Consider the following 282,068-nt stretch of genomic DNA (forward strand, 5'->3'; position numbering starts at 1 on the left):
CCACAGTTTGAGTTACGTACACTGTCAGCAATGTCATCTTTGGGGTAAGATGTCCTCCCAGAGTCTCAGAATAAGAGAGGACCATGACAATGCAGTGCATAATAATTCAGAGAAGTGCAGGTGTGCCTTACTTCCTGCAAATTCTGTGCTATTGTATTTATATTGAATTTTTGTCGTGATAGCCTCTGAACGGACTGGGGAGGTGGCTGGAGAGAGTAATCCTATGGTGAATCCTTTTTATTAGCAAAGCATCTTTCTGCAAAGCAAATCATTCCTCCGATGTTCCTAAATCAGTGTTACTTAATGAAGTGTGTCTCTGTACTGAACGCTAATCCCCATGTTACTGCAGGCACAGCTCGGATTCCGTAAGGGAACTTACTCTGGGAGCAGCGTGGGAAGAAAGCGTTTGGGTTGGAGCAGATCCCGGAGATAAATCGAATAAATTTGCTTCTTTCCTAACTTCTCCCATCTCCTTCACCAGAGTGAAGTCCCGACCTTCATGCCCCCTGACCGAAAAAAAAAAGGGGGTTTTGAGGAATTTTATGAAAGAAAAATAGTAAGAGGGTAGACAAGGAAGCCTGTCTTATGGTGAAGAATAAATGATCAAATAGCAAATATTCACTGATTCTCAGCAGCATTATTCCAATGGGAAGACATGGGAAGGTGGGTCCTAAGTAGATAAAGAAAAATAAAGAAAAAGTCAGAGGGAGCTGGGTGTAGCTCAGTGGTAGAGTGCATACCTAGCATGCACAAGGGTCTGGGTTCAATCCCCAGCACCTCCATCAAAAAACAGGTTGGTAAACAAACCTAACTCCCCCAACAAAAAGTAAAGTCCTTTTTTAAGAAAGTCAGAAATTGATTAAGAGAGTAAACCCATCCCAGGAGTCTAATATTTTTAGATCTATTATTTTTTTAATGGAAAGTATAAAGAAAGGACCAGGAATTCTTTCAAGGGTAAACTTAGGTGAGCTCCATTCAGAGGAGAGAGATGGCCAGTTTCTTTTCCTCCCCTGGCCAAAAAGTGCAGTGAGGAATAAGGGCGAGTTCAAGGAAGGCTAACATTCCGACAGGGTTTTCCTTGCGTTCTCTGATTATTAAAGCAATTCATGGATCGCGGTGGGAAGTGCGGAAGTTAACCTGGGAGCACGTTGCCGACGCTCTGTAAAGGCAGAGGTCAGCTTTGCTTTCTGAAACAGTGCACAGGAGGGCAGCTCAAGGGCAGGACTTTTTTTTTTGTCTTTAATTCCTATTTTTTATTGAACTGTAGTCGATTTACAATGTTAGTTTCAGGTGCATAGCAAAGCAATTCAGTTATACATATAAGATACTTTTTTTTTCAGATTCTTTTCCATTACAGCTCATTAATAGAAATTGAATATAGTTCCCTGTGCTATACAGTAGGTCATTGTTGTTTATCTATTTTATATACAGTCATGTGTATCTTTTAATCCCAAACTCCTAATCTATCCCTCCCCTCTCCTTTCCAGCCTGGTAACCACAGTTTGTTTTCTATGCCCCTGAGTCTATTTCTGGTTTGTAAATAAAATTTCTCTTTTTTTTTTAGATTCCATATAAAAGCAACATGGTATGATATTTGTCTTTCCCTCTCTGACTTCTCTTGATGTGATCATCTCTACGTCTATCCATGTTACTGCAAATGACATGATTTCATTCTTTTAAGGGCAGGACATTTTAATTCCACATCAAGGAACCCATGGTGCTGAGCTCTGGTTCCTGCCACACAGGACATCACTGTATGCAGCAAGAGGACACAAGCTTAGGGACCTGGACAGTAACAGCTCCTCATTCCCGGGGTCCCTCCCCTCAACCCAGAGCAAGTGAGCCCCAGCCTGGTGAGTGGCTGCCTGGACCAATCCCCACCTGGCCTGTCTGTGCCGCGAGACACCCGTCCAGGTAAGGGTGGAGCGCTCCACGTCCTGACAAATGGGAAAGCATCACCCTGGGGCACTCACTACTCCTAAATCGAGTTCTCAGTTCAGGGAGAAAAAATAAACCAAGAGAGGAATTTTCCACTGCCCCATTAATCATGAGAGCAGCAGCCTGGGAGCAGGAAACACCGCGGCAGGCGGTCCAAGTCTTAGGGCCCTGCCAGCCCCACCACCACTCTCCCAGGCGGGCTTGACGTCCATTGTGTCTTCCTGAATGGGCATTCACTGGTTGGGGATCATTTGTAAATGCTTTCACCAAATACGTGCAGTGGGCGGCAGCCCGAGGGGCCCCATCTCTTTACACACTTCCAGCAGGAGATGCCGTTTGAAGACAATCAGAAGGAAACTCCCCACCAGGTAGCTTCCCATCTTGGGTCCACGGTGGCTGATAGCACCCCCAAGATTCAACTGTTCGGTGGAAGCATCTCCCTGCCTGTGTTTCTCTCCTGAGACAGCCCAGAATGGTGGCTAAGAGGTTACTCGACCACCAAGTAGTGTGAGTCATTGAGCCTCCCTCAGCCTCTGCATCCTCCTCTGTAACATAATAATAGTATTTCCCTCATAAAGTTGTTGTGACAGTTCAAAAAGATGATGCATGCCTTAACCCTGGTACATAAACGCTTCGTGAGTGCTGGCTGTTGCTGTCCAGCAACCCATTCATTCAACAGGTATTTACTGGTAATGTGTCCTCTGAGGACACGTGGGTTCTGCCTTCAAGGAACTAATCATCCAGTTGGGGTGGGGGGGGGGAATGTTAAAAACAAACAGCCACAACATCACGTGATAACTTCCGTGAGGTGTGTGTTGTAATCGTCCTTTGGCAGACCATCTCACGTACCTTCCCAGGGGTGCTGCAAGGTCGATACTACTGTGCCCATTTCACACATGATGAGGCTGAGGTCCTTACATCGCCGGGTTACTTAGTGGATTCTTGCAGATTTGCACTCAAATCTTCTGAGTCCAACCTTATGCTCTTTTTTAAATTGAAGTCTAGTTGATGTACAATGTGTTAGCTTCTGGTGTACAGCATAGTGATTCAGCTATAAGAATATATATATATATTCTTTTCATATTCTTTTTCTAAATGATGATTATAAGCTGTTGAATATAGTTGCCCGTGCTATACAGTAGGGCCGTGTTGTTTATTTATTTTATATACAGTAGTGTGTATCTGCTAATCCCAAACTCCTAATTTATCCCTCCCTCTCCTTCCCCCTCTGGTAACCATAAGTTTGTTTTCTGTGTGTCTGTTCCTGTTTTGTAAGTTCATTTGTGTCTTTTTTTTTTACATTCCACATACAAGTGATATCATATATTTGTCTTTGACTTACTTCACTCAGTATAATCATCTCTAGGTCCATCCATGTTGCTGCAAATGGCTTGATTTCTTTCTTTTTTATGGCTGAGTAGTATTCCATTGTGTGTGTGTGTGTGTGTGTGTGTGTGCGTGTGTGTGTGTGTGTGTGCGCACGCATGCGCGCGCACCACATCTTTATCCATTTATCTGTGAATGGACATCTAGGTTGTTTCAATGTTCTGGCTATTGTAAATAGTGCTGCTGTGAACACTGGGGTGCATGTGTCTTTTCGAATTAGAGTTTCCTCCTACCCAGGCATGGGATTGCTGGATCATAAGGTAGTTCTATTTTTAGTTTTTAAGGACTTTCCATCCTGCTCTCCACAGTGACTGCCCCAGATCACATTCCCACCAGCAGTGCTCTCCGTCCACACTCAGTCCCTTTTTCTTTCTCTTACAGGGTCCCTCAAAGCTTCCACTGCACTTCCCGAAGATAACTCAGAGGATCACCTGACACTGAGCACAGCTTTAACTCTGAATTCGAGTCCTTTTTCCCCTTACGTGACCCCCTCTGCCAGGTCGCTGCAGGATTACGGGCAGATCTCCATCCACCTTGGTTCGGGTGATTGTTGCCACTTCTCTTTGTCCTGATAGAATTGCGGTCCTGAACATCACTCTGGGACATGTGGCCCAGGGACTATAGACTGCCACCCGCCCTTGCTGCTGAGGGCTGCCCTTCAGTGCCTGCCGGTGATGATTAAACCTTGCCTATTACAGGAGCCATAAAGCAGGCAGGCATCCTGCCCAGATGAGGAGTGCGGAGCGCAAACAATGGGCCAGGTTTTCCTGTCTCTCAGGGGAGTCACTCTCTCATCTTCCAGAGGTGGAAAAATATCCCTTCATGAGAATCTGGCAGCCGAGCCTAAAGGAGGAAGGCAGGGGGCGGGCAGAGGTCAGCAGAGGCAGAGTCTGGACACTGAGGCCCCTCCCCATACAGGAGCCACCCACGTTCCTACCACCAGCTAAGAAGCAGAAGGCCTTTTACTTCTCGTGTGTGTTTACCATCTGTCCCTCTGGTTTGCATTATATGCTGCCCTTGAAGGTGGGAATCAGTTGTCTCAAGACCGTGGAGAGCACGACCTCAGTCTGACTTCCCCACTCTGGTCCCCAGACTCCCGACATCATGACTATAGAAGGCCCCTCCCTTCACCCAGCCTGCCCTCCAGCCTGGCCAACCCTGAGGTACCCCATGCCACATGGAAGTCCCAAGGAATTCCCAAAAGGAGCCTTTGGCCTCCACAATCTGCCTGGCCCTCACGGCCTCTCTGGCCTCCCACCTTCTTGAGAACATAGTCTTTGTCTAGACCTCTCTCCAGTCCCCTCCACTGGCCTCTTCATACCCCTCTTCTGGGTAAAATCCTACTGTCCCTCAAGCTCAGTTCCAAAGACACCCTCGCAGACATTTTTGTGTTGAAAGACATGTACATAGCAGCAGAAGTGCCATTCTTTTCTGTCTTCTCTATCCTCGCTGATTTTTTTTTCTTATGGTGGTAAGAACACTTAGCATTAAATCTAAACTCTGGACACTTTTTTTAAGTGTACATGCACTATTGTTGACTTTGGGTACCATGTTGCACAGCAGATCTCTGGAGCGGGTCCATCTCAATTCACTGAAACTTTATCCCCATTGATTAGTAACTCCCCATCTCCCCTTCCCAGCCCCTGGTAACCACCATTCTACTTTTTGATTCTATGAGCTGGACTATCATCAATTCCTTATAGAAGGAGACTCATGTAGCATGTCTCCCTCTGTGATGGTTTACTTCCCTTAGTAAACCAGGTTCACCCATGTGCTCACAATATTGCAGAATTTTCTCTTTTTTAGGGCTGAATACTATTCCCTTGCAAGTATAGCCCTCATTGTCTTTATCCCTTCGTCTGTGGATAGACATTTAGGTTGTTTCCACATCTCAGCTAGTGTGACTAGTGCTGTGATGAACATAGGAGAGCCAAAATCTCTGAAAGATCTTGATTTTAGTGCTTTTGGGTAAATACTCAGAATTGGATCTGATGGTAGCTCTATTTTTACTATTTTACAAAATTTAAAAATTTGTACCAAGTTTCTAATTTCTCCACATCCTCCCCAACATTTGTTATCTTTAGCATCATTTTCAAGGGTATCAAACATATGGAAGGTTGAGCCCTTCTACTAATATTAAGAATAGTCATCTTCTGTTGAATAGTGTATGCCGTGCACAGGGCTAAATGTTCTACCTGTGTTGTCTCATCTGCATAGAAACCCCCATTTTGCAGATAAGAAAAGACTTTTTCTACAATCTAAAAATGTATGAGTTAGCAAGGCTGCCCCTGTGACCTCTGCTTAAGCTCTAGGAACCTGGGGGAGTAAACTGGGACTTAGCCTCAGTGCCCATTTTTAAGAGTATCTGCATTGGTGTAGCCAGTTCTCTTTATGAAGAGCTGCTCGGATGGAATTTGCCCCTGCTATTAATCAGCTCCAGCCAGGAGTCAATCCGATACCAGAGGCAGGAGAAGCAGTCAAACCTGTTTGTCCTAATGGGTCTGAATCTTTTTTTTTCCCAGTTTTGAAGTTTTATGCATCTTTCAGACCATCAGATCACCACTAAAGGCATAACCCAATGTCCAGGACATGGTGGGTACTTAATACCTTTATTGAAATGTCTTTTTTTCCTTTAGGCTATCGTTGAATTACCACGCATGCCCAGCCATCACCTGTTATCAGACAAGTTTGCCTTGTTCATATGGAAAAGCATTTTCCAGTCGAGCAAAGGAGAAAGAATGGGACTCCCCGTCTCCTTGAGGCACTAAGACTCTTCCAGATTTGGGAGAGTCAGAGACTGAGTCTACCTGACAGCTGACTACCATCCTTGCCTGGAGGAAACTGGTTTAGATAATAGTTTAGATCATTCACTAATTTTTAAAGGACTCCAGAGGAGTCCCCTGGGAAACATCACAGGAGCACGAGGCCAGCATCTACACCCAGAGCAGAGCTCACGAGGAGGAACCAGGACTTAGAGTTCATGCCACATCGGTCCCCTGCCCAAAGATCAAAGAATCAAAGGGGACATCACTGACCTTTCCCTCCAAGAAATTTAACTCCATATAAAGAGATGGCAATCCTGAAAAGCATTCTCTTTCCCAAATACCCAAATATTAGGCTTCTGGTATCTCCTTTGATGGAAGAGGGAAAACACACGGCCAGGTCAAGGTCATAAATAAACCTAAACTACTTTACATTTGGATTGGGAATGTCAAGATGAACCCACAAACATGCACATCCGTGGACACACATGTAGACACACACACTCTTTTGGGACTGTCCTCAATGTGACTTGAATCTGATCCTATTATTGGAGGCCAATGTCTTGATCATGTTGAGTTTTAATAGCTTTTTATTTTTCTGAGGATCCCCCTGAATACAAGTGGGGCTGACTTCCAGGCTGATGTCCGCATGGCCAACATTTGACTCCAATGCCTAGAGTATTTGACACATTGGGCTACGTAGCACGTTGTGTTATAAAATTTTTCAACGTTGTCCAAGTACTTGACCTCACCGTTGGCTAAACTAACCACCCTTGGGGAAAACAAAATAGGCTATGATGGGGGTGACAACACTTTCTTATCAATACACCCTCTGCCAAAGGACCCATAAGCTGTAATTACCGTGATATTCCATGGTCCTGAAATGAGGAAATCATAGGACAAGGAAAGTAAGCCCCTTGTCTGGCATCACATAACAAGTGGCAGTCAGGACAAAGGCTGAGAATCTGTAACATTCTGGACGTTTCTCATCACTTTTTGCCATAAACCAAGTGGTTCCAAGAGGCAGAACAGAGAAGCTGACAGATCCAATCCAGCCCCTTGGTGGGTATCCATTTCTCTTCGTAGAGATGTTTTTAGTTCTTGCCTTCCTACATCACTGACAGAGAAAAATACAAACGAAAAATCTGAATTGTACTTACCATTGCTACACCAATCCTCACAATTCTAGGGATTTTTTTTTTATAAGGAATTTCAGACAGACTTTCAGAAATTTGACTTTGTTGGCCAGTTCCTGGCAAGGAGTAGCCTCCGTTTTCCTGCTTATTGCCCTGGTACAGCGCAGTCTTTCATTATCCAATAACTGCCTTTTTAAAAAAGCCAGTAGCCGCCTCTTGGAAGGCAAGACATTTTGACTTTTACTTAGTTTGGTTTGTCATGAAAGCTTCCACGTATCCTGCCGGCCCCTGAAGAGGAGTCTGGAATCCTTGTCTTAGATTACCACGTACCTTCAACAGACAACTTTTGAAGGCACGCAGATCCTCAGGCAAAGGCTCCAATGCTGTGTCTGCATTTTCACGTGGACCAAGCCGAGAGGCACCATTTACAGAAGCAAGCGCACGAGCAAAAAGCCCCGTTTCCTCTTCTAGACGCACATGGAGTTCTGACCAGGCAAGTCATCACTGCCAGGCTCTCTCAGAACGAGGATGAAAGGCAGGAGACCATGTTCCATGAACCACTCTTCATAGCATTATTATTATAATTATATTTTATGGCAGTTTCCGGAACCTCCGCTGCTCAATGCCGGTTAATTTCTCATCATAAAAAAAGTGGGTTCTTTTATTGGACCGATTTGTTTTGTGATTAGTTTGGTTGGTTTTACCAGCCAAGACATAATTATTAAGGGCGGCAGGTCTCCAAGTGGAGCCTGAGTCCCCGCTATCCAGTGTGCGGGCAAGCCAGCAACCTGGAAGGCAGTGACCATGCTTTGCAGGTTGTCCAATGGGGAACTGCAACCTTTTTCAGTCTTGGAAGGATTTTTTTTTAATTTAAGTATAGCTGATTTACCATATTTATGTTAATTTCAGGTGTACAGCAAAGTGATTCAGCTACACATATATATATATTCTCAGCTATACATATATATATATTCTCTTTCAGATTCTTTTCCATTATAGTATTACAAGCTATTGAATATAGTTCCCTGTGCTGTACAGTAAATCTTTGTTGTTTATCTATTTTATATGCAGTGATATCTGTTAATCCCAAACTCCTAATTTACACCCCCTTCCCCTTTGATAACCATAGTTTGTTTTCTATGTCTGTGAGTCTGTTTCTGTTTTGTAAATAAGTTCATGTGTGTCATTTTTTTTAGATTTTACATATAAATGACATCATATGATATTTGTTTTTCTTTGTCTGACTTATTCACTTAGTATGATAATCTCTAGGTCCATCTACACTGCTGCAAATGGCATTATTTCATTCTTTTTTATGGCTGAGTAGTATTCCCCTACATATATGTGCCACATCTTCTTTATCCAGTCATCTGTTGATGGACGCTTAGGTTGCTTCCCTGTCTTGGCAACTTAAATAGTGCGGCTGTGAACTTTGGGGTGCATGTGTCTCTTTGAATTAGAGTTTTCATCTTTGAAAGGGGATTTTAAAACCAGAGCTTCCACACTGGGATTAAGCTGGGCTCCTAAAGACCACCAATATCAGCGAGCAGTCAAATTTAAACATAACCTGCCTCTGCCAAGAACATTCCCCTCAGGACACCGGCCCTGAGGGCTCTGCCTGTGAGTTTTCACCCCAGTTTTACCTCTGCCTGTTGTGAGACGTTGGGCAAGTCATGTAACCTCTTGGGAAAGAAGGTTAAATGGTTAGGCTGCCTTTCAAGGGAGAAACTGCAAGATGAATCGCTCAGCCTACACAACCAATGCAAAACACTTCTCCCCTTCCCCCCGCCAAAAGTCCAAAAGCCTGAGGACATGGAGCACAGCATCCTTTCCTCAGCTCCTGGTTTTGGTTAGGAGGAGGGGGAGAAGAGAGAGAGCGCATTACTGTGCGTTCATTGCTGATTTCGCTTCTCTGTGCTTTGTCCGCCTGTGTAAACCAGGGACGATCAACAGTGACACCTCCGTCCTAGGGCCACTGGGGCAATTAACTGAAAAGCACATGTGAAGTGTGTAGTAAGTGCTCAAAATTCAAGATGGCCCCCAAGCTGAGAAACATAGGGCAAAACAACTCTGGTTTATCAACAGCCATCTTCTTACAAGGTAAAATAATTGGTACGTCTCCAGACTTGGTGACCATTTGATGCATTAGCTGATATGATAATTCAACAGACAGCACTGTGCTCGGTGTTGAAAGACACCAAAAGTTCCTTTGCCCAAAGACATTCTACAGTCCCTGGTGCCTAGAATCCCCGCGGGACTCTGGTGCTTGGTTTAAGTTTTAAGGCGGTGAATGCTTCTACTACATGGAAAGCCCAACGAAGAAGGATGACTTTAAGCTATTAAAGGCTCATCAACACCTCTAGCTCAAAAGAGTGGAGTCAGGAGGGACTGCCTCTGGGTTCCGGGGCTGAATGAAGGACAGTACCAGGCGCTCAGCATCATGGTGACAGACCCCCAAAAAGGGCAAAGGGAGGTCAGCAAGAAGGGATGGAGGCAATCCCACAGCAAACTTCACCTCCTTGAACTAGTCACCTACTCATCGATCGGCTCTCTGCATAACCCCTGGTTCTCCAAGTCAACACCCTGCAAAATAAATGCCTACTCTACTCCACCAAACTCCAGGAAAATAAACATTTTGGGGGGTTTTTTTAGTGGGGAAAAAAAATCACGGAAGCCTTGGTGGGACATCTGGACAGTGGCAAAGGAGTTCTATGATCACCGGGAGCTGATCTCGGAGGTAGGGACAGAGAGCCCTGCCCCTCCTTCATGGAGCCTAAAAGCAGCTGTGGATGGTGGAGTTTGTCATTTTGTTGTATTACCTAAGCCTTCCTTAAACATCCTCTCGGGGTACCAGCCCATGAGGGCAGCCCACGTGAGAGCCGTAGGCAGGGTGGTACCCAACAGGAAACCGGAGCCATGTTAATTACAGGGCCAAAAGGTTGGGCTGAAGGCGGGCATGAGGCTTCTGTATTAGACATTCCATATTTCATGTGGACGAGTTTGATCCTTTAAGCTCCGAAAACACCCAGAGGGCAAACTGTCAGCACCATGCACAAGAATTTTGCCCTGAACAAAATGACCTTTGAGTTCTTAACTGGTTTCATATTCTCCGGGTCCCTGTGTACCTATTCCTCGTCGGTCACTCTTGAACATCTTAAATGAATTTGTTTGCTGGTCGGGGTTGGCCCTCTTTGGCTAAGAGCCACTGATTAACATCTAGTCTGCAAACCATGTAGAAATGTAATCCTTAACAACACGGGGAAGTTCCGAGCAAGCCACACGTTGTACTGATTTGCAAACTTCAGCCCAAAGCGAGCATCTTTTCTCACTAGAGGACGGCTGTCTGTCTTCTGTGAGAGTCCACTGAGGCCCTAAGAAGGAAGCTGGGGCTCTTTCTTGTCCCTTCGTCACAGACATCAAATTCAGCAGCTGAGGGGTGCAACGCACGGTTCTAAGACATCCATTGACAGAAATGGGACTTTTCCCTTGGGGGGGGCAGTCTTTCGCTAGATAACAAACATCATTTTCTCAGCAGGAAACCAAAGCAGCATATCCCTTACGTGTTAAGACGTACACTGTAGGCATTTCTGTCTTTTACTGTCGACGCTGAGAACAGCTACACCAGCAGCCCCATGGTCCAGGACAGGCTTCTCTGTGTCTTTGCATAACTCAGATCTGTCTGTCCATCTTCAGTTTCCCAGGATGTGACAGTGAGGAAACACAGGCCAGCCGTGCACCTCAGAGGACCGCGGAGATGGAAAAAGTGGATTGATACAGGCCGCTTTCTCTCCTCCTCTCCTTTCACCTCTGCCCGGCCAGCTGGCTGCGAGGGTGCGTTCCCCGCCAGCTCTTCTATCTGCAGTAATGGAAAGCAGACACCCAATCCCCAGGCTTCATCTCAGACACTGCTGCCACTGAAAACCTGTATCTTCAGCAGAGCGGCCGGTGATTGGTCGAACGGGCCAGCAGACATGTTTGGCTCTTCCTTCTCCATCTTCGAATGGATGTGTGAAGGAGCAGAGGAGGGGGCTGGCTCTGGAATCTCTATGGAAACGTGGCGGAAAGGACTGTGTAATCCCCAAACTGGACGGTCAGCCTCGGATGGAATCGGGGGTGTGGGGCACCAGCCAGAGTGGCAGAAGTGCAGTGAATCAAGTCCCAAGTTCCATCCCTTCGTGCCCTACCAGTCACAGGTAGGGAGCCCAGGTGGCAGCTCCAGGACCCCTGATCCAACTAGGAAGGCAAGGCCATTCTTCTGTCCTCCGTGTTACAAGCAGAGGACGGAACCTCAGAACCTGCTCAACCAGTGAACTAGATCTGCATTCCCAGCGTAATTGTTCTCAAGCACCTTGTCTCCCCTCAGAGAGGCTGCAAACCTTCTTAAGGGAAGGGTTGACTTCACTCATAAATTCATGGATTAGATGCTTACTTACTAGGTATAGTTTGGGGGAAGCTGAGAGAAGGCTATTTCTCACCCAGATACATCCTCCTATTCACCCAACAAAGTCTCTGAAATTCCATTCTAGAACCCTGTCATGGGGGGTGAACCACTGTTCTGGAAATGCCCCCATTTATACCCAATTAAGAAGGGCAGACTCGGCAGGGGAAGGGATAGCTCCGTGGTAGAGCACGTGCTTAGCCTGCAAGAGGTCCTGGATTCAATCCCCAGTACCTCTGTTAAAAAAAAAAAAATTAAATTAATATATAAATAAACTTGATTTAACAAAATGTAATAAACAAAAAAAAAAGGGCAGAGTCACAGGGTCTCCATCATTGAGTTCTACTCCACCATCCCAGGAAGTTCGCAAGGAGCAAGAAGACAGAGAAAAATGGTTTCGCCCCAGCCCTCCTCGTCCACCCATCTCAATACATATTCATCATAAAATGAAACACTCACACTCCCAGCTCACCTTGGAGTCCAAGAAACGCAAGTTACCCTATGAGATGATCAGAGGTCGTGTATAAAACCGTCCTTGGGTAAAGCAATTTCTTCCTTTCCTTATTTCTTCCCCCAGTATTGTGGTGTCAGGGTAGGCAGCAGCCAGGGAGGCCAAACTCAGCTGATTAATGCCTGATGCAGAAACAGCCAGGGTCAGCGGCCCCAGCCTCACACCGCACACCCTACCCCAGAGGGAGCCAATGGGGCCCTTTCCCCAACTGTAACTTCTAAACTGTATCTTTCTCGAGGGGGACAGATAGCTACTATTTATTGACAGAAGAGGAACAGGAGACGTGATGATGGAAGTAAGGGGTCAGAGTGATACAAGGAAGGGGCCGTGAGCCAAGGGACGCAGGAGGCCTCCCCAAGCTAGAAAAGGCAAGAGAATGGATTCGCCCCCAGAGCCTCCAACAAGGAACCCACCCTGGGACCCCTTGACTTCAGCTGGGTGAAACAGAGTTCACATCTCCACCCTCCAGGAGTGCTGCCAAGACTGCGGTGCTTTGTTACAGCAGCAGGAGGAAACTGATACAGGCTTTGGCTGCTTAGAGGCCCTGGGCCTGACGTTCCCTCAAGACTTTGCCTGGTGTACAAAGATGTCGGTGTGCCTGTGGCTCTGTTACCAGACCTCAGGGGAACTTCAAACACACCCTGTCTGCCTCACACACCCCCATCTACTGCTCCCCAACTGGAACGCAGTCAGATTGAAAGCCACTGTGTCCAATAAGTGATTTCGATTTCTCCTCTGAGAAAGGGACCGATCTGCATTCAAAGCAGCAGAGCACAGACGTTCGCATATCCAACAACGTACGTTGACATGTGTCTTAACGGCCGGGCGCCATACTGGTCACAGGGCTGGTCCGCTCTGGGCCTGCAGGGGTGGGCCCAGAGGAGAATTTCGGACTCGGCATCACAGGTTGTCCATGAGGGGGATCCAGGCAGCTTCAGCCCAGGGTCAGCAGTGACCGTGCACGTGGCTGTGGCTGGTGTGCTCAGAAACTCCGGTTTTACAAGAAGGGCACCAGCTGTCCCTGTCCAGCCAGGAGAGGCCATCCCCATAAAGAGGCATGAAGCCTCCCCAACCCCAAGATGGAGGGGTGGCTGCCTTTTATGAATTTTCCTTAACAACCCTCCCAATTCATGAGATGGAGTTTTAATGACCCCCAAAAAGTGAACGCTCAAGTGAACTTATTTACAGACTGAAACAGACTCACAGACGTTGAACACAAACTATTATTACCACAGGGGAAAGGTGAGGGGTACGGATAAACTGGGAGTTTAGGATTAGCAGATACACACTATTATATATAAACAGATAGACAACAAGGACTTACCGCAGAGCACAGGGAACTATATTCACTATCTTGTAAAAGCTCATAATGAAAAAGGATCTGAAAATACATATAGTCTGTGTATGCATAAGTGAATCACTTTGCTGTGCACCCAAAACTAACACAACACTGTGAATCCCTCTTCAGCCCAGGCGCCCGCGACCACCAGACTCAAAAAGAGACTCCAGATCAACTATTCAAAGGACCAGACTGCACGGGCCCATTCAACAGCACCTCCGAAAGTCCTGTTTCTTCTGCTTCTTTTTAAAAAAATGTAGGGAAAAAATAAATTTAAAAAAATTTCCCAACCTTGGTCAATAAGTAGTAACTAATTCTATAATCAGAAAAAAAAAAAAAGAAAACAAAGAAAAGAAAACAAAAACCTTTCATTTTCAGGAAGTTCCTTGTGCCCACTGCCCCTTTCCCCCCCCCCCACCCATAAGAGTCAGGTGGCAGGGGCTGATTTCTTGGTTGATAACCTGGAAGTTTAGGCATCGCATCACCCGACACCATCCAAATTTTTCTGCAAAGGGGTCCCCTTCAGAACAAGGGACCAAAATTGGGAGCCAGTGCCAGGAGCCCAGCGGCCTCGTGTGTCTCCACAGTGCGTCCCTGCAGTGCACGAGGCTGGGCCCAGAGCCGCTGGCCCGCCTCTGGCGGCACAGCCGAGTGCTTTGTAATGCGTGTCTTTTGTTTCCCGGAGACCCGAGGGGGTGGGGGAGGGCAGGGGGGCGGCTGGGGGGAGTGGGCCGGCCCTCCAAATCCCCACGCCGAGCTGTGCACACAGACATGACAGGGGATTGTAAAAACGCACCACAAACAATGTGGCTAATGGACCAGGATCCCCTGCAAAGAAGGTCAAGGGTGAGCGAGGAAGAGCTCAGAGAAACCAGAATCTCAACAGAGCACCCCAAAAGGACCCGCTTTGGGGGATCATCAGTCTCCTTCCTCTGCTGCTCCCCTTCTCAGAAGAGAAAGAGAGACAGAGAGGACACAAGGAAAGAGAAAGGCTGGACGCTGGCTATCTCCCTGGGATAGGCTGTAAGCAATTCAGGCAGAATTTCTTTACACAATGGATGAGTGAAATACGAACCGGGCTGCCAGCATCAGCAGGTCCAGCAAGTCCTGCGTATTCCACCCAAGAGGGCCCTGGACACATTTCAGAAAGAGCAGGGGCTCTGCAGGCTGGGACACTAACTCCCGTCCCGGGGTGACAGTCACACAATACAAGTTAATTTGGGTTTCACGAGGTGGGCGTGGACCTACCCCAGCCCATCTGGAATCTTCTGAACCACTAGCACTCCAGGCTCTTAAAACCACCCCCGGTCAAAATTCTAACCAGGGCTGTGAGGACGTCTTTCTTAATAAAGGATGCTCTTAAAAAAAAAATGGAATTATGGTGTTCTTCTTTTCCAATGGGTCTTAGACATCATCTCTTCTAATTATGCAGATAAAAGCCCAGCCCCGGAAGAAATCCAGCAAATGGTCTCAGGTCACTCTGCCCAGGGGTGACAGAATCGGAAATGAAACCCAGACTCCTCTAAGACAGTGGTGGTCAGATGTTTCAAATGATCAATGAGTTTCTCTGAATTCTGGGGTTTTCCCTCTATTGGGCTTTTGCAAAGAAGTGCAGACATGTCCCAAATGGAGGGTATATTCGCACCGCTTGAGCAAGATGGGATAAACAAAGAGGAAAATGGTTTTCAGAAGTTCTTTTCATTTGAAAGTGCAGGAAGGGGTTGGTGTGTTACTCGGCTGTTTTGGATCCTGGATTAAAATGTTTTGTTCTGTGGATAAAACTCTAACCTAAAATGCTGTCATTCAAATGTTTTCTTTGGACGTTTTTGTGATTTTTAAATTTTTAATTAAAAAAATTTCTTTCATCTCTGCTTAGCTTGGAAATTGAAGGCAATTTTTCTACAGGAGTCAATAGTACCTGCTGCCCAGGAAGCATCACAAAAATGGTTTGAGGATCTGGGGGGGATTTGGGATGGATCTGTGGTGGAGGATAGGGGATGGGACACAAGGGAACTGGAGTCATAATGCTTTTAAAGCTTTGTGGTATAAACAGGACAGCTTCCCATGGTGAGGAACATAGCAGAGGCAGGAGCAGATGGAGTTTGAGTTTCTGAGTTTGAATTTTGTGAACAGGTGTTTTACTAAATTCAGGTCCGAGATGCATTACCTGGGAAGAATTTGCTCCCTTCACACAGCTTCCCGACTGAGGAGATACTAAGATGAACTCCTGCGATGGGGAATCAGCTTTACAAATAATTCTCACCTCTTAGAAAGGTTTAGAAAATTGACCTTGCTCTCCGCAGGCAGGCTCTGGGTGTCCCCACTTGTGTCAGGGCTTCTGTCTGTCTGGTGACCGAGCCAGGGGCCCCGTTAGGGACCTCACCACAGTTCACAGTGTTCTTTATAAAGGGGAATAACCTGTAAATGTCACAAAGACTAAGACACAGGAGCCTAGGTTTCTCTGTTGCCTAATCTGCTTCTTTTTTTTTTCCAAAAAAAAAAAAAGTGATTTTTAAATGGACTTCAACCTAGATACTCAATAGATGTTTGTTGAATCAACGAAGGAAACGCTTACATTCAAAATTTTTACATCAGGAACGTCTGCCATTAGATACATAAGAGGAGTTTGTAAATAGCAAAACTGTTCAATCACGGTCGTTTGGTTTTTTTTCTACTATGGTGGCTTTTAAAATGTGTTAAAGAAATAATCCACACTTGCACATATATTCCCCAGGATGAGCTAAATGCAACTATTTCAAAAGTGAGGCAGGACAGACTGAAAATGAAGGAGGGATACAATTTACTCAAAGGCATTTGCGAGCATTTTAGATCTACGATCGTGTTCTGCCTTTCAAGATGAAGCTCTCTTTCGTGTCGCTGTTCTAGTGGGTCATAACTTTTTAAGTGAAGAAAAAAGAACAAAACTATTGAAGCCATGAAAACATATGATAACATTCTAAAGAAGAAACTGGGTAATTGTTACATATATATGTATTTTTTTAATCTTTTGCATCATCTTCTAGAAATACCTTAGAATGTTAAAACCATGTACAGGATGATAAGATGACATTTGTCTACAGAAGGAACAGGATCAAATATGCTAAAGCACCTAAAACAAAATGTAGCTAAAGTCTTGAGTTTGGGATTTTTCTATGTGTGGCCCCCTCCCCGCCCTTCTCCCACCCCAAGAATGTCAAGAATTTGAACTCCCTGTTCTGAAGGTGAAAGGGCATTAACTCAAATCTGTTCGTGAAGGAGAGAAGTGGCAAATGTCGAACCATTGGAACGATCTGATAAAACCTCCCCAGTTTAAGACGGCCATGGACCAGAACTGCCTTGGGTGCATCACACGTGACCGGAAACCACGTCCGAATTAGGAACCAGTCAGATCTTCATTTGCAACTCAGTAATTCTCTACTTCTTTATTTCAACATTTAGCTTTAGGTTGGAAATATTTGCTAAGAAAGCAAAGAGGCGATTAACAGAGATTTTCAAATGTGTGCCGGGGTTACACATTCTGTCAACAGAGCAAAAGGAAACTATACAGCATAAGTTACAAAACGGTTATTTCACTTTTCGCAAACATTCCAATAAACCCTTCACTGTGCTGCTATTCGACAGCAGAAAAGCAAAACAGAAATGAACTCAAGAGCCAGCCCAGCTCCTGGACATCTCGCAGAAAACCAAGAGGAAGCCGCCAGCAGCAGTCCACCCGTGAATCTCAAAGAGGAAATCTCCCCACTTCTCCTGCGAGAAGACTGTCTCCTCGAGGTGACACAGGCAGAGGGCACTGCAGCGCACGAGGGGACCAGGGAAGTTACTCCGGCCCCAGGATCCATGCCTCTGGGCTGCATTGCAAACTCCAAAGATGCCTGGTTTCCCAAAGGAACCGATGTTGACTCTCTGGGGTTTGCCTTTACCTCTGAATGAACACCTTAACCTGTTTGGACTTTGTGGCTTTTGTTTTGATTGGTTTAAACACCTTTTTTTTTCCCCCTTAAATTAACTACAGCTCCTCGATTCTCTAAGAGCTTGGCCACCACTCCTGATACAATGTTATCTCGTTGCTTTTAAATAGTTTCACTTTATTATTTATTTGTATATTATTATTCCAACAGACTGCATGAAAGGCAGTGATCACTAACACAGAACACAGCAGGCGCTAACATTCAGCCAGGCTGTTCTCAGGACCCGCTCTGGCGGGTCTGAGCCGCTGACATGCACGCTGGTAGCTTGCAACACCGCTACCTTCACAGCGCAGGCTGCGGGCGGAGTGGGCGACAGGACAGGTGCCGCTGTACCCTTAGAAGCTATGTAATAAATACCATAAAAAAAAAAAAAAGCAAAAGTCAGCCCTCCAGAGCACAACCACCTTAGGTCGACTGAATGTCACCTAGTTTCTTCAATCGAAAACAGAGCGAGAAGGAAAATGTTCAAACAAAAACAAAAGAGGGGAAAAAAAGCAGTTCTTAACACTAGCAGTAAATAAACTTGTACAACAGTTCAATCTGTATAACATGATGAAATAAATCTACATCTTTTCTTATTTTGGTGCTTTGAATTATACATACAAACAACAATTACAGGGACTTGTTCACCAAGCGTGCGGGCCTGGAAGTCTCTCCGAGTCCCCCCTCCGGCAGCAGGTGAGCGCTGCCCCGCCGCCCAGAGCGGAGGGATTTCCTGGGCAGAGACCCACCGCTTTGAACAAATGATTTGCCTACAACTTTTTTCTTTTTTTTTTTCCTTTTTTTTTTTTTTTTCTCTTAATGCATCAAACAACTGTGACCAGTGAAAGGCAAAAAATCCCTGGCAGTTTGTCCATTTGGATATCAGACCTAGTTTCTCTTAATTTCCACCCTTTATTTTCCCCCGTATTCCTTAAAATTCCTGGCGTCCTTCACGCCTTCCTGACAGTGACTCGGATGCAGTCAAGTCCTCTTCTTCCAAGTACAGGATTTCTTACAATATAAGTTATATGCAGTGTTCAGCAATTCTTTTTTTTTCTTTTTTCTTTTTTTTTCACAGCACTAGAGAGACCCTGTTAAGTAGGGAAACGCGAGTCTGAATGGCTTTATTCACAAATGGGATCCAGGTTCGGGGCACACAGACGCCGCAGCGGGCTCCTCTGTCAAAGTGGCGAATGTCATTTTGCTTTCTGACTTCGAAAACAGGTATCCGTCCGATTTCAGCTTCCTGGTATCGCTCCTGGAAAACTCACGTCGGAGGGGCCGGAGGGGTTCTCGCCCGGAGACCTCTAAGCGTCGAGCAGAGGCTCTAACCCATGGCGGTGACCATACTGGAAGGGTGATGAGGTCCGAAGGAGAGACTGGACGGTGGGTGCATCGGCGTGGGCGTGGTCAGCATGTGGCTGGAGTGGCTGAACGGTGAGATGTGGCTGAGCGAAGACATGTGTCTGGAGAGGGCGGCGGGGTTGAACGAGCTGCTCTTGGGGAAGTCCTCCAGCGTGTCGTGCACCTTTTTGCACTTTTTGGATTTGCTAGACATTTTTCGGTTTCGGGTCTGGATGCCTTCCTTCTTCATAGTCAGGGGTCTGTTAATCTGAACAAAGATCAATTTTTTTTTTTACTTTTTTTTTGGCTGGCTCTGAAATGGTGCAGGCTTTCACACTGCCGACACCGGTTCCCCTGCCTGCCCCAGACCAGGGGTCTACTCTCAGGGGCCCCTTCTTCACAGAGCCCTGCAAGCGAGGTCTGCAGTGGGCTTCTGACCGTCAGCCTCCATCGGTTTCAGAAACCAGGAGACCAAGGGCAAGGTGTTCCAAGCAGAGGTTATTAATCATGTTCATCCAATCACTTGTGGGAAAGTTTGCCTCGGGGGACTTTGTGTCCCTGAGGACCACATTCTAGAGACCCACCCAAGATGGTTGTACTTCTCTGGTACCTAAAATATAATAGCTTGTCTTCTTCCACTAGAATCACCTTAGAACAATTCATGAGAATGGAAGCAAGGGAGGAATTTTCAAGAGGGAAATAGTATCTTATCTACTGGTCCTGTGTTGTGACTTTGGAAGCTGCAAGGTAACCGATCTTAAGTGTTTCAGTCCAACTGCCTTGAGAAGCGAGGACTGCTTCCCTCTTCAAAGTAACTTCTGGTTGCCTCTCTCCTACCAGTCTTTTTGCAACAAGAGATGCTGTGAAATCTTGCCCTGAAATTTTACGTTCTGGGGTCATCCTTTACTAAAACGTGTCTTTCCAAAAGGTGGTGTCCTGCCCACGTGTACCAGCTGTGATGACCGAAAGTGGCGATCTCTCCTGGTCCTGGTAATCTGCTTCTAACCAGACACACAGCTAAACCAACCAATCGACAAGAACGTAACGTCCGCTGAGGGGACGGAGAGTACCCTGCGAGCCCTCTCGTCCTAACAATCAAAGACCACAAATGAAGCAGAGTGACAAGGCAGAGGCCAGCATCCGCTGTAAAGATCGCTCATCTCCCGTCTCTCTTCCCAACAAGCCTCATTGGGTTTATTTTGAATATACACTCGCTTTTTGTGGGGTGGAGGGCAGAACCAAGAGAAGGGACTCGACCAAGCAAACTGAGATCACGCCCCACCATGATTCAGAATCAGATTGACCTCAAGTGGGGCCACCTGCCCTGTAAAGCAGACCGCACATCTGGACCTGCTTCCAGGGAAATGTGGCAAAGGAGGGGACGTCAGGGTCTCAGTCCTTCCTGACTCCTGGGGGAAATAAACAACTTCTTCCTCCAGGGTCCTCAAGGCTGGAGAAAGAAGCAAGGTTCTCCTGGCTCTGGGATCTGCCTGTCTGCTCCAAGTGCTAGAAAGCACTAGTCGAGGAAGAGAGAATCCACTAACCAACAGGGCTGGGCGGCTGACAGCACTTCTGGGAGCAGCAAACCCACAGCTTCCTGGGGCTGAGCTGGGAGAGGTCACCTGGAGAGGGTCCAGAGCCACTCGGTGGGGCTGACACCTGCTTCCACCCCTCGCCCGGGAAGGCAACGTGAGTGACGGCAGAGGAGGAAAAGGTCGTTGCCAAAGAACCTTTCAGGGTTCCTTCCTCAAAGTTATAATCAAGATAAAGATGCAGCCTACAGAGGTGGTAGAAATCTACCGTCACATCAAATCTCCCCAAGATAGCGTCTAGACACACAGCTCTTTGCACTGATACCTAGATATACTGAGCGGCTATCTAAGTATAATATCTAGTTACACAGATAGCCACACAAACCCAGATAACTAGTCTCAACACTGATACGGAGATAGGTAGTTATCTACACACCTAGATAAGCAGACAGGAACTAACTCAGGGCATCCAGTACAGGTCTCGAGATGGGCAGGACTAAACACAACAAGATGAGGATGCTAATAGGTTATTATCTCTCATTAAGCCCAAGGTGAATCGCCTCCTTTGGGGACTTCTTACTAAACCAGAGAAGGCAGAAAAAAACCACTGGAGTTGGCGAGTAACTTTCCATCTCCCAGCCACCAGGGCCCAACCACGACATCGGTAGCTAATTAAGAAGAGGGTGGGAGGGAGTCGTGATGAGGGTTCCCTGACTTTTCTCTGATTTAATGAGAAATTCGTATACTTCAGAAATATCTGCTTTTGAGATTGGACACAATTGAGACCATAGTTCACTGAGGCCAAGGAGTCCAAGAAATTTAGAGCTGGTTCGTTTCTCATAATTCCTATACGTCTATGGAAATAGGAAAGAAATACACACACATGCATTCATTCCTTTGACTAGAACTCTGGTATATTCTAAAATGAGGAGGTGCTTACTCTCCCCTGGTTCCCACTGGTCCTGGAGCTGCTGGCCTCCCCGGAAGGCCTTTCATATTTGGAAATCGGTACTGGCCCTTCCACCTCATCAGCGATGTGACTTGCTTCTCTGAGTCATAATTTCTTCAAGTAAAACGAAAATAAAGGCCATTTCCGCCCTGCTACCTCATGGGACTGTTGGAGGCTTAAATGTAATCAAGCAACATGAAAGTTCTTTGTAAACCATAAATGACAGCCCCAAAATCATTTTATGGGCTGTGCCGATGACTGGCTAACTCATAAACTCTAAGGCCCCGAAGCTTCCAGATTTTCATCGCAAACCGTCTTCTCTCCCCGGCACTTCCCCAAAGTGAAACCCGGCCTGGCGTTTCATTGATGATAAAATGTATATAAACCGCAGTCCGAGGGTCTGGGGGGAGACACGATCAATCCTAGTAAGACCCTGGTTCCACCAGCGCCCACCCTGCACGAGGGCCGTGCCAAGGGCGGGGACGCGCAGGCAGGGAGAGGAGGGTCACAGGCTTCCGGGAATCAGCTCACTCCCAGGACGCACAATAGGACTGGGTTGCGGGGGTCACCCTGGGAAGTTCTCCTGTGACTCAAAAAATCTAACCAGGAAAGCTTCCGCCCCAATTCCTAGGCGTTCCTAGGCAAGACAAGTTGGCCACCAGAATGGCCACGAGCGAAAACCTCTGCCTTTGCACTCCCGGACTTTACCAATGCCAGACTGGCAAAGAGACATTAAGTGAATCAGACAGAGCCAGAGATTAGGTCTGAGAGAGACTGAGAAAGAGAGAGACAGATGGAGAGAAAATTCTTTCTCTAGGATTAACATAAACCTCCAGGGTTATGACCTGTCAGCCAGAGTTGCTGCAGACAAAAAAAACTGAATTTTTTTTTTGACGTAAAGATGTTGCGAAATGGGAGGACCCCAAGTTGAAAGTTTAAAACCGACACAGCCCAGCCCATGCGGCCAGGTGACACTGATGGTGCTGCTAATACGCTACGGAAGGAGAAGGGCGCTCGTCCCCCTGGCGAGGATGACCGCCGTCCGCTCGCGGCAGTTCTCCCGCTTCGGACAAAGTCGTCAGGTGGCAGCTCTCCGACATTCCATCTCACGTGTTTTACACAGAGAATCCATCTAAAATTCACAGCACGGGTCAAGCCAAGGCCCTCTCTCTACCCCTCGGTCACTAAATCAGCCCTAAAGCCCTATGCAGTGCAGTACAATCTTATTTGCTTTTCTCTTTCGCTCTCTGGTTCACTTTTTTTTTTTTTCTGCAGAAAGTTGAAAAACGCAAGGAAACATCAAAACATGATGGGTGACTCTTTCGGTTTTCCGAAGGGAAGACTGTTTTTCCCCTTAAAAACCCAGACCAGGCACATCTTGCTTCCAGCACGTGCTGAGGGGCAGGGTCGTCCTGTTTGAAACCCTTCAGTCTCAGCAAGGCTGCTGAGTACTTTCCTACACTGGGGGTCCGTCCCCCTGCAGTGACTCTTCTGAGCCCCGTTAGCGGGCGATGCCATTGAGAAGGGGACCAGGGAAGAGGGACGCTGCGCACTGGGTATCAGCAGAGGGCGGCCGTTCGGGCGGGTCCCCGGGGAAACTTACATTGTGCAGTTTGTAGTACAGCCCGCAGGCGTTGCAGACGGGGTCTCCGTTGGCATTTCTTCTCCAGAGAGTCGTGGTTGTGGTTTGACAGTTTGCACAAGACGTACCTGCCCTTCTTGCTGCCGACTGGGGAGTGGGGAGAGAGGAGAGGGTAAAATCAAAACAAACGTTAAAGGGGTTTGCAGAGCTATCGAGACCAACTTTAAAAAAAAAAATTATCATTGAAATCAAAACTAGCAAGTGGCCCACATGAAAGTACTAAAGATCCCCAAAAGCTGCCTCAAGAAGAAAAATACAGTTGATCCACCAGCAGAGGAGCGGATCGGACTGTGGTCCGGTGGTCCGAGGGTGGCCTGCTGTCCCCCGGGAAGAATTCGGGAGGAGCAGAAAGCTGCCGCCACCTCTCCGACACAAAGAGCCCCTCCCTCCCTCCCTCTCCAAGTTTGCCAGATGTTTAATTCTTGTAAGTCGCAATTTTGAAAGAACCAGACTGGTTTTGGTACCAGGCCCTCGGTGGCTTTCTTGGCCAGGCCCCCAGGAAGTCTCTTTCCAAGAGTCTCAGTCCTCAAGGAGGCCCCTTGCCATCACAACAGACTCAGAGCCAAGGAAGAGCAAACTCAAGCATCAGAAGCACTTTCTGGATCCCAAACAGAGAAAGAGAGGATGAGAAGGAGGACAGAGCAATAACAGAAGAAAACGTCTGTGTGGGTGTGTGGCCGGCACACGTAGGAGGCACCAAAGTGAACAAACATCCTACGTGAACCAGACCCCAGCCAGTCTGCCGCGGTCCTCACTGTGCACCGCCCACGACTTCAGATTCGGTGGCTCGTGGTGACCGCCATCTTCCTTCTCCTGGGGTGGCTTTTGGTGAACGAGACATACTGAGAAGAACAAGGAATCCTGCAAGTCAACAGGAACCCTGGCCCCGCTCCTACCTTCATCTCATTTCACCTTCTTGAAAGTAGGTATTTGCTATCTGATGTTCACCGAGCAGGATGGTTGCAGGTCAGATGTCAGCCCCAGCCTGAGTTTTAATTATTTGATGGTGTCACTGCTTTCATTTCCTTCAAGAGGGGGATGTTTCTTTTGCTTTTCAATGGACTTAAATGTATATGGGGATGGTTCCCTCTGTCCGTAAGTTTAAAAAAAAAAAAACTTAAGCTCAAAAATTTTGGAAAGAAAACAGATTTGGGTCACTTCTAACACACATCTCTCTCACCTCCTCACTCTCTGCCCCACAACATAAAAAGGAAAATTTCAACTGCAAAATTACTTCTGTCCCTGGACTCAAAAACATTATCAAAGGCAAAAGAAGGAGAAAGAATTCAGCTGGTCTTTATCTGTGATCAAGAAAATTCTGGCAAGTTTACAAAAGCACGGACCAGAAACTACAGGGACCATGCTCACTTTTCCATCAATATTTTATCCAGCAAGATTTCAGTGAAACACCCGAAACGGCCAGATATGAAAACCCAGTGGCAATTCTGAATTAACCAGGCTGGTTCCTTTCCCTTCAAAGCTGCTAAATTGTCCCACAGAGATGCTCCCCTTTCCTACAGGCTTAAATTGTACAGCTATGGCTTAAAAAAAAAAAAAAACTAATTATTTTCTGTGCCCTGAGAAACTAAAATTGAACAACAGCCCTTATCCATCATCGTTGAGAAGGTCCTACTTTTGGGCTGTCGGTTTTGAAAATAATTCACTGCAGTCCAAGAGGGCTGCCCCTCACCCCACCTGCCTCTGGCCACCTGCCTTTATGAAATGTGACCATTTAAGACTTAACTGTTGCTCCTGGATCCTCCTGGGGAGAAGATGACATAGAAAATCGGTGCTGCAGGATTGTGACAATTAGATTATCATGGGATGATTATTATCAGCCTGGACTGTTTTTCCCTCTTTAAAAGAAATGCTCGGATAGAGCAGACTAATAGCCACTCAAGCACCAGGTTTCCCAGCCCAGCAGCTGCAAAGGGGTGGAACAAACCCATCATGCCAACCAGTAAAATAAAAGTTCTGAAGAACAAGGTTCCTGGTACGGCCCTTGGCAGCGTATTGACAGTAACGCAAATACTGCCAGGTTCAGGCTTCGTGTGAATTTATATAGAAGTTCTACAAGCTGCACTGTTCGGTTCACCCACAGGAGACAACGTTCATTAATAAAGCAAGCTAGTCATGAGACATAGGAAAACCCTGCAACAGGAGGGAAAGAACTCGATAGGTCTTCCCACTCCTCTTTCCTGCGTGAGTTGACTCACAGTTAGATATGCATCTTATGGAAGAGAGGAAGAGATATGAGGGGCGGAGTGGTCTGCTGCACATCTGCAAATGTGCAAAAGCAGAAATAGCAAACTGGAGAGACAGAGCTGGGAAGAAGGGACAGGAAATATAGAAAAGAAGAAAAAGAAAGTTCTAGGTATTCAAAAGTCAAATATATCTAAGGGCTAAAAAAAAATACATATATATATATATATATATATATATATATATATATTTTTATCCTGAATGAGTCCCAAGTGTGAATTCTATGGAACTAAAAATATAAAACCACCCAAAACAGATGAGTAAGAAAGAGCTTAACGTGTGACAGCCAATGAACTCTAGAATTAAAAGCAACTCTACTCAGACTTGTAGAGATTTCTTATGAAAGGTGAATGAAGACAAAATTATATAAAATGCAAGTGGAGCCCTCCTGTGCAATCTACCCAGGCAGAAGACACCCCAAGAAAACACCACATCACTCCCGCCCATCACCCAGACAACTACAGGATCTTAGACTTCTCTGTTCTCTCTTTCCTGCTTCACGTTTACCTTAAAAAAAAAAAAAAAAAAAAAAAAAAAAAAACCAAACAGCCCAATTATAATGGTATCATGACTTATTTTAACAAGAAGGTTTCTGTTGTTACTTTTCTTCCCTTTTTTTCTTTTCTTTTCTTTTTCTCTTTTTCCCCCCCTAAGGCCAGGTTTTGAGTGATTCAGAACATTCTTTTGTGGTGTGATCATATTCATTCTGTGCTAACACCTCCAGCCATTTTTTTTTCAAACAGTCTTGTTCTGATCCGTTCAAACATCTTGATGTTTAGGTTGGGGAAGCTGAGTTGTTGTGTATGAGTTATCTCCAGAGCTCAGATATCCGGCAGCTTTTTCCTAGGAAGTTAGCTTTGCACATGAGAGAAAGGGTGGGGGGGAGCCAAAGAGTACGGGGACGAGTCGGGGGAGGTTCTCGAAAGCTGGAGAAGTGGGCAGAGATCAGGAAGAGTAAAGCCTTGAGACCTAGGAGTGCCAAAAATTAAAGTCACATGGGCACAGCCATCCCTAGAAAGTTTTTCCTTCTTCCCAAGAGGGTGTGAAAGGTGTTGATTTGCATTAAAATCTGCTGGGGAAGACGAATATTCTTTAAAAAAGAATACAGAGAGTTTGGCAAAGCATAAATACAAAACAGAAACAGACTGATAGACATAGAATACAAACTTGTGGTTGCCAAGGGGGCGGGGGTGGGAAGGGACAGACTGGGATTTCAAAATGTAGAATAGATAAACAAGATTATACTGTATAGCACAGGGAAATATATACAAGATCTTGTGGTAGCTCACAGTGAAAAAAATGTGACAATGAAAATATATATGTTCATGTATAACTGAAAAATTGTGCTCTACACTGGAATTTGACACAACATTGTAAAATGATTATAAATCAATAAAAAAAATGTTTAAAAAAAAAGAATACAGAGGGTTTGGGGTTTTCCCCCACTCCCATCTTACAATTTGATGGATGGTACTTTATCCATTGTTAATCTGCATGGGGAAACTCCGCCCCTCCCTCAGCTTGGTGAATGTCATCACCACAAAAAGCATTTTGATCTTTTGACTGTGGTTACCGTCCTCATTTGCCAAACCTGCTTTTATTTGTCTGTTATGTAGGCTTGCTGTTCGGCCTGGCCTGAGGTTCCAAAGACAAGTTTGCAAAGGAGCCTCTCCTGCTAGTTTTCCTTATAAACGCTTGCTAGTGCCCGGTTTTCTCAAGTATTCCTTGGCGGGGGGGGGGATGTCAAGAGGGTTAAGAAGGGAAAAGAAGGGGGGCCACAGGAGGAAAGCATCACCTCACTGGCAGGATTTCGAAGGGAAAGTAAGACCAGACACTAGGGGAGACCAAGAGGCAGGAAGGAGCCACGCGATCTTCCCCACGGGAATCAACCTGTGGGGATTCCTCAACTCTTTAGACCAAGAAAGAAGAAAACCTCCATTAAATCCAACGTCTGCTGCTTGTGAAATGCAGTGAAGCGGCCCCATCCATCTTAAAGCGCTGGCCTGTGAGATGTCATCCCTGGTTCTAAGGCAGCCCTGAGACTGTCATCGCCTCCTAGGAGCCTGCTTGTACTATTTCAGGAACAAGTTCTGGATGGCACCTGGGACATTCCATCCCCGCACTAAATTCCTCCGCGAAACTGGGATTTATCAATCCACCTTAAATCAGCCAGCCGGGTCCTCTTAAAGCAATCACACTCTGTTAGCCAATACACTTACATAACCCAGAAGTCAGCACCCTTAAAAACTTGATAAGTGACTTAAGAACCATGGAGGGGAAGAGAGAAGAAAAAGAGAGAGAGAGAGAGCGTAATTTTCTGCATATCTAATTTGGGAAAAAGAAAACAAAGGTGGGAGGAAAAGACTGTCCCAAGCAAGCTGACACGATTTTGAGCTGCCCTGCCTATTTCCTGCAGAAAGCGCTCCTTCCTGAAGAGAGGAAATTAAAGACACTGAATGGACGGTGTTGGATCAGTGCTTCCCGAGGACAACTCACCAGCCTTCGCTTGGGCTTGATCAGGGGTCGGTTCTGCCCGTTCATCTTGTGGTAGAGCCCGCAGGCATTGCACAGATAGTGGCCGGTGCCATCTCGTCGCCACAGTGGGGTGGACGTCGCCCCGCAGTTCACACACTCCCTGCCTTCTAGAAACAAGATTGGACATCAGTCACTTACGGAGGGCAAGCACCCCGAGGAGCTGCAGCTGAGATCGGGAAGGAATGTTTTTGCTTTCTCTGTTTTTCCTCTCTTGGGGGAATTTTCCCACCCCAACTTCCCTTGAAGGTGCCTCCCGAGTTGAAAAGAGTTACTGTGTGGCCGGTTCAGGGCCTAACTCTTCCCCCAGCACGCCCAAGCAGAGCCCAAGGAGGAAGGCAAATTTCAACTTGACATCGTTCCCTGAGAAAATTCTGAGCCCTGGACGATGGCAAAATGAAACATTCCATTCATTTCCCGCAGAGAAAAACAGAGGTGATCCATGATCATCCCCACGTCTGCCTACACGGACTGATGAAATGATGAAGATCAGGATGGAGCAAAAGGAAAGCTTCATCAGTGGCTGGAGAGAGAAACAGATAGTAAATAGATGCCCAGATCGACCCATCGGCCAATTGATGTTTACAGCGAGGGCTTTAGGTTTCACTTCCAGGAAAACTGTTAAGTGTCCCAGGCTGGCAAGCAACAGAGGGAGGCCCAGCAGGACTCACTCATGCCCCATCACTTTTCTTCTCCCTAGAAGAGGCCCAGGTTTTCTGCAGTTTTCCAGCCACTGAGACCCCAGTCTGAAGGGTCTGAGGGGAACGCAGTGCAGTCTTTAAGGCTCGGAAGCTGGAGACGAGGAGGGAGGGAAAGGAAGGGAGGTGTTGGGAGGGGCCGAGTGAGGAGCAGACGGGGGGAGAGAGCAGTTTCGGAGGGGGAGGGAGGCCCTCGGGGTCGGCTCATTAACCGAGGCCTGCCTGCAGTTGCTCTTTTTCCAAAAAAACAAACAAACAAAATAAACAAAAAACCGGCCAGGCCGGGTTAGAGCAGCATTCACTCCAGGGGCTGAAGAGTGACCTAGACCCCACCTCCAGAGGGACCACTCCAGGAGGGAATCCCTCAAAAAAAAAAAAAAAAAAAGACCATGTTAGGACGCAGGGAGTCTGCTCAGAGTTCTTTACAACTCCTGCCGGAGGAGGAGGAGGAGGAGGATGGATGGAGCCCAGGAGAGCCTGCCCCACTCTTGGGGGACCTGATTCTCCTGGCGAGGGTGCACCAACCTCGCTGCCAACTGAGAGACACCCAGGAGGAGCCCCCACCCCTTGCAGGAGCCAGTGACCTCACTGGAGCAGGTCCCCCAAGAGGAGGAGTCTGGAAAAGGTTCCTGCTCTTTGAGGTGCCGGGAGGTGGGGGCTGGGGATGGCAGGGGAGAAAGAGAGTCCCTAATGGTGGTTTTGTTTTAAGAGATTAGTCAGCTAACCCCACACTACCAGGAGGATGGGGTGGGGGAAGAGAACGGGGCAGGATGCTCGGGAATCTTGACTCCCTACGAGGAAGACAAGGCCGGCTGGGGTTCTGGGACCTGCTCAGGGTCCAAGTACAAGGGGCGGAAGGGAATTTCCACCCCCAGCCTGTGCTTTGCTACGAGGATGGGCTCTGGGGAAGGAAACGGCTTTTGGAAATGAAGGTGGGTGTGGCCTCCTTTGACACTGAAGTCCTGCTGAGTAGTTTTTGTCCACTTGGCCTTTTCAAAAAAAGTTAAGGACTTAAGAGGTTTTCTTTTTTATTCCAAATTCCCCAAAGCTTCCTAAATTGGGGTCTACAGAAAGCCTTCCTAGAAGCCTTGCAATCATCTACCCAAAGCGTGGCCCCCGAGGGCCAGGAGCGCTGGCTAGACACCCAACAGTTTCTAGCAGGCTCTGGGCTGAATCACACCCAGACACCCTTCCTCGGGGGTCCAGCAGCCTTCGGGACGCGGCTGCGGGATGGGGGGGGGCATGGAGGAAGGAGGCAGAGTGGGTAAGGAGGGGTGGCCGCGTGCGTAGCCGGGAGGCAAGCAGGCCCTCCAGCTCGGTGTCCCCAGTGGGCACTGAGTCAGCCTCATCTGGGGACAGGGACACTGGCCTCCCCATCCTGCCAGGACAGGGGCCTCAAGCTCCGAGCCATTTTGTCCCAGACCTTTGGGGAGGTTTCCTGGCCGGCCCCAGCAGTCTGGCTGGAGCCGCCCCGCTCCTGGGCACCTGGGCTGGGGGATCTCCCCGCCTGACGTGATCAGTCTGATTTCCTTTCCTTTGTCAGGCCGTGGGGAGGATGACAGCTTCCTTTTCAGAGGGACCTTGAAAGCCAGCAACGGTCGCCTCTTCTGCAAGGCTCTGCACACTAGAGCAATTTTCTGTCTTGATTCACTCGGCAAGTTCGTGATTGCCTCGCCTGGCTTTTTCTTATTTTTTTTTTTCTCTTCTCCTTGTTGCCTCCGGTCTGTGACTTCAGCAAACAACCAATTTTCCTAACTGTCTCCTGCTTTCTTTCTCCTCGCTCACTGCCTGGTGTGAGCTGCTCAGACAGACACCTCGCTCTAGGTGACAACCACAGAGCTGGGAGGCCTCTTAACATTCAACAGTCATTTTCAAGCAACCCCTTCGCCTCTGACTGAAATCCTGAAACCGGCCTGGACAGAAGGGGCAGGAGGCTGCCAAGAAAAAGGTGGAGACAGATACCCCCGGTGGAGAGGAGGTGGGGGAGCTAAGAAATCGCCCTCTACAGGGGAAAAAAAAAAAAAAAGAGGCTTTGTCTTTTGTTTGCAAAGATCTATCCCAGCGCTGACAGCCTGGGCGTTAAAAATGCAGTAGGTGCTCTAAACCACAGTTTCAACCGTTTTCCAAAATGCGACAACCCTCTTCTCTGCGCAACTCCTTCAGGCGATTGCCAAGAAGAGGTTAAAAAACAAAAAAAAAGTAACCACGAAAACCAAGAGAATCCCCTTCTCAGGAATTCCCACCAAGTCTACCCTCTCTCTACCACCTCAAAACTTCCCCTCTGAGCCCCACGCTCCTGGAAGTCCCAGGTCCCTGGCTGCCCAGGTGTGCTCTGCTTGGGTTCTCTGACTGTGAGAAAGGAATAAGGAGTGAAAAACCAAATTTAAATCCACTCCTCTCCTTTCCACCCCCCCCACACACACCCAAAAAAACAAAATAAAAAAGTAGGTCTGGAGGTGCTCCTGGTTCTGGTTTCGGGAAACCGCAGCTCTTGCCCCCACCCCTCCCCAAATGTGCTGAGTCTCAAGGGAAGAGACAGAAAAGACCGGCTAACCCGAAGGCAGAAGGTGTGCAGGACGGAGGGGGGAGAAATCAAACGCGGAAATGAGGGCAGAGAACCAGAGGCGCTTGGAAAAGTCACTCTGTCCCCTCCCCCCACGTAAACCACCACCCCAGCCTCAGATACCACGCTCTTCCCCCCCAAACTTTTAGCCCTACCAGAAAAGAGAACTTTTTTTTTTTCAAATCCCATCCCAACCTCAAAATGCTCAGGTTGGCTTTCATGGCAATCAGCCCTCAAGCCTTGATCAACCCTGCCTTTTCTGATCCGAGCTGTACCCCACTTCTCCGGGACCCTCCACTCCCCAGGCGGGCGTGGCCCCTCTCCTGAGCCTGATCTCCCTTCCTCTTGCTTTCTCTTCGGCTCCACCAGTCAGCCTACCTCCCTCTCCCTCTGCCGACTTTCATGTACTGAACATGCAGGTCTGAGTTTTTCTGTCAGCCTAACCGCATCCGGACTCTATTATAAAGTTCCTGGCTCGGGATAAACAATGCAACTGTCGCGTGCAGCAGTCTGAAAATAATTGGATTAGCTAAAACATATCAACTAAATAGAGACAGTCCGGCCCAGGCAGTCGGAGTGAATGTCACCCTGGAAAAAAAACCCTGGAAACTGATCTCATGGTCACTGGGTGCCCAGAGCCCGCCCTCGGAAATTTTCTAAACCCCGGTTTTGCAAGCTGTTTCAAGACTGCCTGTCTCATCCCTAAAAGACAAGTGATTTCCCCTCCACTTCTGTGTATATAGAATCTCTATAGAGAGAGGGCTGGGGAAAGACAGGGGGATAGACCAGGACAGGGAACCCACCCTAAAGGAAACACGCCGATCTTCACAGAACTGTCTCGAAAACTACAGTGAAATCTCATTTCAGAGACTCCCCAACTCTCTGATCCAGCCACTTTGGTTAGAAACAAAATTGGGGGGTGAATTATTTTATTTTTAAACCAAAAAAAAATTTTTGTGTGTGGGTTTTGTCTTACTTATCACACCAAACTCTATGCCAAGAGAAAAAAACATATGCAGCTCTCTTTGAGATAGAGTGAGCTTTTCTGAGAGAGGACAGGCAAAGGAAGCAGACACACACCTGGGGAAACTTTCTCGGTCCCTCCTACCCACTGTGCCTTCAGAGCAGTCAGGAAATAGGACCTAAGATGCCTTCCTGCCCTGCCTGGGCTCCCAGCACTGGAAGATTCTGCAGGAATCCGGCCCTCTCCATTTCGGATTTTCATTGCACTGTTTGCCCAGGGCAGAGCCCACCTCTGTCTCCCAGAAGTCAGGATGGCAGCCCCCTTTTCTACGCAAAGAATAGGGGTGCTGCTTCTGCCAGGGTCCCGCCCCCGACGAAAAATATACACACACTTTATTTATACATGTCTGTGTCAAGGGCCATTCCCTCTTGACTGGGTGACCCACTCTGAGCTAAGCAGAGAGGCGCAGTCAGGACGCAGAGGCCGGGGGGTCGCAGGAGGGACCTGTGTTTGTTTGGGTTTCAGGAGGTTTCGTTTTAGCATTAAACACTAAAGATTTATCCCCTCGCCTTCCATGTGGTCTTGGAAACTGACTAAAGGTTACCGCCAACACCCAGAAGTCCCCTGGCCGGGACAGGCCGGGGGTTTGTTTTTGTTTGTCTTTTTCCTTTCCCAGCTCTTGGGAAGGTGGAGGGGGGTGTGTGCTTGAAAATCAGCTCCCATTTGCCCTCTGCTCTGAAGACTGGAAGAAGGTGAGACACACCTCACTCTTTCCGCACCAGAAAAATGGGCAGAAATCAAATCTCCGAGGGGTCTGGAACACCACCAGCCCCGGGGAGGGGCGGGACTGCGCGTTTAGGTCCCTGCCCGGGATTTCGGAGCAAGGGGTGGGGGAGGGGAAAGGTCTCCGGGGGAGAGAAGGCGCCTACCTGTGCTGGATCTCGCTTTGGGCCTCGACTTGCATCCGAAGCCGGTGGGGGAGCCCCCCAGCAGGCTGCTGGGCGGGAAGAGTCCGGAGCTGTACTCGGGGACGTAGGGCGGGTAGGTGGTGATGGGGTGGTGGGCCGACGCCGCCGCCCCGCCCAGGGCGGTCATGCCGCCGCGGGAGTGCGCCGACTCCAGCTTCATGCTGTCGGGCAGCGGCACCTGGTACTTGATGCACTCCTTCTCGTCCTGGCGGGCCGAGCCGGCCGAGCCCGGGGTGGACAGCGACGGGTCCGGGGAGACGTCCTTCGGCGGGGTGGGCGGGAAGGTGAAGAGGTGCGGGCTGGAGTGGCCCGCAGACAGGGAGGAGGACGAGGCCGGCGGGTAGACCGACAGGGGCCCCGGGGAGCCATGGTGGATGGACGTCTTGGAGAAGGGGCCGAGGTTCCAGGGCGAGGCGGTGTGGTGGCTGCCCAGGGCCTTGCCGCCGTCCAGCCAGGGCAGGGATCCGTGCAGCAGAGGCGGACGGCACACCTGGCTCCCTGCGAGGAAAGGGGGAGGGGGCAGGAGAGAGACAGGCGGGTGAGAGCAGCTCCAACGCCCCTCTGACATCTGGGGAGCCTCACCCCCACCCCAGCCTCCCGGCAGGACAGTCCCAACATCCACCGGACCAGGGCACAGGCCCACTGTCCCTCCTCTGGGCGCCCTCGGCCAGCAAAAGCACCCTTCACCCCTGCCTCCCACACAAATGTCCCACCAAATCCAGGGAATTAAGGGCCTGTGTCTGACATCCAAGAGGTGCTGCCATGGCGTGGAGATGGCCCCTGACTTCTTTGGCCTCTCCAGATACACTTTCTAAATCACAGCCCCGAGGTCCCTCTCTAGAACCTGACTTGATTGATTGGTTCCCTCCAATGGCTCAGAGGCCCCCATCCCAGACCTAATCCCAGGCAGCCTGATAAGAGAGTGGGCCTTGAATGATGGGGCCTGAAGGGGTGAGCCTGGCCGCACAACCGCTTAAAACCAGGAAAATACGCAGAGCCTGGAGAGAGGCCCAGCAGAGGTACCCACTCCCCAGGCCCCGTGCAGACAGGAGAGGGCTTGGAGAGGGAAGAGGAGGGCATTTTACATGGAAGTAGCCCTCTTTCAGCACTGGTTCCTAATTGGCAAGGCCTGAAATGGGATTTGCAGGGAAATTCATTGCTCAGGCTGTCGGAGAAAGTTTCCAAGGCTAGACCCTGGGGTGACAGTTTTGTCTGCCTTTCTCACCCTCCCAAATCCTACTGGAAACAAAACAAAACAAAACAAAACAGGCCCATTTGCACCCCCCAGCTGTGATTCCACTAGCGCAGTATGTGAATTTTCACCTGAGCCCCGAGACACAAAATTCCAGTGTCTGCATCTACTTCACTCTCACACACGGAGTAAATTTCACCTTCATTGTAAATACAGAGTTTTCACGTAGTCGTGGACGAGTCCAGACGCCCTGAGAAGGGTGCAGTTTAAACTGCAAGTGCACATGCCCACACTTAATGATCTTTTAATCCGGTCCCTGCCTCAGCATTTGACATTCTATTTAATCATTAAGAACAATACTGAAACTAAAATCTTAAGAGAGAGGAAGGGGAGGGGAGTTGAGGTGAAAGGAGAGTTCTCTGAACGCCAAGGGTCAAGATTCACATTATGCAGGAAGTAGTATAGTAAATAATACCAAGGCTGCAACACCGCATTTCCACTTAACTGCTGATCTACACAGAACAAGGGCAAAGAGCGCCCCATCCGCAGAAACAATGGTTTTTAACCTGGTGACAGCAGGGCGGAGGACGCCTGCTGCCGGAGGGGCTCTGCCATCGGGCCCAAGCCCGGGATCTAAGGAGGGGAACTGGGTAGATAGACCACAACTTCACATTTCCTCTGCCTGCCGTGTCGCTCCCGTTTCTTCTTTGGGGACACACAGCTGGAAAGCGTTAGAGCTTTTTCCCCCTCAGCTATACGGGGCAGCCAGGTTTCTCTCTAACATTTCAGAACTCTCCTAAACTTCTTAAGGTGAAAGAGAAAGTTAGAAGACAAGACAAGCACCCAGGCATCGCTCCCCCCATAAAAAGAAACCCTGGTGGATCCTAAACCATTTCTCGGAGCTTCCTGGGGCTGCTGTAGGCCGGAGGAGAGCGCGAAGCTAGACTTATGGGGAGCAGGCAAGGAGGTAACCACAAAGCATAGACGCAAGAAAATTCTGTGCAGCCGGGAATCTAGGAAACCCCAAATGTCTCAAACTTAAGACGGTTGTCTTTCTACCAAAACCCCATCAAGCAACAGACTTCCCTTCCTCAGAGCCAAGAGGCAGGAGATTCGCCTAGGAACCAAATGCATCAGCTTAGGGGAAAGATCAAAAAACAAGGATGGGAATAAATACGTTTCTCGGGCCTTTCTGGAAATGTGCCGGATTTGAAATGTACCGAAGCACGCTGGCTGAAGCCCCCGAGAGAGAGCTACGGGATAACTGGGGAAGTGAAGCTCCTAGAAAGAACCAAGCCCGAGCCAGGTTTGGACGGCGGCCGGATGCCTGACCCGGGGAGCGCTGGCCGGAGGAGGCAGAGGCTCGGCTCCCCGCGCCCGGGACCTCCGAGGTCCCCGAACCTGCAGCCGCGCGGGGAGCGACGCCTGCAGCGCCGCTCCCGCCAGGTGAGCTCCAGGCCCCAGAGACAGCAGCCGCGGAGAAATGCCTGCTGCGACTGTTTTTAAAAACACACTCTCGCGACGATCGAGACGCCTTCCTCGCCCATTTCCGGGCCCCAACTTTTTTTTTTTTTTTAATGTATAAGTAACGGCACTTGGGGGCTTTGGCTGGGTCTCCCCATCCCCCTGGTCCCTCCCTGCCTCCCCGACCCGGGAAAGCGGGAAAGGCTGGGCGGGGGTCCCCGCACCCGGGGCGGACTCACCGTGGTGGGTCGGAGGGTACCTCTGCACGGTGGCCCTCACCGAGTTTCCGTAGTAGGACGGGACGTGGTTGGCTTGACCGTCGATGTTAAAAAGTACATCCACCTCCTCGGGCAAGGGGTACTGCGCCGGGTCCATGTAGGAGTGGCCGAGGCCCGGGTGGTGCGTGTCCGGGTGCTGCCCATTGAGGACCGCGGGGTGGTGGTGGCTCACCCAGCGCGGCTGGTCCGCCGTCACCTCCATGGCCCCGGCTGCGCTCGCGCCCTCTCGCCGGGCCCGGAACCCGCGCGCGGAGAGGGAGGGCGGTCGGGCTGGGAGGTAGGGGGAACTCCGAGGCTCTGCAGGTGCTCCTGCCGTCAGAGAGGCGGTGGTCGTTTAAAGATTTTTCAGTGGGGGAATGGGAACGCTGGGAAGGAAAGGTGAGCTAATGAGATTTTTCTTAAAAAAAAAAAAATAGGGGTAGTTGAGCAAAGAGAAGAAGAGGAAGAAAAATGAAATTCCAAAAATTAGGGACGGAGGATAAAAGAGGACCAAATTGTAAAAGGGGGGCGAGGACTGGCTGGAATTCTGCAAGTAAGGCTCCTCTGCACTTGGGGCTCCTCGGCAGCTCCAAGACTGAGATTCTCCTGGGTCACCTGCAAAAGAGAGAAGGGGAGACAGGATGAGGTCCTAAGTACTTAGCACCTGAGCCTATGAAGTGGCACCACCTCCCCTCCAGCCGCCCGGCCCCGCGCCCGCGCCCCCGGGACACGCACACACGCGCGTACATGCGCACATCTCCTCCTGAGCTAGGAAAATCCGGACGCAGCCGGGGAGGGAGGATTCCCGAGTACATCCCGAGCAGCCTGGCTCTCCCGGGCGCTCGGGACTGACTGAGCGGTTCCAACTTGGACGACAACTCCCTCCCTCCGGGGACACAGGTCCCAGGACCTACTTTCCAGCCTCTGGAAACTCTCCAAAAGAGGAGGGTTGAGCTTTCAATGTTTTAAAGTCTTCCCAAATGAAAAGAGAAAACAAATCAAACTTTAAAAAAAAAAAAGAGTGGCCAGTACCAACCTGGGTAGCGAGGAGCAAAGAGGAGGAGGAGGCGTGTGACCTGGGAGAGCAGAAACTGCTCGGTCAGATTGCGTGGCTCGCTCTGTCTCGCGCTCACTCCGTCTCTCTCTCTCTCTTTTCCTCTCTCTCTCTCTCTCTCTCTCTCTCTGTCTCCCTCTCTCAGTATTTTTTTTTTTACAGGGAATGCATTCTTTCTGAAAGTATCAAGACGGCGCCAGGCAGCTCAGTGTTCGCAGACAGCTGTGGCGCGACGGAACTTAAGGAGGTTCTAGTGTCATCCGCGCCGACGGGGGAGGAGCCTGGCGCTGGCGAGGAGGGGACAGGATCACCAGCACAAGGAAACTGCAACCCAAACCGGCTCAGGACTTCACCGCAACCCCCCACCCCGCACCCCCGCCTCTCCTCCCGCCCCTCCACTGACCGGAAAGGGGCGCCGCGGAGGGCGGCCCGGGCGGAGGGGCCGCAGGGTGGGTGGGTAAGGCGCGCCAGGGTTTGGGGCGGAGGGGGCGGGCTGGAGGGAATTCGCGCTCTGGCCCTTTAAATGTGGCTCCCGCTCCTGCCAATTCATTCCGGCTCGCTGGATTATTCCGTGCCGGGGAAACCGGCCTGCCCCATTCATAAAGTTTATTTCTACAGGCGGCCTTTCTTTTTCAGACTTTTTAAACGAGCATTTTTTTGTGTTCAGTCCAGGGTAGTTTACTGATGTGGGATCTCTGTGCAAGCAAAAGTGATCAGAAGGGGAAAAACTGTAATGTCAAAGTACTTGGAGATGTGCCTCTCCCGAGAATTGCCTAAGAGATTGAGGAATTGGGGGGAAAAAAAGTGCCTTTGATTGACATGTCCGCGTTACTTTGGTGGTCGTGGATAAGATTCGCCCAGCCTCCTGCGTTAACAAGCTTCTCGAATGAATGTTTCAGCTGTTGCAGCTGTCCATTCCAGACCTAGTATTTGTAATCAATGTGTGCTTTTGACTTGAGTGACAACAGTGATGGATAAAAAGGAGAGGAGCGAGAGAGTCTCAACACCCCAAGCACGATAAGAGTGTTTGGAGAGAAAGCACTCGGGTCTTCACTCGGGTCTTCACTCCAGTTACCCAACTTTTTCCCTTCTCCCCTCCCGGGGCCCCACTTACTCAGCTCTCGGCGTTTTTCCCCAGTTCCCTCTTCCGACCCCCACCCCGGCCGCCGGGCAGGACAGCGGCGACCTCCTCCGGGCCCCGCAGCTCGCAGGACTCGCTGGGTCCAGCCCTGCAGCCCCAGGGGGAGGGAGCGAGGATCCAAGTTGCCAAGGCGAGGGGGCGGGGCGCACGGGGTGGGGCCGGGAAAAGGCCAATCAGCGAGCGAAGCTGCGGCCGCGCCGCGATTGGCCGGCCCCAAGGGCTCCAACCTCCCCGGCCTCTCTCGGTGCTTTGAGCCACTGCATCCCCTAGCGGCGCTCAGGCTCCTGCAGCCGCCCAGCCCCAAAACGCAGCCCGAGTGAGCAAGGGTCAGGCGGGAAGAGAAGGCTCAGGTTCCACCCGCGGCTCACCCTAGGGCAGTATGTGCGAGGAGAGCCCGTGAGTTCTCCCGCAGGCTTTCCCGCGGACGGTACTAAGAGCTCGATTTGGGGTTTGAGTTGAATTGAAGACGTTATCCCTCTTCGCTTCTCTATCCCATTAAATTCCCTACAAATACAAAAAAAAAAAAAAAAAAAAAAAAAAAAAGACAGATACCTTCCCTAGAAGTAAGTTCTGGAGGATTCCTTTCATGCAGTGAAGGAAAAGCTCAATATTCAGGCTTAATTTGGTGTGTGCTGATGGCCTATTTTAATATGCAGTCCTTGTAGAAAGACTAATACACTGTATTTGGGGGAAGTAGTGGGAAAGCGTGGGTCCTCCCGACTTGGAATTGGAGCTTCTCTTGACTCTCCGTCTTCTTAAATCTGACGACTGTTAGAAATCAGGGTTGAGTGTCTAGGTAGGGAACGGGAAGAAAATCCCTGAATTACCGCCCCCCCAAGTTTCTCCTGAGCCCACTTAGTCCCCGTTTATTAGGGCGGCCCAGTAAAAGAGCATCGATTTTCCTTCATTCTGACCATGTCTCTCTAGGGCCAGTCAAGCTGCCAGCCTCTCCTCCTGCTCACGGCGCTCTCCAAACCTTTTTTAATTATTTAGTTTCTAACATTCACCGGAAACCGACTCCATAAACAAGAACAGGCGAACGAATACACATTTTTGCTAAAAGTCCCGAGATTAAGATTAAGGATGGCAGCAGAGGCGGAAAAAAAAAAAGTGAAAAGCGCTTCTTCGCCCGTCAGTCCAGGACCAGGAGGCGTGAGCCGTTCAAAGCTACGCGGAAAATCCCAAACGTAGCTCTTTGGTTTTCTACGCCGAGACTTGGAAGCCTAGGAAATAAAAGGGAGCCATCCTCGGAGAGAGAAGCTGCTGACGCCAGGAGTTGAGAATGTTAACGTGTGAGAGACTAAGACCGATTTTAAAAGACAAAGAAAATTTCTATGAGGAGGCCTTCCGGTGTAGCGGCTTCTCTCCGATAACGCACAGAACTTGGAGGGGAGGCGTTATTCATTTTAATTAAATCACTAGCACCAAGGCGGGCCACACTGTGCAGGAGAGCCATCCCCCACCCTTGGAAAAATAAAAGATTTGGAAGGCCCCTCTTGGTCTGGGTGGTTTGAGACTGGCAGAGAGGGGTGAGGGGCTGCAGCTGGATGCCCGGTGTAATGGAGCCAGCCTGTAGGGGGTATTTAACATTTAATTCCCAGCCGGTCCGCCCCTGTTCCCGGACTGACAGTGGGTAATTGGGAAAGAGGACGTTGCTCTTTTGATGGCCCGCGCCGGCCAGTCTCGCCGACGCCACACTGGGTTTGACGTCACGGGCCCAGCCCCAGAGCCAGAAGCACAGAGCAGGGGGGGAGGGAAAAAGAGGGGAGGGGGATACCAGGGAGGGAGGGCCGAGGTCGGCCCCAGGACCCAAGGGGAAGGAAGGGGGAAGGGAGCCAGGCCAGGGAGAGGCTGCGGCGCGTGGCCTGAGGCGGAGAGCCGGGCTGCGGGGGTCTGGGCCAGGCCAGGCGCCGGCCTGACCCGCCTTGCCGGCAAATGCAGGCCGGGCTTTCTCCTCCGAGGGCGGGCGGGGGAGGGGTGGGGGCTCGAGGCCCGGTGAAGGGGGGACAAAGGTGGTCCTGATTCCCCCTCTGCCTTAGCCCGCAAAGCTAATTCTGGCCTCCTGCGGAGACACCTCTGCGGCCTCCTGCAGACCTGAAGGCCCCCTGCCTAGGACCCCGGCCCGGTCCAGGTCTAGTGAGTCCCCACTCCTCCCCAGGAGCGGCCGGCGGAGCTCCGCTGGAGGAAGCGAGACGGAGACCTAGGAGGATGCTGCCGCTGCCGCCGCAGCCGCCGCCGCCGCCGCCGCCGCTGCAGGGCCCCGGGCTCCCGCAGGGCGCGAGGCCTCCCTCACCAGGGTAAGGGGCTGGCCAATGTCTGGATGCCTGGGACCCTGGGGGCAAACATCCCGGAGCCGAGCAGGCGACAGCGCAGCCACCGCCCTTCCCCACCCCCACTCCACCCCCCACCGGAGCCGGGTCCTGAGGCCGAGTGTGGGGCGGCGGGAGCCGGTTGGCCTATCTGAAACGCCAGGCCTCGAGGCGGCTGCTTCAGGCGTCAAGTTGAGCGGGCTGTGTGTGCCCTCTTGGGGAAAGGGTAAGAAATGGAGCCTTACTTTCTCTCCCGGTTTGGGGTAAGCTGCGACCCACACACACACCCCCAAACACATGCCCCCCTGTTAAGGTCCCTCCCACCCGCCCTCCCGGGAGCTCAGAGACTCTCCTCAGATGAACGTGGGGAACCCAGTCCCGCAAAGGAACCGGAGCCCGCTGCGCAGAGGGGAGGAGCGTGCCCCTAGAGATCGAAGATCCACGAGGCCAGCGTCACCCACCCGAGCCTGGGGACGGGCGCGTCCAGGCGAGCTCCGCGGGGCCGAGGTGCCGGGAGAAGCGGCCCCGGGCGCCCGCGCGCTGCCCTCCGAGGGTAACCAGAAAAGCCGAGCCTCGGGTCGAAGTCATAAAGTTACTAATCCCGCGCAGGGGGAGTGAGCGTGCCTCGGGCCGCCTGGGGCGGTCATTTGAGCGTGTTTACTTAAGGACTTTGCAAGCGGAGCGCGCGCGAAATAGTCGGATTTCCAGCGAGGCAGCAAATATTTGCAGGCGGGAGAAAGAAGCGGAGCCGGGCCGCGCCGCCGCGTCCCTCCCCCCGGAGCCGCGGCGCCGGCCTGGGCGGACCCGGCCGCGCCGTTAAAGACAGAAATGAAGCCGGGAACCTGCGGGGCTGGGGGCGGGGAGGGCGCAGAGCCACAGCAAAGGCCAGAAACTGGAGCGCGGCCCCGAGGCCCTGGCGAGCTGGGGCTGGGGGAGGAGAAGTCCCTTCCCATTCCAGCTCGATCAATCTTCCTTGGCTGCGATCGGTCAATAAAAATGGTGTGAATCGGCCGCGGTCGCCGTGCGTCTGGGGGAGGAAGTGGAGGCCAGAGGTGCCGAGGCCGGCGCCGGCGCCCCGCACAAGCCCGGTTCGCGCCCGTGGCGGTCTGCAAGCCTCAGGCCGGCGGCCAGTTCGTCGCCGGGAGCCGAACGCGGCCCGGCGGGGCCTTTAATTGGGTGTCTCCATTTTTATAGTGGCCATTGTTGGAGCAATTAGCGAGAGACAATAAGCGCCAAGAGGCGTTTAATTCGATTCTGTGCGCCGGCTGCGGCCAGGACCAGGGCTCTCTGGAAAAAGTGGCTGGCCCAGGAGGGACGCTCTGGTTCAGTGCCGGCGCCCTTGCCGGTTTTGTCTTGGGTTTGGGAGTTCTCAAGGGGCAAGTTGAAAGCCGAGTGAGAGCAACCAGGTCCTGGTCCTGGTCCTGGACTGGGGAAACCCGTCTTGGGCCTCGTTAGCCCTGCGGGGCGTCCCCGGAACCTCCGCGCCTGCGGGCGGCACGCGTCCGAGCTGTTGCCACCGCGAGGTCCCTGTTAAAGGGAGAAAAGCAGAGAGGACAGGGACGTGGAAACCGGCTTCCTTCCTCCTTCGCCCTGGGTCCCCCACCTCGATCGCCCGAACTGCGTTCCAATTTCCTTCCCCATTGGGGGAGGAGGGGCAAACGAGATAACCCCCTTCTGGCGCGTACCACACCTCCCTCTCCACTCAGCCAGCCTCCCTACCCCCTCCTCTGCCTGGGCCCTCGGATTAGGTTACCGTGGCCGGGCGAGGATTTTTACTGGATACGAGAATAGCACAGGTAAAGCTGTATAAACAGCTCGCCGGCTGCCGGGCGGGAGGGTTACGCCGGGGACACGGCCCAAGGCGCCACCGCCAGGCCCCGGCAGCGCGAGCGAAACGGCGGGGGAGCCCTCTCGGGCGCGGCACCCCGGGACAGCGCAGGTTAAACACATATTATATTGTATTATATCTCCGTAGTTCCCACCCAAGAGTCCTTCTTTCCCGTATGAGCTGAAATGCAGGAGGTGGAGAGCGAACTCAAAAAAGGTGATGGGAAAGAAGGAGGCAGTGAGCAGTGCTGACTGTTCACTTCAAACGAAATATAAGCGAGCAGGGAACTGGTCGGGGGAGGAGGGCGGACGCAGAATAAAGAGGACTTCAAAATTCACTGGCAAAGGAAAGATGCTAGAGGTGGGAACGGCAAGGGGGAAACCCGAAGGAACTCAGGCGAAAAGCGCTCCCCGCACGCGCACCGCTCTTCCCGGTTCCCACCCACCCAGGCCTAGGGTCAACCTGCCCTGGAAAATAAACTGAGGCAGCGCTTTGGGGGTGGTATGTGGTTTGATTTACTTTTTTTTTCTTTTTTTGCTTATTCATCTATCACCGTTTAAAACTCGGAAGGAAACCCGCCCGGGCCAGGAGGAGCGGCGAGAGATGTCGGAGGGGAGACGCGCTCCGAAATCACCCCCTCCCAACCCGCCCCCACCGACAGGCTGGGCCCTCCAGCTTCGAGGGATCCTGGCCCTCCCTCGGCTGCTCCCCTCTTCTTCCCGTAGAGAAAAACCCTGATCGTAGCGAGATAAAAATTGGGTAGGTAGGGGTGTAGCGGAAAGTGGGAGGGGAGAGGGAGAGGACAGGGGATTTCTGTTTTCGAGTTTAACAATGCACTTGTCAGAGGGGTTGGCCATGGGGGAGCCCCGGGGTTGGGGAGGAGAGAAAGATTTCCCCTTGGGGGTGAGTCGAATGGAATGCGAGTCACCCAGGAGGAAGGGGGCACCTCCGAGCTCTCCCTCCTTCCTGGGTTTGGGGGTTTGGGGGACAGGTGGGAGCCACAAGAGAGAGGAGGGGACGGAGGTGCTCCAGCGGTCGGCGCGGCGTCTCCGCGGCCACAGGCCGCCTGTCCAGCCCCAGCGGCACCACTGACTTAGGAAGCGACCGCCGGCCCCTAGACCCAGGCTCAGGTCCCAGGGGTCCTCAGGCCTTACTGCTGAAGCCTCCGGGACTCCCAGGGAGGAGAGCGGCCACCGCAGGCAGGAGAGGGGTCAGTCGTGCGGGATTCACCCACGTGAAATCGAGGCCCTCGCATTTTTCGGGCGAGGAGGGCTGCATGCGGGGCACCCGCTCCAGTGTCTCCCAGCCCCCTGGCGACCGAGGTTTATCGCCCGCAGGCTCGCGGCTACCCATCTCCAGAGCCCCTGCCTGGCCCCAGCCCCGAGCCCCAGCGCTCACCGGCGCACTCTCCTCCCGCCACTTCATTTCGGCATTTCAGGGGCAGGAGGGCGGGCTTTCTCTTAAGGCTTTTGTATTTTTACTTCTCTAGATTAGCCTGGGTGTGATTGTTGCTGGAAAGCCGACTGAGCTTCGAGGGCAGGGGACTTCACAACAGGGAGAGGGAAATGGGAGAAGGTAATTCCGTCCAGATCAGGAGACAAGTAGAAGCGAGCTTCTGAAAGTATGAATTAATTGTTCGTGTCTTCCCTTGGATAGGGTGGAGATCGCACAGTAAAATCTGGATCTGCTCATCCTTCACCCTTCCCGCCATCTGGGATTGCACCCCGCCGTCTCTCCCCGCCAGGCCCTGGCTCGCGCTCAGCCCTCCGCTGCCTGCCACCTCGCGGACCCCAAGCAATTTGTTACATAAAACAGAACAGCCGCCACCCACGTGTGCCTGCAGACCCGCAGCGACGGACACCCAGGAGACCTCCGCTCACGCGCCTTGGGCAACGTGTTTTTCTGGTCCAACCACCGCACACACACTCCCACCACCACCACCTCTAGTCCCCGCTGCCCAGCGGCCAGAAGTGAAAAGTGGGGTACGGACTCTAGATCTGGGGCTTTCTTGGCCCACCCGCTGCGGTTGGTAAACCGCTCTCCAATTACTCTCGCCATTAAGAAAAAGAGACGATCAGAAATATTTGGTCCGTGCACAATGACGTACCACGAAAGGAATGCACTTTTATGTGTGAAAGGGCTTGGACGCGGAGACCACACCTGAGCACAGTCCAGAAATGGTTAGAATAACCAGCTGCCAGAGAACACTGGGCCTTTGGACTCTGTCTCCACAGTCTTGTCAGGATCCCTAATTCTCTGACACCTCCCGCGGTTTTCGGCACAAATTGCCTTAACTTCCAGAAGAGTGGTTTTCATCCACCCGGCTCCCACGTACCGCCCCCCTCCCCAGGCCGTTCTGGGTGGCCCTGTGCTCCTCGGCATCCCGCAGAGATGCTCCACCAATGTGGGCCCAGGGCCCCCACTCTCCTCCTTTCACTGCACCCCCAACTCACCCCCGTCTCCTATATCGTTTGCAAAAATGCAGGATGGAAATATCAAATAAAGCAAAATGCAGCTTCCCCAGTCTCCTGGCTTTTGGCGGGAAAAACCACCTCCAGCCCTGATTCCCTGGGACTGATGGAGGTATCTTGTGTAGAATGGAGGGTGGGCCTGTAGGGTGTGGGGCTTCTGTAGGGAGGCCACTCACCCTGATCCTCAGACGCCGGCTGGCTTCTCCAGCCAGGAACCTTAGGAAGCTGGGAGCTGGGCCTCCCGGAATCAATATGGGAGCCCCTAAGACCCTGCACCCACCTGGGTCCTAGTGTGCATGACCTGGACCCCATACCCCAACCCAGATTCCAATGGGCAAAAAACAACTCCTTTCCTCAGAATCACACATTTGAAAGGTTTAATGGTAAGCCGCTTCCCACGGCCCGGCCATTGGGCCCTGCAAGCATCTCACACCCAGACTACCTGCCTGGCTGGGACCCCCGGCCCCCTGCCACAAGATCAACAGCCCCCACACACCTTTCCTGCCCCAACCACTAAGGGATGGAAGGGCTGCAAATGCTACTTTATTGTCATTTGTCCCTTTAAAGTTCTTCATCTCCACCCACAACCCCAGTGCCTTGGTGAATGTGGGTGACGGGGAAGAGAAAAGGACAGGGAAACTGGGAACCAAGCAGAGGGGAGACCCTGTGGGTTAGACTCCTTTCCATCCCCTGCCCTGGACGGAATCACCCGTGTCCTCTTCCTCAAGCACCCTGGGGTATCTGAGAGGAAGGAAAGGTGGGTAAAAGCCACTCTACTGCTCAGATTCACTCAACTTCCCTTGCATTTTAACATTATCTGTCTTTGTTAGGAACTGCCTCTGATTGAGTGACTTCTTGGAGATCTGTTGGTTCAATGTCCCAGGGAGAAAGTAGGATTCTTGGCCCCTCTGCCCTTCCCACTCCCCAGGACCCTGGGCACCCTCTTTCTGAGGCTGTGGTTTTCTCACCCACCTTAGGGTGCTCCTGGAAGCAAAGTGCCTGCCAGCCACCAGCTCCCCAGGGGATGCCAGAAGCCCCCACACCTGGGCTCCGACTTGCAGCACACAGCACACAGCTGTTTCTTTAATTAGATGCAGAGACAATGAGCCTAAACACACACTTGGAGGCGGTGGGAAATACACATGAAATTGACACTGGACCCGGCAGCCACCTTGGAGGGAAGGCTGAGCTGCTCCTTCAGAATAGGTTCTTTTCCCCAACCCTCTGCCCTCTCTGAAGTGGAAAACGTGTCTTTGGCCCTTCCCGAGCATTCCCACCATCTCTTACGTTTCTGTTTAGTTTTTCCTTCACATGCCTAGTTCTACTGGCTCTTTCCTCCAAACAAGGACATACACACATGCACACACCATGCTCGTCCAAGGTCATTGCAGAAAGCCGAAGATTTCCAGTGACCAGAAAGAACAACAAGGACTGGGGTCTAGTTCACTTTCTTCCAGGGGCAGCTGTTCCTTTGGAGTGGAGACCTCTTCTTAATTCTCTCCACGTGGAACAGGAAAAGCCAGTGCAGAGTGAGAGAGAGAAGATTGCCATATTCACTGACCTGGGTAGCCTGCTCCCGCCGGCCAGCTGTTTTATATTTTTTCCTGACTTGCCGGAGATCAGAAGGCAGAAATGACAGGCAGACTTAGCCACTGCGGTCGCCGCTGCGGTCCTCACCGCCTCAGCTGCTTACGGCATCTCACGCCGGCTTCCAGCGAGAAGTAAAACCTGGGTGATGTGCATCCTTCCTAGGAACCCCCTCCCCCCCCCCCCCCCCCCCCCCCCCCCCCGCCTTCTGCTCACTGTAGAAAGCAGAGCTCTTCCGGGTTGCGAAGAGGGAAAGGGAGGGAGGGAGGAAGACTGAGGGAGGAATGAATTTCACCCCCTTTTGCAAACAGGCAAACCACACGTCAGGAGTGTGTGACACTGGCAGATTTGGGGGAATGGGGGAAGACTGCCTGAAATGAGACCAGCCCCTGGCGCCCACAAAGCCCACTGTCTCAGGCAGGGCTGGAATTAACATTGTAAATGTCACGGGTCATGTTGACTGGGTCATTAGCTACTGTAGATAGAAAAGCTTTTCCAGAGTTTTCCTTCCATTTTTGAAGGAAGTAGGGACCTGGTGGGAGCATCCAGAGTACAATTCGTGGCCCCAGGGCTCCCTTTCTCCTTTCTGACTGTTCTCGTTTCTGTATATGCAGATACTTCAAAAATGACTGCACTCTACCCTCAGGCACCTTCAGCCACAGCTGGCCCCCGAAAGTTAGGAGAAGCAGGATGACCAGTGGCTGGGCTCTGGGCTTGCTTACTACTCTTTGGTCCTCCTCCTGACTGCAGTAAACACATTTGGAGGTAAGGACATATGTGCACACACTAAGTAAAGGTTTGGAGAGGGGCTTTCTAGGGGTCCAAATTCCTTTCAAGAAGACTTCTAGGGGAAATTAACCTTCTAGGGGAGTGAGATAAGGGAGCAAGAATCAGAGGTCACTCTGAAGATAAAATGTCAGGAGGAAAATGATCCTGTTGTTCTACCCGCCAGGCCCAGCTAACTCCAGTCCTTCCTTTGAAGCCCCCCTCTCCGGTACCGTCCCTACTTCTACTGGTGGGAGATCAAAATAACCCACGGAGGGAATCTGTCATGAATAAATTTCTGCAAGAGTAAAATGAAACTCCATCAACATTGGGGTAGAAAGGTCAGCGTCCATTTGTTTTGACAGGTAGGGCTTTCCCTCCACAATATTTATACAGTAAGAATATGGAGACTGACTTTCAAAATAAATCTTTGGGGAGAAATAAAACAAAATGTGTCCATTGCTGGGCCAGGAAGTCAAGAAGTGTCTTGGGCTTGGAAGCAGTTGGATCGGAAGGGGTGGTCCCATTTGACAGTGCCAAGTGTTCAGTGGTGGCTCTTCTATGGGGGGGGGGACCAGGCCATTGGTCAGCAGGGTCAGAATGAGTGGAACAGAGGAGGGGCAGTGAGGTGAGGAGGGCAGCTGGGGAGGGTAATGGAGTGCGGAGCCTGGGGTCTGGAGAGCAGGTACCCAGCGACGCCCAGGCAGCCAGTGTCCCATTCGGGGGTGGGCTGTTGCTCCCTTCTTGGAACTCGGCCTGCAGCCACTTAAAGCCCCTAGACTCAGACACTACACCGACGGGTTTGGGTCCCTCTCCAGCCCCTCTGAGATCTAGGTTTAAGATGTTCCAGCCGAGAATGTGCGGAGAGGAGCTTGTCTTTTGCCAACTGGCCAGGAGAAGAAAAGGGGGTCTCCCTGCCACTGAGAAGGCCCCACAGTCCACCTGGCGTCACAACTCAGCCCCTCCTCCGCCCTGCTGCCCTCTCCCTCCTGCCTTCCACCACCAAGTGGCAGAGCCAAGTTCTTTGGCGCCAGGGCGCAGAGCCGGCAGGCGTTTCGAGGACGCAGGGGATAGGGTCATGCTTTTGACAGGTTTCCCCCAACCTGTTGTCCTGGCGCATGTCAGGGGGCTGTGGGTTGGACCGAGGGATTCCGGAGGCCTTTAGGGTCCCCAGGCCACCTCGTTCCTCCTTGAGCGCTGCCTCGTGGAGAATAGGACCTCCGGGCCCAGGAAGGGTCATCCGTCGCCTAGAAGGCGACAGTGGTCTCCTAAATTTGGATATTAGCTGTACCCACACCCCGCCATCCACCTGGCCCGTAGGACTGTTTGCCTCTGTCTCCAAGCTCTCCTCCCACTTCTGGGCCCTTTCGGGTTCCCACTCCCCTACCCGCTCCCCTCCCCACCCTCCCGCAACACAGAGGCGTCTCCAACCTTTACCCCTCGAAAGCCCTTTACCCCTCGAATCAGGATCTCGCCCTGCACCCCCGACCCCAGGCCGGCTTCCGCTCTGCACTTTTGTAGTCCCTCTCTGCCACCCCTCCCACCCACACCCTCGCCACCCTGTCCCTGGCGCTCGCCCGCCACCCTCCACCCGGTTCCTGCTGGTCTGGCGGCCCCTCTGCCCGTTCCTTTTCTGCTGACGCGGGCACTTGCCTGTTTCCAGGTCTAAAGTGACTCTTCGGTTAAGGGACTGAGAAATCTGATCCGGTGCACGCCACTGCCCCACCTTCCCGGTTCTACCTTTAGCATAGGAAGTCTTAGTTTAAGAAAACTCAGCGGCCAAAACACGCGGGCTTTAAAAAAAAAATCCAAAGGACTTAATTAAAGTATAACTCATTTTGAATTTAATGGCCATACAAGAGCAAGATTCGGAGAAGAAGTGCCAGCTGGGCATTTCTTGTTATCTTGATGGACTTAGCTGTGGAAAGTGCTGGTAATTGGGGATCTAGGAGTGAATTATTCCAGGAGGGCTGGGGGAGATTTGATGGTTGATGGGGGTGGGGGGATGAGGTGAAGAAAGGTAAGAATTTATCCTGAGAAGTAAACAAAGTGAGGGGAATACGCTGGTCGCTTAGTCACATGGGCAGAAGATTTATTCGCGATTTTCGGACACCTGGCCCCTGCACACGGTAAAGATGTTGCTTTGATGAAGTTACAAGTTGCTTTCTGAATTTTAAAAGCTACCACCCTGGCTCGCTGATTCGTGGTTCAGGTCTCTGTGCGTGTGTGTACTTGTGTGTGAGAGAGAGACCAAAAAAGACCTTCCCTTATGCAGGGGCAACCGTCTGGGTTAAACGCCGGGGGAGGGCAACGATTCAGGGCTGCGCAGAGCCTGCCCCATCCTGACAAGCCTGAGGGGAGAGGGTGGCTTCACCCTCGAGGTTTCAGGGCTCTGGAGTGAGCCTTTCCATGGAGGAACCCTTGCTTGGCGAGCGCCTGGAGCACCAGTGCCAGAAGGCAGGGGCCCAGCTTCCCGCCAGACACAGAGGGCAAAATTCAGTGCTGCTCACCCATGCCGGCACCCCAGACTCCTTTCCCCAGCACTCTCACCCCCAGGAGCACCTTCCACCGGCCTTTAAACCCCTAGACCCTGGGCAGGCAATCGTCCTTCCTCGGCTGGATTCAGAGGCTGAACGAGGTAGAGAAATGTTCTGAGGCTCCGGGGCCTGGGGACCCAGCTGGGTTTGGGATTCTTCCTGGAGGCAACTGGACCCTCCTAATTAGCACCAGCATCCACTGCTTTAAATCCCACAGTGCGAAGGGCCCCCATCCCACAAGCGAAAGCACTTGATTGCATTTTGAATGTAAAGGGAAGTCTCCGGGCAGGTGGAGGTAGAAGATGGATCAGTAAATGACTAATGGCTAATAGAAATGGTGTGTCCCAGGTCTGTGCGATGGCGGTGCAGATAGGGAGTTCGCCTGTTGGATAAAGAAAAAGGAGACCCTGTAGGAAGAAATAATCGCTGGCAGGATCTCCAATCTTTCTAAGAATGTGCAGCCACTTAGAGTTGTTCTGTGCAGGGCTGGGGGGACCATATACTTATTCTTCTGGGTTTCCAACATCCCATTTCTTTTCCCTAAAACACAGGTAATACTTTTCCCCCTGCCTATCGGTCTCCAGAATCATCTCCCTTGTCAATTTTCCGACCTTCCTATATATGCCCTCAGGTTGGCTTGTTCTTTCAAGTTCGCTCTCTGCCAGATGAAAACACACACTCAGTATTAGCCTTGGTTTCAAAGTTCCATCTTTCAACCCTACGCACGGAGATTTATTTTATTATACATGTATAGGGTGGGTGGGGTGCTGGGGAGGGATGAACATCTAGGGTAGGGAGAGAGAGTTGCTGTCTCTTTTCTTTTAATAGAATATTTATATTCAACTCAACTTTCTGGTCTGGTACTTTGCCTCTTTCCCTGACCAAAACTGCAGCCTGGTTGGGGGTGGGAGGGTAGGGGGAACCTGAGTGGTGTGGAACCATGGATGTCTCAAATGAAAGTTTCACAAAGCAATGACTGGAAATTTAAAAAAAAAAATTAGACCTAGTCCACCCAGGCGCCCTAAATAAACAGCCCCGTTTGCAAATTCCTATCAATTATTACGTGATGGGAAAAAATCCTATCTGAAAATAAAGCACGTGGATGTGGAGAATTTTAATTAAATCTTACTGTGGATATAATAACATGGAAGTGATTTTTCATTCGGCGCTTGCCTGCTCACCAGTGTTTTATGGCGTTTTCTTGCCTCTGACTTTATTTTAAAATATTAGACGAGGTGGAGAATTATAAACGACTCTTTCCTTATCTGTACTGCTCACATATCCAGGATCAGAGGAGCTGATTAAGAAAGAAGTCAGAGGCAACGTTGGATTCATAATGATTTGGAATAATGAATCCTTATCTCTGCTTTCCAGATTATCTGCCTTTCAGCTCCCAATGTTTTGTTACATGGGATAATTTATTGCAACTAATACATCACAATGAATCTGATGGTAGAAAGCGATGGCCAACGTTGTGAAAGGGGGCCCTTATTTTTTATCCCGGGGCAATGAAACTGCTTTTTGCAGTTTTTAATTGGGAAAATATAAGGTAGATCTGATAAAAAAAAAAAAAAGAGCTGGGCATAATCTTGCCTGCGCGTGCTTTACCAGGCTGCTCTTTAATTAGCGTGTCAGTTTCGGGCTGAAATTAACAAGATCGACCTGAAACAAGCGCTGAGTTTCTCCCCAGCACAGAGATCCCTGATTTTTAACATGATTTATTTTTATGAAAAAGGAGATAATTAATCATAAACACTGACGAAAGCACAGAGCCAAGTTAAGATAAAACGCTATTTGCATCTTTATATAGAAAGATACCAATAATGCTATTTTTTTTCCCTGAGATTTCCTCTCTCCTCACCATCTCCTGCCCCTACACAGCTTCCACCCTGACCGCTACCCACTCCAGCCCCATTCCAAGTAAACCAGGAAAAATAATCAATGCCAGTTTCCTCTCTGATAGTCAGTGCTCTCAGTTTCAGATTGTATATATTTTCACATATATTCAGCTTCTGGCTCTGTCTATTAACCCATGCAGAATTGTATCGGTTTCCTTCCCCCAGAGCAGAGTGGTGGGTGGAAGACCCCTCCACAGATCCTCATCATCTCCCCTCCATCTTAGAGTTAGTGAGAAGACACACATCTCATTTAATGGATAATTAGTTACAATAATTGGCATTTTCGTTTCTTTTGTCTTTTGCCCTAACGCAGCGGAAGGAACAAAAGCCATCTAAACGCAACAGGCTTTCCTCTCTGCCTCTTTCAGGACAGATTTCAGAATCCAAGTCTACAGCTGGAGTCCCCTCCCTGCCCCTGAAGGCACCAGCCATCTCCTGGCTTCAGGAAGTAGAAGGGGCAGGAGTCATTGGTAATTTGCTCTTTAAGCTTTTTTGTGCCTGTTGATTACTTTCTGGTTGCTTGGATTAAACAATCGTTGCAAATATGCAAACCAGTGAAAGGAGATTCATACATATTCGCTCTCCAATTCTTCCTCCTGACGTCAGATCATAATTTCTTGGTAATTGGACGGCTTGCACCTGAATAACACTCCTGTGAAAGTCTCCACGTTTGCTCCAGGTTGTGGAAGACTTTGTACGGGGAGGGGGGAGGAGAACTTGATTTTTTTTTTTTTTAAGAATTCTGTTCACTGTAGTTCCTATGGGCTCCCTTCCTCCCCTACACTTAAGAACATTTACTTATGAAGCGTGAGGAAATGGAGCTTGTTTCCCAGGAATGTAATTTTCTGGGCAGTTCTTGAGTAGGCTGAAGAATGTTGAACACTGGCCGGTAAAGATGGAGGAGATGGGGGTACGGTTGGGGCAGAAGCAGAAGTGAGGGTCTATCTATAGAGCCAGACCTACTTTCTCCCTCTGCTTGGATCTGCAGAGTCACATCTACCCATCTGTCAGCCTCTCCTGAGATCACGCGAGGTACCCAGCTGTCAGAAGTTCAAGTCTCCATTCCTGCCCCTGTCCCCATACTCTCAAGCAAAGTAGGGAGCCAAATCATTATAGAGTTTAAAAGGTTGGATCTTGATTATAAAGATGTTTCGGGTTCTAGAGGGGTGGTCAAGAGAGATACCTGATGTTCAGGGCTATTTTCCCTTTCTCATTCAGTTCACTTTGGCCTTAGTTCCATGGACTTCAGACGTCAAGTTCCGATTCTATACCCAGTATTAAAGGACTTGCCTCTCCTCTTTTTCTCTCCCTCCCTGCCTCCTCTTCACCCTTTCCCCCTCTCCCCTTTCCTCCTTTCCTCTCTTTTCCCTTTCTTTAGGACACATGACTCCAAGAATTTCAAGTATCAATTATAAGTAATATTAATTTCTCAGCCCCCACCAGTGAAGAGCAGATGATCTGATAGGAGCATAAAAAATGGGGCTTCCTGAGATGAAGCAGACCAGTGGAGCCTGCTGGGCCGATTCCCATGCCCAGATGAACATTCAATTTTCCGGCATTATCTCCACACTTAAACTCGCTTTCTCCATTTCTGTGCCAAGATAAATTTGCATAATATTTGCAGCTGTAATTAGCTGATGAGCATCTCCTAGCCTCCCCCTTTTGTTTCTCCCTGCATTTGGTCTTCTATTGATGCCACGTTTGATCTTTAATATTACAGGATTCCCGATAGAGGATTGCATATCTTATCTTCTCGGCTCCAACATCTTTTAAGGAGGAGGGAGAAGAGGAGAGGGGGGGTTTGGGGAAAAGGGTGAGTGAGGAGAATGAAGCCTCAATAAGCAGAGTTTGAAAAGGTTACGTTGGAAGAAGGTATAGGTAGAGAAAGAACAAATAAGATAAATAGAGAATTATGGTGGGGTGGGGGGTGGGATTGCCTCTCAGGGTGGGGGAGTCTGGAATAAATGGGTTTATTTAGAGAATTCAGTAGTGGGGTTGGGGGGGATTGGGCTGAGGTCTGGAACCTGGAAGGGGTGGGGGAGGGTGGTTCTGGGGAAACAGCCATTGCCGGGTCCAAGTGAGACGCTCCGCCGGGTCGCTCCCCTCCAGCAGAAACTGGAACTTTGGAAACCAAGCGACTTCCTTATCTGCTCATCTGTCGTCTCTGTTAATAGAGGGCACAGCACTCCTGAATTTCTCATACACTATCAACACTTTTCATTCTCTCCAGCGCTGCTTAAAAGAATTGAAAGGCGAAAAAAAAATTTTTAAGAAAAAAAAAGACACAAGAGACTAAGGAAAAGGAGACATGGAGTCCGTTGCACTGAATAGTGTCGCCTCCAAAAGTGAAGCAAAAACAGAAGAGTGTCCGCCTGGCCTCGGCCTGGGGTGTTCTTAATACGCTGGTTTTCCCTGGGGAGTTTTCTGACTTGGGTGGCGACAGGGTTGGGAGGGAAGGCAGATTAGAGGAGCCACAGGTTCAATTAGTATTTGTGGGAATCCGGAGGGGAGAGAGAGAGGGGGGAAAGAGCGAGAAGGAGGGGGAAAAAAGAAGACGAGAAAGAGTCAATTTCCATGCCAATCATCGGAACAAATAGCTAACATTTAACGTTTACACCCGCACTGGCGGCGCCCTGGCGCTCCGAGGACCCGGAGCCGGGCTGAAATCTCCCGAAAGCCTTTGGAGAAAGCGAGTTTCCAGCTATCAGGTTCTCGCCGTCCCCCCTTCCGTGAGGCTTCGGTTTCAGGCTGGACGTGTCCAATGTCTGCGTCGCCGCTCCGAGCCCCTAAATGAGTGTCAAGGAGGCAAATATCAAATAGCGCCGGGGTCAAGGCGATTTAGTTAACCGCGTGGGGCGCTCGGGACTTGAAACTTGTGTGGGACTTGCGGGGGAGGAAGGCGGGCAGAGGGGGGCCAATGAATGAGTGAATGAATGAATGACTGGGACGGGGAGGGGGAGGACACCCAGACACAGGTGGGCTGAGAGCGCCTCCATGCACCTCCTCGCCCCTGCAAGGTAAAACAAGGCTCTCCGTTGGAGAAAAGTTCCATAAAACTTTTATTTTTACTAATGAGGCCAATTTCCTAAAGCGACGTTAAGACATTGGGCTTCTGTCTGGTCCTTCTCTGTGTACCCCTAGTAACTGCACTGTCTCAAGGCCTCAGTTTCCCCAGCTGCTAATTGAAGGGGTTATGGACAAAAGGATGGCCGAGGTCCCGCCTTCCTGCTGGGAAAATGCACGCTGCGGGCCCAGGGCGGTTAGTGATGGGCGGGGGCCTGCCCGAGGTGCCCAGGTCCGCAGCCGCAGGGGCACGGGCCGAACGGACTTCCAGCCGCGAGAGCGGAAACGCCAGCCTGCAGGGACCCGCCGTCCGCGGCTTGGCAGCCTGGAGCGACAGCGATTGTTCTGGAGGTCGCCGTCTAAGGAAGCCCTTTTGCCCTGCCCCACCAGCCCACCCAGATTCCTTAGGCGCTCTCTCCCGCAGTCTTGAGCGCTTCTTAAGCGTTTCCAAAAGAGAGCATCCTCTTTTGGGGAGGGGAGGGGAAATGCGGTCTGCGCTTTCTTTCAAAATTCTCAGCTCCAGAGCCGGAGCGGACGCAGCCTTCGGGCGCAGAGCCGTAGTTCAGCTGCACCGCGCGCCGGGCTAGAAATTGATTAGCCGGAGCCCGCTCCTTAGGACTTCACGGTGCCTTTTTCTTTTTTTCCTCTTCTTTATTTATTTTTGAGACCCAGGTTTCTGTGCGCACGGTGAGGGGGAGGTTGGTACGTTTGCACGTGCGCCGACCTACGTGCGTGGGCGTCTCAGCTGTGATTTTCTGGGGATGGGGGACGGGGGCGGGGCGGGGCGGGGCGGGGTGGGGTGGGGTGGGGATGCTGCAGACTCGACTATTTATTTCCCCGAACACTGAGTCCAGGCAGTAGGCAGCCCGCAAGAGGTTGCTTCCAAGGCTGCTTGCTGCTCAGGCTCCAGCGCAGGGACCCCTGTGCGCTCTGTCCTTCCCCGCCAGCCCCCCACCCCCACCCTTCGGGCGCAGCTCGGGGTCGGTCCAAGGCCAAGCACCAGGTCCGGGGCTTCCTGGGTCTCCCAGGCCTGGGCGTTCAAGCCTGCGGACTCGGGGTCTGTGCTGGTGGCAGGAGGGGCTCGGGGTGGGGGCGAGCGGGACACTAGAGCGAGGTGCCACGGCCTGTGGGGTGCTCTGGGGTGGGGTGGGGCTGTCTTCTTAAATAACCCTCCTTATGGTGCGTCTTTCCCTCCCCTCAGTGTAATTCTCAGCGATAGTCATGAAGACTGATCACGATGCTACTTTCCCTCTTCTTTCTCAAATTAAAAAGAGAGAGAGGAGAGGGAGAAATACGCACCCGACTCCACTACCGTTCGGGTTCCGGAGAAATTCTCAAATAGAGCAGTGTAATTTCTCAGTTGATTTTGATTGACATACTGTCCCTGGGATCATGTGTTAATCCCTTCTTCACTCAAGCCTTTTCATAACTCATTTCTCTCTTGCTAGATGGGGACTCTGATGGTTACCGAGGCAACGATGATAGCGCTAAGCTATTTCCCTCTCTGCAAGGAGACCATTATTCCGCATGCATAGGCCATTTGCAACAGAGGTCGTCACAAAGTCATTCACAACACAGCACACGTTTATTAAACTTTTATTCTCTTTTTTCCCCCAACACAGAAACTAGTTTGCACTTGTACGGGGTGGGGAGATCCTTGTCCTGCTCCGTGTTGCCAGTAACTGCTCTCGAGTGCGGACCCCCCACCCCCAGCGGACGCTCATCACCCGCCACCGCCCCGCGGGGGCCAGAGGCCCCCCCACTTCCCCATTTGCCCTTTGAGGTTTTCCTGACGCCAATTCTGGGACCTCGCTGGTAAGAAGAGGCGGGGGCAGCATCTAAGTGCAGATGGGGGACTCGGTTAACGGAGGCCGCTTCTCTGCGTACCTTCCTATATGACAGTCACCCGCTGTCCCCTTTCTCCCAGTCCTCCCTGGGCAACGTCCCTTTTCTCTTCCCTCCGGGGGATTTGCACCGGCTGCACTGGCTCCAGAGAAGCCATCTGCCAGCAGCGCATGGGTGTTAGGTTTCTGTTCCCAGTTTGGCCAGGAAAAGGGCCCCCGTGGGGTGCAGGCTCTGCCCCGCCTCCGGCATGTCGGGGGCGCTGGAAAACGGATGGGTATGGTCCCCCGACTTGTGGCTGCAGCGGCCTGGGGCTCTCGGGCAAGGAGTGGAAGAGCTGGACTGTCTGAGGCAGCCAATCAAGGACATCACCCCGAGACTCGTCTCCATTAAAGGGACCGTCCAGAACATCTCTATTCCAAGCCTGCAGGGCCGCCAAAGCCAAAGGGCAGCTGGGAGGGTCAAGGACGGCAGGGCCACTTTTTCCACCATCTTGTCCCAGTTCCTCCCTCCTTCCCTCCCTTCCTTCCTCCCTTTCTTCTTCTTCCCTCTCGCCCCTCCCAGTCTTTGTTTTTTATGGGAATGGACCCACTGGGGCCCGAGGGTGTGAGTCTCCGGCTCCGGCGCTCGTGGCCTCGGTGAACTTGACCTGCAAGGCCCGGCCTCCACCAGCCCTGGGCCCGGTGACTGCCTTCCCCGCCCCTGCACCCCGAGCGCCCAGTTCCTTCACGGTCCTCCCCGCTAACCCCCAGAAACGCCTGCTTCACCACAGCCAGGGATCCCCCACTGTGGCCCCCACCCACAGCCCCTGGCAGGATCAGGTGGCAGGTGCTGGGAAGACAGGGCAGGGACATGGAGCCTGGCAGGGACAGGCAGCGGGGCAAAGGCGGTGGGGGAGCTGGGTGGGGGCCAGGGCAGGCTCCTGGATCAGCAGGTGGCAGGAGCTCCAAGGGGCTGTGAGGGTCACCTTCCCTCCCCAAGCCCGGAATTGCCCAAAGGCCTATTGCTACCTCACAGGCGAACCTAATGGCCGGAGGGGATGCCATTTGCACGGATGACCCCGACTCCCTCCTGTCCCCAGAGCAACGGATGCTTTGCTGAACCTGGGAGGTGACATCGCCTGCCCCTGTCAGGAGCACACCTGGCTGGGGGAGTGGGAGGGGGACGCCAGAAGAGCCTGTGGTGGGTCCCCATGGCCCCCCAAGGGTGCCCCTACCCGAAGGGCAGAAGGCCTCCTAGAGCAGGGGAGGCCTGGGGAGGGAGGGACCCTTCCCCCGGAAGTCAGCGGGCTTTTCCTGGCACCTCCTTTACCCACATCCACAAGCCTCCCCCAGGAAAACCATCTAGAGAAGCGGACCTCAGGCCAGCTGCCTTCTTGCAAGGCCTTCCCAGCAGGGCGTGGGGGTCCTGGCATATAGAGCCCTGGTGAGGGCAGGGCTGGGGAGCTGAGCTGAGCTGGGCAGCCAACTGGGGACACTGCAGTGGCCCAGCAGGGACCACGGGCAGTGGGCTGTGTATAGGCGCTGACCCTGTATTTTAAAAGGAGACTCTAACCACTGGGAGTACAGTTTGGTGGCTGGAAGTGGGGCCAGGAGGAAGCAGAAAGTTCCTGTCTGGGCTGCTCCAGAGAGGGTCCCAGCAAGTTCATGTGCTAACCTTCTGAACTGTGCCTGGGTGTTGGAGGGAGGGTGGCCGCAGCCTGTATCTGGGTGAGAGTTGTTTCCAGGCATCTAAGGAATGACAAGAGAAAGGCCACAGATCTAGGGGCCTAGGGGGCCTGCTCCCATGTGTTGTCAGGCTGGAGGCCAGCTTAGAGGGACACGGAGGTGACAACAGTACTGGCACACCCAGGGGGCCCTGGGAGGCTTCACTAAGGGTCAGCTTTAGGTCTGACAACCTGCCATCAGTGTGTTTCATGTCGCATACCTCATCACCCCACTGAGTTATCTTGGAGGAAACCAAACTGATGAAACGCTGTTCTAAGGAAAAGGGCCCACCCGGGAACAGGTGGCTTCAGCACGCGCACTGAAGGCGAGAACAATATGATTCTATTATAATGGTGACTGCATCCATCATCAAATCCATAGCTCACAAGGGCGCGCTCATTCAAACTCAGAACACCCTGTAGGATAGGTTGATCCCCTTTAAAAAATTTTTTTTAAATTTTAATGAAGGTACTGGGATTGAACACAGGACCTCATGCATGCTAAACACGTGCTTTACCACTGAGCCGTACCCCCCACCCAAGGTTGGTCCCTTTTTCACAGATGACGTGGCCTGTCTGACTGTGACCCTGGCTCCCATCACTGCTCCTGGGACACCTTTCCTTCCATGAAATCTCAGCCTACACTGACGTCTAGCCACAGGGTCACCAGCATTTATATTTATTCATTTCTCCTTCCTTCCTTTGACACTGTGTCCCCTGCTGGGCACCCTGCTAAACTCTGTGACCACAAAGGAGGAAACCTTCTCTGTCTGCAGGTAGACAGGGGAGGACCAGCCAACAGGTCATCAGAGATGCAGTAAATACTCTGTTAAGAGCCTGCCGTGTGAGCCCCGAGGACAGAATGGTGGGGTGTCTCCGAACGTTTACAAATTGTGACACTTGGTCAGGCCCCGGGATGCTAGGAGGTCACAGGGCAGAGCAGGGGCAAGAGGTGTTCCAGAAGTGAACCGCAAGTTTAGTGGCACAGGGGCGGGGAGAGGGCCTGGGGGAGGGGGTGGGGAAACCAGGAGAAACGCAGAGCCCTGAGTGGGGAGGGAGTGGGGGAGGTAAGGACCCACGGCAGGGAGGCGCCTTGGAGTCAAGCCTTATCCTGTGGGCACCCGGGGTGATGGTCTTTAGACGGAGGAGCAGCCGGATCAGAATGAGTCAAGTGATTCTGGATGCCACCTGGGTGACAAATTCCCCCTGTCCCCCCAGCCACACAGCCAGGACTAACGTGTTTGCCTCAATATTCCAAATTGTGTGAAGTGCGTGAGTAATAAATTCCCCCCCCCCCCCCCAGAATCCTTAGGCAAAAGTAACACTTCCACCAAGGCTCCTGTTTCTCTCTTTTTTTTCAATGTTGCCACGTAGGACCTTTGTCCCACGGGCTTGGGTGAGTGTGTTGAGAATGGCAGCCCTGGTCATCGGCGTGGCTCTGCCTGGACCAAAGGCACTCTGACAGTTTTAACGGCCGCGACAGACATCACCCAAAGCCGGGATGGTGAGCAGTGACGCCACCCAGAGAACCACGCCGCGCCGCGTCTGCAATGGCGAGAGAGACGGGAGACGGGAGAGCCGCACACTCAGGCCGATATGGCAGGAATCTACAAGCCCTCCCACTAATTGATGGGCTCCCCATATATCATCCTAGATAAAGGGCCCCTGGGCAGTAAATGCTGATGCTTAGAACATCCTGATAGGGCTTTGTTAACAAGAAGATAACAGGAGAGCAAGATATGTTTGTTTAGCTGCCTATAGATAAACCCAATAGGTCTTCGTTAACTTTTCATGACTGATGGCAACCACTAACCATGATAAATAATCCTGCAGCAGGGAACTTTATTTAAAGCACCAGAAATGGGGCCTCCGTTTTTAGCTCTTTTGAATAAGGAGTATTTTCCCTGTGTGAGTACACGTTATGTCATAGTTAAATAATTTTAAACCATTGACTGAACATCTGAACCAAGTGGACCTTTGGAACTTTTTCCAGGTGTGCTGTGTTCCAATCACACAAAAACTAAGCAAGTCTGAGGAACTGGATTTCACAGAGTAGCCTTCAAGGGAATGCGACACAAACTTTTTTTTTTTTTTTCCTAGCAGCTACAAAGAGGTAAAAATGTGCTTTTCAGTACTTGTGAGGAATATGGTGGCCGGAGTTTGGGTACCAAGCTTTCACCATGTGGGAAGTTGCAAAGTGTTACCCTCAATTGATGGCTGAGTAAAGATTTATCTTTCAAAGCTGAGGAGGTAAGTTTTTCGCTGTCTTAAATGATGTTTTGCTTGCTGAACACCATCCCTTTGCCCACATGGGCCCCCAAGTCATGCTGTGTCCAGAACTCACCCACAAAGGAGAGCCTCAAAGCACGTCGAAGGCAGCTCTCATAAATCCGGTTCCAAAGAGACCGAACTTGGGAGCTGTTGGAAACAAAATTATCATTTCACTGTTATCTTTAATGCGATCTTTTAAAAGAAGGCAGTCATTTTTTACTAAAAAATATCATTTGAATTTTATCTTTGCTAAAACACTAGGGAGGAGGGAAGGAGTCTGACCTGCCATTATCTTCCCTAACCTGCCGACTAATCGATTTTGATGGAAGAAGTGACACTGAGTTAACCAGATTTGCCACCAGGAAATGGACATCTCGGGTGAAATGATGTTTCAGTTAAAAAAAAGAATATTAAAAGGAATTTGTTCTTTTTTGGGGGGTTAATTAAGTTTATTTATTTAACAGAGGTCCTGGGGATTGAACCCAGGACCTTGTGCATGCTAAGCATGTGCTCTACCACTGAGCCATCCCCTCCCTACAAGAGGAATTTGTTCCTAATGTAGAAAAATTAGTATTTGCAAAAGCCACAGGTTAACTATGTCTTAATGTACTAGGGAAAGCTCCCCACCTCCATGTGTCACAAATAAGAAAGAGCTATTGTAATTCAGTTCCCTTTCTGGCTCTAAGAGAAAGCTCCAGTTGGATTCACTCTATGGGGCAGCTCAGTTCTGAAAGCATCAGATTTGATCCCCTAGACTCCCTGGAACCACAAGTTCACATCCCCAAGCGGTTGGGCTCACCCCTTCCTCCTTCCTGAGCAATAAATAGCATGGAAACCAGGTTATCTAAGTGGCCAACTTTCAGGAAAGACCTTGAAAACAGAGACAGGGTGGACCTGGGCGGTCACGTGGTTTCCATTACCGTGGGGTTTGCTGCAGGGTGGCTGCAGCCACAGGGGCCAGGCGGCAACTGAACGCCACCGCGATCCCAGGAGATACTCTGCCCGGATTTCTAATAGAAGTCTGTTTAAAAGCCTGCGCTAGCCTCAGAGACAGCCAGCTCCCTTTACCCTGGTGTAAAGCCATTGGGTGGCTCCATCAGATTAGGTGTGAGAGCGGGGCAGGGAGTCTGGAATGTCTACTTTCATCTCCAGTTTTTGGTGGCATGTCTAGAGCGCCTTAATATCTTAGCACCGTATTTTGTATTTGTGATTAGTGCGTTGGCTTAGGTACAACGTGATTCATGTTTCTTTCTTTTTTTCCTTTTTTGGCTCCAAGCGCTCATGCCCTCAGCTGAGTCTAAACCATCAACTTACTGAAATCCTCGCACACTTTTTAAGCCCCTGCCACTTCTTTACATAAAGGCCACTGTCTCCACTTGAGCTTTGCACAAACCGTTTGTCCAGCTTCTGACATGACTCCACTTAATTTGAAAGACCAGCGTTTCTTGTGGAAAAAAAAAAAAATTAGACAATGCCGGCCAAGACCATCGAACGGCTGGGCGGAGGCTTGCCCGCCTTAGTGCCATGGGCTGTTGTCACACCTGAGAAGGCACGGGGCAGAGACAGCTCACCTGGGTGCCTTTCTTACTATTTCTCCCAACCTTTTTGTTTTTCTTCTGATCTTTGAGCACCAATGAAACATGATTAACAAATTAGTGAAAAATACAAGCTTACAAATGCTTATCAACCAGAGTTATTGCCAAGTGTTCTATATACATATTAAAAGTGATACCATGTGATGTGACTTTTGCGTCTGTAAACAGCATAGTGGCAAACATTATACATGAATGTATACGTATGGAGTGTTGTGAGCTGTATGTCCTAATTACACCATGTATTTTTATATAAGATCCTTCAGACGAATCTATGTCTAAAGACATCTCAGAAACACAGCGGGCCACTGTCAAGCAGCGGCCTTAGCCAGTTGCTTGGGAAAGGAGGTGGATAACTTCTGACGGCAGAAACAGCATCGTTTGAATTCGTCAGGATCTCTGCTGTGTTAAATTGCTGTACGGTCTGTGACTACACACTGAGACGTGGGCTAGCTGGGCTTCGGCAGTCTGGTAATTTGAAGCCCTCCCGTAGGGCTTGGTTTTTTGGTCACCGATCAGCAGACCTTCTCTGTTGTTTTTCATGGTTTCAAACAAAGCTCGGTGACAATGATTTGTCCATAAAAACATCTGAATAAGTAACTAACTTCAATCCAAGAAATGAAGTAGATGTTGAAAGGGTCTGTATTACCTCTGGGATGGTAGAAACCCCACGGAAGCGGTTTGGACGCCCTAGATTCAGTGTATGTACGTGAACAGGTGCATCGTGTGTTCACACTCATGGCTGAATCAGTGCAACAGGAAAATTTCACTACCATCTTATGCAAACCACTGGCAACTGATATTTTGTACCTGGGACAGACCGCTGGATACGTAAAATGTGGACTTCCTAAAAATTTGTTAGTAAGTTGAAAACATCAGACTCTGTCTGGCCCCTTGCCTCCTTCTGTCTGTTGACAATAAAGCAATATAAATGCTTCCTTGCTGTTCTCTCCAGCCATCTGTAATTCAGGGTACACTCTGGTGCAGGAAACGCTAGGAAGCGTACCCACCCCGTCACCAGCCCTCTGCTGCCCCACCTCTGCGACAGCCAGTGCGTCCACCGGAAAAATTTCCTTCTGCTGTTCTTTTAAAAATTTTGCTCTTATGAGACCATCTGAAAAGGATAGCTCCTGTACCAACTTTTTGTATCCTAGTTTTATTTTTTTTAAATGTAAGCCTATTCTTTACGCTGTTTTTAATGAAACCCACACTTTCAAAATGTTGAGGGTAAGTTGTTTCTGATTGGGTTCCTTGCACACAGCACACACGTCCCTTCAACCTACAGTTTGACACCATAACGGGCATCAGATCTGACCTGTTGCTACCTCTGAAACAGAACGAATTTGTAACATTTCAAGTCTCAAACACAGAATTCGAGAGCTACGAGGCACATATAGCTCTCATGTGACCTCTTTGTTTCAAAAGGAAAGGGCTGAGTCCGTGGGGAGAGTCAGGACACACAGACAGGAAGTGTGGCTGCGCTGTTAGTGCTTCGGCAAGTCATCCTTCCGTCCTTCCTGGAAGATCAGAATTACAACGGCGTAGCCGAGAATATCCACAGTCCTGCGATGTGCAGTGTGCTAGCTACCAGCCACCTGTGTTTATTTACATTCCAATTAGTTAAGATTAAACAAAAGTTGAAATTCAGCTTCTGAGTTGCAGGAGCCACAGTTCAAGTGCTCAACAGCCCGTGTAGCCGGGGCTACTGTACTGGACAGAGCAGAAGCTACAGAGCATTTCCCTCATCTCAGCCCAGAGATGGGCTGCAACGACTCAAGAACACAATGTTTCTGTTTTGTTGTGTGGAGGGGATTCCTGAACACACAGAGACCGGGTGCAGCGCAGCTCGTCCACTAGGGGGCGCGCCATTGATCAGTGCATCCCTGCATCCCGACTACACTCCCAGGGCTCTGAGAAATTTCTCATTTTAAGTGTAAACTGGGTTTCCTTACTTTATCTGGTCCATTTACTGCACTAAGGCCTGAGGTTGTTCAAGAATGGACGGGCAGTCACGGTCCTGCTGAATGCGGGCAAAACCTCCCGAGGGTGCGTCCTCCACGAGTTACTATTTCATTTACTTCTCTGAGATTGTTCAGCTCGAGAATCAGAAAACGCTGGCGCCAAACCCACTGCACGTTGGCTCGCTGCGCATTAACACTGGGTTACGGGCCTGCCGGAGGCACCTGGGCCCGAGGCGGTGGCACATGCCTCCCTCTGTTCCCCACCCCTGGGCCCTGCAGAGACACCTACAAAATCCAGGGGGCTGGCCCACCGTGGAGAGAATGGGCGCTGGGAGGAGGCCTCTCTCTCCTGGGGATCGCCTGTGTCCAATAATCAAACCATTCGACAGTACAATTGTCAAATGAATGGTCTCGCTAACGTCTCATCCAACTTTCAAGCCCTTATTGCAATATCAAGATCACTTTTTTTTTTAGAAAACTTAAGTATAGTTGATTTACAATATTGTGTTAGTTTCAGGCATACAGCAAAATGATTCAGTTATCCATAGGTATATGTGTCTATATTCTTTTAAAAATTCTTTTCTGTTATATTTTATTACAACCTACTGAATATAGTCCCCTGTGCTAAACAATAAATCCTTGTTGTCTATTTTATATATGGTAGTTAGTATCTATTAATCCCAAAGTCCTAATCCATCCCTCCTCCCCTTCCCCTTCGGTAACCCTGTTTGTTTTCTATGTGTGTGAGTCTGTTTCTCTTTTGTAAATAAGTTCATTTGTGCCATTTTTTTAGATTCCACATATAAGTGCTATTGTATGGTATTTATCCTTCTCTGACTTACTTCACTTAGTATGACAATCTCTAGGTCCATCCATGTGGCTGCAAATGGCATGATTTCATTTTTTGTGGCTGAGTAGTATTCCAGTGTGTGTGTGTGTGTGTCACAGCTTCTTTATCCAGTCATCTGTTGATGGACATTTAGGCCGTTTCCATGTCTTGGCTATTGTATATAGTGCTTCTATGAACATTGGGGTGCATGTATCTTTTTAAATTAGAGCTTTTGTCTTTTCTGGGTATGTGCCCAGGAGTGGGATTGTGAGTCAAGATTGCTCTTCTGATGGGGTGTCAAAATCCAGAATCTGAGTCTCATAGAAAATCCAGAATTTACAGAGCACTGAAAAATTATTGGAAGAGCAAGATAATACCAATTAATAGATTAAACAAACAAAAATCCCACAATATATACTAAAGTTACCATTTGCTGAGCTCTTACCGTGTGTTAAAAGCTTCACATACAATCCCACTCAGTTTTTACAACCATCCAAAGGTGTTCTTATTCTCCTTTTACCAAGGAGGAAGCTGAGATGTAGAGAAATTAAATGCTTTATTCAAATTCATTCAGCAAACACCCTGTAAGCACTTTAGTGGGGACACAGGTCTGGCCAATCCAACTTAATTCCTAAACATTGGCAAAAATATGGTAAGCCCAAAATATGTCTTTATCATACGTCAAACAGTATCTGACTTGAAGCATACTTGCTGGGAACACTTACTTGATTCTTAGGGGCAGTGCCCCTAGGAGTCAGGCAGGTCACCCGCCCATGTCACCTAAATTTTTGCAAAATCACATTTTTACAGCTCTGGGCTACATGCTCCCCCAAAACAAAAAAACCCACCAACCTCACCCACAGGCCTATTTCCACGTGGGGTCTTTGTGGAGAATGACGTTTGAGGGGGTGTCAGCTGAGCTTCTAGAAACTTCCATTCTTCCTGGCCTCACTGAACCTCCAAAGTTAAAAAAACAAACTTTTCTTCCTCATACTTTTTTTTTTTTAATAAAAACATACGGGTGTTTTCTTTTTCCTTTTTTCTCCTCTTACCTTACTTCCTTGGTGAGATTTCACCATATTGTTCCTTTAAGCAACGTTCTCCTCTGGCATTTTGCGTGAACCCAAAAATTTGCTTTATACACATTGCATCAGGAACACATTTATTTATTTATTTTTGTAAGTATAGGAAGTTAATGTAAGATAAATTTAGATTTAACATAACCAGTCAATGAGGAAGAAGAAGTTTATTTAGTAAAATGTTTGAGATAATCAGTTATCTATTTCTTTTTTTCTTCTTTAAAATTTTTTTTTTATTAATAGACGTGATTTTTTAGAGCAGTTTCAGATTCACAGCAGAATTGAGTAGAAAATAAAGAGAGTTTGCACACCGCCCCCCCCCCACACACACACATAGAGACTCCCCTACCCTCAACACCCCTCATCAGTGAGGCATATTTGGTACAATCGATGAACCAGCATGGGCACATTATTACCAACCAAAGTCCACAGTTTACATGAGGGCTCACTCTGGATGTTGCACATTCTAAGGAATACATTTATGTCAGTAGATCAACTTGGTCTCTCTAGAGAGGCCCAAATTTTTTATTTATTCAGTTTCAGAGCCAATCATTCTTCCTGGGAAAGTGATAATTTTGTCAACGTATTTCTTTTTTTTTCCAGTTAAGATTCTTTTTTTTTAATTGTACGGAATAACCAGCACAGAAATACCTCCACCTTCTATATACGGCTTTAACACGTGGCTATGGAGTGGCATCCGTACAACCACCTCCCAGGTCAGGGAATCGGACATCCCCTGTAGCCTGGCAGCGGCCGGAGCTTGTTTCTGCTCTGTCTCCAGCGTCCAAATCCCCTCCCCCGACTGAGGAGGCTGCCCTCCTTACTTCTACCAGGATCTCCCCTTGTTCGCGACCTTTGTACACATCCTGAAACATGCAGTGTCGTTTTGCCTCTTTTGGGGGCTTTAAATACTCATAGGACTCATTGTATGCTCTTACTGGGCTGGTTTTCAACATTTTGCGGTAAGATGTCCCTTGGTCTCATTGATATAAAATTGAAAAGTGGTCCGACAGTTGTTAGAACTGCTCATCTGCCTTATGCTTTTGGCTTGGGTCCGTTTTTGAAATATGAGCCACGGTCCTAACGTGATGACCTGGGGCCTCTCTCTGAGACACTGGGATGTGTCTCAGTTCTCCTTGGCATCCTCGTAGCCTGGGGAGATGCCTAACGGCTTTTTGAGAAGTGTGTGGATGTGGCTAAGTGCAAAACGTTCTGGGCCTCTGCTTCGTCTTTGTGAATGTTGTAAATAGCAACGTCAAAATTAACAGAAGGAAGGGAAGATGAGGAATTGCTCATTTGGAAACCTCCTTCTAGACAATTTACTTTCTAAAAGCTAGCCCAAAAGGCTTAGTCTACATTCCAAACGGTACAAGAGAAGAAGTCATCAGAACATAATCTGATGCTTTTTTTGGCCGACATGAACTCCCTCTGGTGGCTCCTTTTACCACAGGTCTAAAGGAGGTAGAGAGCCGCACGCACATTTTCCTTCAGACTGTTCAGCTTGGCAGAGGTTAACTCGTTAAGGACAGTAAGAATGACAGTCTTCAGGTTTGCCTTGGTTTGCTTAAAATAGCCCTGTCCTAAACATTTCACTAATAAAAACCAAAGCCAAGCCAAAAGAGCCCCCTGGAAGTCTCCCAAAGGTTAACAAAATACTGACTAGGTCCCCAAGATGTGGTAGGAAGTCATTGCTGAGGGCGAAGTGCCTAAAATATGTTCTGTTCTGAAGGCTCAACCCAGTTACATCTTGTGGTGTCCGTAAGTAAAGGTATCTGCATTTCTCACATATTGTCCACCCTGCAAGTTCCCGGGAGAGTTCATGTAATCCTTGGCTAAGCTTTAAAATATTTTGTTGTAAATATAAGCATTTCGAAGGGCAAAGCTCTATCAGCATTACAAGCCACTGCAGTCTGATGAGGTCCTACTGGGGAGCACAGGGGGCTATAGTCAATATCGTGCAATGACCTATCATGAAGAAGAATCTGAAAAAGAACATATATACGTAGAACTGAATCACTGTGCCGTACACCAGAAACTAACTCAACATTGTGGATCAACTATACTTCAATTAAAAAAACAAACCAACTCACTGAGAACTCAAAAGGCAAACAAGAAAAAAACCCCGCTGCAGTCTAAGGTGGATAGACAGATTATGTAGAGAAAAACGGAGAAAGAACAAATCTAGGAGGTACTTAGGAGCTGATGAAATGCACATTAATGCACAGAATGCCGTGAGGACGAGTGCGTACCCGTGGTGGCCAGACGGCAGGAAAATGGAACTCGGGTCCAACACGCTTTTGCCGTTTCCGTGAAGGGTGTGCCGCCCATGTCCAGTGAACGAACGACAGTGTTTATAAAATTCTTCTATAAACCAAACTGAGAGCTAACTGTCCATGAAAAAGGTAAGCGGCAGTTGCTTTAGTAAGTCGCATGTAAACTAAATGTTAGGTTTCCGTGATAGCAAGGAGGAAAGGGCCAGCCGCCCCCCGAAATATCTGATTCCCGGTGTCATCCGTGTACTGGCCTGGACACAGGGATTGGCAGTTACTTTATACCGTTTAGGCCACAACTAATGCAAGATGGTCAAAGAAGTGGTTTCCTAAGAGAACGACTGATACGACTGTGGGTAGAGACGTTATTCAGAACGTCGCCTGTTTTGTTATCTAGTCGGGGTGACTGTCGACTTCTAGACTTGAACTTCTAAAGAAAGCTGCTATGATCTGAAGAGACTGGCCCGCGAACTCTTTGTATGGAACACTTGGCCCGTGTGCCTCCAGTGAACGTCACTCATTAGCATTCTTCTTGGCTAGGTTTCCCTATCTCGGTGTTCATTTTATACTTTAATTTGGTTACTCGGCCTTTGTTGAATCGTCCCATTGAAGGGAGAACAAAGGCGGTTTAGGGGATACGGGAGAGGAAGGCACCATATTTTATCTTTGAAAAAAGCCCGACAGAGCCAGAACGCTCTGATGCCCTCTGATTTCCTGCAGGACATTTGGAGCCACAAATCAGCTGGACGACAAAGATCCTCCCTGTGCTTAACTGCAGACACCTTCAGAAGAGAAACAGCGTGTCAGTCATAGAAAAAGCGCTTTGCCAGCTACTCGGGGTCTGGCGGATTCTCTCACCAGAGGAGTGTCTGCGCCCTGGGAAAGAGGGGTGTTGCCTTTTCTGTCTCTTAAATACCACCTCCTCCAGGTCAATCACTAGCTGGGACAGATTTTTTTTTTTTTTTCCTGACTACTTTTTTCATAGAGCATCGACACTCAGGTCAGTGATAGCGCTGGCATCCGTGAAAATGGTCCAGGAGTTTGCTGGCACCTGGGAGCCTTCTCATGCTCCCAAGGGAGATTATGCTCCGTGTTTGGCCGTGAATTTTCTCAGTCCCTGTAGTTCCTCAAATACCTGCTGCTCTGTGACTTCCTACTCCGTCAAAAGTCAAAACCCACCCTCTTCTTGTGGCGTGGGTCCCCTCAGGTTTATCCCAATTAAACCATCATCTCTTCCAATGCACCCCTCCCGCCTCCCGCCCAGTACAGGTTTTTCCTTTCCCTGTTTTGTTCGATTTCATCAAGGAAAGTGCATTAATCTCTGTGCCCTGTGGACGTCTGCGACATCTGCAGTTACTCCTTTTCCTTTGGTGTAACTTTATGGAGAATGCCTCTGCCCAGCTTTCTAACTTGGCTTTGGAAGACAGGTGTTTTATTTTCTAATCCACATTTCTTTTTGCCGTTTCTTGAACCTCCTTTGGTTGGTGGACGGACAGCTGTCCAGGAGCAACCGGGACCACCAGTCCATGTCACACAGGCCACTGAACAGGCAGGAGATGGGAGCGACTCTGGGTCTCTGGTGACCTGGACTGGATTCAACTCACTGACCTCGAGGTGAAAGGCTCTGTATTCCATTACTAATCCCTTGAGCTATCCAGCCCCCTGAAAATGATTCTTTGGTTTTATTATTGCAGAGGCCATTTATAAAATCATGAACTGGATTTAGGAAAGCAACCATGAAATAGCAAGGGACACCAAACTGATTGAAATTCCTTCAATGTTGTGGGAGGCGAGCCTCTCCACAGCAGGACTGGGGGAAAGTTACACACAGGCTCCTCCGCTCTCGTTTCAGGAGCGTGACCGGATCACTTGGATGTGGCCACGCCAGACCCACTGACCATGCCTCAAGGGACTAAATCCTCAATAAAGAAAATGGAAAAGCAAACTATGAAATAGCCAATAATCTTTATTTTGCACTTCCTCACCCCCCCCGTCCCTCTCCAAAAAGCACTAATGGGTAGATTTGTGCATGTGAAAATATTGTATAAAGTATTTAGGATGATCTCAAATGAATAAAACAAAAAACACGGATCTCAACATAGATGCTTTGTTTCTTTTTTGTAGGGATAGAAAAATTTTGGCTTCTAGAACAAGGAGGGCAATGAAATACTGCACTCTTAAAAGGTTGACTCCATTTCCACTGATTTGCAATTTAACATTCATGGCAGAAAACCTCATTTCTCTAACCACATAATATGTTTTAAAATATGATTAACTCATACACTAATATCAATTTACTTGGCATTAAAAAAATCACAATTTCTATTAATATATTTGTATTAGGTTCAAAGCCCATATCCTAGCATTCAAGATATCCATTACACTGGCCCAAATTGGGATTACTTCAAAATCAAGTAGAAGTCCATATTTATTCCAAAGTTGCTAAAATATGCTAATAAAATTAAATTTGATGTTTTACATTAAAAATAAAATATTTGGTTTATCTCTCAGACATCTATAACATATAATAAATAGTGGGCAGTATAGTAATATAATAAAGTTTTGTGATACCCTGAAATTTGATGAGTTTTCTTCTAAAAAATTTCATAATATACTTCATTTCAGCCTTAAACCACAATATCAATGAACAGATTTGCAGAAATAAAACAATATAAACACAAAATGCTACAGTATATTTCTTTTTTTTCTTTTTTTTTACTTTCGGGGAATCCACATGTCCTTTGAAACAAAAGAAAAGTCACAGAAATTTACAGAAGCAAAAGAGCTAACAAAACAATTTCAAATCATAAACCACAGATTTAAATTGCCTTGTTTTCCTTCCAACTGCTAGGGTCCTTGTCCCCGGGCTTTGGGCCCCGTGCGGGCTCAGCTCTAGGCAGGCAACTTGGAACTACGTGGGGCTCTTTTCTTTCCAGCCTCCTCTGCTTATGTACAGCGGTAATTATAGACATGGCTGAAATCACAGACATGGATTTCAGAGAAAGCCAGAATTAAACACGATAAAAAATTTTTAAAAAATAACTACTTCATAAATATTTATTATTTACATTAGGGGAGATCTTCTGGTCTGAAGAGTGTTTATATAGGTGATGAAATGTATCAGCAGTGGGAAGAACTCCAGCAGTTTCGAGAAGGGCAAAGTTAGGAGGCAGCAGAGAGAGAAAATAAACGAGAGTCAACAAAAGTAATCCACACACAAGAAGACAGGACATGATAGAAACCTTTTTCTTAAAAAATATAAGGTATTTCACAAAAAAGCCTGAACATTTTACATGTTAGTACTAAAAACAGGGAGGGAGGGGAAGCTTCATATATTTTTCATCACAAAAATATTCACGGAGACTCCGCCGGGAGCTTTCTCTTGTGGGAGGATGAGAATCTTATTCTAGAGGGAGGCGGGGGAGCTGTATGCGGACTAGCGAGGTCCCCCTTGGTCACAGTCGAGGCAGTCCACGCGGCATCTCGTCACCCAATCTCACGGGAGGGCCCTGGAGAGAACAACGCGGATCCGGAGGGAAGACTGCGGTCTTTTTATTAGTAATACTTGCACTGGTACTGGGAGGCGGAGGGGCCGCCCCAACGCCACCCCGACGCGCGTCTCCACGGGGACCACGCGTGCCTCCGCCGGGACCACGCGCGCCTCCACCGGGACCACGCGCGCCCGGGACTCGGGAGGAAAGTCCGCGAGGATGGTGCCTGTCCTCGGTCTCCCGACCCATCGCACCTTCACACCGGCAGGGACCTGGCGGGAGGCGGCCGGAGGCGGGCCCGCCGCCTCCCCTCCCCCGGGGGGCGTCAGTGCGCCCGGTGCTTCCGCTTTTTGTGCTTTTTGTCCTTCTTCTTGTTGGCGCACTTGGGGCAGAACCACTGCATCTCTTCGGGGGGCGCGGCCATGATCCCGACGCAGGGCCTGCGTGGCGACCAAGGGAAAGAGTTCAGACAAATATGCTTGGTTTTTACACATATCCTTTTTCTGTTTTTAAACTTTTATGTCACTAAATATTTTCTCAAGTCTATGGCGTATTTGCCGGAAATCCACGTCCACCAGCTCTGACGGATGCCGACCTCTCGCTGGGCAGGCAGGTGCGTGACCACCTCCCACGGGCCTGGGCCCCGGGCCCCACAGGACAAACTACCTGGCTCATTCGTCCCTTCAGCCGGAAAGAGCGAAATTCTTCTGAGTCACGGCTTGGTTTTTATCTCAGAGATACCATATACGGGTGGCTAAACGGATTTCTATCTTTTTATATCTGATATTTTAAAGATAAAACGGGAAGATTCTTTGCCTGTATCGTGATGGTGTGTCTTAGGTTTGGGGAGGTGCGAAAACCAGGCAAGCTGTGCCTTCACTTCTGCAGCCTGTGACATGTCCACAGGGCCACTGTCAGCCACTGCAGCTGTGACGGAAAATCACTGGCGAGACAGGAAAGGGGGCCCCTGTGCCTCCTTTATCTTTTTTAAACAAGAAGGATACAGAAGCTAAGCACAATGTTTGGAATTTAGGCTGAATAACAGTAGTCCAAAGATGCTCAATCTTTGCATTACCATTACGCGCACGTCCCTGGCGCAGGGATTCTGCTTGGCACTGTTCTTAGGGCGGCGCCCGGGCTGGGAGGAAACCCGGGGTGGGGGTCCGGAGCCCGCCCCTCCAGGGCCCGAGCGGGACTCACCAGTGGTACCAGTCGTCACAGTCGTCACAGCCGATCATGGGGCTCCCGTCATCTGGCTTGTTGCACCCGGGGCAGATCCAGATCTGGTTCCCCCACTCATCTCGAATCTGGGTTGGAAGCGGGGAGGGAGCAAACACAGAGACGGGATGAGGAGGAAGAACCCCACAGAGGGCAGGACAAGAGTGATCATGTTACGCTGTGAAGCCAATAATCCCATGGATTAAATTTAGAGAAAAAACCCAACAAACAAGAGTCAACAATTTATGAAAGTTGGAATCTTGGTTATCACTCTCCTGGGATCACATGAAAAAGAAAATGCCTGCTAAGTGTCCAGTGATAAGACAATTCTAATGAATATTTTAAACTCTCTCCTGTAAATCAGAGAACAAAGCATCTTATAATCACTTCTGGGAGCAGTCTGATCTATCACCACCTTTATCTAAAAAATACTGTAAACATGTAAGTTCTGAATGACCAGTCTTTGTTTCTTTGAATGAATATTACCTAATTTTACTGCTTTAGAAACTTTCTAAATGGGGGTGGGGGGTAGGTAATTGGTTTATTTATCTATATGGAGGCCCTGAGGACTGGGCCCAGGACCTCGTGCATGCTGGCACACCCTCTACCACTGAGCTCTCCCCTCCCCCAACCAGCGTCCTTGCGGCAGGGATGATGGTATTTCTGAAAGCCACGGAGCTCACTAACGTCGCATTCACAGGCCTGGAATTAATAAATATGGCCAATGCGCAGGTATCACCTTATTACTTATTAGCCAAGCCCTTCTCCTGAACTAGCTGATAAGATCAAGGATATAAAAGAGTTGTTACTTAGTAACTTTCCATTCCCTTTATAACATTTTCAGTAAAGTACAATCAACGAAAGGGCAAGCAAAAAAGGGAGGCGGGAGGCCGAGGGGCAGCACGTTTTCCCGTTGTTTTGCCACAGATGCGGGGCGCTCTGGGGTCAGCTCCCCTGAACTCAGCAGTTCCAAATAAGGAGGCTCCCTAATTGAACTGCTTCTTCAAACTGCATGTCAACGAGATCGATTTGAAAGAAACAACTCTATGACGGGTGTTGCAACCCAGCAATGACGAAAAGTTGATTTTCTGAGGTTTGCGCAGTAACTCAGCACCTCGTCTCATCTGGTGGTTCCTCCGGTACTTTTCTGCTGCCTTGCAGGGCCGTGTCGGGCCAGGCGGGGGAGAACTGACTCTCCCTGGGTCTGGGGGGCTCGGGGGCACAGGTGTTACATCCCCCTGATGTGTTGTTTTAAGGCTGACGTTCTTGACACAGACTCTGCAGAGGCAGAGGATGCTGGTGTGAAAGCTTCCTCAGCAAACCCCTGGGCAGCTGCATCCCTGACTCAGTCCTCCCCAGTCTCGAGGGGAGAGACCACCAGTGAGCCTGGGCCACCGGTCTGGGGTGCGGGCCGGTCCGGCACTCGGGCCCCTGAGGCCGCCGGGCACGGCCAGCCCCGCGGCCGGCTGCCCTTTCTCAAAATTAGGAGGCCGTGACCCTGCCACGTGAGAAATCTGCCACAGCCCCTGTAATAACCAACACCCGGACCTTCACGGTTTACTCGGTTCTTTCAAATATCTGCGTTGGCTTCATCACCCTAAAACAAGGCTTGGCGAGGGTACAGATGGTGCAGCTGGAGCTAAGGGAACGTCAGTGACAGTTCCAATGTCACTCAATTAAGTAGTGACAAAACTGGCCTTTTTACTCTCTAGCCTGTGCGCTTCCCCCAAATCACACATTTTGTCTTCTGTCTGCAAAGTGTCCATGTAGTCTGCAAATCTGATGCATCTCCAGGGAGTGAACTCAACACTCCACTGCAGAGTCAGAAAATTTAGGGCTAGAACACACCACAGCGACCATCTGAAAACATGGAGGTTGGGGGGCTTGTGTCAAATCTTCCCTGACCAACCCACCTTGGGGTGAAGTGGCCTTAATAAATGCCTGGAGCAACTGGGCCCTTGAATGGGCCGATTTGATGATCAAGATTTTTGTACCACATCTTCTGTTTTGTCTTGAATTGCCAATTTAGTATTTTCCTGTTGTTTTTTCATGTCTTTATATCCTCTGAATACTTTTGAGATTTTCTTATCCTTTGCTATCATTTTAGTGCCTCAAATATTTAACGATCTGTTGAAACTTCCGCCCAGGGCGCTTTTATAGAGCTGTTGTCTTTGCACGGCTTCTAAGAGCGACAGCAGGAGTCCGAGCCCGCCGCCCCCCGGGCACATCTGCTGGGAGGGCTCCCAGCCGCCACTGGGCTGACGGGTCTCGGCCCGCGTATTCCGCGGCCTCGGCAGTGTCAGTCCACCAAGGACCTTCACGTGCCTGGAATCTTTTTGTTGTGACTTTGCGTGTCACTCCACGGAGCCTGAAGAGCGTATTTGCGTAGCTGCTTCGTTACTCGACTGGATTCAGCATCTGAATAAGACCTGATGCTGTTAAGTGTGGAGAAAACACGTGAGAACGGCCCCATGGTGACGGCATGAGCTCATTCCGCAAGGCGAGCGTTCCCACCTGCGGGCAGGTTTGGGCTCGGGAAGGTCTGCAGTCTGCAAGTTCATTTGCGTTTACTGTGCGGGCCTTGGTTTACTCAGGACCTCAGCCGAAGAGACGCTGTAATTAGTGCTGTTACTACGAAAAAAGCAGCTGGTGCCTCAGACGTGCGCACATCACATAAATTATACTCTTAAGTGAATACTTTAATTGCTTGATCAAGAAATTCAACGTGGGATTTAAATATCACTATTCATCTCTTATTTATACACTGATAGTGTTGTATTTATGTATATAGTCAGAGTGCAAAACAATGCAAAATAAAGAAAATGCTTTGACATTATTTATGGAGACTAAATATGCAAACACTGTAACACAATGGTTTTCCGCCGAAAGCTTGAAAATGCAATGAAAATACCTTTCCAGCCATAAAGAATAGCCTCTGAAATTCAATAACGATACATGCGACACTGCTTTTTAATTGAAAACATTTTCATGATAAAAGAGTGAGCTCTTAAGTGACTTTTTCTTAAGTACCCCCAAAATAAAAAGCAGCGCACCACGTAAGTGCTGACGGTCTCCGTTACCACGCTCCGGACAGGCGCTTTGGAACTTGCAGCTCCGGAGATGGCAGGAGATGGAGCCGGCATCAGAGCAGGGGGCGCGGTGGCCTGTGCCAGGAGTGGCAGAGGCACCGGGGCAGGGGTGACGTGCATGGGAATGGGGGCTGGGGCTGGTGCAGGCGGTGGCGTCTTGGGTCTGTTCAGAGAGGGCGCGGGCTTAGCCTCGGGGGCTGGAACAACTTTGCTGATGACACTGTCAACAAAAGAGAGAAAAGGAAAAGTCAGCTGAGTCAGGCCAAATATCTCAAAATATTACCACAAAAATCACTCTGTTCTTCTAGCAGCAGAATCCTTTATTGGAAAGTCCAGGGATGGGACAGATCTCAGGGGTCAAGGCCCTTCACCAACCTGCTTCTCAACTTACTCAGTCGCGGCCGGGAGATACATTAGGCAGCAGGAGTGAGGCGCCCCGGGAGGGAGGCAGCAGCTCCAGCTCCTTTCCCGGTGACACCACCAGCTCCTAATTAGAGCCGTGTGCTGGGCTGTCTCTTCTGTCTTAATCTCAGAGCTCAGGCTCTGAGCGGGTGGAGAAAGCACCAGGCTCAGAGTCAGGGTGCCCGAGTCCCAGCCCTGAGTCTTCCCCAGGCTGGCTATGTGACCCTGGGTAAGTCAGTGACAGGTACTAGTTAACTGAGCGCCTCCAGAAGGCAGATAGCATGCTGGGAGCCTTACTCACATCACCTCGTCCAGTCCTCACAACTCCAGAGGAGCTACCGTGACCCCGTTCTATAGACACCAAAACAGGATTAGAGAGAGAGGGGAATTTAGGTAACTGGGTGGCAGGCTTTGAACCGAGGTCTATTTGATTCTAAAATTCTACTTTTTCTTCTTCTTCTTTTTTTTTACAAAGTTCCTTTATTTGGGGGGAAAAAGTACCATTCCAAGTAGAGAAAAAAACAGCACAACAGCTTACGTAGCAAAGATTCGCAGGCATCAGCTCTTGGCCATGTCTGTTTCTGGTCTGCCTCCCTCCTCCATGAGGTTTACAGAACTGATGAAAGATACTAACTCACAGACTTCAGAAGCCCAGCAAATCCCAGGCAAGATAAATAAAAAGAAACCCACACCTGCACACATCAGAGTCAAACTATGAAACAGCACAAAGAGAGAGAAGTCTAAAAGGAGCCCAAGGGGGAACGAGAACAAGTAATTTCAAAGAAGAAACAGGTGACAGTGGATTTCTCAACAGCAATGATAAAATCTAGAAGACAGTGGAATAACATCTTCAATATGCTAAAGACAAGTTTTGTCTTTGAAAACATCTTTCGAGAATAAGGATAACAGGATGACACCTGCACCCCAATGTTCATAGCAGCACTATTTGCAACAGCCAAGACATGGAAACAGCCTAAATGTCCATCAACGGATGACTGGATAAAGAAGAGGTGGTGTATTTATACAATGGAATACTACTCAGCCATAAAAACCGACAACATAACGCCATTTGCAGCAACACGGATGCTCCTGGAGAATGTCATTCTAAGTGAAGTGAGCCAGAAAGAGAAAGAAAAATACCACATGAGATCACTCATGTGTGGAATTTAAAAAACAGAAACAAAACCAAAAACAAAGCATAAATACAAAACAGAAACAGACTCATAGACATAGAATACAAACTTGTGGTTGCCAAGGGGGCGGGGGTGGGAAGGGATAGACAGGATTTCAAAATGTAGAATAGATAAACAAGATTATACCGTATAGCACAGGGAAATATATACAAGATCTTGTGGTAGCTCACAGAGAAAAAAATGTGACAATGAATATATGTATGTTCACGTATAACTGAAAAATTGTGCTCTACACTGGAATTTGACACAACATTGTATAATATGATTATAAATAAATAAAAAAAATAATAAAGTCAAGGGAGAAAAAAAGGATAAGGATAACATTTTTAGGCAAACAAAATCTGACGATGTGCCACCCGTGGACCCTCACTAAGAGAAGTTCTAAGGTAGCAAATCTCCAAATCTTTTGGTCTTAGAATCCCTTCACAATCTTACATTTAAACCTTATAATTACTGAGAAACCGAAAGAACTTTAATGTGCATCTGTCAATATTTACCATATTAAAACCTGAAAGAGAAATTTTAAAATAATTATTGAATTCAATTCAAAGTAGCAATTACAAACCCATTATGTGTTAACAGATAACTTTTCTTTAAATGAAAAGTAAATATATTTTCCAAAACAAAACAGTTTTGTGAGAAGATTGGCAGTTTTGTATTTCTGCAAAGCTCCTTGATGTATGCATATGTAACTGGAGAAGGGAGGGGTGTTTTAATGGCTTTTTCAGATAATTGTGTAAATTCTTCTTTACTACTACACCAAAATGCAACAAGTGGTAGTTTTGTACCAGTTAGCTGCAATATGCAATCTGAAGCCGTATCAGTAAGCTTTTCGTATTCTGTTTCATTAAAATCCATTGATCTGTGTGAACAGACATTTTACCTATGCATGAGTTTATAACATCATGCATTGGCCACTGAGAATACTGGTTCACTGAATTATGCAGCTGTTTTAAATATTTACACATTATACAATATTTCAGAAAATCACACTTGGCGTTACCATCCATTTCATCAAAAATGTCTTAAATTATTGAGGAGCTGTCAACTTGTAATGGTATGTTTTCCAAAGTTCTAATTTTTACTTAAAAGGTTGAATTTTGATCATTTATAAAAAATGCTCTCAGGTATTTTCTTTGAAATTAATAGCCTTGGGTCTTTTCAAAACAATGCAACACCCATGGCTGCTCTGTACCCTAACTGTGTGCACACCCGTCTGTATCACCCACATTAGGGGGAACCCTCCTTAGGAGTAAGGTGGGCAGTGCCTTACTTGTCTTTGAATTATTTGCAGTATTAAACACAGTGCCTTAATATGTGTTTATCAACTTTAGTAAGCTTCATGCCTAATTCACAGTAAGAATGCTCTTCTAATTATTTTAGTTTTGAATACGTTTTTGCTGCTTAAAATATTTTAAAATAGGCCAATTCCTCTAGTCTTTCCTTCCTGCCGACCTTCCTTCCACACTATCTACTGAGTTCCAGGACCACTGAGATTTCTGCCCGTCACCATGGATTCTAATTCCTCATCTGTCTACCCATTCTTGGGCCAAGCATGATCATGGCAGCAATGCGAGGTACAAGCACACCGTGAAGGTTCCGTTCTGTTATCTGGAGATGCTTTTAAATTGCTTTAAGCTACTGAAGTTTGAATATGTGTTAAGCATCATGAATGCTGTTTGCCTTGCCTGACTCTTTCCCAATCCCCTTTCATTTTCTTTCTATTTTTCTTAGATTTCTGCCTTACCGACAAGGCCTGCGAACGGTACCATGAGAATGGTTTAGCATTAGCAGTGCAGCCAACGGATGTACACACGTGGTTGATCAATTCACGGGGCAGTGCCTGAAACCTGAGAAATACCTACTTGTATATACCTTCTTATTTTTCAATTTAGAGAAACGGCATTTTGATGAAAATAAGTCATAAGAAAGATAATCCGTCCAAAATGCCCAATGTTCCCCTCCAGTCCCAGTAAATTATCCTTTTAGATTTGGTATGCAGTGATTTTATGTGTGTGTGTGTGTGTGTGTGTGTGTGTGTGTGTGTGTGTGTGTGTGTGTGTGTGTGTATATGTGTGTGTTTTTTCCTCAAATTTTCTGAGAATCAAAAGGAAAAAACACTGAAGTGGGTACTCAGTGTTGAGGAGACAAAACATGTCCTAACTTTCTGCTTCTAAGAGGAGAGACTGGTATCATATAGGCTCTAAAGTGACTCGTTTTTCCCAACAATTGTGAGTTTCACGAGAATATTCACTAGAGTTTGAAAGTTACTCTTGATTCTAAGCTGCTCAGTTACTTTTGTGGTAACTGGAGGCACAGTCTTAAGAACAATTCTTTTATTAGCTCCTCAATTTTGAATATTATGGAGAAAAGATATAAACAGTATAAAGTGATACAATTTCTCATCACTTGTGAGATTAAACCATCGTCACTTAATCTGACTGGATCATCGTAAAAACAGCTTTGGATCCCTGTTGGCCTTCATCACCGATCGTTACTGCCTCCTACTTCTAGACAGCACTTTGCTTCTGTTTCCCTCCCTGAAATACCGCTCGTCCCCTCCTCTTTAATTGCAGAGTCAGTTCTCTTCCAGCGCTCCGCTGAATAAGCAGTGTCTCCCACAGTAACCAACACCGCCCACAGCTGGGTCCCACAATGGCTCCCCGCTGCTAACATTACATCTTTTGGAGGATTTGATCAGGGGGCTCTACCTGCTACAAACACTGGCATTATTCATAAAAACGTGTAGAAGGAGGGATTTTCGGCAGGAATTCTTTACCTGTTTCCCCACCACAAAATGGTGAAATAAATAGAGTGGGTCATGAGCTGCCTGGCCTGAAATGCAAACTCACAGCTTGACAAGTCAACAAAGGGCCAGTCCCCACCCCGCCAGCCCCACGGAGCCTCGGAGGTTACAGGCAAATATGACTTGGATGCGTCTGCAAAGGGAGTTTAATGAGCCTCATTATTCAGCTCTTGTGTGCAAACACGATGAAGCCGGCATCTAAATTATCAAAGTCTGAATAACTGGCCACTAAACTGCACACAGTTCCCAAGTTCCCTCACAATGGCTCCCTCGTTCACCTTTAAAAGCCAACAGCCAGTTTTAAACGGTGACAACACGATGTCACAGGTAAAAACTACTGCCATCACCTCCTTGAATTTTACATAAACTTCTGAGCAGAAAAGTTCTTCAGTGTTTGGGAGAAAAACTACCTTGATTAAAAAAAAAAAGTTCCTTAAGCCACAACTCACTTTTCTTCTTCAGATTTTAAAACTTCAATGAATCTCAGAAACACCATGCACCATTTGAGATGCTATGAGAAACAGATTCCCATGTACTTTAAACTAACCCCTCCTTACAGCCACTAAAAATAGACCGCTGCGATTTCACGATACTATTACCATAAACCCGCAGAGTTGTGTCAGTGGTTATACAAAGCATCAGGTTTGCTTTCTTGCTCCTATTTTAAAAGTCCCGGACACACTAAGCCAAGTGCAGCGGCCAGCTCCCAGCGGCCCCTCCTCCCCGTGCGGCCTGCCCGCCAACTGAGCGGGCTCTGCCTCGTTCGGCTAACAGGATGCTGTGAAAACACTTGTGTCCCAACTAGGCCATAAGGGACACAGCAGCTTCCACCTTGATCTCTTTTGGGTCAGCTGCTCTGGGGAAGCCAGATGCTAAGCCATGAGGATGCTGAAGGTGCCTTACGAGGAGGCCAGCAATTGGGGCCTCCTCCCCAAAGCCACGTGTGAGCTCGCGGGCGTCCTCCAGCCCTGGGGAGCCTTCCAGTGACCGGAGCCCTGGCAGCAGCTGGACAGGGACTGGAGTCAGAACCACACAAATTCCCGCCCCGACAGGAAACTAGGACGTAATATGTGTTTATCGCTTTAGCTGCTATGCTTTGGGATCATTTGCTATGTGGAAAGAGAAAATTAATACATCAAATGTTTACTCGATCTCATTTAGGTACATAAATGAATATTCCGAATTTAGGAGAAATTCTGTTTTAGAGCATCTGTACTTAAAATGCCGAACTGGAACACAGTCGTTCCCTTATTTCACATGTGATCAAAGGAACAAATGCCCAGAGACAATTAGGAGAACCAGTTTCATGTGGGCTCTTCAGATCAGTCACTGTCCTTACTCTTCGTGATCTCTCAGCTCACGTTTAGCGTTCCCGTAATTAGAACGCAGCTGTAAACGGATTTAACGTCTCAAGCTCCTGGTGTGCCTCTCGAATATTTACGTCATCTCATAAAACGCGTACTTTACCTTGTCACAGCCCAAGTACGTATCAAGCAGCAAACATTTTACCTTTTAATTCAGGCAAGACCTATCTGAAAAATGAAACAGACTGCATGAAGTAATTAGAGGAAAACATAGCCACTGTAGAACGTGCGTTTCCAAAGGATATACCCAAATGATTAGACGTCTCCTGTCAAATGTTCAACATCTATAAAGTATCCTAAAGGGGCATGAGTACTTAGACAAATAATAAATAATGCATATTTCCCCATATTTGCAAAAAAAAATGCTAGAAGGATAATAATTTTAAAAAAAGAAACAAAAATGGCAGCCTATGAAGAAACAAAAATGGAGGAAAAAGGTGGCGGGAAAGGGAAGAAAAACAAGACTTCTCTGAATGTATCTTATTACATTGCTTCCACTTTGGCGGCAAGTAAAAGTTTTACGTATTCAAAAATTTATAAAATTGTCTATAAGTCAAAAATAAATGGAAATGAATAAACCTCAATGTGTATCTTGCTGGTGACACAACCACACACATACACAGGTATTTCGGGTGACTTTAGGAGGAGAGCATTTTGGACTCTCTTCAAATTCTACTCCATCCAAATCTTTTTTGATCCTTCTGAGCTGGAAGTAATCACCTTGGACTTTGGTATCGTTTTAGATGTATCTCTGACAGACTTTCTTCCTTCTGTTATGATTGCTTCTATCCATGTTCCTAAGAGAAGAACCAACATCTGATTCAAATTTACCACTGGGCACAAGTGTGTCCTCTATAACACTCTATCACTATGTGTGTAATAAAATTAGTACTTTAAGAATGCAAAATGGTTCTTTAAAAAATGTAAAACCATGACAGTATTGTCTAGGGCACCGTCGGGGTTCCTTCCAAAGACCAAATTCCCTGGAGTCAGAACTTCTAAGAGATCTTGTGATTTCAGAAAAGCTTCTACTTTTCTCCGGCAAAGAAAGGGTGCCTGAAGTGAGAAAAAGAGAAACCAAACTGAACATTCGACATAGATGAGCCTTTACTTTTAATACTCTCTGAGCTTGGAGCCTACAGAGAAGGAGGAGATGCTTTCACAGGAAAGTGTGCTCAAGTGGCAAGTTAACCATAAAAGATAAACCTCCATTCATTCATTCATTCATTCATTTACAGGATTAAGTAACATCCCAGTTATTTGAAAACATTAAGAGCAGAAAGAGGGTATTCAGTGAACTTGAAACATGAACAGGATTGTGATTAAGATTTGCATCTCACTGGAGTGCTATGCTGTTTGGTTATTAACTGAAGTCATGCTTGGAAAACTGAACACCACTACTTTAAAATATACTAAAATTTGGTAACAGTTGCTGTGTCTTCACCAAAAATCGCCAAGCTTCAAATGAATTTTTATCTTCTTCTGTAAATAGCACAGGAAAAAAATGTATCTATTTATAGCATGTGCTCTGTAGATACACATACACACATGTATCTTCATCCTTCCGGGCCACAGAGGCAGAAGTAATGATGGGCTTCCTAAGTACACTCGGCAGAGAGTCAAAGACGGACCATCAGTGAGTGTCTTCCGGGGGAAAAGCTCCTGTGATCACGTCACTTCCAAGTTGAGGGGAGTCGTTTTTCATCTGTTCAGAGTATATGCGTGTGCACCTATTACAGATAACGCATGTCTTTAAAAAAAAAAACCCATTTCCCTTTTTCATATACTACAGAATGACCGACTTCATAATATTTAACAAAACATATTTGGAACCTTAGTCATTCCACCTCTAGGGCCTTCCAATTCTTTTAAGCAGCTTATTTTCAGCATCTTCTTATTATTCAAGTGACCTCTAAAACGAAGCAGAACACCAGGGTCTTGGGAAGAGTCTTCGGTCTTAGGGAGGACAAGCGATCTTGACGGAAGGGGTCCCACCGCGAGGAGCCCTCCCCTCCCCCCGCAGGGCTGGGAGGCAGCTTCCTCGTCCTCCTTCGCACTCCCACTTCAGGGCTCTTTACTGCATCAAAACAGACTTGCTCCTACTGTTACAGCCATTCTGGAAAAGTAACTCAAGTAAACTTTATTTTGATACTACTTCCAATCCATGAAAGTTTGTTCAAACAGAGAGGGAGAGCCTGTTCTATGGTTCAACGGCTAAGAGACCGTCTCAGCTCAAGAATCCATCTCAACAAACATTCATCGCGCATCAACTGTGTCTCCTGGTCTTTGAGTTAAAGGTGAGTCGATTTAAAGGTGAATGGGACACACAATTTCCAAGAAGCAGTTTGGGGAGAAGGCAGTCCCATAAAGGTAGATACAGAAAGCATACGAAATGGCTCCATCTGGATGAAAACAGTGTACTGTGCGCACCGGGAAGATGGCCGGGTGGGGGGGGGTGGAGTGGGCCAGGGGTACTGTGGTCACTTCCCCTGATGACAAGTGGAAGTTTTAACGGAGGACTCTGAGTTACTCTGATGAAACGGCAGGGAGGTGGAGGCCGAGGCGGGTGGGACACCCTGAGCAAAGGAAGATGGAAAACACCCCGCCCTGGACGGGGAAGCTACGAGCAGTCTGGAAGCGCCACAGCACCTAAGGGCACCACAGAGGGTTTAAGGGCTCCAGACACACTGCTCTGGAGGAGGCAGGTGTGGAGGGCAGCTGGAGCAGCGTCAGGAGCGGAGAAGAGGGCACGGAATTGAGAAACACTGCAGGCAAAGCCGGTGGGGCCTGGCGGTGGGCTGGCTGCCGGGTCGGGGGGCTGGGAGTTAGGGAGGGACGGACCCTCCTCCCCCGGTTTCGGGCTTCCGTGGCTGCGGCTGGCAATGCTGGCGCCTGTCAGAAGGCAGAGCTTAGAGCCGAGACCGGTGCAGGGTGACCTGCGCTGGAGACTTGACGGGCAAGGTGGGAAAAGGAAACATCTGCTGTTCTCTCCAGGAGGCAAAACAATTTTGGTGTCTGAAGGCTTTTTTGTTTGAGTTAAAGGCATCTTCACCTGGGGGCAGTTCCGGAGGCCTGTGGAGAGGATACAGGCACCCTTCCCTCCTCTGGGACCGATGCTCACTGGCGTCTGGACGAGGAGGAGAGACCCAAACTCGAAGACGCAGACTGGGAGGCATGAGACGCGGAGAGCTCAAGCGATGGCCAAAAGTGGCCTCCCAGGAAGGGGTCTTTCTGTTTCCTTAAGTTTTGTTCAGAACAACACTTGTGGAGCCGGGAGACATTCCCGTCTTAGTTTTCAGACATCCAGCTGGTGTTATGACATAAATAAAATCCCCCAGTGCTCCTAGTCAGGGTGTGTTTGTCTTCTTTCAAGTTACTCTAGAAACTAAGATGGCTTGAAAATGGAGGCTCTGGTCTTTTCATCAACAAATAAAACACGTAAGCAGCACAAGGCTGGGAAGTAAGGGTGTTTTCACTCTGGAAACACTACATTTGAGGAGCCTCTGGTCCATCCAGGGGGACTTTCGGGCAGGTAACCGGGCAGCCCAGTCTGCGTTTTGAGGGAGAGATCTGAACTGGAAATAAAGATCCAGAGTTGCAGTGGGCCAAGGGCAAGAAGAGAAAGAAAAAGTGATAGAAGAAAAACAGAAAGAATGATGGAGAAAGAAAGAAACATATGAGAGTAATATCAAGAAAAACAAGGAACAGAGAGTTTCAAAAAGGGCTTGGGGGGAGCAAGGGTCTCCAAACAGCAAGCAGCTGGGCGTTACCGACTACGGCAGGGCCCTGAGGAGCATTTAACCATCTTAGTGAGAAGCTTCAGGAAAGCTTCCAGGGCAGAATGCAGTGAGTTTTGGAATAAAATCGGAAAAATAAATTGGAAGAAAGTCTTAGAAAGAAAGAAAGAAAACAAGGAGTAGGTTTTGAGAAGTTAGAATGAGAAGAGGAAGTTACATGGCCTTTCCCTCACTGAGAGGCGAGGCTGGGGAAGGTGAGCGGGTTTTGGGTGGTAGACCTGGAGGCCAAAGGGAAGATATGAGAACAGGGCTAATGTGGTTAGTCGGTCCCCAAGGGGACATGTCCCTCAACCTCATGTGCCGAGACCCTGACGTCCACATTTGAAGAAGGCTGCAGCACATGGGTCCCCATCTCACAAGCACAAAGGCAGCAGCGGGAAGAAAGAGGAAACATCACACTGTGCCTCTGAAGCCTTTACGTAAGTATTTTAATATCACAGCCCCATAAAAATGACAGGAAACAATAGAATGCAAAGAATTTACCTTCTATGTTGTTGTCAGTAATAATAAGAGTGTTTTCGTTAGTAGGCACATATCCCTTTTAAACACTAGAAGTGTGAGTAGTTTGATCTTTAGGGGAAATTATAGTCAGATGGTATCCAAAAGGTTACCATGATACAGCTAAATTATCTCTGCCTGTCACTGGTTAAAGGACATTTAAATTCTGGAAGTTCGCATCAGCCTTTTCCAGATAACAAATCTTAAGTACCTTCCTATATTCACTCAATTAGTGATCCTGGGCCGCGATAACAGTGCAGAGAGAAACTTTCCAACTATCATTCAAATCATATCTAAAAAGGTGGTCATAAATATTTTAAACCCTAAGTGAACTAGTAAGACCTAGACCCATTAAGGATAAGATCTTTCACAACAAATTAAATAAAACAATTTATTGAAGTCTGAACTCAAGATAAGCTAGATTTACTAGCTGACCTTTTATTCATTTAAAGAACAAAATTAGCTCTAATTGCATTAGAATGGAATCCAGTAAATTTTCCCCAGTCTTCTAATGTGGCATCCGTGTAAGTGCTGTAATTGTTTACAAGTAAGATGGAAAAGCTTTGATTATAATCTTTCCACTTGTTTTACTGTGTAGTAAAAGCACTTCCCAAAACCTGAAGCCAGTTTTTCTGACAGCAGACCCTTTTTTTTTTCTCTTGAACATCCTGCATCTTTAGTGTTAATCAACAAGCTACCATGTGCCAGGGGGAGAAACTCAACGAGCAGATTTCATCATAACTTTAGGTCAGTAAGGATGAGAGCGTGATAACGGTGGTCAGGGTCTCCGGGTCCGGAGAAATCAGAAAAGGGCTGAAGACCCGAATAAGAAAAATTTTAACTACCTGCTTCCTCTTGGAAATAGAACTGAGATATATGGGTTTGGGCTGGGGCTCCTCAATTTCTAAGCAGCACAAGGCAGCAAGAAGGAACATACACAACCCACAATTCTCGTTCTCACTGTTCAGCTGCTGGGAAATTTCATTCGTAATGTTACGTCTTTCCCTAGCATTAAAAATAAGTCATCTGCCATAAATTTTAAATATAGTCATTCTTAAGTTTTTAAATTTTTATTCATTTATTTATTTTTGGTCACTATTCTTGTTATTTCGTTTCTAATATAAGCAAAATACCTATGAAATGTTTTAGGACCAAGGGCAAGTTAACCAGGGCAAAACAAAGAAAACTATCAACACTTTTCAATTAAAAAAAAAATCAAAGCAGACATTTTTATTGGGAGGGAAACAAATTAAGAATAGGAGAACAAAAGGCCTTCCAAGTCTGACAGGATGATGGTCTGAAATGTTCTTGAACTTTACTTCTAAAAGACTATTTTGTTTTAAACCAACAAGCTTACTTGCTCTGCATGCTTTTATAAAACTATGAATTTGACTGCTTTTCTAAATAAAATAACATAACATAAAACATAACATAACATAACATAACATAACATAACATAACATAACATAAAAAAAAAACATATCAACTGTTTTCGCCTGCCCTGCATCCCTGATCCTGGTAAGAGAGCTCCCCCTTTCCTTCTGGAACCTACCACTTCCCTCCCTGAGAGAGCCATCTCCTGTACCACTGGGGCGGGTGAACCTGGCGAGGTTCCTGGATGGGGACTGGCATGGATGCCATGAAAGCGGGCTTCAGTATCAGTCAAGAGCAACTTGGACCATCTTTGCCACCACACAGAGGCAAGATGGAGAAAAAGAAAGTGAGCCGAGTCTTAATGATGCTTTTTGAACCCTGGATACAGCCTCACCTGAAATCAAATAAACGCCTTTTGCTTCTCTGAGCTAGTTTGATTGGGGTTTCTGCTACTTGCAACCAAGAGTCTTGACAAACATAAAACGAAAGTAAGAGCGTTTCAACCAGAGAAGAGAAGACTCTTTTACAGCATCATCTTCAATGAGTGTGTTTCTATGCTGCACCCTTGGATTAGGGGTTGGTGTAAGAAACAGTCAAATAAAAAACACCTTTTATCTGCTGTAAAAGCTGCTATGGAAGACATTGTTCATCTGGTTCCTTATGGAAATAAAATTTCAAATTTAGTGTCTTGAAAAACTTTGTCTCTCTTGAGAAACTAAGAGGTACCTTCCTTTTTAAAAACGCATTTCACTTTTTGCCCCTGTTACTAGGAGGTCGTGATCATATTTGACGTGCAATCATTTGCTTTTTTCCCTTGTCCTTGGTCTTGGTTTACCATCTCTATTTTCTAGAAATTTATGTTCTCTCTTTAAGTCACCCTAAATTTGTTCGGACTGGAGAAAAGTTACAAGTGAATAAAAAACATTTTAGGTATAGAAAGATGCTTTTTGAACCCTGGGGGAGGATACAGCTCAAGTGGTAGAGCGCATGCTTAGCATACACAGGTCCTGGGTTCAATCCCCAGTGTCTCCTCTAAAAATCAACAAACATGTAAACTTAAGTATAGAAAGAAAAATGCAGAAAGTGAGATAAAATCGTTTGCTATTATTTTTCTAAAGAACTTGTCACTAAAACACCACTATACATGTTTACCTATTAAATCTCTTTCAGTTAAATCTGGCTACATAAAAATATAAAATTTTCACTTTCTTTAAAAATACTTTAAATGGTTATTTTTGTGATTGCCCACGGTTATTCTCTACTTCTGGTTGTACTGTCAAAAATGTGTTAATCAGAAAAGTTTAGAACACAAAAAAGACAACAAATATCTATGCATGTGTATGTCTGTGTGTGTATGCATACATACAATTTCTAAACTACTTGTATATACTGTATATATATGTGTATATATATAAATACACACACACATATACATTATATATAAGTAATTTAGAAATTACAACTATTACGAAGCCTCCTCCCAGGCATAAGCTAGATTCTGTAAATTGCAACAAAAAATCGAATTACTTACACAAAAAGAAAAGCATCAAATTTTGAGCACCTCTGCTAAGAGACGTCTGATTATTGAAAGAATTTCCTGAATTGTAAGGAATCTGACAATATTCATGGCTGTGGTGACAAGACGCTAGCAGAAAGAAAACTAATTTCCAGGAGTAACGTGGTCACCGAAAAATATCCCAGCATAATTTGCATATTTGGGGCAGAGGGTTACATTTGTAAAAAGAGAGCATCTATCATGGCGTCTCAGCCAAAAGAAAATTTACGATTATTAATGACGATACTGTTTTCATGAAAGGCGTCACAAATGAATCTGTCACGTGATCAAACACGGCATTAGACGTTGACTGGAAACGGACTGCGCGTTACCGGACGTGCGGAGGGAGCTCACCGAGGAGGGCAGCTCACGACTGCTCGCGTACAGCGACCCCCCGGCCACGGCAGCAGAGCCACCGCGCCCGCGAGCGCGCCACGGAACAGGCAGGGAAGCAGCGGCGCCTCGTCCCGGGGCCCAGGCGGCGCGCGGCGTCAGCGCGACACCTGGGAGCCGCGAGGGGCAAGGGCGCTCCGCCCCGACAGCCACCATTATTCGCCCCAGAGTCTTTGCCTACACTTACCTTTTCTCTTAATGCCTCACCAATACTTAAAATTATCTTTTTTAATGAGAAGCTCCTTTAATGGAATTTCGAGCTTTAGAGAGAGAAGCGCACACTGACACGGAGACGAGAGGCAGCCCCGCTCTGCCGCGTCCCCGCCGCCGGCGCCACCGCAGCAGCCCCGCCCCAGGAGAGCCCCTCGCGCCACTCTGCTCTGTCTTCTTGGTAGAAACGAAAGCGTGGACGAACGCCCGGAGTCGGCCCAGTTCTCCTGCGCTTGCTCAAAGCCAACTGGGCTAACAATCGCCCGGCGGCTGGCCCGGGGCAGACCCTGACTGCGGGGCCAGGCCCAGCCGCTCCGCAGGCAAACCAGCCCACACACTCTGAGCGTTGACGCTGTAACTGCACGGTCAGTCTTTTAGTTTTACCCTCAACACAGACGAAGGGAAACTCTGGACACTCATTACTGGGAGTTCAGTAAAAGGAATCTGAGGTCCTTGTGAAGTGACCCTGAATTTTAACACTATCGGAAGGCGGTACTGGCCTCACCACAGGCCCTTGAGAACAGTTTCCAGGCACGACAAATGGGGGGGGGGGGGAAGCCCCTCTGTCTGGCTTCACGCAACAATCATAGTGAATAGAGGAAATAATCTAACCTCAAAGTACTTTCCAGGATCAAGGGCCAAAGACATAATTTCTTTATATAAGATCAGAAACTAAATATTGTCCTAGAGATCTTCCAGCGAGAGGGTATAATTTGAACCCTGTAAAGTCTTTTCTTTTTCCTGTAATTTCAAGACTCCATTCCCTGCCTGTTCTTTAGCCATAAACCACCCCCTCCCCCAGACTATTCAAACTTCCCTTTTTGAATCCTGGTCTCCTCATTAATTCCGCTTCAAAGAGTGTCCCTGCACCCCCAGGTGCACGCAGACTAAGCCAAGGCGCGTTTGTGTGAATCCACGGTCTCTTTTCCAGCATTATTGCCAAGCAACAAGCCACGTATCCTTACGCCACAACAATAAAACCTTACTTACTCTTATTTACTTTCACATAATTTTCATGTGTCACACAGTATTACTATTCTTAATTTTTTCCAACCATTCCTGGCTCATGAGTCATAAAAAAACAGACAGTGGGAGGGACTGGCCCATGGCCTTAATTTATTGACCTCTCATTTAGATTTAAAACAAGAACACCCCTTGACTGATTAAGTCATATTTTACATAAAATCCTATTGCTATGTGACCTGGGCCTCTTTTTCTCTCTCTTTTTAAATTTCAAATGTAATGTTTTTTCTTAATTTATTACACTTAATTCATTACAATTATTTCCTTGTGTCTGACTTCGGTCAAATGATTAATTATTCGCCTGATAAGGGAGCTATTTACCTAAATATTGAAGAGTTTACATGTTGTATAATGTTCTACTCTCAAGGACAACTTGTCTAGAATGTCTGGGTGTTATAATTTTCTTAATACTGGACATTTTATTCCAGAATCATAGGATCTATTTCTCACAGCTTCCAATATCTTAGGTATATGAGTGATTTATTGAGACCAAAAAAAAAAAATAGTTGGCAGAATAACTGAAACATGCTTAGGGGCAGATGAGATGAATATTACTGTCAATGCCTTTGTGCAAACTGTATTTCTCTAAAGGAATAAGCAAGCCAAACTTGTGTGTGAAAGTAAAGATTGAGTAATGGTGAGTTATGAGAAAACTGGAATAAATATGAATAGGTAGGAGAAGAGTATTTGTGGAATGATAAATAAGGACATCTTCCCCTTAGAGAAATGAGCCCAGACAGAGGATTTCCAAGGAGCTGGTATATGTAGTTACTTTGGTTGGGGCTCTTTGCTGAGCAGCCCTCTGTCCTCTATTGGTTGACGGGTACGGATATCATTCAAATTTTTGTAGGTAAAACAGAGGGCACCAGGCACCAGTATTTGGTTTACAAGGAGCTGAATCTACAGTATTTTTGTTCTATTTTCTAAGCTTGTCAGCAATACCACGACCTACTGTCTGGGTTTCCACTGGCACAACCAGAAAGAGTCATGTGGAAATTATGCAGATATTTAGGTAAGAAAAGTATGAACTATCTGGATTTTCTTCTTTCAATTTTCATTTTTTAAAAAGAGAGTGAGTGTGTGTGTGTGTGTGTGTATTTTTTAATGGAGGTACTGGGGATTGAACCCAGGACCTCGTGCATGCTAAGCACACGCTCTACCACTAAGCTATACCCTCTCTCCTTCCCTCTTCTTTCAATCTTCAGAAGAATATGCCTTCTCTTAGGAGACCACGTTTGCCCCTGTGCTGCCATTCATCAGAACAACACTGGAGTTTTTCGTTGTATTACATCTGGAACTAACAGACGCAGCAGCTGCACAGAACACACACCACACACACACGTTAAGATGGAATGAACCGTGAGAACACAAAGCAGACTTCCTGTTGTCTCCTCTACCTACTAAATAAATACGTTCATGGCTCCCACTTCCATTTTTATGGCTGAAAACTGAATGGAAGTTAAATGCCTTGTAAGCCTATTTTCTACACACTATTTGATTGTTTGCAATGTAAACTAATCCATTTTCAGGCTTATTGGTAAAAAATAAGGTTGTAAACTTGTACTTTGAGCTTGTACAATTCATTTCAATGATGTATAGTATGATTTTAGAAGAATGATTTTCAACGTGCTTCACACAAGCACAGTCAATGTTTCACCCCCTTACTAGGATCACGTAAGAACACACAGGCCTTAATTCACAACCAAAAAGTGACTAAAAGAGACACAGCCATTTCTGAAGAAGGGGAGGCTGATACGGTGATTCCATGAAAATTATGAAAGTAAACAGCAAACATGGGATTTGCATTTCCAGTTCTCCCTTAAAAAAAAAAAAAAAGCACTACTTACAATAGCCAAGACGTGGAAGTAACTCAAACGTCCACAGACAGATGAATGAAAAAAGATGTGGTGTACTGTGACCTGACTACACCTCGATTAAAAAAAAGATTTGAGATATACATATATCACACACACACACACACACACACGATGAAATACTACTCAACCATGAAAAAGAATGAAATAATGTCATCTGCAGCAACATGGGTGGATCTAGAGATTATCATACTATGCAAAGTAGGTCAGAGAAAGACAAATATCATATCACTTATATGTGGGATCTAGAAACAAAAATGATAAAAAACGAACTTACTTACAAACCAGAAACAGACACACCAACATAGAAAACAAACCGTGGTTACCAAAGGGGAAAGGGGTGATAGGGGGAGGGATAAATAAGGAGTTTGGGACTAACATATACACACTAATATATATAAAACAGATAAAAAACAAGGACCTACTGTAGAGCACAGGGAACTATAGTCAATATTTTGCAATAACCTATAATGGAAAGGAATCTGAAAAAGCATATAAATTGTATAGCTGAATCACTGTATTGTACACCTGTGAGTGAAACTAACACAACATTGTAACTCAACTATATTTCAATAAAATTAAAAAACAAAAATCTGTTAAGGCCAAAAAAAAAAAAAGCAGATAATTAAGACTTCAGTTGTTACTACTACATACTGTTCACCAAGCCTTTGGCAGTACCCGTGTTTTTAAGTACAGAATAAAGCCGTGTGTCACATGAGCAAGGGGAGAGTCTTCATTCTTTGTCCTGGTGACAGAGAACACACTTGAGAAGGTTTTACATTACATCCGCCTGGTGTAATGTGGCAGTTGGTCCATTCAATTCATAGTTTCTTGTTTTAAAGATAACTAGGGCCTTACAAACTATGCAGAAACAATGTCTCATGCTAGTCTTTAAAAAAGAGAAAAAGAGTAAGAAAAAAAACTCAAAAAACAAGGATCCTATACGTTAAATGAAGCAATGAGCACTTGCTCTGAGGAAGGAAGTAACAAAAATTTGAAAATGAAGACACCTCAGAATAAAACTTGGGCCCCACGTGCTCACCCAGGGAAAGGTCTGTGGACTTCCACATCCATCAGGAAAGAGCAGAGGAGGTTAAGTGCCACCAACTTCACTCTAGAAGGAAACGTTTGTACTTACATCTTGTCTTGGCCAGCTCCAACTCTGAGTGTCAATCTGGGGATAACTGGGCTCGGGGCTGGGACCACTGGCTCCACTTTTATCTGTTGAAGTTATTACATTACAGTCAGATACACTTTTCTCAATAAAAGTACCCCCTCCCTTTCCTCCTCCTTTCTCTACAAACTCAACAAGCTTTTAAGTTTCAAATGTGGTTACCAGGCTGTATGCAGGGATAAGCTGGGCTATTTTGTTCTTGTTTCTCAACAACCGAAGGCCTCCTGCATCGTGAGAAATTCCCCAAACTTTAACCACTTTAATAAATATGGGAGTTTTTCTGTGTTTTCTTAGTTCTGATTAATTCCTTGGATTTTATTGTTGGAATTTTTAAACAAAAATTACTACCTAGGTCATTCGGTGGGAACATTTAAGTAATTGCCAGACTTAACGTAAACAGAAAACAATGCAGTGATATCTTCACTATGAGATAAAATATATCTGTTTATGGGTCTTAACAACATTAAGCTCCTCTTCAGTTTACATTGTCATATAAGGAAGCTGACACACGAAGTGTAATTCCAGCATTAAACTGTTCCATTTTTTTGGCTAGTAGAAAAAATGATCTGAAATACTGTAAACGAAAAAACATTTTTTTAAAGAAAGGACTGATGGTGGAGGCCATGAACACTGAATAAGGTGACAATCTCACAAATCTCTGAGCTAATGACCAGAAAGGGAATATACCACGTAAGCATGATGTTAAAAGGGTTCTTCACAATTTTCTGGCTTGAAGATCCTCAACAGTACAATCAATATTTTGAATGAACAAAAGCTCTGTCATTCAATTATTCTCTACATCAGGTTTTCCACAGGGGTTTTATTGGCATTTTTGGAGGGACAGTTCTTTGTTGAATGTGACTGTCCCAGGCACTGCCAGATGGTTGACATCCCTGGTCTCGGGGTATTACTCTATGCCAGCAGGATTCCTCTAGTCACTGTGACAGCTAGTGCAAACTACTAATTTATATATTTCAAGCTCAAGAATTAAATCATAATGGAATAGAGCAGTGGTTCTCAGGGGGAATAAATTTATAACATAATGCTCAGTATTATTATATCGTGTAATTAATACATTGCACATTGATCAAATCTATTATTTTTTCATGTGTTTTCACCTGTCCCCTTCTTGAATTTTTTTTAACCCACTGTCACACCAATATCCATGACCTCGATCACTCTCTTGAACAGGAGGTACTCAGCCAACATCTGCTGAATAAACCGCTCACTTATCTTGTAAGCCTCTCGGTCATTTCACCCTTTGTCCAGGACCAATCTAAAACCAGCCTCCGGAGCGCTGAGCCATTCCAAAGAAAAATTTTAAAACCACGCAAACCTCTGCCATCAAAAGTCCAACGTCATCTCTGCCGTCAAGACTCTGTTTGGATTACCACCAGCCAGACTAAAGAGAGCAGAGACTGTTCCGTCTCTTGCTGTTTCCCAGTGCTTATCACAGGGTCTGACACACTAAGTGCTTAAGATACATTTTAGAAATTCATCGCAAGCAATGATTTCAAACGTCTGCATCTTGGAAGACCCAGCCCATGATTTCCTTTCCTCTTTTGCTCTTCAAACTCCACAGGAAAAAAGCATTGAGGCTACTAGCCAGCCAATACCTTCCACCCTTACGACCTCTCTGCACCACAGTTAGACTTGAGTCCCTCTCCAGCCTTCTAGAGAAACTTCCTCCTTACTTGTAGCAGCTTCAACTTCTCGGTTCCATTCATTACTGTCATCTAGCTTTCAACTGTGCTCAGCTCCATCTTTAAAAAAAAAATCACCTCCCCTTCACCTCCCCTTCAACCTCTGGAGGACCACCTCTCACATTCGCTCGTCTGCACCTCTGTCTCATTTATCGTTCATTCCTCAACCAACTCCAATCTGTCCTCTGGCCCAATCAGGCCACTAAACCTACTCTTTCTGGACACTAATTACTTCCTGATGTCCCAGTCTGTCCCACTGAGGTCTGAATCATGCTCCTTCTTGGTCCTGAACAGGGTCCGCTTCTTCGCCTGGCCTTACGTGGCCCTCCAGTCTCGTCATTGCCCGCTTTCTTCAGCGATCTCATCCACGCCCACGGTTTCCGTCGTGACTTTTAAACACATCGTGTCTTCAGAGTCTCCCCCTCTAGGCTAGCGCTGACTGGAACTCAGACCAAAACATCAGGCTGCCTACTGAACATTTTCAATGAAACATCCTCTAAGTATTTAATCTCATCTAAACCGTAACTTACCAACTTCCCCACAAAAACCCGCTCCTCTAAATGGTCTCCCTTTGGGCAGATGTCTCCTTCGTTGGCCCAATTCTTAGTCCAGTGGTTTTCCTTAAGGCCTTGAGGGTCAAGGGTCCCTCGGGTGGGGACACAGCAAGACTCATGGGAACCTTTTGTGTTCACTTTCTCTCTCTTTCTTTTTAAACACAGGGTTCCATATCTAAACAAATCTGAAAACCCAGTGGTCCAGTCTATTTTGTAAACTATTAAGGCTTCTATATATTTTTCTCACCTTTCTGTGTTATCTATGGGAAAATAAACAAAAGTATCCCAAACAAACAAACATTTATAAAACACTTAATGTTTGCCAGGCACCGAGTTTGGTTATTTTTCAGATCCTCTCACTGAGGTTTTTTCTAACAAACGGGTAGGGCAGGCAAGGTGGTTTCCACCCTACAGGGAAACTGACCATACATGAAGCAACCATTTTTCTTTTCTTTTCTGTTTCCTTTTCGTTTTCTGCTTTAAGGTCACAAAAATAGCGAAACTAGGATTCAGTACAGTTTTGCTTCCATTCAGAGAATGAAAAATTACATAAAGTTCCTACATTTCTTCAATTCTAAAAAAATTCAGGGTCACACACTCCTAAGTGATGAGGTACTGGGAGTAACAGTCCATATTCCTTCAACCCACAATACTACTACTGAATTATACTTAAAGAGCCCTTTCTTAAGCTTTATTTAAAAATAAAGCTGTTTGCCCTACCTTTAAAAAAAATACCTCTTTACTATTATTATGCTTCACATTGTATTTTGCTCCATTTTTATTACCATGCTACACAATGATTATAACTCACTTGCATAGCACCTCACAGACGTGACCCAACGGCGTGATCCAATCTGACCTTTACAACTCTAGAACGCAGGTGTGGAAGGTATTATCAGCCACATGTACTGAGGGCTCAGGAAGGTTAAGTGGTTTGGCCAGAGTTACAAAGGTCGTAAGTAAATGCTCAAACTCCCGGTCTCCTGACACCACATGTACCCTCTGTCCTACCACACTACTCCCGGACTGCCACACACCCTGAGTCCTCTTTCTTCTGGTAACACTGATGTCTCACATGGAGCTATTCAGTTTCGTTGTCAATGTCTTTTATGATGAATGACATGGATTTGTGAGATGGCTAGGGCTGACTGTAAGATATATATATCTCTTATATATATCATATATAAGAGATATACACACACACACACACACATTTATTTTTTTCCCCCTCTATGGAAAACTATTTTATATGGAAATTGAAATTAACATTGGCCTCCCCTCCATTCAACTAAACTGGCTGAGTTTTTGATGCTGACTTAAACAGCTTGGCAGGGCAAACGAATCAAGACATGGGCTGTTTATGACCTACTATTAAAAAAAAAGTTAAATGATACAAAGTGTGAAAATTTAAGCAAACAAAAATGGAGAGATACAAGTCACATTAAAAATTTACTGTTGTAAATATCTGTTGATATTTAGTAAAAATTATTGAATGAATGAATGATTCAGAACCTGTTATCTCAGCTCTGATCTCAGAGTCTGACCTAAGATTAGGGTCTTTGAGAGTGAAGATGGGAGCTATCATTTACACCAGGTAACAGGTGTTAACTGGATTGTCCCAGGCAAACCACGACATATGGTAACTCTCCCTAAACATTCTTAAATACTTTCATTTCATTCTTAAAGAAGTTAAATCTGATTTAACACATAGACAGAATGCAAGCAAGTGTCAAAACATGAATAAGGATGCTAATAATGTAGACACAGAAAGTAGAATTTCTAAATAAGAATTTCTTACCAGACTTTTAAGTTAACTTTATCAGAATGCCTACCAAAATAAAAACACAGGGACGTTCCCTACAATCATGAAATAATTTCTCACATGTCCGTCCCAGAAACCAATAAACTAGATGACAAATATGACAACTACTTAGACAGTATGACTAACGCCATGAAGCCAAAATCTGGGGACGTGAGCTCGTAAGGGTTAAAATAAAAGAACGGCCCTTAGAGTGATGCTGAGAATTGGGGCTTGCAGAAGAGCATTTACAGTGGATTACTAAGCTTCCCAATTCACCAAAGAGGCAAAGTCCAGTAATGCAAGCCTCCTTTGTAGCGAACTAAAAATACATTGTCGGTGGATTTGTCCAGTTTTATGTATAAGCAATACTTTTTTCACCTGAACTAATACTAGTAGTCATATAAGCCCCTTATTGCCACGTGCTGCATTTTTTCTGCTAATCTTCAAGGATTTAGCTTCTTTGCCACATACCTCAGGGCACCAACTGATAAAGCACTAACTCTCCATTTTTCCAGGACACCAGCAGTGCGGCCTTGCAAAAAATGAAAATCGCTCAAGAGATTTAAAGGGGAAATTTATTTTTAAAATCCTGACTTGAAGCAAAGAGGTGGATTTTTAAAAAGCTTATCTATAAAGAATCAGTTTAAATTTAAATTCTATCTTGGAACTCTTTCATGCATTCCAGCTTTAAAGTTTATCTTCTGACAAGGGCTTCCTGCAAAGGTAATGGGCGGCTTTGTCAATATAATCTGGCCAAGTTTTATTTCCTCTTTTTTTTTTTTTAATGCTAAACTTCTTTCATTAAAAAAAAAAAAATCTCTATGTGTGTGCTAGGCAGGGTAGCAGCAACTCAGCCGGTGCTACTGCAGATCCCCATCGATGCTAGCATCAGAAAAATGTCCAGAAAGAGCATTGGTGAAAAGCTGAATTTAATAACCAAACATTTTAGATGCTGACATATGACAACTGGGAACCAACCTGTCATCTTTCTTAACATTTAAGGTCTACATGATTTCCATTCAGAAACACAATGTAACCAACATGATAAACTGTTTAAAATATTAAACAGAGAGATTTACAGTTGTGGTCAGCATAATGAGTGGGACCCCCATGAGGACAATGACCCAGGGCTCGGGCTGTCAGCACATGTCCAGTTCATTCATCAGAAGCCCTGGGGATGGCCTTCGGGAAACTTCCATAAATTCAAACGTACTCATTTAAACACTAAGCTACTGGTTTCCTCTTGGAACAGACAGTTATGAGAATCAAAAAGGGAAGATCTCCCCCTTCTTCCTGGGTTATTTTATTTACTAAAAACTCTCCATTTCACTAGTTAATCATGAGAGCTGGTGAGAAATGGCTGGAAACCAGACAACACTACTGTAAACAGAAAGACGGCAGAAATCTTTTGTCAAAGCGCCAGCCGGGAAGACCACTTCTCATTCTCTAAAAAACAAACTGTTTAAGTTCAATAAAAGACTATTTGGGGGCAAATGCCAAGGGGTTTAGGACTGGAGAAACATGAGACATTTCAATTGTCCTGCTGCCTGAAATCCTTCAAGCTTCAAGGACCACCACGGCCTATCCCTTACAATCCAGCAGCTGAACAGGCGCTGTCTGGTCTCTTCAGGGACTGAAGTTTCCTAAAATCACGATGTCCCCTCACCCTAGACTGTGAAACCTTCTCATGCCCTCGTCAGCTCCCATCGTGGGCCTGAGAGGGTCGTGAATAAAGAAAGGGCAATAAAGGACACGGGCTTCAATCAGACAGGCCAGGGTTGTGTCACAGCTCGTCTGTGAATTACTCACCCCCTCTGTGCGCTTTTCTCAACTGTGACAAAGGAGCAGCAGTCCCCGGACCCGTGGTGCCCTCGGCCAGGCCGGCAAGGACCGCGTGTGCGTGCTCAGTCACCCTGACACCCTTCCCTCTCCGGCTGGTTCATGCAGTAGCCAGTGTTACCGCAAATAAAACCACCCACCAGTCCACAGGAGAAGACCTGGGGGGCCCCACTGCAGGAGGAATGAGCTTTTATCTGTGAACAGAGCTCAATTATCCATGGGTTGATTATCAGTGTTCTTGGTTATTGTAAGGAAACGCTGACTGTCACAGCCATCTATTAAATGACACTCAGTGTTTCCTGAGAAGGCAGAAGAGAAGAACTTTTAAATTCAAACATTCTTAGAACAGCTATGAAACTACCGTTTTTAAACAGAGATGAACCATACTTTCTAAGGATGCAGTCTCCTCCTGGTAGTGAACGGGAGGAAGAGACAGTGAACGAGGCCGCAGGTGAGGCCTGGGAAGGCTGGTGGACAACGAAGGACCGGCAGAGCTGGGGCTCAAACCAGGTGGTCTGGCTGCCGAAGCCCAGGCTCCGTGTGGTCCTGTCCCGGGCCTTTCTATCTGGTTGGTGGCGTCATCATTTGGGGGTGACACTCTGCTGTGCCTTCTCGTACTCAAATAAGAGCACAAAGACAAAGTATTTCCAAGTCTGACAGATGGATTTGGGCTTTTCTTCTATATAAGGTCATATGAACCTTCAATTCCACTAACATTTGAGACGTTTTCTTATTTATTTTTTAACTGAAAATACCAAGAGTAAATTTTAATTAAAGCAGTCCTGTAACATTCATTCCAGTCTCAAAACTTTAAACAGGTGGAAGATCAGACGCCTAACCCTGACTAATGCGCATTACTGCCCATAAAGGGGAACTAAAAGGCCGCGTAAATCACCCTAATTTGGATTATTACCACCGCTAGAAAAATGATTTTTCCTTCTGATGTTGCATCACTGAGCCAGGTGCCCTGCATAAATCATTTCACTTAATCTATTTTTAATTTAAATGTTGGAAAGGGTAGTGGTTAAGAACGTCAGTTACAGGAGCTGATGGCCTGAGCTGAAACTGCAGCTCCTAGGAGTCAATCACTTATTAGGGGTGTGACCTTGGACAAATTTGTTAATCTCACTAAGCCTCAGTTTTTTATCTTAAAGTGGCAATAAATTACAGTATCTACCCAACAGCACTGTGAGAAGGAGCTAAACTTATACATAGTGGTTAGCATCTAGTCAATACTCAATAAATGACTACTGTTTGTGGTTTTTTAAAAAGTCTTATCATCTCCTACTTTAAAGATGAAGGATCTAAGGATCAAAGAAACTAAAACACCCTCCTCAGATCTGCCTGCTTCCAGAGCCCAAGCCTCTGTCCACCCACCAGGCAGATTCCCATTTAATTAGTGGTATCTTTGTTGGTTCTTGTATTGGTAAATATGGGTATGCCTGGTAAAAACTTAACAGGTAGGGAAAAGAAGTGTGGAAAGTTGGGTTTTTTCCCCATTAAAAACCAACGCCCTTGCCTGCTGATTGGGGTCAGTGAGCCAAGGGAGTTGCTCCTGTGGGTCAGTCAGGAGGAGCCAGAGGGAGGAAGCCGTGGCCCCTGCTCTTCCAACTGCAGGCGTTTCCTTGGGGCCACTTAGGCAGGCCTTGTTTTGATTTGCACTCACCGTCTTACTTCTGTGGAAATGTAAGACAGTCTCAGAGCCCGTGCAACCCAACTGCAGGAGCACTTCATTCACACATCTGGCTCTATGCTTAGGGAGACTAACTGGGGCTGGAAGAAGAGGAGTCGCTGTTTGAGTTAATATCTCAATTTCTACTCCACGTCAGTGGCGTGCCAGAGGTTACACTACATTCATCCTTTAAGAGCTGCATAAAGGCCTCAAATTGAAAAGGATGCCAAGGAAGCAGAAATAATCTTTAAACACTGTTGCCACAGCTGACTCAGCCTGTCACACACAGGTAAGTCACCAGGGTCCAATGAGGTAGCAAACGCTACGTAGGTTTCTACGGTTTATGGGTTGATTCAAACCGGAATCATAACCTGTCATCCTTCTTTACTGAGCACTTACTTATACGCCAGCAACAGTCCTACGCAGGTCTCAGATGTGATCTCATTTAATTCTCACATAAGCCACCTGCCCACGTTCGCAGGGCTGAAAAAGTCAGGACTGGTTCAACACAGGCTTAACTCTAGAGACAACACTGTTATTAGTAAAGTCCTGATGGCTGACTTGTATACGTTTTTATCCTTTTGTCATTAATCTGATCCATAACCATCGAAACGGATACAAGGCCGGGTTCTTCTGTTAGGTGAAATCTGTGCAACTTACATCCAAGCCTCTGCCTCTGACTGAGACAGTCGGAGGGGCTTGTCTTTCCCAAAGTCAGGGAGACCCTGAGGAAAGGCACGGACAGCTGTTACCATCTAACCTGACGGGCTTTACTCAACATTCGTCATGGCCACTGAACAGCTCCACTGACTCTCCAAGGGTGAGATGGTGATGAAGGTAACAGAGCTCTGTCTGACTGGCTGAGGGCTCAGCTGCCGAGTTACCAGGTACCTGATGGATAAGAGGCTGATAGCTGCCAGGCAAGATCGCTAGCAAGAAACACTTCAAAACAGGAAGTCAGTCTGTGTGTAAATGACCTGGCTCCTGCGGGTTGTGGGACCCTGATCTTGGACAAGTCACTCAGGCTGTTTCTCCTCTGTAATGCTGATAACAATACTGTTGGACCTACATCACGGGTGTGTCAGGAGGAGAAACTAGGGGATGTGGAAGTTGTTTAAAATCTTCCAGGTACTATGGAAAAATAACATAATGATAAAATGATTTCAAAAGGGAAAAAAGTTTAATTTCTGTGTCTTGTTAACTTGCTGACGTTCAGTTATTCGTAGGAGGGTTTCCATTCTACCTCTTTATATTTTAGAAGAATATCCAAGGGGGACAGAGAAAGAGTAAGGTTAGGCAGAAAAATGTGAGACTGGCTAGCCATCTCTGCTTGTCAGCTAGACTAATTTTTCCAGTTAAGTCTGAATTAAAAACACTGCAGAAGTACCGATATGAGAACTGCGGCAGGTCAAACATGGCACATTTTACTATGTGGAACGTGCATTGGGTATTAGCCTGGAGCCAGCCTCTGAGACGGGGCTTCCCGAGGGCAGGAGAGGATCTGCAGGTCTGTATGCAAGGCACCATGAACACTTAGATGCTTTTTAAGAAAGTTTAAAAGGAAGTTTCAAATCAACCAGCCAACCACTGTATCCAAAGAACTGGGGATGGAGGGCAAAGCTATAAAAGCCGAGGTCACACCCAAAGGACTGAGGTCCTGGTTTCTACAAAACTGCAGGCTGTACATTCGCTTCTCCGGCTAGGTTTGATGGAAGCCTGATTTACTTATGTGGTAAAATACCTGGAATTATTTTCTGCCCAACCACCAGGCTGCCAGATCTGCCGGACACTCAGAAACATGTCCTAATCTTATTAAAGCAGAAAACAGAAGGATGAGAGATGCTACAGAAAGTGGCAGACAGGCATAACCATAAATACGTGCAAAAATGGCTCCCTGAAAAGAAAGATGAGTCGGCGAGGAGCCCGGGGGCCCGGCGGTCCTCTTAGAACAGCGCCTTGGTTCTGCACGCCCTCAGAAAAAAGGATGCGTCTTTGCTGGGTATCTAACATCTGGGTACAAAACAGTATGCAGGAGACTTGATAATTACAAAAGTATTATTCACAGTGGAAGACTACAGATCTCTTTAAACTGCCAGGGATTAGTGTGGCTAATGGAGAGGTGACAATCTGACTCCATCAGGCTACGAATTTTTAACGTTTCCCAGTGTACGGGGGGCGGATGACAAGTTTACGAGTTAGAGTTAACCTTAAATTGGGCCAGCACCTTACAAACCTGCTTGCGGTTACGCTGCGGGCGACTGACGTGGGAAACAGCCAGCCGGCCACGGGCTACGACCCCGCGTTTCAACAGGACTCGGGGCCGCCCGGCCCCCGAGGGCAAAGCGCTTACTTTTTCGTGCTTGTGTTTCTCCTTCTCTTTCTCCCTCTTCTCCCGCTCTCTCTTCTCCTTCTCCCGCTCCTTCTCTTTCTTCTCCTTCTCCTTCTCCCTCTCCTTCTTCTTCTTCTTCTCCTTTTTGTCCTTTTTCCGCTCCTTCTCCTTGGGCCGCTCCTTCTCTTCGAACAGCTTCTCGGGCAGCACGGGCGCCAGCGCGGGCAGCGCGGCGGGGCCGCGCGCGGCGGCCGCGGGGCTGAGCAGCGGCAGCGCCGCGTCCTTGGCGGGCAGGGCCAGCGCGCCGGGCGCGGCCCTGGCCTTCTCCTCCCGGCCCTTCTCCTTGGCGCGCTCTCGGTCCCGCCGCTCCTTGTCCTTCTTGCCCCTCTCTCGCTCCTTCTTCTTGTCCTTGTGCTTCTCCCTCTCCTTCCTCGCAAGGCCGTCTTTCAACCTCACTTTGGGGTCAGGGTCCTCAAAGTCTCTGATCTTAAACTTATAGGGGTCGGACTCCTCGTCTTTGAGAAGCTCCTTCCAGGGGTACCTGGCTTCCTTGCCGGCCTCCCTCTCTCGCTCCCTCTCCTTCCCTCGCTCCTTCTCCCGGCCTTTCTCCTTGCTTCTGTCCCTGTCCCGCTCCTTGTCACGCTGCTTCTCCTTCTTTTTCAGCTTCGTCCTCAGCTCCTTCTTCAGCTTCTTTCTGACGTCGGCGGAGGACGGCGGCCGGGGCTTCTCCTCGTAGGCCCTGTGCGCGGGCTCGGGGGTGGGGGGCGAGGCGGAGGGCGAGGAGAGGTAGGGGAAGCCGGGGGCCGCGCTCGGGGGCGCCGCCAGCTTGGCTTTGCGCACCACCTCGTCGATGGAGGCATCCATCGTCCAGGAGTGGTCGGAACTGGAGGTCCCGCCGGCAGGAGGAAGCGGCGTGGCCCCCGCTTTGGAGAAACTGTTCGAGGCGGCGGCGGCCTTGGGCGCAGCGCACTCCGAGCCCGAGATCCTCTTCGGGCTGGTAAAAATGTCTCCCTCGGATTCCGACCCAGAAGAAAACTCGAAGGGGTCCGGTTCCCGCTCGGCACAGGCGCGGGCGATCACGGCGTCGATGGAGGCGTCGATGGTTTTATCGGTCACGACAGCCTTTTTCGGGGGGTTCTCGCTGTTCAGTTTCCCGGCGTCGGGGGGCGCCTGGGCTTGTTTTACCTGAAGGGTCTCTTTACTGCTTTTTTCGCTCAGCGTAGCTGAAGGAGTCCTGTTTGGCGTTTCAGGTCGGACAGGTGCCTGGGGAATGTGAGTCATGACCTTGGGGCTCTTGGGGCTCTTGGGGCTCTTGGAACGTCCGGGAGATTTCTTTTCTTTGGATACAGTTTTTGGGGACCGAATAGGACTTCCGACCACTGCTGGGGACGCAGCCGTCTTAGGAGATTTCGTCTTCTGTCCCGGAGAACCCGTTTTCGTCTTCGCTTTAGGTGTAAACGACTTGGCTTCTAAGGGTTTTGCGGTTGGCATCTGTGACTTTGCCACCGGAGCCAACATCGGGGGCTCGGGCGACGGAGGGGCGAGGTCCGTGCTGTCCTGCACGTGGACGGGAGACAGCATGGGGGGGATCTTCTGGGGATTTATCGAGCTGAGCGGCTCCCGAGCCTCCAGGAGCACGACGTCCAGGGTCTCCCCTTTCGTGCTGAGCAGGCGTGGCCGCTTCATAGCGGGCATCTCTTCAGCTTCCGGACTGTCCAGCGGCCTCTTACCCAAGAAGTTCTCATCGTTAATAATTTCCTCCTCCTCCAGTTCATCGTCTTCTTCCAAGGGAACCTGCATGGCCTCTGCGGATGTCCCCCCATCTGTGGGCACCTGCTCTTCCTCTTCTTCTGGTAAAGGAAGACAAAAGAGGTGTTAATAGAATATCAACAAACGAACAAACAAAACCCGGGAGATAAAATCAATGCTTCAAACATGACTCTAGGAGAGAAAGGAAACGACTGATGGTTTAGAGAGTAAGGCAGCAGGTTTTCTAGGATCTTCCAAACCTGCGTGCTGTCCTTCTCTGAGGCTGGCCGTCAGTGATGGCAGAGACAGATGGGTTTTGGTTCAAGGGGTGTGGCCGATTTGCAGGACTTAGGAGTTGGCTAGGTAGCTCCTGTCTGCCCTCGGCTTCGTTAATGGATTATTTTCCCGACTTGACTAAATTCTGTCCTTCTCTCCTCTTCCTCTTGTGTACGTGCATGCGTGCCCACACACCCACACACACAGCCCCCACACACCCACCCACACCCACACAGCCCATACACACACGCCCCTCTGAAAACCAAGAAATGGGTTATTACACGACTGCTGTCCTCAGAAATGACAGAGAGGCATCCTTTTATTTTTATTTATTTTTTTAAAGAACTTTTATAACAAATTTTAACTCTTGGAGTTTGAAAACTGTAAACCTCCAACCTGGACGCAATTCACACGTACTTATGTCTTCTGTTTCGCCTGCCTGAGCTCGGCCACTTTGAGAGGCAGCGTGCTGAGACGAAACCCACCCGGACTGGGCAGCGGAAAGATGGACTTTCAGCTGGCACGTGGGCACCACGGAGCAAGGCCTCAGGCGGCCTCTGAACCTCTCTGAGGCTGTTTTCTGATCTTTCAAAAGGAGCTAATGTTACTTGCCTGGCCTACTTGACTGAGATGCCGTGGGATCTGATTCTTTCTTTCTCCACATGTTGACTAAGCACCCACCAGGCATGACGCACAATGATAAAGGCTGGAAGAGCTGCTGGAATAAGGCGGAAATAAATCATGACCTAAAGGAGCTTACAGTTTGGCAGGAGACACCAGGTGTGTGCACGGCACACAGGGAGCGGTTAGTACCATGAGGCAGAGCCCGTGCTGGAGCGGTCCAAGAGAGACACAGGCTGCCTCGATGGCAGAGCTCTGGGGAAGACCTGACCAATTATGTAGCACTTTTTTTTTTTTGGATGCAGATGCATTTATTTCCCTGTAGGATTATTTCCTCATGTTTGAGAAATAAGCCATGCCCTCTGCCACCATTTTCTTAGCCTTTACTCAAAGCTCAGTAATGGGTACCACTTTGGCTATTTGGAGGTGGGGAACGGTAAAGTCCAGGATGAAGGAACAGATGATGCAGATATGGGGGTGTGCACATAGCAAGCTGTGTAAGAACCGGGGAATAATCTGTCTGGAAAGTAGGCTGCAGGGTGGGAAATAGTAGAAAGCAAATGTAGCAAGCTTACACCCACATACTAGGGGTTCTGGATTCCGGAAAAATGAACATGATCTTTATTCTCCTGGTGGTTTAGACCTTGTAAAGATTTTTAGACAAGGGAGAAAAATGACTGGGGTATATGTTAGCAGACTCATTCTGGCAGGAACACATATGATGGATGGGAGGAAATGGATACTAATGGAGAGGTGACAGGTTAGGGGTGATGAAATGATGTAGGTAAGTGACAATAAGGGTCTGAACTAGAACAGCAGTACTGAGTAAGAGGTAGATGATATTTTGAAGACAGAATGAAGAGAATCTGATGAATGATTAGGTGTAAGAGTGGAGGAAGGATTCAAACACAGTTTTAAGGTTTTGAGCCCTGGGGAGTGGGAAATGCAGTCATTAACATAAAGAGGGAATAAAGAAATAGAGGAGGAAGATGATTATTCATTAGCTCAACCCCTGGAAATACACTGAAGGTCAGAAAAGAGGACAGGGTTGGTGGGTGTGTGTATGAGAGAGAGGAGAGAGAGGTCTTTGTTGAGATAAATGAAATCACCATGATGGACCGGATCAGCAAGGGAGCAATGGGGGAGTGAGGTGTACACACTAACGGCTGCCTACACACAGACAAGAGGAGGAACTGGAGAAACACACGGGGATCAGGAGATGTCACGAGATCAAGGGAGTGAGAGTTTTAAAGGGGGGGACTAGGAATGAAGTCCAGTGTTTACAAGGTCAAGGAGAATGAAGGTGCCCAGTGGAAGTCACTCCACAGGAGCACTAAGGGGAGAATGGGGGATGAACGATGTCATGTACACGAAAGCACTTTGTAAACTACAGCGAACAAGACAAATTCGAGACACAGTTATTGCTACTGTCTCTTGAGAACAAGACCATTATCCGTCCAGGCGCCAGAGTCAGAACCCTCACTCCGGGCTCCTCCTTCCTCTCTTTCTCCTTAACCGAATTGTGAGCAGTTTTCTACCACGTTCCCTCCAATGTGCCTTCCCCACTGCTACTGTTAGTTCAGGTCCTCAGCGCCTCTTCTCTGGGCCACTGCGCAGCCTTCTATAGGGCACCAGACAAGTCAGAGCAGCGTCACTTCAGAAAGAGTCCCCTTAAAGCATCAGTGCAGGGTCCAGTCAGGGAATACCCTAGGGTTGGGCTCTGCCAAGTTCAGAAAAAAATCTCAGTCTCCTTTCTGAGTCAACCATGGGAGTTCCAAGTAAGCTGACAGGATGACCTCATTAGAAATCCTGGGAGCTGAAGGAGACGGTAGAATGCCAGAGTGCAGATTACAATCTCTTCTTTCAAGATAGCACACACGATCCTGCCTCCAGTCCCACCTGCTCCAGAACCATCCTCCACATCACCTTACGTGATCGTCTGGAAACACAAATCTGAGTGTGTGGCTCTCCATCACCCTCCACTGGTCCCCAGAGCACCCGTCGCAGAAGGCGGCCCTTAGAGCCTGCGGCTTTTGTGGAACCCCTTCTGAGGTGCTGCACAGTAGAGGTGGGGTCCCCCAGTGTCTGGTAAATGCAATAGTTACCCCTAAGGTTATTTCACATGCTAAGCTTCCACAAAAAGCCCTCTGTTACGAGGCTAAATCGTGTTGAAAGCCATTATTCTGACATACACAAATCCAGTTTCCCCAGCACAGCCTAGAGGCGCTCCATCATCCAGCTCAGTAATTAACCTCACCTTTCCCGTGGGTCCTGAGCACTCTACCTGTCCCCCCACAAGAACTTAACATGCGGTTCCTCAAGTCATAGCCCGTCCCACTTCCGTGCCTTTGCCCAAGAAGCTCCCTTTGCCTAGACACCTCTGCGCTCCCGCCACTTTGGTGACCATCTCTTCTTGGTCTCCGATCCCAGGTTCCCTCTCCCGTGACACTTTTTCTTAGCAGGTAGAAACGGCCACCCCGGCTTTTGGGCTGTACTGGATCCCAGCTAGCCAAGCAACATAGAAAGTCTAGAATATTTACTGTCTGGCCCTTTACAGAAAAAGCTTGCTGACTCCTGTCCTGGACCGACTCTGTCTGGATAATCCGAATACTTCTTTTTGTCCCTGTCTTTATCAGCATGACAGGAGGGGCTTCAAATCTGCTTAACTGCTAACAGGTAAACACGAAAAAAATCAGAAAGAAGCCAGCTTTAGGATGTCTTCCAAGTGATTGAATGCAGAACTTCAGAATACTTATTGCTGATATCCTTCTAAATTCAGAAGACCCCCCATCTTCTGCAGGGGTTTGTAAATCCCAGCGATGCCCACGCAGGGAGAGAAGGGGAGCTCGGGCGGCGGAACGGGTCCCTGGAGCAGCGGAGGTGAACCTTTACCTCCCAACTCTGGAGGCTCGTGTGGATCCAGACCAGCTCGGGGTGAGGGGCAGACACGCTGGCGGACAGAAGGGTTGCTCTGACTTAAGCGGTCCCCAGGAAGGGAACTCCGCGGACAACTAATAGGACACTGACAGTCCCCCAGATCGAAGGCCTGTTTAAGAGTGAGAATAACTCGACCACCTGGGTTTCTGCACAGTGTGTTTAAGACAGTGCCACTGTGCTGGTGTGCAGTTCTATCAAATTGGACCTGGAGAGATGATCACCACATAGGCACCGGCACTGGAGGCAGTCAGTCCGGCTGGACTGCTTTCCTGCAGATCCTTTAGAGAACAGATCGGCTCGTCTATAATGTGGAGCTCAACTACCTAGGAAAAATAATCTAAAAATCAATGGTGGTTGCTTACTTTTAAGTGAAAAAAAAAAAATTTAACATAAAGCCTGATTCAAAGTGGGTCTCTGCAAGCTAGGAGGGGCTGTTCTGTTTTTGTCTTTTTATTTTTATCGTTTATTTTCATGTTTTAGTTCAAGTTCCTGCTGTTAACTTGCTGTCTTTGTTCTTCTGTCTGCGCGCCCCTTGTCTCCTTCATGGTTTTACCACGTTTGTATGTGGCTGGCTAGTGTCTGAACTCGAGTTTGTACTGTGAGTAGACTGCATCGCTCTGCAACGTTCTTCAGCTTCTTCACCCAGTGTGTGGCTCTGAGATTCACCTCTGTCGGTGCAGGTAGCTGTGGTGCGTTCATTTTCACTGCTGTAAAATGTACCACGCTTATTAATCTGTTCTCCTGGTGTTAAAGTGAGAGTGTTAAACTTGAGTGAGTATGTTTTATTTTTAAAATATTACAAAATTCAAACTATGACTGATCTAGCTCATGCCTGCTCAGACACAGACTCACGCACAACGACTGCCAGGTTTCCACCACGTGAGTTATTTTAATTCTAGGTTCTAAGAGTTTGGAATAAGATAAATATGTGATGGCTACTGAACAGTTTATCCTTTCCGTCACCCAAGCCCCCACCTGCAGGTTAATTTCAGTGTGACAGCTGAAGGTGAATGGCAATGGAGTGTTCCTTGTGTGAATGTATGTTCACTGAGCGCAACTCACCTCAGAGTGGTTTCTAGCATTTTCCTATACTCATCCGTGGAAACACCTTCACTATAAATAGCATTATCATTTGGTTAACAGAAGTTTAATATTACAAGATACTTGACCTCTTGATATGTTCTTACATAAAGGTGTAAAAAATAGTTTAAAAAAAGTTTTTGGAGTCATAGCTCTTTCTAATTTAACACAAATATAGACAAAAAAGTAAAAGCTGAGCTCCAAAGTCAAAAGGACGACGCTATGACATGAGAAATATTTTGAATATTTTTATTTCTAGAGAACTAAGAACTCATCGTCTACTGTTTCAATATTTTTAAACTGGAGGAAAGGACTCTTCTGTATCCACGTGACAAACACATATTGCGGAAAAAACTAGTTCAAGGAAAACTACTGTGAAATTTCAGCTTCAAACGTCTTAGTGCTTCAGTTCCTCAAGCCAGAGGATGGGCACATTCCAGCATCACTCACCTTGTGTGGACAGTGAAGATTAGTTGCTGATTAGAGTTAATAAGCATCCAGACTACTAAATAATAACCCTGATCAGTAACAGAGATACATGCTGTGAAGCTGATCTTGCAATCCTTTTTGAGAAGATTTAAAAAACAACCCTCTTCACTATAATCTCTCTAAAACCATGTAACAGTGCAAGTCCAGAGTTCGCACCTGCGGGTCAAGGGGACATCCCCACAGCCATCCGCCCTAATAACTCCATCCTGCAGTGAAAGCGGTCTTGAGCTTAGGGGAGACTTTTTAAGGATAACAGATATTTTGATAAGATAGGCTACTTCTGTAGAAGTGTTAATTAACGGTCATGCTGCTAAAGTTATGGATAATAAGGAATTCTTAACGAAACTGTGTTTTCTTTTCTGCCTGTGTTAAAATTTGGCTAAAGTGAACAGTGATAAGACTTTGATTATGCTTTGTGTGAGAATTTATTAAAAATTATGATATTTGTTATAACTGGTTACTAGCACGGTCATTCATCAAAGACTACCGTAATAACTCCTATACTTCTAGGGGAGGAAAAAAGACACTAAGAAAAAAGACATATGGAGAACCTCCTAAACCAGTGTAGGAACCCCTATTTTTTTTTAATGTTAAGTTACTGGTAAAGGTTCACGTCCACTACCAATAACCTTATTCTTCATATAAATTGACTCAAAAGTGAATATGACAACTCAGTCTAAAGGGAAACCTGATGTGTTAAAAAATAACTCTTCATTCTGCCAAATGGATTATATAATATAAATGCATATACAGTGACACCTTTTCATTTGTCAAAAAAGGGAAACAACAGGAAATAATATGAGTAATTCAGCACAAATTTATCACCACAGTTAGAAATACAATTTAAAATATATTCCACTGGGGGCAGAATATCTCAGCACAAGGTATATTGAAAAAGAGGGAACCAGAGGGTATCTCTAAGGTATCTTTTCATTCAAAGCATCAGTGATTTCAAGTCCACACCTGATTGTCAAGTTATACTTTTAATTTGAAATAATTTTGAACTTACAGACAAGTGGTAAGAGTAGAACTGCCCATAAACAGCCTTTGCCCAGACTCATTAAAGGAACATTTCCCTCCATGCATTAATGCACAACAGCTGTCAGATTCTTTTAATTACATGTAAGAAATAAAACGGATCCATGTTAATGTCCCTCTTTAAAAAAAACTTCATGAATGTGGACAAGAGTGGAGAAGACACTATAAAGTCTGTTCCAATTTTCCTTCATGAATGACACCCATAAATCACCCACACTCCCAACATTTTCCAGAGCAGTAATGAGAACAACATGCTTAACACTTCTCCAACAAAACCGAGACAAGGCACTGAGGTCTGAACACACCACAGGGATTTTTAGGGGTTAGTTCTAAGCTACCATAAATATTGACTTAGAATAAAGTATCTTTCTAACTAGAATAATACATGTCTTTAAAGAAACACCACAGTCTGAAGAACTCATGGACATGAGGGAAAAAAGGAAATGGTCTGCACAGGCGGGGCAGCTTTCTCCCTCATTAACTGCGCAGGTGCGCGCAACTTTAAGATTCAGCGGCATGACCTCAAGCAGAAATGTACTTGTGCTTCTGAACTTTAGGAGGACAATTAAATGCTATCTGCATATATTTCAACAAAAATTGAATGTATTCAAAGCTAGATTTCCTGTAATATTTTTGAAATATACATGCCAAAATTAATTTCTAGCAATGATGACACAAACTTGCGTATTGTCTTATTACTTTATGCGTACTAATGTTTTATAATACATATGAAAGGATTCATTTAAAATGCACTTTTTTTTTTCAAAAAACACTTTTCCACATTCGGTATATTTATTGTAACCAGTTCCCTGAAGTGACTCAATACTATGTACCTTCATTCATTCACTCCTTACTCATCCATTCGTTCATTCACCTATTGAGTGCCTTCTGAATACTGCTGCAGCAAGCCCCATGTTAGACCCCAGGAACATGAAGTCAAGTAAGACACGCTCTCCTGTCCTTAAGCATCAACCACATCCCATGGCCATCAGTTCAGGTGCTGGGCAGGGATCGGTACAAGGTACATCCATAGCCACTTCCAGGGACGTGACGACAGAAATCACAGCGTCGACTAGAGGAAACTGGATGGAGATGACACCTGGCATCTGTGACCAGTGCCACCGTTCCGCCCAGCATAGCCTGGTACCTGCTTGGACCTAAGTTCTCTCATCTGCAAAATCCAGTATTGACATCCAACTCCTGCTTCTAAGAAGCGAAGGTTGTTCTTCTTAGGGCCATTTCTACATGCACAGGATGATCTACAGGGCAGGATAGAGCTGCTTCCGCCCCTAAAGTTCTCACTGACCACAAGCCACGGTGCCTGGCATTCTGACCACTCGATTGCTGTCTTGGACAAGGGCAGTATCTTTAAAATGCTGCTGCCAAAGTATTTTTCAGACTGTACAGCTAGCAAATGAACGATTCTACCCTCCTTTTTGAGGTAAGGAGACTCTGAGTAAATGGAACTTCAGTGAAGTAATCGGATGGAATGCTGAGGATGGAGAGGGCTTGGAACACAGGGTACCACCAGGAGGGTCAGGCGCAGGTGGGATGCTGCTGTGAGGAGGGGTCTGGGACAGCTGGAGAAGGACAGGCAGACACTGGACTCCTGGGAAAGTCAGAAGAGCAGCAATAGAGACAACTTATTTCATATAAACAAGGCCCTACTGTCTAGCACAGGGAACTGTATTCGATACCTTGTAACCTGCAATGAAAAAGAACATGAAAACGAGTATCTGTATGTATATGTATGACTGAAACATTATGCTGCTCACCAGAAATTGACACAGCACTGTAAACTGACTATACTTCAATTAAAAAAAAGAAGAAACATTCAACATTTTATCACTTAGTTCCAAATGAGGCCAAAAACATTTTTGCATTCCATCTGCGTCCCCTCATAAAATATGTTTAATACTGTCCTGTCTATAAGATGACTGAAATCAGACCCTTAAAACACAACTCAACATGTAGAGGGGGTAGGTATTTTTTAAGTAAACTTATTTATTTAAAAAAAAATGAAATTACTAGCAAAGACAAGACAATTAGGCAATGACAATTCACACAGCACAACTGATCAATAACACGATAAATTAACAGCAGAGCAAGGATGATGTGTTTTAAATACCTAGATACACACTGACCTGCGAAAAAGCACTGTTTCACGAACATTCTGCACAATAAAAAACTAAAATGCTATATAAGCAAGCCAACCTGAAATGACACCTAGCATTATAAATGGCCTAATCTATATGTTAATACCGTTGTATCACATAACTGCAGCAAGACCAAGATAACAATATGACTTTGGGGTTTCTATGACTACATCATGGGGGAACGTGCTGCAGAGGGCCAGCTGCTGACACTGCACAAGCCCTGTGAGTGCTGCTTTTTGGTTATTTATGATATGATTTATGATAACGACAACATCTCCTATTTTCTCTCCCCCTCAGATACAATAAATTGCTATCGTTAATCACCCTTCTCGGTGCAGCTATGATTACAATAACATAATAGGGCCAAGCTACGGTAATAGTGTGGATTTTTTTTTTTTAAGAAATAAATACAAGGAGATCTCTTCAGACAATGTCAATATCTCTAATATTTTAATCATCTTCCTTTAAGTCTTTCAGAATAAATTCTATTACAACTAAGACTCTATACCCAGGATGTAAGCCCTTTGTGCAAATCATATTCATGATCCAGCACCAGACATTCACAAACCACCACTCCTGTGATTTTCTGAAACTGACCACAACAGTAAGACTACGCATAGGACATGCTTTCTTTTTCCCAGACAACGGTGGTTGTTCCCTCCTGCACTGATGAGACTAAACTTACTGCTGTTCTTCCCTCCCCAGAACTAGACAAACTAGGCAGATCAGTCATTTGTCTACAGATGGCAAAACAGCAGAGAAAGAAGAAAGACTTTGCCATCACGCAGACACGTGCGATCTGCCTTTGCCCCTTGCTGGCTAGGCAGTTGCTTCATCTCTCTGAACTTCAATTTCCTTTCATGACAATTTGCATTAACAGCTAGTTAAGTGCTACCTCTTTGGCTTTTGAGTAACAGTAAGAAAAAGTAGGTGAAGAATTCAGCAAAATGCTTAATAAATGAGTCAGAGCATTAAAAAAAAAAGGATTTTTTTTCCCCTCCCTGCATCTATGCCCTTTTGATTGGCTACTGCAGATCTTGGCAAGAGGTGGTGCCTACTTGATGTGGGAGGTCACGTGACTTGCTTTGGCAAATATGACATAAGCAGAGGACTGAGGGGGAGGGTAGAACTCAGTGGCAGAGCACGTGCTTAGCACGCGTGAGATCCTGGATTCAATCCCCAGACCTCCATTAAAAAATAAAATAAAAAAAGCAGAGGACTGAAGACTACCTGCGTACTGGAGCTTGCCCCACTGCTGCTCTTGGGAAACTTGCAACCACCCCGGTGTCAGTGAGCCCAGGCTAGCCTGCTGGCTGGTGAGAAGTGCCCGGCTCAGAGCTCCAGTCAAACTGTCAGACGTATGAGTGAGGCCACTGATCACCAGCTGACTGCAAATGTACAACCAAGCCCCGCCAAACCCAGCAAAAGAACTCCACGGCTGAGCCAACCCCAAGTGCCAAGCCCCAGGACTGTGAGCGAGTCAACGGTTGCTGTTTAAGCCACTGAACTTTGGGGTGGATAGCTACACAGTCACATGTTAACCATGTATTCACATGTACACGTACCATGGATTCGTGTTGTCTGTGGGGATTATGTTGTCAAGGTGCTGTGAACACTGAATTAGTAGAAACTGAATCGCGGCTCCCAGAGGAAATACGAGGTTAGGTTCCTATGAGGCTCTGGTCACAATATTTTTGTCAGTAGACCAATGCAGACTTTAAACTTTCTATTTAAAGACACCTCACTTAATAGATAGTTGATTCATTAACAGTGAGCGCACAGCCCAGTGATCGTGCCTGCGCGGAGCTGGTCTGTCGTCTCCATAAGGCACATCGCAGCCTTCTCGGCCTTAGGGACACCAGCCAGTGTCATGCTGGGTGTCGCTTCAAATAGCAACATCACTGACAAAAAGCAAAAACTGCGAAAAGCTTGACGACATATAGACCATGAAAGTATGCTTGCGGACAGTATGAGTTGAAACAAGAAGGCAGAGTGTCACCTTGTTTGGACTCAGCTAGAAATTTTGTGCCCCTCTGCACCTGCCAGGGAATGACTGGGAAGGGACCACGGGCACTGATTTGGGAGTTACAAGTACAGGCTAGCCAGCAGGCGACGTCACAGACACGGAACCCGCACATAATGAGGGTCGGCTACGTATAATTAGATGCATAGAAGCTTACCAACATCGAATATTTTTATGGACTACTGATTTCAAAGAAAAGATGTGACTTGAAAAGTAATTCCAGTCATCAAAAGGTATTTAATAAGAAGATTAAAAGTGCCTTAATAACTATAAGTTTGCCACCATACCCAGCAAGACATTTTTCCAAATCCAAACTGGGACGTATTCAGTTTAAATTCAGAGAACCAGCAATGGGCAGAACTTTCTGCTCAACTACATGGTCCTTCTCTGCATTTCTGGAACGTACCAGGTTCTTTCCCTTCTCGGGGTTTTTACACCCACACATTCCGCTCCTCTCAGCTAGGAACACACTTCCCTTTGTTAACTTCATGCTTGTCTCTTACCCTTTACGTCTTAAGCTTAAGCACTGCCTTCTCACAGAAGTGTCCTCTGGTCACTCCCTACCTCTAAAATAAGGAGTTAGAATTTCTAACTGTTTGATTGTTAGTGCATTTTAAAAGTCTATTTCCCCAACTAAGCTTCACTAAGACAGGAACCATGTTTGCCTTTAGCTGCAAAGCAACCATCACAGGTCAATACACAATATTTTCTTCAGCAGTACTACTACTGGAAAAAGAAAGAAACTATTTTACCATATTTCTGTGATTCTAAGTTGTTAAAATGTGAAAAAAAAGTGTACATCTCTGAAGTTGCAATTTTTAAAATTCTTCTTGTCTCTGCTGGACAAGTGACAGCAGGGGAGCAGTCACGGCTGGCCTGGGGGTGAACTTGATCATCATTCCTGGTAGCGTGAATGGACAGAAACCATTTAGAAATTTGGAGGTGGGGGTACAGCTTAGTGGTAGAGTGCACGCCTAGCATGCATGAGTCCTGGGTTCAATCCCCAGGACTGCCATTTAAAACATAAAGAAGTAAATAAACCTGACTACCTCCCCCACCAAAAAAAAAAATTGAAGAAATATTTGTTCTGTGCAGTTAAAAAGAAGCATCTTGTACAATAAGAAAGAATTGTTCCCTCAACTAATGGGCAGCACGGCCTTTCCCCTCAGCGGTACGTAAAAGAATGGCGCCTCTTATGACTGACGGCTTCTTAGGATCAATGGGATACGACAGTGCTTCCAAATTACTACTAAACGCTTACTGTGCTCCTTCTCTGCAATACAGAGGAACTGCTTGAGTTATTAAAGCAACATTAAACTGGACACACCTAAAATCCAAGGGTCCAGATGATCTTCTGCACAAGCACCTGAGGGAGGAGCGAGCTGGGGCAAGGCCAGGCTGCGGGAACAGGAGGGAAGGGAAGGCGGACTGGCTGGAGGTGATGGTGGGCGGAGGAGCAGGACCGGAGCAGCCACAGTCGCGCCTTCCGGGGTCTTAGCTCAAGAGGGAGCTTGATCAGAAGAAAGCAAAAGCCCGAGGAAGGCAGGAGAAGACGGCTGCGGGGAGGTCTCAGAATGCTCAGCGTGCAGATGAACAAGAGAAACGATTCGATGAGGCAAACAAAAGAACCAGAAAATCACAGTTCTTTATTCCACGCGTGCGGAAGAAAAGCAACAGTCAAACGAAACTTAAATAGACTGGCTGGACTGAAAACCACCACACCCAATGGGAAACCAGTTATCATGTGAAGCGACAGACACAGAAAAGGCCACCGAGCACGCGTGATCAGCATCGTTCGCCCACTTTTCCACGGTGAAGCAACAGACGCGCGTCAGAGGCCAACGCGCTTAAGGAAAGGCTGTTTATCTTTGAGATAACACCTTATTCCATTTTGCAGTTTACTGCCCTAAAAATAAAAATAAGGTAAAAAAAAATCACAACTGCAAGGGGGGTGCGGGGGGTCCACAGAAGCCATGAATGCATGATGAGACCCACCCCTTCCAGAAAGATTACAGCTGCATTCACGCTGTTGGATGCTACATCTTCCTACTGCACAGACCCCGAGGGGGAGAGCAGATACACTTTTAGCCAGACCTTCATTCTAACGCAAGACTGTCCCCGCGCTCTAAATGACCTTGACAAAATTCGGGAAAAAATACCTCAAGACGCGGGGCCCTCAAGCTATTTTAGAATTAGCTCTGAATAATTGTCCCACAATATGAGTTTCTTGATTAATTGCTTAAGATAAGGCCTCCTTTCCGTGGCTGGCCTCCAGTGGCTCCCTCTAGTTCCCATAATCACTTCTGTCTCATTCTTCTAAACCCTGGAAGGCTAAGAGAAAAATCAGAGATACACCAATTCCATTACTTGAGGATTAGCTAAGAGATAACCCTTTGTATTCCATTACTGACCATTATTTGAGTAATTATTCAATAACCACCGTACGTTTGAAAGATGCACTAATTGTTTTTGGAGGCTCACTCCCACTTTGTGCCCAGCGAGTTGTGAATGTCATGTTCTGTAACACTGCACATCTACGTTTGGGTCACATGAGAAAACGACTAGTAACTTCTACTGCATTTCATTTCTCTTTGATTTCCTTTCCTACATGAAAAGTAAAAGCCAAAACAAGAATAATTAGTCTGCTGAAGGTCTTACTAATTAGAAAATTAGGACTCTATTTTTGACCAGATTTATGTCTTGCAAGAGTCAAACTTCTGCATAATTTAGACAGAAAGTTGGCAGGGGATGGTGGTTCCATCTAATTTCAGCAAAATTAGTATTCAGCCACCTGAAGTTTTGGCAGTATTCCAGTATGTTTATCCAAAGCAGTAAATAGACAGAAAATAAAAGAAAATTAACAATCATGCCTAAATAAGTTAGTTTCCCTCTTTACCTCCTCTCTTCTCTCTCTCACGTGAACATCCAAAAAAAAATGAGTGAATAATTTTAAAAATCTGTTTCTTGAGTGTATTCATGGTTTTGTATTCTCTCCTTAATATCAACTGCAGATAGAACAAGAAAACCCACCCCATTTTCAAAGTACAAAGAATCCTAGAACTTACAGTAAGCCGACTCAGACATAGTCTACAGAGGGGTAATATTTTTTTAATTACTTACCCTCCAAGTAAAGCAAATCAGTTACCTCAATTCTTGACTACCTTTGCTAACAGACAGAAATGACAGAGACAGGGATTCCGAATTTACTAGAAATTGGGGGGAGGGTACAGCTCAAGTGCTAGAGCGCATGCTCAGCATGCACGAGGTCCTGGGCTCCATCCCCAGCACCACCGTTAAATAAATAAATAAGCCTAACTACCTCCCTCCCCCCTGCAAAAAGTAATAATAAAATTAATAAAACTTTCAAATTTACTAGAAACTGCCTCCTAATGGAAAGCTGGAAACCCACAGCACTGGTTTTCCTTAACTTCAGCTCCTCCTAGAACTCCAGTTGGCATCAGAAACAAAGCCAAGGGGCACAGATCGTGCATTTCATACTTACTGAGCACCTACCATCTGCAACCTTTGAGCGCAGAGAAAATTGGCAAGTATTTATTCTTCGTGGCCACATTAAGTTTGTGTCTGGCAGTGTCCAAGTTTGGCGGCTCCCAGATCCACTGCCCCGGCAGCTAGCGTGGCATTGGCAGGGGCAGTGGAGAGTGGAGTGAGGTTTGGAAGCACGTGGAAAAGGTCGGCCAAAGGGAGCCTTCCGTTCAGGCGTGTTTGTTGAGCACCTACTGTGTGCTGGGCACCAGGTGCCAAGGGCTCCAGTAAAAGACCCTCAAAATGCTCACCCACGGGAAAGTCAAAAATTGAGAAACAAACATATCATTTAAAATGAGGTAGTCTGCAGTAATAATAATAATCAACAGACATCTCAGAAACCAATAGTAAGAGCGGCACCATCTGACAGAAATAGGATGTGAGCCACACAACAGAATTTAAGACTATTCAGTAGCCACATTAAATGTTAAAAAGAACAGGTGAAAACTATTTTTAGTAATTATTTTATTTAACTCAATATATCAAAAATATTATTCCAATAGGTGATCAGTGTGAAAATAATTATTAATGAAGCATTTCAGTTTGGTTTTGTACCAAGCTTTCAAAATCAGGTGTATTTCACACCTACTGAACATATCAATTCAGAGGCTAAATTTTCATCGGAAATACTTGATCTGAATGTGGACTGCATAAAATTTACAGTTGAAAAAGTACATCCTGTGCCTGAGTTGTTCCAAACTTTCTTAGAAAATTTCCAATAATGAGTAAATGATCAGTTTTTAAATTTAAATTAAGTGAAACTACATAAAATGACGAATTCAGGCCCTCAGCCAGAGGAGGCACATCCCAGGGCTCCACGGACCCTGGGCTGGTGGCCACGTGCTGGGTGTGCGGGTCTAGAACTCCATCGGGACAAGTCAGGCTGGAGACCAGGCGTGTTTGAGGGACGGACCCAGAGGTAATGGAGGAGAAGGAAGAAAAAGACTGACTGTGTGACCAATGGTGTGTGGTTAAGAGAAACAGCTGCAGGCAGATCAGAGTCTACACAGAAAGGGGAAAATCCAAGGAGGAGTAAACACTTGCTAACGGCCTGCGGGGGGTGACGCACTCACCATGCGGTGCTGTGGGCAGAGTTACCCAGAAGCTTGCTGCTCCAGAACACACTCCGTGGTCGCCTGAGGAGCAGTGCACCCGGTTCCACACAGATCAGATTTTTAAGTCCCCTACTCGGATGCCCACTTCTCAAATTAGCTGACTTTGCCCCAGTCCTCGGCCAGTTGCTAGAAAGCAGTGGTGAAGGGTGAGGGCTTGGGAGGCAGACGCCTCGACTTCAAGTCCCGCCGTCACCACCTGCTAGCTGTGTGAAGTTGGGGAGGTCTCCTGGCCGCATCTGTAAAACGGGGATGATGCCATTAACACCTATCTCACAGGGCTGGTGCAAGGACACAGCTCAAGTCACCAAAGCACCTGGTGTGGCACCTGGTACAAAGGGTCCAATAAAAGGCAGCTGGTATAATGAATGCTTCTGCCTAGACCTTTTTTATCTCTTGCCTGGATTATTAAAATGGAACACTCGCTGGGTTTCCGGTTTCTAATTTCTTGCTACTTCCAATCCATCACTGACTTTGCCGTCAGAATCATCCTTTGAAATCACAGACATTGATCACGTCTACTCTTCTGCTTAAAAATCTTCAGTGGCTGTCACAGCCCTGCACTTGACCCTGCAACCATCCACACCGCCTCCAGTGGGGAACATTTAAGCACTCAATGACCTCCTTATTACAGAAGACTTTTTTTTTTTTTAAAGAAGAAGCTTAGTACACATCTTAAGGATTCAGAAAAACCCTCATTCAGCCTTCTCTTCCGTGAATGAGCTCCTTCAGTTTTCCTCCAGGGACAGAGAGAGAGAGAAATAGAAGAAAGAAAGATACTCCATCAATTTTCAGCCGACTTTATTGCCTTCTACTACATATTTATTATTTTCTTCTCTTTCAAACTGCCTGTTTTATATGGCAAGCCCACAGGCAGGGGAAATGTCTTTTCTGTAAAAATGCTTTAAGTATTTCTAGGCATTCAATAAACATTAACTAGTCAGAGAGATCTTATTTGCTGAGTAAGCGATACCTTCAAGATGGTTCATTCAAGCACTTTAGAAGGGACATTAAGTGGCAGCTTGTGTGTGTGACAAAATAATTTTTGCATTTCAGGCTGTTCATCCTGGGGCTCTGCTCAGTCTCCTCCCTCGCAGACTTTCTTTCTCTCCTTTGTCTGAGGGAAGACATCTGAATTCTCTCCACCTTTTCTTTACCTTCCTTATCAGCCCCTTTTCTTCTGCTTCTGTCTAGTCGACGCTTTATTCTGATGTTCCGTACATACCTTTCTTCTCGTTTTTCGCCCCTTTAGAAATCACTGGGTTCCGGAAGTGAGACTTGTGCAGCAAAGCGGACAGTCCCTCCCTCCCTCCCTCTCTCCAGCTCACTGAGGGCATCTGAGAGCCACCAGGAAGCCTGCATGTGTGGCACGGTCCAGAAGAAGATCCCAGGGATGGGCCTGACATCTGAGACTTTTTTTGTTCAAGGCACCTTCAAGAGCCATAGCTCAGAGTCCGAGTGGTGTGCTCGGCAGTCTTGTGGAGCAAAAAGGAAAGACAAGACCCAGCTTAGGTGTAATCTCAGCAGAATCACAAGAACTGTGGTATTGGGAACAGACTTTGGGAGAGCAAATGTGGGCACAGAGAGGTTGGGAGGCAACTGCCCTGGCCCAGGAGAGAGGTGACTGTGGCTTGAACCAGGGGGTGGAGTTCGTGATGGGTGGTCACAGTCCTGTTAAAAGCAAAAGATCAGCAGGCAACCCAAAGGTCTGTGTCTTTTTTTTTTTGGTGTGTGTAGGGGGTGGTCTGAGGGCAGGAGCGGGTGCATAATGTTTTTTAAACATTTTTAGCTAGCTGCCAAGATTCAAGAATCCGGAAATTAAAAAAAAAAATCTAAATTTCCTGGCTTTACTAAGACATCAAAAGATCTAGAATTCTACTGCCATGTTCCCACGAGGGTACAGTCCACTGGGGTGGAGTGAGCTGCCCACTTGAGACGCACCTACCAGTCTCTCTCTGACCATACCCCCAGCTCCTCTAGGGGTCTGTGTTTGCAACCCCCCACCCCACCCTGGAAAGTCTGAGACAGACCTGTCCCTGGATCTTCCCAGTCGACAATGACCTAGGATTTGGTTAGATCCCCCAACACTCTCTCTGGAGCTCCGCTCATCTAAAGAAAGGCAGAGCTCATGGCTCTACAGGCGCATCCACAAGAACTGTTACCTGTAGGACTGCTACCTACATGAAGCGACGGCACACAGGAACGGAAAGACATTTAAAATGTTTCTGGCTGGAAAAAAATTATTATAATTTTCTGCTGAAAGAAGTCTCTGAACTACCGGAGACAAGCCCTATAAATATGCCAGCGAAACTTAATTAAAGCAAATGGATTAAAAATATATTTGATAATAAAGTATTTACCTTAAGCATCTTTCCAGATAAGCGGTATTTATAGACCCATTCTATAGGGGAAGCCCTGCTATAAAAGACAATTTATGTATCACCACGGATGTCTGGGAGACTAACTCTCCTTTCTCCGGACTCTCACAGAGAGATTTCGTCCAGATCAGAATTACGAGTTATAAGAACGTAACTGATAGAACATATTAGAACTTAATAAAAATGTCAAGCTGTCACCCTGTGAAATATAACTGAAGTGGAACCATACGACACACCCCATTTGGGAGGAAACTGACCTCAGAACAGCTACTCTCGATTCCTTGAAGCTGTACTCGACTCGACACCCCCGGTGGGGAATGACAAGTAACTGAAATGGACCTATTAAAGACCAAAGATGTTCTAACATGAAATGTTACTTAAGAAAGTAGGAACATAGTGCCAGCTCCGACACATACTGGTTCTTTCTCCTCCACTGCTTACAAATGTGTTCGAGGCTTCTCTATTACAAAACACCCAAGATCTTAAAAATCCAGCTATTACAAACTTTTACTTTTGCTCAACGCCACTACCCAACTCAAGTTAATTGTCCTTTTATCTATTCATGACTCCTTGAGAACTTGATGTTTTCTAGACCTAATGCAACAGTCAGTGGGAAAGGTATTTCCCAGCCCCAAGAAAGTCAGTCTAGCAGCAAAGACACATGTGAAACTTAGTACAGTGAGGCAAGGGCAGAGAAGTCCTTTGTCAAATTGCTCCAAAGAGTAAGTTTTCACTTGATCGTTTCCACTTTGCCACTCACTTAACTCTTACACTCTTACCCGTCTGAGTGCCCCAACCATTCACCTGAAATGCTTTCCCTCGGACCCTCGTAGCTTCCTCATTTCTCATCACAAATAATCCTCATTCTGTCTGACCTCTAGAGGGTAGAGAATGCCGACCACTCTTCCTTTTTCTTGAAATTCTCTTGTTTTTAAACTTTAAACTTTAGTTCAACAAACATTTATTGCATATCTAGTCAATGTCAAGAGGTCCTGGACATGGAGAGAAGGACTTCAACTTGTCAGTGAGCTCTGCTGAGCAGGGAAAACGAGAATCAACGGTAAGTCTGCTGGTTTAATCGTCCTAAAAGCTAGCTCTTGGGATTGAAATCTCTCAGCGACTCCCACTCTGCCTCATGAACTGAGGATGAGCCCCCAGCTTCTGCGTGCTCACAGGTAAAGAGAGGAGATACTGTAAAACTGTTCAGATCACATGAAGAATGTCTTTCAGTTAAATCTCCCCTTCTCATTTAGATCAGTAACATCTATAGTTGATCTGGTTGGTTTATTTAAGAAGTTATTTCCATAGAACAACCAATTTCTTAAGTCAAACGGACACCTATATTACTTACTTCTGTTTTTTTTAAGATCAGAGATTTTCAGTATTTATAAACAACAAAAAATTTTAAGCAAAATTTTATATGTAACTGTAGAAGGCATTATTTAACAGTTTTAATGATTTTGTAAACTCAGGATAGCCTTCAATTAAATTAACCAAGGGGCTAAGATGGTGAGAAATCTTGGTTTTCGAAGACAACTGTTTGTGTTTTGCTATCACAACTATTATTCATAATGACATAATACGAAATGAGTCAGACAAGAATGACTCCATATTTGTAAAAGAAGCCAGGCTCCATACGCCAATGTCATCATGTCAAAATACATTCAGACACATTTACTTGTTACTTCACAAGGACTCCAAGGTGCAAGATGAAATGTCTAAGCTGAGGAGACGTGCGGCACCGTGTCCGGCCTGCAACCAAGGGGATCACCATACACACACGTGCTGGAAAGTTCAACCAGTTATACATTTATGAAGCTTAAAACTAACCAAAAGCAAGAGGAGCTTCACCCCAAGGTTCACCGGAAGCATGTTAGGTTGCCAGTGTTAGTTACTATCTCGGTGGCCTCCTCAGGGGTAAAATTTGGTACCTGACACATTCAAACAAATGAATTTTGAAACAATTCTTTATGTAGTCTGAGTGAAACAGTAGTAAGATGAGGTATCAGGAAACTAAGCTGACATGATTACTCAAAAAGCAGAATCTTTAGCAACCTGTAATTTCTGAATAGCTTATCTTTCAGAGGAGATTGGACATACTCGTGTTCTTTGATAGAATGAAACTAATGTGACCAGTAGAGAACCAGTACTTTTCTTGGACGTTTTAAAATCGATTTCTTTCCTCTGCCCACCCCCCGCCAAAGTGCAGATAGTCGCAGTGGGGTCATGAGGGACGGGTGCTTTTCTCTTCTGCGTTCCAATTTTTATTTACTGTTATGAGTATTTAGAAAGAAAAAAAAAAAAGAACGGATTTTTAAAGAACACTCGATCACTTATAGGGTCACCACCAAAAGAGTGAACTCTTAACTTCTACCAAAAGCAACGAGTTTGGTGTTGAAAAAGGTTACAGAGAAGACGGTAGACGTATTCCCATGAAGACGCGTACATGACCCCCTTGCCTGACTTCCATGTCTGTTACTATCTGACGGGCAGGTCGCTAGACTTAACAAGCAGGGCTCACAGGGGATTTCAAACTCTTAAATGATAAACAAAGCACAGGTACTAAGCCAGACCAGCTACCTGACAGGACAAAATGCTCAGACTGCGCTGAGGAACCTAAAAACCAGAACATGCCAGCACAGAACTGTCACTTTCTTCAGTGTTTTTATACGAATATATTTTCTCATCAAGTTAGCACAATATGAAACAAACTTCGCGGACTCTACCAGAAAAGCTATCTTTGGCTTTCTGTTTCTCCTCGCCTCTCAAATACCCTGAAACCAAGTACAAAACAGTAACTAATAAACGCTGTCTGAGAATGATACACTCAGACTTACTAAGGTGGACAGTAAAACGGTTGAAGGTTTCCTTCTACTGGCATGAGGATGCTCAAAAAGCATTTTCTAAATGAAATGACAGCTTAAATACTGTGAACTGCATAGTTCGGTTGTCTTGGTTTTTCTGTTTCTATCAAATTTTATAAAAATTCAAGTACGCAATATACTTTATACCTTGGAATGCTCCTTTAATTTCAAAATGAAAATAAACAGCCCCATTATTATTTCACATCAAACGTTAGCTCTAGAAATTTCTTATTCAAGATATCTAACCTTGGTTTCTGTATAGAGTCAATCATGTGTGCAAAAATTTAATTCTTTCCCCATTTATTCAAATACAATGGACTATCAACTACAGTAGTATTCGTATAGTGAATCAAAAGATTGTTTATATTTAAAGCAGAAAGGTACTCTTTTTAAAAGAATTATCATCATGCATCAACTACTGTATTTAATTTAGGATGAACAGCAAAGCAACTGGAGACTAATGGGACAACCAGAGTAGGAAGGAAAAAAAAAAAAGACTTCTTTTTTTGAATACAGCAAACACAGCAATACTAACTTCAAAAAATAAAGCCAGAAAAAATAATTAAGCTCCTTATGACTGTTTTAAACATAAAGATGCGATAAACCCTGGAAAAATAAAACTCAGCATTAGTTTTCATGCAAGTAATATTACAGATTACAGATAATAAAAAAGCCCCCCCACCAGAACACAAGGGCCCATCTTCATGACACACACAAACACAAAACATATCACAGAAAGGTTAATCAGCAGACACATAAACTATATATTATTGCTGAAGACACAAAGCAGTTTTCGATTACATCTGATATTCTGCTCCTATGAGCATTTTTGTTCATGTACCATGACGCAAGGGTATAAAATGTCAGTCTTCAACTTGAACTGTTTCGCTACTGGATATTTCGGTCATAATCATAATAGGATTTAAATATAGCTGCTCACTTTAACGATGTGGGTTTACGCATATAGAAAGAAAAAATTTTTAATAAAGATAGTATGAGGAAATTAACAGTTTGGTAGGCTGGCCGGAAATCTTATGTAGAAGACTTACGCGTACTCAAAGAACCTAATGCTACTAAGTGGTTTAAACGTGTAAGGCAGGAGATACAAGTTTTCTAATAAAGCTATTATTTATGACAGACCAAGACACTGCTCCAATTATGCACTATAATCTGCTTTTATTTTCTCTAAAGTGATATATGGCTGAGATAAAATGAGCTAGTGATTTCTTAATGTTTCAGGGAGGAGCATTATTATTCTGTAACACAGCTTTAAAATAGAACACCTTTTATATGTTCCGGTGTGTAAAACTGGCTGTAAACAGTCAAAATACACACGGAAACATTAATAAGTAAGTCATAGTCCGTGATCAAGGGATTGCCAGGATCTGCTTTAAAAACCGACTGTTTAAGTGAGGACAGAGTACAGTTGTTTTGAGTCAACAATCAAGTCTTAATTGCCAGGCTCACTTATTATCAGTTACGTTGTACTTTTATCCAAAAGGCACTTAACATAAAAACACCATGCCCATGTTCCTAATCAGCACACTGTCATTTGTAATATCTGGGGGATCTGAGTATTAGATTATTTTAAATTAGATATTGAGGCATCTGTTTGATATTTGGAGTAGGATGATTATCATCTATGCTCTACAGAAGAGGAAAGGGAGGTCTGGAGAAATTAAGGGATGAGATTAAATAGCAAAAATATCATAATGGAAAAATCACACAAGTTTAAACTTCACAAACTGGTCCCCCCCGACTCCAGAAAAAGCAATAAAGACATCCACCGTATTAGGACCCCAGTACAAACCTAGTCCAAACCCTTCTAACAACTAACTTTAGTTCAATGATAGTTTATTTAATAAGCAGAAAAAATTCAAGTAGGAGGAAGTACTCAACTATACAGCCTTGAGAAATCTGACAAGATTCCAGGAGCAAATATTCCTTTAAAAAATTCCCCTGAGTTTGAATGCTGAAAAGTTGAATTTACTAACAAGTCACCATTTTGGGGGGGGGGTTAGATTTGTTTGCTTGCTTGCTTGCTTGCTTGTTTGTTTGTTTTAATGGAGGGACTGGGATTGAATGCAGGACCTTTTGCATGCTGAGCACATGCTCTACCACTGAGCTACACCCTCCCCCAACAGGTTGTCATTAAAAAAATAAATAAAACAAATATGAACACATATATATTTCAATATGGGCCTGAGAAATTTTGATTGTGATTTCTTGGAGATCGAAAACTGTACCTTATATACTATGTCTATTATCTGGCATAAGAGCCTTAATAAATGTTTCTTGAATTAAGAGAAGCATGGTTTTTGCTTAGCTCTGGCATTTCAGCGTTTGACCATATGATAATGTCTAGAATTAGAAAGTAAAGCTGTTTTTTTTCAAAAAAAACAGAAAACTTTACTCTTTTGAGCTTCTTAAATATTCAGCTAACAATAGTATCAGAGATACAGCGGAAAACTCAAATTTTTTAAATGTAGACTTGCAAGGAAGGCTACAGAACCTTTCCCTGAAATATTCTCTGCAGTCAGGTTTCACGTTTGACAGCGACCCACAGTAAAAAAGTAGTTCATATTTTTATGCTTATACATAAACACACACACAGATCTATGCGTAAGTACAATGAGAGTGCCACGGGACAGTACCTCCCCTCGCTGTGAGTGACGAATTCTATTTAATTTTTTTTAAATGCAGATTTCAACTCACTAAGCTGATTTTACAGTCATTAATGAGTGATGTCCTGAAGTTGGAAAACCAGTGCTCAGTACATCTCAGAAAGTTTTATAAAAGGGGGAAGGTGTCAAAGGGAGTTGACATAGGACTTAGTTTTGAACAAAATATTTCGGGTAAGTCATAGAATACTAAGAAGCAAGAATTTTTAAAGGCAGTAGGGCAGAGACTTCATGCTCAGGAGCCTGAATACTGTACTACACTTTTTAGCAACTAAATAATGTGGAAAGGATAGAAAAACTACCAAATAAAACTACTCTTATGTCCTGCTCTAAAGTTACTTATGTCTTCTACTAATTAGATTTCCAAGAGAAGTAGTACACATTATTAACAAGACCAAGAAGGAATTAAGAAACATACAATGTCTAAGACAGCTTCTGACCTAAAAAAGAGCTCCCGAGAATTATCTTGGGTTTCCAACTTCCCTCAAACAGAACCACTAATGTCCTCCAGACTGTCTGGCCCAAGCTCTTGCCATCTCAAGAAAATGTTTACATTACAGCTGGGTTCAAATGCAAGGTCAGCTAGTTTTAAGATTTGGGAAACTACCAAGAGCTTTTTAGCTACAGTATAAATCAGTGTTAACAAAATTATTAACTTTCTAAATTGACAAAAACAGTTTCATTCTATTTCACTGCTACCAAGTTTCCTTACAATATCTGGGTAAAAAGGTAAGCTTTATTTCAAAACTGGTTTACCCGCATATGAAGAAGCTGTTCAGGGTTAGCCACATCATGTTAAAGGAAGACAATTAACTGTGGTTTTTATCTCCATTCTGACTTCAAAAATGCCAGTTTACATCAAGGGAGCAAGATCAGGCGTTCATACTGCACAAATGCACAACTGTTCTTCCGAAACTCTTCCTGTGAATCATACAGAATAGACACCCGGAGATTATTTTCTATTTCATTATCTGCTACACAAAAATCAGTATGACTTTATTTGGGATAAGATGGCTAGAAATACATTTTATCGTTTGTATCTCAGAACAAACTGGACAGCATGAAAACGTCAACATTATAAACAAAGACTGGGGTCACACAATTCACCCACAGCATTCATCAGTGGGGGAGAAAACCAACAAATGGCCCAAGCATTTTACATATATATTTAGGATAATGTCAACAAATGAATAAACTATTACCACATGTAAGGGCTGGAAACATAAAAGAGTTTTCTGTGTATGTACAGGGGGTGTCATTAAGTACCTCCCATAACCCCAGACCCTCCTGGGGCTCTCTATATATACATATTATCTCTAAACCTTAAATGCCTGCAATACGGACGCCACACACTCGCTTATATGTACAATTAATCCAAGGACACTAGGACAGCGCACTCTGCAAGATGGAAGCAAGGATGACTGAGGTCTTGGTGGGGCTGCCCCAACCCCAGGGCTCAACACTGCCACGAACTGCAGAAGGGAAGGGACCGCCCCCAGTAGGGGCCTAGAGCAGACAAGCACCTGCCTCAGAGGAAACCAAGACTGACATCTTACCGGACATGCCCATCATCCCCGTCAGATTTATTAACACAAACATAAAACTAAGTTTTAAAAAGGTTGCTTTGCTAATATTTAACCTGGGGTGTGGCCTACAAATTAAATTTGCATACTTTAAAATCTCACCTGATATGAAAGACGTGCCTTTTACAAGCTCAGCTATCCTGGAGGTTATGTTCCACAGAAAATTGTGTGATAGGTGTTGGTTATCAAAACAAACTCTGCTGACATTGAGACAGATGCAGTATGCATAGCAACAGATATACTGACCTTCTTAGAATTAATTCAGTTCTTAAACTCTTAAAATTAATTGACTTCTTACATTTATCACATTTTCTAGCTAAGATCCACATATGAAGCTGATGGGCTGAAGCTGACAGATGGTCCCATGAAGTTAATTACACTATTTTACTTCTGTATATGATTGGAACTTTCCATAACAAAAAACTTTTAAAAACTTTTTGAATAGCCCATACTTTAGTTTCTATGTGTGTACGCAACTTAAAAACACGGTCAAAACAGGAATTCCTACATTAACTACCTGAAGAAGATCACGGCGAAGACATAATAATCCATTAACAAAGGAAACTGTCTAGCTAACTGCAAGCAAGGCTCTATTTTGTGTAGTAGTTTAACAAGGAACTACTGGGTAGCATCCAACCTAAACACTTTGGGGTTAAGTGACAGAGTTACGCTGAAAGAATTTACAAACCATTCACTCACTTTGACGCAATAGATACAATAGACCGTTTAGACTCTTAACGAGACTGGGGCTTTAAAAGCTACACGGCATTAATAAACTTAGGATGACATGGTTCTTTAGGAGCCTAAAAGGTCCTCATCCTAAACTCTGACAAGAATTCCACACTTCTGTGAGAAAGCGAGAGCAGAGGCAAGAGCACCGGGGTTTTCATAAAAGCCGTTCAGGAGGGGCAGGGAAAGCACAGGATGCTCACACAGGCAGGGCAGGTACATGCTGTGAAGGTATGTTTATTGCACAGATGGAGAGGATTCGTGAGTCAATGATTTAACCGTAAAATGTTTACTCTACCTTCAGTATTAACAACAAAGTACCCACTAGTAAAGAAACTATTTAAGATGCCCATATGTATCTCATACTTGAGTTCTCAAGTACAAAAGCTCAGGCAAGACTTACGGTCCCCACCCCACCGCCACCGAGGAAAGGTAAGATGCGGCGTTGTTTACAACAACGATAACCACTTCACAGCGCCAGTCCACATCTGGAAACACTCAAATGCAAACATGAAACCAGAGTTTCTTTCATTTATTCTTTTGCCATATATTTACTGACTGCCTACCAAGTGTCCCCCATACAGTGCTCCAGGTTCCGAGCACACGGCGGTGAACCAGAGATGGTCCCTGCCCTTCCAGCGTCTATAGTCAGGGAGACAACAAAGAGGCATAAACTCAGCATATGATAAATGCTGTGATTACGTAATGACTGAAATTAACGGGATGGGGCAAACACCTGCTTTGGCCAAAGATCCCCAAAGAGGTAACAGAAACCAAGACCCGAAGGATGAGGAACAAACAGTGAATTTTACCTCTTCTCTCCCCCTACCATGTATTTTAACACAAATCTCAGACATTTTACTATTTCATCAGTAAATACTTCCATGGGTATCTCTAATAGAAAAGACATTTTAAAAATAGGTATAACCACACTGCCATCATCATGCCCTGCAAAATTAATAAGAATTTAAAGACCTAGTTCATATTCAGATTTCCTCAAAAACTGCAAAAGTGTTTCCGTGGTTGGTTTCTTTGAATCAGCATCTAACAGAGGACCACACACTGCAATTACTTCCTGTGCCACACAGCCTCTTTTGAGCAACAGTAGTTGGCCCCCCTCTCCTTTTTCACACTGTTTATTTGCTGGCTCGTTTGTTCTGGGGACTAGCGATCCTGCCCCGGGTTTACTTGCTTTCCACCTCACGGCTTCACTTGCTCCCCTCGGTCCGCTGGTTTTCCTATAAGCAGGGAGCTGGATCTGAAGTCTTGATCACACTCAAGCTCATTTTGTTTGGCAAGAACACCTCATGGGTGATGCAGGGTGCCTCTTTTGTGTCCCACGAGAGTCACAAATGTCTGGTTGTCCCACTTTTAGTACTGTCACGATTGGTCAGTGGCACGATTTGAAGACAGGGTGGAAGAGTGTCCGTGGCACGCAGTGTGTGTCCTGAGGCAAGAGAGACTACTTGCTACCATGAAGATGGAGAAGACGCACTTACACACATAGGTTTGTAACTCGGGTGCTGAGTTCCTCATTGAAAAGGATTTATACACCAATCTTAAAACACTATGGCATAACTGGGCTGGCGGCCTTTTAGAAGTGGGGGAGCCTGCTTCTGATTTCTCTCTTTCTATTATTTCTGAGGGACAGAGATCAAAAAAGGATAGCAGGTATGGCCTGGAGCAACAGGGACAAACAGCCCAGGCAGTTGCTGTGTGACTTTCTCGCCTGTACGCCACATTCAAAAGAAACCTGTTACTTACTCTCAATTCATTTCCATCTAAAAACCTAACACGTTTCAATAACTAGCAGAGGGCATTCCAAGGTCCAATTCAAAAAGAAACAGAAAAGCACCTGGATGGAGTTCCCTCCCCAGAGAGCACATCCGCCGCTCGGAGGACCTGGGCTGGCAGATCAGGCCACTGGCAAGTAACTGCTGGGTTAGATGTGGACTAGGGGAAAAATTAACTGATCTGTGTGTGTTAACTCCACAGTTGGCCCAAGTCTCTGACTGGTGGACCTGCCAGCTCCCAATGAAACCTGAAGAGACTCGACCTTCAGAATTACTGTGTATTTCCAGAAGTATAAGAAAACCATGGCTTTCACACCTGGAAGAGTTAGGTCATTTGGTCTTAATTCTATAGATGAAATCCAGATCGACTGAAGTTACTAGACTTAAAAAATTAATTAGTCCCAGAACAAAAGTATCCCAAATCGTTGCTCTTTTCCCCACTACACCATGTTGTTTCTTATAAAAATCATTTAAGAATTTTTCTCCTAATTGTACTCGATTATCATACATAAAGTCAAGTTCAAATTTTATTACACTGATATTAAGGAATTTTTATGCTGCAGTAGTAAATGTAACACATCATACTGTACAATATGTTCTTATCAGATACTTCCTGCCAAATAAAGCAGGAAAAATTCAGTATTTACAAATTGTTAAGTGCTCAATGTAAGGAAGAGGTTTGTGGACCTGAGAGCTCAGGGAAATAATTACCACCGCAAGGTGCAAAGAGCCCAGCTTTTAGTGTCATAAAGACCTGAGTTCAAATCCTGCCTCTGCCAGTTCCTGGTTGGGTCCTCCTCTGCAAATGAAGATCTCTTTACCTACTTTGTGGTGACACTTCTTTCCCTGTTAGGGGAATTAAATGGGGCCTAGTGAAGCACCTGGCAAATGAGGGACTGTTGAAAACCACGGTAGTCCCCTTTCACCCTGGGTCTGCAGCTGTCAGGCACAAAGCATGGACCTGAAGTGCAGTGCATCAGCCTTTCTACATAACTGGCTTGTTGTCCCACCTTCTCATTGTCCCTACTTGGAATCATTTTTTGAAGTTAAGTTGTTAACTGATGCGGCAGTTTATCCGATGACACCGCCACAGTGAAGGCCAGGGAAGCTTCTGGTGGAATCAGGGCCTTTCACTTAGCACAAGAGCTGCTCTGGGGGGGTAGGGAGTGGTGGAGGTCACATCCTGAAAGCGGTGAACACAGTTCTACCCTCGGGTGTCCTGTAAGCCACCCCCACTTTTGTACGGCCAGACATTCTCAAACTTGGGCATAAAAGAATCAAACAGAAAGCTTAAAAAAAAAAAAAAAAACCAACCCCACCACCAGTAGCAGTGTCACTTGGGAACCTGCTAGAAATGAAAATTCTTGGGCCCATCCCAGACCCATGGACTCAGAAACCCTCGGGTTAGGGCCCAGAGATCTGTGCCTTAATAAGCCCTCTAAGTGATTCTGACTCAAGCTGAAGTTTCAGAACCGCAGCTCTATTCAGTTCCCCATAACCACTTCAAACAGGGCAGATCCAAATTAATCTTTCTTACAGATCAGGTTTCCATGTCAGCATTTGTTAAAGAAAGGGTTCTGTGGCTTGAAAAATGCTTGGTACTAGCTTGTGTCTCATTATGTGCTTTGTGACTCTGGGAGGATGGAGCAGCCAGGATGCTACAGAGAGAAAAACCTCGTGTTACTTTTCTGCAGCAGCTCTCAGTAACGCAGACTGCGAGGAGGGATGGTGGACACGAGGATGGGGACGGCGGTGGGGGGCGACCGGTGACATTTACAAGGTGTTAGGCGCTTTTCTAAGACCCTTCCACTTACGAGCCCACTGAATCTTCACAGCCGCCCCCATGAAGTGGCTACTGTTAGAATTTAAAGTATTTAAAGTTACCAAATTTTAAACATCAGGACACTTCTGGTTTCCATTTTTAAAACTAAAACACCTGGCAACACAGGGCTGGCGTTCCTGCCTGGGGAAAACCAGCTGGGCGAAGCCGCAGCCACCCACCTTCGACAGGAAAAGCACTCGCAGGTTCAAAGGTCCCGCCCCCAGCCCCAGGCTCCTTAATCATTTCATCAGTGCCTGGCGCTGGAAGGCGTGAGTTTGGGGCACCTGCTCTGAAAAGAAAATGTCTACGTCTATTTGTCTACAGAGGGGGTGGGGACGGGGAAGAGAGGGACCAGGGAGTCAAAGCAGGGTGGAAAGGCTTGGAGGGGGAGCCACCTACATGTGTGCGCGCGCATGGGGCACGTCCTGTAGGTCACTCTAAATCAGGAGTATTTCTAATTCCTAAATATCTCTGAACCAATCGCCTCCTGCCTTTTCCCGCTGCCACCGACTCAGCTGAAGTCTCCTCCAGCTTCTGATTATCACAGAACTTACTGTACTAGTTCCCTCCCAGAGTCTTTCCCAGCTTCGATCCAAGCTCTATACTGCCTTAAGAATGTTCTTTCTAACGTATAAATCTAACCATTTTGCCTTCTGGCCAAAAACCTTTCATGATTCCACATCATTATAATAGCAGCTTTCAAACTAAGACACAGAACCTGCTCTGTAATGAGAAAGCTTACCTGGGGGGTAAGTATATTAAAAAAGATGATCGTGGCACTGCTCTCACTGCCCCTCACAACTGAGTTCTCCCCTTCTTCCCGGGCACCTGTGGTTGTTCAGCAAGACATTCCATTCCTCAGCCTCCCCCGAAGCTGTGCACGGCGTGTGACCGAGGAGGGCTGAGCAGGCAGGAATGGCAGCATGTCACCTGTGAGTCAGCTCCAAGTTAAAACAGCCTCTTTGGATCCGGGGACACTCAGCAGGCAGTAACTCAGCTTCCCCATGTAGACGTGGACAGTTCTCCTAAGGGACGGCCCAGCAACACGATGGCGAGAACCCAAGTCCCTGAAGGGCTTCGGGGAAGACAGCTGGCGTGCATGCCCAGACGAGCACGCCGGTCACTGCGGAACTGAACTCTGGCCTCACTTAAGCTGGGGCTTATTTGGCCTTTGTATGACTGCACCTTAATCTTACCCTGAATTAATACAATTTGATTTGGACTTTTAACCCTTTGAGAAAGCAAGCCAATGCTGAATTGAAGGTCCCAAGAGCTAAGAAAATTCTATGCTCCCCAAAGTAACAAAAAACTAAAACCACCACCCACATACCCAAACTAACAAAAATAATTAACGTGCTGAATCTCCTGGAAAAAAAAAAGTTGGCAGAGAGAAGACATGCCCAGGCCTCTCCTTTGCAGACACGGCTCAGGCTGGTCGCGCTCTAGGTCCTGCTTTAAAAAGCAGAGCAAAGCAGAATACGGCAACGTGTAGGAAGTGTGCGGACAGAAAGCTAGTGTTCCTTTCATGAAGACACACAGAGGGGAGGCTGACAGGCCGTCTGAAAAGAGCAGGCAGTCCTGGTACCTTCCTGCATCTCCCCCCGAGGTATAACCAGTGACTAAAAGGCGACACAAAGAATAGGAAGATGGCTACGGCGCAACCCGGCTACGCCACAAACGACCCCCAGCTCTGGGAAGGCCACTCCACTTTTCATTTCCCTTCCTGTGGTTCAGTTACGTCAGTATTGCCCAGACTTCTGGCACTTGTATTACTTTTATAATATTTCACCATATTGGCATCACAGGTGAACCAGTATCCCTTTATTTCTCTTAAAATTCAGCTAGTTTTTAACTTACATACCCACTTTACTCCTGTTCTAAATAATAATACCCATGAAATCACCAGATCCTTGAGTTCATTTTATTTTTGTAGTATATGTTAAAATATAAAAAAATAAACCTAAATGCGCAATTGTCACCTGACATCACCTCACTTGTCAGCAGGGATGTGCACCTCGTGCTGTGGGGAATACTGGATGTTGACAATCTCACTAGCGTTAGAATTTTGTGGCCTAAGTCCAGTCTCAGTGACAAACCCCACCAAGGACAGCTAGGTCTATGAGTGCTCTAAGCGCTAAGGTCACAACAGGGTAAATGGAGATGTGACAACTGGCTCGGCTTTTAACTCTAGAACTACCGTGTGCCCTGGTGGTGCCCTGCATGTACCGGAACTAGGGTTTCATAGGGCAAAGATTTAAAAAAGTTATTCAGGCTATTCAGGTCTATAGCAGGCAAGCCAAGTGGCGCCAGGAACACCGTTTGCCCAAGGACAGTCATGTACATTTCAGCCCAAGATGCACGGGAGAAAGTCAAGAGTGGTAGAGAGGCTGGGCTTCCCATGTGCAGCGTTAGGTAAGAAATGTGCTGTTGGTTCGGGGTGGCAAGAGCCACAAAAGATCGACAAAAGAACACGGTATCTTTGCCGGTGCCACACTGGTTCCAGAGGGCAAGCTAACAGCAAGCAACTTAGCAGAAATCTTAAAGTTTTCCCAAAACGGCCACCTTCCTAAATCATTCTATATTTTACTGTTTTTTTTTTTCAAAGTTTACCTCTGAAAGGAGAAGAGAGCATCACAGTGGTAATCTTAGTCAGAAAACATAAGGTTTTTTCCTTTGAATAAGAATCACGTAGCTGTGGTTACCACCTGTTTCTGACAGCCTTGTCAGAATGGATACTGAATAATCCAACCCTGCTCTCCTTAAAACTGGGCATCATCAGATACCTTATTTGCTCTACTTCTTGGTCATGTGCCAGTAATTGAGAGGAATGTTATACCATCCGATATTCAAATTAAAGACAAAGACCCTAGGGAACAGTAACTTCAGTCGGGAAAATTAAAGGAGAGTTGAGGGGAAAGAGGAACCAGACAAGAGAAGCAAAATCACGTGCATCGTAAAGCGCTCGAGAACCAAAGGAAAGTCCTTTCACAGCATTGGCTCCTGCCCTGGGAGCATCTTTAATGACCCCTGATGCAATTCACTGAACAACATTCTATTAAGTTCCCTTTTGCCTGGTTGGCAGTTGCCCCCAAAAACGTTCAGAATATAACTTTCTGCCTAAAATTGGTGCATTTATCACATATCTTTAAAAGCAGAAACAAGTAAGGCAGAATCTTTGCATAACTTTCAGTTTCTAAAGTAATGTTATTGCCCTGCAATATTTTTACCCCTTGAGTTGTAAACTTCACAAAAAATGCTCAGAAATAGACTGTAACACAAGTACCTCTTGCTACGTGAACTCTTTCTAACAAAATTCAAAACGTCATTCTAAGTGAAGTAAGCCAGAAAGAGAAAGAAAAATACCATATGAGATCACTCATATGTGGAATCTAAAAAAACCAACCAAACAAAGCATAAATACAAAACAGAAATAGACTCACAGACACAGAATACAAACTTGTGGTTTTCAAGGGGGCTGGGGGTGGGAAGAGATAGACTGGGATTTCAATATTGTAGAATGGATAAACAAGATTATACTGTATAGCATGGGGAAATATATACAAAATCTTATGGTAGCTTACAGAGAAAAAAATATGACAATGAATATATATATGTTGATGTATGAAAAATTGTGCTCTACACTGGAATTTGACACAACATTGTAAAATGATTATAAATCAAAAAATTTTAAAAAATGAAAAAAATGTTTAAAAAATGTGAATGAATTTGGACTACAAGAATACTAATATTTTCATTGTATATGAAGGTAAAAAGAGTCTGTTTAAAAAATAGAAAATAATCAATACTTTGAGATAAAATTAGGAAAAACTCTGTCAAAATCTCTGGCTCCCCGCAAACCACACGCTTCTCTCCATGCTCCCATTTCTCTGACAGCAACACTTGTTAACGTGCTGGACGCTCTGCTGCCAGCTCCTCTTCCAGTCTGTCACCTCCTCTGACCGTCAGCCTCAGGGGCCTCACAGGGGAAGACAGGGTTTGTTCTGTAAGTGGCCCCGTGGGCTGTATCCTTTCTGTAGAGACACTTTCTTGCATCTTGATGACTAAGAACACGCTTCACATCCACCAAGAAATGTGCTCTCAGCCTCCGGGGACACGTGGCCCTTGCGTTTCATGTTTGGTTTTTCCACTTTAAAAAGACACATGGATACAAGAAATATTTCACTTTTCTTCTTAACTCTACCGAAAGGAAAAGGAAAGCACAAGAAAAAAGGACAGTGTGAGAGTGACGACAGTGGCCCTGAGTGACAGGAGGTGGAGGAGGCAGTGAATAGGTTACAGCCCAACCACAGGTGGACAGCCAGGCGCTGCCCGGCTCCGGCCAAGCAGCCAAGCCCAGGGTTGCCAGATCTCCCAGGTATTCCAGGGAAGCCAGGAAAACCCAAGTCTGAAACGTCAGCAACGATGTCCCATTTCCTAAACATGGCATGAAGGCCAACACAGTGCGAACTAGACAGATCAGCCCACCACCTGCATCCTCCACCCGCCTTCTCTCTTTGATGTTTTCATTAAATATAAAAGTTTATTCCAACATTTCCCATCACTACTATCTGCCTAATCAGTTCACCTGCCTATTCTTTTGTTCCTTCCCTCACTTTCTGATTCATTCAAGTACTCAACGAATAGGAAACACACACCCACCATGCGTCTGGCGCTGTGCTAGGGAGAGAACAGACAATTATTATGAGCAGACAGACAAGGCCTTTTCCCGTGGCATTTCCATGCAATTTAACGGGGGAGACAGACACTAAAGTAAAATAGATCAAAGATGACTCAGTTTCACTTGTGTCAGGACCACGAAGTGTCAGTAAAGCACGGCCCACTCCTCCCTGGCTACAGAAGACTCCACTGCGCGCAAACCATCTCCACTGACGTCTCCCCACCAGCTCGGAAACGTACGTCCAGACGCCACCGCTCGGAAATGAGCGGGCTCTCACGCCTGATGGACTCAGACAAACTAAGCCTACAATGTACGAGCTCCCTGAAGCGGGTTTCTATCTCATTTCCAGCCATTTTCACTACCTCCATCTTTGTGGCCCTTCCTTCCAGGAGGACTGGACTCTGTTCTAACCCAGAAACACCATGAAACTTCTCTGATATCCTACATCAGATCTGACCCCTATTTTCTGAATCCCCGTGGCAACTTAAAATACTCTGTGATCCTTACAGTAGCTGCCTCACATTATGGGTCTCTGAATGCTTGTCCCCTAACAGACTGTAAGCTCCCCAAGGGCAAGATCTGGGTCCTATTCACTTCGATACTCGTGGACCTACCTGGTCCAATGATAAACATTTCTTGCATAAACACATGCTAAATTAAAAAAAAGTTTTGTCTGCCTGAAAAAGATGGTTAAATTCAAAAGAGAAGATCAACATTCTCATCATTACTGTTAGCAGTCCTCCTAAAATCGCACTTCCACAACTAACCCTAATGTCATAAACGCTGTATTATACAGTGCTAAACTGCATCATCTAAGCACTTTCAAAGCTGAATCATAACACCTCCCTGCTTTATAGGTAAGAAGTTATTCCCAAGATAAAAGCATATTAAGCCACAGGTTTATAATACAGTTGAACATGCCTGACCTTATCAAAAACCATAAATTCTGCTGACTACCACCTCCCCCACTAAAAGAAGCAAGGGCTTTGTGGAGAAATGGCTGTGCCCAAGGCTGAGATGCAGTGAGCCTGGAACATCTTGATGTGCCAGAAAGTAAGAAACTCCTCAAAAAACTGATGGGGACATGTCAAAAGACAGCTTGAAGAGGCTCTCATTGGTCAAATTTGGGGACAACTGAGTAGCAAGGTATACAGTTGTCCCTCGGTATCCATGGGGGAGCTGGTTCCAAGACCACCTCCAGCCCCACGGAGTCTGCCAATGCTCAAGAAGTCCCTTATGCGAGATGGCACTTCCTCCCCACATAACCTACATCCTCCTGTAAACGCTAAGTCACCTCAGATTACTTAAGATACCTAAGACAAGGTCAACACTATGTAAATGGTTGATAACAGTGCACAGCAAATTCAAGTTTTGCTCTTTTTGGACCTTTCTAAAATTTCTTTTCCCACGTATTCTCAATTCCCAGTTGGGTGAATCCCTGTATGTGAAACCCACAGATATGAAGGGCCGACTATATAATGATACAGTGAATTATTACACATTGAATAAAAAAAGAGTCCTGAGGCCAGTCTAATAACTTGAAAGGGGGTGGAGGTGGGAGAGGGAGAGAAAAATTCCAGTGTGGAGGAAATACATGAAAACAACAGAAAATCTGTATTTACAGCCGCCATTAGTGTAATTGATTTAAGCAAGAATCACCTATCTGAATGAGGAGGAACAGAATACTCAGTTAAGTAATCTTAGTCTTAAACAACCCTCCAGCCTAATACTCATCAATTACAAAGGGGGGGAGTTACCTTTGCAACGAAAAAAATCTGGCATTGTTACCAAAACACCAAACAGACAAACTGACATTACACACCTCTGATGGAACACACTGAAAAGGAATTAATACTGCCTATGAAGTATTCTGGCCAACATGTATTCACCTGAATTTAATCATGAGGAAACAATCATAAAAAGATAAAATCAAAAAAGATTAAATTCAGTGTGTGATCTCTGACTAGATCTTGAATTGAGGGTTAGAAAAAATGGAGGGGTACAAATAACGTTTTGGGGTAAACTGGGGAAAACTGAGTATTGGACAAGACTACTGTATCAACGTTAAATTTCCTAAGCACGTTCATTGGTTACGTAGGAGACATGTCCTTGTTTTTAGGAAAAACACACTGACGTATATAGGGGTGAAATGTCATTATGTCCACAGTCACTCTCCAATGGTTCAGAATATAAAGGTGTGTGTGTCAGCACGCATGCCCACATGTCTGTGCATTCAAAGAGAAGGAAAGCCAAGGTGGCAAATTGTTAAAATTATCAAATGTGCAATCTACCTTTCAAAAACAAAAGGCATTTGTCAGTCAAAATATCAAGAAGAAAAGCCATGCAAGCACTTTTTTTTTCTGGAAAAAAAAATTTAAATGTAACTATTATGAGCCCTAGTTGGTCAGGTGGAAAACTTTTCAATGCTATGACATTTTTGAGATGTTGTCATTACTAGTTTAAGAATTTTTCTGGCTATTCCCAATACATCTTAGAGGTTAACTCTGTTAAAAACTAAACACACAGAGTAATTGTGCTCAGCGCACACCTCCCCGTGAGTCTAAAATATAACAAGCCGCCGAATTCAAAGATCAGGGGAAACAAGTTGATGATTCAATGGAACCGGCCGTCTAAACAGCTACACACAATGCTGTTTTCCACTCAAGCCCCATTTCAAAGGAAAGTAGTTTTCAATGGTTGGTTGGTCAAAAACAACATTAAACAGCAAGCACTAAAAAGTTAATTGAATGTTTGCCAGAAAGAGTATGACTGGTTTTTATACTGGATAATTAATTTCTTTGTTTTTATAAGAATTTTAAAGAGTGGCCAACATGCACCCCGTGGGTAATTAACTTCACTCAAGAAAGACTTCGTACTTTTGTGGCATGGACCATGCTTAGGTTTGGGAACACTCCAAGAATGTTTTTGTTTTAAAATTTTACTTCTTCTTGTATTTCTTTTCTTTATCTTAAGGATGTAATTTAAGTGCTATAGTATTTAAACTCCATTACAAATAGCTTTAACAATATCATCGACAGTACGTGCCTAAGTAAATCCCCGAAAAGAAAACAGATTTACAATATGAGGCGCTCTAAAGTAAATTATAATCAAATGCAATGGATCTTAGTAACTTTTTATGTAAAAGCTAAAAATTTGTTCTGGGATTCTTGGTCTAGATTAAAAACAAAAAATCTGAACATCTCAAAAGTTTCCATGAGCCTGCGGAAAAGAAATTATAAACATTTATACACGCTACTACTTTATGAAATGTGACTTTAAAAAATAATTTAAAAGAAAAAAATAATAATTTAAAAAGATGAATATGGCATCCTAAGTGTGAACTATTTTGTGATGAATTTTCTATGATTAAAAAAAATTTATGATCTCTTGTTAACTTAAGATAAAAGTCACATGCTTCTAATCAAAATCTTTATTTTGTTACTATAAATCCTAAAGGGAAAAAAGTTCTATAAGACAGATTAAGGTAAAAATGAACACTATCCTATGACAAGTAAATGTGCCTTCCTTACATAAACACCTTCCTGATGTAATCTCCCTGAAAACTGGGGAAATTGCTTCTTAAAAATATCTTATGTATGACAATTTTTATAAAAAGTTTTTGCTGTACTGATTCTAAGAATCTGAATCATTTCATAACTTTCTACTTTGTATTTTCTGGGACTGGATTTCACAGTCCACATGACAGGGCACAAGAGTTTTCAATGATGCCAGCATTGCAATGTTTGTAAAACAGTAGCTGGCTGGCCAGCTCGCTGTTCAGCCATCCAATGAGTTACATATAAAACAGCCACCCATTTTATCCGAAATATCCTAGCTGGCAAAATCAATCAAAGTCCCCAGAAATGATACAGTATTCTAGTTAGTTCTTCATTAACATGATTTGGAGACAAATGCCTCTATTAAAAGTGTAACTTAATACTTATATAGAAGACTATTTATATTCTTCATCATTTCTTGGCTTTTTAAAAGAACAGAAGACTTACTTTGGCAATAAGAAGTAGCGGGAGGGAAACGGAGGAAAACAGAGGTGGCTACACTTCGGGTCTTGAGCCCCAAGGTGAAGGGGAAGGAGCCACAGCAATTAGCTAGATGCCGTTATCCAGTCACTGGATTTTGCTGGGACGTAAGCTTTGCACCATTATTCATACACATATCTACTCCTCTCCAAAGTGTTCTACTGGACAAGTAACGGGGAGGCAAACAAAGAAGAATTCCTATCCTGCCAGACACAAGTGGACGCTAGTTAATACAGCAAGCGAAGAAAATGAGGGAAAAGGTAACCCTGATCACAGGCCAAAAGATACTTTTCTTTAAAAATTACCACCATTCCACAATCTGGGGGGGGGGGGGAATCACTGTTAATATTAGGGTTTTCATTTTCTTTTAATGTTTTTCTATACATACTTCTATTTTCTCCCTCAGTAACTGAAATTATACTAAACAGTTTATATCCTATTTTCACCTAATGTTATACTATAGAGCACATCCCTAATTCATCTTCAAAACCATGATTCAATGAGTACTCAATAGTCTGTCGTATAAATAAGTTATTTAGTAATGTTCCTACTGTTGGACATTGAGTTTTTCCCTCCAACTTTCTCCTTCGTGCTCCTCTGTGTTCTTCAACACCAGCAGGACTGGAAGCTCCCTGAGGACACAGACTGTCTTTCGTGTTTGGTTCCCTGGCACTTAGCACTGCTGTACACAGACTATACACTTAAACGCCTGTTGACCTAAAAAGGGGCCAGGTTGTAATCTGGTCCTCTGGGTTGCAAAACTGAGTTTTATAGAGAAAGCAAGATTAAACAACCAAAGGAGGGGGAATTTCTGAATTAAGATGGTAGAATGACAGAGGGACTCATTTCTATCCCATCTCATCCTCCTGCCAAAAAAAAATTAAAGAAACTTAAAACAGTGTTAAATCCACAATGATAAAGGAGGCAGAAGAAGAGAGAATTATGGATAGAGATGTTGCTGTTTTCAGAAGGTGGAGAAAGGCTGACGGTGTGAAGGGAGAGGTAAGCTGATATTTAAAGCACCTGCAAAGAGAAATGCAAACGACTGCATATGCTGCTTCCCAGGACACGTGATGCAAAAGCTGGGGATCAGGGGCACCGGGTCCCGCGGAAGGTGGAGCAGGGGGCTGACGGGTGGAGCACGTCACAAGTCAGCACCCAACGGCCTTTCCAGCCTCAGTGGCCGGGCACCTCTTCCTTCTTCGCTGGCAGAGAACGCAGGCTTTCCATCAGAGAAGGGGATTGAAAGAGTCCACCAAGTGCCAAGCAGTACAATGAAAGCAAAAAAAGCCCCCCTCCAAGGGCAAATCAGAGGGAAATTTCAAAATCTAAATTTTCTAGGGAGAAAATACTGGTAGAAATGTATTTTGAGCTTTGTACCTACTCTGCTGGGGGAAATATTAGGTTAAAGACAAGAAGAGAGAGAAACAGAGAGTGACCCTGTTTCCGTTTTTCTTAAAAGAGTTCCTTTGAGAAGAATGATTAGATAGATATGAGGTATATAGAAATATAAAAAGAGGTGGTGTTTTATTATGAGGATGAATTTCTGTAAGAAAGCGCCTAGTAAAAAGTGAGAATATCTGATAAAAGGTTGATACAGGCAAAACACAGGTAAGAAGCTGAAGCTGGAAGAGCAGGAGAGATAACCTTGGCGAGCACACATCAGACAGGCCAGAACGGTGTGAGAAGCCAGGGGGCCAATGAGAGGGAAGTGGCCGCAGTCAGGGCAGAAGAGGACCAGGAAAGATCTGGCTACAGGAGTGGAAAGAAGTGGCAAATATGATCAAAGATGTGAAGGAAAACAAGCAGATGAGGCACAAAAGGCAGATGAGATACACAGAGCACAGAGAACACTGAGTGATGGGAAGTTTGGTCCAGCGAGGAACAGCTGGCTCAGCAGGGATGCTGACAGGTCACTTCACAGGACGCATCTGCAGAAACTCACACCTGCACGGCCCCTCCCTGCTTCTTACGTGTGGATCTGATCTTGGAGAGGGACATGCCTCTCAAGTGACAAATTAAAAACCACAGATAAAACATTTCTCTCCATTAAGCCTAGACGAATTCATTGTTAAATAACAAAGCTGCTTTCAGTAATTTAGGTCTTTACATCATTCTCTCAAAAGATACTAAGAGCTCGTGAAATAAGTAGCAATTTTCCCAATATACATCTCAAATATTCAAAGACTTTAAAGCCTATTTATAAGACAAATTTTAATATGTTGAAATAAAGTAATGGAGAATTATTTCCATTTCAAATTCTTTGAGATTTCAACGTAAAGATAGACGGACAACTGACCAACTGAATGACCAACCAATATATACATCACATACTGTTGGGACTTTGTAAGAAACAATGTGTTTTTAAAACCAATGTAAATTTTACAGCAGAACTGATAATTAGAGATAAATTTTTCGTTCTAATAATCTGACAATATATTCCATTTTACCAGGTTAAGATTTAATATTTTAAGTCTTAAAATTTATGAAATATTATGTGCTGCTTTGTAAAAAATCATTTTTACTGTAACAGAAGAAAAACTAGAGTAATTGAGTTTTCATCTGCTCTTTTTTCATCTTTTTTTATATTTGCAAAATTTCTGCAATAAGTAGAATAAAGAAAACAAATGATAGTGCTTTCTCATGGAACTGGTATTTGAAAAGGGATCCCCCCCGCTCCCAGGCTGAATGCTCAGGAGCTGACACACACTAAGCCTGTGCTGCAGTCCCTGACAGACACTGCACGCTGACTCTGCTTATTGATACGTTTAGTTCAGTTCAGTTCATTAGTTCTTAACCAAGCCCTTACGCAACAGATAAAAGGGCACAGAAAAACCCAAACTCTTCCAGAGAAAAGGGGCAAAGTAAGCATTTACAATGTATATCTGAATTTTGTAACACATAAAGTTGTACACATGGTAATCGCTCAATAACTATTTAATGACTGAATGAATGATTAAACATGTGGGTCTTTAAATTAAATTTTTAAAAGAGGAGTAACTCTTACTTGTTAATATGAAAATTGGTTATAAGTTAACTACCAGCAAAAGTCACTCACTGTTACAATTTATACACGCATTGTAATACCACAGAACACTATTGTGCTTGAGTTAACAAGCAAAGTAGAGATCCCATTTATGTTGGCAATGTTCCACAAACAACAAAGCCAAGTCCAGTAGATACAACATTTTCAAAATGCATGTAAACTATTTAGATGAATTCTTTCTGCTGACAATCCCAGGGGAGAGAAGAGAAAATGATGTGTTTTACCCTAAGAGCTCAAAGCTCTCTTGGGAGGTAATTCAATTGAAATTTTACATTCAGTCTAGCCAGGCAGTGATAAACAGATGCTCAAATTAGCTGCCTTACACCATAATCAAATATCTTAAGAAAAAAAGTTTCTAACAAAAATACAGAGAAGAGGGAGAAGAGAAGAAAGAGGGGAAGGAAAATGCTTTTTTTTTTTTAAGCTTACTGACATTTTTAGGAAAAAAATGTTTTTATAACTTCTGTAAGTCGTATACCACAGGAATCAAGCATGCCTTTCAATACACTTACTGGTTAGTTCATAGGATGGGGCCAGTTAACACACAAACCATCAATTAAAAAAACTCAATTCATATTTATTTCTGAAATTGATATAATTTGCAGGGTTTTTTTAAATGGTTGCATGTACAAAATTTAATTTGTATCTATGTCTTTTACTAGAAGCATCTTCAAGTCTTTGCTAAGAGTAACTAGTGGTACAAATAATAAATAAATAAAAGATGAAAGATTAAAACTCATTCACAAAATTACTCCCACATATCAAAATGGGCAAAAACCAGTAAAAGCAGCTAAAAAAGTGACTTACAACCAGCAACCAAGCAAAGAAAGATAAGTTCATCTATATCAAAATATCAAAAGCCAGCACCCTTCGTTCAGCTGACTCACGAGACTAGCAAATGCCCTTCATTGTTTGTCTAAAGCACACCTCCTGGTACTCCCCGTCTGCAGAAAGCATGCAGTTAGTCCCATAAATATTGGCCTCCACTAACTGAGCCGTACGTTTACCAAAAATTAGTTGTGCTGTTTTCAGACTAGTTTTTGCTACCCATACTTGCCACCACAGCTATGTTACTTAATTAAACATTAACCAAGGAAATATGAGTGCCAACAGTGACTTGTTTCTAATGAAAACCAAACTGAGCACTTCGGAAAGCCTCAATATAGACTCGCCACTGAGGGGAACATGTCCGTTGATGTAAGTGCGGGCAAGGATTTAAAAAATAAACCAGAAGGATTAGAAGTAGAAATCTAAAAGGATCCGACACTGATTACTTTGCAAGTTTTGAAAGTTCTAACTTCACTTTAAAGAAAGTGAAACTGGAGATCACAGATGATACACCAGAGTGTGTTTTAGGCAAGAAAAGCGATGTTAAATTCTAATCAGAAAACCAGCACTCACAGAGCCTTGACCCTACTTGGAGAGACAGGTGGACACACATGTGTGTGTCTTAACTGAAAACAGAGTGTTACGGTTTTCATTTATGAATCTTTTCTTTTAAGCAATTCTCTGCTTTAACTTCTTTCCTGTGATGAACTGACCAGCTGAGCTTCTGTGGACGAAGCTGGGACCTGGAGGGCAAACACAGGAGCTTGCCAACACGGATGCCGGGACAGGATGCTCGGAGCACCCGGCCAGGCCTGGCAGGCTAGGAGAGGCTCAGGAAACCTTGAAAGGGGTTAAATCTTAAGGAGGATATACAGGTTCAGCAGGCAGATAAGAAGAGAAGGGCACTGAGGCAGAGAAAACAAGGCAGAGAGGTGAGAGATCACAGCGCACGTCAGGCTTGTGAGTAAAGGGTAAAGGCCAGTGAGGCTGCCTGCCCTGCCCTGGCCAAGGCTTCGGTTTTTATCAGGAAGACAAAATAACTGGCAGAACTTTAGGCAGAGCAGTAACCAGCTCTCTACTTCACAATTACTGCTCTGGCCCAGTATGGGGGACAGGGGAGGGAGAAAGAGTAACTGTAAAATACGAAACCCAAATTAGAACGGGGCTCACGGGATGGGAAAAGAACATGGATTTAATGTTTGGGGGTAGAGCTGATAAGAATGAGAGGGAGAGCTGATGAGAGGAGTGGAAAGGGGAGACGTCAACGGCCCCACAGGCTCTTCCCGTGGGGATGAGATAGAGGATGGAGGCCGGCTAACAAGTGTGGACCCAGGGGAGCCCCCGACCAGTGGGGTAAACAACTAATTCCGTCTTGGAAATAATGACTATGACGGCGAATCTGTCCAGTGACCCACTGAATGTACGGGTCCCAAACCTACAAGAGGTGAAGGCTCGACGGAGGGTCTGCAGGTACCCGTCAGCACAGGAATGGTGAAAAGTCTGTCCCGGGAGCCAGGCTGAGCGGGGACCCAGCTCTGCCACTTGCTAGCTCTGTGACCGCGGGCGAATGGCCGGGCCTCTCTGTGCCTCTGCGTCGCCATCTGTATGGGAGGCTTAGGGATGAACGGTGCTCACCTCACAGAGCTATTGTGAAGGGGTGTGTGTGCGCATGAAGTGTTCACAGGAGGGACCGCGTGCAGGAAATGCTGCGGTCATCGCTGTCACCAAAGCTAACTGTCCGGCTGCGACCAGGCCCCAGGTGTGGAGAGCGCGAAGCGACCAGAAGAGACATCCCAGAAACACTAGGGTTTGAGAGGGAGCCACAGAAGAACCTAAAGTTCTGAAAGAGCCGACTGCATTCAGAAATTAAGAAGCCACTGTCAGATTTTACTAACAGCAGCGTCAGTAGAATGGTCCCCACACTTTTATGATTATATACCCAAAGTATGAAAACAAGAAAAACAGATGTGCACCTCAATTATTCTGCTAAATACATTGATAACTTACACTACCGTCACGGGCTGGTCTCTCACGGCATAATACACGCTTGGGGGAGGTTTTGCACACCAACAACAGAAGAGATAAAACCCTAATTCAAAGAGTTTTATGGAGAAGTTCCAATTTGGGGGACAGTTTTTTGCTAGGCCAGACTAGATGGTCACTGTTAAAGCACAACGTGGCCAATGGCAGGCGTGCACCCGGAGTGGGCGTGCACCCAGAGTGGGCGTGCACCAGTGGCAGGCGTGCACCCGGAGTGGGCGTGCACCAGTGGCAGGCGTGCACCCAGAGTGGGCGTGCAGAACTGCCACTTTCCTGTCATTCAACTGTGCTTGCACTGAATCAGCGCAGTTTATGCAATCAGAAGCTTTTTGGCTAGTGCCTTCTTGGGACATTTTTCCATTTGGTGAGAGTAGGCTCAGCTAAAATTAGATAATATTGGCTTGACCCATATGAATTACCATTTCTGTAGGTGAAAAATGGTGGCCCATTGGCAGTGTCAGCTGGTTCAACCTACGTAAGCCATGACTGCACTGAACGGGGTGCATCAAACAAGTGAATGAGCAGCAGGCAACCCCTCCCCACTGCAGGGTTCCCATCTCCTTCGGGATCCTTCAGGTCCACCTGAGACCTGTGCCGATTATTGGCTGAATCAATGTTTAAATGTATGATATGCACTTAAATCAAATATACCAAGTGTTAATATAGCTTTATTTTAGATAAAAGTAAATATGTAAGAAAAAAGTAAAAAATGTTCTCCCTGGTGTGCTCGGCTTCGGAGACCACTGCACAACAGGTTAAAGCGAGAGGAAGTCAGCAAGTCTGAGCGATGCCGGGAAGCTGGGTGGTACAAGAAACGAGGGGTGTGGATCTTGGCCTAGAGGAAGAAGAGTTAAAGAAGGGTTTTCAACGTTTTCCTTAAGATGGGAGAGATCCGAGTGTGTCTGCAGGCTAGGGAAGGGCCGGTGGGGAGAGATGGAAATGAGAGATGAGAGGTGAGGAATGCAGAGAACTGGACCCAACGCTGGCCGGGGGGGACAGCTCACCCCAACGGCAGGGGCGTTTTTAGATATGGATTCAAGGGCCCAGACATCTCCATTTTTAAAAAGCCCCCCAAGTTATTCTATTGCTGCTCAGTGGCAGGGAGCTGCAACAACCTACCAAGGGCGCAGATGGAGGATTTGGTATCTAACAGATTCCAATGCTTCACTTTTCAACTCTGCAATTTCCTGGGGCATTCTGTTTTAAATGGCCAATTAAAATTATAAAGAATCTTAATAACCTAAGGGTACAATCAGGTATCTTCCTCTCTAATCCTTAACTTTTCCTTTATCACCCCCAGTTCTGGCTGGGATTGAAAAGCCTTTTCTGGAGCTTTGTTCTGACTTCAGATGATTCGGCATCAAAACACTCCTGGGGTTCTTATCTGTTTCAGTCACAGGCAGCCAATTCATCTCGCCTAAACAGTTCACAGCTATCACGAGGACAAGTCTTACGTTGCATTTTTCATCTCCTCTGCTCTGATCTCCTGCTTCCTTTCCCCAGAAGCAGCAGAAGTGGGGGAGAGAAAGAGGAAGAGGGAGAGAGAGAAGGGCCACACACGGAGCCTTTTCATTGTGAGGACGACACCTTTCTTGACTCTGTGCGGCCACGGCCACGAAAAGTTCTCTCCGTGCCTCCCGCAGTTTTGTAAGCAGGATTTCATGCCGGGGGCGTGGCTACGTTATTTTACAGAAAACGGCAAGTCCCTGCATAGCTTCCTTTTCCTTAGCAGCCCTTTAACAACGGGAGCCGTCCATAAACTGCCTGGGATTCCGTTTCCCTGATCATTTCCTTCACCAGCGCGGACCCTTTACATCAAAGAGAACACTGCAGACAAAATATAAAGATCCTCTTAAAGGAGGCATTAAAAATAATTTCAATATGAGATTACCCAGTCTATATTATTTTTCTAGTCATGTCATCAGTGTAAGTTTCGCTTCCTAAATAAGACGGACAGAAGCTACTCGGGAGCAGAGATCAGGCTGAAAGTAAAATGAGTCTCAGTGCTGAGACGGGGAGATGGGAAGGGGAGTAACACGTATGGGGTGTCTGCCTCGTGCCAGGATACATACACGTTATCTCATTTAACTTTCACAACAATTCTGTGAGATATTGTTACCCTCATTTGGCTGATAAGGAAGCCTGAGCTCACAGGGGTTAAGAGAGTCACAGGCAGGACTCTCAGCCAGGTCTGCGAGAGACAAGCTCATGCTTTCCTTCGGTTATTGTATATGGTGAGTAAAAAAAATACAGTGGCAGTTACATATTCAGGACAAAACAATTAAAAGTGTTATATGGAAAGACAGTGAGGAAAAGGGAAGAGGCAGGAGGAAGAAAAGAACCTACTTGAGAAACAGAAGAGGGACAGAGGCTTCAGGTGACGCCAGTTCTTGGAAGGGAAGGAAACAGCCTGTATGAAGTGAGAGGTGGTTGGTTATGCTGAACGTGGCTGACTCGCCTAAAGGTATCAACACAGGGGAGATCCGGCCTCAACAGGGTTCTTTACATATAAAACCCTGATAATAGGTAATCAAAAAGAATGATCTGGCTGAATAGTGTTCCACTGAATGTATACACCATAACTACTTCAGCCAGTCATCTGTCGATGGACATTTAGGTTGCTTCCATGTCTTGGCTACTGTAAATACTGCTTAAAAAAAAAAAAAAGAATAAAATAATGCCACTTGCAGCAACATGGATGGACCTGGAGATCGTCATACTAAGTGAAGTAAGTGAGAAAGAAAATACCATATATCACTTATATGTGGAATCTTAAAAAAGGACACAAATGAACTTATTTACAAAACAGAAACAGACTCACTGACATAGAAAACAAACTTATGGTTACCAGGAAGGAAAAGTGGGTGGAAGGGATAAATTGGGGGTTCAAGATTTGCAGATACTAACTACTATATATAAAATAGATAAACAACAAGGTCCTACTATATAGCACAGGGAACTATATTCAATACCTTGTAAAAACCTATAATGAAGAAGAATATGAAAAGGAACAAATATATGTATAACTGAATTGCTAGGCTGAACAACAGAAATTAACACAACATTGTAAATCAACTACACTTCAAATAAAAACTCTACCTTTTAACATAAGAAAAAAAAAAAAGAATCTGCCAACCAGAATCTATAAGCATGCTCAGCTCCAAGAGCCTCCATCTAGAGAAAAGGTGGTAATGAAGGCAAAATACATGTTACATAAAATCGGCCATTGGAGCCGGGTTTGCGTATACAGTTCAGTGGCACTAATTACATCTGCGATGTGCCGCTCCCTCACCTCTACTGCACAACTTTCCCATCACCCGAGACACACACTCCGTAGCTGTTAAGCAATGAACATCCAGTCATTCCAAGTAACTTTTGAACACAAGAATTTGACAACACACCTTCAAACTAAAGACTAAAAGAATAAAATAACTGAGAATAAGAACTGAAATCTAGTTAGTAGGACTGCTGTCCACTCTGCTGTGGGTTGGCAACGCTGAAGCTTTCTGCACACTCTAGAATTCAGCAAGGGAGAGAAGCAGCTCTGTGCTTTGGATCTGACTTGGAGTTGGCAGCATAAACTCACGCTCTTATTACCTGTGAAGGGAGGATTATGGAAACAGATACAGACGTGTGTGTGTAAGTGTAACCGGATTTAGAGCACATCTGAAAGCAAGGACACCGGAGCAGTGATGGTCAGTTCCAGTGCCCAGAGCCTGGGTTCCAAATTCCATTCTTCCAAAAATCCCATTCTTCTGGAGCAATGACAGACTCCGGGGTAGAGCTGGGAAGTTCAAGGAGAGATGGATCATCTCGTTGGGCCAGAGAGTAAGGAAGTGCTCCAGGGATGATGGAAACATGTCAAAGAATACCAACGTGGCTTGAGGGGTCCCGTGGACTAAATCAGGGACAATTTAAGCCCCCAAACAAATGATGACGTGTATACTCAAGTATGACTGAAGCATTGTGCTGTACACCAGAAATTGACACAACATTGTAAACTGACTATATGTCAATTAAAAAAATACAAAAAAAATGATGACAGTAGTGGGGTATAACCACCGACTAAAATAAAAATCCACCAGTGTACACTGATACAAATACATGAATAAGTAAGTGGGAAAATAAGGAGAAATCTCCCTTAGATAGAAGGCCAACTAACAAACGTAGCGGGAGATTTAACATCCAGCAACTACAATGGCAATAACTGGCCCAGTGAAACCATCAGGGGAGGCTAAAAGCTGTGGGTCCAACTGGACAAGAAACAGAACATTTACCTCATCTCAGAGCATCTCCCTGCAAAGAGGAAAAAAAAAATAACCTGACAGTGGAGAAACCTGGCAGACACCACCCTAACCAAGGAGTGTTAACACAAAGTCAGTCCCACAGGGCTCCTCCTGACCCACGAGAGGAACACACCACCATGCCCACAGGATTCCGGTCAGAAACGCATAGCTCGAACCCTGTGAGGACATATCCGATAAACCCCAATCGAGGGACAGTCTACAAAATAACCAGCTTATCCTCTTCAAAACCAGCAAGAGCGAGAAAGGCAAAGACAGACTGAGGAACTGTTCTACATTAAAGAAACCGGAGAGGCGTGACCACTGAACGCAACATGTGGTTCCTAACGGGATGCTGGACCAGACACACTTTCGTTTCCTTTTTGCTCTGGAGGGTATTCCTGGGACAACTGATGCAACTTGAATGCAGTCTGTAAATAAGATAATAAGCATTCTATCAGTGTTAATTTCCTGATTTTGATGACTGCGCTGTGGTCACACACGAGCAACTCTTCGTTTTTAGAAAATACATGCTGAAATATTTAAGGGCAAAAGGGCATCTTGTTGGCAACCTTACTTTTAAACAGTTCAGGGAAAGACAAAAGAAAGCACATGTATATATATACACATGGAAGTAGAATGATAAAGCAAATGAGATAAGATGTTAACATCTGGGGAATCCAGATGAAGAATAACAAATGGAGACTCTGTGTTATTCTTACAACTTTTCTATAGGTCAGAAATTATCTCCAAGTAGAAAGTAAAACAAAATCAACCGATGTATTAAAACAGCTACTGCTTAAGATTTTCTGCGAAGCTTAAGTGATCCCTGGGGCAGCTCCTGCACCCCACCAGGGGCTACCCCACACCTCCCACCACCTTCCGACTTGGGCTGCACTTGCAGACGGCTGTCCCTGGTAAACAGCGCTTCCTTATACCGAGCAACAACCTGCGCTCTGCGTCTTCCTCATCCATCAAACCTGCGTGCCGCATCCTGTGGTTACAATCTTATTTCCCTAAATCCTTTCAAAGGTTTTCTACCATCTTTAGGTTTAATGGCAAAGTGTTCTTTTTTTTTTCAGACCAAACTTCTTGCTCTCATTTTCTGACTTCTGAAGATTCCTCTTCTCACCCTCTTAGTAATAGTACTTCCTCCATGATAAAATGAAGGAGACAGACGGGACCGCCTCTAAGATCCTATCACAAGGCTGCTTCTCAGAGGCAAAGACCGTGCAGTGTCTGTATGCCTGGCCCTGGCACATGGTAAATGAGGAATGCCTGTGTTGGAAGGACCCAGCCTCCAAATCTCACATGCTAAGACCAGTGTTGCTTGGATAGTCTCCAATAGGCAGATCATTGCACAATGCCACCAATTATATATAATTTTCCAAAATCTGAGTAAGGAAACACCTTTAAATTTATTTCCCTGTAATCCAGTAACATACAGAATGCACTACTTAAGGAAAGAGCTGTGTTTGTGAAAACCTGTGGATAAAGCAAACCTGCCTGATTTACAGTTTGGAGCCCACTGTAAGCAGCTAATCGACAGCTCTTTAACTGATGTGACTATTTCTTTGCGTCGCCCGTCCTGTGACATACGTGTGAGCTCACAGGAACAGCCCGATGGAAGCCCAACATCTAACAGAAACAGACCCTAGTGACACTATCTCACAAAATGCAGTTCTGTCATGTTTAAAAAATGAGTCAACTGGGGCAGAGAAGGTAAGTAACTTGTCCAAAGTCACACAGTGAATTAACGTTGGAACTAGAACTCAATCCTAGGGCTCCCCTTGGAGTCAGAGCTCTTTCCATGGATCAGATCCCTCTGCCAACCTGATCCTGCACTGCTTCCTCAAGGGTCATTTTTTTCATTACATTTAACACACAGTTGTTACTCTATCACATTTTGAGGATTTCTCTGGAAGTTGGGCGTGTCTTGCTCTCTTTACCTGTAAAATATTTTTATAAACATGTATCTGATGTAAAACCCGCATTCTTTATAGAGTTCATGCTTTATTGCTAAATTCTGCAGTAAACCCGCTGACCATTTTGTGTGTTTGAGAGACAAACGTCTTTTGTTTATCTCCTTCTTAATTTACTTAGATCGCCCTGTTTTATAACATATGGAGCTGACTTCCTAAAGGAGACCTTCTGTGGGGCGAGTAAGTTCGCCCTCATCTGTCTCTTTGTCCCTCTGAACACCCACAGGCCGGATCTGCAGGCGTTTAGCTAAGTTCACGCAAACAGGTGACACAGTTGAAACGCTATCTGCTCTACAGGGCTCGTCACCAACAGTGGTGTTCGCCAAGTGACCGCGTAAATAGCTTTGTGATGAGGGGAAGGAAGGCGTTGATTCCAACGACCGTGCTGGCAGAACGGAAACCATTCAGAAAATGCACACAGAGGAGGGACCGAAAGCTGGGGAAGACACAACTTGTTCTATGTAGAGCGGTTTCTTCTGGGAACACGGATGCACTTACAAGAGATGACTCTCAAAGGAAACTAATGGCAGCAAGATGACACCATCGCACAGTAGGGACGGTATAGGGAGATCCTGACACAGCTGCTGTTACCCACCTGCTTACTTAGCTTAAACATGCTTCAGCATTATTTCATAGTGCTAGGGGTACTAGTCAGAGTATCTGTATATTTTTTTTTTACTTATCACATCCACTAACTCCCTCCAGACCATCACCTAACCTCATATACAGATGATCACACTAATTAGAAAATATTTTTTGCTTTCAGCTGTGCAAAACTGTTTCAAGTGAAGGCACTCTCCTAAAGCTTTATTTTCCCCAAAAGTCTAAGGATTGATTTTTTAAAAATCCCACTATGTATTTTCCTTTACATCCCTTATCATCTTTAATGATACAGGTTGATAAGACTCAGAAACCAAACCTAAATTAAAACAATAGTTGAAAAGTCACACATAAAGACAGAAAGGTAAATAACGATGGTCCATTAGATGGACAAAGCGAGTCACTCAACATGTGGAGGAAGAAAACAAAATCTCCCAAAGACATCGCCCATTATTTCAAATGCTGTCTGAATTACCTTACTTTTTTAAAGCCTGTGGTTTACACTGTATAATTTTTTAAGGAGTCCATTTGGGGGTTTATTAATATAATAAATGTCTAAATATTATCTAAGACAATTGTGCCATTTTCCAAATAAAACAGTTCCTTGTTGTTGTTCATCTTAATCTTGTGACAAAGGTGAGGGTGAGCCTTGTCATTTCATTTAATATGCACTGAAAGGAGTTCTGACTCCATGCTATACAAGATAAAACATATCATCAAACATGTATTCGTACGTGTAACCAACTGAAATGCAAAGCTGCACTTCATCAATAGCATATTATTCCAAAAATCTTTCAAAGACAAGTTTGCAATTAGTTATCTACCGTACACTTTAATATTTAAAACTGGTCAAGGTAATTTTATGCCAAAGGTATAACTTCTAAAAATAAAAAAGATGGAAACAGAAACTTAAAGTTCCTTATTATTCCACAATCTGAAAACGATGCTTAAAAGAAAAATCCAAACCTGGACATACAAACATTTCATAAATTGTAAATGTTTAAACTTTCAGTTTCACAAGGGTATCTGTACTGGAACCAGCCTACATGTCTGAAAACAGCAAATTGGCTGAATTTCTTATTGTGTATCTAGAGGTGATTTACCATGGAGCTAACGGCCTTTGGGTTCCTCACACGAAACCCTTCTAAGGCTGTACATCTGATTTTTTTAGACTTTATATTAAAATGCAATAAACATTCACAAAGTACATATTCTATAGCAGACAGCTAGAAGAATTTTACAACACTCAGACCAAGAGACAAACACAGCATCCTGTGTTGAACATCCCCTTCCCGTCCCCCTGTCCCCTCAACTAGGTCACCATCACACGGTCTTCCGGGGACATAAGTAGTGCCGTGTGCGGTCTGGCTTCTTTCATCTCTCTACATTGGAAACATTTTCCTACGCTGTGTGTAGCTGGAGATCTGTTTCATTGCTACATAATATTCCACACTTTATTTATTAATTCCACTGTTGACAGGACTTTGAATCTGCTTTTGTATTTGTTATTTTATATTACTTTCTTTTTGTTGTTGTTGCCATTTGTTTTGGGGGGTAATTAGGTTTATTTACTTATTTATTTAATGGAGGTACTGAGGATTGAACCCAGGACCTTGTGTGTGCTAGACATGTACTTTACCTCTGAGCTATACCCTCCTCCCCACCCTTTTATATTACTTTCTTAAAGAAGGGTCCCAAAGTGTATAAGCTTTAGGCCTCACAAAAGCAGGGTCTGCTCCTGGGTAAGCCCATGTGATGAAATATCTTGTATCCTTTTTAAAAGAATGTTTTAGAGTAACTATTAGTGTGGCAGGGTCAGAGGCACACCATCTGTGACCAATCATCTTGCAGTCCAGGGCCACATACTATGTACTGATAAACGTCTAATGACCAAATGCCAAACTGTAAAGTTCAACAAAAGTCATCTAAAGGAAAAAGGACAGCTAAGGTGACAGAAACCTTAGCTCAAGTGTATTTCAGAGCTGAACTGTCACCCCACGACAGGCATGACATCTCTAACCAGTCACTTCTCAGAGAGACACAGCTGGTGCACAAGAGGCACTGCAAGGGGAGGTGGGACAACGACTCTATCATGTAGTTTTAAGAAGGGAAGTAAGAACTAAGAGACCTTATTATGTCTCTGTCACTAACTAGCTTTTAGGATCTCAGCCAGGTCACTTCATCACTAATGGGCCTGAACCACCTTATTTTTTTAATTGAAGGGTTGTGATCTCAGTGTCTCTTCAGTTCTCTGATTCTTAGACCCCCTTACTGCAAGACAGTAATGAGAAAAGAAAAGCATTTCTATTTTTTATTTTAAAAGTATTTGAAAATTCTAATAATACATTATGCCATATTCTCATCCTGCTCTCATTCATATTCTAAATATTTAGGAATTAAGTAAACAGGTAGATTTTACAAGGATTTTTTTCATGTGTCTTGAAGAACTGAGCGAGAAATTCTAATTAAAAGAAAACCTTTTGTTGACAATTCTCAGCTAGTACGTGTCTACCAATTTTACTCAAAGTTTCCAAAATACTGAGAAACTAATTATGTGAAATATTGCAATGTGAAAGGAACAACAGAAAAAAACCTCCTCGGTATCCACACCCCAACTACCACTACCTCGATCCCCGAAGTTACAAATCCAGGTACCTGCAACAAATTTATAAAGTCAGTATTAGTTACTCCTCAAAACTCTTAAGAGACCGACAGTTTTCTCACTTTTTTATAAGGGTCTCAACTAAGTTTGCAGTTACAAAAAGGGAGAAACAAGTAGTAAATTATGAACTACAAGGATTTTTTAAAAATTAAAAAAATGGATAGTAACAGAGGGAAAAATAAACATCAAATGTGGAATCTCCATTAAAAAAAAAAAGGTAGTGAGCAGATAGGAAAATGAGCAATTTGGGTAAAGGAAGTTCAAAGAGAGATTTGGAAATCAGGATGACAGTTGTATTAAGATTTGCTAAAGATAAAGGAAGCAAGTCAAAGTAAAAGTGATGGGTTTGGCTTTGCCCTGTTTCCAGTATGAGGAAAGCGTCTGGAGGAAGAACCACACGCTTCTCAAAGTTTAACCATCCACTGGGGCAGGTGAAAAAGCTGTTTTCATCACGGCGGAAGAGTCAATGCGTAGGGAAAGATTTCAGTAAGATAACAGATTTTGGCTACACTTCAAAGGTAAAGACAATAACGAAGGAAATTTTACGACTTATAGGACAATACATTTATATTTTCAAATAAACTGAAATTTTACGACTTATAGGACAATACATTTATATTTTCAAATAAATGCATAGGAGGTGACGTGACAATTAATGCCCGTGACCTGGTTGGTGCACAGCTCGCACCTGGACCATCACGGAAGACTGTCGCCAGCTTCTTTCTCCCACACGCACAACAAAGGCGTGACTGGTGAGTGTTTCAGTGGTCACTGTGACAATAAGTAAGTCGTTCCCACAAACGTAATTCTCACAGAACCAGGAGGAAAACTTTTCGAAAACCATTTGTACTTTAAAATCCCTGCATGTGACCCACCTCGTTCAAAATAAAATACCTCCATCACACAACAGTTTGTAATTAATTTGGAGATGACAAGGTCCAGAATATGGAGACACCCAAAATGGAGATAAAGCATTATTTTCCGGTAACAATCTTTTTAAGTTAAAAAAGAAAAAAGAAAAAAAAGCACTTTACATTGTTTTAGGAAATTAACCTTAAGAAACAGTCTCATCTTCCTCTTGTTGCAATTTTCTGCTTTATGACTATTCAGGAACAAAGAAAACTATCAATCGCTTTGTAGACTAATTTATACACGGGTGACATTTACCTTCAGGTCATTGGGTGTCTCTCTTCATTATACAGAAGAGACAAACCAGAAGTAAGAAGGAAGGAAAAAAAGAACCTTTTTGGTCGGCATAAATTTTAAAGTTTAAGATACTCTCACTTGTTTGGAGTCTGATCATTTTCTGTCAGTAAAACAGTCCTAGGAGGGGAAAAAAAGAACTTTATTTGCTTTTGAACCCAAGTTTGCTTTTATTGCCCTCCTGGTTAAAGCAGAATTCAAATGTTCTTCCCGAAAAGAAGTAAAAACATGCCACTTTTTGCAACGTAGTTTTCCGTCAGTTAGAGAAGGATTTCTCCTTTTTCTCTTCTGTTTGGAGTAATTAGACACCAGAGATTTGGGCAGTTGGGGGGGGGGAATTCACTACATTAGATATATTTTAAAAGGGCCATTGTTCTATTTTTTAAGGCTCTGATTGTCTTCATACTGCATCAGGACCACCAGACAAAGATAACTGTGGGGGAGACAGTCCACTCCTGTTTCAGGCCACTGCACACCTCCAGGCGGCCACCTCATCCAGGCCGCCCACCTGTAACAGCCTGTCTGCTCGGGGCTCTGGGCAGGCTCCCCAGCCGCTCCTCCACACCTCCCGACTCCCGCTTTGTTACAGACAGTCTCTCTCATCCAGCCATAAAACACATCAGGCTTGTGTTGAGGAAAACTGTCATTCTTCAGGCAGAAAAGAGAAATGGCAGACTAGGTGGAAATGGAGCCCCATAATACAAAGATTAATAAAGGTGAGGCCCAGAGACCATCATTTCTAGGAACTTTCAAAGAAAACGGTTACAGTTTCCAGAAACGCTGCCAGATGTTTATATTACCTTCAATTTAAATGGTTAAAATAAATAAACAGTGTCTGAAGTCGGGAGAGAGAGGAAAAAGTCAGAAGTGACAATTATGACAGCAATAGGGCATTTTATTTACTACCATATAAATACCAACTGATAAATAATACCTAAAATCTACAGGAAGGCTGTGTCAGTCTGCTTATTTCGGTGAACAGCTAAGGTGGGCCAGGTTCATTTAGAAGGAGGAAAACTTACAGACTGGTAGCTTTGCATGAGGACCAAAGGGAAAACAGTGCATCTGGGAGAAGGAAGAGGCAGAACCATGATCAGGGACAGCCTAATTCCAAACCACAGACCCACGAGGTTAGAAAGGCTTTTCCGTAACACCACTGAAGAAGGAAAAGAACTCGAGTTCAGTAAATAACTTCTTGAGTATGTGTGTTCTCAGTCGTTCTGTGATATCTGTAGGTGAGTAATCTGGGGAAATTGCTCCCAAGTAATCCGCACCTACAGAGAAAATTAATTCAATCAACACTTCTCCTAGCATTGTGGCCATGCTTCCCACAGAAAATCAGCTGCAAAAAATATTAAGACAAACATATCCTTTTAGAGCCCATTATTTTCTAATACATTCATAAATATACATTGTAAAAGTATTCCTCTGAGTAAGAAAGAAAACAAAAAATCCTTTCTGTCTTTAAACAGAAGAGAGCTTATTTATATATTTAGGTTAGAAGAGAAATGCCAAAATAATGAAATACTCACCATCATCTCTCGATAGGTAAAGAGGTCTTTTTTTTTCCCCTCCCATCGTCCCCCAAGCAAGGAAACAGAAATCTGATTTCTGCAGGAAAGGCTAAGATATATGTAACTTCATACAAATGATTGATTATCTTAACATGTAAACTTGAGTAATACTTGTAATTTAGAAATGCCTTGTAATATTTATTTCTTGCATTTCTTTTCTTCAAAAAAAAATTAACCTCTAAAATTTCATCTGTACAGGTTTAAGTCTAGAGCAATTAAGGATTCCTAAAAACATTCCTCCATTCCTAAGTTTCATTTCTCTTCTTTAAAATGTCTGTAAAATTAACTGCAGTCCTGAGCATCATACAAATAAATAAAAACAGAGGAATATTTTATATGACAAGCTTGCAGCTTTAAAAATTCATTAAGAGACTGGCAATAATATTTTCAGTGCATTTTATTGTTACCTATCGACCCTAATGCACTTGACTTATCTGTAGAGATAAAACTTATCTTGACCTTGCTGAATACAAATAGCCTAGACTGAGACCTGTGACGGCCTCTCTGGGGGAAATGCAGCGATCGTCATTACCAGGGCCATGCAGGGAGCCCTCGGCACTGGATACAAACGCTGCAACAAAACGAAAACTTGTTCAACTCTCATTTCGGGAAGAAGAAATGAGAACACAGTAGCTTTGCTCCTATGGATAAACAGCGTTAAGCTACTTGCTCACATTTTAGTTTCCTAACCAGAACCTAGTACAGTTTCCATACTGTTCTTCTGTCATTTGGCTTCAAAACACCTGGGCTCCTCTGTCTCACGAAGCACCTGAAGCACAGAGGAGTGTGGGAATGACTCGAGGAAGGGGAATAGACTGAAGGCCCCCTCTGCGGACATCTAGAGAAACTGAGGGAAAAAATGACAGAGAGCTTGCTTAGGTGCATTTCCATTTTCAGCTCACGCTTTATTTCAATTCCACTCAAATATTCTAAAATTACACATATAGGGACCAATGCATAAAAGATATTTCTAAATTTTTTTTTTTAATTACCTGGTAGCTTCCCTCAACAGTCCTACTCCTCTCTCAAATTCTACCCCTGCACTTTTACTGTCAGAGTGAATGGCTAAGTCAACATGAAATTACCTCTGCTTTCCAAAGTCACACACCAAGTAAGCGGCCTGTTTTGAGAGAAACATAATTCTGATAGTCAATTAGACTGTTAGGTAGAGTATTACACAGAGTTAAAAAAAAAAAAAAAACTTCTTGAAGAAAATGCTAGTTAATTCCCGCATTTCACATGGCCACCAATTAAAGATTTAAAAGTAAACTAAACCATTAAGAATCCTAATTCTCAAATACTTTTCTTTTACAAATATTAAAGCACGGGACAAAATTAATTTTAAACACATTAAATTATTACTTAGTTTTTTTAAGTTCCTGAAAATTTACATAGTTAGTCATCTATAATTTGATTTGAAAGAAGATTCCTGTTTGTTTTAAACTACTTGGGGATTTATGGATAAATTAGAACGTGATGAATCACAGCCCTGACAAGTTCAAATTCAGGCTTGGATCCTCTCAAACCTCCCTGCCCCCAAACACTTCCCCAGGCCATGAACGCACACTTACTGTCCTTTTATAAGCATTTCTGTTCCTTTAAGAGAGAGAGGTATAACTTTAATTGTGCTTTAATATTCACTATTTTGTAGTTAAGTATCTACACCAACAGCGTATGATTTTAAGGAGGCATGAAAAAGAAATTACATAGAGAATTTGCTAAGTCGATGATCAGTGGTTTCTTAAAGCAGTACACTAATGCTGAGACATTTTTAAAAACCCTGCAAGAATTCGTTGTCCTCTATTATTATTCAGGGCACCTGAACACAAGATATTATTACTATGGCACATTAACTCTGCTATTTCGCAAGACAGAACCAGGAATGTTAAACGTTCCCCACTGAATAATTTGCTCAGAGCACCTAAATAAAACACACTGTGATTTTATATATTTCCATCTACAATACTGCTTGGTGCTGATAAACCGCAATACAACTTTCTATATTTAATAGGTGACAGTTTTTGGCATTGGCTATAAAAGAGTACAGACTTAAAAAAACAAACAAACAAAAAAAAACCACCGTCCACAAACTCTGCCACAAAGAATAAGGCTCCATTGCTAATTATACAGGGAACTGATTTTAATTACACAGAGAACATTGCTTTTAAAAACACTTTCCAAACTGCGAAAGCAGATGGGGGAGTTAGTGAAGCAACAAGAACGCTTCTGCCGTGTTACAACAGTGCCCTCTACTGGTAAGTGTCAAACCATACAGGAAAAAAAGACTTACTCAGAAACTGAAGCCAGGTAGGACAAACTTTAATTATGAAAATTCTGCTGCCTTCTTTTAATATAAACAATCAAATTCAATTCTTGTCATTTTAAATCTAAATCAATATTTAACTTTATATTTGAAAAGCTTCTTGATGAAATGTATGGTTTTGAAATAAACAAATTTAAGAAATTCGGCTTGTAACTATGTCATTGGGGTAAAAGACAAACTATTTTTGTTAAATAATGAATAAATATTAGAAACACTGGGATAATTCATCAACAACATTCCTTAATCTAAAATTTGCATATTTAATAAAAAGAACAAAATTTTCATTCATTAAATGTATGGGTTTTTACCTAATTCTATCCATCGTGCAAATCATGTCATAATATCAAACAGCAAGAGTTACTGGTAATGAAATTATTAGATTCAGAGAAAATTTCTTTCTCCCACTTATTCCTTTTAACCAGCTACTACCTCCCAGACCAGTAAGTACTTCCATAAGAATACACTTGGTTTCAGCAACAATCAGCAATCTATGCTTAGCACATGGATCTCAATAACAAAATAACCATCATTACTATTACAGTTCTTTTGTCTGAGGTACAAACTCGACCACATACGAAATCTGATTTACGAGAAATCACAATATGAGACTTAAAGTTACATATACTTTAAAATCTCTGAATATTACACTGTTACGATAGAAAACTTTAAAAGATAAAGTTTAAGAACAAGCACGTTCAACTGACCTCAATATATCACGATCTTTCATCTCTAGCAAAAATAAATTATCCCTTATACCTAGAACTGAAGAAACTGTCCTGTTGTCTTTCCTTATAGTTTATTTCTCTCACAGATACTAAGGAAACCATACTTTAAAAGCAGTACAAGAATCTCACGACCAAATAGGATACTGCATAATGTAAAACTCTGAGCTTCAAGAAAGGTGATGCCCCGAATACAGTCTTCCAGTGACTTAAATTTGGGGGTATTAGGGGGAACAGGGGCGAGGAAAGGGTCAAGAACAAGACAGCCACGAGCAGGAAACTGTCAGGCAAGAGTGTAAAGTCTGAGGCAGGCGCGGCTGCTGAGAGGTCTAGGGAACAGACTCAGAGAAAAAGAGGAGGAGGTGGAAATGTGTCAAGTTTGGCTTCCAGGCAAGGGGTTAAAACTTTCAAGTGAGAAGAGTTTGGTTGATGGTTTTTAACCAGTTACCATCCTGACTCTGCTTCAACAAAAGACCTCCATTTCTCATGAGCAGTTAGTTTTCAATTTGATAATAGAACATCAACAGAAAAATACAATTGCCATTATGAGCAGGCCTTTATAATGAACCACCAGAAAGTATCAATTAAGAAAGAAACTGTATTCAGACTGATCGCTGGAAGAGAACAGAGATACAGCAGCAGAGAAGTAACATTAGAAGTAAAAATGAGGAGGCTATGTCTGGATGGAGCTGAAGGTTATTTTTTAAAGAATGCTTCCTGAGAGAGCCAGAAGTGGTACGCACTTCAAAGCACAACGGTGCAACGAGAGCTAAGCGCGTCAAAATTAAGGAAGGAGCCATGGATTATACAAGGAGAGGATCCAGTTGATCCTTCTTGGGATCAGAGCTTTCAGATTTCCTCCTGTTAAGAGTGAGGTCACAGTCGTGCCTCTATTTAACATGTAGCAAGAAAGAGGGCAAATCCGTAGCGCGAGGTGTTCAGCTTTCTCTGATATCTGTATTACTATTTGTGTCATTTCTCTTCATGACTTTTTTTCTTTTTAAAGGATGCTCACCTGAAATTCCAAAATTTAAACATTTGTAAAGTGGGATCAAACACAGTCCACAAAGAATGTAAGCCCCTGAAAATTGTTTCTTCTCTGGTCCAATCAAAACTGAGGAGTCAGGCATGATAAAATGGGCAAAGGATAAAAAGAGGCAACTTACAACGAAAAGGAAACAAACAGCTCATCGGCATATCCATTGGTAACCCAAGGCCTGTAAGATACAGCCATTTGTCACCAGTCCGGCGAAGATAAAAATAACGCCCGCTATAGGCTCAAGTGTCAGGGAAGAAGCCGTCTCACAGGGGAGCACACTGGTGCGGCCTCTCTGGAGGGCAATTTGGAACATGTAACCTTAAAAATGTGGCAACCCTTTCATCCGTCCAGCAAGGCTACTACTGGGAAGTTGTCTTCAGGAAAGTATTAGAAAGCACAAATAGATACGTGACCAAAGATGTTCAAGAAGGCATCGTTAAGATGGTGAAAACTTCTAAACAACCTAAATGTTACAACAGGGAGCTAGGTAAATGAACCACAGCACACCTGTATAACGCAGTTCTGTAGTGATGTAAGCAGCCACCAGGATGAGGTAAGACGCGGAAAAACGTTCATAGTAAGAGACAGGGAGGAAACCCAAACTAGAACATAGTAGGCACGGTGTGATCTCATTCTGGAAAAAAAGAAACCGACAAGAACGGCACATGTACACGCACACCCGGGGTGGGGGGGGGAATCAGGATGGACCCCCTCACGCAGTGTGACCAGACGTCATGCCTTCCTTTTCTTATATGCATTTTCACATTTTTCTAGATCAATATCTTTCTTATATGATAAAGTTTTTATTTTAAAAATAGAAGTAGGACATGAGAATGCAGTGTGAAATCTTCAGATAAACACCATAGAGGACTCGTTCTGTGATGCCCTGGTTCACACTCTGAATCCAGTGATTTGAATTCCAATCTTGGAAGGATCCTTTTAGAAGGTGATATGGAGTTACGATTAACAGCATGGATTCTGAAGTCAGATCCCCTTCTGCTTTTATCCTACCCTATGCTGCCTCTTATCTTTTCCTTCTTACCCTACCCCTGTGTTTCCTAGGTGTGTGGCCTTAGGAAAATTTCTTAAAGTTTTCAAAATGTGTTTTTCACCTGAAAAATCAGGGGATTAATACTTGTCTTTTGGGTTATGAGTAAACAGACAACAAAATTATAATAATTACTAATTATATTACAGTTGTTGACTCAGCACTTTCCAGGTGCCAGAGGACAGGGCTCTAAGATCTGTACACAGACCGCCCCTTCCTCTTCTCCACTGCCCGGGGGAGCAGGAGCTATTTGTGATGTTTATTTCACATATCAGGAAATGAGACTTGGAACCTTTAAGTAGCTCATCCAATAAAACATGGCCAAGGGTTGCCCCGGAATTTGAACCCAAGGCTGTGTGCCTACAAGGCTCATGGTTAGACCGTCTCCAACCCTCAGTGGCCACTCGAGTCGTGCTCCTGCTGCTCTTGTTACTGCTGTTGGACCACGATTTTCTATTATTTTATTTCAGACGATTTCATTTGTCAAACAATATAATTAAAGTATAACTCTTCTTTTTGGCCAATAAATATACCAACCTTCCTTCCGACGCAGAGCTGCACAAGACTGTACCCCTTACCTTGAACTTCTACTGGCCACCTTGTCTCCTCCACATCCAAACACGACATGGAGGGAGCACACACCTTTTTCTTCAAATTCTGTATCTGTTCTCATACACTGTGGAGCTGGTGACGGTAAAACATAAACTTTCTTGGCTAATTCAGAGCCAGAGTATGGTTTTTAAATGAGTCAAGAGTACTTGTTTTTGCACTTGAGTTTAAATACTGGGCTCCTTGAAATCTCAGCATCAGCATAATAATTCTCAAAGAAGTGAGTGACTAAGTACGAATTCCTTCCTCTAAAATATAAAATAGCTTTAAAATGCATCCTTGAAATGCCACCTTTAAAAGCCGTATTCCTCACTCTGCAACTTAAACTGTATATTGATCTAAAACTGAATTTCTTTTAAATGTGGAGCCGCCACCTTCGTAGACTGCGCTTTAGAGTGCGGCGTAAAAACGAAATTAGCAAACCTCTCTTGGGTCCCCAAGCTTGGCACCGCCCGATGGGACCTTCACCGCAGGGTCTTCTTCAAAGTCGCTCCCAGCTGGCTTTCCAGGGTCTCCTTCAACTCCCCTGTCAGCTCCAGCCTTTCCATAGCTCTGTTTTCTTTCTAACAACTTAAAACTCTTCAACGGTTTCCCAATGCACTTAAAATAAAATCCCGATTCTCCTCCCCGACGACCAGGTGACGGCTGACCCCCGCTTCAGCGTCTGCCCCTCCCCACCTCAGGGGCACTGCCCTTCCTTCTGTGTCTGCAGAACAGTCAGGACCACCAGCCCGCTCTTGCCAGCACCCTCTCCCGCCATGATCACGACCTCCTTGCCGTCACTGAGACATCAGCCTAAATGCTTCCCTCTGGAAGGAGGCCTTCCTTGACATCCCACTGCCTCTCACAGCCAGTCCCCCCTTTTAATCCTCTACGCACACAACGCAGACACCATCACTTCCTCCTTTCTACTCTAGTGACCACCAGCTAGCACTAGGTGGAACTCACAGGCCAGGAGGCAGGACCCTCTCTCTGCCTGTTCCATTTGCTGCTACATTCTCAGTTTTCAGAACGGCAATGGTGTGGAGGAGACATCTTTGGAAAGAACTAAATTTAGTTTTCAAATTTACTAATCATAAAGGTAACGTACGCACACTGAAGGAACTTAGAAAATACAGAAATATATTTTAAAAATCATTTCACATTCCAAATGAAACAGCTATTAACATCTTGGCATACCTACCTCTAAGAGGACTCTAAAGTTACTAACTACTAATCGGGAGAGATCAATAGGATATACTGTGAAGTCCAGTGAAATTGGGGTGCAGAACAGTGTACGTGAACGTGGCATTTTGTGCAGGAAATGGTGGGGGTAAAACATGGTCACAGCGGCTTTCACCTGCGTAAATAAACACAGTGAAGACATGTGAAAGCGAGGGCCTGCGGGGGGCGGAGGGGAGTGAACGGAGAGGGAAGCTCGCTCAGGGAGGAAGCCTGCTCAGCGCGCACTTTCTTACGCTGTTCTGACTCTCAAGCTAAGTGAGAGTATCGCCTCTTCCAGACGAGTACCTTTACTAGCCTTTCTCTTTCCCTCTCACTCTTGCCTGTGAAACCGCCTGCGTCTGGATGAACCCAGCTGCCACTTACCACACGCCTGCAACCAAACTGCTACACACAGCGAGGGCAACGACACAGGCCGACCTGTTACCACGGCCACCCCCAAACCAGGCCCTCAACCCAGCGCAACAGCCAGGCTGCATCCTTCTGGTCGACCTGCTTCCTACCTTCTGAGCCACTGTTTGCACCTTCTCCACTCTCCTCACTCCCCGCTCTCCTCTGCTCATCTTCCTGAATCACACTTCACTCAGAAGCCAATTGGGAACTCCCTCCCAAATCCTCACCAGACCTAGGAATCTTCCAGTGTTTCTATAGGAATTCCCCCACAACAATGGAGAAATGTCTTCTCAAAGACCATCTTGCCACACATATATGGTCAACAGATTTTCAACAAAGGACTCAAGGCGATTCAATAAAGAATGGGTTACTTCTCAGGTGCAGGAACAATCGGACATCCGTATGCACGCACAGACACACACACACAGACACACACACACACACAAATCAAAAAAAACAAACCAAACCCACCTCAACTCATTCTCTCTATACACAAAAATTAACTCAAAATGAATCATAAACCTAAAAGTGAAACCTTGAACTATAAATATAAACATCTAGGAGGAAACATATGAGAAAATCTTTGTGGTCTTGGGAGAGGCAGGGATCTCATAAAACACATAAAGTACAAATCATTAAAAAAAATAAAATAGACTTCATCAAAATTAACAATGTCTGCTTCTCAGCAGATATTGTTAATAAAATGAAAAGACAAAACAGAGACTAAGAGAAAATATTTGCAAGAAGTGTTGCATGTATGATAAAGGACTGGCGATCAGAAAAATATAAAGAACTCAATAATTAAAGGGCAAGCGAGCCATCTGACCCCAACATTCCACTCCTAGACACTCACCAGGAGACCTGAACGCGTGCCTCCACGAAAGCCTACACATCAATGTTCATAATGGCCCTATTCACAACTGGTGAATGGGTAAATAAGCTGCGGCATATTCATAATACGGAGCACATCTCAGTAGTAAAAAGCGGTGGCTCCTGGTGCATGTAAGACGGATGACTCTCAACAGCACTGCTAAGTAAACGAAGACAGGCCCCAGGTCACACAGCGGCCTGCTCCACTTAGGATGCTCTAGAAAAGGAGTCACAGGGGCAGAGGTTGCAGGGGGCGGCGTCTACGGATGGGTGTGGAGGCAAGGGAGGAAACTGATTACAAAGGGGCACAAGAAACTTGATGGGATGATTCACACTTTCAAAAAATTATCTTGAAACTTCTGGGGAAATGATGGTAAACAGTGGCAGCACAATTTTTGGAGCTCTCTGCATCTCCACGTGAAAACAACAGAACAACGAGAGTGCAAAGCCCAAACCCGTGGATAAAATTTGCAACAAAATGAAGGGATAAGGTATCCCCAACGAGTCCGAAACACAAGCAGATGTGGGCCAAAGAAACAAGAGACACGAGACCTGTCTATCATCAGCACATCAGGGAAAGGAAAGGAGAGCAGCAGAGCCTTGGACTTGACCCAAGGACAGAAGAACCTTCATAATAACCAACAGACATTCACTGGCAAGTGCAGGGGCCACTTTGAGAACAGTGGCTGGAAACACAGGGTTCTGGCCACTCCAAACCGGCCCTGCGGTGAGGTCTGAAGGGGCTGGCAGATTCCAGGGCGCCCTCCCAGAACAGGGCTCTGTAATGAGGAGAAACTCTGGGGACTGGTATCCAGCTTGAGCAGGACGGGGACAACAGAGATGAGGGAAAGAGGGAGGCACACAAAGTGGACAAGGAGAAGCGACCAGATGCAGGGAGGGTGTAGCTCAAGTGGCAGAGCACACGCTTAGCATGCGTGAGGCCATCGGTTCAATCCCCAGTACCTCCCCTAAATATAAATATGCCTAATTACCTCCCCTTCAAAGAAAGAGAGAAAGAAAGATTTAAAAAATGAGAGAGAGGGAGAAGTGGCAAGAAATCAAGTGTTTTTAATACTGCACACAAAGACCAAAAGAGGGAGCTCTGGGAAGATGGAAAAGCTGTCCGAACGAAGCCTTCTTCCAAGAGTTCAAGGAAACTAATCTCAACAAAAATGAGCACCAGAGAAGTGTCAAGGTCAAAGCCCAAACAAAGTTACTACAGGAAAAAAGGAGAAACAGATTAACATCCCATCAAACAGGAAAACCTACTGAGAAAACAAACAGCTCAACGCTGAAACATATTATTTAAAAACAAGTTCGGAACATTTGGAAAATTACAAAAACTATGAAGTAAAGATACAAATTAGAATTAGGAAAACTCAGAAATGAGAGGAAAGAGGCATCACAATTAGAAGTTAAAAACATTTTACAAATAAAGACGGAACTAGAAAAAGCCAAAGAGCAAATAAATCCAACCATGCCTGAAGAGAACGTGAAAAGGGAAATTCTATAAATCAAAATTAAAAGATGAGAAAGAATTTAAAGGAAATGACAGTGTCACCGCAGGGTGTGTCAGCACAGAGCTGTCAACAGCATGACTAGTCCCCTCGGAACTTGCTCTTACTAGTTATTAGTTACATGAATTAATATACATTTTAAAGGCAATAAATCAAATTAATTTTTTAAAAAGCAGTATTTTTTTGCATCATGGGTATCTCCCTATTGCATTAACAATTTTTAAAAATCAACTTTCTAAACAACAAATTTCAGACACTTATGCATTCATTTCTTGAAAATAAAAATTTCAAAGGGTGAATTTAGACCAAATAACTGCCATTATTAACCATATTTAGTATAAGATGGATGGGAGACACAAGACAAGGATGCTTGGGCAACATACACACGACAACCATCACGAAATAATAAATTCTCTAGGAAACAGCCATTTGGTTCACAAACATTTCGTTTTTCTTTTTTCTTGAAATAGTCTGTTCCACAAACACTTAATGAGTGCCCACCAGGAGCAATGCCAGGAAGGGAACAGTGACTACAACGGACCAAAACGCCTGCTTGTGGATTCCATTCTAGAAGAAAGAGGAAGACACACAAACTAAATGGGTAACACAGGTAATGTGCAGCCGTAACGCATGGCAGGAGAAAGTGGAAAAACACAAATGGCAAATGAACCCCTTTCTGTTTCCTTACCTCAGTCTCAACTGAGGATGCGCTAAAGTTCTTCACTGTCAAGGGCAAAGGCATGGGAGCAGGAATGAATGTGGTGAGACCAGGCCAGCAGCCAGCAGGCAGCCTGACCCCAGACACGGTGTCTGCAGTGGGGAAGCTGGACTATGGGTTAAAAAAAAAGCTGTGATGTACCAGCGGATCTGATGACAACGACGATGACGACATCGACGACATCAAAGCAATTAGCGAACCGGGCGCTTGAATAGATTTCCAGGCATCATTCTAAGTGTGTCACGTGCATTAAACTCACAGCAACCCTAATGTAACTGCTAGTTGAGAACAGATGGACCTTTGAGGGTCAAAACAAACAAAAAGACGGAACTCAGTTAACAAACTTAGACACGTTCCAAGGACACAGCCAGGAACTGAGGAAGCAACATTAGCGCTTTCTGACTCCCAGTCCCGGGTTCCAGTTGGCACCCACGCTCGAATAAAAAGTCTGGAGTCTTCCTAACCAGTCAGGAACGACCAGAACTCGTGAAAAACTCATTAAATATGTATCCGAAATAAATCACCCCGTCAGTGATGTTAACTGCAGCCTGGCTGACATAAGTGCTTATGTCGTACAGGAGGTTCTACAGCGCCAAGTGCCAGGAAGAAAAACTAAATATAAAATTCAGTGAAAGAACTAGAGTTCAAGCCCAAATTATATAAAAGTCCCGGAAATCACTTGTAACATCACTCATGTTTTTGACGATTTATAAACCAGTGGCTTTAGAATAAAGATGAAGAGCTTCATATTCTACCATTAAAATTCCTCGGGGAAGACCGTTTTTAACAGCCAGGTCAAATACTGTTTTTTCAAAGAGTTCTTCTACTACAGGATAGGAAATAAGGGAGAGTTATATGATTTCATGTCCCCATTAAAACAGAGCTCAAAAGTTAATATGCTCCTGAAGCCATTTAAACCTATGGGTAATCTGTCCACCCCACAAATCCTCAAATTCCTCTCTTCCCGACTCCTACCTCCCCCCAAATAATTCAACTGACAAGCAGATAAAGTTTCTGAGAAATCCCTAAGGTTGGTAGAAAAAAATATGTATTTCAGAAATGTGGAAAAGGACCCTGGGGTGCGGCATGGCTGAAAATCAGAGTATTCCCCTCACGAACTTAGAAAGCTAATAGCAGTTTCATAACTTTGCTAATTTTCTCCTAACTTTTCTTTCTAAACCTTAACAACACATCACTTAAGACACTGAGGTAAATAATCATGTAAAAAAGCTAAGAGAAAGCTAAGAGCTTTCCTTGGATGACATTTATACCCGTGTGAAAGAAAAAAGTCACTATTTCCCTCCAATCAAAATACAATTACCCTTTCATGAAATAACTCACAAATAGGATGAAGAATTCAAGCAACATAAAATCAAAATGCCTTTTAAAGCTTTAGAACAAGTCTGAGTGGAGTCCTGGGACAGCCCCCAAATAAGACACTATCCAGTGTCTACTTTAATGTTTCAAAGACTTTCCGGCACCAACTCTGACTCTCTGGGGGGACCTGTTGCTATTCGGCAGGCACTCTGCCAATTTCTCCTCCAGTTCCAAAGAACTTTCTTCTAGACAAATCGCCTAAGAGCGCAGTGGTGAGAAATAGCTCTAACTTGCTAATGGGATAAAACAATGCACCTGTGACAGGAAAGACAGTTTCAGAAAGTTTATATGGCTTGCTGAAGATCCTGTGTTTTAATTCAATCAATCTTGGTTTTTGCCTTTATCTTCCTTACTTTCCCATTCATTTATTTTAGGCATCAGCAGGACCACCCAAATATCGCCTTAGAAACAAAGTGCTTACTTGCACTGATCGTTACTCCAACAAAAAGAGGAGTGGATTTGATTCCATTAAGAAGTAAATTCAAAAGAAATTTTAGAACGTTAGCTGGGGAGTTTATCGTCTTCATAGTCTTTTGTGATGGAACTATAATATCATTATCATAGTATTCTAAATACAAAGCACCAACTCTCTTTCCTAGTGAGCTGAAGCTTCAAGAGAGAGATCTTTGGTTTCCACAGTCTTAACTGTATATATAGATGTTCCCTAAAGAGCTAATCTGAAAGTGAGATCAATACTTGCTTTTCAGAACGATTCGCCTCTTTACAAAGGATTAGGGACAAGAACCCTTCAAGTAGGGAGCATTTTGGCTTATTTTAAACTCTATTTTTAAAACTTTGAGTGACATCATTTTTTTTTCAGATACACATCTACTGCAAAAGGGGAGAAGATTTAATTTAAACCAAATCCTATAAGAGTGCAGTTGATTAGATTATATAAAAGCAAAAGTGATGGGTACTTAAAATGCATCACTCCTAAACATGTTGTTCCTTCAGTTACTTACACCTACTGTGCCTGTCTGCTGAAAACACCGTTCATAATTTAAGTCACCAGTTCTGTCCCCAACACCACGTTGCATTAGTGCTTGAAAGTGGCCATGGTGGGAATATTTACAGCATGGAAATGGGCAAACATTACAAAACACAGAAAGACTTACTATTTTGTTAATTGTTTAGACTTAAGAAAGTGGTGCAGAATACGCTGAAAATGCAGATGAGCACAAACAAATGGAAAATATGCTCTGACAACTGGTATCTAACTCAGCAGAGAAGTCACTCATATCATTAGCAACGAGTGAAGTTTCAATATACATATTTCTTGTTTCACTTTTGTCTTCCTCATTAACATAAGGGAAAGTATCAATCACCACTCACGTTGGAACAATTCTCATTTGTCAACTGCAACTGTAGTTTGGTTATTGATGTGAAAGTTCAGCAAAAATCAACAAGAGCAGCCTGTGAAAGTTAGACGGCTACATGGAGTTTACAACTAAGAGTGCTGTTTATTATTTGTAAATTGTGTACTACACATTTTTGTTAGTAAAATTTATAACAAATTTGTGAATGCATACATATGCATTCTTTCTTTTCTTTTTCTTTCTTTCTTTCTTTTTTTAATTTCTTTTTTGAGAAGCAGCTATGAAACATTGACCAGGGCAGTAGTGAGTGGGACCCTCTTTAAGCTGACTCCCGAGTCCTTCTGATACTAGCCTCGTAGTCTTTGGCAGTGTCCTCTGACAAGATGGTCCAGGTCACTGTGTAGATTTCCTGCCCCAGACTTGGAAACAGGCATTATTTTGAGGAGCCCGGGCTTTTAGAGAGAAGTAAATTCAAGATAACAATCTGGCTCTAAGGTGCTCCATGCTACTGGGCTAGTCATGGTTTCTAAGCCTCTTTCCTGGAACTTTGGTCATTCAGATATTGGACCTCCTGGACTGGTCCTATAATTTATTTAAAAAAAAAGAGAGAGAGAGAGAAAGAAAGAAAAAGAAAAAATCGTTTCTCTTGTAAAATCTTTTTTTGGATCTGCTTTCTGTAGGATTCCCTCACCTTTATCTTCTAATTCTCTATTGTGGGGTTTTTTTCCCCCTTTTTTCCCTGAAGCCATGATTTTAAATTCCCAGGAGCTCTTCCGGAATGAATGCTCCCTCTGCTGCTTCTCACCCTCCTCCTCCATCTCCTTCTTCAAAACAGCACCCGGCTCTTGCTTCACGGCTACAAGATGTTCTTTACCTCTCTTAGAATCTTGGTACAGGACTACTCTGAGGTTTTCCCCGGTGTGATTCCGTTTCCTCCAGGTTGCTTTTTTGTTTGCTTTTCTCTCTTTCACATTAGGCTTCCTCCACTGCATGGGAATCCCGGGTTATCTGCTTATGTTTAAGAGTGGAACTGAAGAGCCAGTTGGGAGCTCTGAGTACATCCGTGGGGTTCGGGGCTCATGTCAGAGCCTCACCGGTTTGTCAACTATGCAAGCAACTTCTTAGTGAACTCACACAGAACAGTTCTAGAACACTGCAAGAACACTTCTTCATTTTCGACACTATTCAATGGAACAGGCAGTATACACTTGGAAGTTAATCCGTATTTGCAACATTTTCCAGCATCACTCTGATGTAAATACTCTTGCCATGGCTGACTTCAAACTACCGATGTAACGTCTGTGAGTGTGGAGATGGGAGGACATGAACAGTGTCACAGAAGCACACAGCGCTCCACCACACAGACACAATCAATTTAACCTCAAGAATAAAAAGTCACCAGGATGCAGTAAGTTTTGAGTACCTCTGCGCTTAGTTTAAATGATTGTAAGTTTATAGGATTTTATTTTTAATAAGGGCTGTGTTTAAGGGCTAATCCACACATTTCCTGAATATTGAACAATTGGCTCTCACAGGTGGGTATAAGCTGGCTCCAGCCCACCCCTGGCCCCGGGTGCCAAAGATGCGCAATCTGAACACAGGTAAGGATGACAACTGCAGTGGGTTGACATCCACCGGATTCGTTTAGACACATGAGTTCACCGTGATACTTAGAAAACACAGGCACAACTGCTGGAAGAAGGTAGCGAACTCACTCATTATTTGGAAAACTGATGAAGAAAAGAGATCAAATATTTATCCAGCCTTTCCTATATAAACTGTACCGCTAGGTAACCAAATAGTAGGTGAACAGGATTTTTCTTTATAGAAGTATTCCAGCTAATACAAGAGGAAGGAAGGATAGAATTAGACTGTCACCATTTTACAACATCTATTGATTTAATGGTTCAATGCTTGCTAAATCACACACACACACACACACACACACACAAAATGACATATGTCCCCAGACAGAATTAGACCTCCTAACAATGAGAGAGTGTTGCCAAAACAAACCTGACAATGATCAAGCTTTTAGATCCAACCACCAGTTCACAGGATATACAGGGACCATGCAAAACAACCCATTACGAAACTCTAAGCAAAATTCAGACAGAAAAACTCTGTAAGAATAACAACCCAGTTTCTTCAACAAATATGCAAATGTGAAGGGAAAAGAAAAGAGAAAAAAGAAGGGAAGGAGGGAGGGAGGCAGAGGGAGAGAGAAAGATATCAGCAAATCACAATGTATTATCTGGATCCTCATTCAAAAAAACAGTAAATAATAAACCAATAAGCATTTATGACATTCATGAGATAAAAACTTAAAAAAAAAGGTTATTTGATGATATTATAGAATTATTATTACTTCTGAAGGTGTGATAATACTGTTGTAGTTACACTTAAAAATAGTTCGTATCTTTTAGAGAGACCTGCTGAAAAAACATTGACAGGTGACTTGCCATGATGTGAAGGATATTCTTCAGAATAACGTGGAAGAGGGAGAAGTGAACGGGAGCATAGATAAGATGAAACTGGTCGTGAGTAGATACTGAAGCTCAGTAGTGGACACATGAAAGTTAATTATTCTAGTCTGTTTGCTTTTATGTGTTTGAAATTTTTCTATAATAAAATTTTTTGAATACTAAAATTCTCCAATAGCTATGCATCTCATCAAAAGTAAGAGGCTGCCTCCAGCCCCAAGGCCTCCCGTGATGAGCCCTCTGGTACTGCCCCTCCTCCTTCATCCTGGGCCAGCCGTGCTGATGCTGACGCCCGTGGCAAACACACCAGACCGGTGCCCTTTTGGGGGCTTTGCAGGAGACTTGTGTGCTGAAGGCTCTCTCCCCTGACATCCTGCGCAGCTCTCTCCCTCACTCCTTTGAACCTCTGCTCGGATGTCCCCTTCTCGGTGATACCTACCTGACTACCATATTTTTAATTGCCAACCTTCTTCCTCAAGCCTAGCAATTCCATTACCCCTCTTAATGCTCTGTTTTTCCTTGTAGTGCTTATCCCCTTCCAAGAATACTATATAATTTACTTATTTTTGTTGTTTGTATTATTTCCTGTCTATTCTACCCACTAAAGTGTAAACACCACAAGGGCAAAGATTATTGCCTCTTCTGCTCACATGTATTTGCTGTGTTTATAACAGAGCATGCGTGGCACATGCAACCAGAGATCAGTAAGTATGTGCTGAGTGAATTCAGCAAATGAATTTGTACTGCAAGGCCGGTATTCCAAATAGTATCCATTTGTAACTTTAAATTTATGTGTGGTATGGATTTTCCCTCCCACATAACTTCCCCAAATTGACAGCATGAGTTGTCCTACAATTTCCAAACAAAATGAATGCTCTCATTCGTGAGAGCAAATCAATGAAAAGAGTAGCAGCCATCAAGTGTGCATCTTAACTAAACCACTGTTGAGATTTACTCTACAGGGACGTCACTGAGAACAGAAAACACCGCTGGGTAACGCTGCTGCTGGCTGAGCAATCCATCCTGGTCCAGACGGAGGGCATTCATCAGGAGAGGAGGATCCTGAAATCTGTCACTTGATGGTCCCCAATCATTTCTAACAAATAAAATCCCCCTTTTTGAACATCAAAAGTTTTCATGAACGCCCACAACAACATAGTTGTAATCTTAGTATATGTTAATTAGGGAAATACATAATCACAAAAGGCTATGAACTAAGCAGTACTAAATGAAACTGTCATGAACCACAACAGTTATACACATTTAAAATGTAGCTACAGATATGTTCACGTATGTTCTTTAACTTAGCCTACATACAATGCTTTAGGCAATACAAGTTCACACGTCCCGGGCAATAACCTCAAGTCCTCCCAGAAGTCCAAGATCTACAGGGGGAAAGTGCCATAAAGTATCCAAAATCTTCGTTACACATCTTTGAATCTTGTAAATGGGAACACTGCTTACAGTAATATAATTTAAGAACAAAAAATAGCTCAAGTAACTTAAAAACAAACAAACTAGACTCACAGACATAGAAAACAAACATGGTTACCAGGGAGGAGAGGGGGTAAGAAGGGATAAATTGGGAGTTCGAGATTTGCAGATACTACCCGCTATATATGAACCAGATAAACCATAAGGTCCTACTGTGGAGCACAAGGAACTATATTCAGTATCTTGTAGCAACCTATAATGAAATAGAATATAAAGAGTGTATGTATGAACATGTACGACTGAAACATTACGCTGCACACCAGAAACTGATGCAACATTGTAAACTGACTATACTTCAACTGAAAAAAAGAAAAATTATTACACTAGAATCCAAATGAATTATACATATATATGTATATAAAAAACCCAACTAGTTCTTTGGAGTTAGACTGTCTGGATTCAAATCCTGGATCCCCAGATACAAGTGTGTGATTTTATAAGTTATTTACCATCCCTACACCTCAGTTTGCTCATCTACAGAATAAGGACAACAACAGTACTTAATCTGCAGATGTGACGAGGATTACACGAGTTAATACATGTAAAGCCCTCAGAAAGTGTGCAGCACCTACGTCTGAGCATCTGAGTGCTGTGTTTTTCACCAAGTTTGATCAAATCCAGCATTTAGCCTCTTGTCCCTCAAGGTGTGAAATAAACTCACCATGTGCTTTATCTTTTGCTATAAAATTTATAAAGATGAGGTTGAAAAAATAAAGTCTCAAGAAACCCCTGCCATGGAGTATTTGTTGAAACATGCAACATTTGTTAAACTATAAACACATGTTTACTAACAGGCTCTACTGCTAACATTTAACAAAATGTTACATACCACTTGGCAGGCTTGACCACTGCACAGTATTTGTAAGAAGACTTCGGATGTGTACCATACAGATATGTAAAGGTCCAGAATTTTATGTCATTTTTAAGAAATTTTCCCAAAGCATTCTTGGTAATCCCACAGGACAGTTCTAACAATCCTCTCTTTCCCAACAAAGCCAGTTCTAATAAAAATGAATGCACTAACGGCTTCATTTGAAGTTGAACTTTAAGCAATCCTTTAAATGCAAAACTAAGTGTATCCCTGTTTCATATTTAACTTGCAACAGGACACCCAGCCGCTACCGGGGGACCTGGCAGGGTCTGCTGGCTGCCGACGAGCGCCTGCTGAGATGCGCCGCACACGCAGGTAACGCGCAACCGGAGACAGAATCTTCCGACCTACATCCCAGTCTCTTTTCAAGTTAATCTGAACACACCGCGCAGGAAAGGAAATGAAAAGTGAGTTTTTCTCCTTTACCCTGGCACGGGGACTTCCTGAGGTTTTCATTCCGTCGCTGACTGGCCCAGAACGACTCTTTGCTTCTGACTATTCCCAATAGTGTCTGTCAGACGTAATTAGGGTTGCACACTAAAAAGAAGTGTTAAAATGTAACAGCGCCACTACATCTGACAAATATTTTTTACTTTAACCCTCAAAGCATCAGGAAAAAGAGCTATTACCATTTGACATCTGGGCTCAATGGAACCTTTATATTTTTAAGCTATTTTATATATAATTTACAGAAGAATGAATAAAAAGAGAGTGAAAACTACTTTATTACAAATTGTAATAAAAATTTAAACAAGCTCTCTGTGTCATGGAAATCTTGGTGTACAGTGGCATAAAATAGGAAAAAATATGTTCACACAAAACGGGATGGTCTTGGTTTTTGTCACAAAAATATTAGTGCAGGATGAAGCCCCTCCTGTTGAGTGACTAGCAGGCTGAGGAAATTCTATTTCTTGTTTGCCCTGAGAACCATTTTGAGTTGAAGAAAATTTATCTAGGATGCTGTCATCTGAAGACCCAGAGTCTGAAAGGGAGGAGGGGATAGCTCAGTGGCAGAGCACATGCTTAGCATGCACGAGGTCCTGGGTTCAATCCCCAGTACTTCCACTAAAAGAAATAACTGAATAAACTTAATTACTCCCCCCACAAATGAAGACCCAGAGTCTGAGATTTCCTTTATATGCTCAAGTTCTTCTCATCACCCTCTTCACCATCATCACCATCAGAGGCTAGACATGCTGCTCTCTCTCTGCATCTATTTCTGATCTGCGTAATAATCACCACACAGGTCAGCTCTTTCTCCTTTCCATTATACATGGAAAATGAAAACTTCTACATTTTCAACTGTGTCCGATTAAATCTAAAAGTAGGCTAAAGCAATAATGCTTCCAGTCTTCTTTAACACATTCTTGAAACAGGATACAGAGTTAGAAAATGGTCCCAAAATTAGAAAAATGAAGGGTGACAATTTATTTCACTATCGGATCATCCTTATCTAAGTGATTTCATCATTCTTCCATAAGTCTTTTCTTTTCTTCTTTTTTTTTTTATTTAGCATATTTGGGAATAACTGCTGAGTAATGATGAGTCATAATAAAATAATACCTATGATGATAAAATAGCAAAATGTTTCAAGATACAGGAAAATACGGTCAGTAAGACCTCATAATGTAACTTATGTTTATATAAGGGCCCAATGGACCCCTATAGTCATGGCAAGACAGAACGAGTTGTATTCAATTTTTAAAAACTAAATAAATTTCCTTTTTGTGCTTTTGAAAGCCTTTAAGAAAGAATACAAATCATGAAATACCAATCTTTTCAAATAGTAAGAAGTGCTCAAAACTCAAAACAAAAACTGGAGCCAATCAACTCCAACAAAACACTGAGGGTGAAGAACACTTCTTCTCAAATTATGTTTAATTTTAATACCAGAATAATTTACAATTTTAAAAGTAAATAAAATCATCTATTAAGTTAGAAACATTGTCTTAAATGAAAGATGGAATAAAATGAGTATTCTATGTTACTCGTAGTACTGAGAATTAATACAATACTTTTTAGAGGATTTTCATTAAACATTTTATAACTTCGGTTAACTCAGTAATCAAACTTTCAAGAGTCAATCATAAGAAATGATCTGAAATACTGAGAAAACTGTATGAATAAGAGCATTTATTGCAGTGGCGTTCATGTAAGATAAAACTTGGAAGAGGCCTGAATAGTCCAGACCGTGCTTATCACACAGTCATTTTAAATGAGGGTAATAAAGACTGTCCAGCAACATGGGATACTATCTCCACCTCCTATCTCAGATGAGGCTTCCCCCCCACCGCCCTGTAGCCGCACAGCGGACCGCTACGAGGTGTATGCTCACAGATATTCACCAAGTAAGCACCGCAAATCAAAATACCCACCAAACTCGCATCCTCTCACAACGCCACCCTCCTCCAAACACACTCCTGCTCATGCACACCCTGCCGTGACCAACAGAATCACCCAAACCAAATCGTTCAGGTCCGTTTTACACATGTTCTGTTCACTCCTACACCCACCACCACCTAGCAAACAGAAGCCATGTGCCAGCATTTAGTAGGTGAATTAATTAAATGAAAAATATAGTATATAAAATGTTATGCTATACTTAAACTATGCTAAATGGGCATGGGCGTGCACGCACACAAAGACACACAGACACACACACACATTTTCAGGACGATATCACAGTAATAATAGTGGTTATCTCCCAGTGGGGATTTTTTCTTTTAGTTCCCAATTTTCACCTAAAAAATTTAAAACAAAATGTCCTTCCAAATGTATTTAATCTAAGTTTGTAAAACATATATACCTGTATACATATACTCTGAAATTCAATTCCAGTGAGACTGCCAGGATGTTGATATCATCATAAATTTACTATGGTGTCGTAAAATGATACAATTCTTTTGAAAAGCAATGTGTAATACATGTCAAAAGCCATAAATATGTTTAAACCTTTGACCTAAAAACTCCTACCCTGGGAATTTATCATTAAAAAATAATACAAAAGAAAAATATGCATAAGGATACTTGATGCAACATTATAATTCTTGAAAACATTGAAAAATGTCTAAAAATACAACAATGGCTAAGTAAATTATGGTGCATTCTTAAAAACATAGTAAATACAAAATACACAAAAACAAGGAAAACAGATGCCAATAATTTTAAGTTAAAAAAGCAGAATATAAATAATGTTGAATTAAAAAGAGTAAAAAAATTGTATTAAGTATTCCAATTAACTAAAAATTTTCTTCTTAAGTGAAAAAGAGATAGGCACTCTGAAAAATAAGGAAGACTGCTATGTTAGAGTCGGGGTAATGTGTTCATTTTTAAAGTATCTTCTAAAGGGACTTTGAAGATGATGTTTAAAAAATCAAAACATGGAAGGAAAGTTAGATACTAGTAGATAAAAATTTCACATTTCTGAAACAAAAATCTGGAGTTTCAGAAAGGATAAGACCTTTGCTAAATGATAAAAGGAATTCTTGTCTAGATGCAAAAGTTTCCTTAAGAAAAATAAATATTAAACATATTTGTATGCAACTGCTCTAACAAAGTTTCAGAGATGCTAAATTATTAACAATGCTGTTATTTTTCTTTCTAAAACAAGCCACCTATCGTTTAAGTTGTATGCATTTCCTTAAGGACTTCAAAAACTTTTTTGGGCATTTAATTGAATATTAACATTAGCAGAAAAGGAAAGAGTGCCACCTACTGAACTGTAGCCCCTTCCACAGTAAAAAGTAGAAATCAGTATTCTGATTTAGCTTGCAGAATTTGGAGTCTCCAGCAAGAATAAAATGGATAATTAAATATTATTAACTTGCAGGGCATTTTTAAACACTACATTTTTACCACGTAATACTTGACAAAAATGAATAATAGCTTTAAACTAAGTCTGATTGCACGAGGAAGAAATAATCAACGTACGTTAACTGTGCACATGGCGGTACATTAGCACAAAACATCAACAACCAATTGGCACTGTAACATAGCATCACAATGTTACAACAAAGAGAGACAAAGTATTGCTTCCATTCTGTGATAAAATTAGATGCAAATAAGTAAGTTTAAGTATTACCCAAAATAAAAACTCTTGATACATCTAAGGGTTGGAAAAAGTTGGTTAAAAGTTACTGAAAGTAGATCAGTAAAATTAAAGTCTGTCACCAAAAAACAATGAAAGAGACACGCAGAAATGTAAAAGGGAACTAAAAAGATCTGGCCCAAACAAACTGCACACTCACACACATCTTCATTTTATTTCTCTCGAAGCCGACCAGCGTTAGAACATTTTGAGTGACGCTGTGGTTTTCAGGTGTGAGTCTGAGGACTGAGCCGGTGGGCGGGGCAGCTGCCACCAGAAAGGCAGGACAGTCCCTCAATCAGAGGCAGTAAAAGCCCCCAAGCAGATGAGAGCTGAGCCCTGCCCTGCACCAGGCACTCCACGCACCCTGCCAGAATTTCCACATGAGGAAGAATTAGACTCGGCGTGATTATGAACGTGTCCACTGACTGCCCAGTAAGCGTTTCTTCAGGATATAAAGGTATGACAACCATTATACCTGGGGCTGGATTTTCAGGAACAATTTGTAACTGTGGTCCTGCTCTGAGACCAAATCGAAGACTGAAATACTAGATGATACTTACAGTAAATTTACTTACAGTAACAACCCTATGGACGCATATATGTGGGAACTGGGGCTTAGGAGACAAAGAGGAGACGTACTCTATTTGGGAGAAAGAAAATAGCTAAATTGTCAAACCTCAATGAAATACCAAGCTACAGCTTTCGGCAGCCAAACACCACCTGGCCAGAGCGACCCTCGGGCACCGCTGCACAACCGTTATCTGTAACTATAAGCCCTGAACTAATGTGCCAAAGGTTACTGTTTAATCTGGTTTGTAGCAAAACTAGTGTTAGGTGTTTTCGAACAACGTCTGTTCTGTGATGTCGTATTAATTCAGTATCCTACAAGGTACATGCAGGGCCAGCTTCAAAACGCCACAAGGTCAATGAAAGGAGGGCCTCTGTCCCACCACCAAGGAGCCCGGTGCCTGGCACGAAGCAGGCACTGGATAATGAAGCTAGTAATAACAGCAACGATGACAACAATAAAATGCAAACCCAGCCTTTTTCAAAGCAAGCGCACCTGCTGCCCTTAATAGACAACATAATCTGCTCTGTGTCCTGGGTTCTTATTTAGTCTTGAACTCCACCTGATTGCTCTTTTTAAAAAATACAAGGTTCTGCTACAGCATTGCCTGAGGGATATAAATTCCATTCTAAATTTAATCTCTAGATCAGGCCAACCCATTTAAGATCTGGATATCCAGAGGTTTAATTCCCACCCAGTCTCCCAAGCATCTAAGCCTTGGCTCCTCTAACATACTCGTTACAACTTATCCATCACCAGATCCTGGCCACTCAACACCTCTCCAACCTGGACCTTCTATGATCTCTCCACTGCAGTCAGAATTCAGGCCTCGCCGCCTCCCGGAGGATGTCTGTCCAGACTCATTTCCCACGGTCCTCTCTCTCTTCCGGCCATCTTCCTCATGACAGTGAGAATCTACTCGTCCAATCACCTTATCCCAGCTACCTAACACACAGCCACGGAGTCCCTCGTTCCTTACAGTGTACGAGGTAAATACCTCAAATAATAATTTGAAATCATGTATGAATGTTAGTCTAATCTTTCTTCCTTCATACAGATTAGAAGCTCTGGGAAGACAAAGTTGGCCCTTTCTTTTCTGCTCACCTCTGTGTTGCCAGAAATAAGCAGTGCACCTGGCATACAGCAGCTCTCCGTTGCTGTTTGGTAAACAAATGAAAAAACGCTTTTGAATCTGCCTTTAGCTCCGATGGTACAAGAGCAATATATAACCGCTGTAAATGCAGCAAATAACTTGATATTATTTTATCCGAAATAGAAGATCTCTACAGAGCCACGGCAGATAATTAGTTAAATAAAATGCAGTTTCTGCACTACCCCAGGTAAGTTTCAAATTCAGGAGAGCAAGATAGAATAAATCCTAACTTACAACAAAAGCACTAACTTTGGGGCCTTGTACTAAATCAGCAATGTAACGTCTGTTCCCCTACTGCCCCCAACCTCCCTCCTACACACACACACACACACACACACACACACAAGAAATTTTCCAAGAAATACAACTGTGGGTATTAGAAATGTTAAACTTTTGAAAATTTTAAAATTTGGATTTTTTAAAATTTAAATTTAAATTTTTTGATTTATAATGTATCAGTTTCTGGTGTACAGCACAGTGATTCAGTCATATATATATATATATATATATATATATACATACATACACACATATTCTTTTCCATATGGTTTTTCATTACAGTTACTATAAGCCACTGAAAATTTGGGGAAAAAAACTTTTTTCCCGTTATGGATGCCTGGAAGCAGGGAACAGACAAATTTGGTGGTTGTAGTACATAAAATATCAGAATACTTAGCTTTTCTAAGGCACTTGATGTGACTTGGTTGATTTAGAAACATAAACTATTTCATTATAACATTGGAAGTGTGCTCTTATCTTTATAAATCCAGACAGATTGAAGGGGAAGAATTTTAAGACAGAAGGAATTCGGGCCCGGGCCGCTGCGAACAGCAGTCTCTCACGTCTCATCTGCTGGTACTTTACCCTCTGTTGTGAAAAGCGCACACCTCTACTTAAGGGCTGATTTTGCTAGTCTGGATGCAAAACAAGAGATGCTCATATTTCTTCAAAACCTAATTTAAAAGCTTATGCTGCAGGTTTAAAAAAAAATTCAAAGGATAACAATAATAAGCAAAAAAACTAACATGAGTAAAAGAATCAAATCAGATGTTACCAAACATGATTTTTTTTTTCCCTAAGTAACTGCACTGAAGCAAGGAAAAGGAAAAAACTGCATGAGTCCCAGGATAAGCCTGGCTGGCTGACACCTGTCCTCTGAGGGTGACAGTGCTTCATGAATGACGCACAGGGCACTGGGCTGAACAGATGTGGGCCTCGACTGCCACCTCTGTCACTCAGCAGCTGGGTCACTCTGGACAAGCTACTTCCTGAGACAGCTTCCCCAGCAGTCTGAACCAACTTCCCTAAGGGGAGTGGTCAGTAAATTTCTCCCAGTCTTGAATTTACCTCTCAGGTCAAGTAAATGGGCTTTTACTTGAAAGCCAAGGTGGAATGAGAAAGTGCAGGATTTAAAAGACAAGGCAAGCCCAATGTAGGTTCTGGAGACAAAACCACGATCACAAGGCGCATTAAGCATGACGGCAACCACTACATCACGTGGGCGCCCCAAGGAGCACGGCTGAGAGGGGGCTCCAAACCAGCCCGAGTCAAGACACGGAGGCATGTAGTTCCTTTGGGGGCACAGAAGCAAGTTGATGATTCTGGAGCTTGAAGCCTGAAGCGATCGGGACAGGAAATTAATATGCACATGCAGACAGAAGCCATGTCATGGAGCGCCCTACAGCTTCCCACTCAGAAATCTGTACTGGGCATCAGAGCCGAGTCACCATGCTTTGGCCCCTGATACCATTTCAGATGTAACCCCTTGGCTCAGATGCTGTAGGACTGAGAAAAACAAACAGCAGGCTGCCTCCAGGCAATGACCTTGGATGCACAGAATAAAGTCTGCCCAGACCCTCCCACTCCAGCCCTGGGAGGTAAGGAGGGCACAGCCTGAGAGGGTCCAGGGAAGGGCGCGGCACGAGGCTGGCCTCTGGCGGCCAGGAGGCCTCTGTAAGCCTGTCCACTAAGAAGACTGGCTTGAGGCTGGTACTACTGCACTTGGGAAGGCCCCACCCAAGCAGAGATTTCCAACAACCACAGAGAGGAGGAAGGCCAAAAGCAGGGAGAAAGGGTCATCTTATTCACCTTTTGACCTTCAACCCCCGCTCCTCATGTAGGACGGGACATGGTGGATAGCCACACATGCGGCGCCAGGCAGAATCAACTCAGTCCTAATCCCGCTCCGCCCCCAGTGCACAACGTGACACAAGGCACGTCAATTGGCTGGACCTGTTTTTCTGAACGTCCACTTCTCCTTCCGCCCAATGGGGGTGTAACAGCATCTGCCTTTACGGGTGCTTATAGATTCGCTGTGTGACAGCGAGCATAGGTTTATATTTCTATTCACAAATAAACACAAATATGAAGATTTTAGTGGCTGAAAAGCTGTGCAAATTTCCTCACTGACAGTCTTCCATTCTTTAGTAAGTCATCTAAGTTAGAAGAATAAACATCTTTTCTCGAGAATGATTAAAGCTATTCCTAAATGAAAAAAAGAAACCGCTCTCCATAGACATTTTTGGTTTTCCTCGAGAAACTGGAACTGTAATCTGGGGTATGGCAAATGAGTTATTATGGAATGTTCTAACTCTAGCGTCTTCTTTACCCCTGGGAACCAGAATTCTTGTTATGAACAAAAGTATTTACTGAAGCAACACAAAAAGCAAAATCCCTCTAGTCATGAATTTGAGTTGGAAATATCTGTACAAAATCCTGAGGTGCCTTATCTCTTATCTGTCGATCTAGCTACACACATCTGTACATATATATATGATATAAATATTTACTTATTGCCTAGAAACAGTGACCGGCCCAGCTGTAGTAAATACCACACCTGCCCAGACTGTGGACTTGAACGGTCATTTCCCAAGAAGCCAGAGCTTTCTCGGAAAAGTGACTGATTCCAAGTGGGACACAAGACAATATTCAAGATGAGCTGGGACATGTGAGTCAGCAGGTGGCCAGGGCACTGACAGAGACCACTAGCATCCTGTCAAAAGGATTTGGCAGTCAGTTTGAAAAAGCTGCCACTGGCCAAAAGGGGGACGATCTGAGCTGAAACAGGGGTTAAAAACTGTAATAAAGGAAACCTAAGAAAATAAGAGCAAAATAAAGAACTTGGTGAACAGGTGTGACTATCAAAGTCGTTCAAGTCTCTCACACTTTGCACCACTAACCGGAGTACTTGACATTTTCTAACAAGCTGTGCCCATGGAAAAAAAGATTTCAGACTGTAAATGACTTATTAAGTTGACTTGGGCGGCTATACTGGTAACCACAGGACTGTGTTTTATGCCCTTTTCCTTGGACAGGGGAAAAGTTCTGATAAGCGCCCTATGGTGCTGTCTGCCGTCACTGCGGCCTCATGAACCATGTGCATGCCGTGTGAATCAGTAGTGTTTCCGCTCCTTAGAAGATCTGTAAGTGCCAGCTGAAAAAAGAGGTGTTCAGGCTTATGTTATTTTCCTTTTAAAATGTTTATAATTTATGCTGTATAAAACTTCAAATGAAATAAGATTCTTCTTTTGCTTCAAATAATCCAGAAGAGAAACTCACAAATTTACTCTGGTAATTTCAGACTGAAGTCAGTAGCTAAAATCACTGAATTGTTTTTCATACTCCTTCACCACCCAGTATAAATGTGCTATCTCAGTTACATTTCCTTGGCAGGATTTAAACATGATAACTGTATCACTTTGAGAAAATTTCATTGTGTATTATCTGAGCGCCATAAAAATAAAACAAGAGGGACCAAATGGCTAAGCGTAGATTATCATCAAAGTCCCCGCCTGGGCTTTGAGGAGTGAGCTCAGGAGGGCTCGTTACACTGTTAAAAATAATTAAATGACTCTCTAAATGAATAAATGCAAGTTATGCACAGACCAAAGATGAACCTGTGCGTGAACCAGGAACTGAGATTAATCAAAGCTGAGTGCAATTTTTTTTTTCTGGCCTGAGTCCAAATTTTTTAAAAGGCCAGAAAAATATTAAACAATTTAACTATTAAACAGGAGGCATAACAGGAGACAGAATGATACGAAGACGAAAAAGCAGTTAGATTTGGAAAGCTCCCGATGGCACAGAGCAAATGGGCTGAAACTTTGTAAATGGAGAAGACAGTAGTTCCAGCTCATCCTCGTGCCAGCTGGTGTCACACACACGTCTCGGCTGTCCCACAGCAACGCAGTCTAACTCACTGATACTAAGCGCACATCAGTCCAGGCACCACTGATGTGCTGGTTATGTACAACACTGTCTTTCCTCTGGTTTCCTCCTACACAATGCCCTAAGTTTTCTCCCAGCGTCTGATGAGCGATCATGTTTTCTTAGAACAATTCCAAATTCTGTGTCCTTCCAACTGGCCTTTCAGCTACAAATTTCAGAGCCATTCAGATTCTTCTTAAAGCACAAGAGGACACACCGTGGACTATCTTAGCGCTACTTTCTTGAAGAGGTCTAGGATGCTGAATAAACCACATTTAGTGACAACAGCAAAGAAGGAAATCCCAGGCTCCTTGACAGTGACAACCCGTCTATAAGAGAGAGTGAGTTCTTAGGACACTTACTGCCAGGCCTCTGCCCAAGAAATCCTCCTTTGATCATGTTAATATTGAAATGCATTTGTTGTATTTTTAAAGTAAATAAATCTACGTTTAAAGAAGTTGGAACAAATATAGGTTTCTAAGATCAAAAACACTGACATTAAGGGGGGAGGGTGTAGCTCAACTGGTAGAGCACATGCTTAGCATGCATGAGGTCCTGGGTTTGATCCCCAGTACCTCCTCTAATAGTAAATAAATAAGGAAACCTAATTACCTCCTCCCACCAAAAACAAAACAAAACAAAACACTGACATTAGGGAATGAGGGGTTTAAAGGGAATGACTTTATGGAGGGGGTTATAAACAGTAAGATCTCCTCAAAGGTAATAAAGGCTACAATTACAAATAATTCAAATATGGGGAGGAGACAGATTTCTGGCAGCTACTAAGGGAGGCTGAGGACGACGGAGATGCCACTGGAGAGTTCCAAGTCCTGCTGTTACTGTACCATCAGGCCTGGGAAGGAGGAACTTCTGTAGACAAGGCCCCACAGATAGCGTTTAATTTAACTCAGTTCAGAACATTTACTGCAGACTCACTCTGTACAAAACATTGGTGATACTGATTGCTCGGCCAGAATTAAATCCCTAAGAACTTTAAGGAGAAAAGTGCTAAGCTGCCAAGCAGAGTCTTTTTCCAAGGCACTCAAACCAGAAAGCTATGACAACTTTCCAAGGGGTTCCAGCAGGTTCTTCCCACACCCATGGTGCTGTCACCAGGCACGGATACAGTGCAGCACCCTCAGCACGTCTGATTACAGCACCAGCTCGATTCAGAGAGCCCACCACACCCAGACCCAGGGGGTCTGTCTGATGACCACGCACCAGCCATGACAGATCTCTCCAGCTTAGGCCAGTTTCCATCCAGTTTCCTGGATGAGGCGACACTGACACACAGATTGAAGAACAACTTACCTGAAGTCTAAAGCTCGTCAGTCTTAAAAAGGAAGGAAATTCTGACACATGCTACCACGTGGATGAATCTTAAAGACATTATGCTGAGTGGAGTAAGCCAGACACAAGATAAGTAAGACTCCACTCACATGAGGGACCTAGAGCAGTTGAGTTCAGAGAGACAGAAAAGAGAATGATGGTTGTGGGGGGCTGAGGGGATGGGGGGACAGGGAATTAGTGCTTAACAGGTACAGGGCTGGAGATGAGAAAGTTCTGAAGATGAATGGCGGTGCTGGTAGCATAACAAGGAGAAAGTACTCAATGCCACTGAACTGTACGTCAATTTAAAAAAAAGCGTAAAGTTATTTCTGCCACTATTTGCATATTATCTTGAAGTACATCTACGGCTTTAGAATTTTAAGAAAGAAATGGCCACTTTTCCATTTTTTTTAACAAGGAAAAATATTTTGTGCCTGCATCAGAGACCACAAATTACTCCTGTATCTCTAGAATCTTAATGAACTTCAACGATCAACAGGTAAACCCCAAGGAAGACAGAAGCTCTGCACCGACTGACGACCATGCCTGACTGGGCATTATTTTATAATAAAAATTCCATATGACCAAACCTACACATTTCTACTCATCATGAAGACGCAGATAAATCTGCGTAATATTAGTGAAAGTTCACTCACTCACGGTTTCCAGGATCACCCAAGTCACCTTTATAATGAGGGAGAGAATTATTCCAACTTTTCTTCATTTTTCAAAGGTTTTCTAAATGACTGAATATCCCACTCTCATAGAACACGTCTGCTGAAAGGCTTCTCCCTGTGCTCACACTGTGTTCTCTCCTACTTAAAATTTACAGAGGAAATAAACCAAGGCCCCATCAGACGTGATACTGATGATTCCACAGCTCTGCCTGGAGAGGCCAGCAGCAAGTTTGTGGGCTTAAAGTTTAGAATAATTTGTAAATGATATTAAAATATTTTAACTGCATTTCTAGAACATATATGTTGGCAGAACGTTTTATATAATTCAATTAGGAAAACTTGAGATGATAAAAAAACCCATTAAAATAGTTACAAACATTTGAGCGAGAAACAGACAAACAAATAAACAAAAATCACAAACCTTCTTGAGAAGACACAATGGGTGGCAGGTAATCAGGAATGTATTCTTTTCTCTCCTCTGCATCTTTACTTCCAGGCTGAGGAAACTGAAGCACATTGTTCTTGCTAACAGGAAACGAAGGGATCTGATGTGGGAAAGTCACCGGTTCAATATTGTGAATGTAGTCTTCTAGTTCATGAAGACTAACCCCCATAAGTTGGAAAGCTTCACTAACATCATCCAAAATGGGGTCTGTTCGGCCATCTGAAACAAAGCCAAAAGCAAAGCAAATTATTTTAAGAAAATTCCGTGGAATATTTTAAAAACACTAAGAAAAAAGTATTAAGTAAATACGCAGCACAGAATCAAATATACTGTACCTTTAAGACCTAGTTATCAGAAAGAATTTAATAGGTTTTAAATAGAGAACACTGTACTGTTTAAATATTAGAAAGCTGACTCCTAAAGTCAGTTTTAAATACAACCTAACAACCAACCAGAACGCTGCAGACAATTCACAGTAACAATCAACTAGTACAGAACTAACGTCAAACGGAATCTACAGAAGGCCAGCAGCACCCGGAACAGTGGCCGACACAAAGTACGTGCCTGATAAATACCACTATTATTATTTTTTTAATCAAATAAGTAGAATGCTGAGCTAGGTAAATGTCCATCACAGTTTCTCTATTGCTCAGTGATGCAACTCTGGAAACTAAAACAGTGGTTGGCATATAGTTGGCACTTAATAAACATCTGTTAAATGAACTGTACCACTGAATCAATTTTTTTAAATCCATGAAAATCCACAGAAAGGATGTGGATCATAAAGTCAATTTACATATAAAATTTAAATGTATTTAGAAGACACCACATAAAATGGATAGAGATAAAGCAATAAGTTAGATGCAGTGAGATCCTTTTTACAAAAGGAAGTGTCTCTGTGCCTGTCCTTAGCAGAACTCAAGATCTCTACATCTTTTAAAATTTCCATGAAGATTTTAGTTCCCGATTTCCAATAAATGGCCTTTTTTATTACTGTAATCTCCTACGATCACTTCAAACTCAGCCTGTCTGAAATTAAATCATGACGTAAAGTGGAAAAGAATAATCCAAAGTTTGTAAGAATTAGACACGTGCTTGCTCACGCGCACACAGAAACTGTTCTTGGAAGTATGGACATCCAGCTGGAACAGTTTACGGGGCTGAAAGCTGCAAAACAGGGGAAGGGAACACATGGAGCAGGAGACTTTCACTTCTAACTTCAAAGATTCTGTAATCTTTGAATTCTTACACAAGTATGGGTTACATCTGAGATATAAAAAAAAGAGTAAAATTAACACTCATTCTTCCTTTTAATGACAGGCATGCATTTCAACTCTTCGATTCTTATTAAAAGCATTATTTCCCCAGTCTAAAAGATGTGATCATCTTGAATTCCTCTATATTTTTGCACTTTCAACTCAAGTACCTTCTGGTACTTCCCCCTGCACCACTGTTTCTGGCCCTGGATTGCAAAATTTTCCCTTTCTCTCTATTCCTGCTCTGTTATCTCAGTATAGTTTCAAGCGCTCCCCAACTTGAGTTTTTCTTGCACTTCACGGACAGCACAGTTTTCTTAAAGTATCACTTTCTCCACACTATCCCCCTCCGCAGGAGTATGCAGTGTTTTCTGTCACGTGGTAATTTCTCTATCTGTCAAGTCCCTCCGCAGCCAGACTTCACTCCATTTAACATTTTCCTCTAACATCTTCCAAAGGAACGGGTTACATACGTCAAGCCCCTGCTCCACAGCTCAACTCACATCTTCCCCATGAATCCTGCCCCGGACCCACAGCGCGCATGCGTCTCGGTTTCCGCCCTCCTGTTGCATTTATTCTGTTCCATAGACCACTTTCAGAGCAGACAGGCAATATATCCCAAGCAATCTGATGCACGCAGAGGCTTCTGCCCCTGAATGCTCCGACAAATCGTGACCTTAGGGTATCTGAAAATGCATTATCTGCTGAATGAATAGTAACTTCCAATACTTGCTTTGACTTGAGAGCCCTTCTTAAAAAAAAAAAAAAAAGGAATAAATACCATCAGTGTGCTTTGGCTGACATTTTGACACCCATGTACACACCTTACAGGCAAAGAGTGTGCCTAAGTCACCTTGTGTCTCCAACACATAGCACAGAGCTCTGATCATGAGTGATGCTCAGTGAATGTTCCTCAGAAAGACAAAGGACTTCAAGTATAGAATACAAGCTTGCATAGAGGTGGCCTCTTACAGAGTTCCAGTTTAAAGTAAGAACAGTGTAGAAAAAGAACCTTATAAAGTCTGTAACTAATAAGTATACCAGGAATTAGTATTTTTTTAAAGTCACTCAAAAACAACTTAAAAAATAAAAGATTAAATAAAAAATAAAAACTCAGCAAACCACAACGGGGAATAATGACCCTCATAATCATATTGAGGTTCACACTGAACACAAAACAGTGATCACCCGACGACTCTGGAACGCCTGGTTCCTTGATGCGCCAGCACTCATCTGCTCCCATGTAAGAGGCAGGAAAGGTAACTATGTATTCAGGGGATACTTTGATTACCTAAAGGTACAGAACATCTGTCCTTATTTAGGGAAGTTGGTAGCAAAAATATAATCTGGACCACGCATGCGTAGCAAAAATATAATCTGGACCACGCATGCGGTAACTCAAGGACCATGAGGGAGGGCAGTGTTGATGGTGTCCTTTCCAGAGAATAATATCTGAGAGCTCCAAGGCAGTTCCAAATTCAGATTAGCAGTATCCGTGAAAGCAAGCATTTCAAAGATACAGATTTTTAAAACTTGGAAAGTGAAAGGATTAAACAGCAATTCTGGCAGTGGGTTATCAGTTCATTTATTTATTCAACAGATATTTCCTGGGTGCCTATTATATTATGGCTGTGTAGTAGGTTACAGAATACAAATATAATAAATTCGTCTCCTGGGGAGGAGGGAGGAAGGGGTGAGAGATATAAACAGATGATTACAAAACAAGGTGTTCAACAACACAACAGAAATACACACAGAATTATGAGAACAGATAGCATGAGTGAGTGATAAGTGAATAAAGCAAGTGATAAGAGAATCTCAAAATAGAAGCAGTACTACTAGTGGACTGAGGGGAAGGGACACACGAGGAAACAGCATGCAAGTGGGACCGGGTAGCTTAAAGTGTTTCAGAAAAGGCAGGTAGCTCAGCATGGCTGGAGATTAGGATGGCAGAAGATAAGCAGAATGCTAGCTCACAAAGGGAAGTGTGCGCTGCTGGAGAGTTTAGATTTTCTGCCTGGAAACCAACTGAAGTATTTTTAAGAATGACATGATCAGATCTGTGCTGTGGACAGATTAACAGATCATTCTGACAGCACTCTGGTAGCTGGAATAGAATCTGGGGCCTAAGGAGTAAAGTGTATCCGTGGGTCTCAAATTTTTCCATCTAACAACCCTGAGCAAAACAAAATACCCTGTAAAACACTTCACCCGGTTCTCCAGTTTACCACCTTAAAAAGAATGCCCTGAACCTTAAATGAGGGGTAGTTCCCCCCTCACATACACACTCCACATCAATGAGATGTGTTGCTTCTATTAAATATTCCAACTTATTCAATGCCACCGGCTACAGATCCTACCAGACATTCACTTAAAAACCATGTACTGTTGCCCAGATTACTGGGGAACCTTATAAATTGCCTATGATCTCTCTACCACACTTTGATAACATAAAAATACAGAGGAGGACATCAACGAGTGACTGAGAAGTAAGTGAAAGTTGATCTCAATGAAACTGACAAGGCTGGCCTTGGGAGAGAGTTAAGCAGAGATGCTGTCTATGAAATGAATAGATACAGAAGGAAGAGGCAGTGTCCCTAACGGAGCAGAGCTGTCAACGAGTATGTGTTGTCAGGAGCTTAAGAATGGCCAGCCTTGTAAGAAACGGCCGGTAGACGGAGCGCCTGTGACAACTAGTTGTAGTAGTTTGCGGGGAAGGGAGGAAAGGACCAAAGTAACAGAGGCTCGAGGCATTCTGGAGGTGGCTGTACACGCAGCAAAAATGAGACGATGATTAAGAGCCATGCACACTTCAGATCAGAGAGGAGGGCAGAGGGTGTGGAGCGGGGAGGGAGACGCGGCTCCGGCTGGAAGTGGGAAGTTAGCGGCTGGCGAAGAGGCACCAGAGGGATGACTAGAGTTTCCAGGGGGCAGTGGAAGCGGAGGGGCGTCCGGGGCCGGGAGGATACCCGATCTCGGGGTGGGGGAGGAAGGACGGACACCTCGGAGACGCCGGGAGAGCGCAGGGGAGAGCGGAGGTGTCACTCGTGACCGGCCAGAGCAGCCCTCCCGCACCCAGCCCGGTACTCACACAGCTCAGAGTACCGGTGGCAGCCCCGTCCCAACTGCTGCAGATAGCGCTGCAGCACGTCCGTGAGGAGGTGGCAGGCGCTCAGTTGCACCGAGTCCCAGCCCAGCGCCTGGCAGATCTGCGCCACCGAGACCCTCAACAACGACCTGGAGTAACTCTCGCACATCCCGCTCCGTGGACTCCACCGCAGTCCTTGCTGCCACTTCTCTCCAGCCCCGCCGCCTAACCTTAGCAGGGCTCGCGATTCATCCTCTAGGGCCCCCGCGGCGGGGAAATCGTCCCCCCGACCCCTGGCGACCACCTCAAAGCCTCAGCAGCACGGAGCGCGCCAGCCTGAGAGCCGCCATTTTGGACTCGCTCCGCCTCCCGCTGGATGGTCGCCGGGGCGAGGCAGCACTAGCCGAGTGCGGAGCGCGCCCATGAGGAAGCCCCGCCCCGTTGGGGGAGGAGCGATGGCTCCGGTATCGACTCTCGGGCCTGGGAGGACGCAGGAAACGGCGGCGCGGAGCGCAGGTGGAGGCTGTGTCGGAGGAGGCAGGTGCTTGGGGCCTTCCTGGGGTGCTCGCTTGGAGTGGAAGGGGGAGGGGACCGTGAGTGGTCTAGGGGCTGAGGAGGGAGCCAGGATATGAAGTTGAAATGCTAGTGTTAGAAGTGGGAACCCGAGAGGCTGTGACTGCACGGACAGGATTTGGGACGTGGGAACTTAAGAGCTCCTGCAAACGCGGATGTGATGCGTGCATGCGTCTGCTTTAAAAAAAAAAAAAAAAAGAAAAGAAAGAAAAAAAAGAAGAAAAGAGCTGTTTATCATAGTGTAAGTCAAATCAAGGCCAAGCAGTTAAGCTTGCCATTCAAATCCTTTCACAATAGGGCGGGGTGGAGGGTGTGGCTAGGGAGGCACTGGCCTCGGTGCAAAATGTGTGGGGCAGCAGAAAACGTAATCAAGATCGAGCACGTTTTAATACAATTATTTAGAAATATAAACCACTGCCCCTCAAATCCCTGCCTCCCTCACCTCATTCTAATCCCAGGCCTGGTTCCAGTAAAACTTTACCAAAACGGATGGCATGCCCGTAGGCCGAAATTTTCCTCTGTCAAAGGAAGAGAGGACCCAGTTGCCTACGGATGTCTAGGAAGTCCTTAAATCAGCAAAGCAGGCCGAGTGTATGGGGAGCTGTTGCCAGTTCCAGAGTCTTCTCCCAGCTGCAGCCAAGTGTTGCCAGATCTTAACACATTTTGGGAAATCGGAATTTTGTGATCAATAGCTCGATTTTTAAATATTGGGAATACATTTTTAAAGGTTTAATTTGCAAGCCAAACTAATCCCATGGTTAAGCCAGATTGAGCCTACGGGCAGCCGGGTTGTAGTGGCTCATCTACTCAGTTCCTTACCCTGTTGTGCTTTTTCATTTTTCTAAAGGCTTCTGGAACCTTCCTTCCTCTCTTCCCCTCCTCTCCTGTGTTTCTCTATTGTTGTACCTGTCACAGTGCATTTAGTCTGAGTCTATGTGCCTCTCCAATAAATTGTGGGTTTCTGAGTGGCTCTACATTCCCTTTATAGGGACCATTCCAGAACTTTGAACATAATACCGATTTTTTTTTAAGTCCCAGAAACCCAATAGAATGGAAAATATAATTCTTCTGCTAAATGACAACCTGCAGATAGGGAACAAGGTGGCAGGCTGCCTATAATATTTTCTCCACTCACATTTTTGTCCCCAAGATTATCAGGGACCTTCAGGATGATAAATCTATGGGACACTTTTCAGTCCTAGCCTTGCTTGAACATTTTGTAGCCATTTGATAATATTGAAGACTACCTTAATTTTGAAACTTGTACCTTGGATCTCACAACACCCTGGTCTCTTCTGTTCATTTACTACTTCTGGAGGCTCCTTTTATCTTATCTTACTTCTCTGTGTGTGTTTTAACCACCCCTTAATGTTTTATTATGGAAAATTTCAAACCTGCAGAAAAGTTAAAACAGAGGGGTATAAACACAGGTACACACGTCGCCTTGACTCACCACTTACCATTTTGCCACGTTTACTATATATATGTACATATACATACACACAAACCTCCGCTTTTTCCAGAACAGTTTGAAAATAAGTTGCAAACTTTATGACATTTAGCCTGGATTCAAGATTTTTATAGTTTATACTCCATATAGTTATTATAAAATATTGGCAGTATTCCCTGTGCTGTACATTACATCCTTGTCTCTTATTTTATACCTAGTGGTTTGTACCTCTTAATTTCTCTTCCCCTGTCCTGTCCCTCCCCCCAACCCCCACATTCCTCAGATCTGTAAGACTACACTAATTTCTGCCTTCCCCCTCCCCCGAGCTGGAAAGCGAGTCTCAAAAGTTTGTCCTCAGACTTCCCACCACCATAGTTCTTACCCCAGAGGCCAGGGAACCAGTGTGGGGGTTGCACCAGCTTCCCCGTATGTCTGTTCCAATTACACACTCAGGAATCAGGGACTCGGCCGGCCATGGTTGGGTCCATCAACCCGGGGGACCCGGTGTGAGCCGGACCTGGGCCAAGGCTCCATTTATTACTTGGCCTCACGTGCCCAACTCGGACTGGGGGCCCATGGCAACTCATCTCCTGGTGTCAGTCCCTGCTCAGCCCCCATGCTCAGCAGTCCTCAGAACGTGTGGGTCTCCCATTCCCCCGTGGGTGGTTACCTGAGTGAATATGCTTTGCGGCAGGAGCAAGGGAACCATCACCCTCTCCATCTGCTAAGCAGGGTCCTTCCTCCTCAAGACTCTAGAGCATCAGTCTGAAAACTGGCTCAGATCCAGACGTTGGCAAGAGATCCTGGCTGGTTATTGGGGCGACTGCCCTCAGCTCCCCATCCTTGAACTATTTACAGACAAGGGGCCCACTTGCCAGTTGCCCATCTGTTCACCCCAGGGACCCCTTGTTCTGTGAACGGTCCCCATGACTCACCAGGCGACTCACCTGCCCCTACGCTTCTCATCGTATTTGCGTTCACCTGGCTTCTGACCGTGAAGCAGTTGAGCATGGCCACCTGGCCTCTGCTGTTTTCGGGTCCTGTTATCCCCACATTGCTGGAATATCTAAACGATGATACATGGTACCTGCTTGTTTCCACAGTTACTCCACCCCGGTTCACAGGTCGCTGCCGGGAAACGTTTTACAACTTGCACATTCAGGAACCACCTTGTGCCTGGGTTTTCTTTTTTTTTTTTTTTTTCCCCCTCCATCTACCACCAGCACAGAAGTCTTTGTGGCAGCCAGGTGACTGGTCCAGCTCCCAAATCCTGTCTTGGCATCGACTCCCTCAAGCCCTTTCAGTATATGATGTCCCAAGGCCACCTCCCCAGGAAGCAGTCTCTGAGACGCAATTGACTTGCAGAGAGGTGCTCTTGGGATCCCCAGCCAGGGAAGGGAAGGAGTACAGCTGGGGGAGGGAGACACTGGGCTGCAGCCCAGCCCCTCAAGGAAGACCTCAGCAAACTGCACGGAGAGCGGGATGCCCTTCACCAGCATCCTGAGCTCAGGCAAGGGGGCCTGGCTTTATACCCATGTTGATCAGGCATTGGGGGTGGGCTGCCCAGGAGTGGGCCGTGACCTTGGGCAAGCTGGTCTCCAGCTGAGCCAAGTCCACAGAGGGTTGACAGCTGAGGGCTATGTGCTGCCCACAATCCTGGAAGCTGCAGGGGTGGGGGGTTCGGGGGGGCATCACAACTTCTGTTACCCCACAACCCCGTTATCGCACTCAACGAACACAAGACTGATACAATAGCATTACCGAACGCGGAGTCCATACTCAGGATTTACCCCAGCCCCAAATGCCTCTTACAGCTTTTTAATTTTTTAAGTCCAGGATCTAATCGGGCCATTCGTGGCACTTGGTTGTCATGTCTCTTCACTCTCTTGTAATGAGATCAGTCCCCCTAGTTGTCTGGTTTTTTGTTTTATGGCTTTTGCTTGTTTGTTGTTTTTTTTTGTTTGTTTTTGTCTCTTGTGCCGTTTATGTTTTGGCAAAGCTCTGGGCAGTAATTTACTAGGATGTCTCACAGTCTTTGTCTGATTACTTTCTGGCTCGATTAAGTTAAATAGTTTTGGCGAGAGTACTCCGACAAGGTGATCTGGCCGTCCTGCTGTGTGACATCAGCGGCTTGTTATTGGTGGCAAAGTCTGGTCACTTGTAAAGGGTGCTATCTGCCAGATCTCTCTCCATTGTAAGGTCTCCTTTTTTTTGTTTTTTGTAACTCTGAAATGAGTAAGTCATCTGTGAGGTGATACTTTGAGACAATGCAGATCACCTGCTTCTCCACAACCCCTCAACCTCGCGCCGTGGTTTTATGAGCATTCACTCTGATCTCTTACTGGCTCAGTGATTACACCGGTGGTTACAAAGCAGTGACTTTTCTATCATGTTTCCCCCTGTGTTTATTAGCAGACCTGCTACAAAGTTCCCTCCCGTTTTCCAGTATCACCGTGTGGTCAGGGATTCTTTTTCATTCAACGAGTTATATAATGCTTTCCCATCGTGATTCTTCAGATGCTCAAACTGGCCCGCATTTGGCCGGTGGAGGCCCTTTCAGGCCAGCTGCTGTGTGCTGTGAACACACCACTCTCGCTCACTCAGCGTTTCTGTCCTTTGTGGCGCAAGATTCTCCAGGCTTGCCTTGTGCTCGTCCTGCCCTAGACTTGGACTCAGCCGTCTCTCTAGGGGGCCCTGGTTCTTAGGAATAATATTTAGAAACCAAGATACAAGCACTGGCTGACTTCCATGACCACAGGGTTATTATTGCTTGAGGGGCCTCTTAGTGGACAGGACTGAAAAATATGAGACACTTTTAAAGGTCTGGAGTACATACGGATGCCTGAGTCCAATCTAAAAACGCATCTCCCTCGCCTCCTCCCATTTCATATCTGCACTCCCTCCTGCCAAAGGGAGAACCCTGGTTTCAGTTACATCAGAGATTTGTCCTATAATGCCTTTGACTGATTTTTTTTTAAGTGTTTGTTCTCTTTTCACATGATTCACTCCATCGGTTTTAATGATTATTTCTATAAAGATGACTCGCTAAGACAACACTTTACCCCGCATTTCTCCTGAGCTTCATGCTAGTGTAGCTGACTGCATCCAGCAGACAACTCATGTCTGCTGGGGTACCCCGTGTACAACTCAGATTTAATTAATGGGTGATGGGTGTCAAAGCTAACCTCATCATTCTCTGTTCTTTGCTGTACACTTCAGAAGGGCGGGAACTGTGTTCATCTCTTTCACTAGTAAACGACCGATATACAGCACAGACCCAGCAGGTAGGCAGCGCTCAAGGAAGAAATGCCTTTAGAACCACTCATCTTGCGACAGTATGGAGAGTGGATTAGAGCACAGCCCTGGGACTGCGCTGAAAACCACCGAACTATGTACTGGGAAGAGGTGAATTTTACAGCGTATGAGTTCCATATCAATAGAGGAGTAATTTTTAAAAAGAGGATGCATTAGAGGTGAGGAGGACAGTGGACGCAAGGAAGCAAGAACCTCACCTAAGAGGCGTAGCGTGCAAGTAGGGAGAAGTGAGTGCTGAGCATCCGCAGACCCGTCAGGAGGACACAGGGTCCACAGACCCTGAAGGCCAGAGAGATGTGCAAAATATTCACAGCAGCATTATTTAGAATGATTCCAAGTTGGAAATAACCTAAAAACCCATCAACAGTAGAATTACTAAACTGGAAGATGTTCATAATGTGTGGTCGTATAAAACAATTTAAAAAAGAATCTGCTGTACACATAAGGGATGAATCTCACAGACATAATGTCCAATTTTTTAAAAGCAGACACAAAAGACTTCATACTGTATGATTCCGTTTACTTAACAAATCTATGGTGACAGAAGTCACGATTATGGGGACTTTTGTGGAGACAATAAAAGGGCAGGGACACAAAAGAGGCTTCTGTAATAATAGGACTTTTTATATCTTCATCTAGATGGCAGATAGGTGGGCATTTATACTTTACAACATTTTCTGAGCCATAAACTTACGAATTGTACCTTCTTCTGTAAATACACCATACTTCAATAAAAGTTTACCCCAAACCCCCCAAAAAGCCTTGTCACATTTTTTCCCCCTTATTTGCTTGTCTTTGCTCCGGACTGTAAGCTACTGTAAGCTCCTCCAGACTGTAGGGAAGTGTTTTAATTATTACCGTCGTATCTTCTGAATTTGAGTGCTGATACACAGAACATCAGTGATCACTTACATAGATCAGGCAACATTAATCACAGATACCACTCACCCCACGTCAGATGCTAAGTATTTTGCAAATGTTGACTCATTTAGTCCTCATAACCTTATGAGGTAAGTACCCTTTAATCCTCATTTTACAGATGATAGAACTGAAAGGTTAAGTAACTTACCAAAGGTCACACAGCTGGTAAGGTTTGAGCTGGGATTCCAACCCAGTTTGGTCCAAAGTCTATGCTGTTAACCACTGTTCTGTGCGTAGGACACTCATGTGTGGTTGGGAAAGTTAAATCCTTGCTAAGTTTTATTTCTCAAGACCCTATGCTGAGTCTGCTAGAGAGTAGTGAAAGAGAAATGCAAAATTTCTAACAAAACTGCCCTTCCTCCACATAATTACTTCCCTTTATATGTATCGCTAATTATAATGGTATTTAAAAACTTAAAAAAATTGATAGTACATTCTTATCCGAGCAGTTATACAAACTTCTAATTTGCAACACAAATGAGTTTGCCACTCATATGCAAAGAACTCTGATATTTCAATGAGAAAAAGATAAAAACGGGCAATGAATGAGTAGTCAATGATCTTTTCTTCACCTATCAGATCACTAAAGATAAAAAGACAAAGTTTCAGCGTGCAGGGGGGTTCAACTTTATACATTGTTAATTCAAGCTTACAATCTTTTCAGGAGCCATTTGGCAGTATCTATTAAATTTAAAAATGTACATAGTCTGAGTCATTGATTCCACTTCCAATAATTAAGTGTACTCATCCGAGTTCACAAAGACTTGCCCAAAGATGCTCGTTAAAGATCATCGTTGTGACATTTCAGAGCAACGCAGGTAAAGACCTAAAAGCTTTCAGAGAAAAACAAGTGTCACGAAGGCTCAGAAATCAAAATGGCTTCAAGACTTTTGAACTCACACGGAGGCCAGAAGACAATGAAATACCTCCAAAACTCCAAGGGGAAGTCCATTCCAACCCAGAATCCATACCCAAGCAAACTATCACTTAAACGTCCCAGGACAGACATTGCAAGACAAGCAAGGTCCTGACAGGTGTACCTTCCATCCACCTGGAAGAGGCGTACGCTGAGAGGGAAATGTGCGGCACAGGAAGTGAGACCCAGCCCAGGAGAAAGGCAAGGGGCACCCTCAGGAGGGCGGAGAAAACCCAGGACAGTTATGCACCCAAGAAAACAACCAGCAGAGAATCAGACAAACGGGGGCTGTGAGCCCCTCCCGCTGTCCTCGCTCAGGACCTGGGGGAGCTGCGGTGCTCAGCCTTCAGTTACTTATGTTGACAGTGCTGAAATTTCTGGTGTTCCTTCTCCTGTGTTGTCTGGAACGTGCAATTCACCTCCCAGAAGTGTTCTGCTACCCTGGAACCTGGGGGTGGGCCACAGTTAAGTTGAAGCAGCAAAATAAACCGGCAGGGCACCCCTCCCCTTGCCAGCGCCCGAGAGGCGTCTGTGCTTAGTTCGCATCGTGCTGCCTGGTGCTCGCCTGTCCAGCTGTCCCCACAGCCCCGTCCTCCTGGACAATCTCAGGGAAGCTGGAAAACGAGATTCTGAGGATCTGCTCGGTCCGTCTTCCCCTGCAGCCTCCTCCTGACGTGGCAGTGCTGCTCCGCACAGGCTGCTGGTTGCTGCTCCATGTTTGTATTACTCACTGTTCACTTTTATGAATAGTTGTTGGTAGAATAATAACGTGTGTATTAATTTAACAGGTTTTAAAAGTAACATACATTAAAGGGTTAAGTGAGAATAGGCTTTATATTTTCAATGGTTCTGTAGTGTTCTGTAATTAAGATACTACTTTTGTGATTTTAAAAAACTTAAGCTATTTTAAATAGGGAAAAACCCTGACATTTTGGTGTGGCCAGCTCGCTGTGTGGAATAGCTCAGGCATCCAACCTCAACGGTTATCTAAATGCAAATATGGAGTAAATATCCTACTGAAATGTTCCTCGGTCCTTGGAGAAGATTTTAAAATGTATGTAGTTAGCGTATGCCTGCGATTTTACCTCCTGCACCTGAGAAACAGCACATGACTCTGTGTGCTTCAGGGGGCAGGCTGTTTCTTGAAGGTGAGGAGGGCAGGCTTCTGAAGGTTGCCAGGGAACTGGGAAGTCAGGCCTCCTCGACCACTTTCTCACTAAGGCATTTTAGCAGCAGCACGTCCATACCTTGAAATGTTTTAACATCTCATCTTGAAAACTGCTGTTCTTCTATAATCAGAAAAGACAGTGATTTTCTCATGGTGAGTAGTTTATTGTAAGATAATTTACAAATATCTTGCTGTCTTTATTAATTTAAACAATGGACCAACAATTTCTTCCGACAAGGATAGCAGTTGCTAAAAACAGAATCAGCTAGTTGAATTTTTCTTCTTTACCTGAAAAATAAAGTACAGAACAAATAAAAGTCAAACAATGCTTTTCTTTGGAAAATAAAAATGTCAAGAGAAAATACCTATTTCAGTGGGGCTGAAAGAACTGACTCTACATAATAAAATGTTACCTGACACTAGTGTGTCCCAAATTTGCACCTGGGGACCCTTTCATGGGGTCTGTCAGGGCACAACTATTTTCATTATAATGTTATCTGCCTCTTTATTCTCATTCTCGAGAGCATGCGGTGGAGTTTTCCAGAGCCTACATGATGTGTAATATCAGAACAGAAGGAAGACAGAAATGGATGAGAAGTGAGCTGTTTTCTGTTAAGTCGGACACCATGGAGTCCTGAGACCAGGAAATCTGAGAGCCACTGCTCTTCACCAGCCTTTATTTAATACCTCAAAATAATGCTAATTCTCTATCCTTAAAGGTTATGTAATATATCTAAGGGGAAAAGCCCCAGCATGACCCACACGCCCCCACACGTTGGCTGCCGCTCGCAACAGCCCAGCAACCTCTCAGGGAACCGGCTCCACTGTTGCTAAATGAGCTTCAGTGACATCTGTGTGGGTTTCTTTTCTGACAGGGTGTGGGGACAGGGTGTGAAACAGTACCACTTTACCTCTTGTCTGAGGATGAAACTTGATTTTCATTAATTCCTGGGTTATTATATTAGAAGAAAAAGACAAACAAAACAAGCAGGTCAAGAAGCAATCCATGCTGGTTAATCATGTATAATTTCCAACTAAAAAAGCCCATTTCCTCACATAGTACCTTGAGTGTATCACATAAATACTTACCAAAATATTCCCTTAAAACAGATTCAATGATTATTACCAGAAGTCATAGACTTCAGTCTGGTTAGAAGCAATAAAACCATGTTCATGCAAGTAGGCAACACTATGAAAGCATAATTTAAACCACTGCTTTTTCTATAAGTAGCACACAATACATTAAAAAAACTTTTATGCCAGCAAATACTTGGCATGTCAAGAATTATGGTTTATTCATGCCTTTTATTTTATTACCAAATAGCCAAATGTGTCTGTATTAAATATTTAATGCAAACACATTTTGTATATTTAATACAATATATGTCTGTTTAAGCAGCAGGACAGACAGGGTACAGGGCATGCAAGTCCGTCCGTGCAAACCGTCCACCGTGGGGCTGCGCAGCTAGCTTTTACCAAAGGACTTAGATGGCCTTTCTAGAAAGTGAAAACTAATCAATTTCTAGTCATTTAAATTCTTTTTTAAATTCTTGATCTTTATGTCCCAGTCTCCCTCCCCTCATTTCCCCGAGGTTGCTACTTTTCAGTCCGGTTCCCACACTCCTAATCAAGGAAGAGCCTGGCCCTCAGTTCGGCAGAAGCTGTAGCCTCAGTCAAGTCCGAGCATCTCCCAGCCCCCGGGACCCTCAGAGCAGTCCTTCCCCCAGGCCTCAACGCTCCCCACCTGAGAGGTCAGCCGGGTTGAAAATACTCTATGGGACCCTCACATCAGCCCCGAGTTTAGAACACGACTGAGTTACAGGGAGAGTACCTTAACCACGCCCATCAAGCTAGGACTGGCAGGGCCACTCGTCACTGCCCTGGACCCTGCGAAGCTAACAATGCAGTAGTGACCAGGCTGACAGAGGGGCTGGTCTTAAACTCAGGCTCAAGAGCAAAACAAGATGATGGTGCTTAGGACAGCAAAGCGGATCGATCCAACCCACAGCCTACAGAACGGTCTCGACCAGGTTACTATGTCTGTGTGGCGTCCTGCCCATTCTTAGCCTCCAGAGACGAGACTCAAGGACCAACTGAAATGTCACCTTAGCAATGAACCTTTCCCTGATTCTTAAACAGACCCATGTTTCCATACACCCAATAAAATGCCATTTCCCCCTCTTCTGAGCTTTCAGTCCTTAATACTCATGATGCATCATTCACTGACTCAACAAGTATTTACCCAGGAGGTCTGCACCAGGTGTCGGGGCTATTGACGTGGATGAGACGCCCCCCGCCCCAAACCCGCAGGAGTTCAGACAGACAGGAGGGCAGTTCCTAACAGCAGAGTGGCACAGTGCAAGTGCTGCGATAGAGGCTAAAGAAGGCTGCCCCCAGAAAACCGTGAAGGGGGTTCCTGGGAAGAAGGCTCCCCCAGATCCATCAGGAAGGAGAAGTGGGAGTCACTTAGCTGCAGAATCAAGGGTGCAGGGGAAGAAAAGAGTGGCATTTCAGGAAAAAGAGCGTGCCGCTAAAAAAATATGTTTTTTTAACTCAGGAGAGAAATGACAAGGATCTGCATTAAGAAGGCACAAAGGGGAAGGAGTCAAGGGAGGTTTAGAAGGTAAAATTTACAGAACTTGGTGACCAATTTTGGGAGGTAAGAAAGAATGAGTCAAAGATAATTTACTACACATTTTATCTCTCGTCACAATTATCTGCATATTTTCCTTACTGTATTAACATGTAAAGGATCACACCCTTTAACCCTGTGCCTAGCATTGAATGAGGTACATACGGGGCTCAGTTTAATAATTTTAAAAACAGAATTCCCATTACCGTAAACCTAGTTTCACAAAAATTAACTATGTAGCTAGACAACCAGGACATCTTCTTGAGGGAAGTAGTATTTTAAGTACCACTGTAATACAGTAGATATGGGAAACTTAATTTTAAAAATTCCTAGACCCTACCTCCATTCAATGATTTATAGATTTATATAAAACCAAAACCAAAGCCAGTCCTGTAACTCAGAAAGCTTGGTTTATAATGTTTTAAGTTCCAAAGACAGATTTTATAACTATAATGAATTATCCACATCCTTATTCCTAAAACTTCAGGAAAGTGACAGGTACAATATACTGACTTCTAAAAGGAAGAAACTAAAGTCTGAATGTTTCAGCTGAAATCATCAGAAGGAACCAGAGATCCCATTTTTGTCAAATCCTTATAGTCTAAGACTAAGGATACAAGATTAAACAATGGATCATGTCACCTCTAGCAGGCAAAACGGACAACTTAAACATGCAAAGGTTGAACGGGCAGGCACAGGTGAGAAAAGAACTCTGAGGGCAAAGTACAGTTACTTACAGAGCTGCAGCACCAGAGATGATTTCAATCAGCTCCTTTGTGATGACAGCTTGGCGGGTGCGATTGAATGTCAAAGTCAACTTGTCAATCATTTCAGCTGCGAACAAAATAAAAGATTAGACAAGATCTAAATTTAGGAAAGAATTAGCTTAGGCACTAACTCATTCATAGATGTGTGCAGCTTAATTTAAAAATAAGAGATTTGGTTTCTTTTTGGGGACCATAATTGGCTGCTTGAGGAATTTCAGGAAGAAATTTTTCTGTCTTCCACGAGATACCCTTAAAAAGTACTTGCGCACTTCCTGCCTACCAAGAAAGATGTCACTTCCTTTGACGGCAGACAATACTACTCTATCTTTAAAGACTCGGCGGCAGAGCCCAGGACCAGCTGCCAGCTCTCTGGCTCCCTGGCCCACTTCAAGACCCTACTGTCTCCTGCCGGGAGGGGCCCCCTGCCACTCCTGCCGGGGGACTCTCGGGACGTGCTGCGCGCTTACAGGCGTTCTTGCTGGCGTTGTCCATGGCCGTCATCCTGGCACTCTGCTCACTGGTGGTGGACTCCTTCAGGGAGTAGTAGATGATGTTAGCCAGGCTGTACTCCTGGTAGTTCCGCAGCACGTCGGCATCCACGTCGTCATAGACACTCATACTCTCTGTTAAAGCAAGCGGTGGATCTCCCTGAAGCTACGCCGCGCAAACACTGAGTTAATCAACACAGCTTCCTAGTACGGAAGGCCTTGGTAATTACAGACAAGTCAGTGTGAGACTGGTTAAAAGACTCAGTCCTAGAAGCTTCATCTATTTCCATCTCACAGATTATAGCAGATTTTTGGCAAAATGATACTTCAGATGCCTTACTGAATAAAACTTAAGAAGCCGACATTTCAAGCAGCCTCACTACATCTCATGGCTACGACGTCCTCTGGACAGTGTCCGGCAGAGCGCCTGGCACAGAGCGCCCGACATGAAGGTTCAATAATGAAGTTAAGGCAAGAACTGAGACTATGCAGGGTGATATAAAAACCCTAGTTCAGCCATCTGATTATTGGAGAAATATGAAAGTGTCAGGAAAACGAGGGAGGGAAAGCTCCTCTGAGAACAGTGAAGAGTGGGAGAACTAGAGGCTGCTATGAATTTTAGTAATTACACTGTGACAATTAGCAGCACATTTCAACTTCATTCATCAGGGCAGAGTGGTGAAACAGTAGTTTTATCAGACTTCACATACAGTGGATTATATCTCTTATTTTATGTGCCATTAAGAAAAAAAACAGTCAATTAAAAACGACATGCAGGGACTGGGAGAAGCATCCTAATTTCAGAGACATTAAAATGTAAAAAAGTGCACATCTTAGAACGGATGAGATACATAGACGGGGGAGGCACAATCAGTGCTTGAATATTATTTCCAGGATGCTTCACTGTGCAATCATGACTTTATTCAAACAGCAAAAGGAAAGAACCGAGTTGTTCAACGTAAACTAGTTCAATTCTCCATTCTAGCGCTTCTGACTGTCTTGTGGGTGGAGGTTCCCATACATAAACTGCAAAGCCAATTTCTAGCCAAGTTCTTCCAACCCCCGAGGATAGAAATCGTCTCTAATGGGAGGCCCTCAATGGGTATCTAACTGTCTAATTAATCAAGAAGTAGAGTAAGAGGCGTCAAACAACGACTGGGCTATGACTTCACGGGAGCCTCTAACAGATGGTGACGGGAGCAGCCCAACATCATTTTGTTACTGCTGAAGAAAGCCATCCTGACAAAGAATGTTTCCCTAAATTGTGCAAACCTCTCCTTTCAACAGGAAAAAGCCTCATCACACAAAAACCTACCGGCACTTGCAACAGTGTCAAGGGAAAAGATGGGCTTTTCTTCTGTCTTGTAGGAGATGACAGACCTGGAAGGCAAAAGCAGAGGTAAATCCCAAGGCAATTTCTAAACTGTTAGCAGACATTTCCTTAATTTAAAAATCTGAACATAAACATAAAAAAGCTTGAGATTTCAAAAATTTTCTTGCCTGAATCGGTTAAAGATGATAGACCCTTCATCAAATTCATATCCAGAATTTAACAATTCAAGGGCAATGACTGACGCATCCCCAAAGGTAGGGGGCCTCCTTCCTACTTCTTTGAACGTCACCAGAAACTGGTCAGAATGAGTCCTACAGGAAAATGAAGAGATCACATAAAATAGTTTAACAGGACACTTCTGCTGAAAGAACACAGGGAACATGGAAAAAATACTCTCACTATGGATCAAGCTGTTTTTTTTTGGGGGGGTGGGGTTCATGGAATTAGGTTGTTTCATACACTGTCATGATCATTCCTTCCCTTTAGCACCTGCCAGGAACTAAGGACCGACAACCAGGCCTTTGTTGTCTTCCGTCTCTCTGCCTTTACTTCCCTTCTTCTAATCCTAATCAACTGTTGTTCATTTCTGACATTTCCAGGCTGTGAGAGCTCCTCAGAGTCCTCATTAACAAAAAAAAAAAAGTCAGTAGCTTCTGATAGCCCCAGTGTATTCCATTTATGGTTTGGAAGGAGAAGCAAAAGACAAGTGGAGAACAAGGGCAATCTACACATTCTAATATGTCATGGAGAAAAGAAAAACAAAACCAAACCCTTCTGTGCATATAAAATGGTAACAAAAAAAAAAACCCAAAAAACACCTTTGCTTAAATAAACTATCAAACTTCCCTTTATTCACACTTGCGCCCTTTTGAACATCAATAATACAGACTTCAGTCACCTCTGAAGTATGCCCCTGATTTTGTCACCAACTCCAACAATCTTCACTTCCTTCCCAGCCGCCGCGAGGCTGGCCACCTCGCTCTTGATCTGTTTAGCAATCGAGGAGTGAATGGCGCCGCAGAGCCCCCGGTCCGAGGACACGCCGATGAGGAGGTGTTTCTTCTTGTCTTCAGGCACTTTAATATCTGCCTTTTCATACAGAGCTTAAAAAAAAAGACTTTTTATATAATTACACTAAATACAGCAATAATCCCTATTAAACTGACGCCTCAGTATAACCAAGTGCACTTATTTCATTTACTATCAGGCTGAAAACCATAAAGGATTAAATCTCTGAATGATGAAGGTCCAAGAGTCAACTTATCTTAAATACTGACTAAAAGAAATCGCTAGAACAATTAAAGAACTTGTAAAGAGGCCAGACTTACACAAGTGCCAACTTAGATTTACCAACTTCCCAAAGAATGCAGATCTTCAGTGTGCAGCTGACAAAGCAGAAAGCAAACGTTACGGAACTGCTCGCACAATCTGCACACCGAGCTTTACTGAAAACTGCTAATGGTAAAACAACGGATGTGCCACTTTGGGGATTACTGTAACAACCTCACTTTGTTCGTCCGGTCTTCCTAGCAGCGGAAGCCAAGAGGCATTTAAATAGAATTAAATACCATACATTTTACTGAGGAAATGCCTGTGAGAGAAAACAGGAGGAGAGTCAGAAGAGCATCACCCCACGAGGCTGGTCTGACCAGGGGGAAGAAAGGTGGGGTGGCAGCTTCCTGGACCGCCATGCAGGGCTGCCGGGGAGCCCTAGTCTCCCCAGAACATGCCGGCCTGAGCATCCTGCCCGTGCTTGGTTGCTGGCCCGGAGCAGCACCTGGGAAGCACAGCTTGGGTGCGAACACAGGGTGGGCTCAGCGGTGCTCCCCGTGGCTGCGAAATGCCCCTTCACGGCTGCCACGTCCTCCCACATCAACCAAATTCCTACTATGACCTTTTTCAGTAGAGAGCAGTGGTTCTCAAACTTCAATCCCTGAGGCCCTTCCACAGAAACCAGAGACAAGTAAATACTCAATTTCAAGGTTCAGGAGGATGGAGAGAATACTTGTCTCTTTTTATGTTTTATATTGTACAGCATAAAATGCCTCTTTAAAGTTCTTAAATATTTAAAATGATTAGCCATTTAATATCTAGCAGTTAGTATTTTTTGTAATTTAAAAGACTGTACCACAAATACTCTAATCAGATATGCAAGCCAGTTTCTTCTTTATTAGATAGTTTGGTGATTATAGACTTTTGGGGGGAAACAGATCTATTACACTTACTCATTTTAGCAAGAAGGGTGAATAGTAAATGACTTCCCCCTTTTAATAAAAACAGGCTAATTTACCAACCAACATTTAGTGGGCCACCAACTAGGTGCTTACCATTGTGCTGGGCAGAGAACGGGACTCGTGAGAGCAAACGGCTAGGACTGACAAGAAGGGCTAAAACTAACCCAGCAAGTCTCCCCACACCTGCTCCTTGAAACTCAACATGGCAGAAAGCAAGGAGCCATTTCCACTGGGGCCCAGTGCTGTCTTTCTCTCAGCAGCATTCTCTTTAGCAGTGTAAATCCATGTTTAAAAAAGATGAACAGCACAAGACAACTGCTACACCAGGTAATTTACATCTAATACACAGATTATTCACACAGATAATGCAGATACATTTTCTTCAATTTGGAAATGAGCAAACTTTGCCCTCTTCACCACTGACGTTTAAACACTGCACTCATGTGCTCAGAGTCAGACCCAAGACCACTTGGTCAGCTTCCATGGCAGGGCACCCCCTCCCCACCCTGCAGTCCTAAAAGATCACATAACGGTGCAACAGGATGAAATCAAGTGTTTGCATTGGATGCACTGTACTTCCAAGTTCTTTTGATGGCATGTTCAATAAACTGGGAGTTTCCAGAATATTTTAAAAGCAAACGCAGTCACATACAGTGGTCAATTAATCGACAGGCTCTGGTGCCAAGCCACACAGGTGCACTTAGACTGCAGTGTGCTTCAGTTTTTCTCATCTGCAAAGCAGGGGCCCTAACAGCTCCCCCCACCGCCCTGGGCTGCTGCACGTAAGTACTCTGAGCAGACCTGCCATCACGTGAGCACCAAATAAAAGTCCCAAGCAGTGACCTCTCTGCTAAAAGATTCTTCATCATCCGTGAATCGCAGCCTCCTCTTACCCAAGGATCCTATTCCGTACACTCGGGCTGGTTTCAGCTCCCTCTCAGCCCGGGCATATTTTGCTGCTGCCACCATTTTCATAGACTTGGTAATTTTCTGGATGTTTTTGATCGACTTTAGTCGCCTGGTAACTGGAAAAACAGAAGTGCTGTGTCAAGATAAAGACGTTATCATTTCATTTGTGAATTTATTGAAATATTTTCCTAAACTGCAACATAGACTAATTAGCAGTCAGGCTATCAATTAACAGCATGATGCTAAACTACGCTTAGTGTTAGGATGAGTACTAGTCAGACCTCGGACAGGACCAGCAAAACGGCTACAAAAGAGAACAGTAAATTATGCATTTAAAACATTAAATGGGACTGAAAATGGCCTTTAGCCACATATTTCATAACATCTTATACACACACAGAGAATCGTTCTTTCTAGTTGTCATTACCACTCTACAGAGAACAGGGGCAGAACCACCACAGGTCACCTCACACTGGTCTTTTCCAAAACCAGCTCAATGTCTCACACGTATAACATAGATTGATTTTTGTCAATTCTGACGAAATATACAATGAACTAAATCAGCACATTTTCAAAAATATTATCTGTCAAAATTTAGTTTTTCTTAATTCACATATGGAGATAAAGTACTTACTATCTTTCAAGGTTGCCATATTTCGAACTTGGATCCTGAGAATAAAGGTGGTAAAAAAATTTTTAGCTTTTTGAAAAATAGCTCCATGATACAAGAAAAACTTTCCAAGTTAATATATCTATTTAAAGTGTCCTATAAAGAAACTATCAAATATAAGACTCTGCTTATGCGTGTGTGTGTGTATATATATATATATATATATATATATATATATATATATATAAATTCTCACTACTGATACCAACCCCCTATATCAAAGGCCTCATCCTATGTGACAGCTAGCAAAGCTTCCACCGACCTCACAAGGGCATTCACACATGTCCTAGTCTCGCCCCCATGTCTCTGCCTACACTGTTTCCATAAGAAAAGTCCTCCCCTGGTTGGGCTGTCCAATTGCACTTAAAATCAAGGTCAGCCACCTCCAAAAAGCATCTCTCAGTTCTTAAGGAAGTTCCTGATTCCTTGAGTTCACCAAGACCGTTTCAAATAACACTTAGGGTCAATCACACATCCTAACATGACCACATGTGGGAAACCAGTTTATTTAAACCGATTCTTAACTCTTCCAGCTCAGTTCAGCAAGCATTTACGGAGCAGCTACTCTGCTCCAGGACGTGGTCTCTGACAAGAAGCATATTTTTACCTCCTAAACAATATACATGCAAATTTAGATTTACATAAAATTCATATTGAATATTTTCTACAGTCTTTAAATTGCTAATGCATAAAAGCCAAAAGGATCTGACCTAAAAGTACTGCTAGTGGAAGATAAATGAGAGGACCTGCTGCCCACTGAAGACATGTTGTCAAATACACAATATCTTTCAGCTCCTAAGTCCACAAAGTACTCGTGTTGGTCTGGAAAGCTCCACGGGAGAACTAAAGAATCAACAAATTTGTGCATAAAGAAGGAGGGCCTCAGGAGCGCATCCTGGGAACTGGATGGGGTTTTGAAGCTGGAGACGTAACTTGGGTTAGTAAGTTGAAATATTATTTTATAGGTAGCAGGGAAGGGATGAATGCTTATAAGCCCACACATCAGTTTAGTCTTTCAGTAAAGTGTCTCAGATGGCACTGAGAAGCCCAAAATGATAGTGAATGTGGATGACACGGAGGCCAAGTAAGGGGCTGCTTGCAGCTTCCAGACAAGAGAAGGCAAGAACCTGGACTGAGACACCGTACTAAAAAATAGACTTAAAAAGTCTATTACCAAAAAAAATGCAGGTTGTGAAATGAGATATGATGGCAGTTTAGAGATTATATGGGCTTATGTGCATAAAAATAAGTCTGAAAGGTCATCACTAGAACAGTTTTCTCTTGATTTATACATCTTACTACTGGTATTAACCAGGCATAGAGAAAGAAAAAGAAAAGAAAATACGAGGAAGGAGACTATATGAAAAACACTAGGTTTGGTTATAAAAATGGATGCACTAAAGGAAAAGATGAAAGATGCCGAATACTGAGGAGTTCCGCTAGTTCAGAGTGCCGACTCATCACCACAACGACCATCCCATCAGCATGTTAACAGCATCCCGGGGATGATTTTTTTTTTTGGAAGAACGTTTTTGTCCCAAACCTTCTAAATTTAGAGACTATAAGGACCGAGGGTCTTCTGTGATTCTTTGTTACGCACATTCCCTAATTTCCTGTTTAGCCTTTAGTTCTAAGGTTCTTTATTTCTTTAAAATTATTTTTTTAAAATCATTTTTTTTAAAAAAAAGCTTTCTTTTTAAAGTACAATTTGAGTACAAAATAACTATGAACTAATCTGAACTCTCTTTAGGGATAGGGTGCCCTACCGAATATACAGTTTTTGCAAATGAGAAGATAAAGGAAGCTGTGAATCAGCTGTGGGTTCTGGAAAATTGCATCATGTCGTGAGAAATCTTTAGGAGGTTATCTGAGAAACTAGAAACATTAAACACAGTGGAGGGCACACCACACAGATAGATGGTGGATTTACCATCACCTACCCTGACCACATGGCATTGTTAGAAAAGCTGAAGATTTTCAGTGGAGGAGAGAGTTGGGGAGGTTGACAGATGAACGATTTATCATGAAAGAATTTTAAGGAGTATATAATGCTGAATAATATAAAAATTAAGGAGGAAGTAGCATCTGCTAATTCCTAGGGAAGAGAAAATTATGAAGTACGTCTAATTCAAATATTGAATGCCTGCATGAAAGTCCACCTCCCGCCTCTCCACCAAATGACTCCCTTGAACTTCACCGCCAACACTACCCACAATTCAGCCTTGTTAGGCTCTCACCTTCACGCATTACACTTCATGTAAAAAGCGTATGTATAAATTCACTTTCATTTTTCAATGGACACATCTGGATCCCCACAAGCATCTGATCCTCACGCTTACCCAATGAATTTTGTACTATCATTTCCCCCATTTAACTGATGAGGAAATGGCACACAGACACTGAGTAACTTGCCCAAGGCCACGCAGCGAGGTGAATGGCAGTCAGGGTTCAAATCTGGGAGGTTTGGCACATACTGCTGCCTCTCATTCTCACATTTTTTTTTACATTTAAAAGCAAGTATCTGCTACCCCAGTCTCAGAGGACAACCCTTTTCTCTCCTGAAATGCCACCTCTTCCTTTTCAGTATATATAGTTCAACTTATGGCCATTGGTTTCCTATTATAAAATAGTTCGATTTTAGAGAATGTGGAACACTAGGAACTAGAAATGCATTTCCCCACGATTTCAGACAGAAAAATCAGAGACTCTTTTTTCCCCAAATTTCTTACTTCCAATTTCTTAATTTCCAAAAATTTAGGGTACTTTACTGACACCCCAAACAACAATTAAAATAATTTCACTATAGTTTTAATTAAGCCTAATGTTTAACATTGGTATGCTAACCTCTCTGAAACAAAAACTATAATAACAAACTGCAATTTAAAAAGCTTTCAGTAACCAGAACAGAACCAAGAAAATGCCTCTTCGTGGTTCCGTAAAGGCAAAGGTGTATTTCCCTGCCAACTTAATTATGTGGCGTGCGAAACATGAGGTTGGTTTTAATTCCTGAATTTAAAAGGCAATTACAGGGGGCAGGGTATAGCTGAGTGGTAGAGTGTCTGCTTAGCATGCAAGAGGTCCAGGGTTCAATCCCCAGTATCTCCAGTAAAATAAATAGACCTAATTACCACTCCCCCACAGATTTTTTTAAAATTAAAAGGCAATTACAGCGATTAGGAAGGTTAAAGCAGAAGAGGCAGGAAAGACACCAGGCACCAAGAGTGATGGACTATATGCAAAGGAAGACGACAGAGTATGCTTTCCACAGTGGAACAGCAATGCTTAATGAATATTCAAACCTACCAACTGAAAACCAACACTCCAAAGAGATTAAAGATTAAGGTCAGGACTTGGACATTTATTTGCTGCGTGAGGTCCCAGTTTAAGCCCCCAGCAGCAGTTATCTCAGGCGGAGAGACAGCTTAAATGATCCCTTATTAGAAGATCTTCAAATTATCTCACAGGTTTTTAAAAAAAGTTATTTCTATAATTTTACGTAAAATATTTTGTCCTCATTTCAGCAACTGTCCAGTTTTAAAAGATCAACTTGGATGATTTAAGGTTCTCAAAATATTTACAGGTAACATCAATGCACAACAAGATGGGAAAGAAATAAGGCTGATGTTTGCAGAGCACCCCTGCCTGGCAGCGATGGCTCCACAAAGCGCACTAGGACCACGTCTATTTGTGTACCACCGCATTTTAGCGCTTCCCACAGTGCCAACTTGGTGCAGGGAAAGCACCCAGCAAATGTGTGCTGAGTGATTAAGAAACGGGACAATCTTTACAAGTGAGAATCTGGCTAAGGCGACTTCCTAATTCTCATGAATTCTCCTTCAATATTAGGGAGGGGAAAATCTGACTTCCAAATCCACCAACATTCGTATATAAGTTTTTCACAACAGATTTAATTACTTATTACCCTGAAAATCTTTTGTTATAAGTTATTTGCTGCATAAAAACGTTACCTATTTCAATAATGCTTTAGAGTCCCTTCTTGTAAGTTAGGATACAAAGATCTAGTTTAGCGCATGACTCCTTAGAATTCTCCTTTCCTGTAAAACCGCGGAAGGCTACACACAGCCTAATAATCCCCTTAGCACCGTGTCTGCAATTCTTTCAGACTCTTGTCTTCGCTCCAAGACATTTCATATTATTACAGGGTACCACCGCAAACCAACGTTTATCTGCCTATTCCTAGGCCTTCTTATGTGCAGGGTTTTTTTTTTTCTTTTTTCGGGAACCAATGTTTAAAATCCTTAAAACGTGCATGGCAGTTGACAGATGACGCTTACAAGTCCATCTATCTTCTTCTCTTGGGGACCTCGGGGCGATGTCATGACCTTGCAGGGTTACTGCTTCGGCAAAACGGTTTCAAGATAGTGCTAGGTGTCCCTCCCTTCCTCGCCAACAAAATTTTGAGGGCCCCTCTGCAGCCCATGAGGACACTCATTTTATCCTCCTGTGCCAAGCAAACGCCGGCTGCGCGGTCGGTGTTTAATACACATTCCGGGTTGTTGCGCTCTGCACTGGAGGGCTTCCAAAGGCCTCAAGGACAAAAGGCACACTTTAACCTTCCCAGGACTTCCCTCCCCGTGTTAAGGAGCCGGGGTAAGGACTCCTCGATGCTCGCGGCCTGACTCCCTAAGGATTGTCACTGAGTGAATCCAAGACCGCCCTGAAATTAACTCGGACCCCGATGACCACTCCTCGTGGCCTTCACCCCGCCCCACCCCGCGTCAGGAAACGTGGCTGGACTTCGCTGTCTCCGCGGCCCCTTCGCGCGCCCTTTCCCGGTTCCGAGCGCTTCCTGAGCCCGGGCCTCTGCGGGACGCGGGCCTCGCAGGCCCTGCGACCCTTCTTCCGTCCCACTCGCCTCCACTCGCTCCCCCTGCCCCTCGCCCGAGCTCTTCCCTCCCTCGCAACCCTCCTGTCCACACCGCAAGCTGCCATACCATTGCGGCTGCACCGCCCAGGCGGAGAGCCCTGCGATGCCGGCCAGAGAGAACATGGTGATACCCGCCCGGCTGAAGGTCGGTCAGACAGGCCTCAGGGCGCGTGCGCGGAGGCTTCCCGGCGCGCCCAGCCCACCCCGCGCTCTCCTTCAATCCCACTTCTTCAGCCTCGCGAGAATTTGGGCCCAGCCTTCCGAGGCCCCACCTCCTTCCGGCTCGCAGGCCGTACTTGTCCCGCCCACCCCGCCAGCCCAGTTCCGCTTCCGGTCGGCGGAGCGCTGGGCTGTGGGAAGTTGGCGCTGTGGTGGTCGCGATGGGGAAGTCGGATTTCCTTACCCCTAAGGCCATCGCCAACAGGATCAAATCCAAGGGGCTGCAGAAGCTGCGCTGGTATTGCCAGATGTGCCAGAAGCAGTGCCGGGACGAGGTAAGCGAGCCCGGGCTCACTCTTCTTACATTCAGTATTGGCTGCCGTTTTTTTGTAAAAGAGCTTTTTCTCATTCATTAGGGCTGTTTGGTTATCCTCACTTGTCATCTCCAAATGTGGTTCCTGTTGGAAAGAGAGGATAAGTGCTTACTTCCTTCCTCTAATCACCAGTTTTCAGAGTAGGACAGTTGCGGTGGTTCTGGCCTGTTTGGCTTCAGGTCTGTTCACGGCCCTTCTCTACCTGGGAGGGCAGCCTGGGGGCGGTGGAGCCGCCCTGTGAGCCCCCTGCCCTGTATTCTGTCTCAGTACTGGAAGACTGAGGGGGAGGAAGGTCAGAACTAGAGTATCCCCTCCTGCCCGCCCGCTCACTTGAATTTCTAGAATTTAATAACATTATTTTGTTTTCATTTTATTGATTTATTTGTCATTTACGGAAGGTGGTGCTGGTTTTTCATTTCTTGTGATACCAAGTTTTCTTTTAAGATGCATTTAAGTAAGAGGAATGGACAGGTAGTACACAGATGAGGAGGAGTTGTGCAAGTGGTCTGTGGATAATTACAGATTAGGAAGCTGCTCTAAGCAAGACTGAGTGTTGAATTGAGGACAGCTGCAGTGCGCCTGAGCAGAGGCAAAGGATAAGGGTTATTAGGAAGGCTGAGAAGGCTTAGTGATGGATGGAACGTGGAACGTGGATGCTGTCCTCGGTCCTGGCCTGGGTGCCGGTACAAGACAGTGCTGTACACTGAGCTGGATGAACAGGAGAGGAACGTTTTTCATTTCTTTTACTAGTGAAGAGTCAGGTTCAAAGGTTAAGTAGAATCAATACAAAGTCAAAACTTGTGTTTGTTTTTTATAGTCATCTGAAGAAGATACAGATTTAGTATGTTAAAATAGGTTTATGCAACAGTGTATTTTGCATAATGAGCTAAAGTATAGGAAAGTGAGTGAAAACAATTTCCTTAATGGAAATTCACTAATGACCCGTTTTTACTTCATTATATTCCTCAGGATGCTGGCATAACTCTGTATGAAGTAGGTGCCTGATAGGAATTTGTTAAATTGAGTAAAAAAAAAATGATACCACTCTTCAGTTGCTGGCCCTGTAGTTTTTCTCACCAATCTCTGTTTCCTAAAGCACTCTTTTTCTGTCTCTTTAATCTTCTGACTTTGATCAGCAGGGTTGCAAAATTCAACTTCATAAAAAAATTGTTTTTTTATGATAGGGTGCTTACAGCCAGTGGCATGATTATTTTCTTTTCTTTCTTTCTTCTTTTTTTTTTTTTTTTTTTACAATTTATCATCCAAGAGCAGCTTTTTAGGGTTTAATGAAATACTTGTATTTAGGGCCCATTACGATGAGCTAAGTCAGACTTTAACAACTACCTTTACATTTTTGTAGAATGGCTTTAAGTGTCACTGTATGTCCGAATCTCATCAGAGACAACTACTGCTGGCTTCAGAAAATCCCCAGCAGTTCATGGATTATTTTTCAGAGTAAGTAACTCAAAGACATCCTGACCTCGTAAGCGTTATTCAGTTGGACATTTAATAGATGCTCAATGCTTTATACATTGGAGTCTCTGTTTATTCCTTACATATTAACATGATAGCTATGTTATCTTTATGCTCAGTTTTTGTCTTCTTTTGATAATGTATCATGAAATGGAATTTAAAAAAAAAAGTATTTCTTATGTTTCAGTCTTTCCTTCCTTTCACTTGAAACACAGGAAAAAACTATTTTTCATTCTAAAACAATTGTGGCTAAGAGCACAGCTCTGGAGTCAGACTGCCTGACTTTACATCCTTCAAACCTAGGCTTCTGCACTCAGGAGCTGTGTGACTTTGGGTGAATTACTTGAGTCTTTCTGTGCTTTGGTCACCTCATCTGTAAGTATTGTATCTTCCAAGCATTGTGTTCCCTCATAGGGTTTACATGAAGATTAAGTGAGTTGGTACTTTTAAAGTGTTTAAGAGTGCCCCGTGCTCATCAGTATTAGCTGTTAATTCTTACTGTTATTGCTATCAATATTTAATCTTGCTTCTGTCTGTCTCTTTCTAAAGTTCTAGACCTTTTGATCTTAGGATTCGTTTATCCTCTTAATAATTATCAAAGGACCCCAAAGACTTGTTTATGTGGGTTATATCTATTGGTACTTGTAAATTAGGGATTAAATCTGGGAACTTAAAAAAAAATTATTTAGTAATTCATTTAAAATAACAATAATGAGCCTACTGTATGTTAAAATAAATATTTTAATGAAAAATAACTATATGTTCCCTCGAAAATGTGATATTGCGTTACATTTTTGTAAATCTCTTCAGTGTCTGACTTAATAGAAGATAGATTCTCACATCTGCTTCTGCATTCATTCTGTTTTGAAACGCTGCTTTGCTTGAAATATATAAAGAAAGTTCAGGATTTACATAGGTGTGGAGTTGGAAGTGGGGGGCATATTTTAATAGCCTTTTCACATAATTTTGGATATTCTTCTTTGATGCTACATCAAAACATGGTAGCGCGGTAATTTCTTAAAGGTTAGTTGCAATGTAGAATCTGAGACCGTATCAGCTAACTTTTTGTGCGCTATGACATTAAAATCCATTTGATCTTTCACTTTAAGTGCATTTTGTACCCATGCATGATTTTGTAACGTCACCTACCGGCCATTTGGAAAATATCAGTTCCCTAAGTTATGCAAGTGTTCTGAAAGTCAGAACAGTGATGCATTCTGTTATGCAAAATCATAAATCATATTCATTAATGTCAGCATCAACGTTGTCAGAAACGTCTGTAAGTATTGGGAAGTATGTCACAATCACGGCGACTGGGCACCAGGTGATACTGATGTTGCTGGTCTGGGGACCAGACTTTGAAAATTATCGTTCTCAATGCTGTACTGACCCCAAGATTATCTTTCTAAATCACAGATTTTCACAAGTCAATTCCTAGGTAAATTATTTAGTGCTTTTTTTATTGTCTCCATAAAACCCAACCTCTTCAGCTTGACATTTCAAGGTATTTCAAAAAGTATAAATAAATAAAGTATCACTTTATTTCCCAGGCACAACTGGTTTACCGAAATTCAAATTGTGACTTAAAAGCTCAGCTTTTATCATTAGTGACAAATACCGTCAGTTGTTTTCTTCGACATGACAGGCTCACCTTGTTTATTTTTGAGAAATTATCTACTGCACACTTAATTTGGAATAACTCTATATGTCTATCATTCTGTCAAGTAAAAACAGTGTTCCATCGTGGAGAAGATAGTCGGCTCACAGCTCAAACAGTAGCACAAATGCTTTTTCCTTAAGACAGTTATTGTACAGCAGGAGAAGTAGTTTATGATTATTTCATCACAGATGGTATTAAAAAGACATGTAATCAAAAGCTGAGGTTTAAGACAATTAGTAATACTGAGTTCTTGATGAAACTAGCGTTGGTTTTCACTGTGAGTGCCTGGGGTGGAGAACCCACTGACTGCTAGTAGAGACTGGTGTCCCTGCCCACTGCCGGGGCTCGGCGAGGATGCCACAGGCGCACCTCTGCCCCAGCTGGGAATGGCCTTCTCTCCCTCTTCACCTGTAAAAGTCCCATTTATACTTCACTGCGCATGCTAAAGACCACCTCCAGACATCTCTGGGCATCTCCTTAGGTCTTCCTGTGATCTTTTGTTATGTCTGTTTTTCAGTTTGGCTTCTGTTATGATTGTTTCTGCTAGATTGTAACCTCGGTCAGGATTTTTGTCTTACTCACTTATGTTTATCTGCACATGACACAGTGCCCTGCTCAGAGGGATACGTGAAGTTGCCGCCTTCAAGTGGGAAGGGCATTTTTGTTCCCATCACTGGAGTGGGATGGTTGTGGCACATTCAGTAGCACTGAGACTTCATGAAGGACGCTCTCCAAAGCTGTGTGGTCACTTTTGCTGTGCTGGCTTTGCCAAGACAGAAGGTTTCAACTCTAAACTGACTTTTAACTTTTAATTCTTGAAAGCTATAATCTTTCGGGATTCTTCCCTTGTTGAGCTTTTAAAGGTTCATAACAGGTGTTCACATAGATGTTTCATGTGTCATTTGGGCATTCAAACCATACCATGGCTTACATTTCAGGAAGGTGATGCTATGTATTTGTAGAAATTACCTTAATGCTTTCCTTGCTTTCTTTATTAGGGAATTCCGAAATGACTTTCTAGAGCTTCTCAGGAGACGCTTTGGTAAGCCTCTGAAGTGTTGTGCACATAACAACTACTTTGTAATCTCGTAATCTGCTCCGGATCAGCAGTGTCCTATCTGTCCTCAGGCACCAAGAGAGTTCACAACAACATCGTTTACAACGAATACATCAGCCACCGGGAGCACATCCACATGAACGCCACGCAGTGGGAGACGCTGACAGACTTCACCAAGTGGCTGGGCAGAGAGGGTGAGAAGGAGACACGATCTGAACCGTGGTTGTGTCGCTGCGTTGCAGGCAGAGTGGGTTGTCATGTTTTCTGCGTAAGTTTGTGGAAAATAAGAAGTGTAGGGCAATTAGAAACTGACAGAGAGGCGTGGTCTTCCAGGACTGATTTTGTGCACTGTGGCTGTGTAAGAATGTCCGCTGTGGTCCTTTGACGGTACGAAGATTTACCACTGAAGCGTCCGCGCATTAGGTTGAGGGTCCTTACCTGTCCTTTTCCATCCCCCTCCAACACACACACACACGCTCATTTCACTTTTGGAAACTTTTGTTATCCCTTTCTAAGGTGATTTTCTAAAAAATTTGCTGCCTCTTTTTCCATTTCTAATAAGATAAGAAGTTTGGGGAAAGAAAAGAGAAAGAAATTTCGTACCAAAGAATTACTTATTCAGTGTGTTTCTTTATCCATTTTGTTGGGGGTGTAATTCTTGCTTCGCAGAATATCATGCACTCTGCGGATGGGAAATACTTAGACACATTTGAATAATTACTGAGCAAGGTAATGCTTTTTTTCATGTGTTTCCCTTGTTTAAATATGTTGCCTCAGCCTAGCTAGTTGGAAAGCAAAATAAGAATTTTTTTCTGTTTAAAGAGAGATATTTTTCGTTTAAAATCTAAATTTTACGAGCTGTAAAATATGGAAAATTCATGTGCTGTATACATTTGTGTGTTTGAATGAGTGTATTTGAATGGATGAGTAACTAATGCAGACGTGGAACACACTTACATTTACTTTCAGCTTTGATTGTATACACAATTACTGTGTGTGTTACTTTTTTTAAGGCTTGTGCAAAGTGGATGAGACACCAAAAGGCTGGTATATTCAGTATATAGACAGGGACCCAGAAACCATCCGCCGGCAGCTGGAACTGGAGAAAAAGAAGAAGCAGGACCTTGATGATGAAGAAAAAACTGCCAAATTTATCCAAGAACAAGTGCGAAGAGGCCTGGAAGGGAAAGAGCAGGTGGGCATCACCATTGTATTCCTTTGTGAGATCTTATAAGGGCATTAGCTAAAAAAATAATTTAGCTAGATCTCGAGTTCATCTTTTTTTTTTATTAGTAGAAACAGCTATTGACATCATTTATCAAATACTTAATGTGGCAGGGACTATGTGGAGTGTCTCCTTTGTACACTTAATCCTTATCACAACTCTAAATACATACATGATTAAGCCTTCGGGGAGGCGATGAGATTGACCAAGAAGCCAAGGCTACTGGGGGCAGAGGTGGATGTTACATGCAGTTCTTTGAGTTAGTCTGACCACTAAATCGTCCCACAAGAGAGAAAGGTTTTACTTTTGAAAGTAATCCTCTAGCTAAGAGTCCTAAAGTTTATTGCTTTATGTTGTTGCTTTCTGCCTAGACTGTAATAGAAGTGAAAATGTACGTGAACTTCTGGAGTTTGGTACAGAAAAGCTACTTCTTCCCCCAGTAGAATAATTCCCCACTGGAGAGTATCTGCAACACGTGTCATCTGTCAGTATCTTAACCGTTTAGTCATAATTCAGGACTACTGAATATTAATAAGAAATGCATTGTGAACCAAACCTTCAACCTCTTTTTTTTTTTTTTAAGGAAGCCCCTATTTTTACAGAATTAAGCAGAGAAAATGATGAAGAAAAAGGTAGTTTTACTTTTCTTTCTTCCTTTTAAAATATGGATGCTTTTGTACTGGCTTTGCCAAAAAACTACCAAGTTTGGGAGCAAGATGTGGTATCTGTCTGGGGGAGGAGGGGATAGCTGGATAGGTTGGTGGGTAGAGTTCATGCTTAGCATGCACGAGGTCCTAGGTTTAATCCCCAGGACTGCCATTAAAATAAATAAGTAAATAGATAATCCTAATTACCTCCTCCCTCAAACACACATACGTACATACATAAATAAATAAAATACGTGTTAGCTGTCTGGATGCACTGTTCTCATCAATAAATGAAAAGGTGATAATAATGAATTGGATGGGATGCCTTCAGCAACAAGTAACAAGACTGAATAAAATCAGTATAAACCTGGAGGAAGTGTCTTTCTGTACCAAGAGTCCTGGACGTAATGTCATTCCAGACGCCATCCTGTGCAGCAGCTAGACACGAGGTGGCTGCCAGCGCTTTCAGCCATCGTATGAGACCCAGCGCTGTCCGCAGGACGACAGAGAGCGTCTCTCTCTTCTGGAGTCCCTCGTGAACAAGGGAACTTCCCCTAGAAGACACTCTTCCCACCTGCAGGCTTCCTTTTGAATGTCCTTGGCCAGACTGTATCCCACGTCCACCTCAAAAATAATCATTGGAAAAGGGGTTATTTTGATTGGTTGAGACCAAAGAACCTTACTGATCACCTCCCGTGGTCCCATCACCTTGGGCATTGGGTTTGCAACACTTGAATTCACCGGGGACACAAACCTTCAGACCATAGCATCCTCCAGGCCATGTGTGCGGGGTATGGACATCTAAACAAAACTGGATTCCTGTAACCCCGGGGAGAGGGGGCTGTGGAGTGGGCAAGCAGCCCAGGCCGGCTGCCACATCGTATGACGGTCTTTCCCAGCTCTGTGGGCACTGGTCCAGGCTGTTTTACAGGACTTTAGGGTCTCTGGGCAGGAGCATTCCAGCTCTCATTTGTTCAGATGTCCATGGATTTCTATATGGGTGCATTGTGGTATTTATCTGATGTTTTATTACAGTTTTCCTGAAATATATATGAAATACCAATTCTTCTCTTGCAGTTACATTTAATTTGAACAAAGGAGCATGTAGCTCAGCAGCAACATCTAAATCAAGGTGAGCTCCAGGAACAGGGGTCTTAGAACTCGAGCATTTTTGTGTCTGTCGATTACTGCATTTTAAAAGGTGCAGTCTTGTGCATTAATTTGTTTCTGGTTGCTCTTACCTTTTTTTGTTTGTTTCTTCTTTGATGGTCGATTGTTTTATTTTCTTAGGACATATAATTGGTGGTGAGAATGTAACATGGTACCGCTGCTGTGGAAAATAGTACATCGGTTCTTAAAAAAATTAAATGCATAATTACCATACATTCCAACAATTCCACTTCTGGGTAAATACTCAAAGGAAATGAAAGCAGGGACTTGGATGGATATTTGTACACCAGTGTTCAAAACAGCACTATTCACAAGAGCCAAATAAGAAAAAAAAATTACACGAGGGTTCCAGTTATTCCACATTCTCTCCAACACTGGCTATTTTATATATATATATTTTATAATGGCCATTCTAATGAATGTGAAGTAGTATTTCATTGTGGGTTTGATTTGCATTTCTCTGATGATCAGTGATGTTAAGCATCTTTTCCTGTGCCTTTTGGCCATTTACGTATCTTCTTTAGAGAAATGTCTACTGCCTGTTTTTTAATTGGGTTTGTTTTTCATTCATTTTAATTTTAAGAAAAGTATCTAACAGCTTTAAATAAATTAAAGCTTCCAAGCTGAGACAGATACCAAAGTACTGAATAATTTATCAGTGTGTTTGATGGCTCACTGTTGATGAGATTTGAGGAATCATGGAGAATGTGAGAAGACTCAGAAAGCAGAAAAGTAAGCAAATATTTTTTCCAAAAGTGGAGAAAAATCTTCCAAGAAACAATAGTAGCAAGCTGGTATTACTGATTACGATAGAAAAGAGGTAGTTTGTGAACATGTAAGGAGGAAGCAATTGCTAGGCCCCCAAATCGCCAGTTAAATCGTAGCTTCCCCTCTGCTAGGGTTATCAGAGCCTGTTTGCAGAGACTTATTGTGGTTGATATGACCCAGAATTACTGCTAAATTCGGTGGATTCCTAGCTCAAAGTACATTTAAATATAAAGAATATTTAAGTAGCACATTGAAGAGTGTGTCTGGACTGAATCTGTTCACAACCAATGTATATTATTTACAGTTGTCACAAACTTCAGAACTTAAAAATATGTTCAGAGGATTGAATTATGGGACAAAACCCAGTAAGTGAAATTTCACAAGGGTAAGAGTAAAGCCTTACACTTAGATAGAAAGGCTTCATTGAAGACGGAGTAGGGGCGTCCTGACCTACAAACCCTCACATACGAAGCCAAGATTTCGGCTGACTGCCAGCTGCACTGGGAGCCCTTGCAGTAATTCAGCTGCTAATAAAGCTCTTGCTGCCTTTAAATGCCTTGAGAAAAAAGTCCAAATAATGGAACATAATAACTCCATTGTATTTTCTATTAATCACACTTTTTTTCATGTTTAACTCCATGTTAACTTTGTGCAAATGTGTATTCTTTGTTTCATATTTTATCAGTATGACAGATTAAATAATGGGACTGGTAGGATTCAGTTAGTCAGCAAATTAATGGAGCATCTGTTTTATCTGCGTCACAAGATAGTTACTGCTACTTTACAGGGAAAGTATATACATATATGTCTGGTCTCCCCCTCCTGTGAGAGAGGAGGCGCATATACAAATGGTCATATACAGGGCGGAGTGGGGTGCTTGCCCCAAAGTGCTGTGGTCACTCAGAAATTGACAAGATCCAGGAAGCGTCATGAAGAATAGATCTTAAAGAATTTCGACAAGTAGAGATAAAAGGAGAGACTATTTTAGGTATAAAAGGGGCATGTGCAAATTTGCAAAGGCTTGGAGCATAGGACGTGGCTCAGTCAGTAGCCAGTTGTTCAGAATGACAGGTGCACATTATAAATCCAGGACGGCACACTGGGGCCAGCGGTGACAATTTTCTATTAGCCATAAAATATTTAGAATGTACACCATCGACTCTAGGCAGTTGGGAGCAATAAAAAAATTTTATTTGAATTTTGAGATCTTCACTTTAAAAAAATAGAACTGACAGCAACGTGCTGGACGTCCACCAGCCAGTTTACAAACATCTTCCTTAATCCTTGCAGTCGAGCTGGAGTTGGATCACACTGTTAACCCCATTTGTAGATGAAGAGCTGAGCCCGGGAAAAGTTAACTGCTCAAGGTCCCGGCAGAAATAGGATCAAACCTTGGTGGCCCTAGCCCTGGAGCTGTCATCACTCTGCCGCGCTGGTGCCCTGGCACTGACTGCAGGGCTGAGGGGCAGGGAGGGTCACGTGTTCTCGTGGTGCTCCCAGGCCTGTAAGTGGCAGACGCGTCTTCCATTGTTTTGACTAATCTGCTGTAGGTTAACCACAGAGCAGATTTCTTCTGTGTTGCTCTTTTTGCACATTAGAAAGCCTACGTCTTTTTTAAAATTCTTTTTGTTGAAGTATAGTCGGTTTACAATGTTGTGTTAATTTCTGGTGTACAGCATAGTGATTCAGTTATGTGTGTGTGTGTGTGTATTCCTTTTCATAGTCTTTTTCATTATAAGCTCTTACAAGTTATTGAATAGAGTCCCCTGTTAGAAAGCCCACGTCTTTGCACTGTTTTTGTGAACAGCATGATTCTTCTTCCCGTCAGTTCTTTGGGACCAAGTGCCCTGAAGACAATAGGAAATGCAGCATCAGTGAAGCGAAAGGAGTCTTCCCAGAGCTCAGCTCAGTCAAAGGAGAAGAAGAAGAAGAAATCAGCGCTGGACGAGATCATGGAGGTACACTTCATGAACTGCCCCTCAGCCCCAGCTGGCAGGGGAATGACGCGCTTCAAGCCAAGGGAACTTGGTTTCACCACTTGTGAGATGAATGTGTTCGTGCTAGATTAGGGGAAGAGCCTGGGTGCTCCCATCTGAATAGGGGTGGAACCTCCCTAAATAGGGTTATTTTCCTGTCTCAGGTGCTGCCTTCGAAGCTCTCCCTGACGTTATGGTCGGTAGAGTTCATTTAGGGGGACTGCGGTGGGAACTGAAGCCAGAAATGAAAACTCTGTTGCCCACCGGTGGCTCCGTGAAATTGGCATCCCCCTCAGAACCCCCACCAACCTGGGCTCTCTGAGCGCCTCTGACTTCCACTTACCACCTCCCAGCCGGGGAGGGAAAGCTCCGACACGTTTTTATTTGGTTTAACCCACTGGCCAAGTTTGTATGATGAGTCATTAAAAACCTAGGGCGATCCTTTTGCTCTAAATTCACCTGAAATTCTAGAGTAGCTCTGTGGAAGGTTCTTAATATATTCCTAAGTACTCCTCCCTCCCTTCCAACACTGAGCCTTCCTGCATCAAAACGGTTATGAAATAAGTAGACAAGATGAAGAGAAAGGATAAATGGATGCCCTGTGCTGTCATTCCCTCTAGTCTCCTCATCCCGTCTCTTCATCTGTGAAGGGACAGGAGGCGACTGTTCGGTCTTCCCTGTCACAGTCCTCACATGGTGCAGGGCAGTCAGAAAAGCTTCAAGCATAACGACGTGTGTACTAAACTGTGGGATGTGGTCACTCCAGCACTCAGTGATCACTGAGCTGCCCTTCCATGCTGGGCGTCGTGCGAGGTCCCACGTCTGTAGAGTAGGGAGGAAAACACTGTCCCTGCGTGTCACGGAGCTTTTAGTCTAGCAAGGGGGACATTCCGAGGCCAAGTGGACCAGTGGCTGAGTAATTACAAAATGCTAAGTGCTAAGGAGCTGGGTCTGAGGGCAGGGAGTGGGGAGATCGCTTGTGAGAAGGTGCCAGGGCGGAGGAGAGCTCTAGTTGAAGCCTCCCGAGGAGAGGCCCCCGTGGCCGGAGCACGGTGAGCACCAGAGAGGCAGCACTGGGAGCTGGGGAGAGAAGTGGGGGCGGCACCATAGGGTCTTGTAGGCCGTTGTGATTTAACTCAAAGTGAAATGGAAATCCAGGTCTGCCTCCTCGGAATATAATACATGCCAGACTTAGAAGATTCTTTGTTCACATTGGAAAGTTGGAGGGACTAAAGTGATGTTTTGAATCAACCAGAGAATTACCTTGTCCAGCCCCTTTCAAAGTTGGCCCTTCAAGCTAACTTTAAGCAGTTGAGGAAGATAGAGGCGTGAGATACGACCAGACCGGCCATCAGCGCGTTTCCCTTTTGGTCGCCCTTTTATTTTCATCTCTCTTGGCTGTGTTTTTCTTCCCCTCCATTCACAGGCTTTATTACCCTTATCAAACAGGGAAGCTCTTTGCAGGCAAACTGCAGGCCCAGTTTGTGTGCTCAGTTGGTCCAGAAGAGTTAAGTTTTTACCCCCCCCCCCCCCCCCCCCGAGAACGCTGCCTGTTTTCCAGCCCATGACAGCCGCAGGGGAGCGAGCAGGGGTCGGGCCGGTGACGCTGGCAGGTGGCCTCGCGGCAGTGACCAGAGGGAGGCTGACTGCACTTACTTTCCTGGCCGGTTGACTTGCCTTTCACGTATTTTCTTAAATCCAAGTTCCTTTTTTTCCAATCAAAAACTAATTGCAAAAGATGTTGATTTATGTTTATCAGCACTTGCAAATTGTGTCGATCTTCTGCGAGGTGTGTTTTAGGGTGTTCTTTTGCTGAGTAGAATGTTATTTGAAATAAATTTAGGATTATAAAGAGGTAATTTTGTGAACGTCTTACGTGTTCCCCAGATTGAAGAGGAGAAGAAGAGAACTGCCCGAACAGACCACTGGCTCCAGCCCGTACGTATTCCGACGAGGCTGCTTAGGTTCTAAATGTGCTTTTAAGTGAATGATTTAAATAGCATTTGGTATAAATGACTGAATTTCTTAAATATATGTAAATTCTACAGATAGCTTTATAACTTTAATGCCTCTATAAGTATTGGTTGTACCCGTATTGGAGGGTTACATCAATTTCATGGACCGGTAACGTTCCTTGAGTTTAATGCTGAATTTGCTCGTAGATACCTTGAATTTAAGCCTGGAATTATTTTCAGTAAGAATACCTAGTCAGGTACTTTGTTGAAAAAAAAGGTTTTAATTATCCAAATTCAAGGAAAGCTTTGTATTTTATTGATTGTTTATTATTGCTTTTTTTAAAAATTTTTTTCTTAATCTAATTTTCTAAACTTTAAAAAAAATTTATCAAATGAAAGATTCTTTAAATTCTACAGTGCTTTCCAATTTTCAAAAGTTTCACACATAATTTCAGGTAATCTCATAATAACTTTTTTCCCCAAACTCTTTATTGCCCCTCCCCGTTCCCTCTCCCCACTGGTAACTGCTAGTTTGTTCCCTGTATCTGTGAATCTGCTTCTTTTTTGTTTTATTCACTAGTTTGTTGTATTTTTTAGATTCCACATATAAGTGATGTCATATAGTATTTGTCTTTCTTTGCCTGATTTATTTCACTTCATTGCTTATTTTTGTAAGATAACAATTTCATAATAATTTTAAACATTTAAATATTTTTAAAAGTTATTATTTATTGCTGCTCTGTTTCGAACTTACTGAAGTGTGAAGTTTTCAGAAAGCCTGCAGGGTGTCTTAGTTATTCTTAAAGGAGCTGTTTGATCACAAGGCTACTCTTAAACATGTTATTCTGCTGTTAGATATCCTCCCCTGCAAAGTCCTTACTAAATGTTTGCTAACGTAATTTTTATCCTGGTTTATTGAAGTCCGTCTAGTACCTCTGTTGTATCTGCTTAGTGTAGCAAGTGCAGGATCCTTGTGGTGACTATGACATTGTCAGGTGATTTAATTGTCATCGTCAACCATTCAACAGCTAATTCAAATCAGGAAAATAGCAGCAGAGAAGCAAACTCAGAGTGCACTCATACACAGTCAGCTCAGGTCTCTCTTCCATTTGAGAATGAGATGCTCGGAAGAACTGTACTGTCAGCAGGAGCTCATCTGGAGGAGTCCTGCCTGTGTCGGAGATTCAGAGCAACATCAGGAGAGAAAACGTTGTGGGAAGTGTCGGCCTTCCTTAGCTCAAAGCCTCCATTTTCTTGCAATTCCCAGCAAGGCTCTTGCCTTCTGCGTGTTCATCAGTGGTGAACACCAACATAATAGAGTATCCTTGACGCTTTTCACTCCTTGAATGCAGAGAAAGAAGGACGCTATCTCTGAAAGCCCTGGATTAATAAAGCTGAGATTGGAGGATAAAAGTTTCCTAGATTCCAGGAAACCTTCTGTGTGGAAATCAGCCACAACATATGAATTTTTTCCCCTTGGTAACCATGTTGAATAAAAACAGAAAGAAGGAATGGGAGATTACTGAGGAAATGTTTTGTCATTGTTGGGAAGGCTTACGAATCCGAAATGTCTTATTTAGCAAAGCAGCGAATGTTTTAGTATGATTTTTGGTGAAAATGGTTTAAAATGAAGGATTAAAAGGGGAAAGATAATTTATGTCTTTCCTTCCGTCTTTATTTTTTTCTTATTTCCTAGGAAATTGTAGTGAAAATTATAACCAAAAAACTTGGAGAGAAATATCATAAGAAAAAGGGCATTGTGAAGGTAAGGGCATGAAGTTACGGATGGAACTGGGGAAGGAGCTGGCGGGTGGCTAAGGAACGTCATTTTGATATTCCTTAAAAATCAAGTCCCAGTGCAGAAACAGTGTGTCTGAGGTTCTTGAGGATTCCATAAAAGGAAGGCCGAATTCACAACTGTCGGAGAAATATTTCATTTCTAGTCAGAGTTTATACTTGGCCTTGGTCTGCTTTCTTACTGGAGCTAATAGTGTATCTAAAACCCAGTGCCGCCTCCTAGAACACTCAGCGTGTACGCCTTGCTAGCCAGTGAGATGCGTTCTCTTTGTTAATGGTGGACAGTGTAATTATGCCCCCGCTTCCAAGGAGGACTTCCTTATGTTTTGCCCAAAAGACTGTCATTAGACCACTTGAGGGTTTTAAAATTTAAAAATCGACACTCTGCTCCTTTCCTTTCTTTTGCTTTTCCTAAAGATGGTTTCACGCTAGCACCCAGCCTTGTGCGTGTGTAACTTGCCCTTCTGCTGGACTTGAAATGAGGCAGAGCTGTCCCTCTCACTGTATTTCTTAAAGTCTTTTTTCTGAGATCATCAGTCTTTTCTCCCCAGATGAATACCCTAGCTTTGAATTGAGTTCTTCAGGAACCACAGACTGAGCGCTCGCCCACGGCCTCTAGGAAGGGAACTTTGAGGAGTTGCTCTGAAATGAGTTACTTTTACCTTTTGGTTAGAATTGCATCTGTTTTTCATTTATTTATTTCTGCCCTTTGGGATTTGTGTTCGCATCTCTCTTCTATTATAAAAGTGTTGGTTTTACATGATAGGAAGTAATTGACAGATACACAGCTGTTGTAAAGATGATTGACTCTGGAGACAAGCTGAAGCTCGACCAGACTCACTTAGAAACAGTAATTCCAGCACCAGGTAAACCTTTCTGCAGACCTTTGAATGTGTGTCCCATCGAAATAAGTGACTCTGTTCTTAAAACCATAGCTATTGACATTGCTTGGTGGTTATAGATACGAGGTATTTTTAGAAATATATCCTTGCCAGCATGACCAATCCCTGTTTGACTTGGCAACGTGGTAGTTTACCAGTCCTCTGAGAAAGCTGTTTTTGTGACATGAATAAATTTTCCCTTCCTAGAATGTTTGCTTTTTATTTCCTCCAGAAGCAAATCACAGACATACCTGGATAAAGTCCGTCATATTAGGATTACTACTAATACATTTGTTTAGCTACTTGAGATGGTAAAGTAAAAACCAGTATTATTTTGCTTTTCCTTTTCCTTAATTGTCCTCCAGCTGGGTGCTTCCACACGCATAGTGTGAGTGCTGCCGGGGTTGGGGGTTTGCCTCTGACCGGAACCCTTCGTGCAGTTGCACTGCTGGCACAGCGAGAATGTTAAGTCTCTAAAACTTCTGTGTATCAGATCCCGTGTTCTTTCTCCCTAAAATAAAATTCACTTTATGGATTAGAAATTGTGGGCTTTTTTCCAGCTATAATGAGGTGTCCTTGACATACACTGCGTCTGTATAAATTATGTTAATTTGATGTTTCAGCACGCGCATAATGCCGTGAAAGCCGTCCCTGCAGTCCGTTAGTGAAAGAACCCATCACCCCCAAAATGTCCTCAGTTCCCTTTATGATCCTTCGTTCCCCACTCCGTTCCTTCCTCCACGTCCCGCAGGCAGCCACCAGTCTGCTTTCTGTCACCGTAGATTAGCTCCCATGTTTCTAGAATTTCTATAAGTAAGTCGTACTTGTGTCCTAAGTTTCTATCTGATTTCTTTCGCTAAGTATATTATTTTGGATTCATCCACGTTGTCATGTGCATCTGTAATTCATTCCTTTTTATTCCTGAGTATTTTTACTCTGTGGACGCACCACAGTGTCCTTACCCAGTCACCTGCCTATGGACACTGGGGTTGTGTAGCAGCTTCTGGCTGTTACAAATGAAGATGCTAAGAATATTCACGTCCAGGTCTTTGTATGGATAGATGGTTTCTGTTGGGACAATTCTTAGAAATAGAATGACTCAATCAGATGGTAAGCGTGATGTTTACATTTTTATGAAACTGCCAACCGTCTTAGGATTTTACAAAGAGAGAAATGAAAGTAAGCTGAAGTTGTTCTGATTATGTCTGGGCTCTGGGACACAACCTCCAAGAACCGTCCGCACCTTGCAGTCTAAGATTTAAAACATCCCTTTGACAAACAAGCGGGAAAAATGAGTCTCGTACTGCCATAGTAATCAAAGTAACTACAAGCTATACTTCAGAATCTTACAAATATTAAATGACTAAGAACTTCTTGAGGTGGGGTGGGGATAGAGCTCAGTGTAGAGTGTGTGCTTAGCATGTGTGAGGTCCTGGGTTCCATCCCCAGTACCTCCATTAAAAAATAAATAAACCTAATTACCGCTCCGCCCAAAAAAAATTGTAAAAAAGGAACTTCTAAGAGAAGGGTTTTGTTTTCCATTACGTTGATTCAGTGTAACTGCATTTGACTGTAAGATGTAGATAAGAAAGCAGATGAAACTGGACATTTTCTTTGTATTAAGTGTTAACTGTTTTCTGTTGTAGGGAAAAGAATTCTTGTTTTGAATGGAGGCTACAGAGGCAATGAAGGCACCCTAGAATCCATCAATGAAAAGACGTTTTCAGCTACTATAGTCATTGAAACTGTAAGTGTATTTACACAAAGACAGAAATGTCAGAGTGCTTTTAAAATGTGCCATGTGTTTCTTTCACTGGATTGGTGTTTTATTTTAGAGTTTGGGTTTTCTGTTTGCCCTCCCTCCTACTCGGAAGTCTATAAGCTTATTTCCTCTAATAACTGACATCGCTGGAGCGTTTTATTTTCTGATTACAAAAGAAATGCCGCACATTGTCTTCATCTGTTCAGGCTGCTGCAGCAAAACCGAAGGGTGGAGGGAGCTTGTAAACAGCAGAACTTTATCCCTCACGTTCCTGGAGCTTGAAGTCCAAGATCAAGCACAGGCGGATTTGGTGTCTACGCAGGTCCTCGTTCCTGGTTCAGGGGTCCCCACGTGGTTGAAGGGGCAAAGGAACACCCTGGGCTCCCCCTTAAGGGCACTAATCCCCTTCCCGAGGGCCCTGCCTCATGACCTCGTACCGCTCCAAGGCCCCACCCTGACGCCATCACTTTGTGGATACATTGGACGAATTTGGGGAGGAACTCAGGCATTCAGCCTGTAGCAATGTTCTTGTATAAAAAAGCTGAAAACTACAGTTTAAATAATCTTTTAATTAATCCATAATCCCCCAGGCGAATGATAACCTCCATTCACATTTTGGTCTGTTTTTTCCCCAGCCTTTCTGTTTCATAAAAGTGTATATGATAGGGATAATTTCACTTCCCAGTTTCCCCCTCACGTCTAACGTGGAGCTCAGTCTGCCGTAGTGTGATCAGCGGGGAATGTATGGTCACAGCTGATCAGGGAGAAGCCACAGAGGTCAGCAGTTTTTTTAATGTCCTTTTTTCATAAAGGATGTAAGGTAGGAGAGATCAATGAAGTAGTTAATTTAAAGAGCTCTAATGATTAGGTAAAATTGCTTACTGATCTAGAGCTGACAGCTCACTGACAGGTCTGCGCGTGAGGATGCGTGAGGCCTAAGCTGTCTTCAGAAGGAGGGTCTGAAACACGTGTCTCCTAACTGCCTGATTCTTTTTAGACCCCTGAACTACTGCACTGTGTGTCTGTCTCTCTAAACGTGGGGTTTTTCCCTCCGCTACAGTAAGTTTTGATGTTTAGGGGAACAGGAGACTTCCTGAAGAGCTGATGAAAGCTGTGGGCTCTCTCCAAGAACTCGCACATGAACTGCCCGCTTTGCTGTGTTCTCTTTAAGGAGCTCACAGGTCCCCAAGCCCGTCTGTGAGCTGGCCAGGGAACATGTACCTCAGAAGGGCTTTCTAGAAAAATCGTTTAGGTCCTTATTTGAGAGAAATCCCATTTAAGTAAATAAAGCATTTTTTTCCCATCCCTGAAAATACTAACCTAATCACCAACTAACACAGACTCGGGGGGAAAAAAGGAACAGGGAATGCCACTTGTCACTGAGGAATTTATTAATCTGACTAAATGAACAACGTTTTTTAAAATCAGTTTTTCTCTGATTTAATCAGCATTAGATCATGGAAGCTTTCTATTTCCCTGGCAGCTTGAACCTTCTCCACTTTTTAATTTCATGATAATATCCAACTTAGATCCCGCTTCATGCTTTACTCTAAGGGAAGCAGCATAGTCTAGGTTCCATCCATGCCTTTGCGTCACAGTCTGTGTGATTTCGGGCGCTGATTCTCCCCTGACTCCCCATAAACCCCCAGTCCCACCTTCTCCCTCGCGCTCTCACTGCCACAGTGCTGTGCTGACACAGAACCTCACAGGGGGTCCGCACGAAAGCCTTTCGGGTTGATTGCCAAGCAGTGTGGACTTTTGGGAGAGGAAACCCATGTGCTAATTTTTAAATTTTTTTTCTTTTTCTTTTGCAGCCTGCCTCCATTAAAAAAAAAAAATCTGTGTTTGTGTATATCAGTCAGTCTGTCTCCTATGTCCCCATGTTTTCTCCAAGTCAATGCCCTGAAAAACATTAACCTTCAAGTGATTTTTTTCTATTTTTATCATTTCTGGCATCTTAAATTTTAGTATCAGTATTATAATACTTGAAATTTACACATTTATTAAGTAGATTTTTAAAGTAGCTCACAAATTGTTCAAAACCAACCTCAGCTGGGTAGGTATTTGCCCAGTTAACCCAAATGTCTGGCTCCCTTCTGAATCCTCTGCTTGGCATTCTTATCATAAAGGTGCAATTGACCTTCAGCCTTTAAACTTGATAATGAAAGAGTCAACCTGGTCACACTTTATCTGGGAACTCGCTTCCTTTATATGTAATTGTTGTTGTATATTAAAAGAAAGAGGTTTTTTAAAGCATTTTGTAAAGGAGGGTGTGATTCTCAGTAAAAAATGTTAACATCTCAGTCCGGGGTTAGAGTCATCATCATCTTTTTATATTTCACAAGGGAGGGAACCAGCTTTTCAAATTTTAGCCAAAAGCTCTGACATGAAGCGTTGAGAACCACTGTGCTCACGTCCACGTCCTGCTTCGGGTGTCGTTCTGAGCATCTGTGTGCTCACTCACGCATGTGTCCCAGCAGGCCCGCCGGGTAGGCACTGTCAGTGTTCCCTGCTGGGATAACGGGGCACCGAGGGCTTGAGCCACCTGCTGGGGGAGGGATTTGAACCTGGGCAGTCTGGGTCCCATGCCCATGTTCTTAGCCTCTGTGCTCCCAGGCTGTATCTGCTTTTATGACAGGCGTCTTCTTCCATTCACCCAGTATTCCCCTTGCCCTTTTTGTTGGAAATGAAGGGGTAAAGAAAAGATATTTCTGGGGGAAGTTTATAGCTCAAGTGGTAGAGCACGTGCTTAGCATGCACGAGGTCCTGGGTTTAACCCCCAGTAGCTCCTCTAAAAATAACTAAGTGGATAAACCTAACTACCCCCTCAAGAAAAAAGACCAAAAAATTTTTTTTAAAATATATATATATATATTTCAGGTCAGACTCATTTTCTGTAATAAGACCAGCCTGTCACAGCTAAACTAGACAAACACGTCTGAGGGCGAGGATCTGTATTGCTTAAAACAATGGCCCTGAAGAAAAAGAAAGCCCCAGTCGAGGACAGCACAAAGTTAACGTCTTGTCTTAAAGTCCACATGGGCCTTCTCAGTGAGGGAAGGGCTTCTTTCTAAGTGGTGGTGTGGGAGTCCAGGGTCCTTCCAACTGTGGCTCCACCACCTTGAACCAGCGGCTTTGACAGCGCCCATGTCCCTGTGCTTCGGGTGGGCCTGCAGGTGGCACCCAGCCCTTTGCTCCCTTCCGTGGACCAGAGCTCCATCCTACAGCCACTCCCACCGGGAGAGCCAGGAAGTTAGCTTTATCCAGGAAGCAGAGAAGCAACTGACCGGCTAGCAGTTCTCTGCCCCCGGAAGCTAGAATTTCACACGTGTCACGTGTCATTGAAGAAAATACGGCCAGTTCTTGATGAAGACAGCATAGAAAACTATTTAGATTCACAGACGTGTAGGACTGTTGTTAGCTGCTTTGAGGTGTTTCAGGGATGTGGAAAAGGCAAATTTGTATCCAAAAGTGTACGTCCTTTCTTGTCTTGGAAGTATGTGTGTGTTTTTTAACCTTTTCTTCAATATTTTAATTTGTAGGGACCTTTAAAAGGACGCAGAGTTGAAGGAATTCAATATGAAGACATTTCTAAACTTGCCTGAGTTTGAAAATTTGTTAACAACACATTAAAATCTTAAAGCATCAAATTGGTGTTTTCCGAGGCATTACAAGGCTCTACTGTGTTAGGGTGTTTCTTTTGTATAAAATAGATGGATTTATTTAAATATTACTGTATAGTTGTTTAGCTAAACTTATAGAAAAATCTATGTCTCACGCAGTATCAAAATTCTGTAATTTTGCCCTTGTTGTTTTTGTTTCCTTTGTAATATTTCCTTGATGATTTTTTAAATCTTCATTAAAAGAACATTATGGTAAAGTGTTCTTATATAAGATGATTAAGAATCATACAGTTAGAGGAAATCCTTCATATACTCTGAACTTACATTTTCATCAGTGGTAGTGAAGTTGAATGATAGTTTCCCCCACTGTCAACATCCCACACATTTGTTACATTTGATGAACCTTTGTTGACACGTCATTATCAGCCGAAGTCCACAGTTCACCTTAGAGTTCACTCTTGATGCTGAACATTCTGTGGGTTTGGACAAATTTATGATGAAATGTATTCACCGTTACACAAAGTAGTTTCATCAGTCTGAATCCATCTACTCGCCCCCCACCCTGTCCCTGGCCTCTAGCAACCACGGGTCTTTTTCCTGTCTACGTGGTTGTGCCTCCTCAGGGATGTCTTACAGTCGGACTCACCCAGCGTGTTGCCTTTTCAGACTGGCTTAATTACATACACTTATGTTTCCTCCACGTGTCCTCTCATGGCTTGATGGCTCATTTCTTGCAAGTACTGAGTAACATCACAGTAGCTAGGTATACCTGTTTATTTCTCCGTTCACCTCTTGAAGGACATCTTGGTTGCTTCCAGGCTTCATCAACTATGAATAAAGCTGCCATAAACATCCATGTGCAGATTTGTGTCTAAACATGTTTGCAATGCATTTGGGTAAATGCCAAGGGGCATGATTGCTGGATTGAGTGGTAAGAGTGTCTTCCTTCCAAAGTGGCTGCACCATTTTGTATCCCCACCAGCAGTGAACGAGACTCCCTGTTGCTCCGCATCCTCACCAGCATTTGGTGGTGTCTTGATCTTGGCCGTTCTTGGAGGTACATAGCAGTATCTCGTTTTAATTTGCAGTCTGCTGACACAGGCTGCTAGCATCTTTCCATATGCTTATTTGCCATCTGTGCACCTGCTTTGGGGAGGTGTCTATTCAGGTCTTTTGTCTATGTTTACATTGGGTCATTCACTTCCTTACTGTTGAATTCTAAGAGTTCTTTGTATATTTTGGATGACGGTCTTACATTAGGTATGTCTTTTGTAAATATTTTCTCCCTGTCTGTAGCTTCTTAGTTTCTGGAAAGCTATTGTTTTTCACCAACTTGGCTTGTGATTGTGTCAAGTTATTGGCATTAATGCCCTGGGAAACCAAATTCCTTGAGTTTTCCTCATTGGGAGTGCCACTGGACCCCATTCCCTCGTGTGCTTATTGTCCGTTTGTGGATTCTAACTGCCTGTCAGTTTTTATTGATGTGTTTAAGTAAGTCTGTTTAACAGACATTTACTGAGTACCTCCAGTCAGTAAGCCATTGCAGTAGCTGCTAGAGATGGAAGAGGGAACAGCAGAGGCAGACGTAAGATGGGTGTTGGGAGGGGACTGCCGATGTTCAATGAATTAACATTCAAATGAACTGACTGGCCGATAAAGAGAAATTTTTGCTGATCGGAAGTAGCCACTTAAAAACCCGCCCTGATCTTGCTGCACCCCAGTGAGAGACCAGTAGCTGATGCCTCAGTTCCAACTTTGGCAAAATGGAATCACGAGATTAGAATGAGGCTCAGCGTTGATTGTAAGTTAGTCGTTAGGTTGAAAGAAGTGACCCCAGAAATGTTAACTGGAAACTGAATCATTACGCCAGGAAAAGGAGCCGTCATCGATTCGTCTTTCTTTCACATGGATATTTCAGAAAAAGTGACCAACATAGACTTTGCCAGTGTGAAAAGGCATTAAGAAAAGGAGAACAGTACTAAATTGTTACATCATATAAGTCCTTTTATGTATCTAGGCAGCCAGGTAGTTCTTACTTTGCGCTCGCCAGGGCTTCGGAGTCACATACGTCTCTTTCGATTGGGATAAAGCACAAGAGAAGATCCCCCTTTTTAGGGTATCAAGTGGTCCTTTAAAGCATGTAGAATGATTTGCAAAAGACCTCATACCAGTAGGTGCAAAAACTACTGATTTATAATTCACTTTTAGTACACATCGAGATACTCTTTAGTTCCCTTTTATTACTTGTTTCTTTGGATTGCCAATTTTCCAACTCTAAGAACCCTTGATTAATTTTCAGTAATTTAGAAAGACAAACAAACTGATGACAGAGGTACGATCTGAGCCAAGACTCTGGTTTTCCTCAAACTTAAGCTCTTGTTTTCCTGACAGTTCTAACAATAAGACACATCTAATTGGTTTAATGGAAACTGTTTAGATTGACAGGAAGAGTTTTGAAGATAGGCCACTTAAGTCCTAAAGATGAATATAGTTGACAGATACCCGCCCTATAATACCCCAGCTGTTAAAAAAATTACATATTGGTCAGTTACCAGTGGGTTACAATGTGCTTCAACAAATAAATTGTCAAGTTATCCTTCATCGCTGAGAACAACATAATATTTTCAGAAACTAATCAAGAGGTAGACAGTGGAATAGATCCTTCCTTTCCAATAATTCCCACTAATTTGGTTTCTTTATTTGAAATTCAAAATTGATTATCACTTGCAATTCAAACTTAATTATATAGAGAAGGCATTTTTCTGGTTTCAAGAGGGACATGTAAACAGTGTTAATAAGATTATTTTTGCAGGCAATAAATTTTAAAACAATAACTATTTATAACAGTTCTGATACTTTGAATAACATGGATTTGATTTCAAATCTGGCTTCTTTTGATAGGATTCTTGCTCAAAATTCTGCCATAAGATTTTTCATCTTTATTTTTCAAACTACTGAGCACATATAAAATACAAGAAAAGAACTTATGTAGCTGAAGGTAGCAGTTTTAAAGTCAAAATTTTTATGAAGTAACAATTATAAGAACCAACTTTTGAAGTTTGTGTTGACTATGACTTTTTAAGATTAGTATTTTTGAAATAGGAATGGAAAAGATACAGAATTATTTTTTGAATCATAGGTGCTCAATTTTTATAGAAGAATGAAACTAAAAGACAATGCTGTTTACCTCTTCAGCACTGAGGTTATCTTTAGATTACAAGTAATCACATATATTTAGTATTTCTACAATTATGTCAAATGCCAAAACCTAGGACTCCATCTGGATGGCAGCTTGACTGGCCAAAGCAGCTTTCCTCTGCGCGAACTTGACTAACACCCTAGCATCTGAAAACACAGCAGAATCCTAAAACTTCTTTGCAAAAGTATTTATTTTCTTCAGACATGTTAACAGGTTTTATAAGCCAGCACAATATCTGGTTACTTTTTGATGATTCAAACTCAAGAATGACTCCAAAAGTGGCAGGGGGGAAAATGTATATATAATTTCCCAAACTGTCAACTTTTAAGGCCATTGGAGAAAGCTGTAGAGCTGAGGCACAAAGTAATCCTTGTAATGTCCATCGATGAAGCCTTTCCCACTGTTGTGCACAAACCAACAAGGAACTTCCGTCCCAAACACCCTGTCAGTTCGGTAGTCTTTCTGCAGCCCTCTGAAACGGAAACGGAGTGCGTGGTCAGGGCCGGGCCAGCGCGCGGCCAGCCTGCGCACCCGGAAAGGAGGCACACTGCCCTTGGCTGGGTTTTGCACCCCCTTGGATCACGGTATCTGCCCGCCCCACCCATCCCCCTTTTCCAAGTCGTACAAAACACCAGAGCCCGGCGCTTGGTTTAGAAGGACAGGGAACAAGCAGTGTGTCCTTAGATAATTCAAATAACCTTTGTAGAGAATGACCAATAAGGGCTTTTCCAGCCAGGTAAAGCATGCAAATTAACTGTCATATGGAAACAAAGGTAGAAATAGAACTCCAGTGTGTCAGGGCTCAGCTCACAAACTACCTGCAGAATGACTCTGCAGGTGCCTCTCACCGTCCCCGGCTGGGAGAGCGTTCTGCTTAAGGGCGATGCCACCTCAGGTACCCAGCTTGTGGCCACAGGGCTTCTAATGCACGCAGGAGCGGAAAGTAGGTTAATCTTGGCATCTCATGGTACGGTACTCGTACCCCCTCACTGCGCTTCAGATGGACCACGTGCAGTCTCCTTATACAGACGTCACTCGTGTGTCTTTTCCTGGTGAACTGTTTCGTTTGCCATGAAACATCTCTCCCTGCTCTTCCGCTTTGCCGTTGAGTCCAGTCCTAACAGGAGCCCTTTTGGTTCCCATCGTATGCGTCCCATGCTTACCTGGTGACAACCAGCTTTTGTCCTTTCACTTCCATGCTTGCCTCTGGCTTCTTGGGGTCCTTTCCTGGTCGCTCGTTGAAGATACGTATCTTTGGCTCATGCATGAACTGGCCTAATGAAACAAAGTCCAGACATGTATCTACACGTAACCCGAGGAAAGACAAAAGGACGGGCTGCTCATGGGACCCGAGCTGCATGGTGGTCCCCCCTCCAGACTTCCTGCGGTGGAAAGACAGACTGAGAGGGAAAGGATGCAGGTGGCGGGATGGGTCCTTCCTGAGGGCAAAGCCATGCCGCTCACCCCGCGGTCACTGGACTGGACGTAGGAGGTGGAGCTACTGACGTAGGAGGTGGAGCTACTGGACGTAGGAGGTGGAGCTACTGGACGTAGGAGGTGGAGCTACTGGACCGTGAGTAGAATCAAACGCCCTGATGGTGGGCGTGAAGGTCCCAACTGAGAGCAGAGCTCAAATTACTTGTGACACTTAAACTCTGTGATGCTGAAATTGCAACCATTTTTTACAAAGTAGGGAAGGTTGACCTGGATGCCCCGCTTGTTATCACAGACTTCCTAAACCAGTTCACTTCTCTTCAGTTAGAAAAAACAGCCTTTAGCATAAAACATAACATGTACCCATCCCTTCTCTTAATTTGCTCACTCCGTGATGAAATCCCAGCCCTGGGAAAACCACGTCAGGAACGGCAGGCAGGCCTGGCTGCAGCCTTACTGAGTCACCCCACACCGCTGTGTTCGGTTGTATGAATCACGTTTTCTATTTTCTGTATATTATGATGTTTTGACATCTTAAAAACCCTGTCTGGCTGGGGAGAGACTGCCGCTCCCTGGGAAAGCCAGTTCTGAAAGATAGCAAAGGATGCAGCCAGGAACAAGGCCGGGATCTGCAAACTAACCAGCCCAGAGCCAGACCTCCTCTCTCTGGCCCGTGTGCCCCAGAGGAATCATTCCAGGGCCAGGTCCCAGGCAAGGAAAGCCCACCCTGTAGCCCAGCGCCCGCTGCTGAAATTGTTCAGGCCAACCCCAAACCACCCTGCTCTGTCTTGTCTTCCCCACAGAAACCCCAATAACGGCTCTGCTCTAAACCTATCTCTAGCTCCTGCTCCTGGTTCCTGACCCATATGTGGCCTTCTCCCTGTGGCCCTGCATGGCGAGAAATGCCTCGCGTTTCTATGGAAACCGTGACCAACAGTAAACGTTACACCCATTCAATGACACTGACCTCTCTGGGTCGTCACTCAGGCACCTTCACAAGTTGGGACCAGGGCACAGAGTGTAGGTGGGTCCTCCCTGAACCCTTGAGTCCACACCTGTCACTTGCCCACCTTCTAACAGTCAGAGCTGCTCAAGGCCGAGGGTGGACGGTGGACACTTTACCTATCAGTCCGTGTGCATTAGGAGAAAACTTATTTGAGGGGGCGATGTAGATCCCCAAAAAGTCTACATTGATTGGATGCTTCTTCCAAACTTGATGGAGTAAAACGGAAAAGGACATTTCTTTATCCAGGACGATGGTCACAGTTTTCTCTTTCTTCACTGAGACAAGTACCCTAATGGGAAGTCAAAATGGAATTAACGATTCCAGAACAGACTCTTTAGACAGTGATCCTCTCCCACCCCTAACAGGACTCCATTCTGCCCAGTACAAACCCCCACCTCCACCGTCCCAGTTTCCTAAGAGCTTTACAACGTTCTGGCTGGAGAATGTTGATTTCACTCATGGCTCTGAAATTCCGTCACTGTCTGTTTCTGTATCAACAACGAACGGATACTAATGGGAAGATATTCCTCATAGTGCACAACCATAGTGTTTCTAAACATACTCTGACAGAGTCGGCTGGACTTCAGTTGATGGGTTCATTCACTTGTCCATCACATACTAACTGGGGACCTCCTAATGCCAGGCGCCAGGCTAGCCCTGAGACGCACTGTGACCAAAACTACTGCCAGGAACAGGAGGAAGTAACCAGCTTTCTGAACCTCAACTTATTCACACTTAAAATGATGACTCTGAGTTCTCTGTGTCACGGATGTCTGGATGTGTTGATGTAGTCACATGTCAAGGACACGCCCGAATTCGAATGTGACAGTACTTGCCTCTGATGGAGGATGCGGGCTGTGTCGGACCAGGACAGGATAGCCGTCCGAGAGCCCCAGCTCAGCGAGATGGTCTCAGTGCTGATTTCTACTTTCATGTCTTCACGTTGGAAATAAAATCCCAGCTTCCCAAAGTAGGTGCTTAGTTTTTTATTCTGGGGCTTCTTGGCACCAATGAGCTGCCCGTTGACCAAAATCCCTGCAGAAAAAAAAACTTCTTTTCTCTTTTGTGTGCTTTTTTTTGGGGGGGGGGCACATGTGAGCACCATAATTCAAATTTATAAAACTTGAGACTATGGGGGACATTATTCTTTTATTTTCCTTCAGGATTTACATAACATTTTTTCCTTCTAATTCTCATCTTATAACTGCTTTATTATAGTTTAAATTAATTATATCACAATAAGTTCTGCTAGTTCATACTCAGAATATTTTATCTGTAATAGATCCAACAGTTAGGAATATATTTATAATTAATTTGTCACCATTGGAGTTTGAAAATGTAGTTTGAAATATATATATTACATATATATTATATACCTATATATATTCTAATTTTATTAAGGTGAGAAAGAAAGAAATCCCAGGCAGTGACAGAGAAGCATGACCATGATCTAAAATTCTAATTCAAATATAAGATCTTTTTCTTTTACCCGATTCTGGATCAGAAACAAGGCTGAGGATTTTTCCAGGCTCTGGGTCAATATTGAAACAAATATTCTTTTGGCTTTTCGGTAGGTAGATGATGAAGTGTGGGTCATTTTCAACTGGAAAATACACAAAGAAGATGAAAACAAACAAAATCACAGAAAGGAAGAGTGAGGTGAACAGTCTTTTGTTCCCAAACATCTTTAATTTCATGAAAACAGACGTGTACTGTGCTCCTGCTACATGCTAGGTCCTGTTCTAGGCCCTGGGGACCCAGCGGCCCTCACCCATTGTCCCTCCCTCATGGAGTCTCCATCAGAGTTTTATGTTATTTTACAAATGTCGGGGGAGGGTACAGCTCAGTGGCAGAGCACATGCTTAGCATGCATGAGGTCCTGGGCTCAATCCCCAGCACCTCCACTGAAAAAAAAGTAAACAAAACAAAACAAAACAAAACTCTATAAGGATATATTTTTAAGATATTATAAATATCAATTCAAAGTCCTTGCTACGTTCTCTGTCAGAATCCGAAAGCCAGTGAGCAGTGGGCTTACAATCCTAGAAATTAGCTCTGAGGCTTTCTGGATGGAAGAGGCCTACATTCCCCACAGTCTAGAAAAGCAGCACGTTTCTAGGCACCCTGGGAGCTCCTCGGATACTTAAACTTCATGGAACTGAATGGCTATGCTGCGCACCAGAAATTAACACAACATGGTAAGCCAAGGAAAGAAAAAAAGAGAACAAATAAAGAAAAAGAAACTTCAAACAGCCAGGGGTTAAGCTGGCACTTGGGACCTTCCCACAGGGAGAAGGACGCGCTCCTTCTCTCAGTGTTGACGTTTGCTCCTAAATAAAAGGAAGGGAAAGGCACAGGCTTTCTGCCGGGACCAGCTAATTGCAAAGCAGCGGAAATCCCTTCCCCTGAGAGGCGCGGAAGGAGACCAGGAATGGGAGGGGAGACACCCCTACTTCCCCCGGACCGCTTCTCCCTCACTGCAGAGGTTGACAGTGAGAAGGCAAAGAAAGAAATCTGCACAAGGAGACCACAGCTGCCAACATCACAAGGAAATACGTTTTCCTGTCTTCTACGCAATCACGCCTGCTACCCACGCCTCCTGCTGAAATCACTGGTAGAAAAGTTTCCAAACACTGATCAAAACCAGGATTGTAAAGTACGCCATTAAAACTGAACCAGCAAACACATAAACAATCCCCCGAAATAATCTATAATGATGTAGTGATACAGGAAACAACATGGAAGTATGTTTGATCGTAAAATTGACAGCTTCTCATCTTTAATAACAACACTTATTCATTGAGTGACTATTACATGTGAGCTCTTTAAAGATGGTTTTACATTTAATCAACAACCCAGCTACCTGAGTATCACTGTGCCTGTTCTCAAAGTGAAGGAAGTACAGAAATGTTAAGTAACTCACTCAAGTTCAGGCAAGTGGCACGAGCAATCTCCAAAGAGAATGTTCTTTTCACTGATACCCACAGGCCCTCCCCACACGAGAGGTGCATTTCTTCCATCCCAGAGGGTTTGCCTTGTACAGTTGGAAGTGGGGTGCTACAGAACGAACTGTCCCCCTCACCAAATTCACATGATGAAGCTGTAACCACCAACATGACGGTGTTTAGAGGTGAGGCCTTGGGAACTGATGAGGGTTAGACAAGGTCACAAGGGTGGGGCCCCCATGATGGAATCTGTGCCCTTTAAGAGACACTGGAAAGCTTGCCCCCTCTGTCTGTTTGTCTCTCTCTCTCCAGTGCACACGCAAAGGAGCCATGTGAACACACAGGAAGACGGTGCTGCCTACAAGCCAAGAAAATGAAATTTGCCTTGCCAACACCTTGCTCTTGGACTTCCAGCCTCCGGAACTCTGAGGAATGAGTTTCTGTTATTTAAACCACCCAGTCTATGTATGGTATCTTGTTAAGGTGGCTCAAGCTGGCTAATACCTGGGGCCATCTTTTTTCCATGGGAGGCAATAATACCTGTGAAAGTCACTTACTTTACCAGGATTTTTTTTAATGTGTATAAATGCTCCACAAAATTATGATCCGATTGAGATCCAGGATGTGGGAGCAGCGTGGACGGCCATTTACCTCTTATCACGTGTGGAGGGGGGGTCGTCTCAAGCACCTGTGCTCCCACCGCAGGCATGGGGATCACTGGTGTCGGCGAAGGGCTGGCCCACGACGGCAATGCATTTGGAGGAACTTTGCTGCCGTAGAACAGGGCACCTGTGTAGAAAAACCTGTCTCCATCAGTTTCCAGGTTTACTTTTCCGTGGAAGTTGCTTATAATTTCTGGAATCTGTTTTTATGCAGACCGACCCCAGAGGTTCTCAGCTAAGATTTTCGTCCATTATTTTTATTCCAGTCCTCTCTCTTCCAGCTCCTTTTGTCATCCATGCAGTGTGGGCCTGCTAGAGGGTTCTCAGCAGTTTTAAGAAAACTCAGTCTACAAGGAAACTTGGAACACTCAGAATCTTACGGTCACAAGAAACTGAAAAAAATTTCAATTTGGAAAGGTATTTTTTCTTGCAGAGGAGTAGGATGAGCAATGAAAGACTTTCAAGCATAAAAATATATTACATTAGGATCTAATTCTGCCAGGAAAACGGAATGGAAAAAGAAGTTCAACTAGAAAAAAAGAACAATATAAAATTTCTGATAATTAAAATCAAATTTGTTCATGTATTTTTTTAAATGGATAATTATCAAATCAGGTATTCCATTGCATTGAATACACTTGAAACAGTGATGTAATGGTTTTATTTTTAAAGATCCTTATTTTCAATATGCCCCAAATGAAATTTGTTGCAACTATTTAAACAAGGTCAAAAAAAATTAATGTTGATTTAAACAACACATGCTGGGGGGGTACAGGTTTTCAGAATTCCTTTGGGGGACAAGGGAGCAGACACATTGGAAGACCACGGCAGTAAACTGTCCTCAAACTGACAGGGAGAGCTTGGGCACCTGGGGACACAGGACTGGGCACAAGAGCTGGAGACAGCAGGGACTGGGGGACCTTGGCTCGGGGTAAGAAAGACCCCCAGGCAGCTAGACTGACCTGGACAGCAGGAAGAGTCTTGTGGAGGGGAGTCGGCCAGCATGCGCTCATCCCCCACCTCGTTCTCAATCACCATCGCCGTGAGGGGCGTCACTATGTGATGCTCCAGGGACATCTGCAGGATTGTTCTTGTAATTTCCCGTTTAACAGCCGCTGTAGGAGCCAGGCTCCTGTGTTCAGGGAAGAGAGACACGACAGAGCATCACTACACGCCCGGCTGCGCTGAAGCCACACAGCCCACCACTCCCGGGTTCAGCCGGGACCCTGGGGGCCACGGGGTTAAAACACAACTAACGGGCTTCATGAAGCGTAGTGTTTTCTCCGGCCAGGTAGTCCTAAGGAAGTTTCTAAATAGATTATCCTTTAGAGCAGTTTTAGGTTTGCGGCAAAACTGAGCAGAAGGTAGAGATTTTCCGTACACTCCCTGCCCCTCCCCAGCACGGCAGCCTCCGCTTTCTCAGCGCCACCCACGAGAGCGGTCCACTTGTTACACCTGATGCATCTACGTCCACACGTCCTGGTCGCCCAAAGCCCGCACTGACGTTAGGGTTTACTCTGGGGCTGTGCATTCTGTGGGCTTGGATGAACGCACAGTAACAGACATGCGTCATTACAGTATCAGACCGACTAGTTTCACTGCCCTGAAAATCCCCCGTGCGCTGCCTGCTCATCCTCCCACCCCTGCCCCCGGCAACCACTGAACCACTTTATGGCGATTGTTTTTAAAAATCAGTATTTAGCTTCTGCAGCAATTTGCTAGATACCTTTACATGCACCCAGTCGTTTCTGTAAAGGGGCAGGGAAGTTTCGCACTTGCTTCAAAGCCACAGCTTACAGCCTCGTGTCTGATTTACAATCCTATTTGACATCGCGGATTTTCTGAGCAGTTATTACGGCCGTATTTCGTTTTTCCCAACCTAGTTCAGGTGACCCTGCTCCACCTTTCTGAGAATCAAACAGGTAGCGTGGGGTTCGAGAACAGTACTTTCCTTATCCAAACACCCCCCTGTAATTCTGATACAGGCGGTCAGAGAACCATACAGTACTCTAGAAATAAAGGTTTTACATTGGAGAGTTTAAATACAGGTCAACCGAGAAGCCGGAGATGAAACAGGTCATCATATTGAGTGAAAGAAGCCAGAAAGAAAAGGACACAGTTTGTGTCACTGTATGAAATGTAGTCACAGGCAAAAGTAACTGACAGTGACAGATGTCAGAACAGGGACTTCCACTCGAGGTGGGAGGTGGGTGTTGAGTGGAAGAGAACGAAAGAAACGTCAAAGATGAGAGAAATCTGTATCTGACTCTGGGTGCTGACTAGGTGGGGGACGCACATAAAAAAGCATTACACTGGACACTGGCAGCGAACGCACGCCACACACGTTACTGTATGTGTGTTGTACGTCAAGAAAGTAAGAGTGAGCCCGGCTTTAGTGAAAAGGCTTGAAACCCTGTAATAATTTGCTGCGTGTCTTGGCTCCAAACTCTCTTTGTCTGTTACTTCAACTAGTCAAGCCAAACCTTTTGCTGTTGCAAATCCCTCCGGCGTATGTCTTCCTACCGTTCGGCTAGCAGCTGGTTGATGGTCAGGTAGGCCCACAGCTTCCTGGTGAAATCTGGATCCGCATGCTTGTCCTTGGAGAGGAAATCCTCCAAGCCGTCCATCTGGGCCAGGGTTTCCAAGACCAGCTCTGTGTTAGCCTGGATGACAAGAGGTTCGGTTGAAAGACACCAGGGCAGCAGAACTGGAGCTCATCAATTCACACTTTTTGGAGTACCTCCTGTGAGGCGTGGGGTACCATGCGACTAGACGGGGAATGCAAAACAATTCAAAAGGATGCACGAGAGGAAGTAAGCGCACACCTCTGGATTTGGGGACTGGGTTTGGGATGAGAAGGTAAGGATTTATACAATAGTTGGGAACATGGCACAGATATGCTCATGTCCTCTCTTTCACTTATTGCTTTTATTTCACTTCCTTTTTTTTTTTTTAACATGTTTGATATGCTTTGATTTTTCTGTTTTTTGTTTTGGTGGGGGAAGGTAATTAAATTTGTTTATTTTTGGAGGAGGAACTGGGAATTGAACCCAGGACCTCGGGCATGCTAAGCATGCAGTCTACCGCTTGAGCTATACCCTTCCCCCTTACTTATTGCTTTTATTCGGCATATGTGACTCTTGGAAGCCAGAGTATCAGCCTGTTAACACAGCAGGTGGGCTGTATCCAGGGGACCAGTCAGTGTTTCTAGAGGAAGCAGATAAGCACAAATACCGAAGTTGCAGTGACCACACTCTGGAGCTGCTCCAGCTTATCAGGGTCCACTTTTCCTGCCACCACAATCTCGGAGCCTTTAAAATAGTTATGGAAACTGTTCTGAGTGATGTTCGTTACTGACGACTGGGGATAGTTGAACTGAACGTTCTGCAGCAAGGGAGTAGAGACCTGGTTGTAGAATTTCTGTAATTCATTAAAGAGAGAGAGAGAGAGAGAGAAATCATTATTTTCACACCACTTTATAGCTCTCAAGCATTGTTCTCTAAGATTCTTTAAGTGCTTAGCAGGTATCTCTCAGTGTGTTCTGCCAGCATCTCTGTGGAAAGCTATGGAAAACTCTCACTGTGATTACGTGAACTGAAACAGAGGTGATCATTCTTGTTAAGACAATTATTCTGGAAAAATTGTGCTGAACACTGGAATTTGACACAACATTGTAAAATGATTATAAATCAATAAAAAATGTTAAAAAAAAAAAGACAATTATTCTGGATGTAAGAGCCTAGCATTTTTTCCTTCTGTCACGACCAGCGTGAAAAGCGCATGGACACTCATAATAAGATAAGTCAGCTGGCAACATGGAGGGACCTGGAGATCGTCATTCTAAGTGAAGTCAGCCAGAAAGAAAAAGAAAAATACCATATGATACCACTCATGCATGAAATCTAAAACAAAAAAAGAAAAAAAAGACAAGTGAACTTATTTACAAAACAGAAACAGACTCACACATAGAAAATAAACCTATGGTTACCAGTGGGGAAAAGGGGTGGGAAGGGATAAACTGGGAGTTCAAGGTTTGCAAATACTAACTTCTATATATAAAATAGATAAGCAAGTTTCTACTGTAGAGCACAGAGAACTAAGTTCAATATCTTGTAATAACCTATAATGAAAAAGAATATGAAAATGAATATATGTATGCATATAGATGACTGAAACATCCTGCTGTACACCGGAAGTTGACACATTGTAAACTGACTAGACTTCATATACATGTGTGTATATGTATATATAAAAATTAGAAAAGTCGAATAATTTAACAACAAAAAAGGTAAGTCACCTGGGTTGACATCCCCAAATCAGAACCCGTCTCTTCCCTGTTCCCAGGTTTAAATATGGCGCCTGCTGTTGATAAACGGAACCTGGAACTGACAGGGGAGAGGGGTAAAGTATATTTTTCTTCTCCTACATCTTCTTCTTGTCCATTTAGTCAAAATAAACAAGTAATTCATATCCTTTATATTTAAGGAAATGTATAGGTTATAGCTTGATTTGTGTTGTGCCATTAAAAGTGGATTTCCAAGACGCCAGTCTACTTGAAAGGGAAAAGAGTAGCCATGACTATTAGGAGGACCAATTGCTTAGCAGACTGACAGCCACAAGAAGATCTGACAGCGCCTCCCAAGACCTCTTCAAGGAATAAAGAACTGTGTACCCATCACCTTCCTGCCTCTCATCTCACTGTTAGTGCAGATACACAAGTGGGGGTGGGGTGCATGAGCAAGGAATTGGAACACTTCCAGATTCTTGTGACCTGCTATCACTGAAATAATGCCAATGTTTACTTAAACTCAGCCATCTTCATTTAGGCACCAGCTATTGCTAGTTGAATGATTTCAAGTGAAGGAAAAAAGAAAAAAAAAAAGAATAAGGCAGAACAAAATGTTACCTTGAGCTGGGAAGAAGTGTCCTGGTTTCCATAAATCCTTTGAGCGATCCCACGGTTTTCATTGGACAGCCTCTTCAGAAAGTCGTAATCGACATCGAATCCTATTCCCAAGCTGAACAAGGAGATGTTGTCTCCTATGTTGTCCCTCACGTTTTTCTGAATTTTTGACAATTTCAGTTCACCTAAACGTGACGATGACAGGAAGGAAATAAACAAGGAGGCCATGTTATAAAGTTTGAGGAGAAAACCCACAGAAAGCAGTTTAGCAAAATTTGTCCAAATTAAAAATGCACTTATGCTTTGACCCAGTCACTCAACTTCCAGGAATGTTTTTTACAGATGCAATCATACATGCTGAATTAAAGTATGGATGATGGTATATAGCAACGTTATTGGGAATGGCAACACATCAAAAACAACCTAAACGTATACCAATAAGGGAGACTGGTTAAATTATGGTACATTCAAACTGGGAAATACTATGCAGCTATGAAAAAGAACAAGGCAATTATTTATGTATTTATTGAATGAGCTCAAAGATGTATTTTTTAAATTTTAATTTATTCATTTTTTGGGGGGAGGTAATTAGATTCATTTATGTATTATTATTTTTTTTAATGGTGGTACTGGGGATTGAACCCAGGACCTTGCGCATGCTAAGCACACACTCTGCCACTGAGCTATACCCTCCTCCTTCAAAGATGCATTTTTCAAGGGGAGAGAAACAAGGTGAAGATCAGTGTATGCAAGATGCATTAGTACAGGTGTGTGTATGTACACACTTTCATATATATGTGTGTGTGTGCGTCTGTATTCAGAGTATATAGATATGCATAGAACATCTCTGGAAAGATACACAAGAAATTGGCAACCAGTGACTGTCTCCAGGGACAAGAAGTGAATGGTTGAAGGTCAGGAGTGAGAAACTGACAGGTTTTTTTTTGTTTTTTTTTTTTTTTTTACTGTATTTCCTTTTCTTCTTTACGATTTTATTCTAAAATTAAATTTTAAAAGTCATCTGATGGAAGGAGGGAAAACACTAAATCATAACAAATACACACGGCCGCCATTCTTTCTCACTCCCCCTCTTTCCAGAACCCTGGCGCACTGTCAGGACTGCACCACTCACTCCCCTTCCGCTGAGCTGTGCCGGGCGCCGGCTAGACACAGACCGTGTCTACAAGACGGACTGCAGTGCAGCGCCGCTCTCCCTCCCACTGATGCTTGTCAGCGCAAAGACGCAAATAAAGCAAATAAAGACAGCGGTACGCAACAGAAGCAGGGAGGTGGCAGGCCGTTTTGTGGACAGGAAAAGTGCTTAACACACAGGATGCATCAGAGAAGAAAGCTCACTGCATCAGGTGCAGTGAGCAGTGTGGAGAAGCACGGAGGACTAAGTTACTCAGAGGTTCTCCTGGGAGAGCTGGATAAACACTCATCACACTCACTCCTGTGCACCATCTCACACACGTCAAGTTGAGGAAATAAATGCATTTCACTAGCACCTATCAGCAATCCTCACGGCGTACGATTTGAATTCCCCACATTGTGGAGGCAAAAGGGCGGCTTTCCAGAGCATCTCCCCAAATGTCCGGGGATTGTTTTAAGTGGGGTGAGTGCTTCAGGGTTCTTTAGGAAGCATGGGTTTTAAACAGTTTAGAAATTCAGGTAAATGTCACGAGAGTTCCCATTTCAAGAAAATCACGTTCCCAAGAAACCACAGTATAAATGTTTGTCGCTAGAAAATTGAAGTGATGCTTGCCTACTGTTGGATCGCCGTCAGACACCAAAATGATAAGTGACACTGCGTTGGGGTCCAACAGTCCCAGGTTGTTGGCTTCATTCAAAATAAAGATGGCCCGCAGGAGGGCTTCGTTGATATTTGTGCCTGTGAACGCAACAGAGCATGCCATTCTGTTAGATACTCTTACTTTCCACCCAAACCATCACATCTTGGGTTCAGATTCATCTGGTGATGACTCGTGCATAATTTATTTATTCAGCACCCAAGTCATTCCATTGCTTTCCAAGGGATGTAAATTTTGGTCAAGATTCCCCAGTGGCATAAAATCCTCACTTTGTAGTAAACGCTTCCCTTAGAGAGGCATGAACCCTTTCAAAGCACGTTGACATCGACGTGTCGTTAGCCACCAAACTGAAGGTACCGATGCACCTGGACACTGTTCTGTAGTCAGTTACATGTTAGGCCATGCGAGCCATAAAAAGGCTAGTGCCACCTCCCGACACCCCTTTTTGAGGATGGAATGGTAAAAGCGTGTGTGGGATGGGTTATATGTTGTGCTTCCACCATGAACTTAGTACTCCTCATGGAACGATAAAGGTATTATTTAAGGCAGACCATGGCAGGCTGGGCACAGACCACTGCGGGAGGGAAGAATATTTCTTATGTGAACTGAGGTTTGAATCTAATGGAATTTGCTCCCTGGGCTTCAGGCTGAACCCCCTCACCTCCACTGGGCTGGATTTTCTCAATATAATTCTTGGCGTCCGCAATCTGTGTTTTTGTAGCTGAGACTAAATCATTTCTCCAGGTTCGAACGTTGTGGTTGAAATCAACCACAGAGAACTGGTCTTCAGTGCGTAGGTCATCCAATATGGTCTTCATGGCTTCCACTGTCTATTTAAAAAGAGGATGGAAGTAAGTTCATGTGTGTCAGTTTTTTTTTTTAGATTCTTTATAAGTGATATCATAGGAATGTTTGTCTTCCTCTGTCTCACTTACCTCACTCAGTATGATAATCTCCAGGTCCATCCATGTTGCTGCAAATGGCATGATTTCATTCTTTTGTACCCCAGAAACTAACACAACTTTGTAAATCAACTACACTTCAATTAAAAGAAAGAATGGAAAAGATTCTTAATACATAAGCTTTAAGCCTAAGAAGAAACGAGGAGGACCAATCATTCATCCTAGTCATTTTCAAGGTGCAATTCTCCTAGAAAACATCTTGAACCCACCTCAGTAAACACAGGTCTGCCTCTCACGGATCCTGAACATGTTTTGTCTGCATTTTGATATTTAAACTTTCACCATCTCATTTCGTTATGCGTGACCAGTTTCATGGTCTCATTTTAAGTTCAGGATTATGAGCCTCAGAGCCAATCCGAGCAGCATTTGAACGAACTGGTCACATCTCCCTCTTAAGACAACTTGCTCATTATCTTCCAGAACCTCGGCCTGTCTTGGTTTTTTCCCCTCTGATACTCACTGACTGCTTTTCTTAATCTCCTTTGCTGGTTCCTCCTCTTCTCCCCAAACTATTCTAATTATTGGAAGAGTGTAGGGTTCACTCTTGGTTCTCGTCTCTAATTCCACTTGCTCCTTGCTGTTCTCATCTGGGCTCACTGCTGTCAGTACCTTCTACATGCTGGTGGCTCCACCACGTACAGCTCGCTATCACCCTTTTGAACACTGGACTGGACGTGTCCACTTGGGTGTGTAACAGTCGTCTGAACTTCAGTGATAAACCAAATGCCTGACACACAGTAGGTGCTTAGTAAACATTTGTTAAACGAAAGAAGAAAGGGAGGAAGGAGGAAAGGAGGGAGGGAGGGCAAGAAGGAAGGAGAGAATAAACTGTTGTGTTAGACCAGTGGTTCTCAACTGAGAGCAATGTCCTCCCTGCAATGTCTGAAGACAGTTTTGATCGTCACGACTGGGAGGGTGGGTGCTACTGGCATCTAGTGGATAGAGGTCAGGGATGCTGCTAAACATCTGTGTGTGGAAGGGAGAGCTCAGTGGGAGAGCGCATTACAAGGTCCTGGGTTCAATTCCCAGTACCGCCATTAACAAAAACAAACAAACAAACAAACATCCTACAATGCACAATGTGGCCCTCACAATAAAGGACCAGCCAGCCTAAAATGTCAGTAACACCCCGATGGGAACCTCAGCATTTGGGTGTAAGCACAGTGGGCAGGGCCACGTTGTTTCCAGCTGTTGGATCCCAGAACAGTAGTGAACACTTGGATGGTCAGAATTGGTTGTTCAGTGAATGAAAGGTTCGTTGGTTGTTCAAAGTGGTTGAATGGATGGATCCAGCCATCAATGAATGGATGAAATGTCCTTGTTGGTTTAGAATCACATCTATACCATTAACACAGAGTGAGCCTACGGAAGCATGAGACAGGATGGTCCCCCTCAATGAATTACAATATAATTTAGAAAAAATGCACATAACTGTTTCAAAGTTACTCATGAACAACGGCAAGACACCAGAGTAAAATGTTATACGGAAGAACTGAAAGAATATTAAAGCAGAAGAGTGAGCAGAGTGAGAAGAGGCTATACTGAGATGATATTTTTCAAAAAGGTGAGGGTTGAGTAAATCTCTGCTCCTCATAAGCCACCCAGTCCGTGTAACCTTGTCAGCAGCCTGAGCTAAGACAAGCCCTAGGCGGGAGGCACACTGAACAACTGTAGTGCCAGGAGGAGGTCGAGGAAAGTCGGCAGCCCATGGCCCACTGTCAACCAGGGGGTACTTACCTGTTTCATTTTCACTCCCCACATCGAGCCACTAACGTCGATGACAAAGAGGATGTTCTTGGGAATTGGGTCCATGTTTTCAGGAGCAAAGAAGTGGACAAAATATCCATTAAATACCTGAAAACCAGAAACTATCTGTGAGACAAACCATTACGTATGTTTGGTATGGAGGAAGATGAGGGTCTGGGGATGGAGAGAGGAGGGGACACATGGTGAGCAGAAGGCGTGACGGCCGGTTGTAAGGAAGAGAACAGAGGGTTGGGGTCCACCCGTCCCTCCCTTCTCCTTCCTGCTCCTTCCCTAGGAAGCTCCGAGCCTTCTCAGCAGTTCAACCCCCAGGGTGTCTCACTCCAGTCCCCTCCGCTCCACCCAGTCTCCGTTGAGAGCCTCCACTCCAGGCGCCCTGCGAACCAACAGCGAATCAGGAGGAGCCCCTGCTCTCATGAGGCTCATGAGCAAGTAGAGGATCCAGACAAATACAGAGGCAATTTTCCAGCCCAGGGAAAATTCCAGCAAAATAAAATTCTCCGAGAACACCCAGTGGAGGTGCGTCTACCTCAGAAGAGGGGTGGGGTCCTTTCCCAAGGAAATGGCATCTGTGCTGGACTTGAGTGAGAGTTTGGAGATAGCCTGCCAGCGTGGGGGCTGGGGGTGGGGCTGGGGAGGAGACTTCCAGACTGTGTAGCCCTGGGGCATCCTTAGGTCGCTGTAAGTGGTTCAGTGCGATGAATGCCGGAATTCAAGGCTTCAGGGCACAGAAGCCACTGGGCAGATCACGAAGGACCTTCATCTGCACCCTAGGGAGTCTGGACTGTACTTGAAGTTGACAGGCGGTCCCTCGGGCTGGATCCCTGACCACCCTCCGTCTTCCCCTGATGAGTGGCTCACTTCATTCTCTTTCCATTGCCCTTTGGATGCTTCTACCAGGACGCGACAGTGTCCGGCTGCAGGCTGTGTGGCTGGGGACACCCCCCGACCTCCCAGGCCCTGGAGAGAAGCACGGGCTTTTGGACACTCTCAAAGGGCTCTGACCTTAGTGTGGGGAAAGACAGACCCACATCTAAGACACGACACAAGAGGAAGGGGAAACACTCAAGAACTCTCTCAAGGAACATAATCTCCGTGCCTTCTTTGATAGTCTGATTGCAAAGGGCCTTGGATGGTCATCTAAAATTCCCATTTTGTGATTTCCTATGGTTCTTCATTTGAGGCCTAGAAGTACCTTTCTGGGACCAAGGGCATGAGACCCAGTGACCCTTATTCAGTTATCTTGACATAAAATGCTTGGCGACACGTAGAGAAATATGATTTTAGTCCCTCGTTGGCAGCCTGGACACTTGCGTTGGCAGCTAGGAACACCCAGAGGCGGAGGGTGTGGGTTATTCAACGAGAGGTAGAGGTCTGGTTTCGGCAGGGCCCTTCTCCTCAAGTCTGCTCTCACCCACCTGAAGTTCACCGACCTTCTCTTCTCTGTTCACATCGTACATCACCACCAGCTCTCCGTCTACCGCCGTCTCAGAGCAGTCGGGGCATTTTCTTTGTTGTGCTACCGTGGGCTTGAAGGTGATGTGTGCCTGGAAAGAACAGTGGTGTGCGAGCGGGTCTCGGCCCCCCTCCCTCTCCAGGTGCCGGGCTGATGGCTGCGCCTTCTCACACACACAGGAGAAGAGGTGCGGCCCCATGACCCGGGGCCATTCAGCCCCGTTACTGATGGGGGGGCCAACCCAAGGGGTGCGAGGGGCGACTAACAGCCCAAGGTGCTGCTGGCCAGGTTTCAGTCCTTTATAAGAGATTCAAAGAATTCCTCCCTCCCCCCCGTGGTAGAAACGGCTACCAGCTCTAGAAAGAGTTGGTGAAAGGGTCTTGAGAGGACTCCGATCTTTCCGAAGGTGGCTATTATTGGCCATTAAGGGAAAGAGAATTAAGCTGAGCATCTCTTGCTGAGATGAATGAAAATCCACTCTGTATTATGTGAGAGCTGTCTTTTAGCTACTGCTCAAGCGGGTGACTTGGAGGAAATGAAGCTCCAAAGTGGACGGCCACTGGTCAAAATGCAATGGAACGATCAGTAGTTTTAGCCTGTACACCCCGTGGAAGACCCTAGACTTTGCTCAAGGATCCCTGTTCCTTCGTATAGTCACCTCAGCTCAGCACCTGGTCACTTTTCTATCCCCCAGAGAAGCAGCAGAACCCACGAGCCCGTGGCCACTTCAACTATGTGACATGCAACGCTCATGGTACCTTCTGCTGTCCCTTAGATACGACCGGAACTCCATCGAAATGCCCATCAAAGGTGTCCAGAACATGAAGAAATCTCAGTCCCTGAGGCTCAATGATCCGCACATCTACCTAGAGGTGGGAAAGAAAATGACTCAAAGCATTAAAACATCTTTCAAGGGGTTCTGAACAAGAGGTACAACGACTAAGTCCTCCACTCTTCTTCTCATCTTTGAGAAATCAAAATTCTCTTCTCAAAGAAGACCCAACATGGGTTCACAATCACTTCTGCATGCCCTTTACATTCTGTGGGATACGATGCATCTCACCACGGAGGCCAAAGACCCTCTGGGCAAATCAGTACTCCCCTTCAATGGCTTCACTTCTCTGGGATTTAATTCCTTTTATTCTACTCTATTCTAACCTATCCTATCCTATTCATTTTTATTTATAAGAATGGAATGAAAATTTTACCATGATCCATTCATCTCCTTCCATCTTCTCCATCTATGAGCAATTCACAACCTGCCTGCTTCACCCTCCTAGCTGCCAAATGGAGAGTAGGTTGAATTGTGCACTTCCCTGGGTTTCTTCCAGATCTCTGTCGTACACAGATGTTCATGTGATGTCACAAAGATTCGAGCCAAGAAAAGTGAAGCTTAGTTCTTAAGGCAAGAGGTGACAATTACAGCAAAGGTGAGTTCAAAATGGTAGACAGTGCAATGCCCCAGGCATTGCTCTCTTGAGGTGATGATAGTTGGGGTGCCACGTGGGGGACACGGTGCAGAGGAAGACCACTGACTCAGCATTCACTGAGCTCCTACGACTTGCCAGCTATTTCCACCAGCTCGTCTCACTTGTAACCAAGGCATGTACGTGTGCTGAGTACCCTTTTCACAGATGGGAAAATTGAGACTCAGGATAACTTGATGCATGTCAGAAGGCGAGGGTAATGGGTTGAATGGTGGCCCCGCTGAAAAACATATGTCTAGATCAAATCCCTGCAACCTGTGGCCGCTACCTGATTTGGAAAAAGGGTCTTTGCAAATGCGATAAAGGACCTGGAGATGAGATCAACCTGTACTGCCCAGGGGGCCCTAAATCCAGTGACAAGTGTTCTTACAGGAACAAGACAGAGAGAGACTTGAGACACTCAGGGGAGGAGGTGATGTGACCGGAGAGGCAGCGATTGGAGTGAAGTGGCCACGAGGCCACACATCAAGGAATGCTAGCAGCTTGCAGACACCAGAAGAAGCAAAAAACACTCTCCCCGAGAGCTTTCAGGACTGTGGCCCTGCCAGCTCCTTGCTTTCAGATTTCTTTCCTCCAGAGCTCCGAGAGGACACATTACTGCTGTTTTAAGCCACGCAGTGTGTGTGGTCCTTTGTCACCGCAGCCACAGGAAACCGAGACAGCTAAGAAGGAGAGGAGCCGGCATTGAAATCAGTAGAGAAGGGGTCTGGTTGACTCCAAACCCATAGTCTTTTCTGCACACCGCCCTGTCCTGCAGCATTGAGTGGCATCGAACACCACAAAGAGTGGTGACAGACAGAGTACAGATTGGGGACAGGGGCCCCATGAGGGTGGCGTCACCGCACGCTCTGCACAAGATGCTCACCTGCATGTGTTTGGCCAGCCGTCCCGGGTGCAGGGGGAGCCTGTGTTCATAGGAGCCCAGCTTCCTCCACTTCATTTCGTGGTAATGAAGCTCAAACTGCACCTCTGATCCGGGGAGGACGTTCACTTCGGTTTTGAAGTTCTCCATGTCAAGAGCTCTGCTCCTAAAGATGTGAATCCCCCGCCCCCCATAAGTCATCACATGCAGAATCTATGCAGAGGGCAACCGGACTTCCCTGGGCTGTCAACCTGCTCAGAGGTAACTGCAACTTCTAGGTAACTTTCATTCCACCAACCTGGAATTTCTCTCTCCTCCCCTACCTGATCTTTTTCTTCCAGAGCTTCTTACAGATTTGGGAGTCACCTGCAAAGAGCTACCAGTTATTGACCCCCTACTATGTGCCAGGAACTTGACACAGATTATTGCTATTACAGCAGCTCTGCAGGATGGATACCAATACCCTCAGCCATCAGATGGTAACCGACGCGGCTCACGAAGGGTAAGGAATCTGCTCTAGACCACGCGGCGAGTCGACTGTAAGGGCAGGACTCAAACCCAAGTTTCATCGACTCCAAAGACAGCTCGCATTTCTCCTGCTGCTCATGAGACTCATTCTAAGGGTTCTTTATATTTTTGAACGTCTTCAGAAAGAAGACATCTACTGTTTCATCAAATTGAGTATATATTTCCAACATTAGGCCAGTTATGATTTCCAGCATGAAACCAGCATTATTCTTTATTTCCAGCATGAGGCCAGCATTAGTCCCACACACACCAAGTCCAATGTGATCGTTAATCTTGAGGTGTTGATGGTTTTAAAGAGAAAACCATCTGAGCATTGGGATAAACAATGAGTGATTTTTTTTAAAAAAATTAAATAATTAAATGGCTAAATAAGCAAGGTGAGACTGCACAGCCAGCTCATCTGGGATCAGGGAAATACCATGATGAGCTTGGGATACTGGACGGCTGGAGAAAAAGACACACGGAGCTTAGGAGTAGCGCGTGCGGTGAGAGGCTGAGTTATCTGGGGGGCGGACTGGTGCGTGGGCTCCTTCTCTGTCGTATCTGCAGTACCTGGAAGACTCTCTGCTACAAACACGTCTTTGTGGACTGAAGAAGTAATACGTGGGTGGATGCTGTGGTCAAGGTGATGAGTAAAGAAGGCAAAACGATACTTCAAGATTAAAGACCTGAGGAACCTGGGTCCACGCTGGGGGTGTTCCCTCAGCCTGGGCTATCCTGTCCTCTCTCCTGGCTGAAGTCTGCTCATCTCTCCGGGCTCAGTGCAAGCATCAGCTCTTCTGTGACGACCTTCTGGACCCCCAGATGGAATTGTTCCTTTGGTCCTTGGGGCCCCTGAAGGGTTTGGCACCCTCTGTACATTAGCACATTGCACCGTTATATACCACCCCCTTGTATATTATATATACTATAGTCAGCTATAGGTTACATATATTATAGTCACCTATGTGTTTTACACATTACAGTCATTTATATGTTATATATACGATAGTCACCTATATGTTATATATATTATGGCCACTTATATATATTAGTCACCTATATAATATATAGTCACCTATGTTATTTACAATAGTCTCCTATGTTATACCTATTAGTCATTTATATGTTATATAGGATAGTCACTTATATATTATATATTATAGTCACTTCTATATTATCTACATGACAGTCACCTGTATGTTATATATACGACCTGTGTGTTACATATTAGATAGTCACCTCTATGTTATATATGAGACAGTCACCTATATGTTATAGATAAGATAGTCACCTGTCCGCTACATATATGAAGTCACCTGTATGTTACATATATGAAGTCACATGTATGTTACATATAAGAAGTCACCTGTGTGTTACACATATGTAGGCTATACAGTGTAGGCTCTGAGGCTGTCTCCCCACTGGCCTGACAGTGTTCGTTGTGGTGTCACTGTCACCTCTGACAGAACGGGGTACAGTGTTGACATTCAATGCATTTTTTGAATGAATGAACACATGAACGAAATGGAAAGAAACTCAGCTGAAGGGAACTTTGGGATGTAGAGGAGGAGGAGGAAGAAAGACACATGTAGGCTCTGGGAGGAGATTAGATACGCAGTGAGGACCAGTGAACATTCCTTTGACACTTCCTGTTGGAGAGGCTGCCTCTTTGAGGGTGGTCTGCCATTCCCAGTGTCTTAGTTAAGACTATAATGGGTAGAAAAAAGTAAACAGAATCTACACTAAGTAACTGGTGCTGGAAAGGGTGCCACCCCATAAAAACAAGGCAGAAAAAAAATCATTACAGCAAATTCCAAACCCTTCTCTGCAGAGGTGGGCAGTGCTGGGCCCGGCTCGGCAGAGGATCCGCACGGCCTCTGCGTGCTCTGCTGGCAGCCACGTTTAGTCACAGAGCGCCCTCCACACGCACGCCGCGCTGCCTGGGGGGCGGCTGTGAGAGCGCCTGCAGCTCAGGTGCTGCAGGAGGCCTTGGGCAACTGTACGGTGATTCCCCGTTCTCCCACCTGCGACCAGGTCTGCGCTTGCTGGAGGCTGGCCCGCCGTGGAGGGGATGGGGCTGAGGCGGGCAGCAGTGGGACAGGAGCCCGGCTGTGCGGACCCCCCCTTACCTCAGCAGTCCCGCACTTTTGCCTTGTGCTCTCGCCTGTGAGTAGAGGGCTCGGCCAGCAGATTTCTCCCTAATGGAGCTGGTAAAAGTCATGCCGTTCACAGTCCTGAAAATGACAGAGGGCCCATGCTTGGTCCAAACGGTAGTCTTAGCACCACAAGCAAACATCAGTGGTGTGGCCATTGTGGAAAACAGTACAGAGATTCCTTAAAAATCTGAAAATAGCTTTACCCTATGATCCAGCCGTCCCACGCCCGGGCACATATCCAGTAGGTGACTCTGTGCAGCTCCACACGCACTCGTGTGTGGTTCCCCCTAAGCCAGGGCAGCGCCATGTATTTTTCTCTCCCCAAGTAAGTGGGAGGTTGTTACCATAGAGACAGGCTGAAGTTGACTTTCATTTATTAGAGAAGAAAAGCAAATCCTTCACAAATTCTGTTCCTTCGAACAGAAACAAATGCCGGGGACCCATGCACATGATGACTCTTCTTTTCCTTAAATGGAGGCACTGGGAATTGAACCCAGGACCTCGTGCATGCTAAGCACATGCTCTACCACTGAGCTACACCCTCCCCCCGCAAGATGGCTCTTGATACGCAGTGGGTCCACAGCTTTGAAAGTGAGAACCCTTGGAGCAGCTGACCATCATGGTCCCTTCAAGGTATGAGGGGCTTAATTCCGTGAGTAGAGGGTATCCAGCTTCTGGTTCTACAGAGTAGTTACTCACATGGAGAAGTTGGAGATGAAGGCTCCTTTGGGAATCTGAACATCAAACACGACACTCTGAGGCTGTGGGGAGTGGTTCACCACTTCGGCCTGGATGACGGTGTTGGCCATCCGAGAAGTAATAGTAGACTGGACTTTATAGCTAGAAAGGGTGACTTGATCCACATCGCCCTGTAATTGGCAAGAAAATACAACTGTACTCGAAAGAAAATTACACAGAGCCTCACTATGTATTTGGTGTTAACAGCGGTCCATGTTATTACAAACCGTTCTAAGGCATTGGTCAGCACACAACTCGGGTGTTATTAAGCATAACTTTTGGGAAGACCCCGCAGGCAGAAGTCTGCCTCTGTTGCGAGATATCCTGAGATGTCTTTCAGCTCTGTAAGTCTATAAATCATGATTTGAAAAATTAGAATACAAGGGGGAAAAATGGTTCTAGGGAGGCAAGATCGGATTACGTAAGTGCAGGAAATAACTTCAGAATGCCGGGGCAGAGGAAAGGAAAGGACACGGGGTTACAGTGTTGGAAGGGGACCTGGGCTGTATCTTCAGAGTGGGGCACTGCCAGGGGCATGGTGGGGTGGTCCCCAAAGTCCCAAACTGGGACCTACCTTCTTCAGTCTTATCTATTGTAATTTCATCTTCTCCCAGTCCTCTTCTCCTTCCCAAATTAAAACAAAATATGAGGGGGTGGAAGTATAGCTCAGTGGTAGAGCATACGCTTAGCATGCACAAGGTCCTGGGTTCAATCCCCAGTACCTCTATTAAAAAAAAAAATCTAAAGACAAAATATGGGAATTCTCATGGGTTTGAGCTACAGTCCGGCACTCTGGAACTCCTTCCTCAGTCCCTCTCTGCTGATTTAAGGCAGCTCCAGTATCCATGTGCTCAAAGACAAAGTACTACTAAAAACACATATCTTTTGGGAGGTGCCTCTAGAGGGTAAGATTCTTCAAGGTTCTGGCAATTACACGACCCACTAGGTTTTACTTTTTCCTCTGAAAGGTTTGGTTTATTTCCATACTGAGTGTCCTTTACCCAAACTTTGTCATCCAAGATTAAACCTTTCAACTTGTTAACATGCACTGGGGATTGAACCCAGGACCTTGTGCACGCCAAGCACACACTCTCCCGCTGAGCTGTACCCCCCATGCCTTTAGGGGTCCTATTTTAAATCAGAACTGTTACACTGGAGTAAATACACATGCTTGGATGAAACCTACGCTGTCGGGCAAAACTTGAGAAAATGAAGAGGAGGGCCCTTTCCAGCTCATGGGGACATCACTCCCGCTGTGCGCACACTGCACCCTGTCATCTGAATTTGGGCTTCCAAACAGAATTGGGCAAGGGGGCTGTTTCGTAAGGCAGGTAAATGCTCTCAGTGATGAAGACGAAGGAGGCCACTGTATCGATTTCTCAATAATAGGTAACAGAAAAGTCATTCAAACATCAATTTTTAACAAAATCAAAGTCAACTTACCACCATTTCTCCAGGTTCTCCAGAAACACTTCTCTGTGAAAGGAAATTGGAGAATCAGTCTTCAAAAGTGCATTGCTTATTACCTTGAGGGAAAAAACTGTTTTCTCTTGGTCAAAAAAAATTTTTTTTTCTTCCATACTGAGCAGTAAACTCATTTACTGGAGCCAAGACCTAAATATCAAATAGTCCTGAATACTACTTTCTGGCTTGTTTCTGTGAACAGATGTCTCAGCCCCTTTTCAGTGGCGTGTCCATCATCCTTTGATTCAATGCTTAAATATGAGCTTTTAATTTTTTTGGAAGTGGGAGGGGAGTAATTAGGTTATTTATTTATTTTTTTACTGGAGGTTCTGCGGATTGAACCCAGGACCTTGTGTATGCTAAGCATGTGCTCTACCACTGAGCTGTACCCACCCACCTCAAAACAAGTATTTTTACGGATGGGGGTTATAGCTCAGTGGTACAGTGTGTGTTTGGCATGGGTTCTGGGTTCAATCAATCCCCAGTGCCTTTGTTAAGGGGAAAATTTTTTTTAATTAAAAAAACCCAAATTTTTAAATAGGGTGATTTAATTTAATTTAATTTAATTTAATTTTTTACGGGGGGTAATTAGGTTTATTTATGTATTTAATTTTAGAGGAGGTGCTGGGGATTGAACCCAGGACCTTGTGCATGCTAAGCATGCCCTCTACCACTTGAGCTATACCCTCCCTCCAAAACCAAATGTTTTTAAATGAAAATATTCAACCAAACTCATGCTGAGTGGCATATATCACCATTGTTCTACTTGACTAAGTGTTTTCATAGCAGCAAGTCAGTGGGAACGAATATCTGTTTCTTTCATTAGATGAAGCTACGTGGGGACAGAGACGTAAACGAATCTCCTCGATGGTTTAGCCCCGAGGCAGGCGCGGTGACGGCAGGTGGAAAATTCTGTACTCTAACCCCTGTGCTCCGGAATTAGCCACACGAATGACTGTCCTGGGGGCATGGAAAGCTGACTGCCTTTTGAGTGATGGGTGGACATTTAATGCCTGGCAGACTTTTAAAGAATAATGCAAGAATTGGTTATAAGCTTAGCTTGTCTGATTTGGGGTGAACTGAAATTTTAGGGGGTGTTTTGCACCCTAGTGAGGCCAGCAGTTGCCTTCTTTTGGACTTTTTAAATGCAGTTCTCAACGACTAAGATTCCTCTTTTAGCGGGAGACCCTGACATGAGGGCTTGCCGATTGGGTTTTAACATTATCAGTCCACAAAACACATGGACTTGTAGCAGGTCAAAAATTCATCCCCACACAAAACATGTCATAGGTCAGCTTAGCGTTGCTTCCACAAATACTTTTTTTTTTTTTTTTTTTTTTTTTTAGCACATGGGCTCTACGTGGGAGAAGCCCCCGAGAGAACTCATCTCTGTGAGTTAGAAGATTTTGTCTATGATGCTGCTGGTCTCTGGGATGCAGCCGCCAGCGCAGCCTGGTCCCCTGTGTTCTGTGAGCTACTCCCCAGACAGTAGTGACCGGTGGGGGAGGATATATGCCTGTAGTAAGAGGCGTCTGCCACCGCTGGGGTAAGAAATGTCCTCCTAAGGAGTAATTCCTCCCTACAAGGCAGTAAAACCATCCCATAATCTTAAACTTCGAAGAAAACACGTAGCCATGTGTTCTTTAAGGGACCAAGGTGACCCTTACAGCGTGGAGGCTAACAGACAGCCGCGTGGAGGTTTCACTTTATTTCACCTTGACCGCGATTCCCCCTGGATGTAATGCCATTGCACTAAGATACAAGCTCTTGAGAAAATCTAGCAAAACGCATCTCAGTCCTCTTCTTCTGTCTTCAGTCATGATCCCGTTGACCTAGTTTCCCTTTTGGAACCGAGGCTTACTGTACCTGGTGCCGACGGGTTTCCGGCGCAACTTGAAATTCGCCTGGGGCCACTTCCACAAGCTCGCCATACTCTGCAAACTTAAAAAAGGATTTAGGATGTTCACTTCGATTAACAAAAAAGAAGCAGCTGCTGACAGGTGTACCGTATTCAATGTATGATTTTGTCTGATTTTTCCATATCTCTGGGCAAACTCATTTTTTTAATACGATGATTTCTTTAATGTATTTGTTTGCTAGTTATGTCTCAGAGGTGAGGAAACAGAAGTTAATATCTTCAAATTTGTTGGATGCAGGAATTCATTTTTGAGTTTGCCTGAAGACAATTAGGCATCCAGTTAACAGGTACAGGGGTTATAGTAACCCAGGGACCAAGCAGGTGCTGGGGGAGCACTGGGTAGATCTTGGGGGCCTCGGCAGTGTCTAAGCAGACAAACGCGAACCTTTACCCATCCAGTTACAATTGTTGATACAAAAGAGAATACCAGTCAGTGCCTGAAAAAGCACAAACACATTTGGATGTCTTGGCTTCAATTCCTGGCTCCGCCAAGGAGATTTCCAACACACTCTGGTGGTTTTTAAAGTGTCGGAAAATATGATAGTTTCTAAGCAGACAGAGCAATTTTTTTTTCCCTTGCAAATATGCCATCCTGCTCTTTGGCATTTTTGTAGGCAATCCACTCTGCATCACAAGCTGCTGCGTCTTCCAGGATATTCCCATAACACAGGCTGTTCCTCCGGCAGCAAAATAGCTCTTGTGTGATTTTCAGGATGACTCAATTCAAGACTCTCGTTACCCTGAGGAGGCCCAAGGGTCTGAAGCAGTGACCTCGAGCTCCCAGGGAGTAATTCCTGCACTCTGCCAGCCCACTTGCCCAATCTCCCTCCTTTAAAAAAAAATTTGCATTCTTTTTTATTGAAGTCTAGTCAGTTTACAACGTTGTGTCAATTTCTGGTGCACAGCACAATGTCCCAGTCATACATATACAGACATACACTCGTTTTCATATTCTTTTTCATTAAAGGTTATCACAAGATATTGAATATAGTTCCTTGTGTTATACAGTATAAACTTGTTGTTTATCTATTTGATATACAGTAGTTAGTATCTGCAAATCTCGAACTCCCAATTTATCCCTTTCCAACCCCGCTACCCTCCCTTTAACAGAGATGTTTAAAGTGCCCTTAATTTGGAAATCATTGTTCACTTAGGTGTGAAAAACAACAGTGCTTTGAAAATGGCTTTTCCTGCACTCTTGTAAGTTCATAACAATAGCCCTGCAGCTAGTGATTATGAAGTCCCTCCTTGGGCTCTACTGTGCTAGATAGTTTACATATGTCACTTGATTCTTGCAGCAACTTTTTGGGTTAGTTCAATTATTATCCCCATTTTTCAGATAAGGAGGGACTGGCTGTCCTCCATACCTGCCACCCTATGGCGCCAGCCCATGGATTTGATTCTCATGTAGAATCCATTAACGCTTTAAAGTATAAATACATGTTCCAGTAACTATAACAGTGAGCACTTCTTTCTGGGGGGAGGGAAGGTAATTAGGTGTGTTTATTTTTTAATGGAGATACTGGGGGCCCCAGGGACCCCAGGACCCTGACCACCCCCCCTCCCACCGTTAACAGTGAACACTTCTACTCAGATGAATTTTATCACGAATGTACAAGCAACAGGCAAGTTACTAAGCGAACGGACAGGGCTGATGGCAAGGAGTCTTCTGGAAGTACTTACTTCTGAAAGTCCATTGGTGGGGATTTCGAAGCCTCGTGCTTTAGAGAGAAGGAACCAGACCAGGAAGCACGTGAGTCCCTTCATGGTGCCGGGCGGCCGTGCCCAGCGCTCCCAGGCAGGGTCTGGGGAGAATCCCACCGCTCACTGACCCACGTTCGGGGGACAGAGCCGGACGGCTGGCTTTTAAAAAGCAGAAAAGAGAAGACGAGAGCTCTCAAACTTTGTTCCAAAACAAGACAAATATTTGTTCTGGAGTTCAAACTGAAGCTGCAGGGGTGGATCAGACGCCCAGAGGTTATTCAAACAGCAGACCCGGAGGCATCACCAGGCGGTGTGGGTGTGCCGTGCTTTCTTCGTACCTCCCCCCACCCCGCCCCGCCCCCACTTTGGCTGATTCCTGTTCATCTGAAAATCAGAGAGACCTAAAGATCAGTGCCACCCGCTCTGAAAGACCAGGTGAGGAACTTTACTGAGAGATCGAGTCAGAGAGAGAAAAGCTAAAGTTGACAAGTCGCTGGGAACAACATCCTTTGGTTTCAGTGAAAACAGGAGGAATTTAGGAAAAGTGGGAGAAAAAAAAACCCCATGGTTTTCGGCTCAAAGCATTTGTTGGCAGAGCTTTCCCCTCTCCTTTTGATAACTGAGAGCCTATTCTATAAAAGAACTGGGCAAGCAGCAGGTGTCGGGTGGTCAGCCTCACTTAGGTCACTGGAAGATCAACTCTCTCCAGTCCCAGAATCAGGGAAAGCCCAGCCTCGCCCCCACTTACCGTTGGGGGTCGTGAATCCTAATTACAATGTCAGAGGATTTATTGAGCCCTCCCTGATGTCAGGCAATTCTACTTGCATGAACTTTCATTCTTTTTTTTTTTTTTTAACTATAAAAGGGCCACACAAGGTATGTACTACGTTTATCTTCATTCGCCATCGAGGAGGATAAGGTTAAGTAACTGATTTCCCATCTCGCAGGTGGCAAGTGGAGACTCCCTTCAAGGTCAGCCTGATATCAAAGCCTTTGCACCCGGTGACCACGTCCAGGAGAGGAAACCCGTGGTCCATCTCCGGGATGGGTGTAACAGGTGTGAATTCAGACCAGTTTAAACCTGCAGTCCCCACGCTGGGCGGCCAGTCTACCTGGCAAGCCTTTTCCTTGAGCCTCAACTCCAGACACCTGCTTGCACTGGACCCAGTGTGGTCAGCTCTCTGGCAGTCTCCTTCCCCAGGATGGAGCTATGGCCTCCTGCCCGAGGTTCCCTGATCTGGGAGCTGGTCAAGGACCTGCGGCTGAAACCTCTACCCTTTAAAGGTTCACTCACACAGGGGAACTTACACCCGCATGAAAACAAGAAGTCTGCTATGACCTTTGAAGCCTGGTGATGTAAGGCTGTTTCCACCAGATCTGTGCTGTCTAAGCTAGCTTCCCTGCATCTCAGACACTCAGTGTGAGGTCCACACTGACCCCAGGACAAATAGGTCAGTTCTCTGAAACTGCCTTCTGATTTTGTTTAAAGGGAAATCGTTTAAAGTTTATCCCCAAAACAACGCAAGTGAAAAGAGAAAAGCAAAAACAACGCCAAAAAAGATAAACTGACATATTAAAATATTCAAGATGATCTTTTAAAAACCGCAATTTTATTTGTTACATCTAAGCACATACCCAAAATAGTGTTGGTTCAAATGTAATATAAAATGCAAATAGATTAAATTTGTCTGTAAGATTATGAAGATTTTTAAAAAATGCTCAACCATATGCTTTCTCTAAGAATTTACACTTTACCTCTAGAAAAAAAAAAGACTGAATGTTGAGATTCCATTAAAATCTATCTTATTTATTCCAAAAACTTGGAAACGGCGGTTATGAGGATGGAATCAGGTTAAAAGAGATGCCATAGCCAATCACAATAAAAAGAAATCAGGAAGAGAATTAAATCTAAGATTATGAACTGTGTGCCCACTGTTGTGAAGTACCTCTCCAGAACTTTTTCATCTTGCAAAACTAAAACCCTGTCCTCACTGAACAGTTAACTCCCCTCTCTTCCTCCCCAGAAACCATTACTCTCCTTTCGACTTTTGTGTCTGTGAGTATGATTACTTTAGACACCTCACGTACGTGGAATTACATGTGTCCTTTTGTGATTGGCTTATTTCACTTCGCATCATGTCCTCACGGTTTAGCCCTGTTGCAGCCTGTGTCAGGATTTCCTTCTTTTTTTTTTTTTTTTTTTTAAGGCTGAATGTAACAGTCTGTGGTTATGTATATACCACACTTCATCCATTCATCCTGCCATGGATACTTAGGTTGCTTCCACTAAACGTGTATATTTTTAAAGTTTTCTCTGGAATCTTTCATAATTAAACAATTAAAAAGAAATCCAAAAAGCAAAAAAAAAAAAAAATCAGTTTCAAATCAGTTAAAATTATTTTCAGCAACGAATAACGGTAAACTTGGCGGAGTAAAGAAAATGCCTTGTTTGACGTGCCCCCTCATTTTGTTTAAATAAAATAAAGATCTAAGCTAAACTGGTACATCTGTTAGGTGCCGGTAGAGCAGCGTTTGCTGCAAATGAAGGTGGCTTGGGGTCGGAGCGTCTATGATGATTTGGTTTTGTTACCCAAATGCTTGGTCTCAGCTACGAGTAAACGTGGTGAGCGTTTCTGGGGACAAGCCAGCTCCGACTGCATTTCCTCTCCCTTCCCACTTCCATTCCACTCATTCATTTTCTGGAACCTTAGCGATGTCTTCTAGAGGACTTCTTGGCTGCCGTTTCTGAATCCAGCACGCTCACACCACGGCTGAAGCAGCATCCGAGAGCAGCTCCGAAGCTGACACCCCCTGCTCCCAAGTCCCTCCTCTCTTTCTCCAGAGGATCCAGCCAAGACTGATTTTCACGGTAGTCCAGGCTCTCAGCCAGCAACTCCCTTTTCAGCCTGGTCTCTCAAACTCCTTCAAGCACCTTACACACCTTGACCATCTGTTCACCCTCAAACCTTTCAATAAGGGCTTTCCCCAACACAGTTCCCTCTGCCTGGAGTCGCCACCTTTTCCTCCAATGTTGATCTATGAAAATCCCATCCATCTTTCAAAGCCCACCAACATTTGCAGATTCCTCTGGTGACATCCATCACTCGTGCCATTTGGGGGCAGAGCTGCAGATCCCTCTGGTGACATCCATCACTTGTGTCATTTGGGGGCAGAGCTACAACCCACCGCTCCAGTTCCACAGCGAGCTGGGTTAGAGGTCTTGCTAAACTTTCTCAAATGCGGAGACGGCACACCCTTCACCCAACTCCCTTCGTAGACAGCCCACCACGTGCCCGGCGCCTGACGCCGCACTCAGCACAGAGCCTTTGAACATAACTGGCACCTAAGTATTAACACTGACTTGAATGGTTCAGTGTCGGGAGGGGGCCTGGGCATAAGAGTAATAACCCTTTCCTCTCGTACACTGTACTTTTCAAAATATTTTCATATTGTGTTATTTAGCTCTCAATGTTCCAAATAACGACAATTAAGACCTTACAGCATGTTCTTCAAAGCTAAGCATGATTTCCAACATTCGGGCCCCTTCCTTCTATCACTGCAGCTCTGGTGACTGCAATCTGATACTCGGAATGACCTCAGGACAAGTCAAACAAAGCACAGCCAGGGTCACTCTCCTCTTTTTCTGCTGATAGCCTATCTGCAGGTTCCAAGGTCTTGGGAAAAAAACACCACGTTTGATCTCTCTGGATGTTCAGAAGCGCCAGGCTCCCGATCCGGGCAGGCGTGTATTCAGAGCCCTGGGCCCCGCACCTGGGGCCCCTCCACCAGCCTCAGGCCTGGGCAGCGGGAACTGGTGAACGGAAAGTAACCTCTGTTACCTACACGCTCCCGATTCATAGCATGGAAATCAGCACCGCAAATGCCGTGAGAACATTCACGCTCACAGCCGTGAGGATCAGTAGGAAATCGAAGAGGGATAAAAATCAGTGTACTTTATAATGTTCAAATGAAAGAGTAACTCACCTAGGACTCAATGAGAATTCTCAGGAATATCAATGAACTTGAGATTCCTGGCTCTGAGTGTACATCATGGTGGCTTAGTTAACGGTGTGGCGAGAACGACTGCACGTTTATAAAACCCAGCTCTAGGTCTGTCGTTGCAAAAGAGCAGGTTTTTAAGAATCCAAAGTCAGAGGTGAACTAACTTACAAACAGCTTTATCTGACTCTAGTTCAGAAGGGGCTCAAAATGGAGCAGGTCTGTTTCCTCCACAGGTTTCCTTCCCTTCCCTTCACTTCCCTTTGCTTCCCTTCCCTCCCCTTTGCTTCCCTTCCTTCCTTCCTTCCTTCCTTTTTTTCTCTCTTTCTCTCCTTCCTTCCTTCCTTCCTTCTTTCTTTCTTTCTTTCTTTCTTTCTTTCTTTCTTTCTTTCTTTCTTTCTTTCTTTCTTTCTTTCTTTCTTTCTTTCTTTCTTTCTTTCTTTCTTTCTTTCTTTCTTTCTTTCTTTCTTTCTTTCTTCCGTTGTTTTCCACACTGTATTCTTTCCTACTTCCCTTTTTTAAAAATCAAAGTCTAGTTGATCACCACTGGGTTACCTCAATTTCCAGAAAGGAAAACATTTAAACTCTATAAATTATAGGTTGGAGAGCTCGAAGCTGACTTTATTTTGGAAAAAAATAGGTATGAATGAATGAAACCATTCAAAAGACGGTTTGAGAGCTCTTGGAAAGGATGCACTTTGGCAAAGCCGTGTGTGCGGGAAGAGGTCTGAGGACTGAGGCTCGCAAGAGTCTGTGGGACAGGGATCAAGCGGGAGACACAGGGTGACAAGGAGCCGCTGTGGGGCTGCAGGCTGGGTGGGCCATCCTGGGCTCTGACTCCTAGGAGGATGCGTGCACAGGAGGCAGGAGCCTGAAAACCACGGGAAGCTTGAGAGAGTGCTGGGAAGACATCCTCAAGGGTCAGGAGGCAGGAGGAGCAATACCGTGTGTACTGACGTTGGCTCGGGTCCAAACCAGAGATGTGGGTCCAAGCCTAGTCTGGCAGTTAGAGGCGGACCAATTTGTCAGCAGAGCCAGGGGCTGGTCACACACACATAATAATCCATTAACATGCCGAATTCTTCCCCTTGATTTGTGAGCTTGTGAACGGCAAAGGGCAATTTACTGCCTAAAGGATCAGTGATTATGCAGTGCTCAACTGAGCTAATTTCACTTCTTTTTAGCACCGTGTTTCTAGACTGGAGACCCAGATACCTTACAGGCACGGATTGATTCTAATGTGCTCATCATGGATGAGGTGGAAAATGAGAAGGGAATGGGTGTTCAACTGCTTAATTACAGAACCTGTTGCCTGAACAAATCCAAGCAGGCAAGCTTTGATGAATAGATTGGTGTTAACTCTAAGGAGTGAATTTTGTGGTAAGAAATGGCATTCTAAAACTCGTGGCCTTAAAAACAGACTTACCATATGATCCAGCAATCCCACTCCTGGACATATATCCGGGGGAAACTCCAATTCAAAAAGATACAAGCACCCCAATGTTCACAGCAGCCAAGACATGGAAGCAACCTGAACGCCCATCCACAGATGACTGGACAAAGAAGATGTGTTGTATGGAATGGAATGGACTTCCATTCACAACGGAATACTACTCAGCCATAAAAAAGAATGAAATAATGCCATTTTCAGCAACATGGATGGACCTAGAGATGATCATACTAAGTGAAGTAAGTCAGACAGAGAAAGACAAATGTCATATGATATCACTTATATGTGGAATCTTAAAAAAAATAATACAAATGAACTTATTTACAAAACAGAAACAGACTCATGGACATAGAAAACAAACTTATGGTTACCAAAGGGGAAAGGAGGGGAGGGATAAATTAGGAGCATGGGATTTGGAAGTCATAGTTCACCACCCAGAAGAAGGCACATGGCCAGGCTTAATTTCTGTGGGGTGGGGAACTGCAGTCTTTCCCTGTGCCTGGCAGTGGAAGGAAGCTGGGTTTTGGGGTAGAATAATGTCTACCCCCAGAGGAAACCTAGAACTGAGACTGGGGTTCAGCAGGACAAAAAGCAGATGTTACCATAAGAATCAGGCCTGGAATTTGCAGAAATCTGGGGAGTCCCTTGAACTTACCACCAAGCGTGGACCAGCACATTCAGACAGCACTGACATCAACAGAAAAGGAGAGTGGCTGACAAAAGTTGGCTATGAATCAGGAATTTGTACTTTCCATCACGCCCTGCACCCCTCCCTTAGGCAGGCACCCAGCCAGCAGCCCTTTCTGACTTTGCTGGGAGCCCCTTCACCTCCCTGTGAAGGAAATAAATCTTTGGGGTCAAATGCTCAGCATAGTGGTCTCTTCTAGGAAACACGGGAGTGGGGGTGGGGGGCAGGGATGCGTTTTCAGTAGGAAGACATTGTACAGAATCAGGCAGAAGGAAGAAACAGTCTGGGAGAGCCTGGAAGAATGATTTCTGCTTTATTGGAAGTGTCTGTTTTTTTCAATTGTGATTCACAAGTCTATCCAAAGTGGCACTGGGATGGTTCGGATCTGAAATGCCCAGTTAACTCATGGGAGATGTTTTATACGTGTCTCCACTAGATGGCGTAAGGTGCTCACCTATTTTTGATCCCCAGGTCCTTGGGCGAAACAGGGGATCAAGAACTTGAAAGTCAAACACTGAGCAGGCAGTGGGTGGATATGAACTCCCCTGTCGTTCTGAAATAATAACAAGGCTCTTTCCTGTCGTGACACTACATAAGCATTCACCGACTGTCACCAGAGCAACTATGCAACACTCCTCTCCAAAAACATTTGCACCATTACCAATTAAAAATGTCGATTCTGATGTCCAATACATAAAAGCCATGAATGCACAAGAGAGATTCACCTCTAGGTATTATTCAGAAGTTGTACATATAAAACAGAAGATGTGGATAATTTCTTACTAAACTGATCAGCAAATCAAGTAATCAATTCACTGAATACTCTCTATATGTGAGGCATATTGTTCGCCTTTACAGGACACTTGAAGCAGAACAGGGCAGCGGTTAAAGCGTGGTCTGGGGGGCCAGACAGCGTGCATTGTACTCTTAGTTTCCATCACGTATTAGCTATAATAACGAGCTTGAGAAAGTCACTTAACCTGTCTGTGCCTTGGCCTCCTTATCTGTGAAATGGGAATAACAACACCTGCCTCGCAGGGTTATGCGAGGAGTCAGTCTTTGCGAAGCTTTTTGAACATTGCTGGGACCGTAGGGCTGTATCAGGGTCAGTCCTCGCGTCATTGTTGTAACCTGATTCTTCACTTTACAAAGGAACTCACTGCACGGATCAGTGGAACAAAGTGATGGACGGCTGATTAAGTGTAACTGGCGCTGGTCCCTGCGGGAGGATCAAGGTCCTGTGAGAATGTGGAAGGCATGGTTTCTGCCCCGAGGAATCTAGGAGTTTCACAGGAGAGGTGAAGTCACACAAGGAACTAAACTGTAGAGAAACCCAGGGGGAGACATCAGGGACCCTGATGGCCCGCAAAGGCGGACATGGCATTTCAGTAGAGCGCCCCGTGCTGGGGCGGGGCTCAGTGGGTGGGGGTAGGGGGAGCCTGCCTGAGTATCCGCCTGACCTTAGACTCTCAAACAGGGCCTCGCGCACAGGTCTGGGCTCCAGAGAAGGATGGAGTGACTGAGCACGCAGGCCAGTGGCAGAGCTTCCCTGGAGAGAGTGTGCGCCTGGACCACCTCGGGGATGCCCGGCTGGTTTGCTGGAGAGGCAGCAAGGAGCGAGGCCGGCAAGGCTGGGTCTGTTCTCAGCAGCCACCTCTCCTTCTTCCTGGCCATCAGGAGCCCAGTTTCACTCAAGGAGGCAATGTGTCCAGTTCCAGGGGGTGAGTCATGACTGCTCAGTACCTATCACGGTAGTCTGATGCGGCAGAGCCATCTGTGTGGCCTCCCCATCCCCCCTGGGATCCAGTTCCAGACAGCAGGACAGAGGGGAAGGTGGGTGTATTAGTCAGCTCAGGCTGCTGTAACAAAACGACACAGACGGCGTGTCTTCAGTGACAGACATTTAATTCTCACAGCACCAGAGGCTGGAAGAACAAGGTCAAGGAGCGGGCTGATCCGGTTCCTGGTGTGGGCTCTCTTCTTGGCTTGCAGACAAGCGTCTTCTCAAAACACTTGTGTCCTCAAACGGTGCAGAGAGAAATAGGAGGGAAATCAGATTTGTTTGTTTGCTTGTTTGTTTATAATGGACGTACTGGGGATTGAACCCATGACCGTGTACATGCCAGGCACATGCTCTACCACTGAGCTATACCCTCCCTCCTCCTCCTCTTCTTCCTGTAAGACGCTATCATGGGAATGGCACCCTCATGACCTCATCCAACCCTCATCACCTCTCAAAGGCCCCATCTCCAAATACCATCACGTTGGGGTTTAGGGCTCCAACAAGTGAATTCTGGGGAATACAAAGATTCAGTCCATAACACAGTTGATGACTGAGGACCAGGGGCCCCTCCCCTAACCCCCCCCCCCATTTCTGATGACTTGATGGAACTTGGGACCCAACCAACAGAGATGAAGGAAGGCAAACAACGCTAAATTGACCAAGAAAACAATAATCTCATGGCTTTTTTGCTATACAGGAGATCCTTGTTGTTTATTTCATATACAGTAGTGTGGATATGTTAATCCCAAATTTCCAATTTATAATATGATTTTTTAAAGACCCTATATGGATGGTTTATCATGACTAGGCAAGAGTAAAGTTCATTCCACGCAGGAGAACGGGGACTCAGTATGAAGATAACCTTGAGATCCAGGGAAAAAAGATTGCCTATTTGGGTTCAGCGAGTCTGCACCTGTGAGATTCAAACCCACTGCACGTGTTACGTAGACCAGAGGCTTCCTTCCTCGCCAGCCAGGCACCGAGGCCATGAGCACCGGGGAAAGAACGTGATGACAGCTCTGTTGTTAAGTCTTGATTTCACGGAGTGCGATGTATCTCTTGGCATCAACCACAAAACCCACGCACTGTTTAGCTGTAGCCGAAACCCTTCCAAAGACACACCTGTGGCTTTCGGCGAAGTTCTCTGGACCTCTCCCAGCATCTGTCCGGAAAGGATCTGGCAGGTCGTGGGGGAGAAAACACACGCTGTAGGTCACCTGCAGGTTTTGCTGGTTTCTCTGTCTTAAAAGCCTCAGACATTCATATGGGGCACTGAGGCAGGTGGAGCTGACCCTCTGTCCGAGACGTGGCACCAGCAGATCCTCTGTGCTATTTCAGGTCTTCTGTGGTCCCAGGTTAGATCCTGGAAAACGAGGGCCCCTCAAACAACTTGTCCGATTTACAGCTGGTTGCTCCTTTTATATGGCTGTATTCAGATTTCAGGTTTAAGAGATTTGCGGTTGTGCCTTTTGCTCATGTCAGAAGGTTAGACCACTTACATTTACCAAGTAAAAATGCATTTTTAAAAGTTCTATTAACATGAAAGGTTTGTTCAAAAAAGCAAAAAAAAAATGTGTGTTCCAACTACTCACTTCATAGTATTGATAATGAGAGTGAATATGGGTCATTGAAATAGTCACGGGGGAGGGCAGAGCTCAGGGGTGGAGCGCGTGCTTAGCATGCACAAAGTCCTGGGTTCAATCCCCAGCACTTCTACTAAAAATAAATAAATAAAAATAAATAAATAAAAAATAAATAACCCCCCCCCAAAAAACCAAAATAAAACAAAACAAAACAAAAAGCAAATGCAGTAATCAAAACACTACTTGTTTACTAAAAAAAAACAAAGAAGAAGAAATTGGAAAGCGGCGCTCTCAGCTTCCTCTTTCACAGATCTTCTCTCTGGGTAAAACCCAATGCTTGTCAACAAGGTGAACAGTGGGTATAAGCAGGCTCCCGAGATAATGTGGGCTCCTTAAAGTCGTGAAGCCAAAGCCGAAAGGAATCCATTTCCTTCCAAGTCTTTTTGGTTAAAAGCAAAAGACAAAAAAACCAAGTTGTAAGAAACTATAGCAATGATGCAGTGTCGTCTGGGGTCCAAGAGAAGCACAAGGTCATCAAGGTAGGTGAACAGGTGAGAGCAAGGAGGTGAGAAAGGGCTGGCCCAGAATAGAACAATGGCTCACGGACACAGAAAGGATCGTGGGGTGAGGGAGGGCCTTGGGGGAGCCCAGAGGGTCGGAGAGGGCTTGAATCTCAGAGCAGCTGGGTTTAGGAACAGGGGCCACCGGATGTAAATTCAAGGGAGAGGAAAAGAAACCAAGTGGACAGCCTGCCTTTCCCGCCTCAGCCTCTGCCCTGGCTACGCTGGCTGGGCCCACCCACTGGGGGACCAGCATAAAGCCTCTTACTCTAATGAGTCCGATTCTAAAATTTTGGAACACTTGGTCCATCCTTAAGCTACTCAGAGGAGACATTTTCTAGCCAGAGCCAGTGCAGAGGGCCTCCCGGACCCGGGTCCGGCAGCTCCCCCTCGTTCTTGTACTGAGAACCCCCCCTGCTGAGCCCTGAGTCTTGTCCAGCTTTGAGGTTCTAGGAGTTCGGTGGTCCCAGACTGCAGACTCTCTCCGGATGCGTGCATGGGCTCCTGAGCATATAACCGGAGAAAACTCTAATTCCAAAAGATTCATGCACCCCCGTGTTCATGGCAGCACTGTTTACAGTAGCCAAGACATGGAAGCAACCTAAACGTCCACCAACAGATACTTGGATAAAGAAGATATGGTGTATACACACAATGGAATACTACTCAGTCACAAAAAGAAGGAAATAATGCCATTTGCAGTGATACGGATGGACTTAGAGATTATCACACTAAGTAAAGTAAGTCAGACAAAGACAACTATCCTATGTGGAATCTAAAAAAATGATACCAGTGAAATTACTCACAGACATAGGACACAAACGTATGGTTATCAAAGGGGAAAGATGGGAGGGATAAATTAGGAGTGTTGGATTAGCAGATACTAACTACTATATATATAAAATAGATAAACAACAAGGTCTGGAACTATATTCAATACATAGTAATAACAAATAATGAAAAAGAATATATATGTATAACTGAATCACTATGCTGTACATCAGAAACTAACACAACATTGTAAATCAACTCTACTTCAATAATTAAAAAAAAGACATATGTTTGCAGATACTTCAGCCCCTTTTGAGGGGGAAAGTTAATTTTTTTCATCCATCTTATAATCCTAATATAAATCATTATCTATGCTCATGAAGAGTTTTGGAAAGCTTTCATTGGGTTTTATTGGTATGACAGCTACCTAGTTTTGAAAGACCATTCCTATGTGGTCACGCAGGTGCTCTGACATCACACAGAATCCAAGGCTAGTACAGTTTGCAAATACTGAAAAGTTGAGAAACTCTCAAGTCACATAACCAGAGAGCAGCCAAGGTCGAAATATAGCCCAGCCCTCCTCTGCCCCAGCATGGCCAACTCAGGCCCCCCAACCCCCAGGCCTCCTGTCTCCTCATTCCATCCCTCAAATGCTCCTTCATGCCAACCACACACTCAGCACAGTGCTACAAATAGCAGACGATGCCTGTCCCAAGAAACTTCTGATTCATTTGGCCAAAAGAGCCATAGGACAAAAGTAACGATGCACCAGCACCCCGAGAGCAGGATTGGAGAGCCCACCAGACAAGGAAAATAAAACTCACTTCTCTTGACTGTCTGACCTCTGCAGGAAACAGCCAGGAGGAACTGGGGCAAAGAGCAGACTTAAGTTCAAAAATAGAGCTGAGTAGGAGAGGGGTGAGGGGAAGAGAAAGACGAAGACGGGGTCCCAGTTCTGCTGGAGGATTGATGCTGTAACAACAGTAGCTTTTACTGTCCCCTTTAAAATAACCTGGCTTTGTCCAAATTCAACTTTCAGTTCACAAGTAGGTCCTCCCCTCGGGCGGCGAGGGAGTGAGGGTGGGGAATAGGCAAATCTCCATTCCAGAAGATCTTGGGCACCACCTCCTTAATGTTAAGCTGAGGAGAGAGTGTGCCTGTGTTTGTATGATGCAAAGTTTCTAAGTGCGCCTGGGGCGCCGGGAACATTTGTTCCATGGTTAGTAGGGAACAGAATATAGAAATCCTTCGACTGACTTCAAAGCTCTCCTTTGCCCATGCTTTTGTTGTAGAAAGCTTGCTGGACCAGCTGCTGTTGCTTGCTCCATGCTGGTTGCATTTTTTTTTTTGTTTAAATTAGTCAGTGGTTAAGGCTATTAAATGATTAACTGCTAACGACAATGATTTTCCTTTGATTATTTCACCATAGCAACAATCCCTCCACCCTTAATGTC

General features: G+C 44.8%; 5 protein-coding genes and 1 long non-coding RNA gene across 13 annotated transcripts; 2 read left to right on the forward strand and 4 right to left on the reverse strand.

The window, feature by feature from the left end:
* Positions 1-16,901: 16,901 nt before the first annotated feature.
* On the reverse strand, positions 16,902-46,347 carry GATA3 (GATA binding protein 3). Of its 4 annotated transcripts, none has more exons than XM_074357980.1 (6): positions 46,192-46,347; positions 35,810-36,442; positions 32,876-33,412; positions 27,686-27,831; positions 22,889-23,014; positions 16,902-19,072 (listed from the first exon to the last, which is right to left on the reverse strand). In XM_074357980.1, exons 2-6 carry the CDS (start codon positions 36,048-36,050, stop codon positions 18,788-18,790), a joined length of 1,335 nt encoding a protein of 444 aa, XP_074214081.1. In that variant the 5' UTR covers positions 36,051-36,442; positions 46,192-46,347; the 3' UTR covers positions 16,902-18,787. The 4 variants fall into 4 exon arrangements, with proteins under 4 accessions (XP_074214081.1, XP_074214082.1, XP_074214083.1 ...); XM_074357981.1 differs by lacking the exon at positions 46,192-46,347 and adding an exon at positions 37,996-38,123; XM_074357982.1 differs by lacking the exon at positions 46,192-46,347 and adding an exon at positions 36,864-37,224 and having other exon boundaries at positions 27,686-27,828.
* Positions 40,326-44,678, forward strand: LOC123618865 (uncharacterized). The gene is made up of 2 exons (XR_006727344.2): positions 40,326-42,918; positions 43,816-44,678. It is a non-coding gene; the product is annotated as an uncharacterized LOC123618865 (long non-coding RNA).
* A 23,628-nt stretch (positions 46,348-69,975) lies between the features above and the next one.
* On the reverse strand, positions 69,976-196,399 carry TAF3 (TATA-box binding protein associated factor 3). Of its 3 annotated transcripts, none has more exons than XM_074358064.1 (7): positions 196,012-196,399; positions 191,641-191,883; positions 103,410-105,235; positions 93,455-93,537; positions 75,792-76,047; positions 72,721-72,827; positions 69,976-71,960 (listed from the first exon to the last, which is right to left on the reverse strand). In XM_074358064.1, exons 1-7 carry the CDS (start codon positions 196,175-196,177, stop codon positions 71,846-71,848), a joined length of 2,796 nt encoding a protein of 931 aa, XP_074214165.1. In that variant the 5' UTR covers positions 196,178-196,399; the 3' UTR covers positions 69,976-71,845. The 3 variants fall into 3 exon arrangements, with proteins under 3 accessions (XP_074214165.1, XP_074214164.1, XP_074214166.1); XM_074358063.1 differs by having other exon boundaries at positions 103,410-105,238; XM_074358065.1 differs by lacking the exons at positions 191,641-191,883; positions 196,012-196,399 and adding an exon at positions 135,005-135,359 and having other exon boundaries at positions 103,410-105,238.
* An 8,092-nt stretch (positions 196,400-204,491) lies between these two features.
* ATP5F1C (ATP synthase F1 subunit gamma) lies at positions 204,492-218,490 on the reverse strand. Of its 3 annotated transcripts, XM_010961742.3 has the most exons (10): positions 218,340-218,490; positions 213,349-213,383; positions 212,699-212,830; positions 210,470-210,674; positions 209,739-209,882; positions 209,554-209,618; positions 208,218-208,373; positions 207,721-207,817; positions 205,263-205,299; positions 204,492-204,639 (listed from the first exon to the last, which is right to left on the reverse strand). In XM_010961742.3, exons 1-9 carry the CDS (start codon positions 218,393-218,395, stop codon positions 205,293-205,295), a joined length of 897 nt encoding a protein of 298 aa, XP_010960044.1. In that variant the 5' UTR covers positions 218,396-218,490; the 3' UTR covers positions 204,492-204,639; positions 205,263-205,292. The 3 variants fall into 3 exon arrangements, with proteins under 3 accessions (XP_010960044.1, XP_010960050.1, XP_074214169.1); XM_010961748.3 differs by lacking the exon at positions 205,263-205,299; XM_074358068.1 differs by lacking the exons at positions 204,492-204,639; positions 205,263-205,299 and having other exon boundaries at positions 207,717-207,817.
* A 97-nt stretch (positions 218,491-218,587) lies between these two features.
* KIN (Kin17 DNA and RNA binding protein) lies at positions 218,588-239,653 on the forward strand. Its single transcript, XM_074358067.1, has 13 exons — positions 218,588-218,766; positions 220,166-220,260; positions 222,937-222,980; positions 223,067-223,189; positions 224,009-224,190; positions 224,804-224,852; positions 225,945-225,999; positions 228,634-228,763; positions 230,669-230,719; positions 232,433-232,501; positions 233,300-233,399; positions 235,061-235,161; positions 238,719-239,653. Exons 1-13 carry the CDS (start codon positions 218,653-218,655, stop codon positions 238,779-238,781), a joined length of 1,176 nt encoding a protein of 391 aa, XP_074214168.1. The 5' UTR covers positions 218,588-218,652; the 3' UTR covers positions 238,782-239,653.
* Positions 239,654-242,170: 2,517 nt separating this feature from the next.
* On the reverse strand, positions 242,171-269,975 carry ITIH2 (inter-alpha-trypsin inhibitor heavy chain 2). The gene is made up of 21 exons (XM_045522089.2): positions 269,760-269,975; positions 268,025-268,099; positions 266,138-266,170; positions 264,656-264,825; positions 263,930-264,034; positions 261,294-261,456; positions 259,700-259,807; positions 258,904-259,032; positions 257,459-257,575; positions 255,421-255,589; positions 254,714-254,839; positions 252,952-253,133; positions 251,280-251,465; positions 250,569-250,708; positions 249,008-249,177; positions 248,035-248,172; positions 245,928-246,041; positions 245,275-245,473; positions 244,555-244,727; positions 243,162-243,273; positions 242,171-242,470 (listed from the first exon to the last, which is right to left on the reverse strand). Exons 1-21 carry the CDS (start codon positions 269,841-269,843, stop codon positions 242,323-242,325), a joined length of 2,841 nt encoding a protein of 946 aa, XP_045378045.2. The 5' UTR covers positions 269,844-269,975; the 3' UTR covers positions 242,171-242,322.
* Between the last annotated feature and the right edge of the window lie 12,093 nt (positions 269,976-282,068).

The sequence above is a fragment of the Camelus bactrianus genome, chromosome 35, assembly GCF_048773025.1.
Source record: "Camelus bactrianus isolate YW-2024 breed Bactrian camel chromosome 35, ASM4877302v1, whole genome shotgun sequence".
In the NCBI taxonomy this organism is placed as follows: domain Eukaryota; kingdom Metazoa; phylum Chordata; class Mammalia; order Artiodactyla; family Camelidae; genus Camelus; species Camelus bactrianus.

What these genes read in the sequence shown, in the direction of transcription:
- GATA3 (XM_074357980.1), bottom strand. Translation starts at nt 36,050, where the DNA reads ATGGAGGTGACGGCGGACCAGCCGCGCTGGGTGAGCCACCACCACCCC. An exon ending in TCAAGCCCAAGCGAAGGCTG is followed by an intron (nt 23,015 to 27,685) that starts GTGAGTTGTCCT and finishes CCCACTCCCCAG; the next exon opens with TCGGCAGCAAGAAGGGCAGG. An exon ending in TGTACTACAAACTGCACAAT is followed by an intron (nt 19,073 to 22,888) that starts GTAAGTTTCCCC and finishes ATCTTTGTTCAG; the next exon opens with ATTAACAGACCCCTGACTAT.
- TAF3 (XM_074358063.1), bottom strand. Translation starts at nt 196,177, where the DNA reads ATGTGCGAGAGTTACTCCAGGTCGTTGTTGAGGGTCTCGGTGGCGCAG. An exon ending in CATTGTGTCTTCTCAAGAAG is followed by an intron (nt 105,239 to 191,640) that starts GTTTGTGATTTT and finishes TTCCTTTACCAG; the next exon opens with AAGAAGAGGAAGAGCAGGTG. An exon ending in GGAGCTGGCCAAGACAAGAT is followed by an intron (nt 76,048 to 93,454) that starts GTAAGTACAAAC and finishes TTTTGTTGACAG; the next exon opens with TGTCATCAGCAAAGTTGTTC.
- KIN (XM_074358067.1), top strand. Translation starts at nt 218,653, where the DNA reads ATGGGGAAGTCGGATTTCCTTACCCCTAAGGCCATCGCCAACAGGATC. An exon ending in TTCATGGATTATTTTTCAGA is followed by an intron (nt 220,261 to 222,936) that starts GTAAGTAACTCA and finishes TTTCTTTATTAG; the next exon opens with GGAATTCCGAAATGACTTTC. An exon ending in AGAAAAAGGGCATTGTGAAG is followed by an intron (nt 232,502 to 233,299) that starts GTAAGGGCATGA and finishes TTTACATGATAG; the next exon opens with GAAGTAATTGACAGATACAC.
- ATP5F1C (XM_010961742.3), bottom strand. Translation starts at nt 218,395, where the DNA reads ATGTTCTCTCTGGCCGGCATCGCAGGGCTCTCCGCCTGGGCGGTGCAG. An exon ending in ATCATCTTTAACCGATTCAG is followed by an intron (nt 209,619 to 209,738) that starts GCAAGAAAATTT and finishes TTTGCCTTCCAG; the next exon opens with GTCTGTCATCTCCTACAAGA. An exon ending in TGACACTGTTGCAAGTGCCG is followed by an intron (nt 208,374 to 209,553) that starts GTAGGTTTTTGT and finishes TTGCTTTAACAG; the next exon opens with AGAGTATGAGTGTCTATGAC.
- ITIH2 (XM_045522089.2), bottom strand. Translation starts at nt 269,843, where the DNA reads ATGAAGGGACTCACGTGCTTCCTGGTCTGGTTCCTTCTCTCTAAAGCA. An exon ending in AAAAGTGCGGGACTGCTGAG is followed by an intron (nt 261,457 to 263,929) that starts GTAAGGGGGGGT and finishes TCACATCTTTAG; the next exon opens with GAGCAGAGCTCTTGACATGG. An exon ending in GTGTGGTCACTGCAACTTCG is followed by an intron (nt 250,709 to 251,279) that starts GTATTTGTGCTT and finishes CTTGTCATCCAG; the next exon opens with GCTAACACAGAGCTGGTCTT.